Source organism: Petromyzon marinus, chromosome 27 (genome assembly GCF_048934315.1).
Source record: "Petromyzon marinus isolate PM22_M1 ecotype Great Lakes invasive population chromosome 27, UKy_Petmar_22M1.pri1.0, whole genome shotgun sequence".
Classification (NCBI taxonomy): domain Eukaryota; kingdom Metazoa; phylum Chordata; class Hyperoartia; order Petromyzontiformes; family Petromyzontidae; genus Petromyzon; species Petromyzon marinus.
In genome coordinates, this window is record NC_133693.1 from 13,751,714 (window position 1) to 14,040,071 (window position 288,358).

At 44.9% G+C, this 288,358-nt stretch overlaps 3 protein-coding genes across 7 annotated transcripts; 1 reads left to right on the plus strand and 2 right to left on the minus strand.

Annotated features, from left to right (window-relative positions):
- Positions 1-706: 706 nt before the first annotated feature.
- On the minus strand, positions 707-4,092 carry ALG14 (ALG14 UDP-N-acetylglucosaminyltransferase subunit). Its single transcript, XM_032961483.2, has 4 exons — positions 2,938-4,092; positions 2,189-2,337; positions 1,596-1,724; positions 707-1,501 (listed from the first exon to the last, which is right to left on the minus strand). Exons 1-4 carry the CDS (start codon positions 3,347-3,349, stop codon positions 1,181-1,183), a joined length of 1,011 nt encoding a protein of 336 aa, XP_032817374.2. The 5' UTR covers positions 3,350-4,092; the 3' UTR covers positions 707-1,180.
- Positions 4,093-6,557: 2,465 nt separating this feature from the next.
- Positions 6,558-68,503, plus strand: LOC116946515 (uncharacterized). Its single transcript, XM_032961481.2, has 8 exons — positions 6,558-6,908; positions 7,456-7,565; positions 8,081-8,340; positions 12,091-14,385; positions 47,573-48,188; positions 65,360-65,652; positions 66,173-66,450; positions 67,140-68,503. Exons 5-8 carry the CDS (start codon positions 47,578-47,580, stop codon positions 67,488-67,490), a joined length of 1,533 nt encoding a protein of 510 aa, XP_032817372.1. The 5' UTR covers positions 6,558-6,908; positions 7,456-7,565; positions 8,081-8,340; positions 12,091-14,385; positions 47,573-47,577; the 3' UTR covers positions 67,491-68,503.
- A 23,605-nt stretch (positions 68,504-92,108) lies between these two features.
- On the minus strand, positions 92,109-178,040 carry LOC116946514 (sodium-dependent neutral amino acid transporter B(0)AT1-like). 5 transcript variants are annotated; one of them, XM_076070157.1, is made up of 15 exons: positions 177,837-177,904; positions 163,779-163,951; positions 141,349-141,489; positions 140,609-140,746; positions 140,408-140,488; positions 139,271-139,452; positions 136,462-136,572; positions 123,621-123,733; positions 121,611-121,739; positions 115,308-115,464; positions 111,235-111,303; positions 100,401-100,536; positions 99,821-99,980; positions 98,257-98,419; positions 92,109-96,287 (listed from the first exon to the last, which is right to left on the minus strand). In XM_076070157.1, the coding sequence occupies exons 2-15, from the start codon at positions 163,912-163,914 to the stop codon at positions 96,072-96,074; spliced, it is 1,932 nt and encodes a 643-aa protein (XP_075926272.1). In that variant the 5' UTR covers positions 163,915-163,951; positions 177,837-177,904; the 3' UTR covers positions 92,109-96,071. The 5 variants fall into 5 exon arrangements, with proteins under 5 accessions (XP_075926272.1, XP_075926271.1, XP_032817369.1 ...); XM_076070156.1 differs by lacking the exon at positions 163,779-163,951 and having other exon boundaries at positions 177,837-178,037; XM_032961478.2 differs by lacking the exon at positions 140,408-140,488 and having other exon boundaries at positions 163,779-163,924; positions 177,837-177,903.
- Positions 178,041-288,358: the final 110,318 nt, after the last annotated feature.

Here is a 288,358-nt window from a genome sequence, read left to right on the forward strand (position 1 = left end):
ATGATAAACCGCGATATTCAAGGCAGGGTATCTCTAAACGGATCATTATACACCTGAATGTCCCATCTTCCCATGGGATTGTTGGCATACCAGCGGTATCATGATCAGCCTTTTTGGAGGAGGCTCGTGAAGGACGCTACTGGGCAGAGGAGTGATGCTCAAAACAACGACTGGAGTGCCAGGAGGCTAAAATGCAGCAAGTTGACACAGTAGGGGACAGCTGGTGCCATTTGCCAGTCACCAGTCAACCCATGGCACCTGGGTCTGTCCCATGACCTGTTGGTGAGCCTACAGCACTTCGTGGCCTTAGTGTACTTGGCCTGGCACAGGTGCTGTCACTGCCACTTAGTAGCAAATGGCAACTATTGTTGGTTGAGTTGTGGTGAGGGATGTAGTAGACGTAGTTGTCTGCACACTGCAATAATAAACTGCTTTTCCAAACGTCTCCCCTTCGAGTCACTTGCTACAATAACCCATTGGGGGGAGGGGGGTGTTATGGGGTTGAGCTTACCAGGAGCTGCTCAAGGCAGGGAGTGTGGAACAGAAAGGGGGCAAATGGGTTGGTGGGTGTGAGTGCATGGGTGCATTGGTTCAAGCAGCTAGGTGCTGCTGCTGATACTGAAGCTGGTGCAGAGTTTGCTTGTCTTAAACCAATGCTGGTAATTGGATCCACACTACCAGAAGGCATTGGGCGCAGCTGACAGAATGACTCAAAATATAATTTTATTATTTTATGTCAAACATGGGAAGGATACTGTTTGCTATTCATCCTGTACACAAGTCAGTGTAAGGTCACCAGAGTTTACCCAGATGCTTGAGTTGGTGACTGCTGAGTGGGTCTAGCCTCAGGCCATCCCCAGTGGCGGCTGTGCGTATCTGGACTTGACCCACACACATCTGCCACTGAGGGTGCCCCTGCACTCGACCCACACACGGATAGTTACCACTGGGGGTGCCCCTGGACTAGACCCACACACGGACAGCTGCCACTGGGGGTGCCACTAGGCTACACATACAGTGCAAAATAAGTTCAACATACACAGCAGGCGCAATCATCCACCACCCCCACCCTCTTGTCTGATGAAGTTGAGGTCTTCGTAGTCTGCGAAGAGGTGAGTCTCTGACGTGGTCTCTTTTTGACGAGGCAAGCCCCTCTGACGAGGTGAGTCCTCGCTTTATCTCATACCACCCTACCCAGGTACGTTGTTTTAGCGGCCCACCTCCACCCACCACTTTGCTGCTGCTGTATCTGTGGCCACTGAACAACGAGGTGGTCGACGAGGCAGCGCGAGAGTCGCGCGGAGAGGGAGAGTGAGTGCACCCGGCACACGCTCTCCAGGAAGACCAAGCGGGGGCGCCAGCGTGTGGCACTACTACCACCATCACCGTCGCCACCAGGAGGAGGAGGTCCGTAGAGAAGATGGAGTGGAAGGCGGATGAGGCTGGAGATCCAGGCTGCAAGCAGAATGGGTAGACAGGTGCCTGGACCATTGCACAGAACCTGGGGGGTGGGTGGTTGAGAGGGTGGGCAAGTTGAGTGGGCGGGCGGGCGGGCAAACGAGTGGGCAGGTGGGTGGGTGGTGAGGATGCCTCACCAGCTGAGGGGGTTGTGACACGGTGAGCAGAATCCACATCGCTTGCACCGTGGCTACCGCCGCCTTGAGTAGTGAGCGGCCCAGCGGCTCTGCCACCTCACGGCAGCGCAGCACCTCCTCTACCCGCACCTAGTGACACACCAATCATCCAATGTCATTGATGCAATCTCATAGAATCCATGCAATCTCATATACTCCATGCAATACTATGCAATCCCATGTAATGCAATCCATGCAATCTCATGAAATCTCATAAAATAAATGCAATCCATACGATACCATACAATATACAATGTGTACAGTAATCCCATGCTATCCATGCAATACAATGCAATCCATTAAATGTAATCCATGCAATACAATGCAATTCCATGGAATGGAATCCATGCAATCTAAGTAATCCCATGGAATCCATACAATACCATGCAATTTCATATAATCCAATGCATACAATTCATGCAATACCTTGCAATCCTTGCAATCTCATAAAATGTAGGCAATCCAATGCAAAACAATCCATGCAATTTCATACAATCCATGCAATCCCATACAATCTATGCAATCCATACAATACCTCCCCCACCATGTCTCACCTCCCCCCCCCGAGCCCCCCAAGTCTCTTCGTGGGCCAAAATCTTGGCGCGACTCAGGGGGTCGGAGCCCCCCAGGAGATAGAGACGCGGGGAGTAGCGGGGCGCGGGGAGCGCAGAGAGGGCGCGAAGCATCTCCGTCGTGTGGCCCCCTGGGGGGGCGCACTCGGTGGGGGGGGGGCACGGGGGGGGGTGAGACGAGTGGAGGGTATGGGGAGACGTGGGGAGGGAGACGCGGGGGGGGGACGCGGGGGGGGGGGACGCGGGGGGGGACGCGGGGGGGGGACGCGGGGGGGGGACGCGGGGGGGGGGCGATGGGGGGGTGGAGGGACGGGGGGAGGGGGTGGAAGGTGGAGGGACGGGGGGAGGGGGGTTAGAAGATAAACGGGGAGAGGGATACACGGCTGATGTTGATGATGTTGTGGTGATGTTATGTTCATGTCAGTGATGATGTTCATCGATGTCGTTGCGATGTCGTTACGTCCACGCTAGCGAGTTCCACCCCCGGTTATACTGTACGTGCAGTGTGATGTACGTCACGCACAGTGCGCGATGTGTACAGTGCGAGTATGTGTACAGTTAGTCTGCATTTCGGGTAAGTGTACAGTACGAGGTGTATAGAGTACGAGTAGGTGTACAGTGCGAGGTGTGCAGTACGAGTAGATGTACAGTACGAGTAGGTGTATAGAGTACGAGTTGGTTACAGTACGAGATGTACAGTACGAGTAGGTGTACATTGTGGCTCGCCTCACCGGACCCCGCCACCACCAGGAGGCTCACGGGGAGTCGAGCAGCAGGAGACGTCTCCCTCCTCCTCCTCGAGACGAGGAGGAAGAGGAGAACGAGGAGGGGGAGGGAGACGAGGAGGAGATTCGAACAACTCGCCTCCTCCATGGTGGCCCGGGAGACCACGTGGGGCGCAAGAGGGGCAGGGTCACGTGATGCGCTCTCGATCGCATTACATTGTATATTGCATGGGATTGTATGGATAGCATTGTATTGTAAGGATTGCATTGTATTTATTGCATTGTATCGATAGCATTTTATTGTATTTATTGCATTGTATGTATAGCACTGTATTGTACGGATTGTATTTATTGCATTGTAGGTATAGCACTGTATTGTACGGATTGCATTGTATTTATTCCAGCGTATGGATAGCATTTTATTGTGTGGATTGCATTGTATTGTATGTATTGCATTGGATTGTATAGATTACATTGTATTGATTACATTGTATTGCATTGTATGATATTGCATGGGATGTTATGGCTCGCATTGTATAAAATGCGTTGTATTGTATGGTTTGCATTGAATTGTGATATTGCATGGAATTGTATGGATTGGATTGCATTGTATATTGTATAGGATTGTATAATGTATGGGATTGTGTGGATTGCATTGCATTGTGTGATATTTCATGGGATTATATGGATTACATTGGATTGTATGAGATTTCATTGTATTGTATAGATCACATGGGATTGTATAAGATCGCATGGGATTATATAGTTCATTTATTTGGTATAGCCCTGTGAGCCATTCGGCTCTTGAATCGGGTGCAACCGCAACAACAAAAAACATGAACAAGAAAACATCTTAAAGTGATTTTGTGACTGTGCAAACAGAAAATACAGGAAAAAAATATCAAAATATTACTGAAATAGCACCGTACACCAACGCTGTGTGCAAAAATCCCAGTGGGATGCAAGTCAAACAACAACAACCACAAGACAACTAAGATTAAGGCCATCAGTCTAACTCCGTGCTACAATAAACAAAAAACATGGCCAAAACAAAAAAAACTTTTCGAAATCACCAAAATAAAAGCCATAAATGCAATGTAACAGTGATCATAGGGAGTGTGGCCGAATTTTTAACAATAAACTACATAAATAAATTATAACACCAAAATCTAGGGACACAATTTAGGCCACTGAATAGCAGTGGCAGCTAGGGTTGTACAACTCCTCTAGAGCAGTTTTGAGTGAAGATCTCATAGGTAGTGATTTAAGTTGCAGTTTATTGGCAATAGCATTCCAGACCCTGGATGCATCAATAGCAAAAGCTCTTCCTCCAGTTTTTGTACGGCAATAGGGAATGTGAAGCTGGTAAATGAGCGAAGACCTGAGGTCAAATTTGTTCTTTGAAACAGAGAGGAGATCCAGTAGGTAGTCTGCGGAATTTTTTGTAAGTACATCGTGAATAAATAAGATCTGGTGCACAAGCCGTCGAACATTAAAAGATGTTAAGTTTGACGCAATGTAGAGATCACAGTGGTGAGTCCTATATGGGCAGTTCAATGCAAATCTTAAGGCCGAGTGATAGATGGAATCAAGCTTCTTCAGTACAGTACTTGGGGCTGGTTTATACACGATGTCACAGTAGCCAAGTAGAGGCAGTATGGTAGCTTTTATCAATTCCAAACGGAACATTGGGGGGAAGCAGTGCTTGTGTCGATACAGAAAACCAATTTTTATTTTTGTCTTTTTACCAATATAATCAATGTGATCTTCAAAACTAAGTTTTGAATCCAGGATGACCCCAAGATACTTATAGATCTTGACTTGCTCTATTTGATAATTATTCAAGGAATGTAATTGGGGAAAAATAACTTCCTGCTTTAGTCCCGGAGAGAAGCATAGCACCTTGGTTTTGGAGGTATTCAGGACTAGTTTAAGAGAAACTAGCTGATGTTGTAGTTTGTTGAAATCACCCTGGAGCTTAGCAATCACGTCATCCGGAGAGCGGCCAGCAGTAATCAGTATCGTGTCATCTGCAAAAAGATTTACCCTGGAATGATCCAGTTCAGTGCCCAAGTCATTGACATAAAGAGAGAATAAGAGGGGGCCGAGGATGGAACCCTGTGGAACCCCTTTTGTTATCTTAACACTGTTTGACCTCCAACCATCTGTGAATACAGTTTGGGTGCGAGAAAAGAGGTAATTTTTTAACCATTGTACTGTGTTCTTGGAAAAACCGAGGCAACTTAGTTTACTAAGCAGGGTGTTGTGGTCAACTGTATCAAAAGCTTTGGACAGGTCAAGAAAAAGACAGGCACAGTACTGCTTATTATCAAGGCTATTGTAAATTTGATTCAAAGAGTCTAATGCAGCAGATGTGGTGCTGTATTTTTTCCGGAACCCAGATTGTTTTAGATGTAGTAGATTGTTGGACAGGAAACTGCTAATTTGGTAGTTAAATAATTTTTCAAAAATTTTCATCAATGGGGACAAAATTGAGATAGGTCGGTAGTTATTGGGATCATCTTTAGGGCCCCCTTTGTGAAGTGGACGGACATAGGAATGTTTCCATTCTAGAGGAACCGATGCTTCTTTGATGGACAGGTTGAAAATATGGGCTATAGGTTTGTATATTAGGTGACCAGCAGTTAGTAGAGCAAAGACGGGAAAACTATCTGCTCCGGTAGAGGAGGACCCTTTGAGGTAGGACAGTTGTTTCAGAACATTACTTTCGTGGATTGGTTGGAAACTAAATTCGTTTAATGTTTGGACAGGGGTGTACGAATTTGCAGGAGCAGGGGTGACTCCCAATACATTATCAAAAAGATTACCAGCTTCAGAAAAATGAAAGTTAAAATTGTCAACTATTTTTTTGGGATCTGAAAAATATTCCCCATTTCGGTGAAGCTCAATGGGCAGATTTTCTGTTTTGGATGCCTTTTCGATAGATTTGATTTTTTTCCAAAAAATCCTGGCATTTCCATGAATTGCATTGTATGATAATGTATTGCATTGTATTGTATGGATTACATTGCATGTGTAGGACTCTGGGTACCGACATCAGATATGATGACCTTTATTTTAGCACACCGACTGACAAGCCTCCAGCCACCATTCCTCCCAGCCACCATTCCTCCCAGCCGTCTCTCTCTCCCCCTTCTCGACCCTCTCCTTTTATCCCTGTCCCCCTCCTTCTCGACCCCTCTCTTCCTCCACCAATCCCATCTCTCTGCCTCCCAACCGACTCCCCACTGTGTCCTCCCCTATTCCACTTTCCCACTCTTGATTTTGAACCAAGCTAATCAAGCCTAGATCAATCAGTATTTCCTCTGGCACCTCCCCTGGCTGGGCGCGCTCTCTGATGTTGAAAGACTCCTATCCCTCTTTCCCTGATCCCGAGAGGTAATCCTGTCCAAGGATAATATCCTTACATCATCCTCCCCCGGGGAAAGAAAACGTGAAGCCGTCCTGGGCTCAGCATAACTACGAACAAACCCTTTGATGGCTAAGGGATTTCTATTTGTAACAACTACTGTAATGCAGGACAGTAATAACGTAATTTATGAACGAACACATCTCATGTCTATTCTAAGTGTAGTGCGTGACTCACGAGACACACAGAGGTCTGGAGGCATCACGATGTATTCACAATGAACAGGGCTACGGGTAAACAACACTCGGGGTTATTCTAGATACCACTGGGTCCCTATGTAACTCAACTCCCCGACGACCGACGATTCCAGAACCTCCAAAGCAACGTCGCACTGCGAGTTCTCTTGCCCAGACAACCACGATCGCTCCTCCCCTGTCCCTCTTATTCTCTCGAGCGTGGCCTCGCGCCGCCTCCGGGCACGCCCTCTCCTCGTTCTCCCCCTTCACTACTCCGTGTCGGTACGTCCCGACCTCTCTCCCACTGCGACGGGCCCCTGCTCTCTAGGGCCTGTTTCTCCGACATGTCTCTGCCGGCACCAGAGAGAGAGGTACGTACGTACTCATTTTCAAGTTGTGGGTGTTGCCGGCTTAAAAGCCATAGAGACGCGATTTACGTCTCTACATAAGTATTAAAAATCATAATGTATTTTGCGGATTGAATGGATGCACTCAGGTAACAGGTATTGTATACCCAAAAAACCTTTATTATGAAGGTGTCTAACTTTACTACAAATAGGGGGCACCTGGCGGCGGCGAGGTGCATCAACAGAGTGACGTGTAGAAGATGGTTTGGATTGAGTGCGGTGTGAATGTTCTGTGTTTGATGAGGTGCGTGTGTAATGAGACGTGGGCATTCCGTGTTTTGTGTGTATATAGCAGGCGTGATGTAAGCCCATTGTCTCATGGTTTCTGGAAACTGGTGTATTTTATTTTTTTCCTTCAACCACGACGACCCCTGTGTGCAGCATATGTGAATTTGCCCTGTCATAAACAATCACCCGCACGGTAAATCTGTTTTGTGAGTTTTTGGTTGTCCCTGATGTGCCGGGCACGTGCACGGGTAATCAGCCCTTCCTAATGACTTTGCCGCTGCAGTTCTTAGAGTTCAGGCGCTATCGTCGTTCCTGGAGAAACATCTGGTGAGGTAGTGACGAGCGCAGACAGATCGGAGCCCGGTGGGACGTTGCTGCCCCCTGGCGGTTGTGGTGAGTTTTGTGTGCATGGCAGGTTTGTTGACTCGGAGAGCCAGGGCTTCAGCCGATGGGGTGAACCACTTATTGTGTCCCAATTGTATCTGCACACATTGTGGTCGCAGGATTTTTACTACCCTGACGGGACGGTCTGTGAACTTTGGGGGATGTACCATGTGCCCCACCGCACTTGTGGACAGTGGAGCCACGCGGAACCTCCCTCTGGAATTTTCATGTCAGTGACCTTGGAATGAAGACGCCTGTTAGCCTGTTGTGTTTTCTCCGAGGTGGCCAGCGCAGCTTCCTTTGCCTCCCGCCAATAGTTTATCGAGTGTTTCAGTGACACTGGCCAGGTTTCACTTCTAGTAGGGATGTCAAGTAATTGGTGTTCAATGGCTGGGTATGGGTGTCATCTGTACATTAAGAAAAAGGGAGAGTGTCCCGTCGCAGCATGTGGTTCCAAGCGGTATGTCGACAGGACGGCAGGGACCGCCAAACCAACGACCCCCCCTTCGCCCACCGACAACCAGGTGTTCGCCTCCTTCGTGCGCTGCCAGCGCGGGAGATGAGCCGCAAGACGCCGACCGGGGGAGCAGTGGTGTGCGGGGGAGCAGTGGCGTGCGGGGGAGCAGTGTCGTGCAGGGGAGCAGTGGTGCGCTGGTCCTTGCCCACCACTTGCTTCAAATGTGGTCAGCGGGGTCACATCGCCAGGGGCTGCCGCAACGTGGTGGGAGACTCCACCTGGCCTGCATCACCCGGCGCCCCAAGGTCATCTTCCGAGGGCCCACAGGCGAGTCGGTACACATAACACACTCGCCCGCTCCTCGCACCTCACTCATCTAGGACTCATCCTAATCACGCAGTCAACACTGCGCAGCGGACGGGAACAATGGCCGATCGGCCTAGGGGCATCCGACAATGGGACATGCGCACCGTGTTGTGGCGGCTGCGGCAGGGTCGTCCACGGTAATCAGCCACATTCAGGGGGTCGAGGTGCGCATTTTGGTGGACATGGGCGCGTCGGCCACCATAATATCAGAGGTTATCTTCAACCTCGTTACACCTAAATGTACTCGCTTGCGCCCAGTAAAGGGTGCTTGGTCGTCGCAAATGGGGGCAGCCTCGGTATCATGGGCCAGATGATGGCCTCTATTAAGGTTGGGGACACGGAACTATGGGGGTCAGTGCTAGTCTCTAAAACGTTGGCCGTGCCATGTCTCCTGGGCACTGACTTCTTGGCCAGAATGCCCCTTAAAATCCTAATTGACCAGGGATGCATAGAGATGCCATCGGGGCACCGCTTACACTTTTTGGGCTCCCCCACGCGGTTGTCTTCTATGGCCGCCAGCGTCCAGGCGTTAGCACGAGGCTCCATGCGAATTCTGCTGGTACCCTTATGGCTGTGGAAGTCCCTCGATTTTTCAGTTCCGGAGGGGGGATCCTCTTGACACCCTCAAATTCTCTAGTGCGGAACCCATCCCTCATTGGGGCTATGACTGTTGTAGCTGCAGATCGGGAGCCCTTTCTGCAAGTTTTGTACACGGGTTTGGTGCACGCGGTCATCCAGGCTGGTATTGTCCTGGCGCACGCGTCCCCGGCTCATACTGAGGAGGACACCGCAGCTGTTGTGGGAGTTGTTGTTGGCGCACTAGAGGATTGCAATTCGGCCAGCGCATGGCTGTGTGCGGAGAACATGGATTTATCCCTGCAAGAGAGGGATCACCTTCATGTGCTTTTAGACGAATTTGCAGACATTTTTAGCAAAAGCAAATTTGACATAGGCCATACTTCCTTGATTCATCACCACATTGACACGGGTAATTCGGCTCCCATTCGGCAGCATGCTCATAGACTGAGCCCCAACGAAAAAGAACATGTCTGCCTTGCCATTGATGAAATGCTTGGGGCTGATATAATCTCACCCATAACAGTCCGTGGGGAGCTCCCATCTTTTTGGTTAAGAAACGCGATGGCAGTCTCCTGTTTTGCGTTGATTTTCGTAAATTAAACAAAATTTCCGTCGCAGATGCCTACCCTCTCCCCCACATTGACGACTCGCTAGACGCACTATCCGGTGCGCGGTTTCTTTCAACTCTGGACTTGGTGTTGGGGTTCTGGCAGCTGCCCTTGGATGAGGCCTCCAAGCCCTCAACTGCTTTCTGCACACCCCAAGGCCTTTTCTAATTTAACTGCCTCCCTATGGGTCTCCATTCCGCCCCGGTCACTTTTCAGCGCCGTATGGAGATGGTCTTAGCGGGTCTTCAATGGGACTCCTGCCTCATATGCTTGGACGATGTCATCTTTTTCAACCGCACGTTTGAGGAACACCTACAACGATTGCTCTCGGTTTTCTTAACGGTGCAGGCCGCTAACCTCAAATTTAAGCCCCAAAAGTGCCATTTGCTGCAGTCCTCAGTTAGGTATTTGGGTCATGTCGTGAGCGCATCGGGGGTGGCTACCAATCCCGACAAAACTGCGTGCGTGCGTGGCCGACCCCTCAATCCATGGCCGAGGTTCGCAGTTTTGTCGGGTTTTTCTCCTACTACTGCTGATTTGTCCGCAACTTCACGACAATCGCCAAGCTGCTACACACGCTGACCGCCAAGGGACATACATTTTCTTGGGGCGCTGAAGAGGAAGCAGCGGTTGTCACGATCAGGGACTCTCTCGCCAACGCGCCCCCATTGGGGTACCCCGATTTTAGCTTGCCCTTTGTCCTGGACACGGATGCCAGCAACACGGGCATCGGGGCCGTTTTGTCCCAGAGGGTCGACGGCCTCGAAAGGGTTGTGGCGTATGGCTGCCGCATTTTGTCCCCCGCAGAACAACGTTACTGCGTCACGCGTAGGGAGCTGCTGGCTATCGCCCATTTTATGCAGCTGTACAGGCCCTACTTGTATGGGAGACGGTTTGTTGTCTGCACGGACCATGCCGCCTTACAGTACTCCTTGCGGATTGATCAACCTTCGGGTCAGCTTTCCCGCTGGCTCGAAGTATTGCAGGAATACTCTTTCGAGGTAATCCATAGGAAGGTCGCCCAGCACAGCAACGCAGACACCTTGTCGCGGTTGCCATTTGGTGGCGGGTGTGCATGTGCTTCGGGCGCCAGTCACTGCAGGCCCACTACTGTAAGTGTGCCCCCTTTGGTGGCAGCGGCCGAAGCTACGCCCCCCGATGCGGCGCCATTTCTGGCGGACTACAGCCTGGGCCTTACGCCCGACGAATGGTCCCGCATGCAGATAGAGGACGCCTCTCTACTTAAGTTGTGACGCCGCGTTAAACCAGCTAACCAAAGGGCCTCTCCAGCGAAGGCGCCGGTGATCATCCTTCGGGGTGGCCTGCTCATGTGGTGGGACGCCAAGGGTATTGTGTCGTTGTGCCCACGGTCCTCCGAGGGAAGCTTACCCGGGTGGTTCACGAGAAAGTGATGCACTTGGGGTTTCGGAAGACCTTGCTCAATATTAAACGGGACTACTATTGGCCGGGTATGGAAGACGACGTGGCACTGTTTGTCAAAGGTTGTCAGGATTGTGCTCGCCGGAAACCGCCGAGCCGGCAGGGTATGCCCCCACTGCAATCCATACCGGTCAGGCGGGTCAACGAGCTGGTGGCTCTCGACATCTTGGGCCCTTTCCCACTTTCAAAAAGGGGCCATAAATATATCCTGGTCGGGGTCGAGTACCTCACCCGTTGGCCTATGGCCTGGTGCCTTCCAGATCAGTCGGCTGTGTCCATAGCTGATGCCTTTGTGCACGGCTATGTGTTGGACAAGGGGCCTCCGAGCAACTCTTGACTGACCAGGGCCGAATTTTCTCCTCTAGGTTGCTCAAAGAGGTCTGCCACCTCCTGGGAACGAGGAAAATTAGGATGTCGCCCTACCACCCTCAAACTGATGGGATGGTAGAGCGACTGCATCACACCCTCACGTCAATGTTGTGCCACCAGGTGGATGCGGCCCATTCCGATTGGGACCTGCACATCCCAGGGGTCCTTGCAGCATACAGGTTGGCCCCTCATGCTTCCACGGGATTCTCTCCATTTTTTTATGTACTGCAGGGAACCAGAATCCCCAATGCATGTCCAATTAGGCTTGGGCTCGTCTGGTTAGAGATCCGCGGTGCCTTCCCCCATGCGGGTTACGCTTGACAGGTTGCGGGAGGCACGCGAGGCCGTGGCAAGTAATTCGGCCAGCCGGCAAGTGGCAAATGAGGTTGACGATACACCGGGGGGTTGGAACTCTGTGGGGGGTTGGTGATAAAGCCTGGCTTCATTGCCCGCAGGTGCCCCTGGGGACGTCCCATAAATTATATCAGCCGTGGCAGGGTCCCGTGGAGGTTGTAGAGGTCTGGCGACCACAGTGCGTGCGCATCCAATTCGGTCGGCGCCATTGGATTGTGCACCCCTCTTGTTTGAAGAGGTGTGCCTTGTTCAGTTGATTTATCCCCAATCCCGGAATGGGGAGTGTCTGATGTGTCCGACGAGCTGGGTCGGGGGTGTCGAGACGCTGTGCGTCAGGGTGCTTCTTCTCCTCCACCTGCAGGACTGCGGCACCTAGTTCCTGTGGAACCGCCTGCGCCTCTGCCAGAGGGAGAGCAGTCTCGCAGGACCGCAATGCCACCGCTCGACCAGGCTCCGACTCAAGGAGACAGACCAGCCTCGAGAACGAGGTCCAGGAGCAGGGTGCTCCGTTGAGCACCTTCCTGCACCCGACCGCTCGACGTGGCACTGTTGGCACAAGCGGTGTGCTCTGCGACAGGCCATGGCCCTCTGCACGGGCCATCCGGCTCCTTCACGTACTTACGTTACCATTCAGTGTTCCGCATCGTTATTCTTCTTGTTGTTAGGTTGGCTACTTGTTGTACGGGGTCGTTCATGTGTTCCGCGAAATAACGTTAACAGCCGGGACGGCTGGAATTTCGTCACGGGGGGGGGGCGGGGGGGGGGGATGTAGAGGAGTACTGCGGGGACCCAATGAGGGGCAACTGCGGGAAGGGGGCCAAGCAAAAAGGGGAGTGCCAGAAGGACTAGAGAGGACGGTAAGTAGAAAGAGTGGGACGTTTGCTAGTGGGGAAGCCAGGTAGAAGGAGGAGAGCCAGGTAAAAGGGAGGAGCCCGGGCTAAGGGGATAAACGGGGAACCTGGACGGAAGTGGAGGGGTCAGAGACAAGGAGAGTCAGGGAGAGAGAGAGAGGAGCCAGGTAGCAAGTAGAAAGGCTCTTGGGCCGGAGAGACAAAGGAGGCTCCGGGTGGAAGTGTATGAGGTAGCCAGGTCGAGGGAGTCGGAAGAGAGGGCTAAGGGATAGTGAGTACCCGCGACGGAACAAAGAGTGTGGATGTTGGTGTGAATAATCGGCAAGCAGCCCTGAATATTCAACCCTGGTCTCTGTCTGAGTCTAGAATCCCACAGGACATTACGAAGCACGACTCTACAACTGGAACAAACTTCCTCTCCACATTAAACAATTACCTTCGCTCACTAGTTTCCGCTCCACACTCAAAACTCACTTATTTTCCCTAGTTCACCCAACAACCCCTTAATCTCCACCTCATATCTGCCACCACTACTTTTCCCTCTTCATATTCTCATATGGTTCTCACTCATTCCCCATCCATTCAATATATTCATCATCACTTACTGTCATCAATTTTGCTAAACAAATGGCAAAGTCGTATCGGTGGGGGCCAAGTCGATTCTGGGAATCAACACCGAATCTCCTCGTTCTGCAGATCGATTCCAACGAAATGTTTAGCATACTTCCCGACATGCAACAAACTTGAAATTTGGCATGTGGGTAACTTCCAGACTGTACACAATGCAAAACGTATAAAAATAGACTTTGTATTTGGGGGGGGGGGCGCAATTTGCATATATTTTGCACGGCAAGTGAACGGTGACGTCACATCTGTGATGTCACCTGCATGCGGCAGCGTTACGCAGTGTGCCTGCTGACGTCACGCATCCCCCCCACCCTCCGCGTAGGCCGTGTATCCCGCACAAATGCGCAGCATCGCTGTCTCGATTTTCTAAGTCAACGCGAATATTTTCAGCTCGCTCTTAAATATAAAGCAGAAAATACATTTGTGTGAAGCAGCAAAAGCTCTCGCACGCTGAGTTCTGACGTCATGAAATTTGCACAGCTTATGCTGTCTGGAGTTTCTAAGGGAACGCGACAAATCTCAGCTCGCCACGTAATTCTCTTCCCAAGTTGCCTGGTTAAGGTTAAATTTCCTTGAGTGAAAAACATCCGATTTAGTTAAATTGATTTGTTTCGCATTTTTTCTTCCTTGCAAGCATCACTTTTTTTTCAGGGTTTTCCACCGAAATATTAGGGAATATTACATTAATCCAAGACAAGAATCCAAGCCCCGGGCGAAGCCGGGTAGTAAAGCTAGTCACAGATAAGGTTAGGCGTTTATATATATTGCAGGGCTGCGCCTGCACTTTCTTTCCCCGTGTGTTTTTCCATCTGTTGGTGAAAACACGGGCTAAGCTAGCCTTGACAAGTTGTGTAGGAGACATAATTGGCCAATTTAGGACCGCTTAGTACCCCCCCCCATCCGCATTAATTAACTCCCTCGTGCGTGGTCAATTAGGCTGCCAGCACGCGTAATTAGTCCTGTCTCTTCCTCGCGTTTACTAATTATTCTCTTCCTCGTGTCTCTTCCTCGCGTTGAGCAGGAGGACGAGTGGAGGAGGCCATTGGCCCGAAATTGGGAGCGGTTTATTATAAATAGGAGGCTGATATGTGCATGCAACGTTGGTGGTCGGGGTTTGCCTGTGTCTGAGCAGTGGTAACGGTGTCTGGTGTGTGTGTCCTGCCGGTGAATATACACAGGTGAGAGGTGTGTATGTACACGTAGTCCTCGACTTACGAACGCCCGCACTTACGAACCAGCTTCCCTGATTTCCCTATTTTAACATCGGCTTAAAACGCGAACTCGCACTTGCAAACTGAACTGCGGAACTATTTTGTTGAGTTTAACGATGCTTCGCGAGATGTAATGAGTCAGCCTCGCGCTGGGAGTGAATGTGTGTGTGCGCGTGTGTGTGTGTTTGTGAGGAGCTGCGCTACAAAAGTGGCTACCCAAGTTTGATTCCTGCTCACGGCTAACAAACACCGGTGACGATTATCTGAACCAGTTGTGGGCCTCCCCTAGGTACACTCGGCCTCAAATTAGTACCTGGTGCGGTGTGTAGTAAACATCGCCACGAGGGAGACAAAGGTGGCTGGGCATGGTGCTGACTATCCACCACCCCTCGTATGCTGTGCCAGCCTTCATAGGTGCTCGCGAACAGCATTTGCCACAAGTTTGTTAAAGCTACACTGGGAACCTTTGTTTTGTGTGTTTGTCATTGTAGCGGTGAGCACGCTGCTCTATAGACCCGGCGGACCGAGTTTGAATCCCTGCTCCCGACCACAATAAGAGGCACAGCATATATTTAGTCGACTCAAACTTTCAATGAAGCATCAGTACTGGGGAGACAAAGGCGACCGGGTGTGGTGCTGGCCAAACCACCCACCTCGTGTGCCGTCCCGGCCTTTGTAGGTGCTACTTGCTAATAACACTTGTCCCAACATTCTGTCAACGCAATACGGGGGCTCTTTGTCTGTTACGTGTGTGTGTATGCATGTATGATCTTTGTCTTTGTATGTACATTTGTGTGCGTGTCTGTTGTATGTATGCAAATACATGTGTAAGTGTGTGTATGTATGAGTATACATGTGTAGTTGGTATTGTTAGCGTGATACGCCGTCACCACGACTGACTGGGTGTAGCGCAAGCCATGAGTCAACAGGGGGAAACAGCGAGTCCGGCCTGTACTAAGTAACGAGTAACGTAGTTAGGCCAGGGAACCCAGAGGGTGGTTGGGAACCGGAGGAACCACACCCCAGGCCCCCAGTGCGGGCTGGGGGATTACGCAATAGTCCAAGTCCCTCCAAAAGGTTCTAGAGTGGGCGTGGCCAGGGGCGGAGTGACCCTGGGAACCGTATATAAAGCGGACCTCTGAACGGGTTCGCAAGTCTACATCATTAGACCACCTTTGCCAGTATCAAAATGTAATAATAGGGTTTTTCCCCTTTTTTCTGGCAAAGGAGGTCTAATGATGTAGATGCTTAACCCCGAGCCCTCATTACTTTTATAGTGCATTGTCTTTGAGCTGTATGCCTTTTGGCGTCATCAATTGGGTCGAGGCTCAAAAGAAAGCCGTCCTTTGGTGTGGACCAATCAATTTCAAGGACAATGCATAGATTATCATAGTAAGTTTTTTTTTTATTCAAAGCTTTCGTGACTGCAGTAATTCATATTCTTAGCTCTTTCGGTAAGTCACGTTGAAGGGAAACAATTAAATAATAAAAAATATATAAAACAATAAAAAAAATTCACGACGATTCGACCATAACATAAACGGTCGTCAGCAGGTGTGTCGGTTTGCATTAATTTATTTATTTTTAAACTGTGTATTTATTTATTTAAAAAACGTTAGCGCCACGCGCAGCGATTTGGCAGTTTATTTAGGACTAGTCCATCTATGTTCTGAAAAGAGGAGGGGGGAGACGAAAAATGTATGTATGCTGTCTGAAAGCCACTGTAAGCGTGAACAATCAATTAAGACCTGAAATGGTTTATCAAATCTTTCCAATGATTGCTAAGCCAGAATCCATCTTCTCGGTTGAAATTGTCTCTGTGCTTGTATATGTGGATAGCCTCATGAACGAATCTCTCATGGTAGCCAGATGGCTTACAAAGGACCTCTGTCTTGGAAAAGTCAATGTCATGTGAGCCTACTGAATTATAACAATGCAGACCTTAAATAAGGTAGGACCAACACCTCGGCCATGGCAGATCATTGTTATAAGTCAGTAGGCTCACATGACATTGACTTCTCCAATACAGAGGTTCTTTGTAAGCCATCTGGCTACCATGAGAGATTCGTTCATGAGGCTATCCACATACAAGCACAGAGACAATTTCAACCGAGAAGGTGGATTCTGCCTTAGCAATCATTGGAAAGATTTGATAAACCATTTCAGGTCTTAATTGATTGTTCACGCTTACAGTGGCTTTCAGACAGCATACATTAAAAAAAAATTCGTCTCCCCCCTCCTCTTTTCAGAACATAGATGGACTAGTCCTAAATAAACTGCCAAATCGCTGCGCGTGGTGCTAACGTTTTTTTAAAAATAAATAAATACACTGTTGAAAAATAAATAAATTTATGCAAACCGACACACCTGAAGACGACCGTTTGTGTTATGGTCGAAACGTCGTGAGAATTTTTATTTTATATATATTTTATTATTTTATTGTTTCCCTTCAACGTGACTTTACCGAAAGAACTAAGAATATGAATTACTGCAGTCACGAAAGCTTTAAATCAAAATTTAGTTTTGATGTAGTTTCCTTATTCACCAAGGTTCCTGTACCTGACACCATCGCAATCATTGAAGACTTGGTTCATCAAGGACTAAACACTGAGGTACCCCCCCTGGTGAGACACTGTTTAACCAATACATACTTCACTTGGAATGTAACTTTCTACAAATTGAGGGGGGAGCCCATTGGGGTGCCCTATCTCCGGTTATAGCTAACATTTTCATGGAGAAATTTTAGACTGACACCATCCAGACTGCCACTCTTCGCCCAACCTTATGGAAGAGGTACGTGGATGACACTTGTCATCTGGCCACATGGCCGGCCTGCTCTAGACTAATTCTTCGACCACATCAATTCCATACACCCAGCCATCAGATTTACCATGGAAGTCGAAAAAGATGGCAAGCTACCTTTTTTGGATGTCAAAATTAAAAAGAGACCTGATGGTTAAATGAGCCACTCTGTCTACAGGAAAGCTACCCATACAGATGCTTATCTGAAACCGGATTCCCACCACCATCCATCACAGAAGAATTCTCTCAGCAAGACTCTGTATCATAGAGCCCAATGCATATCCGACCAGGAACACGTAGGCAGTGAACTCAAGCACGTACACCAAGCTCTTAAGGCTAATGGTTACTCCGACTATACAATCCGCAAAGCTATCACTCAAACCATGAAGAAGGACCCTCTTAAGGTGCCTTTCAAAACATTCACTTTACCCTACATTGTGGGGATCAGAACAAAGATCTCCAAAATCTTGAATAAACACAAGATCCAGGTCCGTTTCAACACATTACATAAAATCCGTGATCTGGTTCCGTCTGTAAAAGATGTGATTCCGGACATACAGTACCCTGGTGTCTACAAACTAAGTTGCCTCTGTGGTAGTAGTTACATTGGAGAAACCAAACGCCATGTCTCGGATCGCATTCGTGAACACAGCAGACCTTAAACACGGTAGGACCAACACCTTGGCCGTGGCAGATCATTGTTATAATTCAGTAGGCTCACATGACATTGACTTTTCCAAGACAGAGGTTCTTTGTAAGCCATCTGGCTACCATGAGAGATTAGTTCATGAGGCTATCCACATATACAAGCACAGAGACAATTTCAACCGAGAAGATGGATTCTGGCTTAGCAATCATTGGAAAGATTTCATAAACCATTTCAGGTCTTAATTGATTGTTCACGCTTACAGTGGCTTTCAGACAGCATACATACATTTTTCGTCTCCCCCCTCCTCTTTTCAGAACATAGATGGACTAGTCCTAAATAAACTGCCAAATCGCTGCGCGTGGCGCTAACGTTTTTTAAAATAAATAACTACACTGTTTAAAAATAAATAAATTTATGCAAACCGACACACCTGAAGACGACCGTTTGTGTTATGGTCGAAACGTGAGAATTTTTATTGTTTTATATATATTTTATTATTTTATTGTTTCCCTTCAACGTGACTTTACCGAAAGAGCTAAGATTATAGTAAGTTTTTTGTTTGCGTTTTGACTGCAGGTATTGTGGTTAATGCAGACATGAATCCTTGTAAAAAGGTTTCAGTTTTGTTGCCAGAAAAAAGGGGAAAAACCCTATTATTAGGTTTTGCCAGTCGTCAAGCCGAAGACCCGAAGAGCCAGCCGAGAATAGGACCCTTGGAACCCCCGGACCCGAAGTCCTTATCAGGGCCGGGGCCGTGTGGGCCAGTGATCGGCACCCGAGGACCTTGGCTGGGTTGGGTCAGGCTAGCCTCCCTTAGTGTGTTATAGAGAGTGGTCCCAGTGATTAGGGCATGCTAGCCCGAAGGCTGTACCTCCCAGGGTATCAGGTGAAGGGGGCCGTTACCCCCTTCTGTTAGGGACCTTGTGTTGTCGTTATTGTTTCAAATAAACGTGTTGCCTCCAGTGTAGGCTGAGTCTCCATCAGTACCCACTACACGTGTAACTGTGTGTGTCGGTATGTATGTATGAGTATGCGTGTGTAATTGTGAGTATATAGGGTAGAACAAATGAAGACCGTATTTGGGTGATACTTTTCTTGATGTGTAGTAAGTACGTGTACTGTGTGATTTGGACACGGTGAGCTCCTCCGGTAGGCCAGGCTACGTTGGCTGGGTCATGCAGCCCACATGCCTAACCTGTGGTTGGGTGAGTGGGTGTGGTTTGACAGCAGAGGTCTCATTCCGAATCAGTCGAGCGGCATTATATTTTCATCAGTTGGGTAATGCTGTATGGAAGCTACCTGGTCTGTTGCTCCACACGCAGCTTCGGGTCTTCTCGGCCAGTGGTGCCTTTCCTTCTTTATACAGTATTTGTGAAACGTGAACATTTGCGCCGGTTCGAAACATTCAGGCTGGCCTGCCTACGGATCCATCCTGGGTTTAACCAAGCTGGATTGTATAAGGAGCTCACAAACCCTTGAAAGATCCGGACACATTCCCATCAGTGAGCTCCTCCGGCAGGCCAGGCTGCGTTGGCTGGTTCATATAACCCGTATGCCCAAAACCGCATGCTCAAGCAGCTTCTGTTTGGTCAGATAGAGGAGGCTAAACGGGCACGACATGGGCTGTAGAAGAGATGGACTGATGGGGAACGGATGATGTTGAGTTGGATGCACTTGCCGAAGACTGGTACCAGCGGTGTCAAGATTGGCCTCTGTGGAGGAGGCCCGTGTAGGATGCTACTGGTCAGTTGGAGGCAGTCGTCCTGCAACAACAACGGAGGGCAGAGGAGCGACACAAAAACGAGCGGAGCGCTGGGCACCTAAAATGCAGCAAGTTGGCACAGTAGAGGGCAGATGTGGTGTATCGGCCAGTCATCTCGGTCAACCCATGGCACCTGGGTCTGTCCCGTGACCTTTAAATGAGCCTTCGACACTCCAAATGGCCTTAAAGTGCATGTGGCCTGGCACAGGCGCCGTGGTGACGTCGCCGTCACTTCATGGCGGGTATTGGTATTGGTGGTGGAGTCGTTAGTGCAATGTGTGGAGAGCGGTGGTGGAGTGGTTAGCGCATTGTGTGTGTGGAGAGTTGTGGTGTTGTGGTTAGCGTACCGCGTGTGTGTGTGGGGAGCAGTGGTTGGCGCATTGTGTGGAGAGCGGTGGTGGAGTGGTTAGCGCATTGTGTGTGTGGAGAGTTGTGTTGTGGTTAGCGTACCGCGTGTGTGTGTGGGGAGCAGTGGTGCAGTGGTTGGCGCATTGTGTGGAGAGCGGTGGTGGAGTGGTTAGCGCATTGTGTGTGTGGAGAGTTGTGGTGTTGTGGTTAGCGTACCGCGTGTGTGTGTGGGGAGCAGTGGTGCAGTGGTTGGCGCATTGTGTGTGGGGAGCGGTGGTGCAGTAGTTAGCGCACTGTGTGTTTGTATGGGAGAGTGGTGGCGCAGTGGTTAGTGCAGGGTGTGTTTGTGGGGAGCAGTTGCGCAGTGGTTCGCTTACTGTGTGTGTGGGAGTGGTGAGGTAGTAGTTAGTACACTGTCTCCGTGTGTGGAGGGGGTTGCCGTGGTGCAGTGGTTAGGGCCCTCTGTGTGTGCGTGGGGGGGAGCGGTGGTGCAGTGGTTAGCGCATTGTGTGTGCGTGTGTGTGTGGGAAGCGGTGGTGCAGTGGCAAGCGCACTGTGTGCGTGTGTGGGAAGTGGTGGCGCAGTAGTGAGCGCAGTGTGTTTTTATGGGGGATGGGTGGTGCAGTGGTTAGCTAGCGCACTGTGTGTGTGGGGTGCAGTGATGCAGTGGTAAGTACACTGCGTTTGTGGGGAGCAGTGGCGCAGTGGTAAGCGTCCTGTGTGGGGAGCGGTAGTGCAGTGGTTAGCGCATGGTGTGTGTGTTGGGATCAGTGGTGTAGTAAGCACAGTGTGTGTGTGTGGGGATTGGTGGTGAAGTGGTTTATCTCACTTCGTGTGTGTGGGGAACGGAGGCGCAGTGGTTAGCACACTGTGTGGGGCGTTGTGGTGTAGTGGTTATTGCACCACGTGCCTGTGTGTGGGGAGCGGTGGAGCAGTGGTTAGCACACTGTGCGTGTGGGGAGCGGTGGCGCAGCAGTTAGCGCACTGTGTGTTTGTTTGGGGGAGTGGTGGCGCAATGGATAGCGCACTGTCTGTGTGGCGAGTGATGGTGCAGTGGTTAGCGAACTGTGTCTGTAGGGAGTGGTGGTTCAGTGGTTAGCGCACTGTGTATGTGGGGAGTGGTGGTTCAGTGGTTCGTGCACTGTGTATGGGAAGCGGTGGTGTAGTGGTTAGCGCAGTGTGGATGTGGAGAATTATGGTGTAGTGGTTAGCGCACCGTGTGTGTGTGTGGGAAGCGGTGGTGCAGTGGTTAGCGCATTGTGTGTGGGAGTGGTGAGGTAGTCGTTAGCACACTGTCTCCGTGTGTGGGGGAGGTTGCCGTGGTGCAGTGGTTAGCGCACTGTGTGTTTGGGGGAGTGGTGGTGCAGTGATTAGCGCACTGTGTGCGTGTGGGGAGCGGTTGCACAGTGGTAAGCACATCGTGTGTGTTAGCCGTGGCACAATGGTTAGTGCACTTCGTGTGTGTGGGGAGTTGTGGTTATTGCCCCGCGTGCCTGTGTCTGTTTGGAGCGGTGGCGCAGTGGTTAGTACACTGCGTGTGTGGGGAGTGGTAATGTAGTCGTTAGCGCACCACATGTTTGTGTGTGTGGGGAGCAGCGGTGCAGTGGCTCTGGATGGGTGCGAGGGGCTGGTAACCCCTACACCTTCAATTAACTACCACTAAACTACGACCGAAAATTTTAATTAACAAGCTTGTGCCGGAGGCCCTGGGGGGACAGGCGTCTGTGACGTCTCCTGGCCAAACCACATTTTAGGGAGCCAGGAGATTGAATCTTTACCCTCGGGGCTCCTCCAGAAACAACAAAAAGCCATGACAGATCTGCCACACGGAATGTTTGAACGATCACTGTGGAGGAGAGGCTGCCACTCTTCTATCGGGAGCTGGACCAGCACCGCCTGGATCTCTGTGGTATTCAGGAGGTCCGGTGGACCGGCTCTGGCTCCTGCCACTGAGGGGTGGACAGTCCTATACTCGGGGCAGGAGACTGTCAAACAACAGGGAGTGGCTCTTCTTCTGAACAAAATAATGAAGGGGGCATGGGAGCGTGGCGGTGAGGTGTGGGAAGCTGTAAGCCCCAGGCTACTTTGGGCTCGCCTTCCCATCAACTGGAGGCGAGGAGTGGTGGTCGTGGTTACTTATGCCCCCACCGAAGACGAACATCCGTGGAGGGATGCAGGCAAGGCCGATGAGTCGGATGCCTTCTATGACCTCCTGTCAGTTTCTAGCTAAAGTGGCCCCTCGGGATAGAGTTACCTTGTTGGGTGACTTTAATGCCCGAGTTGGTCATGATACTGGAACCTGGTCTGGAGTGATTGGAAGGCATGGGTCAGATCAGCTCAATAACAACGGTAGGAGGCTGCTAGATTTTTGTGCAGCCCATGGGCTTGTAATTACCAACACGCTGTTCCGGCATCGGCGCATCCACACAACATGGATGCTGGCCGGGTCCAAGCAAGAACATCTGCTGGACTAAATAGTGACGGACCAGCGGATGCGAGCCCATGTCCTTGACACCAGGACCTACGGTGGAGCTGATCTGCCCTCTGACCATCGACTAGTCATCTGTAAGATGTGCCTGCCATTCTTCCACTCCGGTGGTGGGTGTACACCCAGGACCCCATTCCAACCTAAAGTGGCCTGGTCTCAGTTATCTGATGAAAGTTGCAAGCGAGAATTTCATCATCGCTTGCGGCTGGGGTTGGCATCGTCCCCCACTCCTGATGTCGAGGGTAAATGGGCGAGGTTTAGGACTGTGACTCATGCAGCATCAATGGCTGCTTTGGATATGCGGTCCAGACCTCCCCAGAGACTCTGGCTGACAGAGGAGGTGTTCAGGATGGTTGAGAAAAAGCGACAGGCCCACTGTCACCGGCTACAGAATCCCACGTCAGAGAATGAGGAGGCTTACCGCAGCCTTCGCTCGGAGGTTCGGAGAGCTGTGAGGCGCTGCAAGGATGGGTGGTGGTCGCGGGTTGCTGAGGAGATGGAGTCTGCCTCAGTGGCCCGTGATCACAAATCTCTATTTAACTCCATCAAAAAAGTAACCTGCAGTGCCACACCTATTACCATCATTAGGGGAAATAACAGTGATCCAATCACCGACTTCCAGAAACAGATTTGCAGATTTGCTGAGCATTTCTGTGAGGTCCTGGGGGAGGGAAAATACCTCAGCCAGGGAAAACATCGTGGCACAAAGTGAGGATGACCCTGCTGAGGCTGCGGTGCCTCAAATATTGGAAGAAGTCACCCCCTGTGAGTGGCTGGCTGAAGTGCCTCTGTTGAAGTACTGAAGGCGATCCGGAGTCTGAGACCAGGAAAGGCAGCGGGCAGAGATGATCTCCCAAGCGAAATGCTGAGGGAGGGTGGCGTTTGTGCACAGACTGCCCTACATGACATCATAACAACAGTCTGGACCACTGGACGGGTTCCGCAGGATTGGAAGGATGCCCTGGTGGTCCCCCTCTTTAAGAAGGGGGACCGCACAGACTGTAACAACTACAGGGGCATCTCACTCCTCAGTGTGCCGGGAAAGGTCCTGGCAAGGATTATTCAACATCGCCTTGCCAGGAACGCTGACGAGAGGCTTGCGGAGCCCCAATGCGGTTTCAGGAAAGGGCGGTCCTGCACAGATGCCATATTTTCTGTCCGTCTGCTACAGCAGAGGTGTACGGAATTCCAGCAAGACCTACATCTCTGCTTTATTGACCTAGTCAAGGCCTATGATACCATCAGTAGGCCTGGGCTCTGGGTTGTTGTGCTTTTGGAGTACCTGACCCTCTGCTCACGATCATTAAGGACCTTCATGATGGTGAGCAGGCCCGGGTAATACTACGTGGCCGGGAGTCGGAGCCATTCCCTGTACACCTTGGGGTGCGACAGGGATGTCCTCTGGCTCCCACATTATTTAACATCTATTTTGACCACGTAGTTCTTGAAGCCTTCAATAGCTGTACCGAGGGAATCTCCATATGGCACCGATATAATTGGAGGCTGATCGATGCCCGGGTGCGGTCAAGGGATGGCTCCCTATTGCTTAAACACGTTATGTATGCCGATGATTTGGTAATAGCTGCTCATTCAGAGGAGGAGTTGGAGACGCTGCTGCTGAGACTGGAGCATGCCACTAAGAGATGGGCTCTTACCATCAGCCCCACCAAAACTAACCACCTGCCTGGGTATTTTGTACCATCAGACACTCCACCTCCACAACTCCCAATCGGTGATGGGGCGGTTGTGGAGAGAGTGGAGAGTTTCCCATACCTGGGCAGTTTTCTTATGACTGGCTCCAATTTAACAGCAGAGGTCTCACTCCGAATCAGTCGAGCGGCAATATATTTTCATCGGTTGCGTAACACTGTGTGGAAGCTACCTGGTCTGTCGCTCCGCACTAAGCTTCAGGTCTTCTCGGCCACGGTCATTCTCTCCCTTCTCTACGCTTGCGAAACGTGGACCCCCCTAATGGAACATCTTCGCCGGTTAGAAACATTTAGGCTAGCCTGCCTACGATCCTTCCTGGGTTTAACCAGGCTGGATTGTGTGAGGAGCTCACAAATCTCTGAAAGATCTGGGCAAGGTCCCATCGGTGAGCTCCTCCGGCAGGCAAGGTTGCGTTGGCTGGGTCATGTAGCCCGCATGCCCAACCACCGCATGCCGAAACAGCTTTTGTTCGGCCGGATCGAGGGGGCTAAACGGGCGCGGCACAGGCTAGAGAAGAGATGGAGTGATGTGGTACAGGAGGACGTGGAGCTGAGTGGACTTGCCGATGACTGGTACCAGCGGTGTCAAGATCGGCCTCTGTGGAGGAGGCTCGTGAAGGACGCTACTGGGCAGTTGGAGATAGTCGCCCTCCAACAACAACGAAGGGCGGAGGAGCGACGCTCACAACAACGAGCGGAGCGCCGGGTGGCTAAAGCACAGCAGGTTGGCACAGTAGGGGGCACAGGTGGTGCATCAGCCAGTCATCTCGGTCATCTTAGTCCAGGGGTCGGGAACCTTTTTGACTAAGAGAGCCATGAAAGCAAAAAATTTGGAAATTTATTTCAGTGAGAGCCATATAATATATTTTAAAAGTGAATTCAACGAAATGTCAGTATAATAAGCCTCTGAATTTATTCTTTTAAATAATGTTGTTATAACACTCACCATTAATGCGACTTCTGGTGCTGCATGAATTTGCTGATGTCTTTGTAGTCGGGTTGGTACTTGGTGATGTTAAGCTTCATGCAAGCGTTGAGGCTTTCATCCGTTAAACGTGATCGTAGGTTGGACTTGATGTTTTTAAGATGTGAGAATGACTGCTCACATGCATACGTAGATCCAAACATGGTCAATACAGCAATACTCACACGCTGCAGTGTGTGGTATGTGACAGGAAGCGCGTTCCAAGTTTTGAGAATCAGCTGGTCTTCGGGTTGGAGTTTTTTCATTTCTGTCCACATGTGCTTGCTCGCCAACTCCGCTTTCTGTCGTGTGATTCTTTCCAAATCTTCATTCAGTGACTTGAACTTATTCACCCACATGTCTGAGGCCTTCAGGTCAGCCACTTCTGCTTCAAAATCTCTGACGGAGACACCAGGGATTTAATTCAGGTCGGCTGTGTTCAGTGAACACTCGTTTGGATGGGTGATGAACTTAAAAAGACGAGTGTGCTCACGAAATTCTCCAAAGCGTGCTTTGAAGGACTGTAGGAGACTGGATGTGCAGCCAGCTAGCTGGTGGAGATCAAGGTTTTGAATGGGCTCACTTGCTGTGCATGCATCTTTAAATTGGCTCAGTTTTTCAAAATGTAGTAAACGACCTGTTTCAAGATCCGTGATGAAAAGCTCCAGCTTGTTTTCAAAAGCAAATACAGCTTGTTGAAGGGATAACACTGTATTTCCAATGCCTTGCATTTTCACGTTGAGCTGGTTCAGATGTTCAGTCAGATCTACGAGATAGTAAAACTTGAGGAGCCACTCGGTGTCGGCTAGCTCAGGATGCCCGACGCCTTTCATTTCAAGGAAAGTCCGGATTTCGTTCAGGCAAGCCGCAAAACGGCTAAGCACCTTCCCTCTTGACAACCAACGCACATTGCTGTGCAAAAGCAGACCAGGATAGTTATTTACAACTTCATCCAGCAGTGTTTTAAACTGGTGATCATTTAAGGCTCGGGCAACAATAAAGTTGATCACACGAATGACCAGCGACATCACTTCGCCAAACTGCCTGTCACACATCTGAGCACAAAGTGCCTCCTGGTGTATAATGCAATGGAAACTTAGGATGGGTCTATTTTCATGTTCACGGAGAAGCGCCACAAATCCTTTGTTTTTCCCCACCATACACGGAGCACCATCAGTACACACTGAGAGAAGTTTATCCATAGGTAGACTTTTTTCTTGAGCAAACTCCATGAAATACTTGAATAAATCCTCACCTCTTGTGGACCCTTTTAATGGCAGAACAGCAAGACTTTCTTCACGCAGTGTGTCACCAACAGCATATCTTGCAATCACGCTGAACTGCGACAAATGGCTCACGTCTGTTGACTCATCCAAAGCCAGAGAAAAGAACGGCGCTGCATTTATGTCCTTCACTTGCGTTTCCTCCACTTTGTTTGCCATCACGATGGTACGATCATGAACAGTTCTTGCCGACAGAGGCATGTCTTGTATCCGTTTGATTATCTTGTCTTTGTTCGGAAGATCATCAAAAAGTTCATTGGCTACATCCAGCATGAACGTTTTAGCATACTCGCCATCTGTGAATGGTTTTCCGTTCCTCACTATTGCTAAAGAACCAGCAAAGCTAGCCGAATTATAGTCACCTTGCCGGGTCCATACGCGGAGTTGCTGCTGGCTAGCTTGCACCCTGCTCAGAAGCTCTTGGCACGCTTTCTTTCTGCTGTCTCCCGCAGGGTATTTTGATGCAAAGGTAGCGTGGCGCGTGTCGAAGTGCCGCTTTACATTCGACCGTTTCAACGATGTAATTTTGTCATTGCAAATTAGACACACCGCAGAACCCGCTCTCTCCACAAAGGCGAATTCTTCGGTCCATTCGTCCTGAAATGTACGATACTCGTCGTCTTTTTTTCTTTTCGCCATCTTCTTCGTCGAAGGGTTAGCTTTGAGCTAATGACCGAGCAGACGCAGTCTCAGACTGATTCAAAAGGGGGTGTTTACCTGTTTTACCCAGCAACGGCAAACGTAGGCCAGTATCATCCAATTAAAATAATGGACAATTGCTCCTGCAGCCCTGAACAGGACATGCGCAGTGAAAAATCGATGGATGGATTAAAACAAGTGAGAATATTTTGTTTTATCTGCGAGCCATATGCAATCATCAAAAGAGCCACATCTGGCTCGCGAGCCATAGGTTCCCGACCCCTGTCTTAGTCAGTCGACCCGTGGCACTTGGGTCTGCCCCGTGACCTCCTGCCCGTGCGTTCGACACTTCACGTGGCCTCAAGGTGCACATGGCCTGGTACAAGCGTCGTGGTGACGTCACCGCCACTTAATGGCGGTTGGTGCACCGTGTGTGTGTGTGGGGAGTGGTGGTGCGGTGGTTAGTGCACGTGTGTGTGTGGAGCGGTGGTGTAGTAGTTACCGCATTGTGTGTGTGTGTGGGGAGCAGTGGCGTAGTGGTTAGCACACTGTGTGTGGGGAGTTGTGGTGTAGTGGTTATTGCACCACGTGCCTGCGTGTGGGGAGCGGTGGCGCAGGAGTTAGCGCACCGCGTGTGTGTTTGTATGGGAGAGTGGTGGCGCAGTGGTTAGTGCAGGGTGTGTGTGTGTGGGAGCGGTGGCGCAGTGGTAAGTAAACTGCGTGTGTCGGGAGTCGTGATGCAGTGGTTGGCGCACCACGTGTGTATGTGTGTGGGGAGCGGAGGAACATTGCTTAAAGCACTGTGTGTGTGACAGCGTTGGTGTAGTAGCTTGCACACTCTGTGTGAGGGTTGCTGCGGTACAGTGGTTAGCGCCCTGTGTGTGTATGGGGAGCAGTAGGGCAGTGGTTAGCTCATTGTGTGTGTTTACATTGGGGAATGGTGGTGCAGTGGTTAGCGTACTGTGTGTGTGGGGGGAGTGGTGGCGTAGTGGTTAGCGTACTGTGTGTGTGGGGGGAGTGGTGGCGCAGTAGTTAGCACACTGTGTGTGTGTGGGGGGAGTGGTGCCGCAGTGGTTAGCACACTGTGTGTGTGGGTGGAGCAGTGGCGCAGTGGTAAGCGTCCTGTGTGCGTGTGTGGGGAGCGGTAGTGCATTAGGGCACTTTGTGTGTGTGTGGGGAATGGTGACACAGTGATTAGTACACTGCGTGTGTGTGAGCGGTGGCGCAGTGTTTAGTGCACTGCGCGTGTGTGTGTGGAGAGTGGTTGCGCAGTGGTTGGTGCACTGTATGTGTGTGGGGAGCAGTGGTGCAGTGATAAGTGCACTGTGTCTGTGGGGAGCAGCGGTGCAGTGGTAAGCATCCTGTGTGTGCGGAGTGGTAGTGCAGTGGTTAGCGCACTGTGTTTGTGTGGGGAGTGGTGGTTCAGTGGCTATCGCAATGTGTTTGGAGCGATGGAGCATTAGGCTGTGCACTGTGTGTGTGGAGCGGTGGCGCAGTGGTTAGCACAATGTTGTGTGGGGAGTTGTGATGTATTGGTGAGCGCCCCGCATGTATGTGTGTGTAGTGATGTGCAATGAGTTACTGGAGCGCGTGTTGCTGAAAGATTGGTAGACAATAGAATTAGGGGTAACAGCCCGTTCTACCAGTTGCATGGAGCCATCTGGGGCATCCAGAGGAGTACGGGGCCGAGTGCGGAGCCTGGCCACGCTGTTCAGGATATAAGGCAAGCTCCGACTCATAGTCGGGGCTGCTGCGATCTGGAGTAGAACTCGTCGTGCTGACCCGGTGGTTATCCCCTAAGGTTGTGAAGGGTGGAATAAAAGGGAGAGAGAGAGTACCTCCTACTAGTGTCTGTGAATTAGCACACTACATTTGGTGTCAGGAGTGTTAACGACAATTTTCTTTTTTATATATTGTAGGGTTATATACTTAGCTCTTTCGGTAAAGTCACGTTGAAGGAAAACAATAAAATAATAAAATATCTAAAACAATAAAAAAATTCTCACGTTTCGACCATAACACAAACGGTCGTCATGAGGTGTGTCGGTTTGCATAAATTTATTTATTTTTAAACGGTGTATTTATTTACTTATAAAAACCGTCAGCGCCACGCGCAGCGATTTGGCAGTTTATTTAGAAGGACTAGTCCATCTATATTCTGAAAAGAGGAGGGGGGAGACAAAAAATTAATGTATGCTGTCTGAAAGCCACTGTAAGCGTGAACAATCAATTAAGACCTGAAATGGTTTATCAAATCTTTCCAATGATTGCCAAGCCAGAATCCATCTTCTCGGTTGAAATTGTCTCTGTGCTTGTATATGTGGATAGCCTCATGAACGAATCTCTCATGGTAGCCAGATAGCTTACAAAGAACCTCTGTCTTGGAAAAGTCAATGTCATGTGAGCCTACTGAATTATAACAATGGTCTGCTACGGCCGAGGTGTTGGTCCTACCGTGTTTAAGGTCTGCTTTGTGTTCACGAATGCGGTCCGAGACATGGCGTTTGGTTTCTCCAATGTAACTACTACCACAGAGGCAACTTAGTTTGTAGACACCAGGGTATTGTATGTCCGGAATCACATCTTTTACAGACGGAACCAGATCACGGATTTTATGTAATGTGTTGAAACGGACCTGGATCTTGTGTTTATTCAAGATTTTGGAGATCTTTTTTGTGATCCCCGCAATGTAGGGTAAAGTGATGGTTTTGAAAGGCTCCTCAAGAGGGTCCTTCTTCATGGTTTGAATGATAGCTTTGCGGATTGTATAGTCGGAGTAACCATTAGCCTTAAGAGCTTGGTGTATGTGCTTGAGTTCACTGCCTATGTGTTCCTGGTCGGATATGCATTGGGCTCTATGATACAGAGTCTTGATGAGAGAATTCTTCTGTGATGGATGGTGGTGGGAATCCGGTTTCAGATAAGCATCCGTATGGGTAGCTTTCCTGTAGACAGAGTGGCTCATTGAACCATCAGGTCTCTTTTTAATTAGGACATCCGAAAAAGGTAGCTTGCCATCTTTTTCGACTTCCATGGTAAATCTGATGGCTGGGTGTATGGAATTGATGTGGTCGAAGAATTGGTCTAGAGCAGGCCGGCCATGTGGCCAGATGACAAAAGTGTCATCCACGTACCTCTTCCATAAGGTTGGGCACAGAGTGGCAGTCTGGATGGCGTCTGTCTCAAATTTCTCCATGAAAATGTTAGCTATAACCGGAGATAGGGGGGAGCCCATTGGGGTGCCCTCAGTTTGTTTGTAGAAAGTTCCATTCCAAGTGAAGTATGTATTGGTTAAACAGTGTCTCACCAGGGGGGGTACCTCAGTGTTTAGTCCTTGATGAACCAAGTCTTCAATGATTGCGATGGTGTCAGGTACAGGAACCTTGCTGAATAAGGAAACTACATCAAAACCCTTGATTGTCGATACCAGGTGAGTAGAATTTTGTACCGCAGAGGTGGTTTTTCCAGTGAAAGGACGCAGGATTTCAGACAAAAAACGAGCCAACTCCCCCACCTACAAACTGGCTCGTTTTTTGTCTGAAATCCTGCGTCCTTTCACTGGAAAAACCACCTCTGCGGTACGAAATTCTACTCACCTGGTATCGACAATCAAGGGTATTTCCCTGTCCCCAGACGACCTGCTTGTCAGTTTTGATGTAGTTTCCTTATTCACCAAAGTTCCTGTACCTGACCCCATCGCAATCATTGAAGACTTGGTTCATCACGGACTAAACACTGAGGTACCCCCCCTGGTGAGACACTGTTTAACCAATACATACTTCACTTGGAATGGAACTTTCTACAAACAAACTGAGGGCACCCCAATGGGCTCCCCCCTATCTCCGGTTATAGCTAACATTTTCATGGAGAAATTTGAGACAGACGCCATCCAGACTGCCACTCTGCGCCCAACCTTATGGAAGAGGTACGTGGATGACACTTTTGTCATCTGGCCACATGGCCGGCCTGCTCTAGACCAATTCTTCGACCACATCAATTCCATACACCCAGCCATCAGATTTACCATGGAAGTCGAAAAAGATGGCAAGCTACCTTTTTTTGGATGTCCTAATTAAAAATAGACCTGATGGTTCAATGAGCCACTCTGTCTACAGGAAAGCTACCCATACGGATGCTTATCTGAAACCGGATTCCCACCACCATCCATCACAGAAGAATTCTCTCATCAAGACTCTGTATCATAGAGCCCAATGCATATCCGACCAGGAACACATAGGCAGTGAACTCAAGCACATACACCAAGCTCTTAAGGCTAATGGTTACTCCGACTATACAATCCGCAAAGCTATCACTCAAACCATGAAGAAGGACCCTCTTGAGGAGCCTTTCAAAACCATCACTTTACCCTACATTGCGGGGATCACAAAAAAGATCTCCAAAATTTTGAATAAACACAAGATCCAGGTCCGTCTCAACACATTACATAAAATCCGTGATCTGGTTCCGTCTGTAAAAGATGTGATTCCGGACATACAGTACCCTGGTGTCTACAAACTAAGTTGCCTCTGTGGTAGTAGTTACATTGGAGAAACCAAACGCCATGTCTCGGACCGCATTCGTGAACACAAAGCAGACCTTAAACACGGTAGGACCAACACCTCGGCCGTGGCAGATCATTGTTATAATTCAGTAGGCTCACATGACATTGACTTTTCCAAGACAGAGGTTCTTTGTAAGCTATCTGGCTACCATGAGAGATTCGTTTATGAGGCTATCCACATATACAAGCACAGAGACAATTTCAACCGAGAAGATGGATTCTGGCTTGGCAATCATTGGAAAGATTTGATAAACCATTTCAGGTCTTAATTGATTGTTCACGCTTACAGTGGCTTTCAGACTGCATACATTAATTTTTCGTCTCCCCCCTCCTCTTTTCAGAACATAGATGGACTAGTCCTTCTAAATAAACTGCCAAATCGCTGCACGTGGCGCTGACGGTTTTTATAAGTAAATAAATACACCGTTTAAAAATAAATAAATTTATGCAAACCGACATACCTGATGACGACCGTTTGTGTTATGGTCGAAACGTCGTGATAATTTTTTATTGTTTTATATGTATTTTATTGTTTCCCTTCAACGTGACTTTACCGAAAGAGCTAAGAATATGAATTACTGCAGTCACGAAAGCTTTAAATCAAAATTTATTGTAGGGTTGTTAGGAATTTATTTTTTTTTCCTTTCGAATCAGATTTACCATGGAAGTCGAAAAAGATGGCAAGCTACCTTTTTTTGGATGTCCTAATTAAAAATAGACCTGATGGTTCAATGAGCCACTCTGTCTACAGGAAAGCTACCCATACGGATGCTTATCTGAAACCGGATTCCCACCACCATCCATCACAGAAGAATTCTCTCATCAAGACTCTGTATCATAGAGCCCAATGCATATCCGACCAGGAACACATAGGCAGTGAACTCAAGCACATACACCAAGCTCTTAAGGCTAATGGTTACTCCGACTATACAATCCGCAAAGCTATCACTCAAACCATGAAGAAGGACCCTCTTGAGGAGCCTTTCAAAACCATCACTTTACCCTACATTGCGGGGATCACAAAAAAGATCTCCAAAATTTTGAATAAACACAAGATCCAGGTCCGTCTCAACACATTACATAAAATCCGTGATCTGGTTCCGTCTGTAAAAGATGTGATTCCGGACATACAGTACCCTGGTGTCTACAAACTAAGTTGCCTCTGTGGTAGTAGTTACATTGGAGAAACCAAACGCCATGTCTCGGACCGCATTCGTGAACACAAAGCAGACCTTAAACACGGTAGGACCAACACCTCGGCCGTGGCAGATCATTGTTATAATTCAGTAGGCTCACATGACATTGACTTTTCCAAGACAGAGGTTCTTTGTAAGCTATCTGGCTACCATGAGAGATTCGTTTATGAGGCTATCCACATATACAAGCACAGAGACAATTTCAACCGAGAAGATGGATTCTGGCTTGGCAATCATTGGAAAGATTTGATAAACCATTTCAGGTCTTAATTGATTGTTCACGCTTACAGTGGCTTTCAGACTGCATACATTAATTTTTCGTCTCCCCCCTCCTCTTTTCAGAACATAGATGGACTAGTCCTTCTAAATAAACTGCCAAATCGCTGCACGTGGCGCTGACGGTTTTTATAAGTAAATAAATACACCGTTTAAAAATAAATAAATTTATGCAAACCGACATACCTGATGACGACCGTTTGTGTTATGGTCGAAACGTCGTGATAATTTTTTATTGTTTTATATGTATTTTATTGTTTCCCTTCAACGTGACTTTACCGAAAGAGCTAAGAATATGAATTACTGCAGTCACGAAAGCTTTAAATCAAAATTTATTGTAGGGTTGTTAGGAATTTATTTTTTTTTCCTTTCGAATCCTTGAGGGGGAAATAGGCTATGGTGGAATCCACGAAGAGGATGGTTCTCATCGGAACGTCCTCGAGCGAAGAGGACGACGGCGAGGACGGTTCTCGGCGAGCCTTGGCAATCGAGACCCCAGCAGGGGGTCCCGGTGTGGCGATCCCGGCAGGGCAGCGGGTGAAGGACGATGATCCCACGCCGCCACTGGCTGGAGAAGGGCTGCAGGCACTCAGCGCGTGCATCGTGGAGCTGCTGTCCACGGTGACAGCCCTGCTGGGGCAGCTGGGCAAGGAAGAGCCGGTGGAGGGGGCTATGAATTGGGGGCAGCGGACGGGCGACTCCGCCGTCACTGCCAACCAAGGGCGGGTATCGAGTCCCGCTGAAAGTGACCTGCCGTGTAAGGCTCGTCCAGGGGCGCCTTCTCTCGCGCAGTGGCTGCCGTTTCGCAAATAATTTTCGTCTGCGGGGGGAGTGATTCAGCAGCCTTCTGGCGAGCTCGCTGGGTGGTCCGATGCGGAGGCTCTATGTATTCTTCCCACCGCACTGAACGACGCAGCCTTGGCGGCATTTTTTTCCATTCCCGAGGTGGACAGAACGACGCTGCGTCAGGCGTATGGCCAGTTGGCGGCAATTTTTGACCCGCCGCGGAAATTCGTGATGCGGAGTCGGGGCGAAACTGAGACGCCCCTCGCCTTCAATAGTGCACTGGGCCAGTGCACTACTGGGCCAGTGCACTACTGTCACTGGCCCAGAATGTGTACCCAAGGATGGAGCAGGCAGGACTGGATTCTCTGGTGCTATAGAAACTGTTGACGCTTGCTCAGGAAAGGAACGTTTTTTTGCCGGCCACAGAGGAGGATAACCTGTCCTCGATTCAGGTAGCCCAATCCATCTAGGCCCACTGTAACCTGCGACGACGTGCCGGGGTGGCGGTCAGGGCTAGATTTCCGGGAGAAGAGGGCGACCAGGAACACCGTGCCCACGGATGAGAGTCTGAGCGGGATGACGACGGGACCAGCAGAGGGGGACCTTGCCTCCGCCATGGCGGGGCCCCGTAACCTGCTTCAGGTGTGGCCTGCCAGGCCATATCTCCAGGGGCTGCCGTGCTGATTTGGGGCAGTTTTTCCTGGCTTTGCCGTCCTCCACCCTGCCATCCTCCGCTCCTCTGGGTCCAAAGGCAGGTCGCGATGCGTCACACACCCAGCCGACACAGCCACCTCATGCATCCCCATTACAGTCAGTGTCGGTTGCACACGCGATCGCTCCTCATTGGGAAACGGGGTACGAAGGTGGTGCGTGATGGTTGGCCACGGGGGTCTGGGCAATGGACCGCACTGGCACACCGTGTCATGGCAGCGGGATCATCCATGGTATGTGGATTTGTGCAGCGTGTTGATACGGGGGCATCCGCCACCATGGTTTCCGAGTTTATTTTTCGGACATCGATGGTGGGGTTACCTTAGTCCGGTAGATAATCCGTGTGTTGCTGCTATTGGTGGGAGTTTAGGCATTGTGGGACAAATTAAGGCATCAATACGGATTGGCGATATAGAAAGGACGGGCCTGGTGTTGGTTTCGCGTTCATTCGCGGTGCCTTGTTCATTGGGGACAGATTTTTTTAAGAGGATGCCCCTCCAGATTTTAATTGACCAGGGTTGTGTGGAGTTACCGTTGGCGCATTGGTCGAGGTTTTTGGAGTCCCCTACTGGGTGGTGTATGGCTAACACTGTGGTTTGGGCCCTGGTGCGTGAAACTTAGGGTTCCCCCGGGTGCACAGATGCTCGTACCCTTGAGGCTTGCGGAAGTGGCTCGACCAGAAAATCACTGGGGGTGGGGTTCTTTTAACCCCTTCGAATAGAGCAGTTCGTGGGCTCACTTTGATAGAGGTACAGACGATAGTGAGGGGGGATCTGGAGCCCTTCCTGCAAGTATTGAATGCTGGGCTGGATACCGCGGTCAGACAGGCTGGTACGGTGTTGGCCCACATGATGGCTGTGTGTTGTGAGGATACGGATCATGTAACCACTCGGGTCGTGGCCGCGGTTGAACGGGAAGCGGTGTTGGATGACTCATGGATGGATCTGTTGTGCATGGGTAATCTGGATTTCTCGTGAGAGCAGAGGAGCGAGTTGCGGGCATTGCTTCGGGAATTCTCTGGATTTAGTAAGGGTAAATTCGATGTGGGCCTCATGTCCCCGATGCGTCACCATATTGATACGGGTGGCACCGCTCCCATTTGTCAGAACTCATTTCGGTTTAGTTAGAAGGAAAATGACTATGTTCGTCAGGCGGTCGACGAGATGTTGGCCGCTGATATAACCTCCCCGTCAACCAGACCGTGGGGTACTCCCATTGTCCTGGTTAAAAAGGACGGGAGTTTGCGGTTCTGTGTGGACTTTCAGAAATTTTATAAGGTCTCCATGGTGGACGTGTATCCGCTCCCACGGATGGACGATTCGTTGGATGCCCTGTCGGGGGTGTGGTTTTTCTCCACCCTGGATCTATTATCAGTGTTTTCATAGTTGACCCTGGATAAAAATTCAAAACCGCGTTCCGGACACTGCAAGGGCTGTTTCAATTTAACGTGTTTTCGATGGAGCTTCACTCGGCTCCAGCCACGTTCCAGCGACTTATGGAGTTGGTACTGTCAGGGCTCCAATGGTAGTCATGTTTGATCTATTTGGATGACGTAATTGTATTTGGTCGCACGTTCCAGGAACATCTGCAGCAGTTGGGTGCGGTATTTGTTAAAATGCGGGCGGCCAATTTGAAATTCAAGCCGCAGAAATGTTACTTCTTGAAAGAATCGGTTCGATACCTGGGGCACATTGTTAGCAAGTCCGGGATCGCCACAGACCTTGACAAGACTGCGTGCATGGGCAAGTGGCCGACCTCTACATCGGTGGGTGAGGTCCGAAGTTTTGTGGGGTTTGTGTCATATTTCTGCCGCTTCGTGCCCGGGTTTGCGACAATCGCGAAGCCGCTCCACGATCTCACGGCAAAGGGCCAGAGGTTTCGGTGGGGGATGGAGGAAGAAGCCGCATTTATTATGCTACACGACAAACTTGTGAACGCACCCCCCCCCCTTTGATACCCCAATTTCTCCTTGCCGTTTACGTTGGATACTGACGCCAGTGATACCGGGATCGGCGCCGTGTTGTCGCAGGTGGAGAACGGGGTGGAGAGCGTGGTTGCTTACGGTAGCCAGATGCTGTCCCCCGCAGAGCAGCGCTATTGTGTTGCGCGCCGCGAGTTGTTGGCTATTGTGCACTTTGTACAACAGTACTGCCCGTACCTCTATGGTAGGCAGTTTATGGTGTGCACAGATCACGCGGCTTTGCAATACGCACTACACGTTGACCAGCCATCCGCGCAACTCTCGCGATGGTTGGAAATCGTCCAAGATTATTCATTTGAAGTCACCTATAGGAAAGGGTTACCTCACTGCAACGCTGACATTCTGTCACGGTTATCGCCGAGGAGCCAGTGCGCATGTTTGATGGGCTCCGGCCATTGTAAGCAGGTAGATGCGGGGGAGCCGGGTGCTGTGGTAGCATTGGTGGATGCTCCGCCACCCGCACTGGGGGTGTCGTGCGATAATACTATTGGTATTCTTGGTTCTTTCGGTAAAGTCGCGTAGAAGGGAAACAATACAATAATAAAAATATAAAACAATAAAATTATCACGACGTTTCGACTGCAACACAAGCAATCATCATCAGGTGTGAAAACCACAACAAGAAAATTTGAAAAAACGTGGCAGTTATTTTTAACGTTAGCACCACGGAGAGAGATTTGACAGTTTGTTCAGATGGACGAGTTCATCTATGTTCGGAAAAGAGGAGGGGGGAGACGAAAAATTAATGTATGCTGTCTGAAAGCCACCGTAAGCGGGATCAATCAATTAAGACCCGAAATGGTTTATCAAATCCTTCCAATGATTGCTAAGCCAGAATCCATCTTCTCGGTTGAAATTGTCTCTGTGTTTGTATATGTGGATAGCCTCATGAAAGAATCTCTCATGGTAGCCAGATGGCTTACAATTTCATGTGAACCTACTGAATTATAACAGTGATCTGCCACTGCCGAGGTGTTAGTCCTACCGTGTTTCAGGTCTGTTTTGTGTTCACAAATGCGGTCCAAGATGTCGGTTGGTTTCTCCAATGTAACTACTACCACAGAGGCAACTTAGTTTGTAGACGCCAGGGTACTGTATGTCCGGAATCACATCTTTTTTCAGACAGAACCAGATCACGGAGTTTATGTAATGTGTTGAATCGGACCTGGATCTTGTATTTACTCAAGATTTTGGGGATCTTTTTTGTGATCCCCGCAATGTAGGGTAAAGTGATGGTTTTGAAAGGCTCCTCAAGAGGGTCCTTCTTCATGGTTGGAGTGATGGCTTTGCGGATTGTGTAGTCGGAATAACCATTCGCCTTAAGAGCTTGGTGTACGTGCTTGAGTTCACTGGCTATATGTTCCTGGTCGGATATGCATTGGGCTCTATGGTGAGATAATTCTTCTGTGATGGATGGTGGCTTTGCCTTTGTCAGCTGAGAGGATTACAATGTCATCTCTCTTTTTTAATTTATATAATTCAAAACGCTCATGGATAAAATAGAATATGACAACAAAATTCAAGAATTACTCAATGATGGCAGCTATACAAAAATCAAAAGAGATCCCATCCAACAGCCTCGTCATAAAAAAAAACAACAAAATCATTTCTGATTCAACTGCATTAATTGATCAAACCAAACAGTTCTCGCTGAAACCTTCTGCTGCCAGGCCACGAAGATTATACCGCTTACCAAAAATACATAAAGTAGATACACCCCTTCGTCCCATCGTCTCTACTATCAACTCCCCCACCTACAAACTGGCTCGTTTTCTGTCTGAAATCCTGCGGCCTTTAACTGGAAAAACCATCTCTGCAGTACAAAATTCTACTCACCTGGTATCGACAAACAAGGGTATTTCTCTGTCCCCAGACGACCTGTTTGTCAGTTTCGATGTAGTTTCCTTATTCACCAAAGTTCCTGTACCTGACACCATCGCAATCATTGAAGACTTGGTTCATCAAGGACTAAACACTGAGGTACCCCCTCTGGTGAGACACTGTTTAACCAATACATACTTCACTTGGAATGGAACTTTCTACAAACAGAGTGAGGGCATCCCAATGGGCTCCCCCCTATCTCCGGTTATAGCTAACATTTCCATGGAGAAATTTGAGACTAACGCCATCCAGACTGCCACTCTGCGCCCAACCTTATGGAAGAGGTACGTGGATGACACTTTTGTCATCTAGCCACATGTCCGGCCTGCTCTAGACCAATTCTTCGACCACATCAATTCCATACACCCAGCCATCAGATTTACCATGGAAGTCGAAAAAGATGGCAAGCTACCTTTTTTTGGATGTCCTAATAAAAAAAGAGACCTGATGGTTCAATGAGCCACTCTGTCTACAGGAAAGCTACTCATAAGGATGCTTACCTGAAACCGGATTCCCACCACCATCCATCCCAGAAGAATTCCCTCATCAAGACTCTGCACCATAGAGCCCAATGCATATCCGACCAGGAACATATAGCTAGTGAACTCAAGCACATACACCAAGCTCTTAAGGCTAATGGTTATTCCGACTACACAATCTGCAAAGCTATCACTCCAACCATGAAGAAGGACCCTCTTGAGCCTTTCAAAACCATCACTTTACCCTTCATTGCAGGGATCACAAAAAAGATCTCCAAAATCTTGAATAAACACAAGATCCAGGTCCGATTCAACACATTACATAAAATCCGTGATCTGGTTCCGTCTGTAAAAGATGTGATTCCGGACATACAGTACCCTGGCGTCTACAAACTAAGTTGCCTCTGTGGTAGTAGTTACATTGGAGAAACCAAACGACATGTCTCGGACCGCATTCGTGAACACAAAGCAGACCTGAAACACGGTAGGACCAACACCTCGGCAGTGGCAGATCACTGTTATAATTCAGTAGGTTCACATAACATTGACTTCTCCAAGATAGAGGTTCTTTGCAAGCCATCTGGCTACCATGAGAGATTCGATCATGAGGCTATCCACATATATAAACACAGATACAATTTCAACCGAGAAGATGGATTCTGCCTTAGCAATCATTGGAAGGATTTGATAAAACCATTTCGGGTCTTAATTGATTGATCCCACTTAAAGTGGCTTTCAGACCGCATCCATTATTTTTCGTCTCCCCCTTCCTTTTTTCCGAACATAGATGGACTCGTCCATCTGAACAAACTGTCAAATCTCTCTCCGTGGTGCTAACGTTAAAAATAACCGCCACTTTTTTCAATTTTTCTTGTTGTGATTTTCACACCTGATGATGATTGCTTGTGTTGCAGTCGAAACTTCGTAAGAATTTTACTGTTTTATATATATTTTATTATTTTATTGTTTCCCTTCTACGTGACTTTACCGAAAGAACCTGCAGTCACGAAAGCTTTACATCAAAATTTAATACTATTGGTCTTGCGCACAAGGAATGGGGGCGCCTCCAAGCGCAGAACACCTCATTACTAAAGTTACGGCGCCGTGTTGATGCACTAAGTGATAGGATGGGTCCAGGGGTATGTTCTGCGGGGTAGAGTGGCGAGAGTTGCCCATGTGCGATTGATGCACCTAGGGGTGCAGAAAACGTTGGCTACGTTGAGGTGTGTGATTTGTTGGGTATGAAGAAAATTCGAACCCCGCCCTACCATCCCCAGACTGACGGGATGGTAGAGCATTTACATAGGACACTTGCGTCCATGTTGTGCCAACAAATCAATGAGGCACAGTCCGATTGGGACCTACACTTTCCGGGAGTTCTTGTGGCCTATAGGATGGCCCCTCGTGCTTCTACCGAATTCTCCCCGGTTTTGATGATGTACGGGAGAGAATGCAATCCCCCCATGGAAGCCCAGTTAAATATTGAACCAAGCAAAAAGAGTCGCTGTGCCGGGACTGATGAGCCTCACCCTAAAGTGATTGACGGAAGCACGGGAGGCGTCCTGAGGAAATTCGGCCAAACAGCAGGCTGCAAATGAGAAATTGGCTGGGCTTAAGGAATCGGGGAAATTGTGGATACCTGGGGAGAGGGCATGGTTGCATTGTCTCCAGGTGCCTGTGGGCACATCTCCTAAATTACATAGGCCATGGCAGGGCCCGGTGGAGGTAATTGATGTTAGGAGGCCGCAGTGTGTACGGATCCAGTTGGTCGCAGGCATTGGTATGTGGACCCGTCACGACTGAAACCATATTTCCACCTTATTAGGGAAATTCATCTCCACCATCTGATGGCTGGGTGTGTGATGTGCCCGACAGGGACGGACGTACGTTTACGGAGATTGCACCTCTGCAAAAACTCTGTTCCTCCCATCCACAGGATCCCAGGGCGTGACGCACATGCAACCGCCGGCGGTGCCGCCCACAGGCGGACTGAGGTGGACGGTGCAACCGCCACCCTCTTCTTCCTTTCCTCCATATTCGTCCCGGGGGGACCGTGCCCTTTGGGCCAGCTGCGAGTCACCCTGGCACGGGTCCCTGGGGGACGGGTCCCTGGGGGACCCGTGCCAGGTCCATACGAGGGACCGACGGTTCGGTTCAGATGACCGCCCTTTCTCGTCGTTGGGTTGTTGTTATTTTGTGGGCTGGATTGTTGCCATGCATTGCGAAGTGTTGCATGTATATTTACACCTGTGGGCAAGGCGTGGAGCCATCTGGGCGATCCAGAGGGGTGCGGGGGGCCGAGGGCGGAGCCTGGCCACGCTGTTCAGGATATAAGGCGAGCTCCGACTCGGTCAGGGCTGCTGCGATCTGGAGTGGAACTCGTCGTGCTGTCGTCGTTGTGATCTTCACCCTCTTCAAGCTGTGGGTCTGGCAGCATGTTGGCTGTCCGGACCCGATGTGGGGTTATACCCTAAGGCTGTGAAGGCTGGAATCAAAGAGTACCTCCTACTAGTGTCTGTGTGGGTGAGGAGTGATGGTGCAGTGGTTAGTGCACTGTGTGTGTGCCGGGAGCAGTGGTGTAGTCGTTAGCGCAGTGTTTGTGAGGAACTGTGGCACAGTGGTAAGCACACCATGTGTGTGTATGTTAGTGGTGGCGCAGTGGTTAGTGCACGGTGACGCAGTGCTTGGCACACTGTGTGTGTGTGGGCGGTGGCGTAGTAGCTAACATACTGTGTGGGGGTGCGGTGGTGCAGTGGTTAGTGCCCTGTGTGTGCGTGTATGGGGAGCAGTGGCGCAGTGGTTAGCGGCCTGTATGTGTGTGTATTGGAAAGTGGTGGCGCAGTGGTTAGCGCACTGTGTGTGTGGGGAGCAGTGGTGCAGTGGTTAGCGCACCGTGTGTGGGGTGGGGGGAAGTAGTTGCGCAGTGGTAAGCGTCCTGTATGTGTGGGGAGTGGTAGTTCAGTGGTTAGCACACTGTGTGTGTGTGTGCGTTTGTCGGGAGCAGTAGTGCAGTGGTTAGCACACTGTGTGTGTGTGGGACGGTTGCACAGTGGTAAGCATACCGTGTTTGTGTGCACTGCGTGCTTGTGTGGGGAGTTGTCACAGTGGTTACTGCACGTGTGTGGTGGCGCAGTGGTTAGCACGCTGTGTGTGTGTGGGGGGGAAGCGGTGGTGCAGTGGTTAGCGCACTGTGTCTGGGGGAGTTGTGGCATACCACTCCTCAACGAAGTGGCTTATCACGTGCAATTATACTCTGAACTCATGTTGATTCTGAAATGTGGAGAGAAAAGCCGGAGAAAAATCCATGGAACAACGAGGAGAACATGCAAACTATACATATACAGGCGGGATCGAACCAGCGACCCCCTGTATACAAAGCAAGGTAGTTAACATCTCGCCACGGCAGCGCCCCCAATCGCTTGGTACAAATGTAATGTGTTTTGTGGATCGCTGCGGTATTGCAAAATTAGCCCTGGAGATCGATCTTCTTTTCTGAGCCACGATAGTAAGACTTAAAACTGTCGAAAGGATTGCAAATGTATTTGATGCAATATGCCATTGGACTTGCAAGGGAACATCTTAGATGTACTTTATAGTAATGCGGAAGTGGAATGGGTTTGTCTGCTTAACACGACAGTTAATATAAATGTGTCATGTGACATGCTTGTCGTGTACAGCGAGTCCTCGTTTAACACGGTAAGTGCATTCCTTAAAAGTTACATGTGAAGCGGAAAACACGTTAAACGATAACAATTTCCTCATGAATAATGTCAGGATAAAGTGTGGCGAGGTACGATGTGACAACTATACACGCCGCGCAGTGAGGATAGCAGGACAAATAACTGAGGGAACGCTGCCACTGCGTTTACTGTGTTACTGTGCCGCTTAGCGGCGCAGCTCGAGAAAGTTGTCCGTTGTCGACGGCTTAGAAACCCCGTTATAACAGTGTGTGCCCCGCGTTATAACGGTGTGTGTCCCGCGTTATAATGGTGTGTCCCGCGTTATAACGGTGCGTGTCCCGCGTTATAACGGTGTGTGTTCCGCGTTACAACGGTGTGTGTCCCATGTTATAATGGTGCTGGTTGCGCATTTTACATTTAGTTTTCATTCCCCGCACCTCCGGTTAGCACGGTTGGCTACTTATGGTGTGAAAGAAGTTCAACCACATACGTACATTTCATGGCTGAAATAAATACTCCCTAATGTATGTTTGTATGTATGTGGGACTTCTTTCGCACCGTACGTAGCCACCCGTGCTAATCGGAGCGGTGGGGGAAAGACAACAAACTAAACACAAAGGGGCCGTCCATAAATTACGACACGCAACTGGGGGGGGGGGGGGGGGTCAGACATTTGTGACGATGTGTGACGATGGGGGGGGGGGGGGTGAGAAATGTGACGTCATATCAAAATGCGCAACTTTTAATAAATAGACAACACGTTCTACTTAGTTAAATACTTTTTAATAAATGTTTTCTCCTACAACATCAGAGTACAGCACCACATTAAATACGCACTATAATGACAATAGTTTAAAGCGTGAAAGAAGTTCAACTACATGGGTTTTTTTTTGGGGGGGCAGAGCTTTGTGACGTCATATTTGAGGGGGGGTCTGACTTTTAGTGATGCCGAGTGACGAAGGGGGGGGGGGTCAAAAATCGTCCAAAATCGCGTGACGTCATTTATGGACAGCCCCAAACATCTATTCTAAAGAAATTAGTTTTCAACGTAGATGATTTATAAGTGCATAGCTCCTGTGGCTTAATATCGGAAGAGCGTTCCAGACAGCCAAAGAAGCGAACGATGCAGTGACCGTCTGCTTGGTTGCAAGCCAAAAGCCGCCGCTGCTGCGAGGATGACCGGAGTGTGCGTGATGGTTTATGCTCCCTGAGGAGCTCAACAAGGTATTGGTGGTTCATTTGTGGCAAGCACTTTGTGTGTGTAATGAGTGCGACCTCATAACGCATTTGTTCGCCAACCAGAAGCCAGTGCAGCTCGGCGAGCGCTGGACGAACACGGTGCGATCTTGCAGTAGCCGCCGCAACACGTGCCAGAGAATTTTGTACATGTTGCAGCTTGTTAATGTTTTTGTGTTCTAACGGTACTTGAGCACGACACATTGGGGCTATCTCCCGCGTGCAGCATAAGCGTCCCTTGCGTTAATGCGTCCCCGCCCCCCCCCCCCCCCCCCATAGCGTGAATTTAGGGATGTAATGTTAATAATATTAAGTGTTATATTTATACATTTTGTTATTCCAGGACTAAAATCATTAAATTAAATTATACTGACCGGCGATCATTGATTATTATTATAATAATTTGTCGGCTTTCGGAGGAAGGGGGCGCCAGGTTTTTAAAAACTTTAGAGAATCACGAATCATCATAATTAAAATATATATTGTTGCACATTCTTGTATAACGTTTTTCGGTGTTGTGTGTGTATATGTTTTTCCTGATGACGACCGCTTGCGTTGCGATCAACGTCGTGGTTTTTGTTTTAATTTTTTTTCATTACTGAAATAACCAGAATAAGTCTACATTATAGACTGCCAGTATGCTCACTCAGGTTAATAACCAGGCTACAGTCTGCATTATCGATTGCCAGTACGCTCACTCGGTTTAATAACCATTGCTACAGTCTACATCATAGACTGCCAATACGCTCACCAGCTGAAAAACCAAGCTACAGTCGACATTATAGACTTCCAGTACACTCAGATTAAGAACCAGGCTACAGTCCACATCAGTGTTTTTTTAAATTATTGTATTGTATTTTATTATTTTTATTCACTTTATTTTTATTCTTCTTTTTCTATCTACGTGACTTTATCGAAATAACCAAAGAATGTCTTTTACTTGATTTGAAACTTTCCTGACGGCAGGAAATACTATGGTTCTTTCGGTAAAGTCACGTAGAAAGAAAATAAATTAAATAATATAATACGCCGTTTCGATTGCAACACAAGCAGTAGTCATCAGGTTGAACTAAATTTGAGAGCAAGACAAAACACAGACACGGAGACAGAGAGAGAGACAACACGGAGACACAGAGAGAGACGCAACATAGACACACAGAGACCCAATGCCTCTGTGTCGTCGCCTTAAATAGAGAAAGGGGGGGGCAGAGAGAGAGGTGGGTCTGCTGGAGCAGATAAATTAGCATGTCAATGATATAGCTGTGTGGAAATACACCCCGTGGTAGCAGGGGGAGATAAAAACCTAGCAAGCCTGTGAATTTTAGAGAGTTGTGTGGAAATCTACCCCCGAAGCGACCGGGGGAGAGACAGAGCAAATGGACCTATGAGAGCCTGGTATATTTTTAGAGAGAGAAATAGGAAGTTTCAGAAAACAAACTTAGCAATTTTTTGGAAATGTAATGCAATGCAACGCAGAGAGTCAGCTGACACACAGTTAACGACCCGGTGTGTGGATTTGCTGGGTCTTCCTCTCCCCCTGCTAATTTCTCTGCTCCAGCAGACCCACTTCTCTCTCTGCCCCACCCCCCTCTCTCTATTTAAACGCAAAGACACAGAGGCATTGGGTCCCTGTGTGTCTCTGTTGTGTCTCTCTCTGTGTGTCTCTGTTGTCTCTCTCTGCTTGTGTGTCTGTCTCCGTGTCTGTGTTTTGTCTCTCTCTCAAATTGAGTTCTACTTGATGACGATTGCTTGTGTTGCAATCGAAACGTCGTATTCTATTCTTTCATTTATTTTCTTTCTACGTGACTTTACCGAAAGAACCAAAGAGTAATATGTTTTACATTTGTTTACTATATTAGATTTGCATAACCATACAAATAGACAAAATTAATATACTACTATAAAATGTTATTTTATTTACTGTTCCTTACTACTCCAATCTCAAAAATGCTGCATGGGGTGATGAACGTGGTACTACGCTCTTGTTTCAAAAACGTGTGTTTGACGATCGCCGGACTGGTGCAGCCTTTAGACCGGCACGCCGAGTTAAATGGCCTTTTTACCGGATTGCACTGAATATTTTGTTTTTATTTATTAGTCATGAACAATGTATATAGTGTAGTATGTTCATTACTCTTTGGTTCTATTGGGTAAAGTCACGTAGGTAAAAAATAAAACAACAAAAATCACGACTTTCGGCCACAACACAAATCTAGAATTAGTATGTTCATTTTTCTTAGTTTTTTCGGTAAAGTCACGTTGAAGAGAAACAACAAAATAACAAAATATATATAAAACAATAAAAAAATTCTCACGACGTTTCGACCATAACTCAAACGGTCATCATCAGGTGTGTCGGTTTGCATGACACACCTGATGATGACCGTTTGAGTTATGGTCGAAACGTCGTGAGAATTTTTTTTATTGTTTTATATATATTTTGTTATTTTGTTGTTTCTCTTCAACGTGACTTTACCGAAAAAACTAAGAATATGAATTACTGCAGTCACGAAAGCTTTAAATCAAAATTTAGTATGTTCATTGTTTAAGATGTTGTATGTAGTGTATAATGTACTGTAAATAATGTGACACTGACATAAAGCGTAGCTACTTTTTTTTGTCACGCACATGGCACTGATCGCCGGACTGGTTACAGTCTTTGGAGCAGTTTTGCCGGATCGGCCCAGGACCACCGGATAATGTTTAAAGCTGGATAATCGCACGCCGTTTAATCGATGATCAACTGTAATGTTTCTTTGGTAACGCAACACCCCCGTATAGTATGAATGTCTATAGGAAAATAGGTTTCATACAGCGCGATCCAGGAATGCGTGTCGCGCATTATACGATGCCTGTTCATTCACACGCGTTTACATCAATGGCAATTGAACTACCCTGAATAAGGAATTGATCCGAGTCTTACTTTAGATGTGTTTAATGGAAAGTGATCGTATTCTTTTCACCATCTAGCTGGTTGGTGGTGGCTCTGCTGCACGTGACCTGTAATCCAAGAGGCATCAGCGAGAGTTAGTGGAGTACACACATGTTGCGAAACTCCCTTCCTGTGGCCGTTGATACGGAGCCGTGTCCTGGCTCTGCCAGGAGAGTGCTGTACATCAGAGTGTGTAGACTATTCTCCATCTGTCCCACACTCCCTTCCTGTTGGTGGGTTTAGAGGTGGAGCCATACCCTGTATGTCTCTGCCAGCAGAAAGCGGAACAGCTAATTGTGGACGCCACCCTTTCCATTCCACTCTACCCATTCCATCTCATTACACACAAAGTGCTTGCCACAAATGAATCACGATACATTGCTGATCTTGTCAAGGAATATAAATCATCACACGAACTCTGGTCATCCTCGCGGCAGCAGATTTTGGCAACGCATCAAACAAAGATGATTACCACAACGTGCGCTTTCACATGCACTTCTGCGGCTATCTATAATGCTCTTCCTTCCGATATTAGAAAGCCAACAGAGCGCTGCTCTTTTAAATCATCTAGATTGAAAACTAATTTCTTTAGAACTGCTTTTTGTGTTTAGTTTGTCCTTCCCCCGCACCTCCAAAAAGGACGGTTGGCTACGTACCGTGCGAAAGAAGTTCAACATACCTACACGTACAAATGTGTAGGTTTTCTCCAGGTGCCCTGGTCTCCTCCCACACATAGCTACTACACATATGTGACCTACTGGATTTGTAATTGTCATTGACGTCTCTCACAGCAACCATGGCTAATGGAACAAGTGGCGGGAGTCCGACCCTACAAACCAACCTGACCTTCATAGCGACGACCCTATACACCAACTTGACCTCCATAGCGACGTCCCTATACACCAACCTGACCTCCATAGCCCTGGCCCGACAAACCAACCTGACCTCCGTAGCCCAGACCCTATACACGAACCTGACCTCCGTAGCCCCAGCCCTGTACACCAACCTGACCTCTGTAGCCCCGACCCTACACACCAACCTGACCTCCGTAGTCACAACCCTACACTCCAACCTGACGTCCATAGCTGCGACCCGCCTATCCGGCATGGACGTGGAGCTGCTCTACACGTTCGTGTTCAGCGTCATCATACCGGCCGCGGTTATCGTGGGCGGGGCGGTGAACATCTGCGCTAGTTGCGTGGTGGTGGCGGTGGTCTCTGGCGAGCGCGTCCTGAGAGAGAGGGCTCGCTTTGTGCTTCTGGCGGGCGCCCTCGTCGGCGACATGGTCTTCACCGTGCCCGCCATTGTCACGTACGGCATGGCCAAGCTGGAGCTGCTCATGCCCAGTGTGGCCGTGTCCATCAGCGTGATGATCATACGGACCGCCCTCTTCGTGGGAGTTCTCTGGTAAGACTAAAAAAAACTCGAATGAAACTTTTTATTAACATCATCACGATCCATGGACAGATAGCCCATAGTAGGTGTCCACTGTACATTTTGTTATTTGTTTCCATTTTTCTCTGTAATGTGACAGTGCTCAGTGCCACATCTTTCTGGCACCAAACTCTTATGTCGTCAAGCCATTCTCTATTAGGTCTTCTCTTTTCAGTTCCATCTATTGTTCCAAACAACACACGTTTAAGTTTCCTGTTGTCCATTCCTACGTGTCCAAATCGCTGCCTGCAATTATCAGGTCGTCTTCTATATTGCAACCTTTTTCTTACTTCTGAATTGGTTTCTTTTTGGGTTCAGCTTATATCATTCTGTAGCAATACATTTCGAATGGCAATATCTTATCTAATTTTTCATAAAGGTTTTTTTTTGGGGGGGGGGGGCGGGGTTAGATTACGTAAATATAAATGTCGTTAAATCCGCCACCATCAGACACGGTCAATTAGTAGGGTTTGTCACGTAAACAAAACGTGCCAATTAGTTACTTGAGCACAACGGTGTGTTGGCAAATCACCTGATGAAGCGAGTTTTTGCAATCACCAGCAGATTGTAAATGTTGTGGATTTAACCTCCAACACACCCACAGAGACCCACACAGGTTCAGAGACTCATATACAACCAAAGAGACCCACAGAGACCTATACTCATCGAGACTCGTATTAAAACTTTAATTTTACCAGGTAAGGCTCACTGATTTGTATAGCTCTTTCAGAAGCTAGCTGGCTATCGCAAAGATAGCACAATGAAGCGCCTTACCATCACGTGGAAATGTATTGTAGCCAAATACTTCAAAAGCCTGTCAATTCTAAATGTTCAGGGAAAAACTGGAGGAAACCTTTATTATGAATAATCTTGGTCACGAAAGCCTACGTGTTCACAGAGCAACAGCCATAATTTTACATTGAGGTTGTAAACCCTTTCCCGTTCCGAGATGACTGCAAGTTGCAGGGTGGATGTCCTGTTCACTGCTGAATCACAGAACGTGCAAGCGGTTAGCGTTAATTTTATTTAGAGAGGCGTAGCGCCATTGTCTTTAAAGACGTGTACTCGGCACAATGAACCATCGCGACTCGATCACCGCACTCTAAGCTAGCTGGCACCAAACTGTGCCACACACCCTCCCACATAGCCTTGTGGGAGCCTCGGTATCGATAGTTATTTTATTTCATGTTTTCTTCCGGTTACGTTTCTATGATGTACACATACGTCATCGGAACGGGAAAAGGTTTTATGAGCAAGATGAGAGCATCGGGAGAAGCAAAGTCGTGAATCATCGCTTTGATAAATCATCACTTTGATGATTCAACACCTTCGAATTTGTGAATCGGTGCAATGATTTGTTATATATATATATACCATGGTTAAGTTATGGGTGACCAGTCACATCATCGTGACAATCATCATCATCAAACGGTTTGGGGGTTGTGGACAGTAAGCTTCGCGGAAGATCGTTGATGATGAGGAAATGTTCTTATCTGGTGCAGGTCAATCAGTTTGAAGGACATTATCAAATCCTGTTTGTTAGCATGTAATACAACAAGCATGACTTGTGGTTAATGCAGCCTTGATGATGCCTTGTGATAATAGGTGTCTATTTGGTGTTTGAACATCAAACTCTCCTGTATTAATGCTGGATAAATGGTTAAAAGCCTATTCTTTCTATTCATCATCTTCATACCGGTGGCAAAAAAGGTTCCCATAGATAATATCTAAAATGAGTTTTTTTCCACAACGCAATAGCAAAAGCAAAAAAAAACTGCGCACGCTTTACAAAGGAGTGTTATGTTTATTTTTATTGATTGCAACACAACGCAAGCCAGGTACAATATGCCAATCGCAAAATGGAGGGGTACAGAAATTCCGTGAACAGAAATCCGAATTTTAGCACGGCAGGACCTTACGAAGGTGGAAATTTGACTATTTAATATCGAAGTCTAAGGAAGGATTTAACACTGAAGCCTATGGGAGATATTAACACTCTCACGTCTGTGGGAGCCTTTAACATTGAGGTATATGGGAGCGTTTAACAGTGAAGTCTATAGGAGCCTTTGTATGTATGTTGAACTTCTTTCGCACCATAAATAGCCAACCGTATTACTCAGAGGTTGCTTGCTGCCCCATGCAAGTGGGGACCACGCACAAGGACATGAATATTTATATGGGGAGGGGAAAGGTAAATAACTTAGAGGGGGAAGACAAGGGGCTGCGGGAGGGAAGAAAAAAACTAAACTCTGTATATCTTCTTGGTTCTTTCGGTAAAGTCACGTAGAATGGAAACAAAGTAATACAAATAACATAAAATTCTCACGATGTTTCGGCCACAACGCAAGTAACCTTCTTCAGGTGAAGGAACAGAACTGTCGGGACGACAGCGCTTCAATGAACGCTGCTAGGATTCGTAGCGTCTTTTAAGCCAGGTGAGAGAAGTTGAAGCACCTTGACAAAGGAGTTTACATATCAAACAGAATAATTTAGCATTGAAAAAGCTGAGGGATTAGCTTGTGACTGGTCGCAGAAATAGCTATGCTAAAGTCAAAGTTTACATATCAACAGAGGCATTTAGTATATGGATGCTAAAGGGCTGCAACTACCCAACTATCATACAGTAAACCGATGTGAAAAAACGAAGTCTAATTTACATCAATATAATAAATGTACTCAATATATTCTTCAATAAGCTGAGCTATTAACACAAAGCAACTGGGTATACACTACACTATATAATGAATACCATATAGTAAACCAATACAAAACTAAAATATAAACTACCTCAATGCTATCAATAAACTCTATAAACTCTCCAATCAGCTGAGCCACCAACAATAAGTCGTTATATATCACAATGTCGTATGGCGAAAAAATGGGTGGCGGTTTCTTCCCCTCAACGCCAGCACCACAGCCACGATGTGCTGTTATACTCCATGTTATAAACCATGCCATTAACCATGGTGTGAGAGGTATTAAGAGGCAATGCCAGCGAAAGAGCTGCGGTTTGAAGGTCACCGTAAAATACAATTAATTAAGAACCGAAATGGTTTAAAACATCTTTCCAATGGTTACTAAGCCAGAATCCATCTTCTCGGTTGAAGTTGTCTCTGTGCTTGTATATGTGGATGGCCTCATGAACGAATCTCTCATGGTAGCCGGTTGGCTTGCAAAGAACCTCCGTCTTTGAGAAGTCAATGTCATGTGAGCCCACTGAATTATAACAGTGACCTGCCACGGCAGAGGAGTTCGTCCTACCGTGTTTCAAGTCTGATTTATGTTCGCGGATGCGGTCCGAGATATGTCGTTTGGTTTCTCCAATGTAGCTGCTACCACAGAGGCACTTTAGTTGATAAATGCCCGGGTACTGTATGTCTGGAACAGCATCTTTTACAGATGGAACCAGATCACGGATTTTATGTACTGTGTTGAATCGGACCTGGATCTTGTGTTTATTCAGGATTTTGGAGATCTTTTTAGTGACCGCTGCAATGTAGGGTAAGGTGATGGTTTTGAGTGGCTTCTCACGAGGATCCTTCTTCATGACTGGAGTGATGGCTTTGCGGATTGTGTAGTCGGAGCAACCATTAGCCCTGAGAGCCTGATGTACTTGCTTGATTTCACTGGCAATGTGTTCCTGGTCGGAAATGCATTGGGATCTATGATATAGAGTCTTGATGAGGGAGTTCTTCTGGGATGGATGGTGGTGGGAATCCGGTTTCAAGTAAGCATCTGCATGGGTAGCTTTCCTGTAGACAGAGTGGCTCATTGAACCATCAGGTCTCTTTTTTTATTAGGACTTCCAAAAAGGGTAGCTTGCCATCTTTTTCGACCTCCATGGTAAATCTGATGGCTGGGTGTATGGAATTGATGTGGTCGAGGAATTGGTCTAGAGCAGGCCGGCCATTTGGACAGATGACAAAAGTGTCATCCACGTACCTCTTCCATAAGGTCGGGCATAGAGTGGCATCCATCCCAGAAGAACTCCCTCATCAAGACTCTATTCCATAGAGCCCAATGCATTTCCGACCAGGAACACATTGCCAGTGAATTCAAGCACGTACACCAGGCTCTCAGGGCTAATGGTTACTCCGACTACACAATCCGCAAAGCCATCACTCCAGCCATGAAGAAGGATACTCTTGAGGAGCCACTCAAAACCATCACCTTACCCTACATTGCAGGGGTGACTAAAAATATCTCCAAAATCCTGAATAAACACAAGATCCAGGTCCGATTCAACACAGTACATAAATTCTAGATTTAAAGCTTTCGTGACTGCTAGGATCTATACTCTTTGGTTCTATTGGGTAAAGTCACGTAGGTAAAAAATAAATAACAAAAATCACGACGTTTCGGCCACAACACAAGCGGCCTTCATCAGGTGAAGGGACGAGACTGTCTGGAGGACAGCGCTGGAGTGAAAAAAGCCACGCTCAGATCACGACCTTTAAGCTGTGTGAGAAGAAACAAAGCACCTTGACAAAGGAATTAGCATATAATTTAGCATTGAAATGGCTCATTGAAATAGCTAAGTTAAAGTATACACATCTGCAGCGGCACCCCTTGACAAAGGAATTAGCATAGAATTTAGCATTGAAATAGCTGAGTGATTAGCTTGTAACTGGTCACAGAAATAGCTATGTTAAAGTCAGAGCATATACATTCACCGAGGCACCTAGTACAAATCAAACAGGAAAATTTAGCGAAACACAACCACGTTCAGACCGCGGACCTTTAAACCGTGTGCGAGCAAACAAGGTAAAAATTAGCATTTGATTGGCCGATTTTAGAAAAGAGGTGTACGTGCCGGTGGACTTGCCTTTTGGCGCGGGGGGGGGGGGGGGGGAGTTTACCTATTGATGGTGTGAAAAGGGAATTTATAAGAGCTGCGAAAGTTTGGGGTACCACTACTTGAAAAATATACTGTACCATTGAAATTAGTTTAATGTTTGGTTCGATTTAGAGCATCTTTCCAATGGTTGCTTAATTTGAAACCATCTTCTCAGTTGAAATTGTGTCTGTCTTTGTAGATCTGAATTGCCTCGTGAACAAATCTCTGATAAAAACCCGTGGGTTTGCAAAGAACCTTGGTATCGGAGAAAATTATATCGTGATCACCCACAGCGTTGTAACAGTGATCAGCCACGGCAGAAGAATTCGTTTTGCCGTGTTTCAAATCTGATTTGTGCTCGCAAATTCGGTCAGAGACATGTCACTTTGTCTCCCCGATATAGCAATCACCGCAGGTACAACTCAATTTGTAAACCCCGGGGTACTGTAAGTCAGGAATGACATCCTTCACGGATGGGATCAGATCACAAATTTTGTGTACTGTATTGAACCGGACCTGGATCTTGTGTTTGTTTAGAATTTTGGAAATCTTTTTAGTAATGCCTGCTATATATGGTAGTGTGATGGTTTTGACCGGAGTATCAAGTGGTTGTTTCTGTATGGAGGGAGAAACGGCTTGGCGGATGGTACGGTCAGAATAACCATTCCTTTTGAGGGCCAGGTGTACATGTTTTAATTCACTGGTCAGGTGGTGTAGGTCCGAAATGCAATGAGCCCTATGGTATAAAGTTTTGATGAGAGAATTCTTTTGGGCTGGGTGGTGGTGGGAATCAGGTTTCAAGTAGGAATCTGTGTGGGTGGGTTTCCTGTAGACAGAATGCCCCAATGAGCCATCAGGTCTCCTCTCAAACAGAACATCTAAGAATGGTAGCTTGCCATCTTTCTCCACTTCCATGGTGAATTTGATGGCGGGATGTCTGGAATTGATGTGATGTAGGAAAAGGTTCAGAGCTGGGAGGCCATGTGGCCAAATGACGAAAGTGTCATCCACATATCTCTTCCACAAGGAAGGTCTGAGGGTGGAAGTCTGGATGGCGTCTGATTCAAATTTCTCCATGAAAATATTGGCTATCACTGGTGATAAGGGGGATCCCATGGAGGTACCCTCATTTTGTTTGTAGAACGAGCCATTCCAAGTAAAGTAGGTATTGTTGAGGCAGTGCCTAACCAGTGCAAGTGTGTCGGGGTCTAGTCCATGTTGGACCAAATTTTCAATTATTTCAATGTTATCAGGTACTGGGACCTTGGTGAACAAAGAGACCACATCGAAGCCGAAAAGGATATCGTCAGGGGACAATACAACGTCTTTGACCATAGAGACCAATTGGGCTGAGTTAAGTACTGCTGAGGCGGTCTTGCCAGTGAAAGGCAGCAAGGTATCTGACAGAAAACAGGCTAGTCTATAGGTAGGGGAGTTGATCGTGGATACGATGGGTCGTATTGGGGTGCCTTTTTTATGAATCTTGGGAAGACCATAGAATCTAGGGGGTCTTGCAGCAGAAGGTTTTAGGGAGGGACGTTTAGTTGGGTCGATTAGGGAGGTCGAACTTGTGATGATCTTGTTGGTTTTTATCGCTAGGCTATTAGTAGGGTCATTTTTTTATTTTTGAGTAACTTCCATCGTTGAGCAGATTCTGGATTTTGTTGTTGTATGAATCTTTATCCATAATAACAGTAGCGTTGCCTTTATCGGCTGAGAGGATGACTATATCACTTCTGTTTTTTAAATTCGCGAGTTCAGAGCGTTCATTTTTGCTGATGTTACTAATGGGTTTCTTAGCATTCTTAAGAATAGTGGCTATTTCAGCTCTCGCAACCTTCCCTGTGGAAGAGATATGTGGATGACCCTTTCGTCATTTGGCCACATGGCCTCCCAGCTCTGAACCTTTTCCTACACCACATCAATTCCAGAAATCCCGCCATCAAATTCACCATGGAAGTGGAGAAAGATGGCAAGCTACCATTCGTAGATGTTCTGTTTGAGAGGAGACCTGATGGCTCATTGGGGCATTCTGTCTACAGGAAACCCACCCACACAGATTCCTACTTGAAACCTGATTCCCACCACCACCCAGCCCAAAAGAATTATCTCATCAAAACTTTATACCATAGGGCTCATTGCATTTTGGACCAACACCACCTGACCAGTGAATTCAAACATGTACACCTGGCCCTCAAAAGGAATGGTTACTCTGACCGTACCATCCGCCAAGCTGTTTCTCCCTCCATACAGAAACAACCACTTGATACTCCGGTCAAAACCATCACACTACCATATATAGCAGGCGTTACTAAAAAGATTTCCAAAATTCTAAACAAACACAAGATCCAGGTCCGGTTCAATACAGTACACAAAATTCGTGATCTGATCCCATCCGTGAAGGATGTCATTCCTGACTTACAGTACCCCGGGGTTTACAAATTGAGTTGTACCTGCGGTGATTGCTATATCGGGGAGAGAAAGCGACATGTCTCTGACCGAATTCGCGAGCACAAATCAGATTTGAAACACGGCAAAACGAATTCTTCTGCCGTGGCTGATCACTGTTACAACGCTGTGGGTGATCACGATATAATTTTCTCCGATACCAAGGTTCTTTGCAAACCCACGGGTTTTTATCAGAGATTTGTTCACGAGGCAATTCAGATCTACAAACACAGACACAATTTCAACTGAGAAGATGGTTTCAAATTAAGCAACCATTGGAAAGATGTTCTAAATCGAACCAAACATTAAACTAATTTCAATGGTACAGTATATTTTTCAAGTAGTGGTACCCCAAACTTTCGCAGCTCTTATAAATTCCCTTTTCACACCATCAATAGGTAAACTCCCCCCCCCCCCCCGCGCCAAAAGGCAAGTCCACCGGCACGTACACCTCTTTTCTAAAATCGGCCAATCAAATGCTAATTTTTATGCTAATTTCTTTGTCAGGATACCTTGTTTGCTCGCACACGGTTTAAAGGTCCGCGGGTCTGAGCGTGGTTGTGTTTCGCTAAATTCTCCTGTTTGATTTGTACTAGGTGCCTCGGTGAATGTATATGCTCTGACTTTAACATAGCTATTTCTGTGACCAGTTACAAGCTAATCACTCAGCTATTTCAATGCTAAATTCTATGCCAATTCCTTTATCAAGGGGTGCCTCTGCGGATGTGTATACTTTAACTTAGCTATTTCAATGAGCCATTTCAATGCTAAATTATATGCTAATTCCTTTGTCAAGGCGCTTTGTTTCTTCTCACACAGCTTAAAGGTCGTGATCTGAGCGTGGCTTTTTTTCACTCCAGCGCTGTCCTCCAGACAGTCTCGTCCCTTCACCTGATGAAGGCCGCTTGTGTTGTGGCCGAAACGTCGTGATTTTTGTTATTTTATTTTTTACCTACGTGACTTTACCCAATTGGACCAAAGACTACAGTACATAAAATCCGTGATCTGGTTCCATCTGTAAAAGATGCTGTTCCAGACATACAGTACTCGGGCGTTTATAAACTAAAGTGCCTCTGTGGTAGCAGCTACATTGGAGAAACCAAACGACATATCTCGAACCGCATCCGCGAACATAAAGCAGACTTGAAACACGGTAGGACAAACTCCTCTGCCATGGCAGATCACTGTTAGAATTCAGTGGGCTCACATGACATTGACTGCTCCAAGACGGAGGTTCTTTGCAAGCCAACCGGCTACCATGAGAAATTCGTTTGAGGCCATCCACATATACAAGCACAGAGACAATTTCAACCGAGAAGATGGATTCTGGCTTAGTAACCATTGGAAAGATGTTTTAAACCATTTCGGTTCTTAATTAATTGTATTTTATGGTGACCTTCAGACCGCAGCTCTTTCGCTGGCATTGCCTCTTAATACATCTCACACCACGGTTAATGGTATGTTTTATAACATGGAGTATAACAGTGCATCGTGGCTGTTTCTCTCCCCCCTCCTCCGTTCTGAGCATAGATGGACTCGTCCGTCTGAACGGGGCTCGTCGCTGTCCGTGGTGCTGGCGTTGAGGGGAACAAACCGCCACCCATTTTTTCGCCATATGGCATTGTGAAATATAACGACTTCTTGTTGGTGGCTCAGCTGATGGAGAGTATATAGAGTTTATTGATAACATTGAGGTAGTTTATATTTTAGTTTTGTATTGGTTTACTATATGGTATTCATTATATAGTGTAGTGTATACCCAGTTGCTTTGTGTTAATAGCTCAGCTTATTGAAGAATATATTGAGTACATTTATTTTTTTATTTAAAGCTTTCGTGACTGCAGTAATTCATATTCTTAGCTCTTTCGGTAAAGTCACGTTGAAGGGAAACAATAAAATAATAAAATATATATAAAACAATAATAATTCTCACGAAGTTTCGACCATAACACAAACTGTCGTCATCAGGTGTGAAAAGCAACGGCAAGAAACATTTGAAAGAAGGGGCGGTTTGCATATAACAATTTATTTATTTATTTTAACGGTGTTTTATTTATTAAAAAAAACGTTGGCACCACCGGCAGCGATTTGGCAGTTTGTTTAGAAGGACGAGTCCATGTATGTTCTGAAAAGAGAAGTGGGGAGACGAAAAATTAATGTATGCTGTCTGAAAGCCACCGTAAGCATGAACAGTCAATTAAGACCTGAAATGGTTTATCAAATCCATCCAATGATTGCTAAGCCAGAATCCATCTTCTCGGTTGAAATTGTCTCTGTGCTTGTATATGTGGATAGCCTTATGAACGAATCTCGCATGGTAGCCAGATGGCTTACAAAGAACCTCTGTCTTGGAGAAGTCAATGTCATGTGAGCCTACTGAATTATAACAATGGTCTGCTACGGCCGAGGTGTTGGTCCTACCGTGTTTAAGGTCTGCTTTGTGTTCACGAATGCGGTCCGAGACATGGCGTTTGGTTTCTCCAATGTAACTACTACCACAGAGGCAACTTAGTTTGTAGACACCATGGTATTGTATGTCCGGAATCACATCTTTTACAGATGGAACCAGATCACGTATTTCATGTAATGTGTTGAAACGGACCTGGATCTTGTGTTTATTCAAGATTTTGGAGATCTTTTTTGTGATCCCCGCAATGTAGAGTAAAGTGATGGTTTTGAAAGGCTCCTCAAGAGGGTCCTTCTTCATGGTTTGAGTGATAGCTTTGCGGATTGTATAGTCGGAGTAACCATTAGCCTTAAGAGCTTGGTGTACGTGCTTGAGTTCACTGCCTATGTGTTCCTGGTCGGATATGCATTGGGCTCTATGGTACAGAGTCTTGATGAGAGAATTATTCTGTGATGGATGGTGGTGGGAATCCGGTTTCAGATAAGCATCCGTATGGGTAGCTTTCCTGTAGACAGAGTGGCTCATTGAACCATCAGGTCTCTTTTTTATTAGGACATCCAAAAAAGGTAGCTTGCCATCTTTTTCAACTTCCATGGTAAATCTTATGGCTGGGTGTATGGAATTGATGTGGTCGAAGAATTGGTCTAGAGCAGGCCGGCCACGTGGACAGATGACAAAAGTGTCATCCACGTACCTCTTCCATAAGGTTGGGCGCAGAGTGGCAGTCTGGATGGCGTCAGTCTCAAATTTCTCCATGGAAATGTTGGCTATATCCGGAGATAGGGGGGAGTTCATTAGGGTGCCCTCAGTTTGTTTGTAGAAAGTTCCATTCCAAGTGAAGTATGTATTGGTTAAGCAGTGTCTCACCAGGGGGGGGTACCTCAGTGTTTTAGTCCTTGATGAACCAAGTCTTCAATGATTGCGATGGTGTCAGGTACAGGAACTTTGGTGAATAAGGAAACTACATCAAAACTGACAAGCAGGTCGTCTGGGGACAGGGAAACACCCTTGATTGTCGATACCAGGTGAGTAGAATTTTGTACCGCAGAGGTGGTTTTTCCGTGAAAGGACGCAGGATTTCAGACAACAAACGAGCCAGTTTGTATGTGGGGGAGTTGATGGTAGAGACGATGGGACGAAGGGGTGTATCTACTTTGTATTTTTGGTAAGCCGTATAATCTTGGTGGCCTGGCAGCAGAAGGTTTCAACGAAAACTGTTTAGATTGATCAATTAATGCGGTTGAGTCAGAAATTATTTTGTTGATTTGTGTGATGAGGCTGTTGGTGGGATCTCTTTTTATTTTGTATAGCTACCATCGTCGAGTAATTCTTTAATTTTGTTGTTATATTCTATTTTATCCATGATGACAGTAGCATTGCCCTTGTCGGCTGAGAGGATGACAATGTCATCCCTCTTTTTTAATTTATATAATTCAAAACGCTCATCTTTGCTGAGGTTGCTAGCTGGCATCTTAGCGTTTTTGAGGGTTGCAGCGATTTCAGATCTAGCTACGTCTGCAGCGATGTGACCCAGGCCCCTGAGAGCAACGTCTACTTGGGCAATGATATAATTAACTGTTATGTGTTTAGGTGTGACTGCAAGGTTTAGACCTTGAGCTAAAACGGATTTCAGACCATCGGAAATATAACTTTTACAGCGATTAATTACGACTTTGTTAACGTCTAGCTTTTTGGTGTGTGGGTCTGGTCTTTTGTTGAAGAGGAGGTTAAATTTGGAAATCAGGTTGTCCTTACATTTGGTCGACATAGTAGCAGTTGAAGAGCCAGTCATAATGTCTACATGTTCCCAATCCGATGTGGACATTGTTGCCGTCAATGATAAGTGTGATTTGTAGAGTGTCTTGTCTAACTGATCTAGTTCGGTGCGTATAAGTCTGATTTTCTCTGAGATAAGAGCTAAGCTAGTTTTGAAAAGAATTCGTTTCGCATTAGAAGAAGTTACAGCAGCAGAGGTCAGTGTAAATGCGATTGGTATTCCCCCAAATTTGCGGCATCTCTTCAGAAAGGTGAGAGACTCGATCAGCTGAGCCTTCTTATCCCGGAGTTTGTTGAAGGATCTTAAAGTTATGTGGAAACCCTCCCCATAGAGGCGGTTAAATTTTTATTTAAAGATTTCGTGACTGCAGTAATTCATATTCTTAGCTCTTTCGGTAAAGTCACGTTGAAGGGGAACAATAAAATAATAAAATATATAAACCAATCAACGTGACTTTACCGAAAGAGCTAAGAATATGAATTAATGCAGTCACGAAAGCTTTAAATCAAAATTTAACCGCCTCTACGGGGAGGGTTTCCACATAACTTTAAGATCCTTCAACAAACTCCGGGATAAGAAGGCTCAGCTGATCGAGTCTCTCACCTTTCTGAAGAGATGCCGCGACTCTGGGGTAATACCAATCGCAATTACACTGACCTCTGCTGCTGTAGCTTCGTCTAATGCGAAACGAATTCTTTTCAAAAATAGCTTAGCTCTTATCTCAGAGAAAATCAGATATACGCACCGAACTAGATCAGTTAGACAAAACACTCTATAAATCACACTTATCATTGACGGCAACAATGTCCACATCGGATCAGGAACATGTAGACAATATGACTGGCTCTTCAGCTGCTACTATGTCGACCAAATGTAAGGACAACCTGATTTCCAAATTTAACCTCCTCTTCAACAAAAGACCGGACCCACACACCAAAAAGCTAGACGTTAACAAAGGCGTAATTAATCGCAGTAACAGTTTTATTTCCGATGGTCTGAAATCCGTTTTAGCTAAAGGTCTAAACTTTGTAGTCACACCTAAACACATACCAGTTAATGATATAATTGCCCAAGTAGACGTTGCTCTCAGGGGCCTGGGTCACATTGCTGCAGACGTAGCAAGATCTGAAATCGCTGCAACCCTCAAAAACGCTAAGATGCCAGCTAGCAACCTCAGCAAAGATGAGCGTTTTGAATTATATGAATTAAAAAAGAGGGATGACTGTAGTACTCTCAGCTGACAAGAGCAATGCTACTGTCATCACGGATATTATAGAATATAACAACAAAATTAAAAAATTACTCGACGATGGTAGCTATACAAAAATAAAAAGAGATCCCACCAACAGCCTCGTCACACAAACCAACAAAATAATTTCTGACTCAACCGCATTAATTGATCAATCTAAACAGTTTTCATTGAAACCTTCTGCTGCCAGGCCACCAAGATTAAACGGCTTACCAAAAATACATAAAGTAGATACACCCCATCGTCTCTACTATCAACTCCCCCACATACAAACTGGCTCGTTTTTTGTCTGAAATCCTGCGTCCTTTCACTGGAAAAACCACCTCTGCGGTACAAAATTCTACTCACCTGGTTTCGACAATCAAGGGTGTTTCCCTGTCAAAAAGACGACCTGCTTGTCAATTTTGATGTAGTTTCCTTATTCACCAAAGTTCCTGTACCTGACACCATCACAATCATTGAAGACTTGGTTCATCAAAGACTAAACACTGAGGTACCCCCTCTGGTGAGACACTGTTTAACCAATACGTACTTCACTTGGAATGGAACTTTCTACAAACTAACTGAGGTCACCTCAATGGACTCCCCCCTATCTCCGGTTATAGCCAACATTTTCATGGAGAAATTTGAGACTGACGCCATCCAGACTGCCACTCTGTGCCCAACCTTATGGAAGAGGTACGTGGATGACACTTTTGTCATCTGGCCACATGGCCGGCCTGCTCTAGACCAATTCTTCGACCACATCAATTCCATACACCCAGCCATCAGATTTACCATGGAAGTTGAAAAAGATGGCAAGCTACCTTTTTTGGATGTCCTAATAAAAAAGAGACCTGATGGTTCAATGAGCCACTCTGTCTACAGGAAAGCTACCCATACGGATGCTTATCTGAAACCGGATTCCCACCACCATCCATCACAGAAGAATTATCTCGTCAAGACTCTGTACCATAGAGCCCAATGCATATCCGACCAGGAACACATAGGCAGTGAACTCAAGCACGTACACAAAGCTCTTAAGGCTAATGGTTACTCCGACTACACAATCTGCAAAGCTATCACTCAAACCATGAAGAAGGACCCTCTTGAGGAGCCTTTCAAAACCATCACTTTACCCTACATTGCGGGGATCACAAAAAAGATCTCCAAAATCTTGAATAAACACAAGATCCAGGTCCGTTTCAACACATTGCATAAAATCCGTGATCTGGGTCCGTCTGTAATAGATGTGATTCCAGACATACAGTACCCTGGTGTCTACAAACTAAGTTGCCTCTATGGTAGTAGTTACATTGGAGAAACCAAACGCCATGTCTCGGACCGCATTCGTGAACACAAAGCAGACCTTAAATACGGTAGGACCAACACCTCGGCTGTGGCAGATCATTGTTATAAGTCAGTAGGCTCACATGACATTGACTTCTCCAAGACAGAGGTTCTTTGTAAGCCATCTGTCTACCATGAGAGATTCGTTCATGAGGCTATCCACATACAAGCACAGAGACAATTTCAACTGAGAAGATGGATTCTGGCTTAGCAATCATTGGAAGGATTTGATAAACCATTTCAGGTCTTAATTGATTGTTCACGCTTATGGTGGCTTTCAGACAGCATACATTAATTTTTCGTCTCCCCCCTCCTCTTTTCAGAACATAGATGGACTCGTCCTTCTAAACAAACTGCCAAATTGCTGCCCGTGGTGCTAACGGTTTTATTTTAATAAATAAAACACCGTTTAAAAATAAATAAATACATGGAAACCGCCACTTCTTTCAAATGTTTCTTGCCCTTGCTTTTCACACCTGATGACGACAGTTTGTGTTATGGTCGAAACGTTGTGAGAATTTTTATTGTTTTATATATATTTTATTATTTTATTGTTTCGCTTCAACGTGACTTTACCAAAAGAGCTAAGAATACATTTATTATATTGATGTAATTTAGACTTACTTTTTTCACATCGGTTTACTGTATGATAGTTGGGTAGTTACAGCCCTTTAGTGTCCATATAATAAATGCCTCTGATATGTAAACTTTGACTTTAACATAGCTATTTCTGAGACCAGTCACAAGCTAATCCCTCAGCTATTTCAATGCTTAATTCTCCTGTTTGATATGTAAACTCCTTTGTCAAGGCGCTTCACTTCTCTCACCTAGCTTAAAAGACGCTACGAATCTTAGCAGCGTTCATTGAAGCGCTGTCGTCCCGACAGTTCTGTTCCTTCACCTGAAGAAGGCTACTTGTGTTGTGGCCGAAACGTCGTGAGAATTTTATTGTTTTATTTTTATTACTTTGTTTCCATTCTACGTGACTTTACCGAAATAACCAAGAAGATGAATCCCTGCAGTCACGAAAGCTTTAAATCGAAATTTTAACTTTGTATATTTTACCAGGTAAGGTCCACTTAGCTATGTAGCTCTTTTTCAGTAGTGATCTGTCCACAAATGATAGCTCAACGAAGTGGCCTATTATCATGTGGAAATCTATAGCAGCCGAGTACTCTAAATGCATGTTTCTAAACGTGGACGGAAAAACCGGAAGACCCGGAGAAAAATCCATGCCACCACGAGGAGAGAGAACATGCACATTTCAAATATACACGTGTCAGGTTTGGGATGGAGCCCACGACCTTCTGTATACAAGGCGAGGTAATTAACATCTCACCACCATGGTGCCCCAAGGGAGCAAACTAAAACCCTACAAGTAAACGGAATATACACGTGGCATATGAGCTGAAGCACTCAGCTTCCACCGCACAATGCTCCACTGCCGCCCGTTGACGGCTGAGGGGCGCAGCCTCCCCTTGTTACAAACGTCCCCATCTCAAGACTTCTTCACCCACGCCCCTCATATTGAAGCTCCGTAGGAAGGGTATAGGAAGGGGCAGGGGGGGGGGCATCTTGTCTCAAATTCCCGTTCCCCTCCCTTTGAGCTTGTGGCTTAAATGCTCAAGCCCTGATTGGGCTGGAAGGGTGTTGCACCACTTTCCACAAATGGGACTTTTTTTTGGACACACATAGACCCATAGACTAACATAGAGACCCATAGACTCACAGAGGCCCATAGGTTCACACAGAGACCATTGAATTATGGAGAGACACATAGACCTATAGACTCGCACATGGACCCATAGACTCACAGAGACCTATAGACTTACAGAGACCCATAGATTCACACATAGACCCATAGACGCACATCGAGACCCGTAGATTTTCACATAGACCAATAGACTCGCATCGAGACCTATAGACTTACAGAGAGAGAGACACAAAGACCCATATACTCACACAGAGACCCAGAAACTTACAGAGAGACACAGTGACCCAGACTCACAGAGATGCATAGACTCACAGAGACACATATACTCCCACAGAGGCCTATAGACTTACAGAGATAGATACGGAGACCCATAGACTTACAGAGAGACACAGAGACCCATAAACTAGCACAGAGACCCATAGACTCGCACAGAGACCCATAGACTGACACAGCGACCCATAGACTGACACAACGACCCATATACCCGCTCAGAGACCTACAGACTCACAGAGACCCATAGACTCACAAAGAGTCCCATAGACTCACAAAGAGTCCCATAGACTCGTAGAGAGTCAGAGGCATATAGACTCGCAGCAATCCATATACTCACTTAGAGATCCATAGACTCGCAGAGACCCATAGACTCGCACAGAGACTCTCATACTTACAGAGAGGCACAGATACCCATAGACTCACAACATAGATCCATAGACTTACATAGACTCGCACAGAATCCCATAGACTCGCAACGAGGTCCAAAGACTCACACAGAACCCCGCAGACTCGCAAATATACCCATAGACTGACACAGAGACCTATAGACTCATACAGAGACCAATAGACTGACACAGAGACTCAGACTGACACAGAGAGCCATAGACTTACAGAGAGACACATAGATCAATAGACTCACAGAGACCCATATACTCACTAAGAGTCCCATAGACTCGCAGAGACCCTTAGACTTACAGAGAGGCACAGATACCACTAGACTCACAACATAGACTTACAGAGAGACACCGAGACATATAGACTCACACAGAGACCCATAGACTTATATAGAGACCCATAGACTTACAGAGAGACACAGAGACCCATAGACTCACAAAAAGACCCATAGACTTACAAAGATACCCAGAGACTCGCATAGATACCCAGTGACTTACACAGACCCAGAGACTCACACAGAGACCCATATACTTACAAAGAAACACATAGATCCATAGACTCACAGATACCCATATACTTACACAGAAACCCATAGACTCGCATAGAGATCCATAGACTATTACAGAGACATAGATAGACGCGCATAGAGACCCATAGACTCACACAGAGACCGATAAACTAACTCCACCCGAACCCTGCTCCCTTTGCGAGCAGCATCGCAGCGATGTCCATGGAGCTGTACATTGCCGTGTGCCTTCCCCTCCGCCACGCGCGCCTCTGCAACCTCCGCTCGGCCTATGGCTGCCTCGCCACCACCCTGGCGCTGGGAGCCGCTCCGGCGCTGGCTCGGCTCGCGCTTGAGATCTTGAGCAGCGCCAGCCAAGGCACCGCACTGCTGCTCTCTACCGTCTTCTCTAACAGTATTCAGGGGGGCGGCGGTGCCGCCTCCGGCCCCGGCTCCTCGGTCGCCGCCAACGGCAGCCTCCAAGCGGCCACGGGAGCGCCAGGTGAAGTGCGACAGAAACCTGTCAGACCATCAGGCACACCGCCCCTACTCATGTCAGAATCAATATCTGTATTTATACTGCACCATAGACTCAGCACTGCACTGTAGATTCAACACTGCCTATAGACTGAATACTGCCCATAGACTCAACACTGGCCATAAACGCAACACTGCCCTTAGACACAACACTGTCCGTAGACTGAGCACAGCCCGTAGACTCAACGCAGGCCATTCACTCAACACTGTAGACTCAATGATGATTTAAAAGTGTATCTCCAGTAGCTTTCTAATAGCGGAATGAAGAGCGTTCTACATGTCTGCAGACGCGCATATGAAAGTGGCTAGCCAAAAGTGTAGTGTATAGTGCAGTGTAGTGTATAGTAGTGTAGATTGTAGTGTATAGTCTATAGTAGTGATAGTGTATAGTAACGTCTATATTTTTGACCATTGCGACTCGGTTGGACTCCCGTTCAGACAAAAACCCACACACACAGCAATGATCTGCGATCCCTAACCCCTAGCTCTGCTGAGCAGCGCGGCCCAGATGGCATCCATCGAGCTGGCTCTGAACATGCTGAGGCAGGTACCAGCCGTGTTGGTGCTGGTGCTGGCCTACCTCTGCGTGATCGGGAGCTACGTGCTCGTGTCCAAGGAGTGCCGGAGGGTCTCGCAGCGAGGGAGGACGAGGAATACGATCGGCGGATTCCAACAAAAGTCCAAGAACAGAAATCTCGGCTCCCTAGAGGCACCTCTGCCGGGCGACAAGGGAGCTGGAGGCAAGCAGGGCGCTCCGTTGGAGGTGATCGATCGTTCGTCGTGTGGTCGCTTTTGTGCCACGGTAGCGAGATGTTAACTACCTCGCCTGGTATACAGGAGGTCGTGGGTTCGATCCCATTCCTGACGCCTGCTGTATATTTGGAGTTTGCGTGTCTCTCTCCCTGTAATCACGTGGATTTTTCTCAGGGTCTTTTGGTTTTCCCCTCCACATTTAGAAACATGGGTTTAGTGTTTGGCTGCTATAAATGCCTGTGTGAGAAGCCACTTCATTGGGTTATCTTTTGTGGCCGGATAAATTCTGAAAAAGAGCCTGTGTAGCTCCAAAGGGCCTTACCTGGTGAAATGCAAATAATAAAAAAATAGCCCAGTCTCTCCCCGCCCCCCCCCCACTCTAAACCCAGGAGCACAGAGTTCTGGACTGATGTCCGCGGAGTTTCTGTAGTCCCTCTGCTTCGCGGTTTGTGCTCTCTACTGGGCTCTGTTCTGGGCTCTTTATTTTTAAATTGATGGCTTAATGACACATTTAAAAAAAGAGCTACACAGCTCAGTTGGCCTTACCTGGTAAAGTAAAAACATTTTCGTTGATAGTTTTAGTTTCGTTTCATTGGTTGTGTCGGGTGGTGGTGGCGGGTTTATTGACACTGATATTTTACGCGATCTCCCCCCTCCCTCTCCCCCCCCCCTGACCACCCCTTCGCCAAAATCCCAAAGTCCCAAGACGCCCCCGAGGACAGCAAGAACCCGAACCGCGCACGCAACACAATAGGCATCCATGCGGTGCAGCTCACGCTGTACCTGAGCGCTCTCTACTACCCCTACATGCACGGAATCATCGATGGCACGGTGGCCGTGCAGGAGTGGCGTCTGCGCTACCGGGCTCTCGTCTTCCTCCTCTGCTTCGTCCTCCCGCGGGCGCTCTCTCCCGTCGTGCATGGAGTGCGGTGCCGGGAGCTGCGAAGAGGCTGGCGCAAAAGGATCGGAGTGGCAGGAGCGGGAGGAGGACTGGGAGGAAGAGGAGTGGGCGGTGGAGGAGGAGGGGAGGGAGGGAAGCAGGGAGATTGAGGAGGAGTAATGGGGTCAGAACGTGGATGGAACGTGTAGCATGAGAGAGTGTGTGTAGTCTGTTTCTTCTTTGGTACCCGTTATGTAGTTTAAGCAGATCATAATACTCAGGATGGTCTCGAAACGATAAGTAAATGACTGTGAATACTGGACATCTAAATTTCGATTTAAAGCTTTCGTGACTGCAAGGGTTCATCTTCTTTGGTTCTTTCGGTAAAGTCACGTAGAATGAGAATAAAATAATAAAATAAAACAATAAAATTCTCACAACGTTTCGGCCACAACACAAGTAGCCGTCCTCAGGTGAAGAAACAGGACTGTCCAGAAGACAGCGCTTGAGTGAACCCTGTCAAGCTTGACAGCATCTTTTAAGCTGTGTGGGAGGAACAGAGAGCCTTGACAAAGGAGCATGTAACTGGGAGATTAGCATTACGGAGAGCGAACGAGCTGGGACTGGGGAGGGGAGTTTACATATAAATTACCATGTAACTGGGGGATCAGCATTATGTGTGAGGGATTAGCACCACGGCGAACGACGAGCTCGGACCGGGGGACGGGGGTAGAGGAGTTTACATATAAATTAGTATGTAACTGGGGGATTAGCGTTGGTGTAAGGGAAAGAAGAGCACAAAGGAGAGAAAAAATGGCGGTTTATCCCATCTCCTCAACAACCAGCACCAAGGACAGCGACATTCAGGTGGACGGGTCAATCCATACTCGGAAGAGAGGAGGGGGGAGGGAGAAACAGTCACAATGCCAGCGAAAGAGCTGCGGTCTGACGGTCACCGCAAAATACAATCAATGAAGAACCGAAATGGTTTAAAACATCTTTCCAATGGTTACTAAGCCAGAATCCATCCTCTAGGTTTAAATTGTCTCTGTGTTTGTATATGTGGATGGCTTCATGAACGAATGGTAGCCGGTTGGCTTGCAAAGAATATCCGTCTTGGAGCAGTCAATGTCATGTGAACCCACTGAATTATAACAGTGATCTGCCATGGCAGAAGAGTTCATCCTGCCGTGTTTCAAGTCTGCTTTATGTTCGCGGATGCGGTCCGAGATATGTCGTTTGGTTTCCCCAATGTAGTTGCTACCACAGAGGCACTTTAGTTTGTAAACGCCCAGGTACTGTATGTCTAGAACAGCACATTTTACAGATGGAACCAGATCACGGATTTTATGTACTGTGTTGAATCGGACCTGGATCTTGTGTTTATTCAGGATTTTGGAGATCTTTTTAGTAACCCCTGCAATGTAGGGTAAGGTGATGGCTTTGAGTGGCTCCTCAAGAGGATCCTTCTTCATGACTGGAGTGATGGCTTTGCGGATTGTGTAGTTGGAGTAACCATTATCCCTGAGAGCCTGGTGTACGTGTTTGAGTTCACTGGAAATGTGTTCCTGGTTGGAAATGCATTGAGCTCTATGGTATAGAGTCTTGATGAGGGAGTTCTTCTGGGATGGATGGTGTTGGGAATCCGGTTTCAAGTAAGCATCTGTATGGGTAGCTTTTCTGTAGACAGTGGCTCATTGAGCCATCAGGTCTCCTTTTAATTAAGACATCCAAAAAGGGTAGCTTGCCATCTTTATCGACCTCCATGGTAAATCTGATAGCTGGGTGTATGGAATTGATGTGGTCACGGAATTGGTCTAGAGCAGGCTGGCCATGCGGCCAGATGACAAAAGTGTCATCCACGTACCTCTTCCATTAGGTCGGGCGTAGAGTGGCAGTCTGGATAGCGTCAGTTTCAAATTTTTCCACGAATACGTTGGCTACAACCGGAGACAGGGGGGAGCCCATTGGGGTGCCCTCCGTTTTTTTGTAGAATGTTCCGCTCCAGGCGAAGTATATGTTGGTTAAGCAATGTCTCACCAGGGGGGGTACATCAGTATGTAGTCCTTGATGGACCAGGTCTTCAATGATAGCGATGGTGTCAGGTACTGGAACTTTGAACAAGGACACCACATCAAAACTGACAAGCAGGTCGTCTGGGGACAGGGAAATGCCTTTGATTGTCGATACTAGGTGAGTAGAATTTAGTAACGCAGAGGTGGGTTTTCCAGTGAAAGGTCGCAGTATATCAGCAAGAAAACGTGCCAGTTTATAGGTGGGGGAGTTGATAGTAGAGACGATGGGACGAAGGGGTGTATCTTCTTTGTGTATCTTTTGGAAGGCCATATAATCTTGGAGGTCTGGCAGCAGAGGGTTTCAACGAGAACTGTTTGGTCTGATCAATTAATGCTGTTGAATCGGATATTATTTTGTTCGTTTTGTTAACCAGGCTGTTGGTGGGATCTCTTTTTAGTTTTGTATAGCTGCCGTCGTTGAGTAGTTCTTGAATTTTGTTGTTATATTCTGTTTTGCCCATGATGACAGTGGCATTGCCCTTGTCGGCTGAGAGGACGACAATATCATCTCTCTTTTTTAATTGGGATAATTCAAAGCGTTCATCTTTGCTGATGTTGCTAGGTGGCAACTTAGCGTTTTTGAGGGTTGCAGCGATATCAGATCTTGCTACGTCTGCAGAGATGTGACTCAAGCCCTTGAGTGCAACGTCTACATTGGCAATTATATCATTAACCGGTATGTGTCTTGGTGTGACAGCATAGTTTAGGCCATTAGCTAAAACGGATTTCAGGCCATCAGAAATGGAACTGTTACTGCGATTAATTACGACTTTGTTAACGTCTACCTTTTCTGTGTGTGAATCCGATTTTTTGTTGGAGAGGTGATTGAATTTGGAAATCAAATTGTCCCTACATTTGGTCGACATAGTGGCAGCCGAAGAGGTAGTCATATTGTCTACATGCTCCCCCCCTGGTGAGACATTGTTTAACCAACACATACTTCGCCAGGAACGGAACTTTCTACAAACAAACTGAGGGCACCCCAATGGGCTCCCCCCTGTCTCCGGTTGTAGCCAACGTATTCATGGAAAAATTTGAAACTGACGCCATCCAGACTGCCAATCTACGCCCGACCTTATGGAAGAGATACGTGGATGACACTTTTGTCATCTGGCCACATAGCCAGCCTGCTCTAGACCAATTCCGCGACCACATCAATTCCATACACCCAGCCATCAGATTTACCATGGAGGTCGAAAAAGATGGCAAGCTACCCTTTTTGGATGTCTCAATTAAAAGGAGACCTGATGGCTCAATGAGCCACTCTGTCTACAGAAAAGCTACCCATACAGATGCTTACTTGAAACCGGATTCCCACCACCATCCATCCCAGAAGAACTCCCTCATCAAGACTCTATACCATAGAGCTCAATGCATTTCTGACCAGGAACACATTGCCAGTGAACTCAAACACGTACACCAGGCTCTCAAGGATAATGGTTACTCCAACTACACAATCCGCAAAGCCATCACTCCAGTCATGAAGAAGGATCCTCTTGAGGAGCCACTCAAAACCATCACCTTACCCAACTTTGCAGGGGTTACTAAAAAGATCTCCAAAATCCTGAATAAACACAAGATCCAGGTCCGATTCAACACAGTACATAAAATCCGTGATCTAGTTCCATCTGTAAAAGATGCTGTTCCAGACGTACAGTACCCGGACGTTTACAAACTAAAGTGCCTCCTGTGGTAGCAACTACATTGGGGAAACCAAACGACATATCTCGGACCGCATCCGCGAACATAAAGCAGACTTGAAACACGGCAGGACGAACTCTTCTGCCGTGGCAGATCACTGTTATAATTCAGTGGGTGCACATGACATTGACTTCTCCAAGACGGAGGTGCTTTGCAAGCCAACCAGCTACCATGAGAGATTCGTTCATGAGGCCATCCACATATACAAACACAGAGAGAATTTCAATCGAGAAGATGGATTCTGGCTTAGTAACCATTGGAAATATGCTTTAAACCATTTCGGTTCTTAATTAATTGTATTTTACAGTGACTGTCAGACTGCAGCTCTTTCGCTGGCATTGTGACTGTTTCTCCCTCCCCCCTCCTCCTTTCCGAGTATGGATTGACCCGTCCGCCTGAATGTCGCTGTCCTTGGTGTTGGTTGTTGAGGAGATGGGATAAACCGCCATTTTTCTCTCCTTGGTGCTCTTCTCTCCCTCACACCAACGCTAATTTATATGTAAACTCCTCTCCCCCCCGTCCCCCGGTCCGAGCTCGTTGTTCGCCGTGGTGCTAATCCCTCGCACCAACATCATACTGATCTCCCAGTTACATGCTAATTTATATGTAAACTCCCCTCCTCCAGTCCCAGCTCGTTCGCTCTCCGTAATGCTAATCTCCCAGTTACATGCTCCTTTGTCAAGGCTCTCTGTTCCTCCCACAGCTTAAAAGACGCTGTCAAGCTTGACAGGATTCACTCAAGCGCTGTCTTCTGGACAGTCCTGTTTCTTCACCTGAGGACGGCTACTTGTGTTGTGGCCGAAACGTTGTGAGAATTTTATTGTTTTATTTTATTATTTTATTCTCATTCTACGTGACTTTACTGGACATCTGTGATGACTTGACATCTGTGAAAAAGAGCTTCATAGCTCATCGGATTCCTCCAGTCTAAATAAAGAGTATCAGTCTATATTAAATAACTGTGGAGGCAACAGCAAACAATCTACCAATCTTGATTTGAATCTACCAATAACTATGACCGTCTCTGGACTAATACGACCTTCAGCTGTCCACTGTGAGCGATGATGACTGCAGAGAACGGCGAGCAGCAGCATTACGAGCAGGTGAGATGAGAGCCCAGTCCTTGAGCAGAAGCATCACCGCATTGTGGGCAAGAGTTGTTGCTCGTCCACTGAATTCGATCTGTGTTGTGCCACTGCTGGTGTTTATGCTGAAAAAAACTATTTCCCTTTTATCTTCAACCCTCTTTGACTTAGCCAGCTTGCAGCCACTTCTGCACTGCTTACCGTTGGCTCTGACATTTTCTCCCACGTGTCCACATTCATATTTGGCTGTCTTGAGCTGTTATTTTAAGGACGTCTTTGTAGCGCAGTTTTTGGCCACCAGGAATACGCGTTGTCCTTTTTTGAGTTCACCGTAAAAGGAGCCGATGTTCTGGTATTCGAGTTACGTTGTCCTGCACATCTTAACTGAGAGGAGGTCACTCTTGCCTTTACACTGGGGATCCAAGCTCTCGCCAGCACCTCTGTAGGCTCACATGACATTGACTTCTCCAAGACGGAGGTTATTTGCAAGCCATCTGGCTACCATGAGAGATTCGATCATGAGGCTATCCACATATACAAACACAGAGACAATTTCAACCAAGAAGATGGATTCTGGCTTAGCAATCATTGGAAGGATTTGATAAACCATTTCGGGTTTTAATTGATTGTTAACGCTTACGGTGGCTTTCAGACAGCATACATTAATTTTTCGTCTCCCCCCCCCCCCCTCTTTTCCGAACATAGATGGACTCGTCCATCTAAATAAACTGTCAAATCGCTATCCGTGGTGCTAACGTTTAAAAATAAATAAATACAAACCGCCACTTCTTTCAAATGTTCTTGCCGTTGGTTTTCACACCTGATGATGACTGCTTGTGTTGCAGTCGAAACGTCGTGAGAATTTTATTGTTTTATATATTTTATTATTTTATTGTTTCCCTTCAACGTGACTTTACCGAAAGAACCAAGAATATGAATCACTGCAGTCACGAAAGCTTAAAATAAAAATTTGCCCATTACTTTCATCTTTATTCTGTCAACTCACATTAAAATACACCTTTATGCAAATATCACCTTACTATTATTACATTACTTATCCTCATTTACAACTTTCGTGACTGCAGGAATTCTGATTTTTTTTGCCTGTTTCGGTTATGTCTCGTAGCTACAAACATTTCAATACATTTTGCTTTTGTCACTATGCCATACACACCATACAAATCGCTTAACAAATATTTTCTGTTTATTACTTGCCCATTACTAACATCATCATTATTTTGTGTGAACTCACGTTCAAATACACCCATTTTTACAAATATCACCTTCCTGTTATTACATTACTTCTTATTCTTAGTTTTTTAGGTAAAGTCACGTTGAAGAGAAACAACAAAATAACAAAATATATATAAAACAATAAAAAATTCTCACGACGTTTCGACCATAACTCAAACGGTCATCATCAGGTGTGTTGGTTTGCATAAATTTATTTTTAAACGGCACATTTATTTATTTATAAAAAACGTTGGCGTCACGCGCAGCGATTTGGCAGTTTATTTAGAAGGACTAGTCCATCTATGTTCTGAAAAGAGGAGGGGGGAGACGAAATTTTTTATAATGTATGCTGTCTGAAAGCCACTGTAAGCGTGAAAAATCAATTAAGAACTGAAATGGTTGATCAAATCTTTCCAATGATTGCTAAGATAGAATCCATCTTCTCGGTTGAAATTGTCTCTGTGCTTGTATATGTGGATAGCCTCATGAACGAATCTCTCATGGAAGCCAGATGGTTTACAAAGAACCTCCGTCTTGGAAAAGTCAATGGCATGTGAGCCTACTGAATTAGAACAATGATCTGCTACGGCCGAGGTGTTGGTCCTACCGTGTTTAAGGTCTGCTTTATGTTCACGAATGCGGTCCGAGACATGGCGTTTGGTTTCTCCAATGTAACTACTACCACAGAGGCAACTTAGTTTGTAGACACCAGGGTATTGTATGTCCGGAATCACATCTTTTACAGACGGAACCAGATCACGGATTTTATGTAATGTGTTGAAACGGACCTGGATCTTGTGTTTATTCAAGATTTTGGAGATCTTTTTTGTGATCCCAGCAATGTAGGGTAAAGTGATGGTTTTGAAAGGCTCCTCAAGAGGGTTCTTCTTCTCTTCACTTACAGCTTTTGTCCCTGCAGGGTTTCATATTCTTTGACTTGTTCTGTTACGTCACGTAGCTACAAACATTTACAATGCCATACACACCATACAAATCGATTATTTTTGGTTTATTACTTGCCCTTTACTTTCATCTTCATACTTGTGTGCACTCACGTTCAAATATCATCTTTATTCTTGTGTGAACTCACGTTCTAATACACATACTTTTTTAAAAGATCACATTCCTATTCTTACATTCCTTCTCTTCACTTACAGCTTTCGTGACTGCAGGATTTCAGATTATTTGCCTCTTTCTGTTACGTCACGTAGCTACAAACATTTTTTTACAATTTTCCATTTGTCACTATGCCATACACACCATACAAATCGGACACCTATTTTTTTGGCTTATAACTTGGCCATTGATTTCATCTTTATTGTGTCAACTCACGTTAACATATCTTTTTTCTTGTGTCATCTCACGTTCAAATACACCTATATTTTTACATATCACCTTCCTATTCTTACATAACTTATCTTCACTTACACCTTTCGTGACTGCATTATTTCATATTCTTTGCCACCCGGGTAAAACTACATGGCCGCGAGTCGCAGCCATTCCCTCTACACCTTCGCGTGCGACAGGGATGTCCTCTGGCTCCCACATTATTTCACATCTATTTTTACCACGTACTTCGTGAAGCCTTCAATCTGCTACAGATACAATGGAAGGCTGATCGATGCCCGGGTGCGGTCAAGGGATGGATCCCTATCGCTCAAACATGTTATGTATGGCCATGATCTGGTAATTGCTGCTCATTCAGAGGACGAGTTGGAGGCGCTACTGCTGAACTTGGAGCTTGCCACTAAGAGGTGGGGCCTTGCCATCAGTCCCACCAAAACTAAGCACCTGCCTGGGTATTTTGTAAAATCGGACAGTCCACCCCCACAACTCCCAATTGGTCATTGGCCGCTTGTGGAGAGATTGGAGAGTTTGCCATACCTGGGCAGTGTGCTCATCACCGGCTCTGGTTTAACAGCAGAGGTCTCACCCCGAATCAGGCGAGCGGCATTGGCTTTTCATCGGTTGCGTAACGCTGTGTGGAAGCTACCTGGCTTGTCACTCTGCACGAAGCTTCAGGTCTTCACGGCCACGGTCATTCCCTCCCTTCTCTACGCTTGCAAAACGTGGACCCCCCTAATGGAACATCTTCGCCGGTTAGAAACATTTAGGCTTGCCTGCCTACGATCAATCCTTGGTTTAACCACGCTGGATTGTGTGAGGAGCTCACAAATCCTTGAAATATCTGCACAAAGTCACATCGATGAGGTCCTCCGGCAGGCAAGCCTGTGCTGGTCATGTAGCCCGCATGCCCAGTCACCGCATGCCTAAACAGCTTTTGTTCAGCCAGATCAAGGGGGCTAAACGGGCGCGGCACGGGCTGGAGAAGAGATTGAGTGATGTGGTAAAGGAGGACGTGGAGCTGAGTGGACTTGCTGATGACTGGTACCAGCAGTCTCAACATCGGTCTCTGTGGATGAGGATCGTGAAGGATGCTACTGAACAGTTGGAAGCAGTTGCCCTCCAACAACAACGGAGGGCGGAGGAGTGACGCTCACAACAACGAGTAGGGGGCACAGGTGGTGCATCAGCCAGTCATCTCAGTCAGTCGACCTGTGACACCTGGGTCTGCCCCGTGACCTTCCAGCGGCCGTTCTACACTTCACGTGGCCTCAAGGTGCACATAGCCTGGTACAAGCATCGTGGTGACGTCACCGCCACTTAGTTGCCAATGGCGGTTGTTGTGTGGTTCTATGTGCGTGTGTGAGTGAGTCGATGTGTCTTGTGCGTGAGTCAATGTGTGTCAGTCGATGTGTGTACGGCAATGTGTGTATGTGTGACAGTCCATGTGTGTGTGTGCGTCGATATGTGTGTACGTCCATGTGTGTGTGTGGGTCCATGTGTGTGCGAGTCTATCTATGTGTGTGTGTCAGTCGATGTGTGTGAGTCCATGTGTCTCTTAGTCGATATGTGTGTCTTTGTAAGTCCATATGTGTGTGTGTAGGTCAATGTGTGTGTGTGTGAGTCGATATGTGTGTGTTACTCCATGTGTGTGTGTCTAAAGTCGATGTCTGTCTGTGTGAGTCCATATGTCTGTGTGTGCGTCTAAGTCGATGTGTTTCTATGTGTGTGGGTCGATGTCTGTGTGTAAGTCGATGTGTGTATCTGTGCTTTTCGCCCGGGCAACACTGGGTACTTACCGCTAGTCTTATATATAAAAGTCTCCGCGCGCTTGCGAGGAATTTGGCTCTCGAACAGTGGGCTTCACGTCCCAAAAAAATTGCCAGCCAGAATGCCCTAAGCCCCGCGGTGGGAATAGGCTATTTCTTTGTCACGTCCGTCACCTTTAAATTAAATTAGCGTTTTTTAGGAGATTTTATTAAATTATTTAGTTAGTTTATCTATTTATTTCCCTTCGTCGCGCGCTGGGTCATAACGCACCCAGTTGCACTTGCGCACAGCGCCCACTAGGTTACCCCCAGCAATCCACCCGCGCCATCGCCCAAGGTAAGTCGCACACTTTTGTATTATATGCATTTATATAAGACGTAAGTCCCACAAAATAGTCTTATAACCATTTATCTCATTACACTTTGCACTGCTCACATGGGTTGCCTCTAGCAATGCACACACGATCGCCACAAATTTTGATTCGCCTTACACATGCAGTAAAAACACACCAAACACATACATTCTTCACTGTGCGATGTCCTCTTTTCCCTACCCCACCCCAATGATACCCCAATGCGTCCGGAAACTACGATAGAGCCCCTTACATATCATTATTATAGCGCTTACATCCCATTATTGTCGCGTGGCCAGGGGGCCCGGCCCAGCCCCCAGCCTGCCAAGGTCACACCTCGACGGGCTGGGAAATATAGGCGAGCCCGGGGACTCTGCACGGGACTAGGCCTCACCACGGCACTCTGTCTGCTTACTACTTTGTGCTATAGATTCCATATATACTGCTAAACAGTCAGCATGTACTACTGTAGTGCTAGCAGGTACCACCACAGTCACTATGCACTGCTGTCATCATAGCAGGTACCACCACTGTCGCTCGCCCTGCTGTAATCATAGCAGCTACCCCCACAGTCAGCATGCACTGATGTAGGGAAAGCAGGTACCACCACACTATGCACTGCTGTAATCATAGCAGGGCCCACCACAGTCACTATGCACTGCTGTAGTGAAGGCAGGTACCAAAGTCCGTATGCACTGCAGTAGCTAAAGCAGGTACCACCACTGTATGCATTGCTGTAATCATACCAGCTACCACTACAGTCAGTATGCACTGCTGTCATCATAGCAGGTACCACCACAATATGCACTGCTGTAATCATACCAGGTACCAGCACATTCAGTATGCACTGCTGTTGTTAAACCATGCACCACCACTGTATGCACTGTTGTTATCATAGCAGCTACCACGACAGTCAGTATGCACTGCTGTACTGATAGCAGGTACCACCACAGTATGCACTGCTGTAGTGAAAGCACGTACCACCAAAGCCAGTATGACTGCTCTTGTGATACCTGCTACCACCACTGTCAGTATGCACTGCCTTTGTGATAGCAGGTTACACCACAGTCACTACTCACTGCTGTAGTGATACCACAAACCACCACAGTCGGTTTGCACTGCTGTAGTAAAAGCAGGTACCACCACAGTCGGTATGCACTGCTGTAGTGATAGTGCATACCGTCGATGTGTGTGTTAGTCAATGTGTGTGCGTGTGTTAGTCAATGTGTGTGCGTGTGTAGACAACTACTCTTTTTAAATTAAGTTACTTCTTTTCACAATAATAATGCCTGCGTCTAAGTCCATGTGTGCGTGTTGGTCGATGTGCATGTCTGCGGCGATGTGTGTGTGTAAGTCACTGTCTGTGTGAGTCTGGTGGGGAGCGGTGGTGTAGCGGTTAGCACGCTGCGCTATGAACCCGGCGACCCGAGTTCGATTCCTGCTCACGGCCAACACCAGTGACGATTATCTGAACCGGTCCCGGGCCTCCCCTAGGTCGACTCAGCCTAAAATGAGTACCTGGTGCGGTGTGTAAACATCGCTACCGGGGAGACAAAGGCGGTCGGGCGTGGTGCTGGCCACCCACCCCCTTGTGTACCGTTCCGGCCTTCATAGGTGCTCGCTAACAGCACTTGCCCCTACAGTCTGTTCAGGCTATATGGGGGATCTTTACCTTTGTGTGTCAGAGTCGATGTGTTTGTGTGTGTGAGTCGATATGTCTGTGTGTTTGTGTCAGTCGGTGTGCGTGTGTGTTATTCGCTGTGTGTGCGTCACTCCATGTCAGTCAGTGTAAGTAGATTTATTTCTGTGTTTTGGTCCATGTGTGCGTGTGAGTCCATGTGTGTGTGTCTGTAGATATTTTTCACGTGTAGCCCGCATGCCCAATCACCGCATGCCCAAACAGCTTTTGTTTGGCTGGATCGAGGGTGCTAAACGGGCGCGGCACGGGTTAGAGAAGAGATGAAGTGATGTGGTATAGGAGGATGTGGAGCTGAGTGGACTTGCCGATGACTGGTACCAGCGATGTCAAGATCGGCCTCTGTGGAGGAGGCTCGTGAAGGACGCTACTGGGCAGTTGGAGGCAGTCGCCCTCCATCAACCAGAGGGCGGAGGAGCGACGCTCACAAAAACGAGCGGAGCGCCGGGTGGCTAAAGCACAGCAAGTTGGCACAGTAGGGGGCACAGGTGGTGCATCAGCCACTCATCTTAGTCATCTCATTCGACCCGTGGCACCTGGGTCTGCCCCGTGACCTCCTGCCAGCGGGCGTTCGACACTTCATGTGGCCTCAAGGTGCACATAGCTTGGCACAAGCGTCGTGTTTCTGTACGTACGTGTGTGTGTGTACGTCCATGTGTGTGTGTCAGTCCTCGCTGTGCCGGACGGGCAACTCTGTCGTGGACAGTACTGTGGGGGGAGGTCCAATTTTGATTGGCTCCTCCCCTCATGGCATGTGTCCACCACAGGGGCTAAACGGGGGCTCTGGACGGGTGCGAGGGGCTGGTAACCCCTCCACCTTCAATTAATTACCACTAAACCACGAGTTAAACTGAAATATGTAACTATAATAAGCTTGCGCCGGAGGCCCCGGGGGGGCAGGCGTCTATGACGTCTCCTGGCCAAACCCCAATTGGCGGAGCCAGGAGATTGAATATCTATCCTCGGGGCTCCTCCAGAAACAATGAAAAGCCACTACGGGTGGCCACGTAGAATGTTCGAACGCTCACAGCGGAGGAGAGGCTGCCACTCCTCTGTCGGGAGCTGGACCGGTACCGCCTGGATCTATGTGGCATTCAGGAGGTCCGGTGGACCGGCTCTGGCTCCTGCCACCATGAGGGGTGGACAGTCCTCTACTCGGGGCAGCAGACTGCAAAACAACAGGGTGTGGCTCTTCTTTTGAAGAAAGAATGAAGGGGGCATGGGAGCGTGGCGGTGAGGTGTGGGAAGCTGTAAGCCCCAGGCTACTTTGGGCTCGCCTTCCCATCAACCGGAGGCGAGGAATGGTGGTCATGGTTACTTATGCCCCCACCGAAGATGAACATCCGTGGAGGGATGCAGGCAAAGCCGATGAGTCGGATGCCTCTATGACCTCTTGTCACAGGTGCTGGCTAAAGTGGCCCCTCGGGATAGAGTCATCATGTTGGGTGACTTCAATGCCCGAGTTGGTCATGATACTGGCACCTGGTCTGGAGTGATTGGAGGGCATGGGCCAGATCAGCTCAATAACAACGGTTGGAGGCTGCTAGATTTTTGTGCAGCCCATGGGCTTGTAATTACCAACACGCTGTTCCGGCATCGGTGCATCCACACAACATCATGGTTGCATGCCGGGTCCAAGCAAGAACATCTGCTGGACTACATAGTGACGGACCAGCGGATGCGAGCCCATGTCCTTGACACCAGGACCTACCGTGGAGCTGATCTGCCCTCTGACCATCGACTAGTCATCTGTAAGATGCGCCTGCCATTCTTCCACTCCGGTGGTGGGTGTACACCCAGGACCCCATTCCAACCTAAAGTGGCCTGGTCTCAGTTATCTGATGAAAGTTACAAGCGAGAATTTCATCATCGCTTGCGGCTGGGATTGGCATCGTCTCCGACTCCTCCTGATGTCGAGGGTAAATGGGCGAGGTTTAGGACTGTGACTCATGCAGCTGCAATGGCTGCTTTGGGTACGCGGTCCAGACCTCCCCAGAGACCCTGGCTGACAGAGGAGGTGTTCAGGATGGTTGAGAAAAGCGACAGGCCCACTGTCATCGGCTACAGAATTTCACGTCAGAGAATGAGGAGGCTTACCACAGCCTTCGCTCGGAGGTTCGGAGAGCCGTGAGGCGCTGCAAGGATGGGTGGTGGTCGCGGGTTGCTGAGGAGATGGAGTCTGCCTCAGTGGCCCGTGATCACAAATCTCTATTTAACTCCATCAAAAAAGTAACCTGCAGCACCACACCTATTACCATCATTAGGGGAAAAATGGTGATCCCATCTCTGACCCCCAGGAACAGGTTTGCAGATTTGTTGAGCATTTCTGTGAGGTCCTGGGGGAGGGAAAATCCCTCCGCCAGGAAAACATCATGGCACAAAGTGAGGATGACCCTGCTGAGGCTGCGGTTCCTTAAATATTGGAAGAAGTCACCCCCTGTGAGTGGCTGGCTGAGGTGCCATCTGTTGAGGAAGTACTGAAGGAAATCTGGAGTCTGAGACCAGGAAAGGCAGTGGGCAGAGATGATCTCCCAAGCGAAATGCTGAGGGAGGGTGGCGTTTGTGCACAGACTGCCCTACATGACATCATAACAACAGTCTGGACCACTGGACGGGTTCTGCAGGATTGGAAGGATGCCCTGGTGGTCCCCCTCTTTAAGAAGGGGGACCGCACAGACTGTAACAACTACAGGGGCATCTCACTCCTCAGTTTGCTGGGAAAGGTCCTGGCAAGGATTATTCAGCATCGCCCTGCCAGGCACGCTGAGGAGAGGCTTGCGGAGCCCCAATGCCGTTTCAGGAAAGGGCGGTCCTGCACAGATGCCATATTTTCTGTCCGTCTGCTACAGCAGAGGTGTAGGGAATTCCACAAGACCTACATCTCTGCTTTATTGACCTGGTCAAGGCCTATGATACCATCAGTAGGCCTGGGCTCTGGGTTGTTCTTCGTGCTTTTGGAGTACCTGACCCTCTGCTCACGATCATTAAGGACCTTCATGATGGTGAGCGGGCCCGGGTAAAACTACGTGGCCGGGAGTCAGAGCTATTCCCTGTACACCTTGGGGTGCGACAGGGATGTCCTCTGGCTCCCACATTATTTAACATCTATTTTGACCACGTTGTTCGTGAAGCCTTCAATAGCTGTACCGGGGGAATCTCCATATGGTACAGATATAACGGGAGGCTGATCGATGCCCGGGTGCGGTCAAGGGATGGCTCCCTATTGCTCAACCACGTTATGTTTGCTGATGATTTGGTAATAGCTGCTCATTCAGAGGAGGAGTTGGAGACGCTGCTGCTGAGACTGGAGCGTGCCACTAAGAGGTGGGGCCTTACCATCAGCCTTACCAAAACTAAGCACCTGCCTGGGTATTTTGTACCATCGGACACTCCACCCCCACAACTCCCAATCGGTGATGGGGCAGTTGTGGAGAGAGCGGACAGTTTCCCATACCTGGGCAGTGTGCTTATGACTGTCTCCAGTTTAACAGCAGAGGTCACTCCGAATCAGTCGAGCGGCAATATCTTTTCATCGGTTGTGTAACGCTATGTGGAATCTACCTGGTCTGTCGCTCCGCACTAAGCTTCAGGTCTTCTCGGCCACGGTCATTCCCTCCCTTCTCTACGCTTGCGAAACGTGGACCCCTCTAATGGAACATCTTCGCCGGTTAGAAACATTTAGGCTGGCCTGCCTACGATCCATCCTGGGTTTAACCAGACTGGATTGTGTGAAGAGCTCACAAATCTTTGAAAGATCTGGGCAAGGTCCCATCGGTGAGCTCCTCCGGCGGGGAAGGCTGCGAAGGCTGGGTCATGTAGCCCGCATGCCCAGCCACCGCATGCCGAAACAGCTTTTGTTCGGCCGGATTGAGGGGGCTAAGTGGGCGCGGCACGGGCTAGAGAAGAGATGGAGTGATGTGGTACAGGAGGACGTGGAGCTGAGTGGACTTGCCGATGACTGGTACCAGCGGTGTCAAGATCGGCCTCTGTGGAGGAGGCTCGTGAAGGACGCTACTGGGCAGTTGGAGGTAGTCGCCCTCCAACAACAACGGAGGGCGGAGGAGCGACGCTCAGAACAACGAGCGGAGCGCCGGGTGGCTAAAGCACAGCAGGTTGGCACAGTAGGGGGCACAGGTGGTGCATCAGCCAGTCATCTCAGTCAGTCGACCCGTGGCACCTGGGTCTGCCCCGTGACCGCCTGCCAGCAGGCGTTCGACACTTCACGTGGCCTCAGGATGCACATAGCCTGGCACAAGCGTCGTGGTGATGTCACCGCCACTTAGTGACGAATGGCGGTTGTTGTTGTGTGGCTCTATGTGCGTGTGTGAGTCCATGTATCTTTGTGTGGGAGTCTATGTGTGTCAGTCGATGTGTGTATGGCAATGTGTGTATGTGTGTGACAGTCCATGTGTGTGTGTGCGTCGATATGTGTGTGTGTAAGTTCATATGTCTGTGTGTGTGAGTCGATATGTCTTTAAGTCGATGTGTGTGCGTGAATCCATGTGTGTGTGGAAGTCCCTATGTGTGTGTCTTAGTCGATATGTCTGTCTTCGTAAGTCTATATGTGTGTGTGTAGGTCAATGTGTCTGTGAGTCTATGTATGTGTGTGTGAGTCCATATGTGTGTTTAAGTCTATGTGTGTGTGTGAGTTGATGCGTGTGTGTAGTAACTCCATGTGTGTGTGTCTAAAGTCGATGTCTGTGTGAGTCCATGTGTGTGTGCGTGTAAGTCGATGTGTTTCTATGTGTGTGCGTCGATGTCTGTGTGTAAGTCGATCTGTGTGTTTCAATTTATAACATTTTTGACATGCGTTTTTCTGGATTTTTTTGTTGTTATTCTGTCTCTCACTCTTCAAATAAACCTACCATTACAATTATAGACTGATCATTTCTTTGTCAGTGGGCAAACGTACAAAATCAGCAGGGGATCAAATACTTTTTTCCCTCACTGTACATCTATATTTTGCTATTGTTATTTTACCAGGTACAGTAGCTCTTTTTCAGAAGTGACCTGGTTATCACATAATAGCTCGACGAAGTGGCTTACCATGTGAACATTTATAACAGCAAAATAATCGAAATAATCAGACTGTGTGTTAACTCACAAACACCATGGTGGCGAGATGTTAACTACCTTGCCTGATATCCAGGAGGTCGTGGGTTCAATCCCGACCTGGGACACCTGTATACTTGGAGTTTTCATGTTCTCTCTCCCTCTGGTCGTGTAGACTTTTCTCCACGTCCTCAGGGTTTTCCCTCCACATTGAGAAACACGCGTTTAGAGTATTTGGCTGCTGCTGTAATTTTCCACTTGATAAGCGACTTAATTGAGCTATCATTTGTGACCAGGTTGCCTCTGAAAAAGAGTTAAATAGCTCAGTGGGCCTTACCTGGTAAAATAATAGCTGTCGTTTTTTAAAAAAGTGATTTGTTTCCCTTTCCTATACTTTACACTCATATCGTGTTTGTGTATTATATTATTTGGGTCTTTCGGTAAAGCCACGTAAATAGAAAAAAATAATCAAATAATAATATCACGACATTTCGATCGCAACACAAGCAATAGTCTTCAGGTGAAAAAAGATGGGGAAATCTGCCGAGGCATTCTGTTTAGAAAGGTTTAGAGATGGGTGGGGTAGCTAATTTTAATGTAGGGGAGGTCTCTGTCACCTGCAGTAGGTCTACACCAATCAAAGAGCTGTTTACAAATGGTTTAAAGATGGGCAGGGCAGCTAATGCCAATGTGGGGGAGGAACTACGGAGCTGTGGGGGGTTGCCATTGTATTGTGGGAGATAAGCACGTCAATGTAAGAAATTTGAAGCTCTGCGAGAGTGTAAGACAGCACAGTGGCCACATGGAGGTGGAAAAGAATGGCAAGCCGCCATTTACTAACACGGTGGCTGTGTTAGTAAATGTAACTCAGAGAGTCTAAAATAACTGCTAGGCAGGATTAAAACATCACAGCCAGTTATGACCTAAACTTGTTAATAACGTCCTTCCAATGATTGCTCAGTTTGTACCCATCTTCTCAGTTGAAATTGTGTCTGTGTTTATATATCTGGATGGCTTCATGAATGAATCTTTGTTGATAGCCAGTGGGTTTGCAGAGTACCTTCGTCTTGGCAAAATCTATTTCGTGTGTGCCCACAGCATTAAAATAATGATCAGCCACGGCTGAGGTATTGGTCCTACCGTGTTTCAGAGCTGCCTTATGTTCACGAACCCAGTCCGAGAAATGTCGCTTAGTTTCCCCAATGCAACTGCTGCCGCAGACACAACTTAGTTTGTAGACACCAGGGTATTACATGTCGGGGATCGCATTCTTCACAGAATCAGAATCAGAAAGGGTTTTATTCGCCATGTAAGTTCACACCGACACGGAATTTACTTTGGCAGGATGGTGCATACATTCAACATATAGGAATCTAAAATCTTAAATAAGTTTTAAACAAGTCTTACTATAATAAGGGTTAAAAGTCTAACACTAAGGGGCTGAAGTATATAAAATTAAATAAATATCGAATATAAAATAGCTTTAAGATATAATTTAAAAATACAAATAGGGAAACATAGTTAATATCAGCAACGTGTCGTTATGTAGATCAAATGTTAAAAACAGTGTTAGCCCTTGGCCTTGTTTAACAGGCCAGCAGCAGATGGGAAGAAACTGTTTTTATGGCGTGAGGTTTTGGTCCTGATGGACCGAAGCCTTCTGCCGGAGGGGAGTAGCTGAAACAGAGAGTGTCCAGGGTGGGAGAAATCGGCCATAATCTTCCTCGCTCGCCTCATAGACCTTGTCGTGTGCAGGTCCTCGAGGGTCGGTAGATTGCAGGCAATTACCTTCTCAGCAGTGTGGATGATACGCTGCAGTCTGCTCTTGTCCTTGGCAGTGGCAGCAGCGTACCAGACGGTTATGGAGGAGGTGAGGATGGATTCAATGATCGCTGTATAGAATTGCACCATCATTGTCTTTGGCAGGTTGAATTTCTTCAGCTGCCGTAGAAAGTACATCCTCTGTTGAGCTTTCTTGGTGAGGGAGCTGATGTTCAATTCCCACTTGAGGTCCCGGGAGAGAATAGTGCCCAGGAAGCGGAAGGACTCTACAATTTTTACTGGGGAGTCTAACAGGGTGATGGGGGTGAGTGGTGCTGTATTCTTCCTGAAGTCCACAACCATCTCAACTGTCTTTAGAGCATTTAGCTCTAAGTTGTTCTGGCTACACCAGGTCACCAGATTGTCAGCTTCCCACCTATAGTCAGACTCATCCCCACCAGAGATCAGCCCAATGAGGGTGGTGTCATCCGCAAACTTCAATAGTTTGACGGACAGATGATTGGAGGTGCAGCTGTTGGTATACAGGGAGAAGAGCAGAGGGGAAAGGACGCAGCCCTGAGGAGTTCCGGTGCTGATGGACCTGGAGCCAGAGACTTGTGTTCCCAGCTTAACGCACTGCTTCCTGTCAGACAGGAAGTCTGTGATCCATTTACAGGTGGTGTATGGCACGTTCAGCTGGAAGAGCTTGTCCTGAAGCAGGGCAGGGATGATGGTGTTGAAGGCAGAGCTGAAGTCCACAAACAGGATCCTGGCGTAGGATGCTGGGGCGTCCAGATGCTGTAGGGTGAAGTGGAGGGCCATGTTAACTGCATCGTCCACAGACCTGTTGGCTCTGTAGGCAAACTGAAGGGGGTCCAGGAGAGGGTCTGTGATGGCTTTGAGGTGTGCCAGGACCAGGCGCTCAAAAGACTTCATTACCACAGATGTAAGGGCGACCGGTCTGTAATCATTTAGTCCTGTTGGCCTTAGCTTTTTGGGCACAGGGATGATGGTGGAGGACTTGAGACAGGCTGGTACATGGCATGTCTCCAGGGAGGTGTTAAAGATGTTGGTGAACACCGGAGACAGCTGGTCAGCGCAGTGCCTGAGGGTGGCTGGAGAGACAGAGTCCGGCCCGGCTGCTTTGTGTGGATTCTGCCTCTTGAAAAGTCTATTAACTTCTCCCTCCTGAAAGGAGATAGTCGTCTCTGTAGTATTGGTGGGGGATGGGGCCTCTTGGGTTGGAAGGGGTGGTTCAGGACAGTCCAATTGTCTTTCAAATCTACAGTAGAACTCGTTCAGGTCGTTGGCTAGGCGGGAGTCGTTAGTGGTGTGGGGGGCTCTGGGTTTGTAGTTGGTGATCTGCCTGAGCCCTCTCCAGACAGAAGCAGCGTCGTTTGTAGAGAACTGGTGTTTTAGTCTCTCTGAGTACAGTCGTTTAGCCTCTCTCACCGCTTTGCTAAACCTGTTCTTCGACTCCTTGAATCTGTCTCTATCTCCACTCCTAAACGCTTCCTCCTTCTCCAACCTCAACCTTCTGAGCTTTGCTGAGAACCAGGGCTTATTGTTGTTAAAGTTCACCCTGGTACGTGTTGGGATACAGCAGTCCTCACAGAAGCTGATGTAGGACGTCACAGCCTCTGTGAGTTCATCTAGACTATTGGTAGCAGTCGTGAACATATCCCAGTCAGTACAGTCTAAGCACGCCCGCAAATCTTCCACAGCCTCACTGGTCCACTGTTTAGATGTCCTCACAGCAGGTTTACAGAGTTTTAGTTTCTGCCTGTATGCAGGAATCAGGTGGACCATGGCATGGTCAGAGTGTCCTAGTGCTGCTCGGGGGACGGCGTGGTAGGCTCTACTGACTGTAGTGTAACAGTGATCCAGAGTGTTCCCTTCTCTGGTTGGGCATTTAATGAATTGTATGTATTTGGGGAGTTCGTGGCTGAGATTACCTTTGTTAAAGTCGCCAAGTACGATAACCAACGAATCTGGATTTGCTCGCTCCACACTCAGAATCTGATCGGCGAGCATGCGTTGGGCCTCTTTAACCTGAGGACAAGGCGGCAAATAAACTCCGACCAAAATGAGCGACGCGAACTCGCGAGGCGAGTAAAACGGTTTACAGGTTATAAAAATTGATTCAAGGAGTGGAGAACAATGTTGCAGAATCACTGTGACATCTACACACCAGCCACTGTTAATGTAAAAACAAATACCACCGCCTTTCGTCTTGCCGGAGAGTGCTATGTCACGATCCGATCTTACAAGATGGAATCCTGCTAGTTGTAGCGAAGTGTCCGGAATCAAATCACACAGCCATGTTTCCGTGAAGCACAATGCAGAAGCTGAAAGAAAGTCTTTGTTTTTTACCATCAGTAGCTGAAGTTCATCCATTTTGTTGTACAGTGAACGTACGTTGGAGAGGAAAAAGCTCGGAAGCACTGTTCGGATCCCGCGTCTGCGTAGCCGTACTAGAGCCCCCGACCGTTTACCCCTTGGGCGGCGTTTCGTTGCTTGAGCAAAGCCTAGCGCGGCATTGACTAGAATGCCTACTAATTCTGCCGCTGGAAGCAGAAAAGTAGGAATTAAATCCACAGGAGTTGTTTCCCTGATATTTAAAAGTTCGTCTCTTGTTAGAGAACTCCGAAAATCTTGGCAAAACACTGAATTGACAGACAAAACAAGACAAAACAGGGCGCACCGACCGGCTGAGGCTACCATCATCAGCGCCATCTTCGCACCAGCACGGGTGTGCTGAACAGCAAGACTCCCTCACCAGCACTGGTGTGTTGAACAGTAGGCCCCTCTCACCAGCATGGGAGTGGTGAACAGCAGGCCCCTCTCACCAACACGGGTGTGATGAACAGTAGGCCTCTCTCACCAGCATGGAAGTGAACAGCAGGCCCCTCTCACCAACACGGGGGTGATGAACAGCACGCCCCTCACACCAGCACGGGTGTGATGAATAGTAGGCCTCTCTCACCAGCACGGGTGTGATGAACAGCAGGCCCCTCTCACCAGCATGGGTGTGTTGAACAGCAGGCCCCTCTCACCAGCACGGGTGTGTTGAACAGCAGGCCCCTCTCACCAGCACGGGTGTGTTGAACAGCAGGCCCCTCTCACCAGCACGGGTGTGCTGAACAGTAGGCCCCTCTCACCAGCACGGGTCTGTTGAACAGCAGGCCCCTCTCACCAGCACGGGTGTGCTGAACAGTAGGCCCCTCAACACGGGTGTGCTGAACAGCAGGCCTCTCTCACCAACACGGGTGTGCTGAACAGTAGGCCCCTCAACAGCAGGCCCCTCTCACCAGCACGGGTGTGCTGAACAGCAGGCCCCTCAACACGGGTGTGCTGAACAGCAGGCCTCTCTCACCAGCACCGGTGTGCTGAACAGCAGGCCCCTCTCACCAACACGGATGTGATGAACAGCAGGCCCCTCTCACCAGCACGGGTGTGCTGAACAGCAGGCCCCTCAACACGTGTGAGCTGAACAGCAGGCCTCTCTCACCAGCACGGGTGTGCTGAACAGCAGGCCCCTCTCACCAGCACGGGTGTGCTGAAAAGCAGGCCCCTCTCACCAGCACGGGTGTGTTGAACAGCAGGCCTCTCTCACCAGCACGGGTGTGCTGAAAAGCAGGCCCCTCTCACCAGCACGGGTGTGTTGAACAGCAGGCCTCTCTCACCAGCAAGGGTGTGCTGAAAAGCAGGCCCCTCTCACCAGCACGGGTGTGTTGAACAGCAGGCCTCTCTCACCAGCAAGGGTGTGCTGAACAGCAGGCCCCTCAACACGGGTGTACTGAACAGCAGGCCTCTCTCACCAGCACGGGTGTGATGAACAGCAGGCCCCAAAACAGCAGGCCTCTCTCACCAGCACGGGTGTGATGAACAGCAGGCCTCTCTCACCAGCACGAGTGTGTTGAACAGCAAGCCCCTCTCAAGACAAAACAAGACAAAACTGGACAAAACAGGGCGCACCAACCGGCCGAGGCTGCCATCATCGGCGCCATCTTGTTATCACGAATTTTAAGTACTGTGTTGAATCGTACCTGGATCTTGTGTTTGCTCATGATTTTGGAAATCTTTTTGGTGACCCCTGCTATGTATGGCAAGGTGATGGTTTTGATTGGGTCCTCAGATGGTTCTCTCCCCACGGTTGGGTTGATAGCTTTACAGATTGTGTAGTCCGAATATCCATCCTCTTGAAGGCTTGGTGTACATGCTCCATTTCACTGGCTAGGTGGTGATGGTCGTAAATACAACGAGCTCTGTGGTATAGAGTTTTGATGAGGGAATTATTCTGGGATGGATGGTAGTGGGAGTCAGGTTTTAGGTAAGCATCCATATTGGGTGGCTTTTCTGTAGGCAGTGTCCCATTGTGCCATAAGGTCTCTTTTCGATTAAAATATCCAAGAATGGTAACTTGCCATCCTTTTCCACATCCATGGTGAATTTGATAGCTGGGTGTATGGAATTGATGTGGTTGAAGAATTGGTCCAGAGCTGGTAGACCATGTGGCCAGATGACGAGCGTATCATCAACGTATCTCTTTCACAAGGAAGGACGTAGGGTGGATGCCTGGATAGCATCTGTCTAAAATGTCTCCATGAAAACATTGGCTACAACTGGAGATAAGGGAAAACCCATAGGGGTACCTTCAACTTATTTGTAGAATGTTCCATTCCAGGTTAAGTAAGTGTTGGTGAGGCAGTGTCTAATAAGGGCTGGTACATCAGCATTCAATCCTTGTTGGACCAAATCTTAAATGATTGCAATGGTGTCAGGCACAGGAACTTTGATAAACAAAGATACCACATCGAAACTGATAAGCAAATGACCTGGAGATAGTGCGATGTCCTTAATGGAAGATATCAAGTGAGCTAAGTACTGCTGAGGCGGTCTTACCAGTGAATGGTTGCAAGGTCTCAGACAGAAATCGGGCCAGTTTGTAGGTGGGTGAGCCAATGGTGGGAGACGATAGGGCGGAGTGGTGTGCCTTCTTTATGAATTTTTGGTAAGCCATAAAATCTGGGTGGTCTAGCAGCAGAGGGGTTTAAGGCAAGCCGCTTGGTTAGTTCGATTAAAGATGTTGAATCAGTGATGATGTTGTTGGTTTTCGTAACCAGGCGGTTGGTAGGATCTCTATTGATTTTGGTATAGCTGCCATCATTAAGTAGGTCCTGAATGTTATTGTATGTGGTTTTGTCCAAGATGACAGTGCCATTGCCCTTGTCGACTGAGAGGATGACTATGACATTTCTCTTTTTTAGTTGAGAGTTCAAGGCGCTCATCCTTGCTGATATTGCTAATAGGTGTCTTAGCGTTTTTGAGGATTGCAGTGATTTCCAATCTTGCTACGTCTGCAGGAATGTGTCCCCAACCGGTTAAGGGCTACGTCGACCTGGGCAATGATATCAGCTGGGATGTGTTTAGGGGTGATTACAAAATTCAACCCTTTAGCTAGAACCGATTTTAGGATGTCAGAAATTGGGCTGTTGCTCTGATTGATAACAATCTTGTCAGCATCTAACTTTATAGTGTCTGGATCTGGCTTCTTCTTGGAGAGGTTGAACTGGGAAATCAAGTTGTCTTTGCATTTAGCTGATATTGAGGCTGCTGAAGAGGCTGTCATGTTATTTACATGGTCCCAATCAGATGTAGACATTATTTCTGTCAATGTTAAGTGTGATTGCAAGAGGGTCTTGTCTAAATTGTCTAGTTGTAACGTTCTGACCCTGTGCCCAGACTGGACATCTGTGAAAAAGATCTTTATAGTTCATTGGAGTCCTGTATAAAAACAGATTCTTAACCATGATAAACTCAGTAGTACCATAGCTATCGGCAGTTTACCTACTCGACACCACTCCATCCCATATCAAACAATATCAGAATCTGTATTTAGACTGGAGGAATCCGATGAGCTATGAAGCTCTTTAGTTCATCTAAATTGTAAATGCAGTCAAGTTGTGGTCATAGCCGTCATCACACATACGGCCTTAGACAGACTCAGCAGAGTATATGAGTGAAAAAAGAATAGAGTTTACCTTTTGGGTCTTTCTGAGTCTGAGTCTCTATGCGAGTCTATGGGTCTCTATGTGAGTCTACGTGATGCTGCGTCTCTCCATGAGTCTATGGATCTCTATGTGTATATGGGTCTCTTTAAGTCTATGGGTCTTTGTGTGTGTCTGGGTCTCTCTGAGTCGATGTGTCTCTATGTTTTGAGAATATGGGTCTCTGTGTCTGGGTCTCTGTTTGAGTCGATGTGAGTCTATGGGTTTCTGTGTCTATGAGTCTTTCTAAATCTATGGGTCTCTGTATGAGTCTCTGGGTCTCTATGCGAGTCTCTGGCTCTCTGTGTATGTGTCTCAATGCAAGTCTATGGCTCTCTGAGTTGAGTCGATGGGACTCTCTTGAGTCTCTAGTGTTTCTTTGCGAGTCTATGGGTCTCTGTGTGTATCTATGGGATGTTGTGTCTCTGTATGAGTCTCTATGTGAGTATCGGTGTCTCCATGTGAGTCTTTGTGTTTCTGTGTCTCTGTGGGAGTCTCTATGTTAGTCTCTGTGTGAGTCTATAGAAAGGGGTTCGAGGTTGCTCCTGACCAAATGATTCCTTGTGTGGTGGCAGCGCTGTGCTGTGAAAGGCGCAAAGAAGATCGAGTTGAATACTCATCTGACTGGAACTCCTTCACAATACTATTGACAACTGATAACCACACGCATTTGAAATCAAAATAATGACATCTTTATTAAAAGGTCGAGTGGGTGGGTGTGGGGTGGGGGGTTGGAATGGGATGGGAGCATTGCAGAGGTTCGCGGTTTGAATCAGGAAGACCACTCTGGTTATTACTGTGGTTGGTATTAACCATACCATACTACTCGATGCATTCCCCTTCACTCCATAGCCATTGGATCACGTGGTGTAATTGGGAAAAAAGGAGTTGGCCATTGTGTATGTGTGTACGTTGAACTTCTTTCACACCGTACATAACCAACCGTGTTAATTGGAGGTTGCGGAACCGTGCTATATAATATATACGACATCAAATCAACAACAATTATAATATTCATATTGTTGATTCTTCCGTGACTTTACCGAAAGAACCAAGAATATGAATCCCTGCAGTCACGAAAGCTTTAAATAAAAAAATATAATATTGTTCATATTACCAACAATAAGAGGTCAACAACAAAATTAATGTCAATATCAAGTACGGAGCCGACAGCGCTAATCGGAGGTGCAGGGGAACTAAACACAAAAAGCAATTCTCAAGAAATTAGTTTTCGATTTAGATTTAAAAGTGCATCGCACCAGAGGTTTCCGAATATCAGAAGAGTGTTCCAGACAACCGCCGAAGCGCATCTGAAAGCGTGCGATGCAGTGACCATCTTTGTTCGAAGGCTAGCCAAAAGTGTAAAGTGTAGTTTAAAATGTAGTGTATAGTGTCATGTGTATAGCAGTGTATAGGTTAGTCTAGGTTAGTGTATAGTATTGTGTACAGTAGTGTAGTGTATATTAGTGTGTAGTATATATAGCATCTGAAATCGCACAATTCGGTGATGGCCAGGTAAAAGCCGCTGCTGCTGTGAGGATGACCGGAGTTGTGCCACTGGGGTTCACGGTCAAAAATTTGTATATATGGATGGCTTCATGAACGAATCTTTGTTGATAGCCAGTAGGCTTGCAAAGTACCATCGATTTGATTGGATCCAATCATCCAAAAATATTTCCAAAATCATGAACAAACACAAGCTCCAGGTCCGATTTAACACAGTACATAAAATTCGAGATCTGATCCCCTCTGTGAAGGACAAGATTCCTGACATGCAATATCCCAGCGTCTACAAACTAAGCTGTATCTGCAGCAGCAGTTACATTGGGGAAACTAAGCAACATGTCTCAGACCGTGTTCGTGAGCATAAGGCAGATTTGAAACACGGTAGGACCAATACTTCTGCCATGGCCGATCATTATTTTAATGCGACTGGCTCACACGAAATTGATTTCTCTAAGACGATGGTACTTTGCAAGTCTACTGGCTATCAACAAAGATTCGCTCATGAAGCCATCCATATATACAGACACAGACACAATTTCAACCGAGATGATGGTTATAAATTCAGCAATCATTGGAAAGAAGTCATCAACCACTTTGGGTCATGACTTGATTTGTGTTTTCTTGTCAACCTCCACCGTCAGCAGTGTGGGTGTGTGGAGCAAGGTGCAATTATTGCCTGGAGGCCTTTTTGGTGGAGACCCACTAATTGCTTAGTTGTTTCCTACATTAACATTAGCTGCCCGCCCATGCTGCTGACAAACTTGGGCTACGCCCATCTCTAAACCGTTATAAACAGTTTGCCTTTAGAGGCTAACCCCCCTTTTTCCTGATGACGACCACTTGTGTTGCGATTGAAACGTCGTGGTTTTTGTTTTGAAATTTTTCAGGTTTGAACCAGGCTAAAGTTTACATTATAGACTACCAGTGCGCTCGCTCAGTTTAAAAACCATTGCCACAGTCTACATCATAGACTGTCAATACACTCACCAGCTTAAGAACCAGGCTACAGTCTACATTATAGACTGCCAGTACACTCACCGAAGTTAAGAACCAGGCTACAGTCTACATTATAGACTATCAGTACGCTCACTCCGATTTAGAACCAGGCTACAGTCTACATTAGTATTTTTTCTTTTTAATTATTTTATTCACTTTATTTGTATTAAATTTTGATTTAAAGCTTTCGTGACTGCAGTGATTCATATTCTTGGTTCTTTCGGTAAAGTCACGTTGAAGGGAAACAATAAAATATATCAAACAATAAAATTATCACGACGTTTCGACTGCAACACAAGCAGTCATCATCAGGTGTGAAAACCAACGGCAAGAACATTTGAAAGAAGTGGCGGTTTATTTATTTATTTTCAAACGTTAGCACCACGGATAGCGATTTGACAGTTTGTTTAGATGGACGAGTCCATCTATGTTCGGAAAAGAGGAGGGAGGAGACGAAAAATTAATGTATGCTGTCTGAAAGCCACTGTAAGCGTGAACAATCAATTAAGACCCGACATGGTTTATCAAATCCTTCCAATGATTGCTAAGCCAGAAACCATCTTCTCGGTTGAAATTGTCTCTGTGTTTGTATATGTGGATAGCCTCGTGAACGAATCTCTCATGGTAGCCAGATGGCTTGCAAAGAACCTCTGTCTTGGAGAAGTCAATGTCATGTGAGCCTACTGAATTATAACAATGATCTGCCACGGCCGAGGTGTTGGTCCTACCGTATTTAAGGTCTGCTTTGTGTTCACGAATGCGGTCCGAGACATGTCGTTTGGTTTCTCCAATGCAATTACTACCACAGAGGCAACTTAGTTTGTATTATTAATATTTTTATATCTACGTGACTTTACCGAAAGAACCAAAGAATATGCCGTACTCAAATTGTAAATGTTGTGGAGTAGTAACAAATTGGCGTTTTGTTTCCGTGTGTGTCTCTCTCTCTGTGCGTCTCTCTATATGTGCGTCTCTCTATGTGTGGGCGTTGTCTCCCTGTGTGTCTCTCTCTCTCTGTGTTGTGTCTCTGTGTGTGTCTCTGCATATGTGTATCTCTCTATGTGCTTGTGTCTCTCTATGTATGTCTCTCGGTGGTTGTCTCTCTGTGTGTCTCTCTCTGGGTGTGTCTCTGTCTCTGTGTGTGTCTCTCTATGTGCGTGTCTCTCTCTGTGTGGTTGTCTCTCTGTGTGTCTCTGTGGGTCTCTGTGTGTCTCTCTCTATGTGCATGTCTCAACCTCTGTTTGTGGGCTGTACCTCTGTGTGTGTCTCTCTCTGTGTCTCTCTGTGTGTGTCTCTTTGTGTGTCTCTCTCTCTCTCTCCATGTGTGTCTCTCTCGTTGACATGCTCGTTTCTCCTCGTAGTTGCTCTTGCCGTTTTTTTTAGTTTTTGTTGCCCGGTTCTCTGACATTGACATGCTAATCTTCTTATTGGCACAGCCCCCGGTTGCTGGAGCCATCTCACACTGAATGCTAATCTCTTACATTTACATGCACATTCCATTTCTAGCTCCGCCCACTTACCCTTGGGTTGAGCCCACCTCAAGCCGATATAACCTCTTGTTGCAGCAGCTCTTTCCACTACCTCAGCAGTTCTCCTGATGTTTGTCTCACCTAATGACGATTGCTTGTGTTGCGATAGAAACGTCGTGGTCTATAAATTGGCTATCTACGTGACTTTACCGAAAGAACCAAAGAGTATGAAATCTATTACTAATTGGCTGTGTTGGGTGGTGGAGGGTTACGACATTTATACGTACGCGATCTAACCCAAAAACCTTTATTATCTATGGTGCAGCGCTGAGTCTATGGTGCACTGCTGAGCTCTATGGTGCAGCGCTGAGCTCTATGATGCAGCGCTGAGTCTATGGTGCAGCGCTGAGTCTATGGTGCAGTGCTGAGTCTATGGGCAGTGCTGAATCTATGGGCAATGGTGCTTGTTGTACAGGGAGAAGTTGATTCCAGTGGAGGGGTAAAACGAGGGAGATGGACCAGCAACGGGATTGGGCACAGGGAGAAGGAGGAATGGACCCCCAAAACCAAACCGAATGCGTCGTGACGTTGACTCAGCAAAATAACCTCGGGTCACCCGCCTTGTCAAACTGACGTGGCATCGCACGTTACGGCCGCTCACTCAGAGCCGCGTGCTGGGGCCACCAAAGTCGGCAGGGTCCCCCATGTTGAGGCCCCCAGGAGGAGGAAGAGGAGGAGTCTGTGGAGGCCACCCGCCCTGAGCGAGCCGGTAGAGGGCCACCAGTGGGAGGCTTAGGCAGGGCACGCTGGCCAGTAGCACCACCACCGCCGCCATCCAAGGTGGGTACGGCCTCACCTGCTTCTCCGGAAACTTGTCCTGCGTGTGTGCGCATGTGTATGTGTGTGGGGAGCGGTAGTGTAGCGGTTAGCGTGCTGCGCTACAAACCTGGCGATGCGAGTTCGATTCGCGCTCATGGCCAACATCAGTGACGATTATCTGAACCGGTCCTGGGCCTCCTCTAGGTCGACTCAGCCTCAAATAAGTACCTGGTATGGTACGTAAAAACATCACCACTGGGTAGACAAAGGCGGTCTGGCATGGTGCTGGCTAGTCACCCCCTTGTGTGCCGTGCCAGCCTTAATAGGCACTCGCTAACAGTGCTTGCACCAACTATCTGTTAAGGGTATGAGGGGGATCTTTGTCTTTGTGTACGTGCAGAAAGTGTTATAATGATATTACGCTTATTTACCCAACAAAAAGTCACCGAGCATCAATATTCTTTTTCAGGAGGGTTCTACCAATATTTTTCAGTTGCGGGGGGAGGGGGGGGGTTATGTTGTTGCTGCTGCTGTGTAAAGACCCACAGAGTCACACATATACCCATCGGCTCATACAGAGACTCATAGACTCACACAGAGACCCAAAGATTTACACATAGACCCACACACTCATATCGAGATCCATAGAATGGTACAGACACCCACAGACTCATACCGAGACCCACAGCCACATACATAAACCCATAGATTCACCATACTCACCCGCAGACTTATATCGAGACCCACAGATTTATATCGAGACCCACAGACTCATACAGAGACCCACAGACTCCTATATAGACCCATAGACTGATACAGAGATCCACACTCTATGTTCATCTACTAAAGCAAATTCAATGGGAGGCTGATTGAAGCTCGGATGCGGTCAAGGGATGGCTCCCTATTGGTCACCTATGCTATGTATGCTAATGATGTGGTGATTACTGCTCACTCAGAGGAGGAGTTGGAGGTTTTGCTGCTTAACCTAGAGCATGCTACTAAGAGGTGGGGCCTTATCACCAGCCCCAACAAAACAAAGCACCTGCCTGAGTATTTTGTGTCATCAAACACTCCACCCCATTAACTCCCCATTGTTGATGGAGCAGTTGTAGAGAGAGTGGAGAGTTTTACTTACCGGGGCCGTGTGCTTATGACCAGCTCCGGTTTCACAGCAGAGATCTCACTCCGAATCAGTCGGACGGCATTATCTTTTCACCAGCTGCGTAATGCTTTGTGGAAGGTACCTGGTCCGTTGCTCCACACAAAGCTTCGGGTCTTCTCGGCCAGAGCCATGCGTTCCCTTTTTTATAGTTTGAGAATGTGGACTCCCCAAACGGAACATCTGCGATAGCTATAAACATTCAGGCTGGCCTGCCTACGATCCCTTCTGGGTTTAACCAGGCTGAATTGTGTGTGGAGCTCACAAATCCTTGAAAGATCTGGACAAATTCCCATCAGTGAGCGCCACCTGCAGGCAAGTCTGCATTGGCTATGCCCAGTCACCGCATGCCCACGCAGCTTTTGTTTGGCCGGGTAGAGGGGGCTAAACGGGTATGGCATGTGCTAGAAAAGAGATTAACTAATGTGCTGAGTGAACTTTTTAATGACTGGTAGCAGCAGTGTCAAGATCAGCCTCTGTGGAAGAGGCTAGTGAAAGATGCTACTGGGCCGTTGTAGGTAGGCGCCGTTCAACAACAGTGGAGGGCAGAGCAGCGATGTTCACATATGTATGTTGAACTTCTTTCCCACCGTACATAGCCAATCGTGCTCTACTCAACGATGAGCAGAGCAAGTTGGCAGAGTAGGGACACAGGTGGTGCATCTGCCAGTCATATCAGTCAGTCAACCCATGACACCTGGGTCTGTCCAGTAACCTGCCAACGGGCGTTTGGCACTTCACGTGATAGCCTCAAAGTGTACACAGCCTGGCACAAGTGCCATGGTGACATCACCGCCACTTACTGGCAAATGGTGGCTGTTATTGTTGTTGTTGATACAGAGCAAAAGAGAACGTCTCATGCACTCACGTAGTCCGGGTTCCAAGTCTCGTAGGTGAAGGGAGTGCTGGACTGCATGGCCACATAGGCTATGAAGATGATGACCAGGAGCAGGGGGCTGATCACGCACCACGTCACCCGCCAGTAGAGGTTAGGCCTGCGGCCTGTCATGAACTCCAGGTCACTGCTGAACCTGCACAGAGAGAGAGACAGACATAGAGGTAGACACAGATATATACACTGATACAACCTGAAGAGATAGAGACATTAAATCAGAGAGACAGAAACGAGATACAGGGTGGTGCAATGGCGACACTTATAACGTGTAACGTGTGACATGTAACGCCGTAGAATGCCGTACAAGAGTCAATGCTCTCGTAGAAAGACAGAGGATGAATCAAAGGCACCCGGAGGAACCACAGACATGCCGGAAGGCAGGAACAACCAAATGGTGAGGAGCCAGCGCACCAACATTTCCCAAGCACTGCGGTCCCCTATATACAAAGGTATCATTGAGCAATCAATGATGAGTGTTCACATGTGGGAGGAAACCGCAGCGCCTAGAGAAAACCCACACATGAGAGGGGGAAACACTCTATCCCGTACAGACGGAGGAACAGGTGGAGTCAACATTTTCGCTGTACTACCCTCTCTTGGCAAGGCCAGGGTACGGCCACTCCTCTACGCCCATGGGAGGGGAGTGTTAGCAACACCTGTGTGTGATCCACCACGTGTGCAGTTTAAAGAAGGGAGGAGATTGGGCTCACTGCCCCACTCGAGTGGGGACCGCGAGCGGTGTAGATGTAGGCTGAAGGTTTTTTTACCACGAGCGGAAAAAAAAGAATGTCTATCAAACGGCACCCACCTGAAGTTAGCCGAAGACGAGCGCAAGGGGAGAGATCAGACCAAACCCCCGGATGGGTGTTGTAATGCAGCAAACCCTTCCCTCTCGCGGGTTTAGTTATCGAGATTTTTGCAGTTTCGTGTCAATGTACTAGTGACAGAGTTTGCTGATTGCGCCCACCCCTGTGGCTTGACCACACGAAGTTGACCGCGAGATGCCTATACAGAACACGTCGTGACTACACTGCTCGTGATGATGCTGCTGCCATGGGAAGACACATGCACTGCCGTCTCACCTCCATCTCTTCTCTGTCTCGTCTCCATCTTGTCTCCATCTCACCTCCATCTCTTCTCTGTCTCGTCTCCATCTCACCTCCGTCTCGTCTCTGTTTCATCTCACCTTTGTCTCGCCCCCGTCTTGTCTCCATCTAGCCTTGCCTCTGTCTTGCCCCCGACTAGTCTCCGCCTCGCCTCCGTCTTGTCTAAGTCTGGCCTCGCCTCCGTCTTGTCTCCGTCTCATTTCTGTCTTGCCTCATCTCTGTCTCGTTTAAGTCTGGTCTCCGTCTTGTCTCCCCAAGCGGCACTATTGTAGGTCCCCGGTCATGTGCCGGTTTTCTCAGTCTCCAGTGAGGAGGCAGTGAGGCTCAGCCAATCACGATGAGTGATGCTCGTAAAGCCAGCGCATGGCTGAATGTTTATTACCACGAGAAAACAAAAATAATAATCAACCATTTAATCAAACGGCACCCACCTGTGGTAGCCATAGATGTAGATGACCGCAAGGAGCTCGATCATGGCAGTGAAGAGGAGCGGTAGGGAGCCCACGTAGCTGTCAAACACAATGAGCCAGTAGCTGCCAGAACCCAGCGTGAACAGCAGGCTGATGAGGAGGCTAACACCGCAGATCAGACCTGGGACGTGGGGTGCAGGGCAATTCATGGCGCCCGTGAGGCTCAAAAGAGTGGTGGCTTTTTTGGCTCACACAGGGACCTGTAGACTCACACAGAGACCCATAAACCCCGCAGGAAGACCCGTAAACTCACACAGGGACCCGTATACCCCACACAGAGACTCACAGACCCCACACAGAGACTCACAGACCCCACACAGTGACCCATAATCTCACACAGAGACCCACAGACCCCACACAATGACTCATAAACTCACACAGAGACTGATAGACTCACACAGTGATCCATAGACCCCAGAAAAAGACCCATTGACCTCACAAAGAGACCCGTAGACCCCACACAGTGACTTATATACTCCACACAGAGACCCACAGACCCCACACAGAAGCCCGTAGGCCCAGAGGCGGGGCGTGTAGTGACCTGAGATCGCCTCATTGGGGAACCTGGCCGGGAAGACGTGTAGGTCGAGCAGTGGAGTGAGGATGCTCTCAATGTGGCCGAACATGGAGGAGAGCCCGAGCATGAAGAGCATGACAAAGAAGAGCACGGACCACACCTGCACATGGGGATGCACACCGGCGCTCCGGGTTAGTTCATCAGTCTCCGTGTGGGGTCTATGGGTTTTTGTGTGAGTCTTTGGATCTCTATGTGAGTCTATGGGCCCTCTGTGTTAGTCTATGGGCCCTCTGTGTTAGTCTATGGGACTCTGTGTGAGTCTATTGTTCCATATGTGAGTTTTTGGGCCGCCATGTGAGACATGGGTCTCTATGTCAGTGTGTTTCAGTCAATGAGTCTCTAAGCAAGTCGATGGTTTTATTACACTGCAGGGAATCGGGTCTGTGCGCGATACTTTAAATTCCTCTTGTGATACGTTTTTACTCTTTGGTTCTTTCGGTAAAGTCACGTAGAAAGAAAAATACATTAAATAATAGCATACGACGTTTCGATTGCAACACAAGCAATCATCATCAGGTACGAATGAAAGAGAAAACAAACCGAGCAAACTTAGAAATATAATGCAATACAACATAGAGAGTCAGCTAAAACAAGACAACACCCTACCTGGTTGATTACGTTCTTCCTAAGATTGCTAAATTTGAGAGAGAGACAAAACACAGACACAGAGACACTTGACAGACACATACGCAGAGAGAGATAACACAGAGACGAAGAGAGAGAGACACACACATAGGCACACAGAGAAACAACGCCTCATTGTTGAGGCCTTAGAGAGAGGGGGCAGAGAGAGAAGGGGGGGGGGGTAGAGAAATTAGCATGTCAATGGGAGATTTGGAACTTTGATGACTGCAGCATATACTAGAGAGACAACACAAGGACAGAGAGAGAAAACACATTTAATAAAAACAAACTTAGTAAAATTTGGAAATGCAATGCAACACAGAGAGTCAGTCAACACAATTAAAGCTTAGCCTGGTTGATTACGTTCTTCCAAAGATTGCTAAATCAGAAGTTAAGTGTGAAGTTTTGAGAGAGAGACAAGACACAGACACGGAGACACAAAGACAGACACACAATTTAGTAATCTCTGGAAGAACATAATCAACCAGGCTATGCGTTAATTGGGTATTGATCGACTCTCTGTGTTACATTGCATTACATTTCCAAATTCTACTAAGTTTGTTTGATTACCTGTGTTTTCTCTCTCTCTGTGTGTCCTTGTGTTGTCGCTCTAGTATTTCCTGTAGCCACGAAAGCTCCAAATCTCTCATTGATATGCTAATTTCTCTACTCCCCCTCTCTCTCTGCCCCCCTCTCTCTATTTAAGGCCTCGACACAGAGGCGTTGTTTCTCTGTGTGCCTATGTGTGTGTCTCTCTCTGTGTCTCTGTGTTATCTCTCTCTACTTATGTGTCTGTCTATGTGTCTCTGTGTCTGTTTTGTCTCTCTCTCAAATTTAGCAATCTTTGGAAGAACGTAATCAACCAGGTAGGGTGTTGACTGTTATGTTAGCCGACTCTCTGTGTTGTATTGCATTATATTTCTGAGTGTACTAGGGTTTCATATTCTTGGTTCTTTCGGTAAAGTAACGTAGAAGGGAAACAATAAAATAATAGCTTTAAATCAAAATTTGTACTAGGGTTGTTTTCTCCTTCTTTCGTAAAGTTTGTTTTCTCTCTCTGTGTGTCTCTGTGTTGTCTCTCTGTGTTTGTGTGTCTGTCTTTGTGTCTCCCTGTCTGTGTCTTGTCTCTCTCTCGAATTTCCCACTTAACTTCTAATTTAGCAATCTTTGGAAGAACGTAATCAACCAGGCTATGCGTTAATTGTGTGTTGACCAATTCTCTGTGTTGCATTGCATTACATTTCCAAATTTTACTAAGTTTGTTTTGATTAAGTGTGTTTTCTCTCTCTCTCTGTGTCTCTGTGTTGTCTCTCTAGTATTTCCTGTAGCCACGAAAGCTCCAAATCTCTCATTGATATGCTAATTTCTTTACCCCCCCCGTTCTCTCTCTGCCCCCCTCTCTCTCTATTTAAGGCCTCGATACAGAGGCGTTGTTTCTCTGTGTGCCTATGTGTGTGTCTCTCTCTGTGTGTCTCTGTGTTATCTCTCTACTTATGTGTCTGTCTATGTGTCTCTGTGTCTGTGTTTTGTCTCTCTCTCAAATTTAGCAATCTTTGGAAGAACGTAATCAACCAGGTAGGGTGTTGACTGTTATGTTAGCCGACTCTCTGTGTTGTATTGCATTATATTTCTGAGTGTACTAGGGTTTCATATTCTTGGTTCTTTCGGTAAAGTAACGTAGAAGGGAAACAATAAAATAATAGCTTTAAATCAAAATTTGTACTAGGGTTGTTTTCTCCTTCTTTCGTAAAGTTTGTTTTCTCTCTCTGTGTGTCTCTGTGTTGTCTGTGTTTGTGTGTCTGTCTTTGTGTCTCCCTGTCTGTGTCTTGTCTCTCTCTCAAAACTTCACACTTAACTTCTGATTTAGCAATCTTTGGAAGAACGTAATCAACCAGGCTATGCGTTAATTGTGTGTTGACCGACTCTCTGTGTTGCATTGCATTACATTTCCAAATTCTACTAAGTTTGTTTGATTACCTGTGTTTTCACTCTCTCTCTGTGTGTCCTTGTGTTGTCGCTCTAGTATTTGCTGCAGTCACGAAAGCTCCAAATCTCTCATTGACATGCTAATTTCTTCACAGCCCCCTCTCTCTCTGCCCCCCTCTCTCTCTATTCAAGGCCTCGAAACAGAGGCGTTGTTTCTCTGTGTGGTTAAGTGTGCATCTCTTTCTGTGTGTCTCTGTGTTATCTATCTTTGCTTATGTGTCTGTCTATGTGTCTCAGTGTCTGTGTTTTGTCTCTCAAATTTAGCAATCTTTGGAAGAACATAATCAACCAGGTAGGGTGTTGGCTGTTATGTTAGCCGACTCTCTGTGTTGTATTGCATTATATTTCTAAGTTTACTAGGTTTGTTTTCTCTTTCATTCGTAAAGGTTGTTTTCTCTCTCTCTCCGTGTGTTTCTGTGTTGTCTCTCTCTGCTTGTGTGTCTGTCTTTGTGTTTTCGTGTCTGTGTCTTGTCTCTCTCTCGAATTTCCCACTTCACTTCTAATTTAGCAATCTTTGGAAGAACGTAATCAACCAGGCTATGCGTTAATTGTGTGTTGACCGATTCTCTGTGTTGCATTGCATTACATTTCCAAATTTTACTGTTTGTTTTGATTAAGTGTGTTTTCTCTCTCTCTCTCTGTGTCTCTGTGTTGTCTCTCTAGTATTTCCTGCAGTTTGTTTTCTCCTTCTCTGTGTCTGTGTTCTCTCTCTCTGTGTGTCTGTCTTTGTGTCTCCGTGTCTGTGTCTTGTCTCTCTCTCAAAATTTCACACTTAACTTCCAATTTAGCAATCTTTCGAAGAACGTAATCAACCAGGCTATGCTTTAATTGTGTTGACCGACGCTCTGTGTTGCATTGCATTACATTTCAAAAGTTTACTAAGTTTGTTTGATTCTCTCTCTGTGTGTCCTTGTGTTGTCGCTCTAGTACAGGGGTCGGGAACCTTTTTGACTAAGAGAGCCATGAAAGCAAAAAATTTGGAAATTTATTTCAGTGAGAGCCATATAATATATTTTAAAAGTGAATTCAACTAAATGTCAGTATAATAAGCCTCTGAATTTATTCTTTTAAATAATGTTGTTATAACACTCACCATTAATGCGACTTCTGGTGCTGCATGGATTTGCTGATGTCTTTGTAGTCGGGTTGGTACTTGGTGAGGTTAAGCTTCATGCAAGCGTTGAGGCTTTCATCCGTTAAACGTGATCGTAGGTTGGACTTGATGTTTTTAAGATGTGAGAATGACTGCTCACATGCATACGTAGATCCAAACATGGTCAATACAGCAATACTCACACGCTGCAGTATGTGGTATGTGACAGGAAGCGCGTTCCAAGTTTTGAGAATCAGCTGGTCTTCGGGTTGGAGTTTTTTCATTTCTGTCCACATGTGCTTGCTCGCCAACTCCGCTTTCTGTCGTGTGATTCTTTCCAAATCTTCATTCAGTGACTTGAACTTATTCACCCACATGTCTGAGGCCTTCAGGTCAGCCACTTCTGCTTCAAAATCTCTGACGGAGACACCAGGGATGTAATTCAGGTCGGCTGTGTTCAGTGAACACTCGTTTGGATGGGTGATGAACTTAAAAAGACGAGTGTGCTCACGAAATTCTCCAAAGCGTGCTTTGAAGGACTGTAGGAGACTGGATGTGCAGCCAGCTAGCTGGTGGAGATCAAGGTTTTGAATGGGCTCACTTGCTGTGCATGCATCTTTAAATTGGCTCAGTTTTTCAAAATGTAGTAAACGACCTGTTTCAAGATCCGTGATGAAAAGCTCCAGCTTGTTTTCAAAAGCAAATACAGCTTGTTGAAGGGATAACACTGTATTTCCAATGCCTTGCATTTTCACGTTGAGCTGGTTCAGATGTTCAGTCAGATCTACGAGATAGTAAAACTTGAGGAGCCACTCGGTGTCGGCTAGCTCAGGATGCCCGACGCCTTTCATTTCAAGGAAAGTCCGGATTTCGTTCAGGCAAGCCGCAAAACGGCTAAGCACCTTCCCTCTTGACAACCAACGCACATTGCTGTGCAAAAGCAGACCAGGATAGTTATTTACAACTTCATCCAGCAGTGTTTTAAACTGGCGATCATTTAAGGCTCGGGCAACAATAAAGTTGATCACACGAATGACCAGCGACATCACTTCGCCAAACTGCCTGTCACACATCTGAGCACAAAGTGCCTCCTGGTGTATAATGCAATGGAAACTTAGGATGGGTCTATTTTCATGTTCACGGAGAAGCGCCACAAATCCTTTGTTTTTCCCCACCATACACGGAGCACCATCAGTACACACTGAGAGAAGTTTATCCATAGGTAGACTTTTTTCTTGAGCAAACTCCATGAAAGACTTGAATAAATCCTCACCTCTTGTGGACCCTTTTAATGGCAGAACAGCAAGACTTTCTTCGCGCAGTGTGTCACCAACAGCATATCTTGCAATCACGCTGAACTGCGACAAATGGCTCACGTCTGTTGACTCATCCAAAGCCAGAGAAAAGAACGGCGCTGCATTTATGTCCTTCACTTGCGTTTCCTCCACTTTGTTTGCCATCACGATGGTACGATCATGAACAGTTCTTGCCGACAGAGGCATGTCTTGTATCCGTTTGATTATCTTGTCTTTGTTCGGAAGATCATCAAAAAGTTCATTGGCTACATCCAGCATGAACGTTTTAGCATACTCGCCATCTGTGAATGGTTTTCCGTTCCTCACTATTGCTAAAGAACCAGCAAAGCTAGCCGAATTATAGTCACCTTGCCGGGTCCATACGCGGAGTTGCTGCTGGCTAGCTTGCACCCTGCTCAGAAGCTCTTGGCACGCTTTCTTTCTGCTGTCTCCCGCAGGGTATTTTGATGCAAAGGTAGCGTGGCGCGTGTCGAAGTGCCGCTTTACATTCGACCGTTTCAACGATGTAATTTTGTCATTGCAAATTAGACACACCGCAGAACCCGCTCTCTCCACAAAGGCGAATTCTTCGGTCCATTCGTCCTGAAATGTACGATACTCGTCGTCTTTTTTTCTTTTCGCCATCTTCTTCGTCGAAGGGTTAGCTTTGAGCTAATGACCGAGCAGACGCAGTCTCAGACTGATTCAAAAGGGGGCGTTTACCTGTTTTACCCAGCAACGGCAAACGTAGGCCAGTATCATCCAATTAAAATAATGGACAATTGCTCCTGCAGCCCTGAACAGGACATGCGCAGTGAAAAATCGATGGATGGATTAAAACAAGTGAGAATATTTTGTTTTATCTGCGAGCCATATGCAATCATCAAAAGAGCCACATCTGGCTCGCGAGCCATAGGTTCCCGACCCCTGCTCTAGTATTTGCTGCAGTCACGAAAGCTCCAAATCTCTCATTGACATGCTAATTTCTTTACCCCCCCGTTCTCTCTCTGCCCCCCTCTCTCTCTATTTAAGGCCTCGATACAGAGGCGGTGTTTCTCTGTGTGCCTATGTGTGTGTTTCTCTCTCTGTGTGTCTCTGTGTTATCTCTCTCTGCTCATGTGTCTATGTGTTTACATGTCTGCGTTTTGTCTCTCTCTCAAATTTAGCAATATTTGGAAGAACGTAATCAACCAGGTAGGGTGTTGACTGTTATGTTAGCCGACTCTTTGTGTTGTATTGCATTATATTCTAAGTTTACTAGGTTTGTTTTCTCTTTCATTCGTACCTAATGATGATTGCTTGTGTTGCAATCGAAACGTCGTATGCTAATATTTAATTGATTTTTCTTTCTACGTGACTTTACTGAAAGAACCAAAGAGTAATTCCTGCAGTCGCGAAAGCTCCAAAGCAGGATATGTTTTTAGTTTTTTGGTATGACTTTTTTTGTTGTTGACCCAGGTCACACTTGCATTCTGGTCTCTTGGCTTCTCACTTTGTTAAACAAAGCAGACTTGAAACTACGTTAATCTCTACGTATCTCGATGTGTCAGTATGTATCTCACTATACCTCCACCTGTCTGTATGTATCTTCATGTGTATATAGGTTCTTCTTTTGAGTAGATCTATACATATCTATATGGGTCCATGTGTCAGCATCTTTTTGTATCTCTACGTATATTCACGTGTATATATGTTCTTCTTCTGAGTATATATGTGTCTATACGTATCTACATGGATCTATGTGTCAGTATGTATCTCTATGTGTCTCTACGTATCTCTATGTATATGTATGGGTTTATACAGATGTAGTGACTGTGAATGTCACTGTGTGGTGCCGGGCTTACGAAGCCACCGCGGATAATTTGTTGTCATGTACAGCCCAGTTGCTGAGCGTAGTACCAGCCCTAGTGGGGTTTGGGTGAGCGCTGGTCAGCATGGAGGCACCACGTACAGTGTGCGGTGCGGGCTCCCAGTGAAGCGGGACGTCCTCGTTGATTGATGTCCAGTCGCTCTGCCGTCGACTGCCCTTCATTAAATAATTTGTTGCCAACAGCAGCGCCTGGGTGGTGTTTAAGAGGCCATTTCTCACTCATACCGACTTGGCGGGATGGTCGGAGGCGGTCACGCTGAAAGCGCTGCCCGCCGCCCTTGAAGATGATGCCTTGGCGGCATTCCTCGCTATTCCGCCGTCCGAGCGGTCCACCCTCATGCAGGCGTTTGACCAGATGGCCACTGTTTTCGAGCCCCCGCTGAACACCCACCAAAAGTTCGCCATAAGACGAAAAGGGGATGGTGAGTCAGCTCTCTCCTACCGAAGTGCACTCTTGGCACTGGTGAAGGCAGCGTTCCCGAAAATGGATCACGATGGCCTTGAGAAGATGTCGGGACTCGCCAAAGACCTCCATACTGTGCTCCCTGCCGAGGACGGTGAGGTCTCTTCACTCAAGATCGCCAGGTGCATACAGGCGCAGCAGACCCTGCAACGTGACAGGGTGTTGGTGGCATGCTCTGTCTTCCGCGGAGCCCGGGGCCCACGCGGACGAGGAGCCTGCTTCTGCTTGCACGCTGCATCAGCGGAGCGGCGATCGTCGGGGTGACGGCAATCGGCGGCAGGATGACCGGTGGTGGGCGAGCTCTGCATAAGCCAAGTCCAGCAGTGGCTGGGTCTCCTACTACAACTGTGGCCTACCGGGGCATGTCCAATCAGGCTGCCGGGTTCCTCGACGGCGGCCCCGGGGACGTCCGCCTTCCTACGACTCCCTGCTCCCTAAGGCGACTCGCGGCACACCTCACTCTCGGCCCCAGGGTTCACTTCACCCATCGGGGGGTCCGATTTGTGTCGCGGTTTCAGGGGGAGTCGGTGTGTGTTTGCGACGCGCGGCCGCTCTGACCAGATCAGTGGTCGGAGCTGGCACATCGAGTGGTTGCAGCGGCCGCGGGGTCGTTGGCTGTGCTTGGGTTCATTGAGGGGGTTGAAATTCGCATGCTAGTTGACACTGGCACGTCTTCAACCATTATTTCCGACCTCATTTACAATGTTTTGCGCCAACGGCGGATTGTTAAGGATAATCGCTTGGATTACTGTTGGGTTGCGCATTGTCGATGTCACATTGTCGGGCCATGTTTTGGTTTCTACGGCCCTGGCTGTTCCTTGCTTACTGGGGACTGCATTTCTCGGCAAAAAGCCTCTGAAGATTTGTATTGACCGGGGCTATTTAGAATTGCCGTCGGGACGGCGTATAGCATTTCTTCCATCTCCGACCCGCATGTGTTCTGCTAACGTCATGGTACAAGCGCTTGCGTGCTGAACAGTGCGGATTCCGCCCGGCGTGCAAATGTTGGTGTCCCTTCGATTGCGTAAACCACTCGATGCGCGCACTGTGGGGGACGGCATTGTGTTGGTTTCCTCAAATAAGCTTAGTTGGGAGATGTCACTCGTAGAGGCTCAGACGCTGGTGTCCCGGGACCAGGCACCATTTATACAAGTCCTTAATGCCGGGTCGGACATGACGGTCATTCAGGAGGGTTCCGTGATTGCACATGCGTCTCCAGTGTGTCCGGAGGCGGATATCGTGGACAATGTCGGGGTTGGCATTCGGGCTCACGGACCTTGGGATGTGGATGAGGCCTGGATGGACAGACTGTGCTCTGAATGTGGCGATTTATCCGCGGGACAAATGGGGAAGCTGAGAGTGCTCCTGCGGGACTTTTCCGATATTTTTAGTAAAAGTAAATTTGATATCGGTTGCACGTCCCTTTTGAGCCACCATATTGACACGGGAAATGCCGCCCCTATTCGGTAGAATCCTTACCGCCTGAGCCCGGCCGAAAAGGAACACGTTCGGGCGGCGGTTGATGAGATGTTGGCTGTAGATATCATCTCGCCATCCACCAGTCCATGGGGTGCTCTGATCGTACTTGTTAAGCAGCACGATGGCAGTTTGGGGTTTTGTGGTTTCTGTTGCGGATGCATACCCCTTCCCTCGTATGGACGATTCGTTGGAGGCTTTGGTGGGCACGCGGTTCTTTTCCACCTTTGACCTTTTGTCGGGCTTTTGGCAGCTTCCGCTGGACGAGGCTTCAAGGCCCAAGACGGCTTTTCGAACACCACAAGGGTTGTTTGAGTTTAATCGGCTTCCGATGGGGCTCCACTCTGTGCCGGCCACCTTTCAGCGTTTGATGGAGTTGGTTTTAGCGGGCCTCCAGTGGACGTCATTGTTTTCGATCGCACGTTCGATGAGCATTTCATCGCATGCGGGCTGTTTTCGTTAATGTGTGAAATAAATAGTGTTGCTCCAAAGACAACGTCTGCGACTCAGTTGGACTCACTACACATATATATGTATCACTGTGGGTCTCTCTGTGTCTCTAAGTAACATTGGTTACCCCAGACCATTCTTACAAACTAGACTCTCTGCTTGCCTCTTGAATTCTCACGAGGTGAACCAAAAGAAACTTGAAACTATGGTCCACTCTATGCCAGTCACTGGTGACGGGTATTAGACCACAAGATCACTATACTTCAGAAGTGTCCGACCAGTGTTCGCTGAGCTGCATTGATTTCCGGTTGCCAAACGAATATATTATAGGTCACACTCATTACACACACAAACTGCTTGCTACAAATGAACCACAATACCTTGCTGATCTCGTCAAGGAGCATAAACAATTGTAGTGGCATCGCTGGATGTCAACAGGCTGTGGGTGCAGTACCGGCCCTAGAGGGGCACGGCGTGCGGTGTAGCGACATCACCGGATACCACAATGATGTGGTTGCAGTTCCAGCCCTAGAGGGGCCCGGTGTGTGCTGAATAATAGAGCTAGATGGCACCACGCTTTAAGAGCAGTGCTGACCCTACAGGACATGATGTGTGGGTGCCGGCCGAAGGATGAGGTTGTGTGAGGCCATGGCACTCTGTTTGACCCGGGAGGACAGGTGACTGGCTAAGTTGACAAAGGGGCCCCAAGAGGGGGCTGGGGGGGGGTCACGTGATTGGGACCCAGATCCTTCCCGAGGATTCTCGAAGGTAGACGTGGCCAAGCGCGGAGCCGGCCACGCCACAGAGAATATAAGCCGGGTCCCGAAGGGGCCAGGGTTGTTATTCATCCTGGAAGAAACCCTTCGTCTACGTTCTCCGTTAAACGAGTCTCCAACACGTGGACCCGGGCCGAAGTCGTTGGTCCCGGTCCGTAGTAGCAGTTACATTGTAACTAGTGCAGTTAGCCTGGTGATCACCACCATAGGTTGTTATTCTGTTAAGGGGAAGTTACCCCGTGTGTCTGCAACTCAGTTGAACCCATTACACCATCACACAAACTCCGGTCACCAACGCAGCAGCGGCTTTTGGCGAACCATCAAATAAACACGGTCACCTTGCACTTTCAGATGCGTCTGGAACGCTCTTCCAATATTCGGAAACGACTGGCGCGATTAACTTTTAAATCATTTAGATTGAAAACGAATTTATTTCAAACTGCTTTTGTTTAGTTTGTTGTCCTTCCCCCGCACCTTCGATTAACACGGTTGGATACGTACGGTACGAAAGTTCAACATACACACATACAGAAGCCAGTTAAATCACAGGTACAGCTGGAACCTGGAAGCCAATTCAGGCCTCAGTGGTGCTGGCTCAGTGTCTCGAATACGTTTACTATGAACCTTCTTAGAGAGAGACAGGGCAATACCCAGACCCAGGGCTCGAACCCAGCATCTTAGCAGTGCTGGCTCAGTGTCTCTGATACATGAGAGAGAAACACCCAGACTTAGGACTCAAACGCATTAACTCCAACCTGAGCTCACCTGTGATCCGGGCATGCTCAGTATTGCTTCAGTAAAAACGATGAACACAAGTCCAGTTCCTGACGCTGCCTATGTACACACACACACAACACGGGCAGACGAAGGTCTTGGATATAGCTTTGAACTGACTGCTGAGGCAAGTGCTTTTAGCGAGTTGCGCCGATGAAGGCTGGCATGACACACAAAGGGTGTGTGGCCAGCACCACATCTGGCCACACAACACTTTCTATGAGAGTCTGTGAGTTTCCACGAGAGTCTGTGAGTCTATAATAATTGACACTTATAGAGTGCCTTGAAGCTGGAGGTCACAAGTGTACAAAAAAACATGCAGGCTTACACCAATTAAATACAACCCCAACATGAATTATTCACAGAGTAGAAAAAGGCCTTAAAATGTGTTATGTCTTACGGCTTTGATTATAATAACGCGAGGAACTCAGCACAGTGAATGTCCAATGGAAGTGAATTTCACAACCTGGAGGCGACAGCAGGAAAAGAGCTGCCACCCATCGTCCGACAGAGACATGACCTCGGGATGAGGAACTACAGACCAGCGGGAAGGCAGCAAGCAGGTGCCACGCCAGTGTGGGGAGCCGGTACTACCAATAATTGCCAAAACTCTGGTCCGCTATACATGAAAGTGATATCGGCCCAATTGTATGTATGTGTGTGCGTATGTTCAACTTCTTTTGTACTGTATGCAGCCAACGGTGCTAATTATAGGTGCGGGGGAAGGACAATAAGCTAAACACAAAAAGCTGTTCTAAAGAAATGAATTTGTCAATCAAGATGATTTAAAAGTGCGCAGTTTCCAGTGGCTTCCTAATATCAGAAGAGTGATCCAGACGGCCGCAAAAGCGCAGCTGAAAGCATAATGCCAAATTGCCGCATAAAACAAATTTGCATTAAGTGGGGAGTAATTTTCCTGTCAGGAATAACGGTGAAGGTGCCGTTCCAGCCCGGAATTTTATTATAGTTTTAATTTGACTAGAGTACACTGCTTTACGTGATTATTATGTTTTTATGTGTTGTATTTAGATAAACAGTTCTAAAGCAATTAGTTTTCAGTCTAAATGAGGGTGATGGTGAACCGGCACAGGAAGGAATTGAGGGAGCCTCATTTAAGTCACCAATGTATCAGTCGTACAGCATGAACTTTGAATAAAATAATTAGAGGAGGAACCTCTTGTGTTGAAATTAATCAAGAGATTAATTTAGAACGTTGTGCAGAAAAGCACATGAATTATATTAAATGCACGTGCTTAGGCATGTGCTTATGGAAGTCTGTCAAAACAAACCCCTACATCCTTGTGGTGCCGGACGGGCAACGCTGTCGCTTACCGCAGCTTTCGCTTGGAGGTTTGGAGAGCCGTGAGGCGCTGCAAGGATCGGTGGTGGTCGCAGGTTGCTGAGGAGATGGAGTCTGCCTCAATGGCCCGCGATCACAAATTGCTCTTTAATTCCATAAAAAAGTAACCTGCAGCGCCACACCTATTACCATCATTAGGGGAAAGAACGGTGATCCAATCTCCGACCCCCAGGAACAGGTTTGCAGATTTTCTGAGCATTTCTGTGAGGTCCTGGGGGAGAGGACATCCCTCAGCCGGATAACAACGTGGGATAAAGTGGGGATGACCCTGCCGAGGCTGCGGTGCCTCAAATATTGGAAGTCACCCCCTGTGAGTGGCTGAATGAGGTGCCATCTGTTGAGGAAGTACTGCAGGCGATCCAGAGTCTGAGCCCAGGAAAGGCACCGCCAGAGATGATCTCCCAAGCGAAATGCTGAGGGAGGGTGGCGTTTGTACACAGACTGCCCTACATGACATCATAACAATCTGGACCACTGGACGGATTCCGCAGGACTGGAAGGATGCCCTGGTGGTCCCCCTCTTTAAGAAGGGGGACCGCACAGACTGTAACAACTACAGGGGCATCTCACTCCTCAGTGTGCCGGGAAAGGTCCTGGCAAGGATTATTCAACATTGCCTTGCTAGGCACGCTGAGGAGAGGCTTGTGGAGCCCCAATGCGGTTTTAGGGAAGGGCGGTCCTGCACCGATGTCATATTTCCTGTCCGTCTGCTACAGCAGAGGTGTAGGGAATTCCAACAAGACCTACATCTCTGCTTTATTGACCTGGTCAAGGCCTATGATACCATAAATAGGCCTGGGCTCTGGGTTGTTCTTCGTACTTTCGGAGTCCCTGACCCTCTGCTCACAATCATTAAGGACCTTCATGATGGTGAGCGGGCCCGGGTAAAACTATGTGGCCGGGAGTCGGAGCCATTCCCTGTACACCTTGGGGTGGGACAGGGATGTCCTCTGGCTCCAACATTATTTAACATCTATTTCGACCACGTAGTTCGTGAAGCCTTCAATATTTGTACCGGAGGAATTTCCATCTGGTACAGATACAATGGGAGGCTGATCGATGCCTGGGTGCGGTCAAGGGATGGCTCCCTATTGCTCAACCATGTTATGTATGCCGATGATCTGGTAATTGCTGCTCACTCAGAGGAGGAGTTGGAGGTGCTGCTGCTGAACCTGCAGCTTGCCACTAAGAGGTGGGGCCTTACCATCAGCCCCACCAAAACTAAGTACCTGCCTGTGTATTTGTACCATCGGACACTCCACCGCCACAACTCCCAATTGGTGATAGGGCAGTTGTGGAGAGAGTGGTGAGTTTCCCATACCTGTGTAGTGTGCTCTTGACCGGTTCCAGTTTAACAGCAGAGGTCTCACTCCGAATCAGTCTAGCGGCATCATCTTTTCATTGGTTGCGTAATGCTGTGTAGAAGCTACCTGGTCTGTCACTCCGCACAAAGCTTCAGGTCTTTTCGGCCACAGTCATTCCCTCCCTTCTCTACGCCTGTGAAACGTGGAACCCCCTAATGGAATATCTTCGCTGGTAAGAAACATTTAGGCTGGCCTGCCTACGATCCCTCCTGGGTTTAACCAGGCTGGATTGCTTGAGAAGCTCACAAATCCTTGAAAGATCTGAACAAAGTCCCATCGCTGAGCTCCTCCGGTAGGCAAGGCTGCATTGGCTGGGCCATGTAGCCCGCATGCCCAGCCACCGCATGCCTAAGCAGCTTTTGTTCGGCCGGATCAAGGGGGCTAAACGGGCGCGGCATGGGCTATAGAATTGATGGAGTGATGTCGTACATGATATGGAGCTGAGTGTACTTGCTAATGACTGGTACCAGCGGTGTCAAGATCGGCATCTCTGGAGGAGGCTCGTGAAGGACGCTACTGAGGAATTGGAGGCTGTCGCCCTCCAACAACAACGGTGGGGGGAGGAGCGATGCTCACAACAACGAGCAGAGCGCCGGGTGGCTAAAGCACAGCAAGTTGGCACAGTAGGGGGCACAGATGGTGCATCAGCCAGTCATCTCAGTCAGTCAACCCGTGGCACCTGGGTCTGCCCCGTGACCTCCTGCCAGTGGGCGTTCGACACTTCACGTGGCCTTAAGGTGCACATAGCCTGGTACGAGCGTCGTGGTGACATCATCGCCACTTAGTGGCGAATGGCGGTTGTTGTTGGTTGTTGCTTACGGAACGTGCCAAACCCAGCCCAAAATCCATAAAGAAACTCCTCCCATACAATTGAGATGCCAGGAGAGACCACAGTATAATAAGGTTGCATTACAAAGTCGCACTCATTACACACAAAGTGCTTGAAACAAATGAACCGGGATACCTTGCTGATCTCGTCAAGGAGCATAAACCAACAAGTGAACTCCGGTCATCCTCGCAGAAGTTTTTGGCTAACCATCGAACCAAGACGGGCACCGCATCATGCGCTTTCAGCTGCGCTCCTGCGGCCGTCTGGAATGCTCTTCCTTCCGATATTAGGAAGCCACTGGAGATATGCACTTTTAAATAATCTGGATTGAAAACTTAGTTTTTTAGAACTGCTTTTTCTGTTAAATTTGTTGTCCTTCCCCCGCAGCTCCAATTAACAGAGTTGGCTATACGATGAAAGTTAAATATACACACGTGTAAGGTAACCAACTACCAGTATTTCTGTTCAACACCAGTGGAGCGAGAAGCTGAGCACAGAGAAGACACACTACCTGGTTGAGATTCTGCTGCAGGTTGCACGTCAGCATGCCAAGTGAGTGGACACGCTGGGGCCACGTGGAGTTGAGGGAGGCGAGGGCAACGTGGTAGGAGTCTCGCGTGACATTCCCCTCGGCCAGGTCAAACTCGTTGGTCAGCTTGAGGATGTTTCTGCCATGGACAAGATAAAAGATTGGCACAAACTAAAAAGAGCACTAAAGAAATACCAGTGACGGTAATCCCTCATCTCCTGAAAACTGCCGTGGTTGGCAAAACTGCCGCAGTTGGCGATACTCAACCCCGATGTGGGAAACGGGGGTGAGGGCAACCGCGGCCGTGGATGCACTCAAAGCCTCACTAAGTTGCCCGTTCCTTCACGAAACACATGTAAAATACTCAATGACATAATAATAAAGTTCAAATAACGTAATTAAAAAAAATAATGTTCTTTACCTTTAAGACTGAGGTGATGATGACATTGATGAGGATGACGTACTGGGGATGTTCTAATGGTAGACTTGTTAAGACCCTGTTAAGCATCCGACCCCACGAGGAAGCCCCTGTCAAGTATTCGTTCTCGCTTCTGCATGATTAAGGTCACAATTTTATGCAAATAAACAGCAAATAAACGTCAAGAAACTTGGTATAATGCATAGCAATAGGACAAAATCCACACATTACAACGGTCACTATGCAAGAGAGAGGGTTGGTGGTGGGAGTTGGGAGATGAGATGATGCACGGAGGGATCACCAATGCAGGTGATATGAAATTAAACTAAGTTTTGTTTTGTTTTATCAGGTAAGGCCCACTGAGCTATGTAGCTCTTTTTCAGAAGCCACCTGGCTATCACAAATTATAGCTCAACGAAGTGGCTTATAGTGTGGAAATTGATAGCAACCAAATACTCTCAAAGCATGTTCATACATTTATGAGGAAAAAGCCGGAGAGCCTGGAACAACATTCCACACGACCACGGGGAGAGAGACACGCAAACTCCAAATATACAGGCGTCAGGGTTGGAATTGAACCGACGACCTCCTATATACCAGGTGAAGTAGTTAACATCTCGCTACTGCGGTGCCTGTTGTTGTGCCAAACCGAGGATACACAAAACTCGAAACCGTGGTTATCAAATTGGTATGCCAAAGGAAAAGCATGGACACATAAATACTGCGGATACGAAAAACATGGGTGGTGAGGAATTGTATTCACAAGCACAATTGTCAGCAGTTACAGAACATGCTTTGCCAACAAGGACATTAGAGTGTTTTTGATAACGTTGATGTTTTGTCTAAAACTAATTATTGCTGGCCAAGACTAATTAGATAATCTATTGAATTTGAGATTTTATTTTAACCAATGACAGCTACAGGTTCAGTGCTGCTTTGAAGCATAATATTAAGTAATACACTTAATTGGATGCATATTCATGTCACCGTATATTGATTGACCGTGACTACCTTAACCAGTGATATGAACTGCATATTTTAAGATTAACATATCAATTACAATTTATATTTATACACTAGGGGGAAGTACCCGGCGTTGTCCGGGCGAAAAAGACACACACACATCGACTTACACACAAACACATATGGACTCAAACACACACATCGACTCACACATACATCGACTTACACACACATATCGACGTATACACACAGACAGCGACTTACACACACACATCAATCACACACACACACACTGATTTAAACACACACACATCGACGTACACACACACATCGACTAACATACAAACTCACATACACACACACATTGACTCACACATGTACATCGAGCCACACACACACATTGACTTATACACACACATCGACTTACACACACACACATAGACCCACACACACACATAGAATTACACACACATATAGACTCTCACACATCGACTTACACACACACATCGATGCACAAACACATCAAATTACACACATCGACTCACACGCACATCGACCTACACACTATTCGACTTACACACACACATATGGACTTACACACACACATCGATACACACACATGGACTTACACACACATTGACCCACACACACATCGACTTACACAACAACAACAACCGCCATTCGCCACTAAGTGGCGGTGACGTCACCACGACGCTTGTGCCAGGCTATGTGCACCCTGAGGCCACGTGAAGTGTCGAACGCCCGCTGGCAGGAGGTCACGGGGCAGACCCAGGTGCCACGGGTCGACTGACTGAGATGACTGGCTGATGCACCACCTGTGCCCCCTACTGTGCCAACCTGCTGTGCTTTAGCCACCCGGCGCTCCGCTCGCTGTTGTGAGCGTCGCTCCTCCGCCCTCCGTTGTTGTTGGAGGGCGACTGCCTCCAACTGCCCAGTAGCATCCTTCACGAGCCTCCTCCACAGAGGCCGATCTTGACACCGCTGGTACCAGTCATCGGCAAGTCCACTCAGCTCCACGTCCTCCTGTACCACATCACTCCATCTCTTCTCTAGCCCGTGCCGCGCCCGCTTAGCCCCCTCAATCCGGCCAAACAAAAGCTGTTTCGGCATGCGGTGGCTGGGACTTACACACACATCGACTCACACACACACAATGACTCACACACACATCGACTTTCAGACACACACTCAGATCGACGCACACACACATCGACTCACACACACACACATCGTCTCACACACACACACATACATTGACTCACACACACACATCGACTTACACACACAGATGGACTTATGTGCACACATCGACTCAAACAGACATCGACGTAGACACACATGGACTTACACACATTGACACACACACATCGACTCACACACACACATCGACCCACACACACATCGACTTACACACACATATACATCGACGTACACACACACATCGACTCACACCCATCGACTCAGACACACACAGACATCAACTTATACACACATCGACTTGCGCACACACACATCGACTTACACAGACACACATGGACTCACAGACACATCAACTTACACACACACATCGACTTACGCACACACATGGACTTACACACACAGCCACATCGACTCTCACACGCATACATTGACTGACATACAAACACATGGACTGACACACACATCGACTCACACACATACATCGACGTACGCACACACTTGCATTTACACACACACACACATTGACTTACACACGCACATACATCGACCTGCACACACATAGACTTACAAACACATATGGATGTACACACACACATCGACTGACACACATAGACGCACACACACACATCGACTCACACTCGCACACTATCACTTTTATATTTACTAAGTTTTAAAATAATAGTTTTCTATCTACTTTACTTTAGCGAAATAAGCAAGGGAGAGGGGAAATGCACGCGTGTATAATAAGTACGGTAATTAAGAGCGACGACGAGGGTGTTCCGCCATTTTATTGCAAACATTTGCCGCGAGCAAAAGCGGCAAATAAATGAAAGTCAACGAATAATAAATCAACCTATCCTACCTGTAACTATGACCAGATGTGCCTAAATGAAGCGTGATTGACATAACGTCACTGCTCAACCCCCGTACTGAGGGGGCAAGTGTAAATATGTTTGAACCAAGACGTACTAGCAATGAGTATATTTATTGGTTTGCCCCTGTGCAGTAAGTGATATTACTTGGCTGCTTATCCCTCAAGAGTACAGAAAAAGGCTATTCTTCCGCTCAAATTGTTTTTTTGTGAACAATTTAAAAGTAGCACTGTGCTACTTAAGGAGAAAAATCGTGTTACTTAGGGTAACTATCATCAAACATTGGTTAATCACTGTCATTTAATATTTTATAACAGGAATAGTAATGAGTAAACAGTCATGGTAATAAATGTTTGAAGGAAGCTGTAAATCTGTTACCTTGCACAGTGTCCACACGAATGAGAATTGCCCTCTCCCCCCCCACCGAACGCGTGTGACTTGGTAGGGGCGAGCATGCACAGATGCGTGCTTTGGCGTGCGTTCGGAGGAGCGATGTAATAAATAAATCACCAAAACAGCACTAAATTGCTAATTAAACTACTTTAAAGGTGACGGACGCGAAATCGGAATAGCGCTGGCTCACTACGGGACTTATGGCGTACTACCTGGGTACTTTTTTAAAAACGTGAACCCCACGGTTCGCGAGCCAAATCGCTCGCAAGTGTCAGCCACACACAAAGAATGCCTTTTATAGGTAAGATTAACCCCTCCTGCCTGGGTTCTTCACGTTTGGTAGGCGCACAGTGATGACATCACCTTTACTCGATGTAAGACCGGAAACGGGAAGACTTCTTCACAATTCTGACATGTACCTGACGATGCTGGTTGTTGTAATTACCAGCATCATTAACTCAAATACTGTTTGTGGGTTTTGTCTACATTATGCCACCTGATTGGCCGTGTCGAGTGGAGGTGGGCTTGCGACATATGTGATCTAACCCAAAAAAACTTCATCATGAACAGGGAGAGGGGATAATAGATTTTAACCAATGACTACAACCTAAATAATTTTTTGTTTACTTTTACCAGGTGAGGCTCACTGTAGCTGTTTTTCAGAAGCGACCTGGTTATCACAGCTGACAGCTCAACGAAGCGGCTTATTACGTGGAAATTTATAGCAGTGTAATGTCGTGTAGAATCACTCAGTCGGAAACGTTCCAAGTCACCTGCTTACACCTTATTACTCTCTCTAAAATCGGGCCATCAATTACCCCTTATCGCACCTCTCTCATACCAGTTGTAGGTACTCCTATCTGTCTACTCGGTCACTTTGTTAGCCAACTTCCCTTATCTACTTTACACCTCGCTGACCTGCTTGCGACAGCTCTTCCTCTCAGCAGTTCCGCACTCACAGCTCCGCACACAGACAGCAGCTCACACAGAGTTTGCACACAGTCGTGCTCACACAGAGCTAACACACATCAGCGCTCAAACAGAAGCTTCGCTCGCGCAGAGGCTTCGCTCACACAGAGCTTGCACAGAGCTGCTCTCCCTCTGCGTCGCTGCCTTCGCCTACGTTCCCTCAGACCCACTCACTCATCCGATCCGGGCGGGGGGATCAACCATCACCCGCCCGTCGACTCGTGAGGGTTGAGGTCCATCCCTGGCTTGAGCGGCAGCGGCGAGATGGCTTCACCTTGGTCCCAGAACCCCGAACTCCCGCTCCGCTCTCACACACCCCCTTACATCCTCCTCCCAATTATCCAACTCTTCCCTTGTGTCTCTTTAGGGCCCAACAGGCTGGTGCCTGTCGGGCCATCAATTACCCCTTATCGCACCTCTCCAAGGCGACACCTTCGGTGCTAGCGTACGACCCCGGACCAACCCCGTCCGCAACCGAATCTCCCCTTAAAGAGGTGGCGGTTTGCACGAACAACCTTACGTTGCACACGCGCACCTGCCTGCCCCCGAACAGCAGTGCACACCGCGTATTTTACCACACTACAGCAGTAACCAAATACTCCAAACGTGTGACGTTAATTCTAAATTTGGAGGGAAAAACCGGAGGACCCAGAAAAAAATCCACCATGACCACAGGGAAAGAGAGATACACGCAGATTCCACAGTCACAACAGGCATTGTCAGGGTCGGGATCGAACCCACGACATCCTGTATACCAGGTGTGGTACTTAACATCTCACCACCGCAGCTACTATGATCGCCCGGTCCGTAACGAGGTGAGACTACTGTACCTCTGACGATGGAGTAGCAATACCAAGGCATTGTTCATGATCGTGTGGGTGTTCAACACAAGGTTCTAGATTGAAAACTCATTTATTTAGAACTGTGTTCAATTTGTTGTCCTTCCCCCGCACCTCCGACTAGCACGGTTGGTTATGTACGGTGTGAACAAAGTTCAACATAAACACATACAAGGGTCATCAGGGTGTTGTCGACAGCAAGAGATACAAACCTGGACTCTTGGCGTACAAGTAACATTGCTCCGGTGTTGTCAGCATCACATACACATTCACATTTTGCGAGGCTTGGTGAGAGAGGTGTTTCATTGTATTCTGCTTTTATGTTAAATAAATACCCTCCTGAAAATTATTTCCTTCAGTAGCCAATCTTGTCACCCATACAAAAACAAGCTACTCAGCCTCACTACAAATTTTCCCAGTGACTTCCATTTCCACTGTACCGTATGTTGAACTTCTTTCGCACCGTACGTAGCCAACTGCACTAATTAGAGGTGCGGGGGAAAGGGAACAAATGATCACTGACACCTTTGAGAAAGGACAGGGATGATCACAGAGGGAGAGCGAGTTATTCTCAACATCACGCGACCAGAGAGACCGGCGGGGCAGGTACCCGTCCAGGCATCCGGTGAAAGCCGTCGTGGCCTTGAAGCCCAGGATGCTGAAGATGGGAATGGAGGCGAATAGCGATGTGGCGCTGTTGATGCACGCGATGGTCACAGCATCCCTCTCGCAGTCGTTTCTGTCCCACAAAGACGAGGGTCAGGAGCGGGTATGAGCATTGCACCTGGGACTTGCACATCCGACGTTTGATTCAAATGTGAAAAAGGTGAGTGAAAAAAACCTCACCACGACAGAGGAAAGCAAAGAAACGTTCTACTCTGTAAATCTGTAAGGCTGTAACTGTAACGGTCTAACTCTGTAATTCTGTACCTCTGTATTGCTGTAACTCTGTAACTGTGTAATGCTGTAACTCTATGACTCTGTAACGCCATAACTGTAATGCTGTAAATCTGTAACTCTGTGAGGCTGTAACTGTGTAACTGTAAGGTTGTAACTCTGTAACGCTCTAACTCTGTAACGCAGTAACTCTGTTAATGTTGTAACGATGTAATACTGTAACTCTGTAACACTGTAATGCTGTAACTCTATTAACGTTGTAATTCTGTAACGTTGTAACACTGTAACTCTGTTATTCTGTAACACTGTAATGCTGTAACTCTGTAACGCTTTAACGCTGTAACTCAGTAACGCTGTAACGCAGTAACTCTGTAACGCTTTAACACTGTAACTCTATTAACTTTGTAATGATGTAACTCTGTAATGATGTAACTCTGTAATAATGTAACTCTGTAACGCTTTAACACTGTAACTCTATTAACTTTGTAATGATGTAACTCTGTAATGATGTAACTCTGTAATAATGTAACTCTGTAACGCTTTAACACTGTAACTCTATTAACTTTGTAATGATGTAACTCTGTAATGATGTAACTCTGTAATAATGTAACTCTGTAACGCTTTAACACTGTAACTCTATTAACGCTGTAATTCTGTAACGCTGTAATTCTGTAACCTGTAACTTTGTAACCATGTAACTATGTAACTCTGTAAGATTGTAACGCTGTAACTCTAACGCTGTAACTATGTAACTTTGTAACTCTGTAACCTTGTAACGCTGTAATTCTCTAACATTGTAACTCTTAATGCTTTAAAACTGTAACGCTGTAACGCCGTAACACCGGAATGGTGTACCTCTCTAGCACTGTAACTCTGTAACGCTGTAACTCTGTACATCTGTAACTCTGTAAATTTGTAACTCTGTAACGCTGTAACTCTGTAACGCTGTAACTCTGTAACGCTTTTTTAACGCTTTAACGCTGTAACTCTGTAACGCTGTAACTCTGTAACGCTGTAACGCTGTAACTCTATAACGCTGTAACTCTATTAACGCTGTAACTCTATTAACACTGTAACTCTATTAACACTGTAACTCTCTAACGCTGTAACTCTGTAACGCTGTAATTGTGTCACGCTGTAACTTTGTAACCATGTAACTATGTAACAACACTTTCCTGTTCCGATGATGTACGTGTACATAATCATCAGAAAATAAACATTAATACAAAATAACTTAATCGGTACAAAGCCTCCCATAAGGCCATGCGAGAGGACGTGTGGCACAGTTTGGTGCCGGCTACAGTATAGTGTGGCCGTCGTGTCGCTACAGTTCTCTGCTGTGAGTACGCTGTCTTTAAAAACAGCGACACTACGCCTCTAATTTTAATATAACTGCTTTTTGTTTTTAGATTGTTGTCCTTCCCCGCACCTTCGATTAGCATGGTTGGCTACGTACGGTATGAAATAAGTTTAACATGTACATACAACATATATATGTATCTAGGAGAGTTTGTGTCTCCTGTGTGAGACCACGTGTCATCGTGCAACTCTGTGGATCTCCTGTGTGTCTCCTGTGTGAGTCTACGGGTCTCAGTGCAAGCCTTTATGAGAGTCTGTGAGTCTCTGAACAACTCTGTCGGTCTCCTGGGGTGAGTGTTCGAGTCTCTGAGAGAGTCTGTGGGGGTCTCAGTGCGAGGCTGTGGGTCTGTATGTGAGCCTGCACTCTATGGGGTTGTAGCTGGAGAACGCCATCATTCCTCCAAAGCCGAGGCCCAGGGAGTAGAATATCTGCGTGCTCGCATCGAGCCAGACCCGCGGGTTCTTCAGAACCTCCAACTAAGGGAGAGATGGGGATTGGAAGAGAGACAGAGATAAATGTGGATGAGATCGATGCCCTGGTTTCAGTCAACCAAGTTACGATGGTCCGACTTGCGATATTTCGATCTTACGAATGCGATAGCGATACGACAAAATTGTAAAATATTTAACATTTCGCGCGGCAGGCATACGTTCAAGTATGGTGATGACGGACAGAATCTTGGTGAGTACAGTACAATATATGTTACGATACATTCAATGCATGTATGATACGTAGCTTTAGCGATTTAATTTTAGGGTTACCACTATACGATACGTTCAATGCATGTTAAAAGTTTTTTTTTATGGCAGATAGGATTGTTTTCTGAAAAAACTTTCTATTTAATTGCAGTTCATGTAGGTAGGCTAATAATTTACCTTGTTTCTTTTCTTTACATTTTACTGTGCAATACAGTATTGTAATTAATAAATACATACAGTATATAGTTTATACAGTACGGTACTGTAAATTGCTCTGTTTTGCTAAATTATCACCATTCTTTAAGACTCCTGGGTAGGCTAGGCCATCTTCGACTTACGATATTTTTGACTTACGATGGGGTCGTCGTAATGCATCTCCATCGTAAGTAGAGGACTACCTGTATATTAGTCCTTGTGTAAGGTTATAGGTTTCTGTGTGACTCTATGGGTCTCAGTGTGAATTTATGGGTTTTATTCAAATTTGCAACATGGTGCTGGCAACGCAAGGGGCTACTATTCTTGCGAATTAGGTCATGGCATCCCGTTTATCCCCTGTGAATGAAGTAGATGGTGTAGAGGCTCCCACAAGGCCATGCGGGAGGACGTGTGGCAGAGTTTGGCACCAGCTATCGTAGAGTGTGGGGGTTGTGTCGCTACAGTTTGATACGGTTAGTCGAATGTCTTTAAAAACAAAGGTGCTACGCCTCTCTAGATATAACTAATACTGAACCGTTTGCGCATTCCGAGATTCAGCAGTGAACGGGACACTCACCCTGCAACTTCGAGTTGTCTCAGAAAGGGAAAGGGTTCATATAGCCGGACTACTTGCTATAATGCGAAGAGTCTAGCGTGTGACAAACTACTCGCTATCACCTGAGGAGTCTAGCAAGTGATGGACTATTCGCTATAACAAAAGGAGTCTAGCTCATGACAGACTACTCGCTATAATGCAAGGAGTCTAGAATTTGACAGACTACCCCCTATGCCTCGAGTCTAGCGATTGACAGAATACTCACTATAACGAGAGCAGTTTAGCGGGTGATGGACTATTTGCCATAACGCGAGGAATCTAGTGTGTGATGGACTACTCGCTTTAACGAGAGGAGTCTAGCATGTGACGGACTGCTCGGTATAACAAGAGGAGTCTTGTGCGTGAGGGACTACTTGCTATAACGTCAGGAATCTTGCACGTGACAGATTATTCACTATAGCGTGACGAGTCTAGCGTGTGACGGACTACTCGCTGGAATGCGGGAAGTCTAGCTTGTGACGGACTACTCGCTATAACGCAAGGAGATGAGCGAGTGACACACTACACGCTATAACCCAAGGAGTCTAGCATGTGACAAAATGCTCGCTATAACACGAGGAGCCTAGCGTTTGAAAGACTACTGGCTGTAATGAAACAGTCTAGCGCATGACAGACTATTAGCCATAACGCGAGGAGTCTAGTGTGTCACCGACTACTCGCTATAATGAAAGCAGTCTAGCATGCGATGGACTGCTCACTATGAAGTGAGGAATTTGGCCTGTCACAGACTGCTCGCTATAACGTGAGGAGTCTAGCATGTGACTGACTACTCGCTATAACGAAAGCAGTATTGTATGTGATGGACTGCTCGCTATTAAGTGAGGATTTTAGCACCGTGACAGACTGCTCGCTATAACGTCAGGAGTCTAGTGCGTGACGGACTACTCGCTATAAAGTGAGGAGTCTAGCATGTGACGGACTACTTGCTATAACATGAGGAGTCTAGCATATGATGGACTGCTAGCTTAAACACGAGGAGTCTAGCTTGTGACGGACTAGTTGCTGCAATTTGAGCAGTTTAGCGTGTGACGGACTACTCGCTATAATTCTAGGAGTCCAGCATGTGATGGGCTACTCGCTATGAAGTGAGGATTTTAGCCCGTGACAGACTGCTCGCTATTAACGTGAGGAGTCTAGCATGTGACTGACAACTCGCTATGACATGAGGAGTCTAGCATGTGATGGACTGCTCGCTATAACGAGAGGAGTCTAGTGTACGAGGGGCAACTCGCTATATTGAGAGCAGTCTAGCGCATGACGGACTACTCGCTATAACGTGAGGAGTCTAGCGTGTGACGGGCTACTTGCTATAACATGAGGAGTCTAGCCTGTGATGGACTGCTTGCTATGACGGATGGAGTCTATACAATAACGGACTACTCTCTATAACGAGAGCAGTTTAGTGCGTGATGGAACATTTGCAACAATGCAAGGATTCTAGTGCGTGACGGACTCTTTAGTATAACGAGAGGAGTCGAGTGTGTAACGGACTAATTGCCATAACGCGAGGATTTTAGCATGTGATGGACTGCTCGATATAACAAAAGGAGTCTATTGCGTGACGGACTACTCGCTATGACATGAGGAGTCTTGCTCATGACAGACTACTCGCTATAACATGAGCATAGCATGTGACAGACTATTTGCTATAACGCAAGGAGTTTAGCATATTATGGACTAATCGCTATCTTGCGAGGAGTCTCGCGATTGACGGACTAATTGCTATAATGCGGGGAGTCTAGCTTGTGATGGACTACTCGCTATAACGCAAGGAGACGAAGGAGTGACAGATGATGCGCTATAATGCAAGGAGTCTAGCGTGTGGCGGAATGCTCGCTATAATTTAAGGAGTCTAGCGTGTGACGGACTATTTGCCACAACGCGAGGAGTCTGGTTTGTGCCAGACTACCTGACGGACTACTCGCTATATTGCAAAGAGTCTAGCTCATGACAGATTACTCGCTTAAAGATGAGTATTTTGTGACAGACTACTCGCTATAACGCTAGGAGTCGAGCCTGTGATTGACTACTTGCTCTAACATGAGGAGTGTAGCGTGTGACGGACTACTCGCTATGACATGAGCAGTCTAGCTTGTGATGGACTGCTCGCTATGAAGTGAGAATTTTAGCCCGTTACACACTGCTCGCTATAACGTCAGGAGTCTAGCATGTGACTGACTACTCGATATAACATGAAGAGTCTAGCATGTGATGGATTGGTCGCTATGAGGCGAGGATTCTAGTGTGTGCCGGGCTACTCGCTATAACATGAGGAGTCTAGCTCATGACATTACTCACTTAAACATGATAATTGGTTTTTTACCCTTTTATCTGGCAACAAAACTGACACCTTTTTTTTACAAGGAGTCATGTTTACATTGACCACAATTCCTGCGGTCGGAACGCAAACAAAAAGCAACAACTCTGATAATGTATGCACTGTCCTTGAAATTGATTGGTCCACACCCGAGACAGCTTTCTTTAGAGCCTCGTCTCACATGGTGTTGGACCAGAAGACGCCCAAAGGTGCACAACTCAAAGACAATGCACCATCAGAGTATGAGAGCTCGGGGTAAGCATTTACACCATTGGAAACCTCATTTGCCAGTAATAAAATATGATAATTGTTTTTTTGTGGTCAATGTAAACATGACTCCTTGTAAAAAAAAGGTGTCCGTTTTGTTGCCAGATAAAAGGGTAAAAAACCAAATATCATATTTTGTTACTGGCAAATGAGGTTTCCAATGGTACTCACTTAAAGATTAGGAGCCTAGCATGTGATCGACTACTCGCTATAATGCAAGGAGTCTAGCTCATGACTGATTACTTAAAGATGAGTCTAATTAGTGACGGACTACTCGCTATAATGCTAGGAGTCTAGTGTATGACAGACTGCTCACTTTACCTCGAGGAGTCCGGTACATGACAGACTACTCGCAATAACAATAGGATTCTAGAATATGACGGACTACTCGCTATAACGCAAGGAGTTTAGAACGTGACAGATTGCTCGCTATAATACGAGGAGTCTGGCATGTGATGGACTACTCGCCATGACATGAGTCTAGCTCATGACAAATTACTCCATTAAAGATGAGGAGCCTAGCATGTGACAAGACTACTCACTATAATGAAGAGTCTAGTGTGTGACAGACTTCGCAATAATGCAAGGAGTCTAGCGCGTTATGGACTAATGGCTATCATGCGAGGAGTCTACCGCTTGACGGACTAATCGCTAGAATGTGCGGAGTCTAGCTTGTTACAAACTACTCGCTATCATGCAAGGAGACGAGCGAGTGACAGGTGATATGCTATAATGCAATCTAGCGTGTGAAGGAATGCTCGCTATAATGCGAGGAGTCAAGCGTGTGACAGACTACTCGCTATAACGAGAGCAGTCGAGCGTGTGACGCACTACTCACTATAACAAAAGGATTCTCACATGTGACTGAATGCTCGCTATATCGTGAGGAGCCTAACATCTGACAGACTGCTCGCTATAATTCGACGAGTCTTGCACTTAACTGACTTCTCGCTAGAATACGAGGAGTCTAGCTTGTGACGGACTACTCACTGTAACACAAGGAGTCTCGCATGTGACGGAATGTTCGCTTTAACGCGAAGAGTCTAGTGCATTATGGACTACTTGCTATAACGAGAGCAGTCCAGCACATGACGGACTATTTGCCATAACATGAGGAGCCAAGAATGTGACAGACTATTCGCTATAACGCAAGGAGTCTAGCGCGTTATGGACTAATGGCTATCATGCGAGGAGTCTAGCACTTGACGGACTTATCGCTAGAATGTGGGGAGCCTAGCATGTGACTGACAACTCGCTATGACATGAGGAGTCTAGCATGTGATGAACTGCTTGCTATAAAGAGTGGAGTTTAGCGTGTGACAGACTACTCCCTATACCATCAGGAGTCTAACTTGTGACGGACTACTCGCTATCAAGCGAGGAGTCTAGCATGTGATGGACTGCTCGCTGTAACGAGAGGAGTCTAGTGTACGAGGTACTACTCGCTATATTGAGAGCAGTCTAGCTCATGAAGGAATACTCGCTATAACATGAGGAGTCTAGCGTGTGACGGGCTACTTGCTATAACATGAGTCTAGCCTGTGATGGACTGCTTGCTATGACGGATGGAGTTTAGAAAATTACGTACTACTTTCTATAACGAGAGGATTTTAGTGCGTGATGGACTATTTGCCACAATGCAAGGCATCTAGTGCGTGACGGACTCCTTTGTATAACGAGAGGAGTCGAGTGTGTGACGGACTATGTGCCATAACGCGAGGATTTTAGCATGTGATGGACTGCTCGATATAACAAAAGGAGTCTATTGCGTGACGGACTACTCGCTATGACACGAGGAGTCTTGCTCATAACAGACTACTCGCTATAACATGAGGAGCATAGCATGTGACAGACTATTTGCTAAAACGCAAGGCGTTTAGCATATTATGGACTAATCGCTATCTTGCGAGGAGTCTCGCGATTGATGGACTAATTGCTATAATGCGGGGAGTCTAGCTTGTGATGGACTACTCGCTATAACGCAAGGAGACGAAGGAGTGACAGATGATGCGCTATAATGCAAGGAGTCTAGCGTGTGGCGGAATGCTCGCTATAATTTGAGGAGTCTAGCATGTGACGGACTATTTGCCACAACGCGTGGAGTCTGGTTTGTGCCAGACTACCTGACGGACTGCTCGCTATATTGCAAAGAGTCTAGCTCATGTCAGATTACTCAATGATTAGGAGCCTAGCATGTGATAGACTACTCGCGATAATGCAAGGAGTCTAGCTCATGACTGATTACTTAAAGATGAGGAGTCTAATTTGTGACGGACTACTCGCTATAATGCTAGGAGTCTAGTGTATGACAGACTGCTCGCTTTACCTCGAGGAGTCCGGTACATGACGGACTACTCGCAATAACAATAGGATTCTAGAGTATGACGGACTACTCGCTATAACACAAGGAGTCTAGCACGTGACAGATTGCTCGCTATAATACGAGGAGTCTAGCATGTGATGGACTACTCGCCATGACATGAGTCTAGCTCATGACAGATTACTCCATTAAAGATGAGGAGCCTAGAATGTGACAAGACTACTCACTATAATGAAAGAGTCTAGCGTGTGACAGACTATTCGCAATAATGCGCGTTATGGACTAATGGCTATCATGCGAGGAGTCTATGGCTTTACGGACTAATCACTAGAATGTGCGGAGTCGAGATTGTTACAAACTACTCGCTATCATGCAAGGAGATGAGCGAGTGACAGGCGATATGCTATAATGCAATCTAGCGTGTGAAGGAATGCTCGCTATAATGCGAGGAGTCAAGCGTGTGACAGACTACTCGTTATAACGAGAGCAGTCTAGTGTGTGACGCACTACTCACTATAACAAAAGGATTCTCGCATGTGACAGAATGCTCGCTATATCGTGAGGAGCCTAACATGTGACAGACTACTCGCTGTAATTCGACGAGTCTTGCACTTGACGGACTACTCGCTAGAATATGGGGAGTCTAGCTTGTGACGGACTACTCACTGTAACACAAGGAGTCTCGCATGTGACGGAATGTTCGCTATAACGTGAGCAGTCTAGTGCGTTATGGACTAATGGCTATCACGCGAGGAGTCTAGCGCTTGACGGACTTATCACTAGAATGTGGGGAGTCTAGCTTGTGACAAACTACTCGCTATAACGCAAGGAGACGAGCGAGTGACAGACGATATGCTATAATGCAATCTAGCGTGTGACGGAATGCTCGCTATAATGCGAGGAGTCAAGCGTGTGTCAGACTACTTGCTATAAAATGAGGAGTTTAGCATGTGATGGATTCCTAGCTATAATGATAGGAGTTTAGTGTGCGAGGGACTACTCGCTATAACTTCAGGAGTATAGCACGTGACAGATTATTCACTGTAACGTGAGGAGTCTAGTCTGTGACAGACTGCTCGCTATATTGTGAGGAGCCTGGCATGTGACACACTACTCGCTATAATTCGACTAGTCTTGCGCTTGACGGACTACTCGCTAGAATGCAGGGAGTCTAGCTTGTGATGGATTACTCACTGTAACACAAGGAGTCTCGCATGTGACGGAATGCTCGCTATAATGCGAGGAGTCTAGTGTTTGACGGACTACTCTTTATAATGAGAGCAGTCCAGCAGTGACGGACTATTCGTATTTACATGAGGAGTCTAGCCGTGACAGACTTTTCGCTATAACATGAGGAACCTAGCATATGACAGACTATTCGCTATAACGCAAGAAGTCTATACAGCAGCGTGGTATACAGAATATACAGCAGTGTGGTATACAGTAAGGTTAGTAGAATAATACATAGTTATAAGGCAATACAGGACAGAGCAGCGCACCGTGGCTGTTTCCTCCTCTTCCCCCCCCCTCCTCTGTTCCGCACATAGATGGACTCATCCATCTGAACAAAGCTCGTCGCTCTCTGTGGTACTAATCCCTCACACCAACATCATGTTAATCCACCAGTTACATGCTAATTTGTATGTAAACTCCTCTCCCCCCTCCTCCGTTCCCACACCAACATCATGCTAATCCCCCAGTTACATGCTAATTTATATGTAAACTCCTTTCCCCCCTCCTCTGTTCCCACACCAACATCATGCTAATCCCCCAGTTACCTGCTAATTTATATGTAAACTTATTTGTCAAGGCGCTCTGTTCCTCCCACACAGCTTAAAAGACGCTGCCATGCTTGGCAGGGTTCACTCCATGCTTGGCAGGGTTCACTCAAGCGCTGTCTTCCGGACAGTCCTGTTTCTTCACCTGAGGAAGGCTACTTGTGTTGTGGCCGAAACGTCGTGAGAATTTTATTCTGTTATTATTTTTATTACTTTATCTCCATTCTACGTGACTTTACTGAAAGAACCCAGAAGATGAATCCCTGCAGTCACAAAAGCTTTAAATCGAAATTGAACTGCCTCTACGGGGAGGGATTCCACATAACCTTGAGATCCTTCAACAAACTCCGGGATAAGAAGGCTCCATTAATCGAGTCTCTCACCTTTCTAAAGAGATGCCGCGACTCTAAGGTAATACCAACCGCATTTACACTAACCTCTGCTGCTGGAACTTCTTCTAATGCAAAACGAATTCTATCTAGGACTAGCTTAGCTCTTATCTCAGAAAAAATCAGACTTACGCGCACCGAACTAGATCAGTTAGACAAGACACTCTGCAAATCACACTTATCATTGACGGCAACAATGTCCACATCGGATTGGGAACATGTAGACAATATGACTGCCTCTTCAGCTGCTACTATGTCGACCAAATGTAAGGACAACTTGATTTCCAAATTAAACCGCCTCTCCAACAAGAAATCGGACCCACACACCGAAAAGCTAGACGTTAACAAAGTCGTTATTAATCGCAGTAACAGTTCTATTTCTGATGGTCTGAAAACCGTTTTAGCTAAAGGACTAAACTTTGCAGTCACACCTAGACACATACCAGTTAATGATATCATTGCCCATGTCGACGTGGCACTCAAGGGCCTGGGCCACATGGCTGCAGATGTAGCAAGATCTGAAATCGCTGCAACCCTCAAAAACGCTAAGCTGCCAGCTAGCAACATTAGCAAAGATGAGCGCTTTGAATTATCTCAATTAAGAAAGAGGGATGACATTGTCATTCTCTCAGCCGACAAGGGCAATGCCACTGTCATCATGGACAAAATAGAATATAACAAAATTCAGAAACTACTCAACGATGGCAGCTACACAAAAATAAGAAGAGACCCCACCAACAGCCTCGTTACTAAAATCAACAAAATCATTTCTTATTCAACAGCATTAATTGATCAAACCAAACAGTTCTCGTTGAAACCTTCTGCGGCCAGGCCACCAAGATTATATGGCCTTCCAAAGATACGTAAAGAAGATACACCCCTTCGTCCCATCGTCTCTACTATCAACTCCCCCACCTACAAACTGGCGCGTTTTCTGTCTGAAATCCTGCGGCCTTTTACTGGAAAAACCACCTCTGCGGTACTAAATTCTACTCACCTGGTTTCGACAATCAAGGGTATTTCCCTGTCCCCAGACGAGCTGCTTGTCAGTTTTGATGTGGTTTCCCTATTCACCAAAGTTCCTGTACCTGACACCATCGCAATCATAGAAGACTTGGTTCATCAAGGACTGCATACTGATGTACCCCCCCTGGTGAGACACTGCTTAACCAACACATACTTCACCTGGAATGGAACTTTCTACAAACAAACTGAGGGCACCCCAATGGGCTCCCCCCTATTGCCGGTTGTAGCCAACGTTTTCATGGAAAAAATTGAGACTGACGCCATCCAGACTGCCACTCTTCGCCCGAGCTTATGGAAGAGGTACGTGGATGACACTTTTGTCATCTGGCCACATGGCCGGCCTGCTCTAGACCAATTCCTCTACCACATCAATTCCATACACCCAGCCATCAGATTTATCATGGAAGTCGAAAAACATGGCAAGCTACCCTTTTTGGATGTCCTAATTAAAAGGAGACCTTATGGTTCAATGAGCCACTGGCTACAGGAAAACTACCCATACGGATGCTTACTTAAAACCGGATTCCCACCATCCATCCCAGAAGAATTCCCTCATCAAGACTCTATACCATAGAGCCAAATGCATTTCCGACCAGGAACACATTGCTAGTGAACTCAAGCACGTACACCAAGCTCTCGAGGCTAATGGTTACTCCGATTACACAATCCGCAAAGCCATCGTTCCAACCATGAAGAAGGATCCTCTTGAGGAGCCATTCAAAACCATCACCTTACCCTACATTGCGGGGGTCACAAAAGATCTCCAAAATCCTGAATAAACACAAGATCCAGGTCCGATTCAACACAGTACATAAAATTCGTGATCTGGTTCCGTCTGTAAAAGATGTGGTTCCAGACATACAGTACCTGGGCGTCTAAAAACTAAGTTGCCTCTGTGGTAGCAGCTACATTGGAGAAACCAAACGACATATCTCAGACCGCATCCGTGAACATAAAGCAGACTTGAAACACGGTAGGACGAACACCTCAGCCGTGGCAGATCACTGTTATAATTCAGTGGGTTCACATGACATTGACTTCTCCAAGACGGAGGTTCTCTGCAAGCCATCCGGCTACCATGAGAGATTCGTTCATGAGGCTATCCACATATACAAACACAGAGACAATTTCACCCGAGAAGATGGACTCCGGCTTAGTAACCAGGAAAGACGTTATAAACCATTTCGGTTCTTGATTGTATTTTACGGTGACTTTCAGACCGCAGTCCATTCGCTTGCACTGCCTCTTAGTACCTTTCACACGACGGTCAATAGTATAGTTTATAGCATGTTGTATAATAATAAATAGTATAACAGTGTAATGTTTAACATAATTCATAAGGCAATATATAGTACCGTAATTGTATAGTGAATATGCAGCAGTGTGGTATACAGTAGGGTTAGTAGAATAATACATAGTGTAATACTACAAGGCTAATATTTTATAGTCTAGAGTATAGGGTAGTGTATAGTAACGCATTGTATAATTCAAAGTTTGGGTTTGTCTATGGATACAATATTATACAATGTAGTTTAGATTGGAAGGTATAATATTGTAATGTACAGTAGTCCAATTTATAGCATAGTTATAAGGCAATACAGGACAGAGCAGCGCACAGTGGCTGTTTCCTCCTCTTCCCCCCCCCCTCCTCTGTTCCGCAAATAGATGGACTCGTCCATCTGAACAAAGCTCGTCGCTCTCCGTGGTGCTAATCCCTCACACCAACATCATGTTAATCCCCCCAGTTACATGCTAATTTATATGTAAACTCTCCCCCCTCCTCCATTCCCACACCAACATCATGCTAATCCCCCAGTTACATGCTAATTTATATGTAAACTCCTCTCCCCCCTCCTCTGTTCCCACACCAACATCATGCTAATCCCCCAGTTACATGCTTATTTATATGTAAACTCCTTTGACAAGACGCTCTGTTCCTCCCACACAGCTTAAAAGACGCTGCCATGCTTGGCAGGGTTCACTGAAGTGCTGTCTTCTGGACAGTCCTGTTTCTTCACCTGAGGAAAGCTACTTCTGTTGTGGCCGAAACGTCGTGAGAATTTTATTTTGTTATTATTTGTATTATTTTATCTCCATTCTACGTGACTTTACCGAAAAGACCCAGAAGATGAATTCAAGGAATCTAGTGTGTGACGGACTACTCGGTATAACGAGAAGAGTCGAGTGTGTGACGGACTATTTGCTATAACGCAAGGAGTCTCGCATGTGATGGATTGCTTGCTATAACGAAAGGAGTCTATCGTGTGACAGACTACTCGCTATGACAAGAGGAGTCTAGCTTGTGACAGACTACTCGCTATAACATTTGGAGCCTAGCATGTGACAGACTATTCACTATAACACAAGGAGTTAGCGTGTGATTGACTGCTCGCTATAATAAGAGCAGTCTAGCATGTGATGGTCTATTTGCCCTAACGTGAGGAGTCTAGTGTGTGACGGAGTACTCGTTATAATGAGAGGATTCTCGCGTGTGACGGACTACTTGCTATAACGCAAGGAGTCTAGCACTTGATGTATTGCTCGCTATAACGTGTGGAGTCTAACGCGTGACTGACTACTCGCCACGACATGAGTCTAGCTCATAACAGATTACTCCCTTAAAGATGAGGAGCCTAGCATGTGACAACACTACTCACTATAATGCAAGGAGTCTAGCGTGTGACAGACTACTTGCTATAATGCAAGGAGTCTAGCGTGTGACGAGCTGCTCGCTATATCGCGAGGAGTCTAGTAAGTTACGGACTACTGGCTATATCTAGAGCATTGTAGGGTGTGACGGACTACTCGCTATAACGTGAGGAGTCTAGCTGGTGACGGACTGCTTGCTATAACATGAGGAGTCGAGCTTGTGACTGACTATTCCCGATAAAGCAAGGAGTCTCGCGCGTGATGGACTCCTCGCAATAGTGAGAGGAGTCTAGTGGGTGACAAACTAGTCGCTATAAAGCGAGGAGTCGAGCTCGTAATAGACTACTTTTCTGAGAGGCTTGGGTGTTGGCAGCGTTCTTTTGTAATGGTTGGAGCTGGTACTGTAGTTCTTTCGTTCTGGTAATTATCAATCTTTATTTTGTTTGCCAATATTACCTTCAATAACTTATGCATCAGTGCACATTGCAACGGAACGGAAACGGTGCAGTCACTACCTATGTACGTATGTCCCCACTGACAAATATGCTTGATGATTTGAAAGTACATGGCTCCTTTCCCCTGGTTTTAAACTCAGGTGTTCAGAGTTTGGGACTAAGGTACGTGTAATTTCTTTACCTGCATCGCGATTTGTGCTATGGACCGGGTTCGTATTGATTTTATTTTTAAATGCTTGGCTCCAGTGGTGCATGGACACAGTAGTAGGTCATGGTGACCAAACTCCTTCTTAAAGTAACATTACAATCGATGCCTCTACAAGTGTCTATATGGGCATCGATAAATGCATTGTCTATTAACCTTATTTGGCACCTTACTAACTAGTGTAGTCGAAGATAATAATATAAAACAGAAACAACCACAAAGCGTGGCTCACTCGCACCATAGCTCCAACCTCAAAATGTGAGTTGTCTCTACAAAAACGGAGACTCACCTTGGGAGTAAAGAGGTACGCGAGTCCGTCGGTCGCTCCCTCCAGCGTGAGTCCCCTCACCAGGAAGCACAGCAGAATCACGTAGGGGAACGTGGCCGTCACGTACACTGCCTGAGCACAACATCACCTAAAATCCAATATCCATACGCGAGTCTGTGGTCTCTTATTGCGCGAGTCGATTGTGTCTCAGTTTGAATCTGTGGGTCTCTGCAAGTATGCTCTTCTTTGTGTGAGTCGGATTATCACAGTTGTCTACGTATGGTGCGAACGAAGTCCAAAATACATACGAGTATATATCCGCGAGAATATGGGTCTCTGTGTGGATCTATTGATATCTGCAATAGTTTATGGGTCTCTGTGTGAGTCTGCATGTCTCCCTGTGCATCTATGCATCCGTGCTAGTCTATGGGTCTCATGTGTGAGGTGACAACCTACGACCAGGTAAAGCCCACTGAGCTATGTAGCTCTTTTTCAGAAGCAACCTGGCCACAAATTATAGGTCAACGAAGTGGCTTATAATTTTCAAATGTATTGCAGCCAAATATCCTAAACGCAGGTTGATTCTAAATGTGTAGTGATAAACTGGAGGACCTGGAGAAAAAGACAAGTCACCACAGGGGGAGACACATACAAACTCCAAATATACAGGCGTCAGGATTGGGATCGAATGCACGACCTCCTGCATACCAGGCGAGAGAGTTAACATCTCGGGTTCATGCGAGTTTATGGGACGGCCTCTGCGTGAATCTTACGTGTCTTGCTGTGCATCTGTGCGTCCGTCTGAGTCCGTGTGTGGGTCAGTGGGTCCATGCGACTCTGTGGGTCTCTGATTGGCGCTACGTGTCTCTGTGTGCATAAGTGGGTCCATGTAAGTCTCTGGGTCAATGTGTGGGTCAGTGGGTCTATGTGAGTCTGGGTCTATGTGTGGGTCAGTGAGTCCGTTTGAGTCTATGGGTCTATGTGTAGCTCAGTGGGTCTGTGTGAGTCTGGGTCTATGTGTAGGTCAATGGGTTCGTGCTTGTCTATGGGTCTATGTGTGGGTCAGTGGGTCCATGTGAGTCTATGGGTCTACAGTGAGGGGAAAAAAGTATTTGATCCCCTGCTGATTTTGTACGTTTGCCCACTGACAAAGAAATCATCAGTCTATAATTTTAATGGTAGGTTTATTTTAACAGTGAGAGACAGAATAACAACAAGAAAATCCAGAAAAACGCATGTCAAAAATATTATAAATTGATTTGCATTTTAATGAGGGAAATAAGTATTTGACCCCCTCTCAATCAGAAAGATTTCTGGCTCCCAGGTGTCTTTTATACAGGTAACGAGCTGAGATTAGGAGCACACTCTTAAAGGGAGTGCTCCTAATCTCAGCTTGTTACCTGTATAAAAGACACCTGTCCACAGAAGCAATCAATCAATCAGATTCCAAACTCTCCACCATGGGCAAGACCAAAAAGCTCTCCAAGGATGTCAGGGACTAGATTGTAGGCCTACACAAGGCTGGAATGGGCTACAAGATCATTGCCAAGCAGCTTGGGTGAGAAGCTAACAACAGTTGGTGCGATTATTCGCAAATGGAAGAAACACAAAAGAACTGTCAATCTCCCTCGGCCTGGGGCTCCATGCAAGATCTCACCTCGTGGAGTTGCAATGATCATGAGAACAGTGAGGAATCAGCCCAGAACTACACGGGAGGATTGTGTCAATGATTTCAAGACAGCTGGTACCATAGTCACCAAGAAAACAATTGGTAACACACTCCGCCGTGAAGGACTGAAATCTTGCAGCGCCCGCAAGGTCCCCCTGCTCAAGAAAGCACATATACATCCCCGTCTGAAGTTTGCCAATGAACATCTGAATGATTCAGAGGACAACTGGGTGAAAGTGTTGTGGTCAGATGAGACCAAAATGGAGCTCTTTGGCATCAACTCAACTCGCCATGTTTGGAGGAGGAGGAATGCTGCCTATGACCCCAAGAACACCATCCCCACCGTCAAACATGGAGGTGGAAACATTATGCCTTGGGGGTGTTTTTCTGCTAATGGGACAGGACAACTTCACTGCATCAAAGGGACGATAGATGGGGCCATGTACCGTCAAATCTTGGGTGAGAACCTTCTTCCCTCAGCCAGAGCATTGAAAATGGGTCGTGGATGAGTATTCCAGCATGACAATGACCCAAAACACACGGCCAAGGCAACAAAGGAGTGGCTCAAGAAGAAGCACATTAAGGTCTTGGAGTGGCCTAGCCAGTCTCCAGACCTTAATCCCATAGAAAATATGTGGAGGGAGCAGAAGGTTCGAGTTGCCAAACGTCAGCCACGAAACCTTAATGACTTGGAGAAGATCTGCAAAGAGGAGTGGGACAAAATCCCTCCTGAGATGTGTGCAAACCTGGTGGCCAACTACAAGAAACGTCTGACCTCTGTGATTGCCAACAAGGGCTTTGCCACCAAGTACTAAGTCATGTTTTGCAGAGGGGTCAAATACTTATTTCCCTCATTAAATGCAAATCAATTTATAATATTTTTGATATGCGTTTTTCTGGATTTTGTTGTTATTCTGTCTCTCACTGTTCAAATAAACCTACCATTAAAATTAGGCTGTTCATTTCTTTCTCAGTGGGCAAACGTACAAAATCAGCAGGGGATCAAATACTTTTTTCCCTCACTCTATGTGTGGGTCAATGGGTCCGTGCTCGTCTATGGGTCTATATGTGGGTCAGTGGGTCCGTGCTAGTCTATGGGTCTATGCGTGAGTTACTACGTCCATGTGAGTCTGCAGGCCTCCATGGGGACGCTGCCCACACCTTGCCTGTGCTCTCGATGCCACGGAGCGTGCACAGGTAGACTGCGGCCCACGCCGCCATGAGGCACAGCCCGAGCCACCACTGGATGCCCCCACTCTCTTCCAGCGTGCCAGTCACGTTTAGCGTCTCACGGTACCAGAAGTGGTCCACCGGATGGCTCCGCAAGCACTCTGGCAGGTAATCTGCATGCGGTCAGTTTGACAAACTAATTAAACATTGTCCGGCTCCTCCGATTAAAACTGAACTGAACTATTTTTTTAATGTTACCACGTAAGGGCCCACTGAGCTATACAGATTTTTTTCAGAAGCGACCTGGCCACAAATGAAACCTCAGCGAAGTGGCTTATCATGTGGACATGTATAGCAGCCAAATACTTTAAACGCATGTTTTTTAATGTGAAGGGAAAAACCGGAAGACCCAAAGGAAAATCCACATGACCACGGGGAGAACATGCAAACTCCAAATATCGAGGCATCACGGTCAGGATCGAACCCATCACCTCCTGTATATCAGGTGAGGTAGTTAACATCTCGCCCATATATACGGTGCGATATACGTTCAATATACATTCGCAATCAACAAAACAACTCGACAGGGTCTGTGTGAAAAACACCCATCAACATTCTGGTCAATAGCAGCGTATGGCCTTAGAAGGAAAAAATATAAAATAGCAACATTTTTCGGCAATGGCCCTTCTTTCCTAGCACTTCAACGTGACCTATTACACACGTTTCCTTTGAGTGAGTGAGAATTCTATGAAAAAGGCTCGCGCACCCTGCTCCGCTATCTGCCATGCTTAAGGCAAAAACATTTCGGAAGTCAGGCTTTTTCAATCTTCAAGTGCACTGGCTTGGAGCAACACGTTGGCGAGATGTTAACTTCCTTGCCTGGTATGCAAGTGGTCGGGGAGGGTTCGATCCCGACCCAAACTAAATGTGCAGTGGATACCTACGGGCTATTTTCCCATGGATCGTGATGATGATGAATTTCCACGTGATAAGCAACTTCATTGAGCTATCAATTGTGGCCTCTTTGCTTCTGAAAAAGAAACTAATATCTCGGTGGGGCCTTAACTGGTAAAAGAAAATAGTTTAGTTTTATTTGATTTGAATATATATTTTTAATTATTTGTTTACCTTTCCTATACTTTGCACTTCTATCTTGTTTTTGTATTGTTTGTTGTTGTAATGTTCTGACCCCATGCCCCTGCTCGACATCTGTGAAAAAGAGCTTCATATCTCATCGGATTCCTCCAGTATTAACAAATATACTTATTCTGTATGTGTATTAATGAATGAGTGAGTGAATGAATGAGAGGATCAGAAGTATCCAGTCACCATCTCCTTGCTCATTGAGTGGGCAGTTCTTCCACGGCAGGGGCTCCTCAAATGAGTTGAAGAAGTACCAGAGAATCCACGCGAGGATGGCGTTGTAGTAGACACCCACGAGGAAAGAGATCAGCATGGACGTTATGCCTGCACACAAAGATAAAGACCCCGCCCCCCGTATAGTCTATTAACAGACTGATGTGGCAAGTGCAGTTAGCGAGTAGCACCAATGAAGGTCGGCACGGCACACAAGGGGGTGGGTGGTCAGCACCACGCCCGACTGCCTTTGTCTCCCCAGTGGCGATGTTTACACACTGCACCAGGTACTCGTTTAAGGCTGAGTCTACCTAGAAGACGCCCAGGACCGATTCAGATAATCATTATCACTGGTGTGATAGCGGGATTCAAACTCTCGGGTCTCCAGGTTCCTAGCACAGAGCACTAACCGTTGCACCAACGCTTTCCACGATTGGGATCAAACACAGCAGCAACATCGCCCCCTAGTGAAAAATAAACGTGTCAAGGGAGGTTAATCGATCTAGATGTGAAGCTTTCGTGACTGCAGGAATCCATACTCTCTGGTTCTTTCGGTAAAGTCACGTAGGTATAAAATAAAATTAAATCACGACGTTTTGATTGCAACACAAGCAATCATCATCAGGTGGGAAAACCACAGCAAGAAAGATTATTTTTTTATCGGTTAAATGCAAGATATGTGAGATGGTCGCATGTGAGCCGTGGTACCATACCTAGGCCTCCTAGCAGTGGGTGAATGGCATTCCACACTCCCACGCTGCCTTGCCTCAGCCTCTGGCCGATGGCAAGCTCCAGGTGGATGATTGGTATTCCCTCCACCACCAGGCAGATGAAATATGGGATGAGGAATGCACCTGTATGGGGGAGGGGAAGTGATTATCCACTGTGCTGAATGAACGCCTGAATTCAGTCAACATTAGAATTTTTATTAATAAGAGTTCAAAATAAATTAGTTTTTTATAGCAACGTCATTCATGTTAATTGCATCCCCAACGCTGTACATTAATTTATATATTTCCAGGCCAAATCATCTTGTTTGTAGCAACTATTGTTTATGGGCACCGCGTTGCCAAGATGTTAACTACCTCGCCAGGTATGCAGAAGGGCATGGGTTTTATCCCGACCCTGATACCTGCTGTATATTTGGAGTTTTCGTGTCTCTCTTGATCTCTCTCTCCCTGTGGTCGTGTGGATTTTTCTCCGGCTCCTCTGGTTTTTCCATCCACATTTAGAATCAACCTGCATTTAGCACGGTTAGCTACGTATGGTTCGAAATAAGTTCAACATACATAATCAGTTTTTATCTGCTATTAATTTCCACAAGAGCTAAATAGCTTGTGAAAAAGAGCTGTATAGCTCAGTGGGCCTACAGAGTAAAATAAAAATAGTTTAATTAGTAAATGAGAACCCTCGGGAAAACAGTTAATTAAAAAAATGGCACCAAAACATATGAGATAGAAACAACAACAAAACAAACAACAACAACAAAACCGAATTGTACAGTGTGGTCCAGATGTATTGTTACCTCAAATTAATGGACCCCTTCATAATAAAATGGGGGGTTTATTGCGTTAGATCGCAAAAATAAAAATGTTGCGGGCTTACCTTCCAATACACCGGTGTGCTGAAGCAGTAACTAATTGGCACGTTTTTTTTTGACAAAACTTACTAATTGGCTGTGTCGGGTGGTGGTGGGTTAGTGACACATTTATACTTCCGCGATCTTACCCAAAAACAACCATTATTATGAATGATATTGGTCGTGAAAGCCTGCATGTTAAATTAATTGACTCAATCTTGATTTGAAGCTTTGGTGATTGCAGGAATCCATACTCTTTGGTTCTTTCGGTAAAGTCACGTAGGTAGAAAAATAATAGATCATAAAGTTTCGATTGCAACACAAGCAATCGTCATCAGGTGGGACAACCGCAGCAAGAAAAAACTGCTGAAGTAGGCAAGAGATCTGCCGTGGCACGAGGTTATATATTGAATTTATTCGTCAAATTTTTTTCAATTTCATATCCATTTCTGTTTTAAATAAACCTGACTTAAGCAATATGACGTTTTAAATAATTAAATGGGTGTCACAAGACATCTGGAGCACTCTGTAGTGTCGTCCTACGTAGTGCTGAGTGGATCTTGTGGCAGTCCCACATCGCTCTTTCTCATATATACTCCCACCATCGCTCTCGTAACTAAAGACAAGCTTCAGTAAGAATTATATTCTGAATTTAGCATAACCTATGTTCTTACTCCTGTTGTATATAGGCCTTTTTTCAAAAACTCATTAAGAATAATTCTGCCAATATTGTTTTTTAATAATCGATTGGGGTGAGCATTGGGCATGAAAGGGTGAGGCACACCCCTCCCCTCACACCCAGTTGCCTTGCCACATTAAAGCAACCACTGCGCCACAACTCCCCCCCCACACACACAGTGCGCTACTGCGCTAACACACACACAGAGTGAGCTCACCACTACACCACCACTTACCCCCCCACACACATTGCGCTAACCACTGCTCCACCACTCCCATCACACATACACCGTGCGCTAACCACTGGGCCACCACTCCCCCTCCCACATACACAGTGCGCTAACCACTGCACCACCACTCATCCACCCCCCTCCCATGCACATTGCGCTAACCACTGCGCCACCACTCCGCTCACACAGTGTGCTAACCACTGCGCCACCTTTCCCCCCCCCACACACATAGTGTGCTAACCACTGCGCCACCACTCCCCTCACACACAGTGTGCTAACCACTGCGCTACCACTCCCCTCACACACAGTGTGCTAACCACTGCGCCACCACTCCCCTCACACAGTGTGGTAACCACTGCACCACCACTCCCCCCCCCAGTGTGCTAACCACTGCGCCACAACTCCCCCCCCCACACACACACAGTGTGCTAACCACTGCGCCACCACTCCCCTCCCCCCACACACATTGCGCTGACCACTGCTCCACCACTCCCATCACACATACACAGCGCGCTAACCACTGGGCCACCACTCACCCCCCCCCCCCCCCATGCACATTGCGCTAACCACTGCGCCACCACTCCTCCCACACACACACAGTGCGCTAACCACCGCGCTACCACCCACACACAGAGTGAGCTGACCACTGCACCACCTCTCCCCCCACACACAGTGCGCTAAGCACTGCGCCACCATTCCCCACCCCCCCCCCCCCCATGAACAGACTGCGCTAACCACTGCACCACAACTCCCCCCCCCACACACACAGTGTGCTAACCACTGTGCCACCACCCCCCTCCCATCAACACACACTATGCTAACCACTGCGCCGCCACTCCCCCCCCCCCCCCACAGTGTGCTAACCACTGCGCCCCCCCCCCACCCACACACACAGTGAGCTGACCACTGCACCACCATTCCCCCCCCCCCACACACATAGTGTGCTAACCACTGCGCCACCACTCCCCTCACACACAGTGTGCTAACCACTGCGCTACCACTCCCCTCACACACAGTGTGCTAACCACTGCGCCACCACTCCCCTCACACAGTGTGGTAACCACTGCACCACCACTCCCCCCCCCAGTGTGCTAACCACTGCGCCACAACTCCCCCCCCCCACACACACACAGTGTGCTAACCACTGCGCCACCACTCCCCTCCCCCCACACACATTGCGCTGACCACTGCTCCACCACTCCCATCACACATACACAGCGCGCTAACCACTGGGCCACCACTCACCCCCCCCCCCCCCCCATGCACATTGCGCTAACCACTGCGCCACCACTCCTCCCACACACACACAGTGCGCTAACCACCGCGCTACCACCCACACACAGAGTGAGCTGACCACTGCACCACCTCTCCCCCCACACACAGTGCGCTAAGCACTGCGCCACCATTCCCCACCCCCCCCCCCCCCCCATGAACAGACTGCGCTAACCACTGCACCACAACTCCCCCCCCCACACACACAGTGTGCTAACCACTGTGCCACCACCCCCCTCCCATCAACACACACTATGCTAACCACTGCGCCGCCACTCCCCCCCCCCCCCCACAGTGTGCTAACCACTGCGCCCCCCCCCACCCACACACACAGTGAGCTGACCACTGCACCACCATTCCCCCCCCCCCCCCATGAACAGACTGCGCTAACCACTGCGCCACAACTCCCCCCCCCCACACACACACAGTGTGCTAATCACTGTGCCACCATTCTCACCCCCCTTACAAACAGTGCGCTAACCACTGCGCCACCACTCCCCCCCACACACAGTATGCTAACCACTGCGCCACCACTCCCCTCACACAGTGTGCTAAGCACTGCGCCACCACTCCCCTCACAGTGAGCTAGCCACTGCACCACCACTCACCCCCCACACACTGTTCGCTAACCACTGCGCCACCACTCCCCACACACCCACACACACAGTGTGCTAACCACTGTGCCACCATTCTCACCCCCCTTACAAACAGTGCACTAACCACTGCGCCACCACTCCCCCCACACACAGTGTGCTAACCACTGCGCCACCACTCCCCTCACACACACAGTGTGCTAAGCACTGCACCACCACTCCCCTCACACACTGAGCTAGCCACTGCACCACCACTCACTCCCCACACACTGTTCGCTAACCACTGCGCCACCACTCCCCACACACCCACATACTTCACTCGCTCACACAAATTCCACAGAAAATCTCCCAAGTTGGAAGTCGAACCCAGGGTCCTCCTTTGCCGTTCGGTGTATCGGTTACCACTGCGCCAGCCTCATAAGAACAATGTCAACTTTCAACGTACCGCAGTCTCCACCCTCTGTCGCACAGAGAGACAGGAAGAATAATAGTCAGTTTAATGCGAAGGAGTCGGCTTTTGCGACCAACATCCATAATAGTGTTTTGGGTTAGATCGCGTCAATTCAAATGTGCCGTTCAACACATCATCACCTTTACTCGATTTAAAAACAGGAAGACTTCACAATTTTGGCAAATCGCCTGATGAGGCTGGTTGTTGTAATCACCAGTAAAACCCCACGGTACTCGAATTGTAAATGTTTACTCTCCAACGCACCGGTGTGCTGAAGTAGTCCCTAATTGGCATGTTTCCTTTACGCGACAACCCTTACGAATTAGCTTTGTCTGGTGGTGCCGGGTTGAACGACACGTTTATACTTACACGATCTAACCCAAAGAAAACCCTATTATGGAAGAAGAATAGTGCTAGATACAGTAGCCGTATTTGCACATATGATCTGCAACTTTAATCCTTACTATTGCTACATTTTTTGACGTAGAATTTAATTTGAGGGACTGTGTGTGTACTTGTATGGATGTTGAACTTCTTTGGCACCATACGTAGCCAACCGCGCTAATCGGAGATGCTGGCGAAGGACAACAAACTAAACACAAAAAGCAGTTCAATTTAGTGTAGTGGTGCAGTACAGTGAGTGAAAAAAATATTTGATCCCCTGCTGCTTTTGTACGTTTGCCCACTGACAAAGAAATGATCAGTCTATAATTTTAATGGTATGTTTATTTGAACAGTGAGAGACAGAATAACAGCAAATAAAATCCAGAAAAACGCATGTCAAAAATATTATAAATTGATTTGCATTTTAATGAGGGAAATAAGTATTTGACCCCTCTGCAAAACATGACTTAGTACTTGGTGGCAAAACCCTTGTTGGCAATCACAGAGGTCAGACGTTTCTTGTAGTTGGCCACCAGGTTTGCACACATCTCAGGAGGGATTTTGTCCCACTCCTCTTTGCAGATCTTCTCCAAGTCATTAAGGTTTCGAGGCTGACGTTTGGCAACTCGAACCTTCAGCTCCCTCCACAGATTTACTATGGGATTAAGGTCTGGAGACTGGCTAGGCCACTCCAAGACCTTAATGTGCTTCTTCTTGAGCTACTCCTTTGTTGCCTTGGCCGTGTGTTTTGGGTCATTGTCATGCTGGAATATCCATCCACGACCCATTTTCAATGCCCTGGCTGAGGGAAGAAGGTTCTCACCCAAGATTTGACGGTACATGGCCCCATCTATCGTCCCTTTGATGCGGTGAAGTTGTCCTGTCCCATTAGCAGAAAAACACCCCCAAGGCATAATGTTTCCACCTCCATGTTTGACGGTGGGGATGGTGTTCTTGGGGTCATAGGCAGCATTCCTCCTCCTCCAAACATGGCGAGTTGAGTTGATGCCAAAGAGCTCCATTTTGGTCTCATCTGACCACAACACTTTCACCCAGTTGTCCTCTGAATCATTCAGATGTTCATTGGCAAACTTCAGACGGGCATGTATATGTGCTTTCTTGAGCAGGGGGACCTTGCGGGCACTGCAGGATTTCAGTCCTTCACGGCGTAGTGTGTTACCAATTGTTTTCTTGGTGACTATGGTCCCAGCTGCCTTGAGATCATTGACAAGATCCTCCCGTGTAGTTCTGGGCTGATTCCTCACCGTTCTCATGATCATTGCAACTCCACGAGGTGAGATCTTGCATGCAGTTCTTTTGTGTTTCTTCCATTTGCGAATAATCACAACAACTGTTGTCACCTTCTTACCAAGCTGCTTGGCAATGGTCTTGTAGCCCATTCCAGCCTTGTGTAGGTCTACAATCTTGTCCCTGACATCCTTGGAGAGCTCTTTGGTCTTGGCCATGGTGGAGAGTTTGGAATCTGATTGGTTGATTGCTTCTGTGGACAGGTGTCTTTTATACAGGTAACAAGCTGAGATTAGGAGCACTCCCTTTAACAGTGTGCTCCTAATCTCAGCTCGTTACCTGTATAAAAGACACCTGGGAGCCAGAAATCTTTCTGATTGAGAGGGGGTCAAATACTTATTTCCCTCATTAAAATGCAAATCAATTTATAACATTTTTGACATGCGTTTTTCTGGATTTTTTGTTGTTGTTATTCTGTCTCTCACTGTTCAAATAAACCTACCATTAAAATTATAGACTGATGATTTCTTTGTCAGTGGGCAAACGTACAAAATCAGCAGGGGATCAAATACTTTTTTCCCTCACTGTATATAGTTGTGTCGTTTATAGTGAAGTGTATAGTGTAGTGTGCAGTATAGTATATCGTGTAGTGTATAGTATATAGTGGCGTGTATAGCGTGGTGTGTGTAGTGTAGTGTAGTGCATAGTGTAGTACTGTATATGTGTAGTGTATAGTGCAGGATGTAGGTATGTATGTTGAACTTCTTTCACACCGTATGCTGCCAACCGCGCGAATCGGAGGTGCGGCGTAGCTATCATAGTCGCCCCCTGGTACACCGCGTTACCTTGTGCCGATTTAGATTTGAAGCTTTCGTGACTGCAGGGATCCATACTCTGGTTCTTTCGGTAAAGTCTCGTAGGAATAAAATAAATTAAATCACGACGTTTCGATTGCAACACAAGCTATCATTATCAGGTGGGAAAACCACAGCAAGAATTTTATTTGCTGAAGTGGGAGAAAAAGGTGCCGTGGTAAGAGGTTATATTGGTAAGAAAGGGAGAGGAGCAAGGGGGAAAGGGAGGGGTGGGGGTGTGGGGTTGGGGGAGGACGAGCGCTGCGAGGTGTAGTAGTACCCAGCAGATATAGATGACAACCATTACAAAGCAGTTAGGGTTTTACCTGGTTAATAACATCCTTCCAATGTTTGCTCAATTTGTATCCATCTTCTCGGTTGAAGTTATACCTATTTTTTTTATATCTGGATGGCTTTATGAACAAACCCCTTTGATTGTAGCCCGAAGGTTTGCAGAGTACCTTGGTCTCGGAAAAAAACAATGTCATGCGTGCCCACAGCGTTATAACAATGGTCAGCCACGGCAGAGGTATTGGTTCTGCCGTGTTTCAGATCTGCCTTGTGTTCACGAACACTGTCCGAGATATGTTGTTTCGTTTCCCCAATCTAACACCCACCACAGGTGCAACTTAGTTTGTAGACTCCAGGATATTGCATGTCAGGAATAACATCCTTCACAGATGGGATTAGATCACGGATTTTGTGTACTGTATTGAATCGGACCTGGACCTTGTGTTTGTTTAAGATTTTGGAAAAAAAATTGGTAACACCTGCTATGTATGGTAACGTGATGGTTTTGATCGGCATCTCAGGGGGTTGTTTCTTCATGGTTTGAGAAACAGCTTTGCAAATAATGCGGTCCGAGTACTCATTCATCTTGAGGGCCTGGTGTACGTGTTCCAGTTCACTGGCTAGTTGATAGTGGAAACGATGGGCCGATTTGGAGTACCTTCTTTATGTATTTTAGGAACACCATAGAATCTAGGTGGTCTTGTAGCAGAAGGTTTTAGGGAGAGCCGTTTGAATGGTTCGATTAGAGAAGTCGAACTGGTAATTATATTGCTGTTTTTTGTAGCCAGGCTGTTAGTAGGATATTTGTTGATTTTGGTGTAACTGCCATCATTAAGAAGGTCCTGGATTTTGTTGTTGTATGTGGTTTTATCCATGATGACAGTAGCATTGCCCTTGTCGGCCGAGAGGATGACTATATCATCTCTCTTTTTCAAATTTTGCGAGTTCAGAGCGCTCATCTTTCCTGATGTTGCTCATGGGTTTCTTAGCATTTTTAAGGATGGTGGCAATTTCAGATCTAGCAACGTCTGTCGCGATGTGTCCCAAGCCTTTGAGGGCTACGTCGACCTGGGAGATTATATCATCCACTGGGATATGTGTAGGGGTGACTGCGAAATTCAACCCTTTTGCTAGTACCGATTTTTTTACATTTTATTTTATACCTATGTGACTTTACCGAAAGAACCAAAGAGTTTGTGCCGATTGCTAAATCGAAATACAACCGAGAGAGAAAATGTGAACCAGTGAAAAAGAACCAATTCAAGTTGAACGTTGAATCCTTGTTTTTAATCATTACCGGTTTTGAGACTGATAAGATGTCCCTTGACTTTATAATCCATCGACTCCCATCCACCCACATCTCGAGGCATCGTTATCATCTGCAATATCCTCACCACTGCGGTGGTGGCGGTGGTTGGGAGCGGTGGTGACCCAAGTTCGATTCCCGCTCACGGCCAACACCAGTGGCCATTATCTGAACCGGTACTGGGCTTCCTCCCCTCGGTCGACTCAGCCTCAAATGACTACCTGGCTGGTGCAGTGTGTAGTGAACATCGCAACTTGGGAGACAAAGGCGGTCGGGCATGGTGTTGGCCACCTACCCTCTCATGTGTCATGCCGGCCTTCATAGGTGCTACTCACTAACAGCACTTGCCCCAAAAGTATGTTCAGACTACACAGGGAATCTTTGTCTTTGTTATTGTATATATGTATTTTGAACTTTTTTCGCACTGTGTGTAGCCAACCATGATAATCAGAGGTGGAGGGGAAGGACAGCAAACAAATTACAAAAAGCAGTTCTAAAGAAATGAGCTCGTCATTCCAGATGATAATTTTAAAGTGCATAGCTCCAGTGTGTTCCTAATATCGGAAGGAAGAGTGTTCCAGACGGCTACAGAAGCGACGCTGAAAGTGCACAATGTGGTAACTGTCTTTGTTCAATGGCTCGCCAAAAACCGCTGCGATGATAACCTGAGTTCTGACTCGGCATCCCATAGACTCACACAGAGACCCATAGACTCGCATAGAGACCCATAGACTCACAGGGAGACATAGCGTCCCATAGGCTCAAACTGAGACTCACACAGAGACCCACAGACTTGTAAAGAGACCCATAGACTCGCACGCTCCTCCCCCCTCCGTTGTTGTTGGAGGGCGACTGCCTTCAACTGCCCAGTAGCGTCCTTCACGAGCCTCCTCCACAGAGGCTGATCTTGGCACCGCTGGTACCAGTCATCGGCAAGTCCACTCATCTCCACACGCTCCTGCACCACCACCACATCGCTCCATCTTTTCTCTATTCCGTGCCACGCACTTTTAGCCCCCTCGATCCAGCCGAACAAAAGCTGTTTAGGCATGCGGTGGCTGGGCATGCGGGCTACATGACCCAGCCAACGCAGCCTTGCCTGCCGGAGGAGCTCACCGATGGGACTCTATCCAGATCTTTCAAGGATATGTCAGCTCCTCACACAATCTAGCCTTGTTAAACCCAGGATGGATGACCTTCAGACCGCAGCTCTTTCGCTGGCATTGACTCTTAATACCTCTCACACCACGGTTAATGGTATGGTTTACAACATGGAGTATAACAGCGCCTCGCAGCTGTCTCTCTCCCCCTCCTCCGTTCCGACCATGGATGAACTCGTCCATCTGAACGGGGCTCGTAGCTATCCGTGATGCTAAAGTTGAGGGTAAGAATCCACCCATTTTTTCGCCATATAGCATTGTGATATATAACGACTTATTGTTGGTAGCTTAGCTGATTGAAGAATATATAGAGTTTATTGATAACATTGAGGTATTTATATTTTAGTTTTTTATTGGTTTACTATGTAGTATTCATTATATAGTGTAGTGTATACCCAGTTACTGTTAATAGCTCAGATGTGTAGGCTTTGACTTTAACATAGCCATTTCTGTGACCAGTCACAAGCTAATCACTCAGCTATTTCAATGCTAAATTCTCCTGTTTGATTTGTACTAGGTGCATCTGTGGATATGTATGCTTTGACTTTAACATAGCCATTTCTGTGACCAGTCACAAGCTAATCACTCAGCTATTTCAATGCTAAATTCTATGCTAATTCCTTTGTCAAGGGTGCCTCTGTGGATGTGTATGCTTTGACTTTAACATAGCCATTTCTGCGACCAGTCACAAGCTAATCACTCAGCTATTTAAATGCTAAATTCAATGCTATTTTTTTTGTCAAGGCGCTCTGTTTCTTCTCACACAGCTTAAAGGTCGCGGTCTGAGCTTGGCTGTGTTCGCTCCAGCGCTGTCCTCCAAACAGTCTCATCCCTTCACCTGATGAAGGCCGCTTGTGTTGTGGCCAAAACGTCGTGATAATTTTTATTTTGTTATTTTATTTTATCAATTTATTATTTTATTCTCATTCTACGTGACTTTACCAAAAGAACCAAAGAAAATGTATGATTTCTAGAGCTGATATAGGGCAATTTGTTCAGCAGAGGGATGTAAGCCTAGTTATGATTGAATCATCCATAACTTCTAGGAATAACATGATGCAATTCATATCATGTATGACGCAATACCAGGTTCACCATAACTTCTAGGAATAACATGAAGCAATTCATATCATGTATGATGCAATACCAGATTGCATCATTCATTGTTTTGTTCAAAAAGCAAGTACTGTCCAAATACAGTCATATTTATTCATAGATCCAGTCAAATATGTATTTGATTAATTGCTGGTTTAAATTGAGATCTCTTCCCTTTGTAATGGGTTCGATTAAGACGCACACCCAACTTGGAGGCAAACACTATTTATTTACACGTAACAACCAACTTGAACACTATACATAAGGGGGTGATCACCGTTCCTAATTTAACTAACACTCCGGGGAATACTACATAACGTGACCAGAGCAGGTTAACAGGCTGCCTGGTCACGGACAAAGATCGGAGACTCGAGGAACGCTGATGGTGTCATCATCCCGGAGTTGAACATCCCAGCTCTCTCTTCACACCCCGTTTATAACTGCTGCGGCGTGGCCAGCCCCGCCCTAGGCCACGCCCCGCCCTAGGCCATGCCCCCCTTCTATATCCTTCGTGAAGGTCCGGGCCCCTTACCATGTGACAACCAAGGTCCCCCATGGGGCCCCTAGCCCCCCTTTGCCCGGTCGCGTGTCCTGTCTGGTTCACGCAGAGTATCATGGCCTGACGCAACCTCCTTGACATCCAGCCTACAGTCCCCCCGTACAGAGCCAACACAGTAGTGACGTCATATGTCACTACGCTCGTACAGTTCTGACACAGTAGTGACGTCATATGTCACTACACCTTTATAACTCACTTATCCGCCGCCATTCCCACGTTAAGGGTTGTATATACTGACCTAGTAGCATTTATTGCAATCTAGAGCCAATCAACAATTTTAAGCATCATTTTCATTCTCAGGGACCCAGAATTAGTAAAGTTGAACTACATTTATTTCGGAAACATTTTGGCTGCAAACCAGTGTAATCACACACACATACATATGTAGTGGGTTCAACTGAGTCACAAACTTAGACTTGGAGGCAGTGCATTTATTACTTCAACACAACGTGGTAACATTACCCCTTAACAAGACAACGACCTAGGGTGGTGACCACCCTGGCTAACTATGCAAGTTACAGGATAACTATCAACTTCGGACTGGGACCAACAGCATACTGCCCGGGTCCACGTGCTGGAAGACTTGAAGATCGGAGATCGTAGATGAAGGGTTTCTTCCCCATTACGGACAACCAAGCTCCCTCTCGGGACTCGGCTTATATTTATTTCCAGCGTGGCCGACTCCACCCCTGTCCACACCCCTTTTCCAGAACCTTTAGGAAAAACCTCGGTTCCCATCACGGGAGCTCCTCTGTCGTTCTAACCGATCACGTGTCCTCCCGGGTCAACCAGGCTGTCATGGCCTTACCCGACACACATCGTGCCCTCTTGGGCCGGTACTACACTTACAGCTTGGTAACATCCAGCGATGTCACTACACACACACCATGCCCCTCTAGGGCCGGTACTGCACTTACAGCATGGTGACATCCAGCGATATCACTACACACACCGTGCCCCTCTAGGGCCGGTACTGCACTCACAGCATGGTGACATCCAGCAATGTCACTACATCACCCCCCCCTTTGTAAAACACAGCCGTCCCGGCTGTCAGCTCCCCGAAAATCAGAGCAAAGCCCCCTAGCGCACCTCCATAATGTGTCAAAAAGCGGTAAGTACAATATATACACTATATACAGTGACAAACTGAGGAAGGGAACAGGGAACAAAACAACATTAAGGGCAATAACAACAATCGAGGAAACCAAAAATATCCGGCAAAACACAAGGTCCCGGTTACCCCCTCCCCAGCACCAGCAATACTCGCCCTCAACATGTAACAACACCCGTGAGCACAATAAAGGCCAGATTCAGCCAATGACCAATACAACTGACGGGTGTGACAATCAGCCGACGGTGTGGGAATGTGTGTGTGTGGGGGTTACAAGAACCGGACAGTCTTGGAACGAGTCCTTGTAGCCAGACCCCCAGGAGAGGTGGGCCTGAGCTCCCTGGGAGTCCCTGGGGGAATTTGAAAATGTCCTGATGAGCACGACTTCTCTCGAGGAATACTCAGCGTCAGTGCAGTCGGCAGGGTAGACGGGCACTCTGCCCACTGAGCGTCTGGAGACAGTGCAGGCTGCGGTGTTGGGGGTGTTAAACGCTTGGATCCTGTGGGCGGGATCACAGAACTCCCATGAGGACCAACCTCAGCGGGTGCACGCGCCAGCTCGCCCGACACACCTGACACTCAGCCCATCTGTACTGGAGATGAGGTGAATTCACAAGGTGCAATGAAAGGTTTAAGGTGTGAGGGGTGAACAAACCAGCTTCGCCGACTGAAGCTAATTTTAACACACTGTGGCCTGTCAGCCTGAATCACATCAACTGGCCCTCGCCAAGGTTTATACAATTTGGGTGACATTCCCACCGGTACTTGAGGACAGTGCAGCCAAGCCCTGTCACCTGAAGCCCATTTCTTCCCTGTAAGGTGGAGACCTCTCAGCCGCTCATTGGCCAATTGCTGTGAGGTAGAATTGTCTCTGGAAGCCTCGCATGCTTCTGAAAGTCTCTGAAGGGTAAGGCGCATGAGCTCTGAAATGTTAGCCTTAGACCTGTTTGGCTCAGTTCCAGTTGGGCATCATGCTCCCTTCCGCACATTAAAAAAAATGGCGAGTAGCCGGTAGACGCGTGAGGGGCCATTCTATAGGCAGCATGAACCCCGGGAACATGCAGGTCCCAGTCACCCTGGGACTTGCTGACCTGCTGGCTTAACATGGAGGTCAGAGTCCTGTGCAATCTCTCCACCATCCCGTCCGTATGGGGGTTCATACTTTTTGTGTTCCCAACAAATCACACACCTCTCGTAACAATTTAGAGGAAAAGTTTTTACCCTTGTCAGTCAGGAGATGCTCCGGGGCCCTCTTGTTAAACACTTAACCATTGAGGAATGCCTCTGTCATAGACGCCGTCGATTGGTTGGGAAGCGGCCAGGCCATCGGCCATCGTGAAAAATATTTAACGCCCACTCATAAATACTGATTCCCGCGGGGCATGGTCGGAAATGGACTGAGGACATTGAGCATGACTAGCTCATTTATACGGGAGACCCGAATAGATTGCAAAGGTGGAAAACAAGTTTTAGACGGTGGTTTTTGCCGAGCGCACTGTACACACCCCTTTAACACGTTTAAGACATCCTCCGCCATGACAGTCCAGAAGACGTTGAGTCTGAGGGTAGCAAGTTTTTTGTGCACACCAAGGTGCATCAGTCGCTCATGCGCCACCCAAATGATTTTACCCCTCAGGGCAGTGGGCACAACAATGTTGTAGCGGCGCAACCCCTTGTCCCAACGCATCAGCAGGCTACCTTTGAGGATGACGGAGGCTACCCCCCGTCGATCCTCCCCACCCTTAGCACCCTTGACACAGCATCGTAATTTCAATAGGGAAGCGTCCTCCGCCTGGAGGCGTCCCCACTCCACATGGTCCAGATCAATAGCGGCGTCACATGCATCAGGACCTTCGGGATTGTCAGGGGTTTTAACATCTACTGGTGCCACAATGAGAGGAGGCAAGGCCTCGGCAGCCGGCCTACAGCACCCCGGACCCGAGAAACACACGCAACCGTCGCTCGCTGATAAACGTGGCAATGCGTCCACGTTCGTGTGTCGAGAACCTTTGCGATAGGAAACAGTAAATGAATAGTCCTGCAGGACTATGGTGGTAGTAGGACGCAAACCTGATAAGAAAACTCCGCAAGTCACCCACCAACTTGGGGGTTGGCCAAGAACGCACACACACGGTTTTATCCAGGTCCATCGCTATCCCTTACTTACTGACTATGTGGCCGAGGTACCAAACCGATTTTTGAAACAGATGACATTGCGGTTTAAATTTGAGGTTCGCCGCACGCATTTTAAGAAAGATAGTGCGTAACCATTCAAAATGTTCCTTAAACGTATGGCTAAAAACAATAACATCGTCAAGATATATAAAACATGAGTCCCACTGGAGGCCAGCTAGAACCAGTTCCATCAGCCGCTGGAACGTAGCTGGGGCTGAGTGAAGACCCATCGGTAGCCGATTTAATTAAAATAAGCCTTGCAGTGTGCAATAGGCGGTCTTGGGTTTAGAAGGCTCATCTAGAGGCAATTGCCAAAATCCGGATAAGAGGTCAAGAGTTTGAAAATAATGTGACCCTGCCATAGCATCCAGGGAATCGTCCATTCATGGGAGGGGATACGCGTTAGCCACTGAAATTTTATTAAGCTTGCGGAAGTCGATGCAGGCGCACAAACTACCGTCATGCTTTTTAACAAGAACGATAGGGGCCCTCCATGGACTAGAGGATGGCGAGATAATATCGGCGGACCAACATCTCATCAACTGCAAGTCGTACGTGGTCCTTCTCTTGGGGCTCAGCCAACAGGGATTCTGACGGATGGGGGCAGCGTTATCCATATCGATGTAGTGACTCAACAGGATAGTGTGGCCAATGTCGAATTTGCCTCTACTCAATACTTTGATTTAAAGCTTTCATGACTGCAGGGATTCATCTTCTTGGTTCTTTCGGTAAAGTCACGTAGAATGGAAATAAAATAAAACAAAATGAAATTCTCACGACGTTTCGGCCACAACACAAGTAGCCTTCAGGTGAAGGAACAGAACTGTCGGGACGACAGCGCTTCAATGAACATTGCTAAGCTTCGTAGCGTCTTTTAAGCTGGGTGGGAGGAGCAGAGCGCCTTGACAAAGGAGTTTACATATCAACAGAAGAATTTAGCATTGAAATATCTGTGTTAAAGTGTTGGATTAGCAGGGTGTTAAAGTCAGAAATTAGCATGTAACTGGGAGATTAGCATGATGTTAATGTGAGGGATTAGCATGTAACTGGTCATGGAAATAGCTATGTTAAAGTCAGAGTTTACATATCAACAGAGGCATTTAGTATATTGACGCTAAAGAAATGCAACTACCCAACTATCATACAATAAGCCGATGTGAAATAACTAAGTATAAACTAAATCAATATAATAAACGCACTCAATATATTCTTCAATAAGTTGGGCTATTAACATAAAGTAACTGGGTATACACTACACTATATAATGAATACCATATAGTAAACTTATAAAAAACTAAAATATAAACTACATCAATGTTATCAATAAACTCAATATACTCTGCAATCAGCTGAGCTACTAACAATAAGTCGTTATACATTACAATTCTACATCGAAAAAAAAGGGTAGCGGTTTTTTCTTTTCAATGTGAGCACCACGGAAAGCGACAAGCTTTGTTCAGACGGACGAGTCCATCTATGCTCGGAACGGAGGAGGGGGGAGAAACAGCCACGATGCGCTGCTCTGTCCTGTGTTGCGTTACAAATATGTTATAAACTAGACTACTATACATTGCAATGTTATACCTTCCAATCTAAACTACTTTGTATAATATCGTATACACAGCCTATATTGATACGTCTCCAACTAAACTTTTTTCTACATTACACAACTATACACCGTAATATACACTGCCATAGACAAACCCACCCTTGAATTATACAATGCGTTACTATACACTACCCTATACTTTTTAGACTGTTAAATATTAGACTTGTAATATTACACTATATATTATTCTACCAACCCTACTGTATACCACACTTCTGTATATTCACTATACAATTACAATACTATATATTGCCTTATGAATTATGTTAAACATTACACTGTTATACTATTTATTATTATACAACATGCTATAAACCATACCATTGACCGTCGTGTGAAAGTTAAGAGGCAGTGCCAGCGAATGGACTGCGGTCTTAAAGTCACCATAAAATACAATCAATCAAGAACCGAAATGGTTTATAACGTCTTTCCAATGGTTACTAAGCCAGAATCCATCTCAGTTGAAATTGTCTCCGTGTTTCTATATGTGGATGGCCTCATGAACGAATCTCTCATGGTAGCCGGATGGCTTGCAGAGAACCTCCGTCTTGGAGAAGTCAATGTCATGTGAGTCCACTGAATTATAACAGTGATCTGCCACGGCTGAGGTGTTCATCCTACCGTGTTACAAGTCTGCTTTATGTTCACGGATGCGGTCCGAGATATGTCGTTTGGTTTCTCCAATGTAGCTGCTACCACAGAGGCAACTTAGTTTATAGATGCCCATGTCGACGTGGCACTCAAGGGCCTGGGTCACATCGCTGCAGACGTAGCAAGATCTGAAATCGCTGCAACCCTCAAAAACGCTAATATGCCAGCTAGCAACATCAGCAAAGATGAGCGGTTTGAATGATCTCAATTAAAAAAGAGAGATGACATTGTCATCCTCTCAGCCGACAAGGACAATGCCACTGTCATCATGGACAAAATAGAATATAACAACAAAATTCAGGAACTACTCAATGATGTCAGCTATGCAAAAATAAGAAGAGACCCCATCAACAGCCTCGTTACTAAAACCAACAATCATTTCTGATTCAACAGCATTAATTGATCAAACCAAACACTTCTCGTTGAAACCTTCTGCGGCCAGGCCACCAAGATTATATGGCCTTCCAAAGATACATAAAGAAGATACACCCTTTTGTCCCATCGTCTCTCCTATCAACTCCTCCACCTACAAACTGGCTCGTTTTCTGTCTGAAATCCTGCGGCCTTTTACTAGAAAAAACCACCTCTGCGGTACTAAACTCTACTCACCTGGTATCGACAATCAAGGGTATTTCCCTGTTTGTCTATGGCAGTGTATATTACGGTGTATAGTCGTGTAATGTAGAAAAAAGTTTAGTTGGAGACATATCAATATAATGCATAATGTTAGAGCCCACATTGGGCTGTGTATACGATATTATACAATGTAGTTAAGATTGGAAGGTATAACATTGTAACGTATAGTAGTCTAGTTTTTAACATAGTTGTAACGCAACACAGGACAGAGTAGCGCATCGCTGCTGTTTCTTCTCTCCCCCCTCCTCCGTTCCGAGCATAGATGGACTCGTCCGTCTGAACAAAGCTCGTCGCTTTCCGTGGTGCTAACGTTGAAAAGAAAAAACCGCCACCCTTTTTTTTCGACGTAGAATTGTAATGTATAACGACTTATTGTTAGTAGCTCAGCTGATTGGAGAGTATATTGAGTTTATTGATAACATTGATGTAGTTTATATTTTTAGTGTTTTTTTCAGTTTACTATATGGTATTCATTATATACTGTAGTGTATACCCAGTTACTTTATGTTAATAGCTCAAATTATTGAAAAATATATTGAGTACATTTATTATATTGATGTAGTTTATACTTAGTTCTTTCACATGGGCTTATTGTATGATAGTTGGGTATTTGCATTTCTTTAGCGTCAATATACTAAATGCCTCTGTTGATGTGTAAACTCTGACTTTAACATAGCTATTTCCGTGACCAGTTACATGCTAATCCCTCACATTAACATAATGCTAATCTCCCAGTTACATGCTAATTTCTGACTTTAACACCCTGCTAATCCAACACTTTAACACAGCTATTTCAAAGCTAAATTCTTCTGTTGATATGTAAACTCCTTTGTCAAGGCGCTCTGCTCCTCCCACCCAGCTTAAAAGACGCTGCCAAGCTTAGCAGTGTTCATTGAAGCGCTGTCGTCCCGACAGTTCTGTTCCTTCACCTGAAGAAGGCTACTTGTGTTGTGCCCGAAACGTCGTGAGAATTTTATTTTGTTTTATTTTCATTATTTTATTTCCATTCTACGTGACTTTACCAAAAGAACCAAGAAGATCTACTCAATACATTGGAGAATTCCCTCAAAAGCGCCCGCAACTCCTTCCTCTGAGTTTCTGACATATCTGGGTTTTCGGAGCAGAGCGGATCCCAACCACTTATCATCGCTATGCCGCTACAGCTCCGTAACTGACACGGCCTCCACTCCACCAACGATGTTCCTCTTGCGAAGTGCGAGTGACACGTGGGCTAGCATGGTACCCCGCTGTATAATCGACGTGTCGAGCCCCGCGTTGAGGACCTGAATGAACAGTTCTTGGTTATTGGACACCAAAGTCTGGGCCCCAACTAACTTCAATCCACGAACCGCTTTGTTTGAGGGTCCGAGTAGGATTCCTCCCGCAGTTGCCTCCTGGTAAAGCGGTTTCCGCAACCGCAAGGGAACTAGCATTTGTGCACCGGGAGGAATCTTTACAGTTTTGCTTGCAAGAGCTTGTACAGTAGTGTTGGCCGTGCACAATCGAGTGGGAGAAGGCAAAAAGGCCATGCGACGGTTCGATGGCACCTCGAGACATGCCTGGTCTATACAAATTTTCAGGGGCATCTTCCCCAAGAAATCAGTCCCTAGCAAGCAGGGAACAGCAAGGGATGTGGAAACAAGAACTGGTCCCGTCAATTTGATATCACCAATGCACACTTCTGTTGTTATCTGACCAATAATGCCCAATGAGCCGTCATTCGCAGCAAAGCACGGAATCCCGATGGGACACAGGGTACGACACTTTCGTGGCAAAATATTGTAAATTAATTTGGAAATGATGGCAGCGGACGCACCGGTATCGACGAGCATCCTAATTTCTATCCCCTGTATCATACCTATATCAGCAGATGATCCCACTGCCATGGCAACAACCCGATGAGCCAGTTCCGACCATTGAACTGGTCAGAGTGGTCATCCGACCCCTGCCAAATCCGAACCCTCATGCCCCATAACACGACGGGAATGAAAAACGTCCGAACGCGATGAGTGAGGTGGATGCAAGGGCTGAGTGTGCTGTGACTCACCTTGGGACCTAGTGGAGTTGAGGACAATGGGGACGATGACGGTAGCGGTTCAGGGAGTCATCGTCGAGTCATCATCGTGGGGCGCGGCAACTCGACGAGACATGTCCCGGCAGGCTGCAGTTGTAGCATACGACGGGGAAGCTCCCCGCCATCAGTCTTGTTCTTCCTGTCGCTCCATGTTGCCTCCCCGCCAGCCTCCACAGTGGACCGAAGCACAGGTTTAGACAGGCTCCGCATCTTCGGGTGCACCATACATCTCAAGAGGCATGGTGCATGCCACCAACCCCGTATGCTGTTTCAAAAGCAGGTGCACCTGAATGCACCTCGCAACTTTGAGGGACGACAAATCGTCCTCCTCCATAGCTGGCAGGATGATGTTGAGATCCTTCGCCAGCATCAACAACCTTTCAAGGACCAGCGAGTCGACTCCATCGTGGTCCATCTTCGGAAAGGCCGCCTTCGCCAGCGCCAACACCGCACTGTGGAAGGCAAGGGGCGTCTCGGCCTCCCCCCTCCTCCGCGCAGCGAACTTGTGGTGAACATTTGACTGGGTCGTCGATCGCCGCCATCTGCACAAAGGCTTGCAGAAGCGTGGCCCTCTCTGCTATCGGAATGGCGCGGAACGCTACTAAGGTGTCGTCGTCAAGGGCGGCGGGAAGCGCTCAGCACCTCTGCCTCCGTCCATCCCGCCAAGTCACAATTCATCATGAAGCGACGCTTGAAGACCACCCAATCGCCTCCCGCAGCTGTGAATTCCTTCACAAAAGGTAGACGGCATCTGAGTGATGGGATCTCGATAGGCGGTTCTGGCGGGCTTTCAGATTTGGCGGGCTCTCCTTCCCGCCAGACGAGTAAAATGGTGGTCGCGTGTGCGGGCTGTGCGACCAAACCCTCCCGCACGCGGGAATCAGCGGCGGAGGACTTGGCTCCGCGCAGCTCCGGTGCTCTCTCCACCGCCAGCTCTTCTCGGTCAAGCTTGGCGACCATCGCAGCAAAGGCCTCGAGAAGTTCGCCGAGGCGGGCGTGGAACGATCAGCGCTCTCTCCCCGCAGGCGGCGAGGCGTCGCTGTGATGGTCGTCGCGCTGCTCCGCCGGCGGTGCCTCGCTCACATTTTCCGGGGTCGCCATCCCCGGGGCTATCTGGGGAATAATTCCCTCATCGTCTTCGTTGTCAGACAATGTCCTGGTAGGTTGCCTTCGCCGCGTAAACATTTTATATAACTAGGTGGTCTGGTCACACGGCAAAGATACATTGAACACATTTCTAAATCATCTCAACTCGCAAAACCCATCCATCCAGTTCACCATGGCAGTGGAAGCTGACAGAACTCTACCATTTATGGATATTCTGTTCGGATGGGGTAGAAATGGTATAATAATACGCAGTGATTACCGAAAGAAAACGTATACTGACGCCTATCTGAATGCAGAGTCACACCATCACCCGGCACAGAAATATGCTCTTATCAAGACGCTCATTCATCGAGCTAAGAAAGTGTCAGATGGTGACAGTCTGAGAAGTAAAATTCAACATGTTAAAGAAGCACTGCAAATGAACGGTAACAATGATGCACAAATCAACAGGGCATTGAATACCAAAACAAAATCAAATAACAAGAGCATTGAAACTGCCCAAGTAATTAAAACGATCAAAATACCGTACATTGCGAGAGTAACTGATAAACTAGCCAGATGTTTGGAAAAACAAAACATCCGAGTCAGATTAGGCACAATATATAAAATACAGAATTTAATATCTGGTACAAAAGATGTATTACCGAAGCTATCAAAAGAAGGTGTGTGCAGGATTAACTGCACATGAGGTAAATGTTATGTTGGGCAAACAGGATGAATGATCTGCACGAGACTAAAAGAACATCAGAGAAATATTAAATTATCTCAAATGCAACTGCCAGCAGTAGCAAGACACGCGTGCCAACAAGAACAATCATTTTGATTTAAAGCTTTCGTGACTGCAGTAATTCATATTCTTAGTTTTTTCGGTAAAGTCACGTTGAAGAGAAACAACAAAATAACAAAATATATATAAAACAATAAAACATTCTCACGACGTTTCGACCATAACTCAAACGGTCATCATCAGGTGTGTTGTTTCTCTTCAACGTGACTTTACCGAAAAAACTAAGAATAAGAACAATCATTTTTTATAATGTTAAAGTTTTGTGCAAAACCAGCTACTACTGGCCAAGAATAATTAGATAATCATGCGAAATTGAAAGAAATCAAAGTAACTTTAACTGTTCGGATAGCTACCGTCTTCGTGCTGCGTGGAAGCGAATAATCAAATAATACATTATTTAAATGTATGCCTACAAAAGGGCAGCGTACTTAAATAGGGATTAGCGTTGGTAGGGCTATTTTAATAAACAAAATTGACAGGAAGAACACGTTCAAAAGGCTGGCATAATCAACATGCATAATGTACATTGCCTCAGTAATCCCCCCCCCCCCCAAATTGTGCATTAGCGCAGAAGGGTGGTCAACACATCTACGCCTCTATATAAGGAACGAAAGAGTAAGACTTCTTCACAAATCTGGCTGTCGCCTGATGAAGCTAGTTGTAATTACTGGCGAAACGTCGTACTCAGTTTGTAAATGTTGTGGCTTGGCTCTCCAACACACCGACGTGCTGTACTCGTGACGAATTGGCATGTTCTGTTTACGTAACAACCCTTACTAGTTCGCTCTGTCGGGTGGTGGCGGTTTTAACGACACATTTATATATTTACCCGATCTAACCCAAAAAAACATCTATTAGGTATCATATTGGTCGCGAAAGCCTACGTGTTAAACTCACACAGAGAGCCATACTCAAAGATACCCATAGACTCGCAGAGACCAACGACTCACACAGACCCACAGACTCGCACAACGAACCGCAGACTGACACAGAGCTCATAGAATCACACAGAGACTATAGACGCACTATACAAAGATCCATAGACTCAAATAGAGACCCACGGATTCACATCCACCGTGCGTCTGGCACAGAAACCCACAGTCTCACACAGACCCAGATTCACACACACATACCCGCAGACTCACACAAAGACCTATAGACTCACCACACAGAGACCCATGAATGCGCAGAGAACCATACACTCACATAGAGAACCATAGACTCATACAGAGACCCATAGACTCACACACAAACCCACAGAATCACCACATATACACACACTCACTGACTTACCTCCACCGTACGTCTGGCACAGGTATGGGAATCTCCAGACGTTGCCAAGACCAACCGCAAAGCCGACACAGCTGAGGAGATAGTCAGCCTTGGTCCCCCACTGCGCCCTCTCACGGCCGCCTTTGTTTTCATTCATCCTCACCCTGCTGTATCGGGGTTTTTTTTCACACAAACTATGTCATAGGAACGAAACAAAATCGTTCATAAATGAGGTAATAATCGTGTGTACAATGGTACCAATCACTGAAATACTAACTCATAAACTCACTCATACACTCACACGCTCATACATTCACTCAAATACTCACTCATGCACTGACTCATGCACTCACTCAAGTACTCACTTATACACTCAATCAAATACTTACTTGGTTTAAAAATAACGGTGTCCTGACCTTTGGGTCACCCAGTATAATAACCCGATGTGTCCTGACTTTTATGTCTCCCTGTATAATAACCCGATGTGTCCTATTAGGCCACCTGTATAATAAACCTATGTCAACTGACTTTTAGGCCACCTATATAATAACCCTATGTGTCCTGAATTTTAGGTCACCCTGAATAATTAACATGTGTCTTGAATTTTGGGCCACCCTGTATAATAACTATATGTGTCCTGACTTTTCGGCCACAATGTAAAATAATAACCATGTTTCCTGACTTTTTGCCACAATGTAAAATAATAACCCTATGTGTTTAAACTTTTGGGCCACCCTGTATAATAACACTATTTATCCTGACTTTTGGGCCACCCTGTATAATAACACTATGTATCCTGACTTTTAGGCCACCTGTATTATAACCATATGTGTCCTGAGTTTTATGCCACACTGTATAATGAACATGTGTTTTGAATGTTGGGCTACCTTGTATAATAACTCTTTTGTTTCATTAATTGTAGGCCACCTGTATACTAATATTATGTATTCTGAATTTTAGGCCACCCTTTAATATAACCCTATCTATCCTGACCTTTGGTCCACCCTGGATAATAATCCTACGTGTCCTGACTTCAGGACCTCCCTGTATAATAACTCTGTGTTTCCTGGTATTGGGCCACCTGTATAATAACCCTTTGTGTCCTGAATTTTGGGCTACCCTGTAAAATAACTGTATGTTCTGACTTTTAGAACACCCTGTGTAATTAACCTGTTTCTTGAATTGTGGGCCACCAAGTACAATAACTGTGTCCTGACTTATAGGCCACCTGTATAATAATCCTGTGTACTGATTTTTAGGCCACCTGAATAACCTTATGTGTCCTGACTTTTGGACCACCGTGTATAATGACCATATGCATCCTGACTTTTATGCCACCTGTATAATAACCCTATGTGTCTGCGTTTTAGGCCACCATGCATAATGAACCTGTGTTTTGACTGTTGGTCCACCCTGGATAATAACTCTATTTTTCATTAATTGTAGGCCACCTGTATACTAATCCTATGTGTCCTGACGCATAGGCCACCATGTAAAATAACCCTATGTATTATGACATTAGTTCCACCCTGGATAATAACCTCACATGTCCTGACTTCAGGAACTCCCTATATAATAACTCTATATTTCCTGGTATTGAGCCACCTTGTATAATAAACCTAAGCATCCTGGCTTTTATGCCACCTGAATAAAAACCCTATGTGTTCTGACTTTAGGCCACCCTGTATAATGAACCTATGTCTTGACGTTGGGCCACCCAGTACAATGACCCTATGTGTCCTGAATTATAGGTCACCCTGTATCATGAACCTGTTTCTTGAATTGTGAGCCACCCTGAAGAATAGCCCGATGTGTCCTGACCTTTTGGCCACAATGTAAAATAATAACCCTTTGTGTTTAAACTTTTGGGCCATCCTTATAAAAACCCTATGTGTCCCGATTTTTGGGCCACTGTGCAAAATAACCCTGTGTTCATTACTTGTAGGCCAGCTTTTTAATAACCCCATGTGTCCTGACTTTTGGGAAACCCTGTAAAATAACCCTATGTGTACTGAATTTTAGGCGATCTGAATAAAAACGTCGGGCTAAAACAGTGTCAGATGGTGAGAGTCTAGTGAGAGAGATTAAACACGTTAAAGACGTACTACGACAGAATGGCTACAATAATGCTCAAATTAACAGAGCACTGAATGCCAAATCACGATCGCAAAGCAATACTGCTGAAAGCGACCAGATTGTTAAAACAATAAAAATTCCATATATCTCAGGAGTAACTGACAAATTAGCCCGTGTTTTGCAAAAGCAAAACATTACAGTAAGATTTGGTACAGTACACACAATTCAAAAACTAGTATCTTGCACTAAAGACGCATTACCTAAACTATCAACAGAAGGTGTATATCGGATTAACTGTTCATGTGGCAGCTGCTACATTGGGCAGACGGGACGTAACATCAGCGTAAGACTAAAAGAACATCAGAGAAATATTTAATTATCTCAAACACAACTGTCGGCAGTGGCAGAACATGCTTGTCAACAAGGATACTCAATTGATTTTGACAATGTTGCAGTGGTGTGTAAAACTAATTATTACTGGCAAAGACTAATTAGAGAATCCATTGAAATTGAGAGGAACAAGAATAACTTTAATCGCTCTGACAGCTACCGGCTTAGTGCGGCCTGGAAGCGTATTATTAAATAATACACATTACATTTTGATTTAAAGAATTACTAATCTACAACTCATTACTAATCATAACCAATGACTGATTACTAATCGATTATATAATTACAATACCCCCCCTCCGCCTCTAATCACTGTACCTGATATGAGTTAAGTGATGACGTCACCCTGCTGCTCTATATAAAACCGGGAGCAAGCGAGGGCTTTACCATTCTGGCGAATTGCCCGATGATGCTGGATGTATTTACCAGCGAAACGTCGTACTCAAACTGTAAATGTGGATTCACTCTTCAACACACCGGTGGGCTAAAGTAGTGAATTATTTGTCTTTTGTCAACGTGACACTTTTTTTGCTGATTGGCCGTGTCGGGTGGTGGAGGGTTACGACACATTTATAAATAAACGCGATCTAACCCAAAAACCTTTATTATGAATAACCCTATGTATCCTGACATTTGTTCCACCCTGGATAATAACCTCACGTGTCCTGACTTCAGGAACTCCCTATATAATAACTCTATATTTCCTGGTATTGAACCACCTTGTATAATAAACCTAAGCATCCTGACTTTCATGCCACCTGAATAAAAACCCTATTTGCTCTGACTTTAGGCCACCCTGTATAATGAACCTATGTCTTCACGTTGGACCACCCAGTACAATGACCCTATGTGTCCTGAATTTTAGGTCACCCTGTATAATGAACCTGTTTCTTGAATTGTGAGCCACCCTGTAAATAACCCGATGTGTCCTGACTTTTCGGCCACAATGTAAAATAATAACCCTTTGTGTTTTAACTTTTGGGCCATCCTTATAATAACCCTATGTGTCCCGATTTTTGGACAACTGTGCAAAATAACCCTGTGTTCATTACTTGTAGGCCAGCTTTTTAATAATCCTATGTGTCCTGACTTTTGGTCCACCCTGTATAATAACCCAATGTGTCCTGGCTTTTGGGCCACCCTGTATAATAACACTGTTTCCTGACTTTTAGGCCACCTGTATAATAACCCTATGTGTTTTGACTCTTATGCTATGTGTCCTGACTTTTCGGCCACAATGTAAAATGATAACCCTATGTGTCCTGACTTTTGGGACACCCTACATAACAATGACCCTATATGTCTTTACTTTTGGGCCACCCTCTATAAAAACCCTGTGTCCTGACTTTAGGACACCTTTATAATAACCCTATGTATTCTGACTTTGAGGCCACCAGTATACTCATCCTATGTTCTGAATTTTAGGCCACCCTGTAAAATAACCCTTCGTGTCCTGACTTTTAGGCCAACGTTTATGATGATCCTATATGTCCTTACTTTTGGGCCACCCTGTATAATGAACCTATGTCTTCACGTTGGACCACCCAGTACAATGACCCTATGTGTCCTGAATTTTAGGTCACCCTGTATAATGAACCAGTGCCTTGACGTTTGTGACACCCTTTATAATGACCCTAGGTGTCCTGACTTTTAGGCCAACCTATATAATGACCCTATATGTCCTGACATTTGTGCCACCCTGTATAATACCGCTATGTTTCCTGACTTTTAGGCCACCCTGTATAATAACCCAATGTGTCATGACTTTAGGCCACCCTTTACCCTATTTCTCCTGACTCTTTTGCCACCGTGTATTATAACCCTACATGTCTTGACTGCTGGGCCACTGTGTATAATAACCCTGTCCTAATTTTAGGCCATCCTGTATAACCCTATGTGTCCTGCCTATTAGGCCACCTGTACAATAACCGTAGGTGTCTTGACTTTTGGGCCACCCTGTATAATAACCTTATATTTCCTCACTTTTACACCACCCTGTATAATGAACCTGTTTCTTTAATTTTGGGCCACCCTGCACAATAACTACATGTATTCTGACTTTTAGGCCACGTGTATAATAATCATTTGTGTCCTGACTTTTGGGCCACCTTGTGTCATCAACCTAAGTGTCCTAATTTTAGACCACCTGTATAACAAAACTATGTATCCAGACTTTTGGGCCGCCCTGTATAATAATGACCCTATGTCTCTCGACTTTGAGCCACCCTGTATAATGACTCTATATGTCTTGACTTTGGGGCCACGCTGTATAATAAACCCTATGTGTTCTGACTTTAGGCCACCTTTATTATAACCTTGTGTCCTGACTTTTGACCCACCCTGTATAATAACCCTATGTGTCCTGACTTTTATGCCACCCTGTATAATAACCCTGTGTGTCCTGACTTTCAGGCCACCCTGTATAATAAACCTATGTGTCTTGAATTTTGGGCCACCCTGTATAATGACCCTATGTGTCACGACTTTTAGGCCACTTATTTAATAACCCTATGTGTCCTGACATTTAGGACACCTATATAATGACCCTATGTGTCGAAACCTTTGGGCAACCCTGCATCATAATGACCATGTGTCCTGACTCAGCACTGCCCATAGACTCAGCACTGACCATAGACTCAACACTCCCCCATATACTAACAATGACGCAGCACTCACCATAGACTCAACAAAGCATGTAGACTCAACATTGCCCACACACTCAACACTCCCATTAGACTCAACACTGCCCGTAGATTTAACACTGCCCGTAGACTCAGCACTGCCCATAGACACAACACCGCCCGTTGATTCATCACTCCACAGCGTTTCAACACTGCCCGTAGGCTCAACACTGCCCGTAAAGTTTAACACGTAGGCTTTTGTGACCAATATTATTCATAATAAAGGTTTTTGGGTTAGATTGCGTTATTTATAAATGTGTCGTAACCCTCCACCACCCGACACGGCCAATCAGCAAAAAAGTGTCACGTTGACAAAAGACAAATAATTCACTACTTTAGCCCACTGGTCTGTTGAAGAGTGAATCCACAACATTTACAGTTTGAGTACGACGTTTCGCTAGTAAATACATCCAGCATCATCGGGCAATTCGCCAGAATGGTAAAGCCCTCGCTTGCTCCCGGTTTTAAATAGAGCAGCAAGGTGACGTCATCATTTAACTCATATCAGGTGCAGTGATTAGAGGCGGAGGGGGGGGGGGTATTGTAATTATATAATCGATTAGTAATCAGTCAATGGTTATGATTAGTAATGAGTTGTAGATTAGTAATTAGTTGTAATGTGTGTTAGTGATTATATGCTATGTTAGTAATCCATTAATTAGTATGTGTTTCCCCTATAAGGAATTGTAATGTGCATTCATATTTTTAGCTCCCTCGGCAAAGCCACGCTGAAGGGGAACAACAAAACAACAAATATATACATTCTATTATTTTATTGCTTCCCCCCAACGCGACTCCACTGAAAGAGCCAAGAACATGAATTACTGCAGTCACGGAAGCTTTAAATCAAAATGTGATGTGTATTATTTAATAATACGCTTCCAGGCTGCACTAAGCCTGTAGCTGTCAGAACGATTAAAGTTATTTTTATTCCTCTCAATTTCAATGGATTCTCTAATTAGTATTTGCCAGTAATTAGTTTTACACAACACTGCAACATTATCAAAATCAATTGAGTGTCCTTGTTGACAAGCATGTTCTGCCACTGCCGACAGTTGTGTTTGAGATAATTTAATATTTCTCTGCTGTTCTTTTAGTCTTACGCTGATGTTGCGTCCCGTCTGTCCAATATAGCATCTGCCACATAAACAATTAATCCGATATACACCTTCTGTTGATAATTTAGGTAATGCGTCTTTAGTGCAAGATGCTAGTTTTTGAATTTTGTGTACTGTACCAAATCTTACTGTAATGTTTTGCTTTTGCAAAACACGGGCTAATTCGTCAGTTACTCCTGAGATATATGGAATTTTTATTGTTTTAACAATCTGATCGCTTTCAGCAGTATTGCTTTGCGATCGTGAATTGACATTCGGTGCTCTGTTAATTTGAGCGTTATTGTAGTATTCTGTCGTAGTGCGTCTTTAACGTGTTTGATCTCTCTCACTAGACTCTCACCAGACTCTCACCATCTGACACTGTTTTAGCCCGATGTATGAGCGTCTTGATAAGAGAGGATTTCTGAGCTGGATGATGATGTGAATCTGCATTCAGATAGGCATCAGTGTGCATTTGCTTTCTGTAAACGCTGTGTTATTTTACCGTTTAGGCCATGTTCTAGCAAAATATGTAGGAATTGGAGTGTGCTATTCACCTCCATTTCCATGGTGAACTGGATGGCCGGGTTTTGTGCATTGAGATGATTTAGAAAATCATTAAGTGTATCTTTACCATGTGGCCAGACAACCAAAGTGTCATCCACATATCTAAACCAAAAGGATGGTTTTAATGTGCTCGAGGCAAGTGCTCTTATTTCAAAGTTTTGCATGTACAAATGTGCTAATTTTATCCCCTGTTATAGCAAATTTGTACATGGAAAACTTTGAAATAAGAGCACTTGCCTCGAGCACATTAAAACCATCCTTTTGGTTTAGATATGTGGATGACACTTTGGTTGTCTGGCCACATGGTAAAGATACACTTAATGATTTTCTAAATCATCTCAATGCACAAAACCCGGCCATCCAGTTCACCATGGAAATGGAGGTGAATAACACACTCCCATTCCTAGATATTTTGCTTGGACATGGCCTAAACGGTAAAATAACACAGCGTTTACAGAAAGCAAACGCACACTGATGCCTATCTGAATGCAGATTCACATCATCATCCAGCTCAGAAATCCTCTCTTATCAAGATGCTCATACATCGGGCTAAAACAGTGTCAGATGGTGAGAGTCTAGTGAGAGAGATCAAACATGATAAAGACGCACTACGACAGAATGGCTACAATAACGCTCAAATTAACAGAGCACTGAATGCCAAATCATGATCGCGCAAAGCAATACTGCTGAAAGCGATCAGATTGTTAAAACAATAAAATTTCATATATCTCAGGAGTAACTGACAAATTAGCCCGTGTTTTGCAAAAGCAAAACATTACAGTAAGATTTGGTACAGTACACAAAATTCAAAAACTAGTATCTTGCACTAAAGACGCATTACCTAAATTATCAACAGAAGGTGTATATCGGATTAATTGTTTATGTGGCAGATGCTATATTGGACAGATGGAACGTAACATCAGCGTAAGACTAAAAGAACATCAGAGAAATATTAAATTATCTCAAACACAACTGTCGGCAGTGGCAGAACATGCTCGTCAGCAAGGACACTCAATTGATTTTGATAATGTTGCAGTGTTGTGTAAAACTAATTATTACTGGCAAAGATTAATTAGGGAATCCATTGAAATTGAGAGGAATAAAAATAACTTTAATCGCTCTGACAGCTACAGGCTTAGTGTGGCCTGGAAGCGTATTATTAAATAATACACATTACATTTTGATTTAAAGCTTTTGTGACTGCAGTAATTCATGTTCTTGGCTCTTTCAGTGGAGTCGCGTTGGGGGGAAGCAATAAAATAATAGAATGTATATATTTGTTGTTTTGTTGTTTCTCTTCAGCGTGGCTTTGCCGAGGGAGCTAAGAATATGAATGCACATTACAATTCCTTATAGGGGAAACACATACTAATTAACGGATTACTAACATAGCATATAATCACTAACACACATTACAACTAATTACTAATCTACAACTCATTACTAATCATAACCATTGACTGATTACTCATCGATTATATAATTACAATACCCCCCCCCCTCCGCCTCTAATCACTGCACCTGATATGAGTTAAATGATGACGTCACCCTGCTGCTCTATTTAAAACCGGGAGCAAGCGAGGGCTTTACCATTCTGGCGAATTGCCCGATGATGCTGGATGTATTTACCAGCGAAACGTCGTACTCAAACTGTAAATGTTGTGGATTCACTCTTCAACACACCGGTGGGCTAAAGTAGTGAATTATTTGTCTTTTGTCAACGTGACACTGCCCGTAAAGCCAACACTCCCCATCGATTCAACACTGCCCGAAGATGCAACACTGCCTGTAGACTCAACCCTGCCCGTAAATTCACCTCCCCATCGATTTAACACTGCCCTTAAATTCAACACTCTGCATCGATTCAACACTGCCTGTAGATTCAACACTGCCAATAGACACAACACTCTTCTTCTTGGTTCTTTCGGTAAAGTCACATAGAATTGAAATGAAATAATAAAAATAAAACGTAATAAAATAAAAATTATCACGACGTTTCGGCCACAACACAAGTAGCCTTCCTCAGGTGAAGAGACAGAACTGTTGGGAAGACAGTGCTTTAGTGAACACAGCAAAGCTTTGGCCGCGTCTTTTAAGCTGGGTGGGAGGAGCAGGGCGCCTTGACCAAGGAGTTTACATATCAACACAAGAATTTAGCATTGAAGTAGCTATGTGAATGTGTTGGATTAGCATGATGTTAAAGTCAGAAATTAGCATGTAACTGGGGGATTAGCATGATGTTAGTGTGAGGGATTAGCATGTAACTTTGTCGGAACTATGTCGGAAAAAAGTGGCGGTTTCTTTTTTCTTTTCAACGTTAGCACCACTGTGGTTAGCGCCACGGAAATCGTCAGCTTTGTTTAGATGGACGAGTCCATCTATGTTCGGAACGGAGGAGGGGGGAGAGAAGAAACAGCAACGATGCGCTGCTCTGTCCTGTGTTACGTTACTACTATGTTACAAATTAGACTACTATACATTACAATATTATACCTTCCAATCTAAACTACATTGTATAATATCGTATACACAGCCCAATGTAAGCTCTAACATTATGCATTATATTGATATGCCTCCAACTAAACTTTTTCTAAATTACACGACTATAAACCTTAATATGCGTGACTGCACCGACCTTCCAGCGTTCAAATCATTGACTAAAACTCACCTTTTTAAAATTTATTTTAATGTTTAGCAAAGTTTAATGTGTTTTTAGTGTTTTTACCATTTGATGTTGTTTTTGCTGCTTTTATGATTTTATGTTAAGTGTCTTTGAGTATTCAGAAAAGCGCTCACAAATGAAATATATTATTATTAATAATATACACTGCCATAGACAAACCCCACCCTTGAATTATACAATGCGTTACTATACACTACCCTATACTTTAGACTATAAAATATTAGACTTGTAATGTTACACTATGTATTATTCTACCAACCCTACTGTGTACCACACTGCTGTATATTCACTATACAATTATGATACTATATATTACTTTTTTTTCGGTAAAGTCACGTAGGTAAAATAGAACAATTAAAGCACGACGTTTCGGAGGCAACACAAGCTTCCGTCTTCAGGTGGAAGTCACAGCAGAATATCTGCGTCAAGCACTTGACACAGATATTCTGCTGTGACTGTTCCACCTGAAGACGGAAGCTTGTGTTGCCTCCGAAACGTCGTGCTTTATTTGTTCTATTTTATTTTACCTACGTGACTTTACCGAAAAAAACAAAAAGTATGAATCCTTGCAGTCACGAAAGCTTCAAATCTAGAAATACTATATATTGCCTTATGAATTATGTTAAACATTCCACTGTTATACTATTTTATTACTATACAACATGGTATAAACCATACCATTGACCGTCATGTGAAAGGTACTAAGAGGCAGTGTCAGCGAATGGACTGTGGTCTGAAAGTCACCGTAAAATAACAATCAAAAACCGAAATGGTTTATAACGTCGTTCCAATGGTTACTAAGCTAGAATACATCTTCTCGGTTGAAATTGTCTCTGTGTTTGTATATGTGGATGGCCTCATGAACGAATCTCTCATGGTTGCCGGATGGCTTGCAGAGAACCTCCATCTTGGAGAAGTCAATGTCATGTGAGCCTACTGAATTATAGCAGTGATCTGCCATGGCTGAGGTGTTCCTCCTACCGTGTTTTAAGTCTGCTTTATGTTCACCGATGCGGTCCGAGATATGTCGTTTGGTTTCTCCAATATAGCTGCTACCACAGAGGCAACTTAGTTTGTAGACGCCCGGGTACTGTATGTCTGGAACCACATCTTTTACCGACGGAACCAGATCACATATTTTATGTACTGTGTTGAATCGGACCTGGATCTTGTGTTTATTCAGGATTTTGGAGATCTTTATTGTGACCCCCGCAATGTAGGGTAAGGTGATAGTTTTGAATGGCTCCTCAAGAGGATCCTTCTTCATGGTTGGAATGATGGCTTTGCGGATTGTGTAGTCGGAGTAAACATTGGCTTTGATAGCTTGGTGGATGGTGGTGGGAATCAGGTTTTAAGTAAGCATCTGTATGGTTAGCTTTCCTGTAGACAGAGTGGCTCATTGAACCATCAGGTCTCCTTTTAATTAGGACATCCAAAAATGGTAGCTTGCCATCTTTTTCGACTTCCATGGTAAATCTGATGTCTGGGTGTATGGAATTGATGTGGTCGAGGAATTGGTCTAGAGGAGGCCTGCCATGTGGCCAGATAACAAAAGTGTCATCCACGTATCTCTTCCATAAGGTCGGGTGTAGAGTGGCAGTCTGGATGGCGTCAGTCTCAAATGTCTCCATGAAAACGTTGGCTACAACCGGAGATAAGGGGGAGCCCATTGGGATGCCCTCAGTTTGTTTGTATAAAGTCCCATTCCAGGTGAAGTGTGTGTTGGTTAAGCAGTGTCTCACCAGGTGGGGTACATCAGTATGCAGTCCTTGATGAACCAAGTATTCAATGATTGCGATGGTGTCAGGTACAGGAACTTTGGTGAATAAGGAAACCACATCAAAACTGACAAGCAGGTCGTCTGGGGACAGGGAAATACCCTTGATTATAGATACCAGGTGAGTAGAGTTTAGTACCGCAGAGGTGGTTTTTCCAGTAAAAGGCCGCAGGATTTCAGACAAAAAATGAGCCAGTTTGTAGGTGGCGGAGTTGATAGTAGAGACGATGGGACGAAGGGGTATATCTTCTTTATGTATCTTTGGAAGGCCATATAATCTTGGTGGCCTGGCCGCAGAAGGTTTCAACGAGAACCGTTTGGTTTGATCAATTAATGCTGTTGAATCAGAAATGATTTTGTTGGTTTTAGTGACGAGGCTGTTGGTGGTGTCTCTTCTTATTTTTCTATAGCTACCATCGTTGAGTAGTTCCTGAATTTTGTTATATTTTATTTTGTCCATGATGACAGTGGCATTGTCCTTGTCAGCTGAGAGGATGACAATGTCACCCCTCTTTTTTTAATTGAGATAATTAGAAGCGCTCATCTTTGCTGATGTTACTAGCTGGCATCTTAGTGTTTTTGAGGCTTGCAGCGATTTCAGATCTTGCTACATCTACAGCAATGTGACCCAGGTCCTTGAGTGCCACGTCGACATGGGCAATGATTTCATTAACTGGTATGTGTCTAGGTGTAACTGCAAAGTTTAGTCCTTTAGCTAAGACGGTTTTCAGACCATCAGAAATAGAACTGTTACTGCGATTAATTATGACTTTGTTAACATCTAGCTTTTCGATGTGTGGATCCGATTTCTTGTTGAAGAGGCGGTTGAATTTGGAAATCAAGTTGTCCTTACATTTAGTCGACATAGTGGCAGCTGAAGAGGCAGTCATATTGTCCACATGGTCCCAATCCGATGTGGACATTGTTGCCGTCAATGATGAGTGGGACTTTCTACAAACAAACTGAGGGCACCCAAATGGGCTCCCCCCTATCTTAAAATCCGTGATCTGGTCCGTCGGTAAAAGATGTGGTTCCGGACATACAGTACCCGGGCATCTACAAACTAAGTTGCCTCTGTGGTAGCAGCTATATTGGAGAAACCAAACGACATATCTCGGACCACATCCGTGAACATAAAGCAAACTTAAAACACGGTAGGACGAACATCTCAGCCGTGGCAGATCACTGCTATAATTCAGTAGGCTCACATGACATTGACTTCTCCAAGATGGAGGTTCTCTGCAAGCCATCCGGCTACCATGAGAGATTCGTTCATGAGGCCATCCACATATACAAACACAGAGACAATTTCAACCGAGAAGATGGATTCTGGCTTAGTAACCATTGGAAAGACGTTATAAACCATTTCGGTTCTTGATTGATGGTTATTTTACGGTGACTTTCAGACCACAGTCCATTCGCTGGCATTGCCTCTTAGTACCTTTCATACGACGGTCAATAGTATAGTTTATAGCATGTTGTATAATAAATAGTATAACAGTGTAATGTTTAACATAATTCATAAGGCAATATATAGTATCGTAATTGTATAGTGGATATACAGCAGTGTGGTACACAGTTGGGTTGGTAGAATAATGCATAGTGTAATATATTAAAAGTCTAATTTTATAGTCTAAAGTATAGGGTAGTGTATAGTAATGCATTGTATAATTCAAGGGTGGGGTTTGTCTATGGCAGTGTATATTAAGGTGTATAGTCGTGTAATTTAGAAACAAGTTTAGTTGGAGGCATATCAATATAATGCATAATGCTAGAGCTTGCATTAGGCTGTGTATACGATATTATATAATGTAGTTTAGATTGGAAGGTATAATATTGCAATGTATAGTAGTCTAGTTTGTAGCAAAGTAGTAATGCAACACAGTACAGAGCAGCGCATCATTGCTGCTTCTTCTCTCCCCCCTCCTCTGTTCCGAGCATAGATGGACTCGTCCGTCTAAACAAAGCTCGTCGCTTTCCGTGGTGCTAACCACAGTGGTGCTAACGTTGAAAAGATAAAAGGAACCCCCACTTTTTTCCGACATAGTTCCGACATAGTTACATGCTAATCCCTCACATTAACAGCATGCTAATCCCCCAGTTACATGCTAATTTCTGACTTTAACATCATGCTAATCGAACACATTAACATAGCTACTTCAATGTTAAATTCTTCTGTTGATATGTAAACTCCTTGGTCAAGGCGCCCTGCTCCTCCCACCCAGCTTAAAAGACGCGGCCAAAGCTTGGCTGTGTTCACTGAAGCGCTGTCTTCCCGACAGTTCTGTCTCTTCACCTGAGGAAGGCTACTTGTGTTGTGGCTGAAACGTCGTGAGAATTTTTATTTTATTATGTTTTTTTTTGTATTATTTTATTTCAATTCTACGTGACTTTACCGAAACAACCAAGAAGATGCATCCCTGCAGTCACGAAAGCTTTAAATCGAGACACAACACTGCCCGTAAATCCAACACTCCCCATCGATTCAACACTGCCCATAGATTCAACACTGTCCGTAGTCTCAACACTGCCCGTAGACTCACCACTGCCCGTAGACTCAACACAGCCCACAGTCTATGAGTCTACATGCATTTTTATGAGCCTTTGTGAGTCTATAGGTCTTTGTGTGAGTCTATGGGTCTCTGTGTGAGTCTGTGGGTCTCTGTTTGTGTGAGTCTATGAGTCTCTGTGTGGGTGTATGGGTCTCTGAGTGAGTTTATCAGTCTCCGCGTGAGTCTTTGGCTCTAAAAGTGACACCGTCACATGTGGTGTAACGGGCCAGGTGTGAGTGTCCCGAGCTGATCTCACCTGGTGAGTGGGAAGAGCCGCAATTGTCGCTGCGATTGTCTGGAGATGTCTCCCTCTCCACAGCAGGGAAATCAATGGGAACCTTCCCAACCCCAGCAGATATTTTATACGCACGTAGGGGTGGGTTTGAAAGGTGTGTCATTAACTTGAAGCACGGGTGTTAGTGGTCGATTAACAGAAGTTAAATAAGCATATTTATATAAAGACCTTCCCCCACCACCAAGACAACAATAACAGCAACTCGCTTGAGCAGTTCAACACAAAAGACAAAGATCCCCAGTGTGGCCTTAACAAATGGGGCAAATGCTGTTAGCGAGCACCTATAAAGGCCGGCACGGCACATGAGGGAGTGGGTGGCCAGCACCACGCCCGACCGCCTTTGTCTCCCTAGTGGCGATGTTTACACACCGCTCCTTTAGGCCACACACAGACCTCCAGACTCATACATATAGAGAAACGCAGAACCACAGCAACCCACAGACACACACAGGCCATAGACTCACAGAGAGACCCACAGATTCACACAGAAACCCACAGACTCACACATAGAGCCCCACAGACTCACACAGAGAGCCATAGACTCACAAACACACACAGACGCGCATACTCACACAGAGACCCAAAAATTCACACACCGAGACCCAAATACTTATACAAAGACCCACATACTCACACACAGAGACCCGCAAACACATACAAGAAACCACAGTCTCACACGGAGAGACCCACTGACTAACAGAGAGACCCATAAACTCACACACACAGCGACCCACAGATTCAAAAGACAAGACAAAGATCCCACGTATAGCCATAACAAACTGTTGGGGCAAGTGCTGTTAGTGAGCACCTATAAAGGCCAGCACAGCACACGATGTGTTCGTGGCCTGCATTATGTTTGTTCGACCACCTTTGTCTCCCCAGTGGCAATGTTTATACACACCGCACCAAGTACTAATTTGAGGCAGAGTCGACCTAGGGGAGGTCCAGGACCGGTTCAGATAATCGTCACTGGTAGTCATCACCGGAAATCAAACTCGGGTGACCGGGTTCGTAGCGCAACGCGCTAACCACTTTGCCAAGGTCGGCCTCTGTAGAGGAGGTTCGTTAAGGATGCTACTGGGCAGTACCAGCCTAGGTGCACAGCGAGGCTATTGGTCAGTTGGAGGCAGTCGCCCTCCAGCAACAATGGAGAGCAGATGAGTGATGCTCACAACAAGGAGCGGAGCACTGGGCGTATTAAACGCAGCAAGTTGGCATAGTAGGGGCGCAACTGGTGCATCTGCCAGTCATCTCAATCCGTCAACTCATAGCACCTGGGTCCCTGCACCTAGCATCGTACAGTATTCAACCCATAGCACCTGGGTCTGTCCAGTGACCTACTGTACCTAGCCAGGCACATCAGTCAACCTGTTACACCTGTGCATTGGTGTCTGAGCAAGTGTATGAGTGAGTGTAATATTCTACTTCGTGAGCGTTGGCCCAGGAGACCACGAGTTCCATTCCCACTCACGGTCAACACGCACACAGAGACCCACAGACTCATTCAGATTTTCTCATAGAACCACAGCGATCCCACCATCCCGGAGGATGACCATCCCTGGGAAATTCTAGATTTGAAGATTTTGTGACTGCAAGAATTCATACTCTTTAGTTTTTTCGGTAAAGTCACGTAGGTAAAAAATTAAATGAGAAAACAACTAAATTAAATCATGACGTTTTGGAGGCAACACAAGCTTCCATCTTCAGGTGGAACGTTACAGTAATTTTGCTGTGACGGTTCCACCTGAAGACGGAAGCTTGTGTTGCCTCCGAAACGTCGTAAATTAAATTTAGTTTTAAATTTTGATTTAAAGCTTTCGTGACTGCAGTAATTCATATTCTTAGTTTTTTCGGTAAAGTCACGTTGAAGAGAAACAACAAAATAACAAAATATATATAAAACAATAAAAAATTCTCACGACGTTTCGACCATAACTCAAACGGTCATCATCAGGTGTGTCGGTTTGCATAAATTTATTTTTAAAACGGCACATTTATTTATTTATAAAAAAAACGTTGGCGTCACGCGCAGCGATTGCCAGTTTGCCCAGGACTAGTCCATCTATTTTTTTGAAAAGAGGAGGGGGGAGACGAAATTTTTTATAACGTATGCTGTCTGAAAGCCACTGTAAGCGTGAACAATCAATCAAGAACTGAAATGATTTATCAAATCTTTCCAATGATTGCTAAGATAGAATCCATCTTCTCGGTTGAAATTGTCTCTGTGCTTGTATATGTGGATAGCCTCATGAACGAATCTCTCATGGAAGCCAGATGGCTTACAAAGAACCTCCGTCTTGCTGGGATCACAAAAAAGATCTCCAAAATCTTGAATAAACACAAGATCCAGGTCCGTTTCAACACATTACATAAAATCCGTGATCTGGTTCCATCTGTAAAATATGTGATTCCGGACATACAATACCCTGGTGTCTACAAACTAAGTTGCCTCTGTGGTAGTAGTTACATTGGAGAAACCAAACGCCATGTTTCGGACCGCATTCGTGAACATAAAGCAGACCTTAAACACGGTAGGACCAACACCTCGGCCGTAGCAGATCATTGTTCTAATTCAGTAGGCTCACATGCCATTGACTTTTCCAAGACGGAGGTTCTTTGTAAGCCATCTGGCTTCCATGAGAGATTCGTTCATGAGGCTATCCACATATACAAGCACAGAGACAATTTGAACCGAGAAGATGGATTCTATCTTAGCAATCATTGGAAAGATTTGATAAATCATTTCAGTTCTTGATTGATTGTTCACGCTTACAGTGGCTTTCAGACAGCATACATTATAAAAAATTTCGTCTCCCCCCTCCTCTTTTCAAAAAAATAGATGGACTAGTCCTGGGCAAACTGCCAATCGCTGCGCGTGACGCCAACGTTTTTTTATAAATAAATAAATGTGCCGTTTTAAAAATAAATTTATGCAAACCGACACACCTGATGATGACCGTTTGAGTTATGGTCGAAACGTCGTGAGAATTTTTTATTGTTTTATATATATTTTGTTATTTTGTTGTTTCTCTTCAACGTGACTTAAATTTAGTTGTTTTTTCATAAAAAAATTTTACCTACGTGACTTTACCGAAAAAACCAAAGAGTATAAATCCCTGGGGAACTTGGAACTGAACGTGTTAAGACATCATAAAGCGGTGTGGTACTCTCAGATTACATTGAGATGCCTCCTAACTCCGAGTTATGATGAATGAGTTCTGCTCTTGTGCAACAAGGCAGCAGCAAGCAGCAAACTAAACTATATTTGCTTTTACCAGGTAAGGACCAATGAGTTATGTAACTCTTTTTTTAGAAGCGACCTGGCTACAAATGGTAGCTCACTTCTGTTTACTAACCCTCATCTCTTCCACAACCCGTTCCTGTGGGTGTCAAACAGGAGCCGTAACATCTCTCACTGGGAGGTGGTGCAGCAAATTGCGGACTAAATTTAATTTGAATGTATGTGGAATTCCTTTCGCACCGAACGTAGCGAACCGCGCAAATCGGAGGTGCAGGTGAAGGACAACCAACTAAACACCACAACAAACAGTTTTAAATAAATTCGTTTTCAATCTGGATAGAATGTTTCCCCCTTACATGATTGGGTTTCTCCGGGTGCTTCGGTTTCCTCCCACGTGTATAAATAACACTCATTGTCCCTTGACATCTTAATGTATAGAGGACTGCAGACCTTGTGCAATTGTTGGAACCGCTGGCTCCTGACTACTGTGTAGCTCAGGGGTGGGCAAATTGTTTGACTCGCGGGCCACAATGGGTTCTAAAATTTGACAGAGGGGCCGTGCCGGGAACAGATGGATGGAGTGTTTGTGTGAACTAATATAAATGACGTGTAAAAATCATTACAAGAAAGGATTTGGCCTTTAACAGGTAGCAAAGCATTTATTTACAAGGCAATTTAACAAATTGCACGAACATGAACAATACAAAAACATGTAACTCCCGGTCAAAGTGCGCAATCTAATGTGGAAATGGGGGCATTACAGGAGAAAGGTAAAATTAAAATTAAATAATAATATTTGGACAAGCTCGGCGGGCCGGATTAAAAAGCCCAACGGGCCGTATACGGCCCGGGGGCCGTACATTGCCCATGTCTGGTGTAGTTGCTGCTGCCACCCCCCTGATCATAACTAAATAACTATGTTTTACTTTAGCAGGTAAGGCTCACTGATATATGTAGCTCTTTATCAGAAGCGGTGGCCATAAATGATAGCTCCACGAAGTGGCTTATCACGTGGACATTTGTAGCAGCAGTCATACTCTGAACACGTGATGTTGATTCTAAATGTGGAGGGAAAAAACCCGAGTACTCGGAGAAACATCCACGGGGAGAGAGAGACGCACACACCAAGTAAACAAGAGGTGTCAAGGGTCTGGATCGAACCCACGACCTCCTGCATACCAGACGAGGGAATTCACATCTCGCCACGGTGTCACTAATATTTGGTCCACCATATACGATAAAGGGGTTAGGACAGCAGCCAAGCAGCCAAGCAGCCATGCAACTAGGCAGGCAGCCAGGCAGAGACTTGCAAAGCTGAACCTCGACCTTCCATCACCTCACGGCTGTAGGACTCGACCTGTGACACCGGATTAACCGCCAGTCACACTTCGGGGCTTGCTTTACATTTTAATCATTGCTGGGCGGGGTGTCGATTCGTTCATTCACCAGACCCGCTGGCTCCGTGAGGTATCTCTCATCAATGGGTAACGTCTAATCTGCCCGTCCTACAGAGTGAGATGGGACTGGGGGCAGGGGGTTCGGTATAGCCTGGTGGGGAGCAGTGGCGCAGTGGTTAGCACACTCCAACTACGCTACGAGCCCGGCGACCCAAGTTCGATTCCCGCTCACGACCGAAAAACGATTGGCGAATATTTTGAATCAGAATCAGAATCATTAATTACCACAGATGTCCAGTAGTGCTGGGCCTCCCCTAGGTCGACCCAGCCTCAAATGAGAAGCTGGTGTGCGGTGTGTTGTAAAAATCGCCACTGGCGAGACAAAGGCGGCCGGGAGTGGTGCTGTCCACCCACCCTCTCGTGTGCCATGCCAGCCTTCATAGCTCCCCAACAGTCTGTTAAGGCTATACGGGGGATCTTTGTCTCTGTGCGAGTCTGTTGGTCTCTTTGTGTCTATGAGTCTCACGTGAGGCCTCTCGTTGGTCGACTCAGCATGAAATAGTACCTGATGCAGTGTCATAAACATCGCCACTGGGGAGACAAAGGCGGTCAGGCGTGGTGCTGGCCACCCACCCCCTTGTGCCACATTGCCGGCCTTCATAGGTGTTCGCTAACAGCACTTGCCTCAACAGCCTGCTAGAGGCTCCACGGGGGAGCTTTGTCTTTATATTGGACGGCCTAGTGGAGCTGAAAAAAATCTGCTGACTGATTAAACACGAAGGTGGTTGAATCATCTCTCACACAAGGACACCGTGCCCAAAGGGGATTGGACACCGCATGCTCCCCAGGTTAGAGGCACCGTCATACACATGCCACGTAGCCTCTCACCAACAGGGACTCTGGGTTTAACTCCTGACCCGGGCAGTCCTCTTTTTGTTGAGTTTGTATCAGAAGCAGAATATAAATTTATACTGGAGGAATCCGATGATCTATGAAGCTCTTTTTTACAGATTTCCAGTGTGTTCTCATTGTTCTGCAGAGTGAATTTGTCTTTGTATAGCACGAGCTAGAAGAGAGATAGATTGATGGTTGAGTGAGTGGGTGAGTGAGTGAATGAATGTGTCATGACATAGAATGGATCACTACGTAGCATAGCGCTGGTTGCTGACAGAGAAGGGGATCTGCAGTTGCAGCAGCCCTGACTGACAGCAGGTTGCGTGACAAGCCAGAGAGAGGGATGTAAGGGAAATGCTACAGAGGGGGCACGGAGAGAAGCCCGGTAACCCGCGAGGAGCTTCTGGAAAGGGGGCGTGGCTGGGGCGGAGCGAGGCCACACTAGGAGGATAAAAGTGGACCCGAGCGAAGGCTTGGGGCTGTCGCCGTGAGTGGAATCCTGTCGTTCGCCTGTGGTGCCACGACCACGGAGCAACTCCGCAAGCGCCGCGACTCCCTCCCGGCCTCCACACTAAACACACACCCGCACGCAGCGCACCCACGTAGTGTCCTGGCGGGGGGGTTGCCTGGCACATCAGGTTTTAATCCGAAGGGCCCCTAGGGGGAGAGTCCCACGGTTTCCCGGTGCCAGGAGATTGGCCGACCCCCACAGGACAGGTTACATTGCGGTGCCCCTAAATTGGCTTAAAATTGTATGGGTGCAAAAAGACGAAGTTCCCTGGGCCAACCGCAAAGAGTTACTCACAACATTGGGGGGAGGACGGAGGGTGGAATATTAGGCATAAAGAGCAAAACCGAAGGCTCAAACTACTGGGCACTGGAGAACAATGGGTAAGGGGCGGAAAGAGCAAAAAAACCGAAGGCACGAACCAAGAAAACGATGGGTGGAGGCGTAAAAGACGCTGCAGGTGAAGGCAGGGCATCAGTTGTAAATCGAAAGGTAGGCGTGTGATTGGCTGCACGACGTGACACCCCCCCCCCCCCCCCCCCCCCCGGGGCCTTTGAAGTTTAGAGTATAATGGTGGGAGCACCAGCATCCGTGTGAAGCCAGCGAGTGCTACTGCGAGAGTGATTGGGCAAGTCTTCTCTCGTCCGTCTCCCTCCGACTTTATCAGTGTCTGTGGGATGCCGTGAGTCCAGTTTCAAGGTACGTGGTAGGACATTTGAGTAGCTGGGTTCATAGGCAGAGTTACGTTAGGCTCTCCTTGTGAAATAATCCTCCTCGGGGTAATGCGTATTGGCACCATTAATCAACTTTAGTACAGAATGTCTGTGTAGTATGATTTCTGGGTGTGTGGGCAGAACCTCGGCATAGCGTCTGTGATCTGTGTGTGGCGCGTTTGCGTGGAGAGACGGTGTGCTCAGCGTGAGCACGAGCGCAGGGCTGCAGCGCAGGGGTGGTGTGAGTGATTTAAGCGTGCGCGTGAGGCGAGTGTACTGCAGCACACACGGCCACCGTCGTTTGCGACGGTGGCCGCTTTACGCCGCGCGTTTACACAGTAGAAATAGCGTTAACTGTGAAGCATGCCCCATAGCCCTATCCCGCCGTTCCTTTTCTGCTAGCATTATCCTCGGGGGGGGGGGGGGGGGTGTAGGTATGCATATTCATACCGCCGCCGTTTCTGTTGATTAGCGCTCGGCTTGTGCAGGATAACCTCGGTGGTGGTAAGCGCTCGCGTGCATGTTTACACAGCAGCTAGTTTGCGCTGCGTGTTTGCATTACGCTGCCGGGTCCTGCGGGGCCGTAGCGCTGGCCGTTGGGGAAGCACGCACCTATAGATATTCATACAGCCGCCGTCCCTTTTGGTCAGCGCCAGCTTTGTGAGGGAAAAACGCACCTGCAGGGGTGCGTGCGGGCACGCCTTCGTGTTCGTTTTTGCGTGGTGGGGTACGTGTGTGTGGGGGAGATAACCCTGGGCAGTGGTAAGCCAGCTGAGTAGCGATGTCCCTCAGAGAGGGCGCTGACGCCGGAGGGCCGATCACGCGATTGGCGGGGGTGCGGCGAGAGGCGGCCGAAGAGGAGGAGGGGGGAGTGGAGGGGGTGGACGTCGCGCCACGCCCGCTCATGGGGAGCGGGGAGGTGGACGTCGGCCCCCACACTCCTTCTCGGCGTCGTCAGTCAGGCAGTCTGCCAGCTGTCCTGACTGGGAGCTGTAGTTACTTTATGTGGCCTGAGAATGCTGTTAATAAATAGTGCCTCCTACTCCTAGTGCCTCCGAGTCAGTCACTACAAATGTATGAGTGAGTGGGTGGATGAGTGAGTGGGTGAATCAGTGTCCTGGAAACTTCCAAAGGTCGACTCTGTGTGCTAGTCTATGAGTCTGGTTCTCTGTGTGAGTGTGGGGAGCGGTAGTGTAGCGTTTTGCGCATTGCGGTATGAACTCGGCGACCCGAGTTCGATTACCGCTCACAGCCAACACCAGTGACGATTATCTGAACTCGTCCTGGGCTTCTCCTAGGTCGACTCAGCCTAAAATGTGTACCTGGTGTGGTGTGAACATTGCCACAAAGGAGACAAAGGTGGCCGGGCGTGGTGCCTTCATATGTGCTGCTCGCTAACAGCACTTGTCCCAACAGTACGTGAAGGCTATACGAGGGGTCTTTATCTTTGTTACGTGTTAGCGAGGGAGTGGAGTTTGTATTCTCTCCTGCTGGGTTTCCTCCGGGTTCTCCAGTTTCCTCCTCCCACAGTTAAAGCCACACCCACAGTGGAACTGTCATTGTCCAACACCACAATCCCAATGGTGATTTAAAAAAAGCACCTGCAAATAACTACTGGGATTTCACAGTCACAGCAGCAACAAAACAGCCCTCCCTACTGCGACAAAAAACTAAAAACTACACTCAATTAACCATTTAAGGCCTACTGAGCTGTATAGCTTTTTCCAAAAGCGACCTGGCCATCACAAATGATAGCTTAACAAACTGGCTTATCATCACGTGGAAATTCGTAGCAGCAGCCAAGTATTCTAAACGCGTGACGTTGATTTTAAATGTTAAGGGAAACCTCGAAGGAACTCTAGAAAAATCCAAGCGACTACGGGGAAAAAGAGAGACATACAAACTCCAAATATACAACAGTTTTCAGAGTTGGGATCGAACCCACGACCTCCTGCCATCGCAACTTTACAGGACTTACCACTGCCTGTAGACTCAACACTGCCAGTAGACTCAATATTGCCCCTCAACTCAGCACTGCCCCGAAGATGCAACACTGCCCATAGACTCAACACTGCCCATAAATTCACCTCCCCATCGATTCAACACTGCCCTTAAATTCACACTCCGCATCGATTCAACACTGCCCATAGATTCAACACTGCCCATAGATTCAACACTGCCTGTAGATTTAACATTGCCCGTAGACTCAACACTGCCCGTAAATTCACCTCCCGATTGATTCAACTCTGCCCGTAGACTCAACACTGCCCGTAAACTCACCACTACCCGCAGTCTATGAGTCTACATGCATTTTATGAGTCTTTGTGTGAGTCTATAGGTCTCTGTGTGAGTATATGGGTCTCTGTGAGTCTGTGGGACTCTTCGTGAGTTATCGGTCTCCGCGTAAGTCTATGGCTCTCAAAGTGTTCCAAGCTGATCTCACCTGGTGAGTGGGAAGAGCCTTAATTGTCGCTGCGATTGTCTGGGGATGTCTCCCTCTCCACAGCACAGATATGAATGGGAACCTCCCCAACCCCAGCAGAGGAATGCACGGTGGGGTGGTGGGGACGAATCGTTCTCTACATATGTTTTACTAGCGGGAAGTACCTGGCCTTGAAAAAGACACACAGGCATCGACTTAGACACACACAGACATGGACCCATACACACAAACACATCGACTTCCCCACACACACATATGGACTCAAACACACACATCTACTTCCCCACACACAGACATCGACTTACACACACTAATTTGAACTTTTCAATTTACTAACCCAGTTAAAGATTAGTTTTCTATGTACGTCATGTTAGGGAAAGAACCAAGGAACAGGGAAAATGCAAACATTTGTTAATGCACCTTTGAGGATCAGCACACTGTAATCAAAGATGAATGTATGATATGCCCTTGTCTTGTATTGAATCCTATGAGTCGTAAGTATATGGTTAATGGTATAAAGAGACGTATGCATTTGTACTTTAGTCTTTATTCGTTTTTAATAGTACTGTAGTAAGGCACTTGAGGAAACACAGGCAGTCTATAATTTGTAATCGATAAATGGGGTAAATGGGGAGAAGGGAGGTAGGGCAGGTAATGGCCGAGGCGAAATACGAACAGCGCGCGGGCGGTGCCGCAAACAACCGCTGGCAGCCAGACTGCTGACAGGACACTTGGCAGGCATGGAGGTAGGCAGGAGACTTGGGGATGGAGTGATGAGATGTGGGACGGCGAGGAAGCCACGCTGCATGAGTGCCGTCACGAACAGTCGCCGGCAGCTAGGCCGCCAAAATAGTGACCGGCAGGCGTGGGTGCAGAGAGGAGACTCGGAAAAGAAGTGATGTGAAGGCCGCACAGGGCAGCGAGGTGTGGGAGCGGCTCAGCGAGCACCTGCCGACAGCCAAACTGCCCCCCAGCAGGCATGAGGTCAAGCAGCACACGTGGGAGGGGAGTTGCGCCCCCAACCAAAGCAAGAGCCTCTCCAAAGTAATTAAACACAAAATAGGGCCTCTCCAAAATAATGAAAATTCCACTTTTTGCTGAGCTGCAACCCCCCTATCAAAGAGCCTCTTTGTAAACAATGTTTCTGGTCTTGCCTGCTGGTGCAAAGTAATGTAAATATTTGTCATTGCCTACACGAGAGCATCCAACATAAAGTTGGCCATGGGAAAAGCACGGAGTTGACAAATTCAGTCCCACCACTTTTAAAGATTATCCTTGTGCCTGGTTAATGGACATCGCAAAACTGAGCTGGATGGGGAATTGAAGCCTCCTAACTTCAAAGACTGTCGTTTGGGATTATAGGTATGCGAGGGAGAAAGACGTCTTCACCTTCAGAATTGCCTGTAATGATTGTAGCTTTGATAACATTTGAATGTATATCTTTTTCAATTAACCTTGTGCAATTGCATAGTCTAGGTGGGTCCAAGTTTCTCAATAGCAAGACAGGTGCCTCAATTTTTAGTAATAAGTTGTGTGTTGGAACACCCGGGAGCTACAAAGAGTTCAAGAATTCAACCGGATAGTGAACAATTTGATCATGGTCCTACACTGGGAGTCAATAGATTTGTAGAACTTGCTCTCTCCAGGTAATTTGTGCAGCAACATGGAATTGATTGTGAACAGCGTCATTTCTTGAAGCCAAAATGGCCCTCTCGCATAGTCAGATAACATCTTGAAAGTGTTGTTGCATGTTTGGGTAGACTTTTTCCTCCAGTTCCTGTTCCGAAGTGGAAAGGATGCCTTTAGACACAGTGATAAGTCCATCTGTGCCATCAGCAAGAATACTGCCATTTCCAAGAAGAGCTTCAGAAAAGTTGCCTGCCTCTTGGTCTCCATGGAGATATACACGCATGATTGTAGTTAGTCTTCGTTTCATCACGTGCCTCCAGAGGAATGATGACTTGATGCAGGAATTTAACTCATCAGCTTTGGTTCCTCAAAGTACAACAGGTAAGGTTTGTCAGAAATCACCAGCCATAACTCATCAGCTTTGGTTCCTCAAAGTACAACAGGTAAGGTTTGTCAGAAATCACCAGCCATGGGAAAAGTTACACCACCCATAATCCTGGAATTGTTGTGGAGGTCCTGCAAAGTTGTGTTGACAGCCTCAAATGCTCCCTTGTGGGACATGGTGCATTCATCCCACACTATTAATTCACAATTAAGCAGGACTTGTGCAAGGGCAGTCGCCCCTTTGAAAGAGTCCCATGGGGTTATATGGGCTGCAAACTTGAATAATTATGCAGAAGAGCAATCTCAGTTGAGAAGGGGACTGACTAACAGAAGCTTCTGTCAGCTTTATCAAGATGCTGATCATCCTCAAGAATTCCACGAAGATTGTAAGCTTCCCTGTATGTTTGACAGACAACTCCTTCCACTGTTTTCAGGTCTTGGAAATATTTTGGTCCTTTGACAACATGGAGAAGCATTCGGAGAAAGTAGCACTCCTGATTGTTTGGATGAATGTGTAGACTCTTCCTAAGGCATCAGATTCAGTGTCACCAGCATGTCGCTTCCATTTTTTTATCAGTCCATGTATAGTATGAGGGAAGTTTATGGTAGAGCAGGTTGGCAGCAAATGGGTCACTTTGGCACAAAACAAAGAACGCCATTAGGGTAGTATATTAAGGAGCCAGGGTCTGTTGTTGGGCATTTCCTTCGGTGAAGTAGATGCGTTGACTATTTTCGAGCTGAACTGCCAAATGGACGACTGTGGGGGAACGCTCATAGATGGTGAAGCCAAGAATTCTCCAAATGGTCTCATTGCTGCTGATGTATCTTCCTTGGACAAAAAGTTTAACCTCATCCACACGTTGGCCCTCTTTTTGTAATGTAAAGATAGCCATGTCAGAGCCTTTGTTGATGTATTTGCAAACATTTGATGGCTTTCACAGAATTGCAGAATTGCACATCAATGTGGTCCTTGAAGATCTTGCACAGGAGAGGGCAGTAGGGAACAATCTACTGATTGTCCACCTTTATTTCAGAGTTAGTGCCAGGTCTCAGCGTTGTTTAAAATCCACCATCAGTATTTCTGCGACAATATAGAGGATAGCCCTCATGCCCTGCCTGGGTGTCTTTCAAGGAGTTTCTTGGATACTTCTTGGTACACTTGCAGTCTTGCATACATGGCGAATTTGGATTGAACACCCCACATGGGCCATGGACCATGTGCTTGCAGACCACATCAAATAGGGCAGGATCTTGATGTGGGTCAGGTAGCTCAGCACTGATAAACGTGTCAATGTCACTTGCATGCATTTTTTCCCTCATCCAAAGCAAAATGTGAGCATGAGGAAGACCACGTTTTTGCCACTCAATGGTGTACAAGTTACAACTTGTCTTTCCAAAGACGCCGCCTTCCTAGGTCGTAATAAGCGTTATGAGTTCAACAACTTTGAGTTTAAAGACCCTTGCAATGATGTCATGTCTCTCTGTTGGCTTTTGGGTTGGATAAAGCTCAACCTGTATCCCCTTCCATTTAGGATTGCAATTGAAGATGATAACGAGATCGGGCCTGCCATATTGCCTGATGTACGTCATGGCATCCTGAGTCTTCTCATGCATGTATCTTGGTCCACCTGTGAAAGATGAAGGCAAAATAACTAATCTCCCTACATTCTGAGCGTTTGCATCTCCGTCAGCATTGATAGCATCCCTGATATGAGCATACTGTTCTCCACAGGCGTTTTTGATTAAGTTGAATGTAAAGAAGGCACTCTCAATTTTGGCATACTCATCGACAACATACTGGTGAAAGAGGTTGGTGCACCGTAATATGTGGTTTCCTCCCTCTCTGTCCATGATGATGAAGGAATAGAAGTCTTTAGAGGAGACAGTTTTGTGAGGATGGCTTTGTCCTGTAGCTTTGATAATTTGAGGAATCTGGACGTGGTACCCATATTGGCCTTGCCACAGTATAATGGGGTATTATAGGGCATCATGTGCTCTGTTTGTCTCAGGAATTCTTTTGATGGTGTTGTATTGGTATCGAAGCACAATGTCTTGCTTACCGCGTTCCTCACCCACCATAAGAACAGCAACCTCACCACAAGTTGGGGCATTGAACTTGCGTGCGTGCTCCCCGCTTGGGACCTTGGATGCACTGATTACAACCTGATAATCATTGGAGGTGACTTGTTGTGCTGCATGTTTCAAGTTTATAATTAATCAATTGTGTTGGTTGAACATCCCTTGGAGGGAGAGGACAATTTCTAGTCTGGCACCAAGAAGATTGATGCAGCACTGGTTGCTTTGCTGTCCTTCATCTCCCATGAAGTATATCTTAATGAACTTTGGCTGTTCGCCAGGCAGTGGCTGAATGGATCCGATTCGATGATAGACTTGACCTTGAACTTTGAATGTCATAAATCCTGGCTGCACTATCTCCTTTGTTGCACCAAAAGCAGTCATTTGAAAGCAAGAATTGTACTTCCTGATGTTGGTCAGAAAGTGTTTGGACCGAGGGGTGTGGCCAGATACCAAGGATTTCAGTGGCTCGGGGGGCGTCTGCACAAGGCAAAGTTTGACTTTTCCATCACTGCAGCACATTCCGCTCGATTCTCCTTTCCACTTTTTAGCACCACATTCTGCGCAAGTAATTGACATAGAGCCTAATGTGACCATGGATTGATAATCGCTCACTGGTTGGTAATGAAAAGCTGCTATGTTCCAGTATGGGTGATTTCTTCTTCTTGATGCAGCAGCATGACGGACTTGCCTCTGGCGCACCATTTGTATGTTGTGGTTCCTGAGCCCGTGCTGCTGCAGTGACTGCGGTCTCTTGCTTGTCGAGATGCACGATGTTCAGGGTTTTCTTCAGCCCGTGCTGCTGCAGTGACTGTGTGCTCCCTGGCTTGTGGAGATGCACGCTGATCAGAATTTTCGTCAGCCCAGACTGCTGCAGTGCGTGTGCGGTTTCTGGCTTGTCGAGATGCACGCTGATCAGGATTTTCGTCAGCCCGTGCTGCTGCAGCGGATGTGCGGTTTCTCGCATGTCTAAATGCACTGGGATGAGGATTATCTTCAGCCTGTGCTGCAGCATTGGCTGTGCATTCTCTGCCTTGTCTCCTGTTTAAGATTTACCTGAGCTTGGGCTGCTGCAGTGGCTGTGCAGGCAGTAGCTTCTTTTCGTGCATGCTGCGCTTCAGTTTGCTGAGCCTGTGCTACTGAGGTGGCTGAGGTGTTTGTTGCTGGTCCTGCAGTCTTTGTTTTGCGAGGCACAGCGCCACTCTCTTTGTGTGTTTTTTTCTTGGATAGGCTTGTTTTTTTTCTTTTTGGCATTCTTGCCGCAAAGGAAAACCTCACTCCCGTCACCACTCAGCAAGCTTGTTTGCGTAACCTGCTTGGCCTATCTCCTCCCTTGATGCTTCTTTCCACATGTTATTCGAGGAGCATTCGTGCATCTGTAATAATGAGCATATGCACAGCAATCAATGGAAATTAACACGACCTCACTGCTGAACCCCTGTTAGGTGCACACCCAAAGAGCAATAATGATAAGACTGCTGATCATATGCAAAACACGTGGAACGTCTAACATTGCAAAGGAAAAACATTGAACAACTATCTGACTTTTAAATATGTAGATTATTTTCTAAATACTGCATTGCAGGCAGGCACTGTGATAATATGTCACAGGAACATAATACATTTTTGAATATTCAAATCATGTGAATCTCAAATAAATGTGTAAAATCAATGTCAGTAGCATAAATATATAAGGAATATGTGAATGCGTTAAAAAATAATAAAAAAATAATTGTGCTCACTCCATCAGGTGAATGTTGAAAGAAAAGCTGCAGTAAGCCAAATTTAAAATGGTTGATTTTCACAACAAAGTAACAAAATGATAGACGAAATGTAATCAGCTATAGTAAAGAAAGTCCAACGTATTGAGCAGTATAACATAGAAATCAGCGTCGCAGTACTACATATAAGTAAATAGCGTGACGTGAGCAAACGAAGCAAGGGAAATGCATTGAAGAAGCAAGAATACAGTGAGGGAAAAAAGTATTTGATCTCCTGCTAATTTTGTACGTTTGCCCACTGACATAGAAATGATCAGTCTATAATTTTAATGGTAGGTTTATTTGAACAGTGAGAGACAGAATAACACCAAAAAATCCAGAAAAACACATGTCAAATATGTTGTAAATTGATTTGCATTTTAATGAGGGAAATAAGTATTTAACCCCCTCTCAATCACAAAGATTTCTGGCTTCCAGGTGTCTTTTATACGTAACGAGCTGAGATTAGGAGCACACTCTTAAAGGGAGTGCTCCTAATCTCAGCTTGTTACCTGTATAAAAGACACCTGTCCACAGAAGCAATCAATCAATCAGATTCCAAACTCTCCACCATGGCCAAGACCAAAGAGCTCTCCAAGGATGTCAGGGATAAGATTGTAGACCTACACAAGGCTGGAATGGGCTACAAGAGCATTGCCAAGCAGCTTGGTGAGAAGGTGACAACAGTTGGTGCGATTATTCGCAAATGGAAGAAACACAAAAGAACTGTCAATCTCCCACGGCCTGGGGCTCCATGCAAGATCTCACCTCGTGGAGTTGCAATGATCATGAGAACGGTGAGGAATTAGCCCAGAACTACACGGGAGGATCTTGTCAATGATCTCAAGGCAGCTGGGACCATAGTCACCAAGAAAACAATTGGTAACACACTACGCCGTGAAGGACTGAAATCCTGCAGCGCCCGCAAGGTTCCCCTGCTCAAGAAAGCACATATACATGGCCGTCTGAAGTTTGCCAATGAGCATCTGAATGATTCAGAGGACAACTGGGTGAAAGTGTTGTGGTCAGATGAGACCAAAATTGAGCTCTTTGGCATCAACTCAACTCGCCGTGTTTGGAGGAGGAATGCTGCCTATGACCCCAAGAACACCATCCCCACCGTCAAACATGGAGGTGGAAACATTATGCTTTGGTGCTGTTTTTTTGCTAAGGGGACAGGACAACTTCACCGCATCAAAGAGACGATGGACGGGGCCATGTACCGTCAAATCTTGGGTGAGAATCTCCTTCCCTCAGCCAGGGCATTGAAAATAGGTCGTGGATGGGTATTCCAGCATGACAATGACCCAAAACACACGGCCAAGGCAACAAAGGAGTGGCTTAAGAAGAAGCACATTAAGGTCCTAGAGTGGCCTAGCCAGTCTCCAGACCTTAATCCCATAGAAAAATCTGTGGAGGGAGCTGAAGGTTCGAGTTGCCAAACGTCAGCCTCGAAACCTTAATGACTTGGAGAAGATCTGCAAAGAGGAGTGGGACGAAATCCCTCCTGAGATGTGTGCAAACCTGGTGGCCAACTACAAGAAACGTCTGACCTCTGTGATTGCCAACAAGGGGTTTGCCACCAAGTACTAAGTCATGTTTTGCAGAGGGGTCAAATACTTATTTCCCTCATTAAAATGCCAATCAATTTATAACATTTTTGACATGCATTTTTCTGGATTTTTTTGTTATTTTGTCTCCCACTGTTCAAATAAACCTACCATTAAAATTATAGACTGATAATTTCTTTGGCAGTCGGCAAACATACGAAATCAGCAGGGGATCAAATACTTTTTTCCCTCACTGTATGTCTGCAGCGATGTGACCCAGGCTCTTGAGAGCAACGTCGACATGGGCAATAATATCATTAACTGGTATGTGTCTAGGTGTGATTGCAAAGTTTAGCCCTTTAGCTACAACTCTAAAAATCACACTTATCATTGACGGCAACAATGTCCACATCGGATTGGGAACATGTAGACAATATGACTACCTCTTCAGCTGCCACTTTGTCGACCAAATGTAAGGACAACTTGATTTCCAAATTCAACCTCTCCATCAAGAAACCGGACCCACACACCGAAAAGCTAGACATTAACAAAGTCGTAATTAACCGCACTAACAGTTCTATTTCTGATGGTCTGAAATACATTTTAGCTAAAGGGCTAAACTTTGCAGTCACACCTAGACACATACCAGTTAATGATATCATTGCCCATGTCGACGTGGCTCTCAAGGGCCTGGGTCACATCGCTGCAGACGTAGCAAGATCTGAAATGGCTGCAACCCTCAAAAACGCTAAGATGCCAGCTAGCAACATCAGCAACGATGAGCGTTTTGAATGATCTCAATTAAAAAAGAGGGATGACATTGTCATCCTCTCAGCCGACAAGGGCAATGCCACTGTCATCATGGACAAAATAGAATATTACAACAAAATTCAGGAACTACTCAACAATGGCAGCTATACATAAATAGGAAGAGACCCCACCAACAGCCTCGTCATTAAAACCAACAAAATCATTTCTGATTCAACCGCATTAAGTGATCAAACCAAACAGTTCTCGTTGAAACCTTCTGCGGCCAGGTCACCAAGATTATATGACCTTCCACAGATACATAAAGAAGATACACCCCTTCGTCCCATTGTCTCTACTATCAACTCCCCACCTACAAACTGGCTCGTTTTTTGTCTGAAATTCTGCGGCCTTTTACTGGAAAAACCACCTCTGCGGTGCTAAACTCTACTCACCTGGTATCGTCAATCAAGGGTATTTCCCTGTCCCCAGACGACCTGCTTGTCAGTTTTGATGTGGTTTCCTTATTCACCAAAGTTCCTGTACCTGACACCATCGCAATCATTGAATACTTGGTTCATCAAGGACTGCATACTGATGTACCCCCCCTGGTGAGACACTGCTTAACCAACACATACTTAACCTGGAATAGAACTTTCTACAAACAAACTGAGGGCACCCCAATGGGCCGGTTGTAGCCAATGTTTTCATGGAAAAATTTGAGACTGACGCCATCCAGACTGCCACTCTATGCCCGACCTTATGGAAGAGGTACGTGGATGACACTTTTGTCATCTGCCCACATGGCCGGCCGGCTCTAGACCCATTCCTCGACCACATCAATTCCATACACCCAGTCATCAGATTCACCATGTAAGTCGAAAAAGATGGCAAGCTATCCTTTTTGGATATCCTAATTAAAAGGAGACCTGATGGTTCAATGAGCCACTCTGTCTACAGGAAAGTTACCCATACGGATGCCTACTTAAAACCGGATTCCCACCACCTTCCATCCCAGAAGAATTTCCTCATCAAGACTCTACACCATAGAGCCCAATGCATCTCTGACCAGGAACACATTGCCAGTGAACTCAAGCACGTACACCAAGCTCTCAAGGCTAATGGTTACTCCGACTTCACAATCCGCAAAGCCACCACTCCAACCATGAAGAAGGATCCTCTTGAGGAGCCATTCAAAACCATCACCTTACCCTACATTGCGGGGGTCACAAAAAATATCTCCAAAATCCTGAATAAACACAAGGTCCAGGTCCGATTCAACACAGTACATAAAGTCTGTGATCTGGTCCCGTCTGTAAAAGATGTGGTTCCAGACATACAGTACCCGGGTGTCTACAAACAAAGTTGCCTCTCTGGTAGCAGTTACATTGGAGAAACGAAACGACATGTCTCGGACCGCATCCGTGAACATAAAGCAGACCTGAAACACAGTAGGACGAACACCTCAGCCGTAGCAGATCACTGTTATAATTCAGTGGGCTCACATGACATTGACTTCTCCAAGACGGAGGTTCTCTGCAAACCATCCGGCTACCATGAGAGATTCGTTCATGAGGCCATCCACATATACAAACACAGAGACAATTTCAACCGAGAAGATGGATTCTGGCTGAGCAATCATTGGAAGGATGTGATAAAACAATTTCGGGTCTTGATTGATTGTGTTTTACGGTGACTTTCAGACCGCAGTCCATTCGCTGGCATTGCCTCTTAGTACCTTTCACGTGACGGTCAATGGTATGGTTTATAGCAGATTGTATAATAATAAATAGTATTACAGTGTAATTTTTAATATAATTTATGAGCTAATATATAGCATCGTAATTGTATAGTGAATATACAGCAGTGTGGTATACAATAGGGTTGGTAGAATAATACATAGTGCAATATTATGTCTATTATTATTATAGTCTAAAAGTATAGGGTAGTGTATAATTCAATGTTGGGGTCTGTCTATGGCAGTTTATAATACGGGGTATAGTCATGTGATGTAAGAAAAAAGATTAGTTGGAGGCATATTATAACAATTTTTGCGACATAGAAGTGTAATGTATAATGATTTATTGTTCGTAGCTCAGCTTATTGGAGAGTAAATTGAGTATATTGATGATATTGATGTAGTTTATATGTTAATTTTCTATCAGTTCGCTATACGGTAGTCATCTTGTTGGTTCTTTCGGTAAAGTCACGTAGAATGGAAATAAATAATACAAATAAAACAATGAAATAAAATTATCACGGAGACATATCAATATAATGCATAATGTTAGAGCTTACATTGGGCTGTGTATATGATTGTATACAATGTACACAGTTATAAATAACGCGATCTAACCCAAAAACCTTTATTATGAATAATATTGGTTGCGAAAGCCTACGTGTTAAACTGACTAACCTCTATGGGGAGGATACTTTTCTTAAAACCAGAAAGTTGGAGAAGCTCCGCATTAAGCGGATGAAACTGTTATCTTCACTGGCGTTTCTCAAAAGGTGCAGAGATTCAAAGGTAATACCAAACGCAGTTAAAATAACACATCACATAAAGTCTTCTAAAGCTAACCAAATACTACACAAAGCTAGCGAATTATTATTAATAGAGAGAATACAGCACAACAGGAGTGAATTATGTTACATTTCGGAATCGCTAAAGCAGTTACACTTAGATATAAGCAATAGTGTATCCATGCATTATTGGAATATAATCGATACCATAACACAACAATCGGTTGATAATGTGTTTAATCTAACAAAAACGAACCAAATTAATACATTTTCTAGACTTCATAATAAACAAATCCCTACTAAAAACGAACAATTTAAAAACAAAACCGTAATGAACTTGACTAACACTTTTAACTAGTGACATGATCTCTGTCCTTTCTAAAGGCCTTAATTTTGCCGTTACCCCACGCACAATTCCGGTGGATGAGATCATTGCTGAGGTAGAATCAGCAGTAAGACTCCTTCCGCATAATGAGGCAGAGATGACTAGACAAGAGGTTGCCAAAATAATTGAGAATAGCAAAGTTCCAAAAGTAAATATTAGCTCCAACGAAGCAAAAGCCTTAAGAGAGCTCCGTGTAAATAAAGATATCCAAATCCTGGCAGCTGATGTCACGAGCCGATTGTGATAATAAAATTAGAAATTTACTAGAGGAAAGTACCTACATTAAAATTAAACGAGATCCAACTAACACTTTAGAACGTAAGACTACTGCAATAATTGCAAATTCATTAATCCCTAAGAATGAGCAACACCAAATTAAGCCAAGGGCCTCAAAACCACCTAGACTGTATGGGCTACCAAAGATTAATAAAATCCGCATCCTATTACGACCCTTAGTCAGTACAATTGGCTCTGCCACTTTTACATTAGCAAAATATATAACTAAACAAATACAGCCCTACATCGGTAGGACATCTTCATTCATAAGAAATTCAGAACATCTTGTGAATGTGATTAAAGCTATCAAACTTAATCCTAATGATATTCTGGTAAGTTTTGATGTGATTTCTCTATTCACTAAGGTTCCAGTGAACGAATCGCTTAAATTACTTGATACACTAGTAAAGAATACCGGTTTACCAAAAGATATTCTGAAACATGCTGATCATTGTTTAAATAACACTTACTTCTTACGGAGAGGGGATTTCTTTAAACAAAAGGAAGGAGCAGCAATGGGCTCTCCTTTTCCCCTGCTATAGCAAATCTGTACATGGAAAACTTTGAAATAAGAGCACTTGCCTCGAGTACATTAAAACCATCTTTTTGGTTTAGATATGTGGATGACACTTTGGTTGTCGGTCCACATAGTAAAGATACACTTAATGATTTTCTAAATCATCTCAATACACAAAACCCGGCCATCCAGTTCACCATGGAAATGGAGGTGAATAACACACTCCCGTTCCTAGATATTTTGCTTGGACATGGCATAAACGGTAAAATAACACAGCGTTTACAGAAAGCAAACGCACACTGATGCCTATCTGAATACAGATTCGCATCATCATCCAGCTCAGAAATCCTCTCTTATCAAGACGCTCATACATCGGGCTAAAACAGTGTCAGATGGTGAAAGTCTAGTGAGAGTGATCAAACATTAAAGAAGCATTACGACAGAATGGCTACAATAATACTCAAATTAACAGATAACTGAATGCCAAATCACGATCGCAAAGCAACACTACTGAAAGCGATCAGATTATTAAAACAATTAAAATGCCATATATCTTAGGAGTAACTGACAGATTAGCCCGTGTTTTGCAAAAGCAAAACATTACAGTAAGATTTGGTACAGTACACAAAATTCAAACTAGTATCTTGCACTAAAGACAAATTACCTAAATTATCAACAGATGGTGTATATCAGATTAATTGTTTATGTGGCGGATGCTATATTGGACAGACGGGACGTAACATCAGCATAAGACTAAAAGAACACCAAAGAAATATTAAATTATCTCAAACATAACTGTCGGCAGTGGCAGAACATGCTTGTCAACAAGGACACTCAATTGATTTTGATAACGTTGAAGTGTTGTGTAAAACTAATTATTACTGGCAAAGACTAATGAGAGAATCCATTGAAATTGAGAGAAACAGAAATAACTTTAATCGTTCTGATAGCTATAGGCTTAGTGCGGCTTGGAAGCGTATTATTAAATAATACATATTACAATTCCTTATAGGGGAAACATGTTAATTAACGGATTACTAATGTAGCATATAATCACAATAACACACATTACAACTAATTACTAATCTACAACTCATTACTAATCATAACCATTGACTGATTACCAATCGATTATATAATTACAATACCCCCCCCTCCACCTCAAATCACTGCACCTGAAATTAGTTAAATGATGACGTCACCCTGCTGCTCTATTTAAGACCGAGAGCAAGTGAGGGCTTTACCATTCTGGCGAATTGCCCGATGATGCTGGATGTAATTACCAGCGAAACGTCGTATTCAAACTGTAAATGTTGTGGGCTAAAGTAGTGAACTATTTGTCTTTTGTCAACGTGACACTTTTTTGCTGATTGGCCATGTCGGGTGGTGGAGAGTTACAACACATTTATAAATAACGCGATCTAACCCAAAAACCTTTATTATGAATAATATTGGTCACGAAAGCCTAGATTGGAAGGTATAACATTAATGTATAGTAGTCTAGTTTATAGCAAAGTTGTAACGCATCACAGGACAGAGCAGCACATTGTGGCTGTTTCTCTCTCTCCCCCCTCCTCCGTTCCGAGCATAGATGGACTCGTCCGTTTGAACAAAGCTCGTCGCTTTCCGTGGTGCTATCGTTGAAAAGAAAAAAAGAAACCGCCACTTATTTCGACATAGAATTGTAATGTATACCGACTTAGTTTTAGTAGCTCAGCTGATTGGAGAGTATATTGAGTTTATTGATAACATTGATGTAGAGTCCTTCCGCTTCCTGGGCACTATTCTCTCCCGGGACCTCAAGTGGGAATTGAACATCAGCTCCCTCACCAAGAAAGCTCAACAGAGGATGTACTTTCTACGGCAGCTGAAGAAATTCAACCTGCCAAAGACAATGATGGTGCAATTCTATACAGCGATCATTGAATCCATCCTCACCTCCTCCATAACCGTCTGGTACGCTGCTGCCACTGCCAAGGACAAGAGCAGACTGCAGCGTATCATCCACACTGCTGAGAAGGTAATTGCCTGCAATCTACCGACCCTCGAGGACCTGCACACGACAAGGTCTATGAGGCGAGCGAGGAAGATTATGGCCGATTTCTCCCACCCTGGACACTCTCTGTTTCAGCTACTCCCCTCCGGCAGAAGGCTTCGGTCCATCAGGACCAAAACCTCACGCCATAAAAACAGTTTCTTCCCATCTGCTGCTGGCCTGTTAAACAAGGCCAAGGGCTAACACTGTTTTTAACATTTGATCTACATAACGACACGTTGCTGATATTAACTATGTTTCCCTATTTGTATTTTTAAATTATATCTTAAAGCTATTTTATATTCGATATTTATTTAATTTTATATACTTCAGCCCCTTAGTGTTAGACTTTTAACCCTTATTATAGTAAGACTTGTTTAAAACTTATTTAAGATTTTAGATTCCTATATGTTGAATGTATGCACCATCCTGCCAAAGTAAATTCCGTGTCGGTGTGAACTTACATGGCGAATAAAACCCTTTCTGATTCTGATTCTGATGTAGTTTATATTTTAGTTTTTTTATCAGTTTACTATAAGGTATTCAATATATAGTGTAGTGTATACCCAGTTACTTTATGTTAATAGCTCAACTTATTGAATAATATATTGAGTAAATGTATTATATTGATGTTGTTCACTGTGGAAATTTAATTTGTTTTAAGATCATGCCTGAAGTGGGCGTCTTGGTGGCGAGATGTTAACTACCTCGTATACAGGAAGTCGTGTGTTCGATCCCGACCCTGACACCTGTAGATTTGGAGTTTGCATCTCTCTGTCTCTACCCACGGTCGTGTGGATTTTTCTCCGGGTTCTCCAGGTTTTTATCCCTCATTTAGAATCAACATCATGCGTTTGGAGTTTTTGGGCTGCTATAAATTTCCACGTGTTAAGATACTTCGTTGAGCTATCATTTGTGATAGCCAGATCCCCTCTAAAAAGAGCTACATATCTCAGTGGGCCTTACCCAGTAAAAGAAAAAATTGTGAATAGTTGAAACAAGTGACTCAAGGAGCGGTCCCAGTCACCCAATTGCGTTTCCACTCACCACCGTCATGGAGACTGCGCATCGATGTGTAGCTCGACACTAATGTACATTTTCTCATGAAAAAAAAACATGGCAAAAGGTTTTAAGCTGCTTTTGAGTTGCCAGGAGGAATGAGGTTTAAAGCTATGTGCGTAGTCTTTTGTTGGTGTACAATTTTACAAATAAATCGGCAATCGTGGTGTGCTCAATGGGCTTTACCTAGTAAAATAAAAATGTAGTACAGTTGTTTGAATGTGAGATGTTTATTGTTATTCGACCCATTGCGCATGTCCCATGGTTACAGGCGAGAGGACACGGGGGCCAGGTCATTATTCTTCAGTTTGTCTTCAGTTTGTCTTCATTCTTCAGTTTGTCTTCATTCTTCAGTTTGTCCATGAGCAGTGCGGTCTCAGTGTTTGTCATGGCACGGCATGGGCATGGCAGTGTGATCACACTGTGTTTGTCGGGGTATGACACTGGCAAGGCAGTGCGGTCTCACCATGTTTGTTCTGCCACGGCGGTGTCGTCTCACCATGCTCATCCAGGCAAGGCAGTGTGGTCCCACCGTGCTTGAGGCAGTGCGGTCTAACTGTGCTTGTCCTGGTAGTGCGGTCTCACCATGCTTGTCCTGGCAGTGCGGTCTCACCGTGCTTGTCCTGCCATGGCAGTGCAATCTCACCGTGCTTATCCTGGCAAGGCAGTGCAGTCACACCGTGCTTGCCCTGGCAAGGCAGTGCAGTCTCACCGTGTTTATCCTGGTAAGGCAGTGCAGTCTCACCGTGTTTGTCCTGGCAAGGCAGTGCAGTCTCACCGTGTTTGTCCTGGCAAGGCAGTGCAGTCTCACCGTGTTTGTCCTGGCAAGGCAGTGCAGTCTCACCGTGTTTGTCCTGGCAAGGCAGTGCAGTCTCACCATGTTTGTCCTGGCAAGGCAGGGCAGTCTCATCGTGTTTGTCCTGGTAAGGCACGGCAGTCTAACCGTGCTTGTCCTAGCTATGCTGTGAACGGATCCCAACCAGATCAGATCTGCCACCTGAGTAGTGGAATTGCAATTCCCTCGTGTAATTTTACTTTTTTTAATTAAATAATACCTTCAAACATCCGGTTATGTTAAAAATCATGCATATAATTATTATTTTAGCATTAATCTTTGTTTAAATTAAAACCTCTTCCATTGTCCAGAATTTTAGCAAAAAAGACTCTCGTTCAAATATCCCCAGTAAATATACAAAATGTCATCTTATATTGATCTGTATAGCGACCTTTTTCAAAAGCCCTTCACGGCAATTAGAGTAATTAAAAGTGGCGTTGTAGTCATGGTGACGGAAGAACAGGCGGGAGGGGTTAAGTAGAGATAGACCTGTTCAAAGCTGGTCAGGGAGTAGCAGTAGTGGTAGTGATAAGGGTTTGGTGTAGTGATAGGGGTTTGGGTAGTGATAGGGGTTTGGGTAGTTATAGGGGTTGGGGTAGTGATAGGGGTAGTGATAGGGGTAGTGATAGGGGTGGGCATAGTGGTAGCGGTCGTAATCGAAGTTGGGGTATCGATCGGGGTAGTGATATGGATAGTGATGGGGTCGGGGTAGTGATAAGGGTCGGAGTAGTGATATAAGTAGTCATAGGGGTTAGGGGTAGTGATAGAGGTTGGGGTAGTGATAGCGGTAGTGATAGGAGTACTGAAGGGTGTAGGGGTAGTGATCAGGGTTGGGGTAGTAATAGGTGTAGGGGTACTAATAGGGGTGGGTAGTGATCGGGATTGGGGTAGTGATAGGGGGTAGTGATAGGGGGTAGTGATAGGGGTAGAAGTAGTAATAGCGGTCGTGATAGAAGTTGGGGTAGTGATAGGGGTCGTGATGGGGTGGGGGTAGTGATAAGGATCAGAGTAGTGATGGGGGTAGTCATAAGGGTAGGGGTAGTTATAGAGGTTGGGGTAGTGATACCGGTAGGGGTCGTGATAGGGGTAGTGATTGGGATTGGGGTAGTGATGAAGGGTCGTGATAGGGGTTGGGGTAATGATAGGGGATAGTTATAGGGGTTGGGGTAATGATAGGGGATAGTGATAGGGGTTGGGGTAGTGATAGGAGTAGTGGTAGGAGTCGTGATAGTGGTGTAGTGATGACAGCGGTTGGAGTAGTGATAACGGTTGGGGTAGTGATAGAGGTAGTGGTAGGGATTGTGATAGTGGTTGGGGTAGTGATAGGGATAGTGATAAGGGGTAGTGATAGGGGTTGGGGTAGTGTTAGGGGCTGGGATAGTGATAGTGGTTGGGGTAGGGGTTGTGATAGAATCAGAATCAGAAAGGGTTTTATTCGCCATGAAAGTTCACACAGACACGGAATTTACTTTGGCAGGATGGTGCATACATTCAACATATAGGAATCTAAAATCTTAAATAAGTGGTAAACAAGTCTTACTATAATAAAGGTTCAAAGTCTGACTAACACCAAGGGGCTAAAGTATATAAAATTGAATAAATATCGAATATAAAATAGCTATAAGATACAATCTAAAAATAAATAAAAATACAAATAGGGTAACATAAATTTTGATTTAAAGCTTTCGTGACTGCAGTAATTCATATTCTTAGCTCTTTCGGTAAAGTTACGTTGAAGGGAAACAATGAAATAATAAAATATATATAAAACAATAAAATTCTCACGACGTTTCGACCATAACACAAACGGTCGTCATCAGGTGTGTCGGTTCGCATTAATTTATTTATTTTTAAACGGTGTATTTATTTATTTTAAAAAAACGTCAGCGCCACCCGCAGTTTATTTAGAAGGACTAGTCCATCTATGTTCTGAAAAGAGGAGGGGGGAGACGAAAAATGAATGTATGCTGTCTGAAAGCCACTGTAAGCGTGAACAATCAATTAAGACCTGAAATGTTTAATCAAATCTTTCCAATGATTGCTAAGCCAGAATCCATCTTCTCGGTTGAAATTGTCTCTGTGCTTGTATATGTGGATAGCATCATGAACAAATCTCTCATGGTAGCCAGATGGCTTACAAAGAACCTCTGTCTTGGAAAAGTCAATGGCATGTGAGCCTACTGAATTATAACAATGATCTGTCACGGCCGCGGTGTTGGTCCTTCTGTGTTTAAGGTCTGCTTTGTGTTCACGAATGCGGTCCGAGACATGGCGTTTGGTTTCTCCAATGTAACTACACCACAGAGGCAACTTAGTTTGTAGACACCAGGGTACTGTATGTCCGGAATCACATCTTTTACAGACGGAACCAGGTCACGGATTTTATGTAATGTATTGAAACGACCTGGATCTTGTGTTTATTCAAGATATTGGAGATCTTTTTTGTGATCCCCGCAATGTAGGGTAAAGTGATGGTTTTGAAAGGCTCCTCAAGAGGGTCCTTCTTCATGGTTTGAGTGATAGCTTTGCAGATTGTATAGTCGGAGTAACCATTAGCCTTAAGAGCTTGGTGTACGTGCTTGAGTTCACTGCCTATGTGTTCCTGGTCGGATATGCATTGGGCTCTATGGTACAGAGTCTTGATGAGAGAATTCTTCTGTGATGGATGGTGGTGGGAATCCGGTTTCAGATAAGCATCCGTATGGGTAGCTTTCCTGTAGACAGAGTGGCTCATTGAACCATCAGGTCTTTTTTTTATTAGGACATCCAAAAAAGGTAGCTTGCCATCTTTTTCGACTTCCATGGTAAATCTGATGGCTGGGTGTATGGAATTGATGTGGTCGAAGAAATGGTCTAGAGCAGGCTGGCCATGTGGCCAGATGACAAAAGTGTCATCCACGTACTTCTTCCATAAGGTTGGTTTTTAAGGGTTGGCGTTTAAGGGTTGGCATTTAATTGTTGGCGTTTAAGGGTTGGCGTTTAAGGGTTGGTGTTTACGCGTTGGTGTTTAAGGGTTCGTGTTTAAAGGTTGGTGTTTAAGGGTTGGCGTTTAAGGGTTGATGTTTAAGGGTTTGCGTTTACTCGATGGTGTTTAAGGGTTGGCGTTTAGGAGTTGGGGTTTAAGGGTTGGCGTTTAAGGGTTGGTGTTTACAGGTTGGTTTTTAAGTGTTTGGCGTGTAAGGTTTGGTCTTTTAAGGGTTGGTGTTTAAAGGTTGGTGTTTAAGAGATGGCGTTTAAGGGTTGGTATTTAAGGGTTGGCGTTTAAGGGTTGGCGTTTATGGTTTGGTGTTTAAAAGTTTAGTGTTTAAGGGTTAGTGTTTAAGGCTTGGTGTTTAAGGGTTGGCGTTTAAGGGTTGGCATTTACGGGTTGGTGTTTAAGGGTTTAGTGTTTAAGGGTTGGTGTTTAAGGGTTGGCGTTTAAGGGTTGGTGTTTAAGAGATGGCGTTTAAGGGTTGGCGTTTAAGTGTTGGCATTTAACCAACCCTTAAACGCCAACCCTTAAACGCCAACCCTTAAACGCCAACAATTATACGCCAACCCTAAATCGCCAACCCTTAAAAACCAACCCATTAACGCAAACCCTTAAACGCCAACCCTTAAACCCCAACTCTTAAAGGCCAAACCTTGCATGCCAAACCCTTAAACACAAAAGAGTAAACGCCAACCCTTTAAACGCCAACCCTTTAAACGCCAACCATTATACACCAACCCTTACATGCTAACCCTTAAACACCAACCTTTAAACACCAACCCTTAAACGCCAACGCCAACTCTTAAACACAAACCTTTAAACACCAACCCTTAAACGCCAACCCTTAAACGCCAACCCATAAACGCCAACCCTTAAACGCCAACCCTTAAACGCCAACCTTTAAGCGCCAACCCTTAAACGCCAACTTTTAATCACCAACTCTTAAACACCAACCCTAAATCGCCAACCCTTAAAAACCAACCTTAAAACACCAACCTTTAAACACCAACCGTTAAAGGCAAACCTTACACGCCAAACCCTTAAAGACCAACCCTTAAACGCCAACCCTTAAACACCAACTCTTAAAGGCCAAACCTTACATGCCAATCCCTTAAACACAAAAGAGTAAACGCCAACCCTTTAAACGCCAACCTTTTAAACGCCAACCCTTATACACCAACCCTTACACGCTAACCCTTAAACACGAAGCTTTAATCACCAACCCTTAAACGCCAACTCTTAAACACCAACCTTTAAACACCAACCCTTAAACGCCAACCCTTAAACGCCAACCCATAAACGCCAACCCTTAAACGCCAACCCTTAAACGCCAACTTTTAATCACCAACTCTTAAACACCAACCCTAAATCGCCAACCCTTAAAAACCAACCTTAAAACACCAACCTTTAAACACCAACCGTTAAAGGCAAACCTTACAGGCCAAACCCTTAAAGACCAACCCTTAAACGCCAACCCTTAAACACCAACCCTTAAACGCCAACCCTTAAACGCCAACCCTTAAACACCAACCCTTCAACGCCAAACTTTAAACTACAACCCTTAAATGCCAACAATTAAACGGCAACGCTTAATCCCCAAACCCTTAAACACCAACCCTTAAACGCCAACCCTTAAACACCAACCCTTAAACACCAAACCTTAAACGCCAACCCTTAAACGCCAACCCTTAAACACCAACCGTTAAACATCAACGCTTAAACACCAACCCTTGAAAAGCCAACCCTAAAATGCTAACCTAAGCGCCAATCCTTAAACACCAACCCTTACACGCCAACCCTTAAACACCAACCTTTAAACACCAACCCTTAAATGCCAACCCTAAAACGCCAACCCTTAAACGCCAACCCATAAACGCCAACCCTTTAACGCCAACCATTAAACACCAACCCTCATCCGGGAAAACCTTAAACGCCAACTATTTAAAGACCAACACTTAAACACCAACCCTTGAAAGCCAACCCTTACAAACCGACGGTTAAACACCAACCCTTAAACGCCAACTTTTAAACACCAACCCTTAAACACTAACCCTTAAATGCCAACCCTTAAACACCAACCCTAAATCGCCGACCCTTAAAACCAACCTTAAAACACCAACCTTTAAACACCAACCCTTAAACGCCAACTTTTAAACACCAACCCTTACACACCAACCCTTAAATGCCAACCGTTAAACATCAACCCTAAATCGCCAACCCTTAACAACCAACCTTAAAACACCAACCTTTAAACAACGAACCCTTGAACGCCAAACCATGAACAGCAACCCTTAAACGCCAACCCATAAACGCCAACCCTTAAACGCCAACCCTTAAACGCCAACAATTAAACACTAACCCTTAAACGCCAACCCTTAAACGCCAACCCTTAAACGCCAAGCCTTAAACGCCAAGCCTTAAACGCCAACCCTTAAACGCCAACCCTTAAAAACCAACCTTAAAACACCAACCTTTAAACACCAAGCCTTAAACACCAACCCTTTAACACCAACCCTTAAACGCCAACCCTTGAACGCCAACCCTTAAACACCAACCGTTAAACATCAACGCTTAAACACCAACCCTTGAAAAGCGAACCCTAAAATGCTAACTGAAGCGGTAATCCTTAAACACCAACCCTTACACGCAAACCCTTAAACACCAATCTTTGAACACCAACCGTTAAACGCCAACTCTTAAACACAAACCTTTAAACACCAACCCTTAAATGCCAACCCTTAAAAGCCAACCCTTAAACGCCAACCCTTAAACACCAACCCTTAAACGCCAACAACTAAACGCCAACTCTTAAACACCAACCCTTAAACGCCAACTTTTAAACACCAACTCTTAAACACCAACCCTAAATCGCCAATGCTTAAAAACCAACCTTAAAACACCAACCTTTAAACACCAACCGTTAAAAGCAAACCTTACACGCCAAACCCTTAAAGACCAACCCTTAAACGCCAACCCTTAAACACCAACTCTAAAAGGCCAAAGCTTACATGCCACACCCTTAAACACAAAAGAGTAAACGCCAACCCTTTAATCGCCAACCCTTTAAACGCCAACCCTTATACACCAACCCTTACACGCTAACCCTTAAACACCAACCTTTAAACACCAACCCTTAAACGCCAACGCCAACTCTTAAACACCAACCTTTAAACACCAATCCTTAAACGCCAACCCTTAAACGCCAACCCATAAACGCCAAACCTTAAACGCCAACCCTTAAACGCCAACCCTTAAATGACAACTTTTAAACACCAACTCTTAAACACCAACCCTAAATCGCTAACCCTTAAACACCAACCTTTAAACATCCCAGAATCCTCTCGGTTTAGGGTCACAATGTTGTCGCTTATTAAATCCCATGTAAAACGTCGCAACGAATAAGTGTGATTGAATTCTCCCCGCCTGGACTAGCGGAATTGAATGGTGCAACTGATTTCGCTGTGCTGTGTTAAATCAGATATTTGCATGACTGCTTTTGTTTTATTTCGTGAATAACAAAAAGCATTCAACCCCATAATACATGTTGTTTTATTGGTCGCTCGTCCATTTCATATTCCATAGCTTAAGCACTCATATATCTGGATGCCACTCGACGAGGCGAGCAGTACGAGTACCACCTTGATGGGTCTGCGACGTTTCCTTCCAGAGTTATTTCCAAAACACCACAAACATCGCAGAATCCTCTCGGTTTGGGGTCAAAATGTTGTCGCTCATTAAATCCCATAAGAAACGTCGCATCGAATAATTGTGATTGAATTCTCCCCGTCTGGACGAGCGGAATTGAATGGTGCAACTGATTTTGCTGTGCTGTGTTAAATCAGATATTTGCATTACTGCTTTTGTTTTATTTTGTGAATAGCAAAATGAATTCAACCCCATAATACATGTTGTTGTATTGGTCGCTCGTCCATTTCATATCCCATAGCTTAACGACTCATATATTTGGATTCCTCTCGACGAGGCGAGCAGTACGAGTACCACCTTGATGGGTCTGCGACGTTTCCTTCCAGAGTTATTACCAAACAATCACAAACATCCCAGAATCCTCTCGGTTTGGGGTCAAAATGTTGTCGCTTATTAAATCCAATAAGAAACGTCTCATCGAATAAATGTGATTGAATTCTCCCCGTCTGGACGAGCGGAATTGAATGGTGCAACTGATTTCGCTGTGCTGTGTTAAATCAGATATTTGCATGACTGCTTTTGTTTTATTTTGTGAATAGCAAAAGCATTCAACCCCATAATACATGTTGTTTTATTGGTCGCTTGTCCATTTCATATCCCATAGCTTAACCACTCATATATCTGGATGCCTCTCGACGAGGCGAGCAGTACGAGTACCACCTTGATGGGTCTGCGACGTTTCCTTCCAGAGTTATTACCAAAAAACCATAAACTTCCCAGAATCCTCTCGGTTTGGGGTCAAAATGTTGTCGCTTATTAAATCCCATGTTAAACGTCGCATCGAATAAGTGTGATTGAATTCTCCCCGCCTGGACTAGCGGAATTGAATGGTGCAACTGATTTTGCTGTGCTGTGTTAAATCAGATATTTGCATGACTGCTTTTGTTTACTTTTGTGAATAGCAAAAAGCATTCATCCCCATAATACATGTTGTTTTATTGGTCGCTCGTCCATTTCATATTCCATAGCTTAAGCACTCATATATCTGGATGCCACTCGACGAGGCGAGCAGTACGAGTACCACCTTGATGGGTCTGCGACGTTTCCTTCCAGAGTTATTACCAAAAAATCACAAACATCCCAGAATCCTCTCGGTTTGGGGTCAAAATGTTGTCGCTTATTAAATCCCATAAGAAACGTCGCATCGAATAATTGTGATTGAATTCTCCCCGTCTGGACGAGCGGAATTGAATGGTGCAACTGATTTTGCTGTGCTGTGTTAAATCAGATATTTGCATTACTGCTTTTGTTTTATTTTGTGAATAGCAAAAAGCATTCAACCCCATAATACATGTTGTTTTATTGGTCGCTCGTCCATTTCATATTCCATAGCTTAACCACTCATATATCTGGATGCCTCTCGACAATTAGAGCAGTACGAGTGCCACCTTTATGTGTCTGCGACGTTTCCGTCCAGAGTTATTACCAAAAAACCACAAACTTCCCAGAATCCTCTCGGTTTGGGGTCAAAATGTTGTCGCTTATTAAATCCCATGTTAAACGTCGCATCGAATAAGTGTGATTGAATTCTCCCCGCCTGGACTAGCGGAATTGAATGGTGCAACTGATTTTGCTGTGCTGTGTTAAATCAGATATTTGCATGACTGCTTTTGCTTACTTTTGTGAATAGCAAAAAGCATTCATCCCCATAATACATGTTGTTTTATTGGTCGCTCGTCCATTTCATATTCCATAGCTTAAGCACTCATATATCTGGATGCCACTCGACGAGGCGAGCAGTACGAGTACCACCTTGATGGGTCTGCGACGTTTCCTTCCAGAGTTATTTCCAAAACACCACAAACATCGCAGAATCCTCTCGGTTTGGGGTCAAAATGTTGTCGCTCATTAAATCCCATAAGAAACGTCGCATCGAATAATTGTGATTGAATTCTCCCCGTCTGGACGAGCGGAATTGAATGGTGCAACTGATTTTGCTGTGCTGTGTTAAATCAGATATTTGCATGACTGCTTTTGTTTTATTTTGTGAATAACAAAAAGCATTCAACCCCATAATACATGTTGTTTTATTGGTCGCTTGTCCATTTCATATCCCGTAGCTTAACCACTCATATCGTTGGATTCCTCTCGAAGAGGCGAGCAGTATGAGTACCACCTTGATGGGTCTGCGACGTTTCCTTCCAGAGTTATTACCAAAAAACCACAAACATCCCAGAATCCTCTCCGATTGGGGTCAAAATGTTGTCGCTTATTAAATCCCATAAGAAACGTCGCATAGAATGAATGTGATTGAATTCTCCCCGTCTAGACGAGCAGAATTGAATGGTGCAACTGATTTTGCTGTGCTGTGTTAAATCAGATATTTGCATTACTGCTTTTGTTTTATTTTGTGAATAGCAAAAAGCATTCAACCCCATAATACATGTTGTTTTATTGGTCGCTCCTCCATTTCATATCCCATAGCTTAACCACTCATATACTTGGATTCCTCTCGACGAGGCGAGCAGTACGAGTACCACCTTGATGGGTCTGCGACGTTTCCTTCCAGAGTTATTACCAAAAAACCACAAACATCCCAGAATCCTCTCGGTTTGGGGTCACAATGTTGTCGCTTATTAAATCCCATGTAAAACGTCGCATCGAATAAGTGTGATTGAATTCTCCCTGCCTGGACTAGCGGAATTGAATGGTGCAACTGATTTCGCTGTGCTGTGTTAAATCAGATATTTGCATGACTGCTTTTGTTTTATTTTGTGAATAGCAAAAGCATTCATCCCCATAATACATGTTGTTTTATTGGTCGCTCGTCCATTTCATATTCCATAGCTTAACCACTCATATATCTGGATGCCTCTCGACGAGGCGAGCAGTACGAGTACCACCTTGATGGGTCTGCGACGTTTCCGTCCAGAGTTATTACCAAAAAACCATAAACTTCCCAGAATCCTCTGGGTTTGGGGTCAAAATGTTGTCGCTTATTAAATCCCATAAGAAACGACGCATCGAATGAATGTGATTGAATTCTCCCTGCCTGGACGAGCGGAATTGAATGGTGCAACTGATTTCGCTGTGCTGTGTTAAATCAGATATTTGCATGACTGCTTTTGTTTTATTTTGTGAATAACAAAAAGCATTCAACCCCATAATACATGTTGTTTTATTGGTCGCTCGTCCATTTCATATCCCATAGCTTAACCACTCATATCTTTGGATTCCTCTCGACGAGGCGAGCAGTACGAGTACCACCTTGATGGGTCTGCGACGTTTCCTTCCAGAGTTATTACCAAAAAACCACAAACATCCCAGCATCCTCTCGGTTTGGGGTCACAATGTTTTCGCTTATTAAATCCCATGTAAAACGTCGCATCGAATAAGTGTGATTGAATTCTCCCCGCCTGGACTAGCGGAATTGAATGGTGCAACTGATTTCGCTGTGCTGTGTTAAATCAGATATTTGCATGACTGCTTTTGTTTTATTTTGTGAATAGCAAAAGGCATTCAACCCCATAATACATGTTGTTTTATTGGTCGCTTGTCCATTTCATATCCCATAGCTTAACCATTCATATCTTTGGATTCCTCTCGATGAGGCGAGCAGTACGAGTTCCACCTTGATGGGTCTGCGACGTTTCCTTCCAGAGTTATTACCATAACACCACAAGCATCGCAGAATCCTCTGGGTTTGGGGTCAAAATGTTGTCGCTCATTAAATCCTATAAGAAACGTCGCATCGAATAATTGTGATTGAATTCTCCCCGTCTGGACGAGCGGAATTGAATGGTGCAACTGATTTTGCTGTGCTGTGTTAAATCAGATATTTGCATGACTGCTTTTGTTTTATTTTGTGACTAGCAAAAAACATTCAACCCCATAATACATGTTGTTTTATTGGTCGCTCGTCCATTTCATATCCCATAGCTTAACCACTCATCTTTGGATTCCTCTCGATGAGGCGAGCAGTACGAGTACCACCTTGATGGGTCTGCGACGTTTCCTTCCAGAGTTATTACCAAAAAAACACAAACATCCCAGAATCCTCTCCGTTTGGGGTCAAAATGTTGTCACTCATTAAATCCCATAAGAAACGTCGCATAGAATGAATGTGATTGAATTCTCCCCGTCTAGACGAGCGGACTTGAATGGTGCAACTGATTTTGCTGTGCTGTGTTAAATCAGATATTTGCATGACTGCTTTTGTTTTATTTTGTGAGTAGCAAAAAGCATTCAACCCCATAATACATGTTGTTTTATTGGTCGCTCGTCCATTTCATATCCCATAGCTTAACGACTCATATATTTAGATTCCTCTCGACGAGGCGAGCAGTACGAGTACCACCTTGATGGGTCTGCGACGTTTCCTTCCAGAGTTATTACCAAAAAACCACAAACTTCCCAGAATCCTCTCGGTTTGGGGTCAAAATGTTGTCGCTTATTAAATCCCATAAGAAACGTCGCATCGAATGAATGTGATTAAATTCAACCCGCCTGGACGAGCGGAATTGAATGGTGCAACTGATTTTGCTGTCCTGTGTTAAATCAGATATTTGCATGACTGCTTTTGTTTTATTTTGTGAATAGCAAAAAGCATTCATCCCCATAATACATGTTGTTTTATTGGTCGCTCGTCCATTTCATATCCCATAGCTTAACGACTCATTTAGATTCCTCTCGACGAGGCGAGCAGTACGAGTACCACCTTGATGGGTCTGCGGCGTTTCCTTCCAGAGTTATTACCAAAAAACCACAAACTTCCCAGAATCCTCTCGGTTTGGGGTCAAAATGTTGTCGCTTATTAAATCCCATAAGAAACGTCGCATCGAATGAATGTGATTAAATTCTACCCGCCTGGACGAGCGGAATTGAATGGTGCAACTGATTTTGCTGTCCTGTGTTAAATCAGATATTTGCATGACTGCTTTTGTTTTATTTTGTGAATAGCAAAAAGCATTCATCCCCATAATACATGTCGTTTTATTTTTCGCTCGTCCATTTCATATCCCATAGCTTAACCACGCATATATTTGGATTCCTCTCGATGAGTCGAGCAGTACGAGTACCACCTTGATGGGTCTGCGACGCTTCCTTTCAGAGTTATTACCAAAAAAACACAAACATCCCAGAATCCTCTCCGTTTGGGGTCAAAATGTTGTCACTCATTAAATCCCATAAGAAACGTCGCATAGAATGAATGTGATTGAATTCTCCCCGTCTAGACGAGCGGACTTGAATGGTGCAACTGATTTTGCTGTGCTGTGTTAAATCAGATATTTGCATGACTTTTTTGTTTTATTTTATGAATAGCAAAAAGCATTCATCCCCATAATACATGTTGTTTTATTGGTCGCTCGTCCATTTCATATCCCATAGCTTAACCACGCATATATTTGGATTCCTCTCGATGAGTCGAGCAGTACGAGTACCACCTTGATGGGTCTGCGACGTTTCCTTCCAGAGTTATTACCAAAAAACCACAAACGTCCCAGCATCCTCTCGGTTTGGGGTCACAATTTTGTCGCTTATTAAATCCCATGTAAAACGTCGCATCGAATAAGTGTGATTGAATTCTCCCCGCCTGGACTAGCGGAATTGAATGGTGCAACTGATTTCGCTGTGCTGTGTTAAATCAGATATTTGCATGACTGCTTTTGTTTTATTTTGTGACTAGCAAAAAGCATTCATCCCCATAATACATGTTGTTTTATTGGTCGCTCGTCCATTTCATATGCCATAGCTTAACCACGCATATATTTGGATTCCTCTCGATGAGTCGAGCAGTACGAGTACCACCTTGATGGGTCTGCGACGCTTCCTTTCAGAGTTATTACCAAAAAAACACAAACATCCCAGAATCCTCTCCGTTTGGGGTCAAAATGTTGTCACTCATTAAATCCCATAAGAAACGTCGCATAGAATGAATGTGATTGAATTCTCCCCGTCTAGACGAGCGGACTTGAATGGTGCAACTGATTTTGCTGTGCTGTGTTAAATCAGATATTTGCATGACTGCTTTTGTTTTATTTTATGAATAGCAAAAAGCATTCAACCCCATAATACATGTTGTTTTATTGGTCGCTCGTCCATTTCATATCCCATAGCTTAACCACTCATATCTTTGGATTCCTCTCGACGAGGCGAGCAGTACGAGTACCACCTTGATGGGTCTGCGACGTTTCCTTCCAGAGTTATTACCAAAAAGCCACAAACGTCTTAGCATCCTCTCGGTTTGGGGTCACAATGTTGTCGCTTATTAAATCCCATGTAAAACGTCGCATCGAATAAGTGTGATTGAATTCTCCCCGCCTGGACTAGCGGAATTGAATGGTGCAACTGATTTCGCTGTGCTGTGTTAAATCAGATATTTGCATAACTGCTTTTGTTTTATTTTGTGACTAGCAAAAAGCATTCAACCCCATAATACATGTTGTTTTATTGGTCGCTTGTACATTTCATATCCCATAGCTTAACCACTCATCTTTGGATTCCTCTCGATGAGGCGAGCAGTACGAGTACCACCTTGATGGGTCTGCGACGTTTCCTTCCAGAGTTATTACCAAAAAACCACAAACATCCCAGAATCCTCTCGGTTTGGGGTCAAAATGTTGTCGCTTATAAAATCCCATAAGAAACGTCTCATCGAGTAAATGTGATTGAATTCTCCCCGTCTAGACGAGCGGACTTGAATGGTGCAACTGATTTTGCTGTGCTGTGTTAAATCAGATATTTGCATGACTGCTTTTGTTTTATTTTGTGACTAGCAAAAAACATTCAACCCCATAATACATGTTGTTTTATTGGTCGCTCGTCCATTTCATATCCCATAGCTTAACCACTCATCTTTGGATTCCTCTCGATGAGGCGAGCAGTACGAGTACCACCTTGATGGGTCTGCGACGTTTCCTTCCAGAGTTATTACCAAAAAAACACAAACATCCCAGAATCCTCTCCGTTTGGGGTCAAAATGTTGTCACTCATTAAATCCCATAAGAAACGTCGCATAGAATGAATGTGATTGAATTCTCCCCGTCTAGACGAGCGGACTTGAATGGTGCAACTGATTTTGCTGTGCTGTGTTAAATCAGATATTTGCATGACTGCTTTTGTTTTTTTTTGTGAGTAGCAAAAAGCATTCAACCCCATAATACATGTTGTTTTATTGGTCGCTCGTCCATTTCATATCCCATAGCTTAACGACTCATATATTTAGATTCCTCTCGACGAGGCGAGCAGTACGAGTACCACCTTGATGGGTCTGCGACGTTTCCTTCCAGAGTTATTACCAAAAAACCACAAACTTCCCAGAATCCTCTCGGTTTGGGGTCAAAATGTTGTCGCTTATTAAATCCCATAAGAAACGTCGCATCGAATGAATGTGATTAAATTCAACCCGCCTGGACGAGCGGAATTGAATGGTGCAACTGATTTTGCTGTCCTGTGTTAAATCAGATATTTGCATGACTGCTTTTGTTTTATTTTGTGAATAGCAAAAAGCATTCATCCCCATAATACATGTTGTTTTATTGGTCGCTCGTCCATTTCATATCCCATAGCTTAACGACTCATATATTTAGATTCCTCTCGACGAGGCGAGCAGTACGAGTACCACCTTGATGGGTCTGCGGCGTTTCCTTCCAGAGTTATTACCAAAAAACCACAAACTTCCCAGAATCCTCTCGGTTTGGGGTCAAAATGTTGTCGCTTATTAAATCCCATAAGAAACGTCGCATCGAATGAATGTGATTAAATTCTACCCGCCTGGACGAGCGGAATTGAATGGTGCAACTGATTTTGCTGTCCTGTGTTAAATCAGATATTTGCATGACTGCTTTTGTTTTATTTTGTGAATAGCAAAAAGCATTCATCCCCATAATACATGTCGTTTTATTGGTCGCTCGTCCATTTCATATCCCATAGCTTAACCACGCATATATTTGGATTCCTCTCGATGAGTCGAGCAGTACGAGTACCACCTTGATGGGTCTGCGACGCTTCCTTTCAGAGTTATTACCAAAAAAACACAAACATCCCAGAATCCTCTCCGTTTGGGGTCAAAATGTTGTCACTCATTAAATCCCATAAGAAACGTCGCATAGAATGAATGTGATTGAATTCTCCCCGTCTAGACGAGCGGACTTGAATGGTGCAACTGATTTTGCTGTGCTGTGTTAAATCAGATATTTGCATGACTGTTTTTGTTTTATTTTATGAATAGCAAAAAGCATTCATCCCCATAATACATGTTGTTTTATTGGTCGCTCGTCCATTTCATATCCCATAGCTTAACCACGCATATATTTGGATTCCTCTCGATGAGTCGAGCAGTACGAGTACCACCTTGATGGGTCTGCGACGTTTCCTTCCAGAGTTATTACCAAAAAACCACAAACGTCCCAGCATCCTCTCGGTTTGGGGTCACAATTTTGTCGCTTATTAAATCCCATGTAAAACGTCGCATCGAATAAGTGTGATTGAATTCTCCCCGCCTGGACTAGCGGAATTGAATGGTGCAACTGATTTCGCTGTGCTGTGTTAAATCAGATATTTGCATGACTGCTTTTGTTTTATTTTGTGACTAGCAAAAAGCATTCATCCCCATAATACATGTTGTTTTATTGGTCGCTCGTCCATTTCATATCCCATAGCTTAACCACGCATATATTTGGATTCCTCTCGATGAGTCGAGCAGTACGAGTACCACCTTGATGGGTCTGCGACGCTTCCTTTCAGAGTTATTACCAAAAAAACACAAACATCCCAGAATCCTCTCCGTTTGGGGTCAAAATGTTGTCACTCATTAAATCCCATAAGAAACGTCGCATAGAATGAATGTGATTGAATTCTCCCCGTCTAGACGAGCGGACTTGAATGGTGCAACTGATTTTGCTGTGCTGTGTTAAATCAGATATTTGCATGACTGCTTTTGTTTTATTTTATGAATAGCAAAAAGCATTCAACCCCATAATACATGTTGTTTTATTGGTCGCTCGTCCATTTCATATCCCATAGCTTAACCACTCATATCTTTGGATTCCTCTCGACGAGGCGAGCAGTACGAGTACCACCTTGATGGGTCTGCGACGTTTCCTTCCAGAGTTATTACCAATAAGCCACAAACGTCTTAGCATCCTCTCGGTTTGGGGTCACAATGTTGTCGCTTATTAAATCCCATGTAAAACGTCGCATCGAATAAGTGTGATTGAATTCTCCCCGCCTGGACTAGCGGAATTGAATGGTGCAACTGATTTCGCTGTGCTGTGTTAAATCAGATATTTGCATAACTGCTTTTGTTTTATTTTGTGACTAGCAAAAAGCATTCAACCCCATAATACATGTTGTTTTATTGGTCGCTTGTACATTTCATATCCCATAGCTTAACCACTCATCTTTGGATTCCTCTCGATGAGGCGAGCAGTACGAGTACCACCTTGATGGGTCTGCGACGTTTCCTTCCAGAGTTATTACCAAAAAACCACAAACATCCCAGAATCCTCTCGGTTTGGGGTCAAAATGTTGTCGCTTATAAAATCCCATAAGAAACGTCTCATCGAGTAAATGTGATTGAATTCTCCCCGTCTAGACGAGCGGACTTGAATGGTGCAACTGATTTTGCTGTGCTGTGTTAAATCAGATATTTGCATGACTGCTTTTGTTTTATTTTATGAATAGCAAAAAGCATTCAACCCCATAATACATGTTGTTTTATTGGTCGCTCGTCCATTTCATATCCCATAGCTTAACCACTCATATCTTTGGATTCCTCTCGACGAGGCGAGCAGTACGAGTACCACCTTGATGGGTCTGCGACGTTTCCTTCCAGAGTTATTACCAAAAAGCCACAAACGTCTTAGCATCCTCTCGGTTTGGGGTCACAATGTTGTCGCTTATTAAATCCCATGTAAAACGTCGCATCGAATAAGTGTGATTGAATTCTCCCCGCCTGGACTAGCGGAATTGAATGGTGCAACTGATTTCGCTGTGCTGTGTTAAATCAGATATTTGCATAACTGCTTTTGTTTTATTTTGTGACTAGCAAAAAGCATTCAACCCCATAATACATGTTGTTTTATTGGTCGCTTGTACATTTCATATCCCATAGCTTAACCACTCATCTTTGGATTCCTCTCGATGAGGCGAGCAGTACGAGTACCACCTTGATGGGTCTGCGACGTTTCCTTCCAGAGTTATTACCAAAAAACCACAAACATCCCAGAATCCTCTCGGTTTGGGGTCAAAATGTTGTCGCTTATAAAATCCCATAAGAAACGTCTCATCGAGTAAATGTGATTGAATTCTCCCCGTCTAGACGAGCGGACTTGAATGGTGCAACTGATTTTGCTGTGCTGTGTTAAATCAGATATTTGCATGACTGCTTTTGTTTTATTTTGTGACTAGCAAAAAACATTCAACCCCATAATACATGTTGTTTTATTGGTCGCTCGTCCATTTCATATCCCATAGCTTAACCACTCATCTTTGGATTCCTCTCGATGAGGCGAGCAGTACGAGTACCACCTTGATGGGTCTGCGACGTTTCCTTCCAGAGTTATTACCAAAAAAACACAAACATCCCAGAATCCTCTCCGTTTGGGGTCAAAATGTTGTCACTCATTAAATCCCATAAGAAACGTCGCATAGAATGAATGTGATTGAATTCTCCCCGTCTAGACGAGCGGACTTGAATGGTGCAACTGATTTTGCTGTGCTGTGTTAAATCAGATATTTGCATGACTGCTTTTGTTTTTTTTTGTGAGTAGCAAAAAGCATTCAACCCCATAATACATGTTGTTTTATTGGTCGCTCGTCCATTTCATATCCCATAGCTTAACGACTCATATATTTAGATTCCTCTCGACGAGGCGAGCAGTACGAGTACCACCTTGATGGGTCTGCGACGTTTCCTTCCAGAGTTATTACCAAAAAACCACAAACTTCCCAGAATCCTCTCGGTTTGGGGTCAAAATGTTGTCGCTTATTAAATCCCATAAGAAACGTCGCATCGAATGAATGTGATTAAATTCAACCCGCCTGGACGAGCGGAATTGAATGGTGCAACTGATTTTGCTGTCCTGTGTTAAATCAGATATTTGCATGACTGCTTTTGTTTTATTTTGTGAATAGCAAAAAGCATTCATCCCCATAATACATGTTGTTTTATTGGTCGCTCGTCCATTTCATATCCCATAGCTTAACGACTCATATATTTAGATTCCTCTCGACGAGGCGAGCAGTACGAGTACCACCTTGATGGGTCTGCGGCGTTTCCTTCCAGAGTTATTACCAAAAAACCACAAACTTCCCAGAATCCTCTCGGTTTGGGGTCAAAATGTTGTCGCTTATTAAATCCCATAAGAAACGTCGCATCGAATGAATGTGATTAAATTCTACCCGCCTGGACGAGCGGAATTGAATGGTGCAACTGATTTTGCTGTCCTGTGTTAAATCAGATATTTGCATGACTGCTTTTGTTTTATTTTGTGAATAGCAAAAAGCATTCATCCCCATAATACATGTCGTTTTATTGGTCGCTCGTCCATTTCATATCCCATAGCTTAACCACGCATATATTTGGATTCCTCTCGATGAGTCGAGCAGTACGAGTACCACCTTGATGGGTCTGCGACGCTTCCTTTCAGAGTTATTACCAAAAAAACACAAACATCCCAGAATCCTCTCCGTTTGGGGTCAAAATGTTGTCACTCATTAAATCCCATAAGAAACGTCGCATAGAATGAATGTGATTGAATTCTCCCCGTCTAGACGAGCGGACTTGAATGGTGCAACTGATTTTGCTGTGCTGTGTTAAATCAGATATTTGCATGACTGTTTTTGTTTTATTTTATGAATAGCAAAAAGCATTCATCCCCATAATACATGTTGTTTTATTGGTCGCTCGTCCATTTCATATCCCATAGCTTAACCACGCATATATTTGGATTCCTCTCGATGAGTCGAGCAGTACGAGTACCACCTTGATGGGTCTGCGACGTTTCCTTCCAGAGTTATTACCAAAAAACCACAAACGTCCCAGCATCCTCTCGGTTTGGGGTCACAATTTTGTCGCTTATTAAATCCCATGTAAAACGTCGCATCGAATAAGTGTGATTGAATTCTCCCCGCCTGGACTAGCGGAATTGAATGGTGCAACTGATTTCGCTGTGCTGTGTTAAATCAGATATTTGCATGACTGCTTTTGTTTTATTTTGTGACTAGCAAAAAGCATTCATCCCCATAATACATGTTGTTTTATTGGTCGCTCGTCCATTTCATATCCCATAGCTTAACCACGCATATATTTGGATTCCTCTCGATGAGTCGAGCAGTACGAGTACCACCTTGATGGGTCTGCGACGCTTCCTTTCAGAGTTATTACCAAAAAAACACAAACATCCCAGAATCCTCTCCGTTTGGGGTCAAAATGTTGTCACTCATTAAATCCCATAAGAAACGTCGCATAGAATGAATGTGATTGAATTCTCCCCGTCTAGACGAGCGGACTTGAATGGTGCAACTGATTTTGCTGTGCTGTGTTAAATCAGATATTTGCATGACTGCTTTTGTTTTATTTTATGAATAGCAAAAAGCATTCAACCCCATAATACATGTTGTTTTATTGGTCGCTCGTCCATTTCATATCCCATAGCTTAACCACTCATATCTTTGGATTCCTCTCGACGAGGCGAGCAGTACGAGTACCACCTTGATGGGTCTGCGACGTTTCCTTCCAGAGTTATTACCAATAAGCCACAAACGTCTTAGCATCCTCTCGGTTTGGGGTCACAATGTTGTCGCTTATTAAATCCCATGTAAAACGTCGCATCGAATAAGTGTGATTGAATTCTCCCCGCCTGGACTAGCGGAATTGAATGGTGCAACTGATTTCGCTGTGCTGTGTTAAATCAGATATTTGCATAACTGCTTTTGTTTTATTTTGTGACTAGCAAAAAGCATTCAACCCCATAATACATGTTGTTTTATTGGTCGCTTGTACATTTCATATCCCATAGCTTAACCACTCATCTTTGGATTCCTCTCGATGAGGCGAGCAGTACGAGTACCACCTTGATGGGTCTGCGACGTTTCCTTCCAGAGTTATTACCAAAAAACCACAAACATCCCAGAATCCTCTCGGTTTGGGGTCAAAATGTTGTCGCTTATAAAATCCCATAAGAAACGTCTCATCGAGTAAATGTGATTGAATTCTCCCCGTCTAGACGAGCGGACTTGAATGGTGCAACTGATTTTGCTGTGCTGTGTTAAATCAGATATTTGCATGACTGCTTTTGTTTTATTTTATGAATAGCAAAAAGCATTCATCCCCATAATACATGTTGTTTTATTGGTCGCTCGTCCATTTCATATCCCATAGCTTAACCACGCATATATTTGGATTCCTCTCGATGAGTCGAGCAGTACGAGTACCACCTTGATGGGTCTGCGACGTTTCCTTCCAGAGTTATTACCAAAAAACCACAAACGTCCCAGCATCCTCTCGGTTTGGGGTCACAATGTTGTCGCTTATTAAATCCCATGTAAAACGTCGCATCGAATAAGTGTGATTGAATTCTCCCCGCCTGGACTAGCGGAATTGAATGGTGCAACTGATTTTGCTGTGCTGTGTTAAATCAGATATTTGCATGACTGCTTTTGTTTTATTTTGTGACTAGCAAAAAGCATTCATCCCCATAATACATGTTGTTTTATTGGTCGCTCGTCCATTTCATATCCCATAGCTTAACCACGCATATATTTGGATTCCTCTCGATGAGTCGAGCAGTACGAGTACCACCTTGATGGGTCTGCGACGCTTCCTTTCAGAGTTATTACCAAAAAAACACAAACATCCCAGAATCCTCTCCGTTTGGGGTCAAAATGTTGTCACTCATTAAATCCCATAAGAAACGTCGCATAGAATGAATGTGATTGAATTCTCCCCGTCTAGACGAGCGGACTTGAATGGTGCAACTGATTTTGCTGTGCTGTGTTAAATCAGATATTTGCATGACTGCTTTTGTTTTATTTTGTGACTAGCAAAAAGCATTCAACCCCATAATACATGTTGTTTTATTGGTCGCTTGTACATTTCATATCCCATAGCTTAACCACTCATCTTTGGATTCCTCTCGATGAGGCGAGCAGTACGAGTACCACCTTGATGGGTCTGCGACGTTTCCTTCCAGAGTTATTACCAAAAAACCACAAACATCCCAGAATCCTCTCGGTTTGGGGTCAAAATGTTGTCGCTTATAAAATCCCATAAGAAACGTCTCATCGAGTAAATGTGATTGAATTCTCCCCGCCTGGACTAGCGGAATTGAATGGTGCAACTGATTTCGCTGTGCTGTGTTAAATCAGATATTTGCATAACTGCTTTTGTTTTATTTTGTGACTAGCAAAAAGCATTCAACCCCATAATACATGTTGTTTTATTGGTCGCTTGTACATTTCATATCCCATAGCTTAACCACTCATCTTTGGATTCCTCTCGATGAGGCGAGCAGTACGAGTACCACCTTGATGGGTCTGCGACGTTTCCTTCCAGAGTTATTACCAAAAAACCACAAACATCCCAGAATCCTCTCGGTTTGGGGTCAAAATGTTGTCGCTTATAAAATCCCATAAGAAACGTCTCATCGAGTAAATGTGATTGAATTCTCCCCGTCTAGACGAGCGGACTTGAATGGTGCAACTGATTTTGCTGTGCTGTGTTAAATCAGATATTTGCATGACTGCTTTTGTTTTATTTTATGAATAGCAAAAAGCATTCATCCCCATAATACATGTTGTTTTATTGGTCGCTCGTCCATTTCATATCCCATAGCTTAACCACGCATATATTTGGATTCCTCTCGATGAGTCGAGCAGTACGAGTACCACCTTGATGGGTCTGCGACGTTTCCTTCCAGAGTTATTACCAAAAAACCACAAACGTCCCAGCATCCTCTCGGTTTGGGGTCACAATGTTGTCGCTTATTAAATCCCATGTAAAACGTCGCATAGAATGAATGTGATTGAATTCTCCCCGTCTAGACGAGCGGACTTGAATGGTGCAACTGATTTCGCTGTGCTGTGTTAAATCAGATATTTGCATGACTGCTTTTGTTTTATTTTGTGACTAGGAAAAAGCATTCATCCCCATAATACATGTTGTTTTATTGGTCGCTCGTCCATTTCATATCCCATAGCTTAACCACGCATATATTTGGATTCCTCTCGATGAGTCGAGCAGTACGAGTACCACCTTGATGGGTCTGCGACGCTTCCTTTCAGAGTTATTACCAAAAAAACACAAACATCCCAGAATCCTCTCCGTTTGGGGTCAAAATGTTGTCACTCATTAAATCCCATAAGAAACGTCGCATAGAATGAATGTGATTGAATTCTCCCCGTCTAGACGAGCGGACTTGAATGGTGCAACTGATTTTGCTGTGCTGTGTTAAATCAGATATTTGCATGACTGCTTTTGTTTTATTTTGTGACTAGCAAAAAGCATTCAACCCCATAATACATGTTGTTTTATTGGTCGCTTGTACATTTCATATCCCATAGCTTAACCACTCATCTTTGGATTCCTCTCGATGAGGCGAGCAGTACGAGTACCACCTTGATGGGTCTGCGACGTTTCCTTCCAGAGTTATTACCAAAAAACCACAAACATCCCAGAATCCTCTCGGTTTGGGGTCAAAATGTTGTCGCTTATAAAATCCCATAAGAAACGTCTCATCGAGTAAATGTGATTGAATTCTCCCCGTCTGGACGAGCAGAATTGAATGGTGCAACTGATTTTGCTGTGCTGTGTTAAATCAGATATTTGCATGACTGCTTTTGTTTTATTTTGTGACTAGCAAAAAGCATTCAACCCCATAATACATGTTGTTTTATTGGTCGCTTGTACATTTCATATCCCATAGCTTAACCACTCATCTTTGGATTCCTCTCGATGAGGCGAGCAGTACGAGTACCACCTTGATGGGTCTGCGACGTTTCCTTCCAGAGTTATTACCAAAAAACCACAAACATCCCAGAATCCTCTCGGTTTGGGGTCAAAATGTTGTCGCTTATAAAATCCCATAAGAAACGTCTCATCGAGTAAATGTGATTGAATTCTCCCCGTCTGGACGAGCAGAATTGAATGGTGCAACTGATTTTGCTGTGCTGTGTTAAATCAGATATTTGCATGACTGCTTTTGTTTTATTTTGTGAGTAGCAAAAAGCATTCAACCCCATAATACATGTTGTTTTATTGGTCGCTCGTCCATTTCATATCCCATAGCTTAACGCCTCATATATTTAGATTCCTCTCGACGAGGCGAGCAGTACGAGTACCACCTTGATGGGTCTGCGACGTTTCCTTCCAGAGTTATTACCAAAAAACCACAAACATCCTAGAATCCTCTCCATTTGGGGTCAAAATGTTGTCGCTCATTAAATCCCATAAGAAACGTCGCATAGAATGAATGTGATTGATTTCTCCCCGTCTAGAAGAGCGGACTTGAATGGTGCAACTGATTTTGCTGTGCTGTGTTAAATCAGATATTTGCATGACTGCTTTTGTTTTATTTTGTGAGTAGCAAAAGGCATTCAACCCCATAATACATGTTGTTTTATTGGTCGCTCGTCCATATCATATCCCATAGCTTAACCACTCATATATCTGGATGCCTCTCGATGAGGCGAGCAGTACGAGTACCACCTTGATGTGTCTGCGGCGTTTCCGTCCAGAGTTATTACCAAAAAACCACAAACTTCCCAGAATCCTCTCGGTTTGGGGTCAAAATGTTGTCGCTTATTAAATCCCATAAGAAACGTCTCATCGAATAAATGTGATTGAATTCTCCCCGTCTGGACGAGCGGAATTGAATGGTGCAACTGATTTTGCTGTGCTGTGTTAAATCAGATATTTGCATGACTGCTTTTGTTTTATTTTGTGAATAGCAAAAAGCATTCAACCCCATAATACATGTTGTTTTATTGGTCGCTTGTCCATTTCATATCCCATAGCTTAACCACTCATATATCTGGATGCCTCTCGACGAGGCGAGCAGTACGAGTACCACCTTGATGGGTCTGCGACGTTTCCTTCCAGAGTTATTACCAAAAAACCACGAACATCTCAGAATCCTCTCCGTTTGGGGTCAAAATGTTGTCGCTTATTAAATCCCATAAGAAACGTCGCATAGAATGAATGTGATTGAATTCTTCCCGTCTAGACGAGCAGAATTGAATGGTGCAACTGATTTTGCTGTGCTGTGTTAAATCAGATATTTGCATTACGGCTTTTGTTTTATTTTGTGAATAGCAAAAAGCATTCAACCCCATAATACATGTTGTTTTATTGGTCGCTCGTCCATTTCATATTCCATAGCTTAACCACTCATATATCTGGATGCCTCTCGACGATTCGAGCAGTACGAGTGCCACCTTGATGGGTCTGCGACGTTTCCGTCCAGAGTTATTACCAAAAAACCACAAACTTCCCAGAATCCTCTCGGTTTGGGGTCAAAATGTTGTCGCTTATTAAATCCCATGTTAAACGTCGCATCGAATAAGTGTGATTGAATTCTCCCCGCCTGGACTAGCGGAATTGAATGGTGCAACTGATTTTGCTGTGCTGTGTTAAATCAGATATTTGCATGACTGCTTTTGTTTTATTTTGTGAATAGCAAAAAGCATTCATCCCCATAATACATGTTGTTTTATTGGTCGCTCGTCCATTTCATATTCCATAGCTTAAGCACTCATATATCTGGATGCCACTCGACGAGGCGAGCAGTACGAGTACCACCTTGATGGGTCTGCGACGTTTCCTTCCAGAGTTATTTCCAAAACACCACAAACATCGCAGAATCCTCTCGGTTTGGGGTCAAAATGTTGTCGCTCATTAAATCCCATAAGAAACGTCTCATCGAGTAAATGTGATTGAATTCTCCCCGTCTGGACGAGCGGAATTGAATGGTGCAACTGATTTTGCTGTGCTGTGTTAAATCAGATATTTGCATGACTGCTTTTGTTTTATTTTGTGAGTAGCAAAAAGCATTCAACCCCATAATACATGTTGTTTTATTGGTCGCTCGTCCATTTCATATCCCATAGCTTAACGACTCATATATTTAGATTCCTCTCGACGAGGCGAGCAGTACGAGTACCACCTTGATGGGTCTGCGACGTTTCCTTCCAGAGTTATTACCAAAAAACCACAAACTTCCCAGAATCCTCTCGGTTTGGGGTCAAAATGTTGTCGCTTATTAAATCCCATAAGAAACGTCGCATCGAATGAATGTGATTAAATTCTACCCGCCTGGACGAGCGGAATTGAATGGTGCAACTGATTTTGCTTTCCTGTGTTAAATCAGATATTTGCATGACTGCTTTTGTTTTATTTTGTGAATAGCAAAAAGCATTCATCCCCATAATACATGTTGTTTTATTGGTCGCTCGTCCATTTCATATCCCATAGCTTAACCACTCATATATTTGGATTCCTCTCGATGAGGCGAGCAGTACGAGTACCATCTTGATGGGTCTGCGACGTTTCCTTCCAGAGTTATTACCAAAAAACCACAAACATCCTAGAATCCTCTCCATTTGGGGTCAAAATGTTGTCGCTCATTAAATCCCATAAGAAATGTCGCATAGAATGAATGTGATTGATTTCTCCCCGTCTAGACGAGCGGACTTGAATGGTGCAACTGATTTTGCTGTGCTGTGTTAAATCAGATATTTGCATGACTGCTTTTGTTTTATTTTGTGAGTAGCAAAAGGCATTCAACCCCATAATACATGTTGTTTTATTGGTCGCTCGTCCATATCATATCCCATAGCTTAACCACTCATATATCTGGATGCCTCTCGACGAGGCGAGCAGTACGAGTACCACCTTGATGGGTCTGCGGCGTTTCCGTCCAGAGTTATTACCAAAAATCCACAAACTTCCCAGAATCCTCTCGGTTTGGGGTCAAAATGTTGTCGCTTATTAAATCCCATGTTAAACGTCGCATCGAATAAGTGTGATTGAATTCTTCCCGCCTGGACTAGCGGAATTGAATGGTGCAACTGATTTTGCTGTGCTGTGTTAAATCAGATATTTGCATGACTGCTTTTGTTTTATTTTGTGAATAGCAAAAAGCATTCATCCCCATAATACATGTTGTTTTATTGGTCGCTCGTCTATTTCATATTCCATAGCTTAAGCACTCATATATCTGGATGCCACTCGACGAGGCGAGCAGTACGAGTACCACCTTGATGGGTCTGCGACGTTTCCTTCCAGAGTTATTTCCAAAACACCACAAACATCGCAGAATCCTCTCGGTTTGGGGTCAAAATGTTGTCGCTCATTAAATCCCATAAGAAACGTCACATCGAATAATTGTGATTGAATTCTCCCCGTCTGGACGAGCGGAATTGAATGGTGCAACTGATTTTGCTGTGCTGTGTTAAATCAGATATTTGCATGACTGCTTTTGTTTTATTTTGTGAATAACAAAAAGCATTCATCCCCATAATACATGTTGTTTTATTGGTCGCTTGTCCATTTCATATCCCGTAGCTTAACCACTCATATCTTTGGATTCCTCTCGAAGAGGCGAGCAGTATGAGTACCACCTTGATGGGTCTGCGACGTTTCCTTCCAGAGTTATTACCAAAAAACCACAAACATCCCAGAATCCTCTCCGTTTGGGGTCAAAATGTTGTCGCTTATTAAATCCCATAAGAAACGTCGCATAGAATGAATGTGATTGAATTCTCCCCGTGTAGACGAGCAGATTTGAATGGTGCAACTGATTTTGCTGTGCTGTGTTAAATCAGATATTTGCATTACTGCTTTTGTTTTATTTTGTGAATAGCAAAAAGCATTCAACCCCATAATACATGTTGTTTTATTGGTCGCTCCTCCATTTCATATCCCATAGCTTAACCACTCATATACTTGGATTCCTCTCGACGAGGCGAGCAGTACGAGTACCACCTTGATGGGTCTGCGACGTTTCCTTCCAGAGTTATTACCAAAAAACCACAAACATCCCAGAATCCTCTCGGTTTGGGGTCACAATGTTGTCGCTTATTAAATCCCATGTAAAACGTCGCATCGAATAAGTGTGATTGAATTCTCCCTGCCTGGACTAGCGGAATTGAATGGTGCAACTGATTTCGCTGTGCTGTGTTAAATCAGATATTTGCATGACTGCTTTTGTTTTATTTTGTGAATAGCAAAAGCATTCATCCCCATAATACATGTTGTTTTATTGGTCGCTCGTCCATTTCATATTCCATAGCTTAACCACTCATATATCTGGATGCCTCTCGACGAGGCGAGCAGTATGAGTACCACCTTGATGGGTCTTCGACGTTTCCGTCCAGAGTTATTACCAAAAAACCATAAACTTCCCAGAATCCTCTGGGTTTGGGGTCAAAATGTTGTCGCTTATTAAATCCCATAAGAAACGTCGCATCGAATGAATGTGATTGAATTCTCCCCACCTGGACGAGCGGAATTGAATGGTGCAACTGATTTTGCTGTGCTGTGTTAAATCAGATATTTGCATGACTGCTTTTGTTTTATTTTGTGAATAGCAAAAAGCATTCAACCCCATAATACATGTTGTTTTATTGGTCGCTTGTCCATTTCATATCCCATAGCTTAACCACTCATATATCTGGATGCCTCTCGACGAGGCGAGCAGTACGAGTACCACCTTGATGGGTCTGCGACGTTTCCTTCCAGAGTTATTACCAAAAAACCACGAACATCTCAGAATCCTCTCCGTTTGGGGTCAAAATGTTGTCGCTTATTAAATCCCATAAGAAACGTCGCATAGAATGAATGTGATTGAATTCTTCCCGTCTAGACGAGCAGAATTGAATGGTGCAACTGATTTTGCTGTGCTGTGTTAAATCAGATATTTGCATTACGGCTTTTGTTTTATTTTGTGAATAGCAAAAAGCATTCAACCCCATAATACATGTTGTTTTATTGGTCACTCGTCCATTTCATATTCCATAGCTTAACCACTCATATATCTGGATGCCTCTCGACGATTCGAGCAGTACGAGTGCCACCTTGATGGGTCTGCGACGTTTCCGTCCAGAGTTATTACCAAAAAACCACAAACTTCCCAGAATCCTCTCGGTTTGGGGTCAAAATGTTGTCGCTTATTAAATCCCATGTTAAACGTCGCATCGAATAAGTGTGATTGAATTCTCCCCGCCTGGACTAGCGGAATTGAATGGTGCAACTGATTTTGCTGTGCTGTGTTAAATCAGATATTTGCATGACTGCTTTTGTTTTATTTTGTGAATAGCAAAAAGCATTCATCCCCATAATACATGTTGTTTTATTGGTCGCTCGTCCATTTCATATTCCATAGCTTAAGCACTCATATATCTGGATGCCACTCGACGAGGCGAGCAGTACGAGTACCACCTTGATGGGTCTGCGACGTTTCCTTCCAGAGTTATTTCCAAAACACCACAAACATCGCAGAATCCTCTCGGTTTGGGGTCAAAATGTTGTCGCTCATTAAATCCCATAAGAAACGTCACATCGAATAATTGTGATTGAATTCTCCCCGTCTGGACGAGCGGAATTGAATGGTGCAACTGATTTTGCTGTGCTGTGTTAAATCAGATATTTGCATGACTGCTTTTGTTTTATTTTGTGAATAACAAAAAGCATTCATCCCCATAATACATGTTGTTTTATTGGTCGCTTGTCCATTTCATATCCCGTAGCTTAACCACTCATATCTTTGGATTCCTCTCGAAGAGGCGAGCAGTATGAGTACCACCTTGATGGGTCTGCGACGTTTCCTTCCAGAGTTATTACCAAAAAACCACAAACATCCCAGAATCCTCTCCGTTTGGGGTCAAAATGTTGTCGCTTATTAAATCCCATAAGAAACGTCGCATAGAATGAATGTGATTGAATTCTCCCCGTGTAGACGAGCAGATTTGAATGGTGCAACTGATTTTGCTGTGCTGTGTTAAATCAGATATTTGCATTACTGCTTTTGTTTTATTTTGTGAATAGCAAAAAGCATTCAACCCCATAATACATGTTGTTTTATTGGTCGCTCCTCCATTTCATATCCCATAGCTTAACCACTCATATACTTGGATTCCTCTCGACGAGGCGAGCAGTACGAGTACCACCTTGATGGGTCTGCGACGTTTCCTTCCAGAGTTATTACCAAAAAACCACAAACATCCCAGAATCCTCTCGGTTTGGGGTCACAATGTTGTCGCTTATTAAATCCCATGTAAAACGTCGCATCGAATAAGTGTGATTGAATTCTCCCTGCCTGGACTAGCGGAATTGAATGGTGCAACTGATTTCGCTGTGCTGTGTTAAATCAGATATTTGCATGACTGCTTTTGTTTTATTTTGTGAATAGCAAAAGCATTCATCCCCATAATACATGTTGTTTTATTGGTCGCTCGTCCATTTCATATTCCATAGCTTAACCACTCATATATCTGGATGCCTCTCGACGAGGCGAGCAGTATGAGTACCACCTTGATGGGTCTTCGACGTTTCCGTCCAGAGTTATTACCAAAAAACCATAAACTTCCCAGAATCCTCTGGGTTTGGGGTCAAAATGTTGTCGCTTATTAAATCCCATAAGAAACGTCGCATCGAATGAATGTGATTGAATTCTCCCCACCTGGACGAGCGGAATTGAATGGTGCAACTGATTTTGCTGTGCTGTGTTAAATCAGATATTTGCATGACTGCTTTTGTTTTATTTTGTGAATAGCAAAAAGCATTCAACCCCATAATACATGTTGTTTTATTGGTCGCTTGTCCATTTCATATCCCATAGCTTAACCACTCATATATCTGGATGCCTCTCGACGAGGCGAGCAGTACGAGTACCACCTTGATGGGTCTGCGACGTTTCCTTCCAGAGTTATTACCAAAAAACCACGAACATCTCAGAATCCTCTCCGTTTGGGGTCAAAATGTTGTCGCTTATTAAATCCCATAAGAAACGTCGCATAGAATGAATGTGATTGAATTCTTCCCGTCTAGACGAGCAGAATTGAATGGTGCAACTGATTTTGCTGTGCTGTGTTAAATCAGATATTTGCATTACGGCTTTTGTTTTATTTTGTGAATAGCAAAAAGCATTCAACCCCATAATACATGTTGTTTTATTGGTCACTCGTCCATTTCATATTCCATAGCTTAACCACTCATATATCTGGATGCCTCTCGACGATTCGAGCAGTACGAGTGCCACCTTGATGGGTCTGCGACGTTTCCGTCCAGAGTTATTACCAAAAAACCACAAACTTCCCAGAATCCTCTCGGTTTGGGGTCAAAATGTTGTCGCTTATTAAATCCCATGTTAAACGTCGCATCGAATAAGTGTGATTGAATTCTCCCCGCCTGGACTAGCGGAATTGAATGGTGCAACTGATTTTGCTGTGCTGTGTTAAATCAGATATTTGCATGACTGCTTTTGTTTTATTTTGTGAATAGCAAAAAGCATTCATCCCCATAATACATGTTGTTTTATTGGTCGCTCGTCCATTTCATATTCCATAGCTTAAGCACTCATATATCTGGATGCCACTCGACGAGGCGAGCAGTACGAGTACCACCTTGATGGGTCTGCGACGTTTCCTTCCAGAGTTATTTCCAAAACACCACAAACATCGCAGAATCCTCTCGGTTTGGGGTCAAAATGTTGTCGCTCATTAAATCCCATAAGAAACGTCTCATCGAGTAAATGTGATTGAATTCTCCCCGTCTGGACGAGCGGAATTGAATGGTGCAACTGATTTTGCTGTGCTGTGTTAAATCAGATATTTGCATGACTGCTTTTGTTTTATTTTGTGAGTAGCAAAAAGCATTCAACCCCATAATACATGTTGTTTTATTGGTCGCTCGTCCATTTCATATCCCATAGCTTAACGACTCATATATTTAGATTCCTCTCGACGAGGCGAGCAGTACGAGTACCACCTTGATGGGTCTGCGACGTTTCCTTCCAGAGTTATTACCAAAAAACCACAAACTTCCCAGAATCCTCTCGGTTTGGGGTCAAAATGTTGTCGCTTATTAAATCCCATAAGAAACGTCGCATCGAATGAATGTGATTAAATTCTACCCGCCTGGACGAGCGGAATTGAATGGTGCAACTGATTTTGCTTTCCTGTGTTAAATCAGATATTTGCATGACTGCTTTTGTTTTATTTTGTGAATAGCAAAAAGCATTCATCCCCATAATACATGTTGTTTTATTGGTCGCTCGTCCATTTCATATCCCATAGCTTAACCACTCATATATTTGGATTCCTCTCGATGAGGCGAGCAGTATGAGTACCATCTTGATGGGTCTGCGACGTTTCCTTCCAGAGTTATTACCAAAAAACCACAAACATCCTAGAATCCTCTCCATTTGGGGTCAAAATGTTGTCGCTCATTAAATCCCATAAGAAACGTCGCATAGAATGAATGTGATTGATTTCTCCCCGTCTAGACGAGCGGACTTGAATGGTGCAACTGATTTTGCTGTGCTGTGTTAAATCAGATATTTGCATGACTGCTTTTGTTTTATTTTGTGAGTAGCAAAAGGCATTCAACCCCATAATACATGTTGTTTTATTGGTCGCTCGTCCATATCATATCCCATAGCTTAACCACTCATATATCTGGATGCCTCTCGACGAGGCGAGCAGTACGAGTACCACCTTGATGGGTCTGCGGCGTTTCCGTCCAGAGTTATTACCAAAAATCCACAAACTTCCCAGAATCCTCTCGGTTTGGGGTCAAAATGTTGTCGCTTATTAAATCCCATGTTAAACGTCGCATCGAATAAGTGTGATTGAATTCTTCCCGCCTGGACTAGCGGAATTGAATGGTGCAACTGATTTTGCTGTGCTGTGTTAAATCAGATATTTGCATGACTGCTTTTGTTTTATTTTGTGAATAACAAAAAGCATTCATCCCCATAATACATGTTGTTTTATTGGTCGCTTGTCCATTTCATATCCCGTAGCTTAACCACTCATATCTTTGGATTCCTCTCGAAGAGGCGAGCAGTACGAGTACCACCTTGATGGGTCTGCGACGCTTCCTTTCAGAGTTATTACCAAAAAAACACAAACATCCCAGAATCCTCTCCGTTTGGGGTCAAAATGTTGTCGCTTATTAAATCCCATAAGAAACGTCGCATAGAATGAATGTGATTGAATTCTCCCCGTCTAGACGAGCAGATTTGAATGGTGCAACTGATTTTGCTGTGCTGTGTTAAATCAGATATTTGCATTACTGCTTTTGTTTTATTTTGTGAATAGCAAAAAGCATTCAACCCCATAATACATGTTGTTTTATTGGTCGCTCCTCCATTTCATATCCCATAGCTTAACCACTCATATACTTGGATTCCTCTCGACGAGGCGAGCAGTACGAGTACCACCTTGATGGGTCTGCGACGTTTCCTTCCAGAGTTATTACCAAAAAACCACAAACATCCCAGAATCCTCTCGGTTTGGGGTCACAATGTTGTCGCTTATTAAATCCCATGTAAAACGTCGCATCGAATAAGTGTGATTGAATTCTCCCTGCCTGGACTAGCGGAATTGAATGGTGCAACTGATTTCGCTGTGCTGTGTTAAATCAGATATTTGCATGACTGCTTTTGTTTTATTTTGTGAATAGCAAAAGCATTCATCCCCATAATACATGTTGTTTTATTGGTCGCTCGTCCATTTCATATTCCATAGCTTAACCACTCATATATCTGGATGCCTCTCGACGAGGCGAGCAGTATGAGTACCACCTTGATGGGTCTTCGACGTTTCCGTCCAGAGTTATTACCAAAAAACCATAAACTTCCCAGAATCCTCTGGGTTTGGGGTCAAAATGTTGTCGCTTATTAAATCCCATAAGAAACGTCGCATCGAATGAATGTGATTGAATTCTCCCCGCCTGGACGAGCGGAATTGAATGGTGCAACTGATTTCGCTGTGCTGTGTTAAATCAGATATTTGCATGACTGCTTTTGTTTTATTTTGTGAATAGCAAAACGCATTCATCCCCATAATACATGTTGTTTTATTGGTCGCTCGTCCATTTCATATCCCATAGCTTAACCACGCATATATTTGGATTCCTCTCGATGAGGCGAGCAGTACGAGTACCACCTTGATGGGTCTGCGACGTTTCCTTCCAGAGTTATTACCAAAAAAACACAAACATCCCAGAATCCTCTCCGTTTGGGGTCAAAATGTTGTCACTCATTAAATCCCATAAGAAACGTCGCATAGAATGAATGTGATTGAATTCTCCCCGTCTAGACGAGCGGACTTGAATGGTGCAACTGATTTTGCTGTGCTGTGTTAAATCAGATATTTGCATGACTGTTTTTGTTTTATTTTATGAATAGCAAAAAGCATTCAACCCCATAATACATGTTGTTTTATTGGTCGCTCGTCCATTTCATATCCCATAGCTTAACCACTCATATCTTTGGATTCCTCTCGACGAGGCGAGCAGTACGAGTACCACCTTGATGGGTCTGCGACGTTTCCTTCCAGAGTTATTACCAAAAAACCACAAACGTCCCAGCATCCTCTCGGTTTGGGGTCACAATGTTGTCGTTTATTAAATCCCATGTAAAACGTCGCATCAAATAAGTGTGATTGAATTCTCCCCGCCTGGACTAGCGGAATTGAATGGTGCAACTGATTTCGCTGTGCTGTGTTAAATCAGATATTTGCATGACTGCTTTTGTTTTATTTTGTGACTAGCAAAAAGCATTCATCCCCATAATACATGTTGTTTTATTGGTCGCTCGTCCATTTCATATCCCATAGCTTAACCACGCATATATTTGGATTCCTCTCGATGAGTCGAGCAGTACGAGTACCACCTTGATGGGTCTGCGACGCTTCCTTTCAGAGTTATTACCAAAAAAACACAAACATCCCAGAATCCTCTCCGTTTGGGGTCAAAATATTGTCACTCATTAAATCCCATAAGAAACGTCGCATAGAATGAATGTGATTGAATTCTCCCCGTCTAGACGAGCGGAATTGAATGGTGCAACTGAGTTCGCTGTGCTGTGTTAAATCAGATATTTGCATGACTGCTTTTGTTTTATTTTGTGACTAGCAAAAAGCATTCAACCCCATAATACATGTTGTTTTATTGGTCGCTTGTCCATTTCATATCCCATAGCTTAACCACTCATCTTTGGATTCCTCTCGATGAGGCGAGCAGTACGAGTACCACCTTGATGGGTCTGCGACGTTTCCTTCCAGAGTTATTACCAAAAAACCACAAACATCCCAGAATCCTCTCGGTTTGGGGTCAAAATGTTGTCGCTTATAAAATCCCATAAGAAACGTCTCATCGAGTAAATGTGATTGAATTCTCCCCGTCTGGACGAGCGGAATTGAATGGTGCAACTGATTTTGCTGTGCTGTGTTAAATCAGATATTTGCATGACTGCATTTGTTTTATTTTGTGAGTAGCAAAAAGCATTCAACCCCATAATACATGTTGTTTTATTGGTCGCTCGTCCATTTCATATCCCATAGCTTAACGACTCATATATTTAGATTCCTCTCGACGAGGCGAGCAGTACGAGTACCACCTTGATGGGTCTGCGACGTTTCCTTCCAGAGTTATTACCAAAAAACCACAAACTTCCCAGAATCCTCTCGGTTTGGGGTCAAAATGTTGTCGCTTATTAAATCCCATAAGAAACGTCGCATCGAATGAATGTGATTAAATTCAACCCGCCTGGACGAGCGGAATTGAATGGTGCAACTGATTTTGCTTTCCTGTGTTAAATCAGATATTTGCATGACTGCTTTTGTTTTATTTTGTGAATAGCAAAAAGCATTCATCCCCATAATACATGTTGTTTTATTGGTCGCTCGTCCATTTCATATCCCATAGCTGAACCACTCATATATTTGGATTCCTCTCGATGAGGCGAGCAGTACGAGTGCCATCTTGATGGGTCTGCGACGTTTCCTTCCAGAGTTATTACCAAAAAACCCCAAACATCCTAGAATCCTCTCCATTTGGGGTCAAAATGTTGTCGCTCATTAAATCCCATAAGAAACGTCGCATAGAATGAATGTGATTGAATTCTCCCCGTCTAGACGAGCGGACTTGAATGGTGCAACTGATTTTGCTGTGCTGTGTTAAATCAGATATTTGCATGACTGCTTTTGTTTTATTTTGTGAGTAGCAAAAAGCATTCAACCCCATAATACATGTTGTTTTATTGGTCGCTCGTCCATATCATATCCCATAGCTTAACCACTCATATATCTGGATGCCTCTCGACGAGGCGAGCAGTACGAGTACCACCTTGATGGGTCTGCGGCGTTTCCGTCCAGAGTTATTACCAAAAAACCACAAACTTCCCAGAATCCTCTCGGTTTGGGGTCAAAATGTTGTCGCTTATTAAATCCCATAAGAAACGTCGCATCGAATGAATGTGATTAAATTCTACCCGCCTGGACGAGCGGAATTGAATGGTGCAACTGATTTTGCTTTCCTGTGTTAAATCGGATATTTGCATGACTGCTTTTGTTTTATTTTGTGAATAGCAAAAAGCATTCATCCCCATAATACATGTTGTTTTATTGGTCGCTCGTCCATTTCATATCCCATAGCTTAACCACTCATATATTTGGATTCCTCTCGATGAGGCGAGCAGTACGAGTACCATCTTGATGGGTCTGCGACGTTTCCTTCCAGGGTTATTACCAAAAAACCACAAACATCCTAGAATCCTCTCCATTTGGGGTCAAAATGTTGTCGCTCATTAAATCCCATAAGAAACGTCGCATAGAATGAATGTGATTGAATTCTCCCCGTCTAGACGAGCGGACTTGAATGGTGCAACTGATTTTGCTGTGCTGTGTTAAATCAGATATTTGCATGACTGCTTTTGTTTTATTTTGTGAGTAGCAAAAAGCATTCAACCCCATAATACATGTTGTTTTATTGGTCGCTCGTCCATATCATATCCCATAGCTTAACCACTCATATATCTGGATGCCTCTCGACGAGGCGAGCAGTACGAGTACCACCTTGATGGGTCTGCGGCGTTTCCGTCCAGAGTTATTACCAAAAAACCACAAACTTCCCAGAATCCTCTCGGTTTGGGGTCAAAATGTTGTCGCTTATTAAATCCCATAAGAAACGTCTCATCGAATAAATGTGATTGAATTCTCCCCGTCTGGACGAGCAGAATTGAATGGTGCAACTGATTTTGCTGTTCTGTGTTAAATCAGATATTTGCATGACTGCTTTTGTTTTATTTTGTGAATAGCAAAAAGCATTCAACCCCATAATACATGTTGTTTTATTGGTCGCTTGTCCATTTCATATCCCATAGCTTAACCACTCATATATCTGGATGCCTCTCGACGAGGCGAGCAGTACGAGTACCACCTTGATGGGTCTGCGACGTTTCCTTCCAGAGTTATTACCAAAAAACCACGAACATCTCAGAATCCTCTCCGTTTGGGGTCAAAATGTTGTCGCTTATTAAATCCCATAAGAAACGTCGCATAGAATGAATGTGATTGAATTCTTCCCGTCTAGACGAGCAGAATTGAATGGTGCAACTGATTTTGCTGTGCTGTGTTAAATCAGATATTTGCATTACGGCTTTTGTTTTATTTTGTGAATAGCAAAAAGCATTCAACCCCATAATACATGTTGTTTTATTGGTCGCTCGTCCATTTCATATTCCATAGCTTAACCACTCATATATCTGGATGCCTCTCGACGATTCGAGCAGTACGAGTGCCACCTTGATGGGTCTGCGACGTTTCCGTCCAGAGTTATTTCCAAAACACCACAAACATCGCAGAATCCTCTCGGTTTGGGGTCAAAATGTTGTCGCTCATTAAATCCCATAAGAAACGTCGCATCGAATAATTGTGATTGAATTCTCCCCGTCTGGACGAGCGGAATTGAATGGTGCAACTGATTTTGCTGTGCTGTGTTAAATCAGATATTTGCATGACTGCTTTTGTTTTATTTTGTGAATAACAAAAAGCATTCAACCCCATAATACATGTTGTTTTATTGGTCGCTTGTCCATTTCATATCCCATAGCTTAACCACTCATATACTTGGATTCCTCTCGACGAGGCGAGCAGTACGAGTACCACCTTGATGGGTCTGCGACGTTTCCTTCCAGAGTTATTACCAAAAAACCACAAACATCCCAGAATCCTCTTGGTTTGGGGTCACAATGTTGTCGCTTATTAAATCCCATGTAAAACGTCGCATCGAATAAGTGTGATTGAATTCTCCCTGCCTGGACTAGCGGAATTGAATGGTGCAACTGATTTCGCTGTGCTGTGTTAAATCAGATATTTGCATGACTGCTTTTGTTTTATTTTGTGAATAGCAAAAGCATTCATCCCCATAATACATGTTGTTTTATTGGTCGCTCGTCCATTTCATATTCCATAGCTTAACCACTCATATATCTGGATGCCTCTCGACGAGGCGAGCAGTACGAGTACCACCTTGATGGGTCTGCGACGTTTCCGTCCAGAGTTATTACCAAAAAACCATAAACTTCCCAGAATCCTCTGGGTTTGGGGTCAAAATGTTGTCGCTTATTAAATCCCATAAGAAACGTCGCATCGAATGAATGTGATTGAATTCTCCCCGCCTGGACGAGCGGAATTGAATGGTGCAACTGATTTCGCTGTGCTGTGTTAAATCAGATATTTGCATGACTGCTTTTGTTTTATTTTGTGAATAGCAAAAAGCATTCATCCCCATAATACATGTTGTTTTATTGGTCGCTCGTCCATTTCATATCCCATAGCTTAACCACGCATATATTTGGATTCCTCTCGATGAGGCGAGCAGTACGAGTACCACCTTGATGGGTCTGCGACGTTTCCTTCCAGAGTTATTACCGAAAAACACAAACATCCCAGAATCCTCTCCGTTTGGGGTCAAAATGTTGTCACTCATTAAATCCCATAAGAAACGTCGCATAGAATGAATGTGATTGAATTCTCCCCGTCTAGACGAGCGGACTTGAATGGTGCAACTGATTTTGCTGTGCTGTGTTAAATCAGATATTTGCATGACTGCTTTTGTTTTATTTTATGAATAGCAAAAAGCATTCAACCCCATAATACATGTTGTTTTATTGGTCGCTCGTCCATTTCATATCCCATAGCTTAACCACGCATATATTTGGATTCCTCTCGATGAGTCGAGCAGTACGAGTACCACCTTGATGGGTCTGCGACGCTTCCTTTCAGAGTTATTACCAAAAAAACACAAACATCCCAGAATCCTCTCCGTTTGGGGTCAAAATGTTGTCACTCATTAAATCCCATAAGAAACGTCGCATAGAATGAATGTGATTGAATTCTCCCCGTCTAGACGAGCGGACTTGAATGGTGCAACTGATTTCGCTGTGCTGTGTTAAATCAGATATTTGCATGACTGCTTTTGTTTTATTTTGTGACTAGCAAAAAGCATTCATCCCCATAATACATGTTGTTTTATTGGTCGCTCGTCCATTTCATATCCCATAGCTTAACCACGCATATATTTGGATTCCTCTCGATGAGTCGAGCAGTACGAGTACCACCTTGATGGGTCTGCGACGCTTCCTTTCAGAGTTATTACCAAAAAAACACAAACATCCCAGAATCCTCTCCGTTTGGGGTCAAAATGTTGTCACTCATTAAATCCCATAAGAAACGTCGCATAGAATGAATGTGATTGAATTCTCCCCGTCTAGACGAGCGGACTTGAATGGTGCAACTGATTTTGCTGTGCTGTGTTAAATCAGATATTTGCATGACTGCTTTTGTTTTATTTTATGAATAGCAAAAAACATTCAACCCCATAATACATGTTGTTTTATTGGTCGCTCGTCCATTTCATATCCCATAGCTTAACCACTCATATCTTTGGATTCCTCTCGACGAGGCGAGCAGTACGAGTACCACCTTGATGGGTCTGCGACGTTTCCTTCCAGAGTTATTACCAAAAAACCACAAACGTCCCAGCATCCTCTCGGTTTGGGGTCACAATGTTGTCGCTTATTAAATCCCATGTAAAACGTCGCATCGAATAAGTGTGATTGAATTCTCCCCGCCTGGACTAGCGGAATTGAATGGTGCAACTGATTTCGCTGTGCTGTGTTAAATCAGATATTTGCATGACTGCTTTTGTTTTATTTTGTGACTAGCAAAAAGCATTCAACCCCATAATACATGTTGTTTTATTGGTCGCTTGTCCATTTCATATCCCATAGCTTAACCACTCATCTTTGGATTCCTCTCGATGAGGCGAGCAGTACGAGTACCACCTTGATGGGTCTGCGACGTTTCCTTCCAGAGTTATTACCAAAAAACCACAAACATCCCAGAATCCTCTCGGTTTGGGGTCAAAATGTTGTCGCTTATAAAATCCCATAAGAAACGTCTCATCGAGTAAATGTGATTGAATTCTCCCCGTCTGGACGAGCGGAATTGAATGGTGCAACTGATTTTGCTGTGCTGTGTTAAATCAGATATTTGCATGACTGCTTTTGTTTTATTTTGTGAATAGCAAAAGCATTCATCCCCATAATACATGTTGTTTTATTGGTCGCTCGTCCATTTCATATTCCATAGCTTAACCACTCATATATCTGGATGCCTCTCGACGAGGCGAGCAGTACGAGTACCACCTTGATGGGTCTGCGACGTTTCCGTCCAGAGTTATTACCAAAAAACCATAAACTTCCCAGAATCCTCTGGGTTTGGGGTCAAACTGTTGTCGCTTATTAAATCCCATAAGAAACGTCGCATCGAATGAATGTGATTGAATTATCCCCGCCTGGACGAGCGGAATTGAATGGTGCAACTGATTTCGCTGTGCTGTGTTAAATCAGATATTTGCATGACTGCTTTTGTTTTATTTTGTGAATAGCAAAAAGCATTCATCCCCATAATACATGTTGTTTTATTGGTCGCTCGTCCATTTCATATCCCATAGCTTAACCACGCATATATTTGGATTCCTCTCGATGAGTCGAGCAGTACGAGTACCACCTTGATGGGTCTGCGACGCTTCCTTTCAGAGTTATTACCAAAAAAACACAAACATCCCAGAATCCTCTCCGTTTGGGGTCAAAATGTTGTCACTCATTAAATCCCATAAGAAACGTCGCATAGAATGAATGTGATTGAATTCTCCCCGTCTAGACGAGCGGACTTGAATGGTGCAACTGATTTCGCTGTGCTGTGTTAAATCAGATATTTGCATGACTGCTTTTGTTTTATTTTGTGACTAGCAAAAAGCATTCATCCCCATAATACATGTTGTTTTATTGATCGCTCGTCCATTTCATATCCCATAGCTTAACCACGCATATATTTGGATTCCTCTCGATGAGTCGAGCAGTACGAGTACCACCTTGATGGGTCTGCGACGCTTCCTTTCAGAGTTATTACCAAAAAAACACAAACATCCCAGAATCCTCTCCGTTTGGGGTCAAAATGTTGTCACTCATTAAATCCCATAAGAAACGTCGCATAGAATGAATGTGATTGAATTCTCCCCGTCTAGACGAGCGGACTTGAATGGTGCAACTGATTTTGCTGTGCTGTGTTAAATCAGATATTTGCATGACTGCTTTTGTTTTATTTTATGAATAGCAAAAAACATTCAACCCCATAATACATGTTGTTTTATTGGTCGCTCGTCCATTTCATATCCCATAGCTTAACCACTCATATCTTTGGATTCCTCTCGACGAGGCGAGCAGTACGAGTACCACCTTGATGGGTCTGCGACGTTTCCTTCCAGAGTTATTACCAAAAAACCACAAACGTCCCAGCATCCTCTCGGTTTGGGGTCACAATGTTGTCGCTTATTAAATCCCATGTAAAACGTCGCATCGAATAAGTGTGATTGAATTCTCCCCGCCTGGACTAGCGGAATTGAATGGTGCAACTGATTTCGCTGTGCTGTGTTAAATCAGATATTTGCATGACTGCTTTTGTTTTATTTTGTGACTAGCAAAAAGCATTCATCCCCATAATACATGTTGTTTTATTGGTCGCTCGTCCATTTCATATCCCATAGCTTAACCACGCATATATTTGGATTCCTCTCGATGAGTCGAGCAGTACGAGTACCACCTTGATGGGTCTGCGACGCTTCCTTTCAGAGTTATTACCAAAAAAACACAAACATCCCAGAATCCTCTCCGTTTGGGGTCAAAATGTTGTCACTCATTAAATCCCATAAGAATCGTCGCATAGAATGAATGTGATTGAATTCTCCCCGTCTAGACGAGCGGACTTGAATGGTGCAACTGATTTTGCTGTGCTGTGTTAAATCAGATATTTGCATGACTGCTTTTGTTTTATTTTGTGACTAGCAAAAAGCATTCAACCCCATAATACATGTTGTTTTATTGGTCGCTTGTACATTTCATATCCCATAGCTTAACCACTCATCTTTGGATTCCTCTCGATGAGGCGAGCAGTACGAGTACCACCTTGATGGGTCTGCGACGTTTCCTTCCAGAGTTATTACCAAAAAACCACAAACATCCCAGAATCCTCTCGGTTTGGGGTCAAAATATTGTCGCTTATAAAATCCCATAAGAAACGTCTCATCGAGTAAATGTGATTGAATTCTCCCCGTCTGGACGAGCGGAATTGAATGGTGCAACTGATTTTGCTGTGCTGTGTTAAATCAGATATTTGCATGACTGCTTTTGTTTTATTTTATGAATAGCAAAAAGCATTCAACCCCATAATACATGTTGTTTTATTGGTCGCTCGTCCATTTCATATCCCATAGCTTAACCACGCATATATTTGGATTCCTCTCGATGAGTCGAGCAGTACGAGTACCACCTTGATGGGTCTGCGACGCTTCCTTTCAGAGTTATTACCAAAAAAACACAAACATCCCAGAATCCTCTCCGTTTGGGGTCAAAATGTTGTCACTCATTAAATCCCATAAGAAACGTCGCATAGAATGAATGTGATTGAATTCTCCCCGTCTAGACGAGCGGACTTGAATGGTGCAACTGATTTCGCTGTGCTGTGTTAAATCAGATATTTGCATGACTGCTTTTGTTTTATTTTGTGACTAGCAAAAAGCATTCATCCCCATAATACATGTTGTTTTATTGGTCGCTCGTCCATTTCATATCCCATAGCTTAACCACGCATATATTTGGATTCCTCTCGATGAGTCGAGCAGTACGAGTACCACCTTGATGGGTCTGCGACGCTTCCTTTCAGAGTTATTACCAAAAAAACACAAACATCCCAGAATCCTCTCCGTTTGGGGTCAAAATGTTGTCACTCATTAAATCCCATAAGAAACGTCGCATAGAATGAATGTGATTGAATTCTCCCCGTCTAGACGAGCGGACTTGAATGGTGCAACTGATTTTGCTGTGCTGTGTTAAATCAGATATTTGCATGACTGCTTTTGTTTTATTTTATGAATAGCAAAAAGCATTCAACCCCATAATACATGTTGTTTTATTGGTCGCTCGTCCATTTCATATCCCATAGCTTAACCACTCATATCTTTGGATTCCTCTCGACGAGGCGAGCAGTACGAGTACCACCTTGATGGGTCTGCGACGTTTCCTTCCAGAGTTATTACCAAAAAACCACAAACGTCCCAGCATCCTCTCGGTTTGGGGTCACAATGTTGTCGCTTATTAAATCCCATGTAAAACGTCGCATCGAATAAGTGTGATTGAATTCTCCCCGCCTGGACTAGCGGAATTGAATGGTGCAACTGATTTCGCTGTGCTGTGTTAAATCAGATATTTGCATGACTGCTTTTGTTTTATTTTGTGACTAGCAAAAAGCATTCAACCCCATAATACATGTTGTTTTATTGGTCGCTTGTCCATTTCATATCCCATAGCTTAACCACTCATCTTTGGATTCCTCTCGATGAGGCGAGCAGTACGAGTACCACCTTGATGGGTCTGCGACGTTTCCTTCCAGAGTTATTACCAAAAAACCACAAACATCCCAGAATCCTCTCGGTTTGGGGTAAAAATGTTGTCGCTTATAAAATCCCATAAGAAACGTCTCATCGAGTAAATGTGATTGAATTCTCCCCGTCTGGACGAGCGGAATTGAATGGTGCAACTGATTTTGCTGTGCTGTGTTAAATCAGATATTTGCATGACTGCTTTTGTTTTATTTTGTGAGTAGCAAAAAGCATTCAACCCCATAATACATGTTGTTTTATTGGTCGCTCGTCCATTTCATTTCCCATAGCTTAACGACTCATATATTTAGATTCCTCTCGACGAGGCGAGCAGTACGAGTACCACCTTGATGGGTCTGCGACGTTTCCTTCCAGAGTTATTACCAAAAAACCACAAACTTCCCAGAATCCTCTCGGTTTGTGGTCAAAATGTTGTCGCTTATTAAATCCCATAAGAAACATCGCATCGAATGAATGTGATTAAATTCTACCCGCCTGGACGAGCGGAATTGAATGGTGCAACTGATTTTGCTTTCCTGTGTTAAATCAGATATTTGCATGACTGCTTTTGTTTTATTTTGTGAATAGCAAAAAGCATTCATCCCCATAATACATGTTGTTTTATTGGTCGCTCGTCCATTTCATATCCCATAGCTTAACCACTCATATATTTGGATTCCTCTCGATGAGGCGAGCAGTACGAGTACCATCTTGATGGGTCTGCGACGTTTCCTTCCAGAGTTATTACCAAAAAACCACAAACATCCTAGAATCCTCTCCATTTGGGGTCAAAATGTTGTCGCTCATTAAATCCCATAAGAAACGTCGCATAGAATGAATGTGATTGAATTCTCCCCGTCTAGACGAGCGGACTTGAATGGTGCAACTGATTTTGCTGTGCTGTGTTAAATCAGATATTTGCATGACTGCTTTTATTTTATTTTGTGAGTAGCAAAAAGCATTCAACCCCATAATACATGTTGTTTTATTGGTCGCTCGTCCATATCATATCCCATAGCTTAACCACTCATATATCTGGATGCCTCTCGACGAGGCGAGCAGTACGAGTACCACCTTGATGGGTCTGCGGCGTTTCCGTCCAGAGTTATTACCAAAAAACCACAAACTTCCCAGAATCCTCTCGGTTTGGGGTCAAAATGTTGTCGCTTATTAAATCCCATAAGAAACGTCTCATCGAATAAATGTGATTGAATTCTCCCCGTCTGGACGAGCGGAATTGAATGGTGCAACTGATTTTGCTGTGCTGTGTTAAATCAGATATTTGCATGACTGCTTTTGTTTTATTTTGTGAATAGCAAAAAGCATTCAACCCCATAATACATGTTGTTTTATTGGTCGCTTGTCCATTTCATATCCCATAGCTTAACCACTCATATATCTGGATGCCTCTCGACGAGGCGAGCAGTACGAGTACCACCTTGATGGGTCTGCGACGTTTCCTTCCAGAGTTATTACCAAAAAACCACGAACATCTCAGAATCCTCTCCATTTGGGGTCAAAATGTTGTCGCTTATTAAATCCCATAAGAAACGTCGCATAGAATGAATGTGATTTAATTCTTCCCGTCTAGACGAGCAGAATTGAATGGTGCAACTGATTTTGCTGTGCTGTGTTAAATCAGATATTTGCATTACGGCTTTTGTTTTATTTTGTGAATAGCAAAAAGCATTCAACCCCATAATACATGTTGTTTTATTGGTCGCTCGTCCATTTCATATTCCATAGCTTAACCACTCATATATCTGGATGCCTCTCGACGATTCGAGCAGTACGAGTGCCACCTTGATGGATCTGCGACGTTTCCTTCCAGAGTTATTACCAAAAAACCACAAACTTCCCAGAATCCTCTCGGTTTGGGGTCAAAATGTTGTCGCTTATTAAATCCCATAAGAAACGTCGCATCGAATGAATGTGATTAAATTCAACCCGCCTGGACGAGCGGAATTGAATGGTGCAACTGATTTTGCTGTCCTGTGTTAAATCAGATATTTGCATGACTGCTTTTGTTTTATTTTGTGAATAGCAAAAAGCATTCATCCCCATAATACATGTTGTTTTATTGGTCGCTCGTCCATTTCATATCCCATAGCTTAACGACTCATATATTTAGATTCCTCTCGACGAGGCGAGCAGTACGAGTACCACCTTGATGGGTCTGCGACGTTTCCTTCCAGAGTTATTACCAAAAAACCACAAACTTCCCAGAATCCTCTCGGTTTGGGGTCAAAATGTTGTCGCTTATTAAATCCCATAAGAAACGTCGCATCGAATGAATGTGATTAAATTCTACCCGGCTGGACGAGCGGAATTGAATGGTGCAACTGATTTTGCTGTCCTGTGTTAAATCAGATATTTGCATGACTGTTTTTGTTTTATTTTGTGAATAGCAAAAAGCATTCATCCCCATAATACATGTTGTTTTATTGGTCGCTCGTCCATTTCATATCCCATAGCTTAACAACGCATATATTTGGATTCCTCTCGATGAGGCGAGCAGTACGAGTACCACCTTGATGGGTCTGCGACGTTTCCTTCCAGAGTTATTACCAAAAAAATACAAACATCCCAGAATCCTCTCCGTTTGGGGTCAAAATGTTGTCACTCATTAAATCCCATGAGAAACGTTGCATAGAATGAATGTGATTGAATTCTCCCCGTCTAGATGAGCGGAATTGAATGGTGCAACTGATTTTGCTTTCCTGTGTTAAATCAGATATTTGCATGACTGCTTTTGTTTTATTTTGTGAATAGCAAAAAGCATTCATCCCCATAATACATGTTGTTTTATTGGTCGCTCGTCCATTTCATATCCCATAGCTTAACCACTCATATATTTGGATTCCTCTCGATGAGGCGAGCGTTACGAGTACCATCTTGATGGGTCTGCGACGTTTCCTTCCAGAGTTATTACCAAAAAACCACAAACATCCTAGAATCCTCTCCATTTGGGGTCAAAATGTTGTCGCTCATTAAATCCCGTAAGAAACCTCGCATAGAATGAATGTGATTGAATTCTCCCCGTCTAGACGAGCGGACTTGAATGGTGCAACTGATTTTGCTGTGCTGTGTTAAATCAGATATTTGCATGACTGCTTTTGTTTTATTTTATGAATAGCAAAAAGCATTCAACCCCATAATACATGTTGTTTTATTGGTCGCTCGTCCATTTCATATCCCATAGCTTAACCACTCATATCTTTGGATTCCTCTCGACGAGGCGAGCAGTACGAGTACCACCTTGATGGGTCTGCGACGTTTCCTTCCAGAGTTATTACCAAAAAACCACAAACGTCCCAGCATCCTCTCGGTTTGGGGTCACAATGTTGTCGCTTATTAAATCCCATGTAAAACGTGGCATCGAATAAGTGTGATTGAATTCTCCCCGCCTGGACTAGCGGAATTGAATGGTGCAACTGATTTCGCTGTGCTGTGTTAAATCAGATATTTGCATGACTGCTTTTGTTTTATTTTGTGAATAGCAAAAGGCATTCAACCCCATAATACATGTTGTTTTATTGGTCGCTTTTCCATTTCATATCCCATAGCTTAACCATCCATATCTTTGGATTCCTCTCGATGAGGCGAGCAGTACGAGTTCCACCTTGATGGGTCTGCGACGTTTCCTTCCAGAGTTATTACCATAACACCACAAGCATCGCAGAATCCTCTGGGTTTGGGGTCAAAATGTTGTCGCTCATTAAATCCTATAAGAAACGTCGCATCGAATAATTGTGATTGAATTCTCCCCGTCTGGACGAGCGGAATTGAATGGTGCAACTGATTTTGCTGTGCTGTGTTAAATCAGATATTTGCATGACTGCTTTTGTTTTATTTTGTGACTAGCAAAAAGCATTCAACCCCATAATACATGTTGTTTTATTGGTCGCTCGTCCATTTCATATCCCATAGCTTAACCACTCATCTTTGGATTCCTCTCGATGAGGCGAGCAGTACGAGTACCACCTTGATGGGTCTGCGACGTTTCCTTCCAGAGTTATTACCAAAAAAACACAAACATCCCAGAATCCTCTCCGTTTGTGGTCAAAATGTTGTCACTCATTAAATCCCATAAGAAACGTCGCATAGAATGAATGTGATTGAATTCTCCCCGTCTAGACGAGCGGACTTGAATGGTGCAACTGATTTTGCTGTGCTGTGTTAAATCAGATATTTGCATGACTGCTTTTGTTTTATTTTGTGAGTAGCAAAAAGCATTCAACCCCATAATACATGTTGTTTTATTGGTCGCTCGTCCATTTCATATCCCATAGCTTAACGACTCATATATTTAGATTCCTCTCGACGAGGCGAGCAGTACGAGTACCACCTTGATGGGTCTGCGACGTTTCCTTCCAGAGTTATTACCAAAAAACCACAAACTTCCCAGAATCCTCTCGGTTTGGGGTCAAAATGTTGTCGCTTATTAAATCCCATAAGAAACGTCGCATCGAATGAATGTGATTAAATTCAACCCGCCTGGACGAGCGGAATTGAATGGTGCAACTGATTTTGCTGTCCTGTGTTAAATCAGATATTTGCATGACTGCTTTTGTTTTATTTTGTGAATAGCAAAAAGCATTCATCCCCATAATACATGTTGTTTTATTGGTCGCTCGTCCATTTCATATCCCATAGCTTAACGACTCATATATTTAGATTCCTCTCGACGAGGCGAGCAGTACGAGTACCACCTTGATGGGTCTGCGACGTTTCCTTCCAGAGTTATTACCAAAAAACCACAAACTTCCCAGAATCCTCTCGGTTTGGGGTCAAAATGTTGTCGCTTATTAAATCCCATAAGAAACGTCGCATCGAATGAATGTGATTAAATTCTACCCGGCTGGACGAGCGGAATTGAATGGTGCAACTGATTTTGCTGTCCTGTGTTAAATCAGATATTTGCATGACTGTTTTTGTTTTATTTTGTGAATAGCAAAAAGCATTCATCCCCATAATACATGTTGTTTTATTGGTCGCTCGTCCATTTCATATCCCATAGCTTAACAACGCATATATTTGGATTCCTCTCGATGAGGCGAGCAGTACGAGTACCACCTTGATGGGTCTGCGACGTTTCCTTCCAGAGTTATTACCAAAAAAATACAAACATCCCAGAATCCTCTCCGTTTGGGGTCAAAATGTTGTCACTCATTAAATCCCATAAGAAACGTCGCATAGAATGAATGCGATTGAATTCTCCCCGTCTAGACGAGCGGACTTGAATGGTGCAACTGATTTTACTGTGCTGTGTTAAATCAGATATTTGCATGACTGCTTTTGTTTTATTTTATGAATAGCAAAAAGCATTCAACCCCATAATACATGTTGTTTTATTGGTCGCTCGTCCATTTCATATCCCATAGCTTAACCACTCATATCTTTGGATTCCTCTCGACGAGGCGAGCAGTACGAGTACCACCTTGATGGGTCTGCGACGTTTCCTTCCAGAGTTATTACCAAAAAACCACAAACGTCCCAGCATCCTCTCGGTTTGGGGTCACAATGTTGTCGCTTATTAAATCCCATAAGAAACGTCGCATCGAATGAATGTGATTGAATTCTCCCCGCCTGGACGAGCGGAATTGAATGGTGCAACTGATTTTGCTGTCCTGTGTTAAATCAGATATTTGCATGACTGCTTTTGTTTTATTTTGTGAATAGCAAAAAGCATTCATCCCCATAATACATGTTGTTTTATTGGTCGCTCGTCCATTTCATATCCCATAGCTTAACCACTCATATATTTGGATTCCTCTCGATGAGGCGAGCAGTACGAGTACCATCTTGATGGGTCTGCGACGTTTCCTTCCAGAGTTATTACCAAAAAAGCACAAACATCCCAGAATCCTCTCGGTTTGGGGTCAAAATGTTGTCGCTTATTAAATCCCATAAGAAACGTTGCATCGAATGAATGTGATTGAATACTCCCTGTCTAGATGAGCGGAATTAAATGGTGCAACTGATTTTCCTGTGCTGTGTTAAATCAGATATTTGCATGACTGCTTTTGTTTTAGTTTGTGAATAGCAAAAAGCATTCAACCCCATAATACATGTTTTATTGGTCGCTCGTCCATTTCATATCCCATAGCTTAACCACTCACATATTTGGATTCCTCTCGACAAGGCGAGCAGTACGAGTACCACCTTGATGGGTCTGCGACGTTTCCTTCCAGAGTTATTACCAAAAAACCACAAACATCCCAGAATCCTCTCGGTTTGGGGTCAAAATGTTGTCGGTCATTAAATCCCATAAGAAACGTCGCATCGAATAATTGTGATTGAATTCTCCCCGTCTGGACGAGCGGAATTTAATGGTGCAGCGATTTTGCTGTGCTGTGTTAAATCAGATATTTGCATGACTGATTTTGTTTTATTTTGTGAATAGCAAAAAGCATTCAACCCCATAATACATGTTGTTTTATTGGTCGCTCGTCCATTTCATAGCTTAACCACTCATATATCTGGATGCCTCTCGACGAGGCGAGCAGTACGAGTACCACCTTGATGGGTCTGCGACTTTTCCGTCCAGAGTTATTACCAAAAAAACACAAACTTCCCAGAATCCTCTCGGTTTGGGGTCAAAATGTTGTCGCTTATTAAATCCCAGAAGAAACGTCGCATCGAATGAATGTGATTGAATTCTCCCCGCCTGGACGAGCGGAATTGAATGGTGCAACTGATTTTGCTGTCCTGTGTTAAATCAGATATTTGCATGACTGCTTTTGTTTTATTTTGTGAATAGCAAAAAGCATTCATCCCCATGATACATGTTGCTTTATTGGTCGCTCGTCCATTTCATATCCCCTAGCTTAACCACTCATATATTTGGATTCCTCTCGATGAATCGAGCAGTACGAGTACCATCTTGATGGATCTGCGACGTTTCCTTCCAGAGTTATTACCAAAAAACCACAAACATCCTAGAATCCTCTCCGTTTGGGGTCAAAATGTTGTCGCTCATTAAATCCCATAAGAAACGTCGCATAGAATGAATGTGATTGAATTCTCCCCGTCTAGACGAGTGGAATTGAATGGTGCAACTGATTTTCCTGTGCTGTGTTAAATCAGATATTTGCATGACTGCTTTTGTTTTATTTTGTGAATAGCAAAAAGCATTAAACCCAATAATACATGTTGTTTTATTGGTCGCTCGTCCATTTCATATCCCATAGCTTAACCACTTATATCTTTGGATTCCTCTCGATGAGGCGAGCAGTACGAGTACCACCTTGATGGGTCTGCGACTTTTCCGTCCAGAGTTATTACCAAAAAAACACAAACTTCCCAGAATCCTCTCGGTTTGGGGTCAAAATGTTGTCGCTTATTAAATCCCAGAAGAAACGTCGCATCGAATGAATGTGATTGAATTCTCCCCGCCTGGACGAGCGGAATTGAATGGTGCAACTGATTTTGCTGTCCTGTGTTAAATCAGATATTTGCATGACTGCTTTTGTTTTATTTTGTGAATAGCAAAAAGCATTCATCCCCATAATACATGTTGCTTTATTGGTCGCTCGTCCATTTCATATCCCATAGCTTAACCACGCATATATTTGGATTCCTCTCGATGAGGCGAGCAGTACGAGTACCACCTTGATGGGTCTGCGACGTTTCCTTCCAGAGTTATTACCAAAAAAACACAAACATCCCAGAATCCTCTCCGTTTGGGGTCAAAATGTTGTCACTCATTAAATCCCATAAGAAACGTCGCATAGAATGAATGTGATTGAATTCTCCCCGTCTAGACGAGCGGACTTGAATGGTGCAACTGATTTTGCTGTGCTGTGTTAAATCAGATATTTGCATGACTGCTTTTGTTTTATTTTATGAATAGCAAAAAGCATTCAACCCCATAATACATGTTGTTTTATTGGTCGCTCGTCCATTTCATATCCCATAGCTTAACCACTCATATATCTGGATGCCTCTCGACGAGGCGAGCAGTACGAGTACCACCTTGATGGGTCTGCGACTTTTCCGTCCAGAGTTATTACCAAAAAAACACAAACTTCCCAGAATCCTCTCGGTTTGGGGTCAAAATGTTGTCGCTTATTAAATCCCAGAAGAAACGTCGCATCGAATGAATGTGATTGAATTCTCCCCGCCTGGACGAGCGGAATTGAATGGTGCAACTGATTTTGCTGTCCTGTGTTAAATCAGATATTTGCATGACTGTTTTTGTTTTATTTTGTGAATAGCAAAAAGCATTCATCCCCATGATACATGTTGCTTTATTGGTCGCTCGTCCATTTCATATCCCCTAGCTTAACCACTCATATATTTGGATTCCTCTCGATGAGGCGAGCAGTACGAGTACCATCTTGATGGATCTGCGACGTTTCCTTCCAGAGTTATTACCAAAAAACCACAAACATCCTAGAATCCTCTCCGTTTGGGGTCAAAATGTTGTCGCTCATTAAATCCCATAAGAAACGTCGCATAGAATGAATGTGATTGAATTCTCCCCGTCTAGACGAGTGGAATTGAATGGTGCAACTGATTTTCCTGTGCTGTGTTAAATCAGATATTTGCATGACTGCTTTTGTTTTATTTTGTGAATAGCAAAAAGCATTAAACCCCATAATACATGTTGTTTTATTGGTCGCTCGTCCATTTCATATCCCATAGCTTAACCACTTATATCTTTGGATTCCTCTCGATGAGGCGAGCAGTAGGAGTACCACCTTGATGGGTCTGCGACTTTTCCGTCCAGAGTTATTACCAAAAAAACACAAACTTCCCAGAATCCTCTCGGTTTGGGGTCAAAATGTTGTCGCTTATTAAATCCCAGAAGAAACGTCGCATCGAATGAATGTGATTGAATTCTCCCCGCCTGGACGAGCGGAATTGAATGGTGCAACTGATTTTGCTGTCCTGTGTTAAATCAGATATTTGCATGACTGCTTTTGTTTTATTTTGTGAATAGCAAAAAGCATTCATCCCCATAATACATGTTGCTTTATTGGTCGCTCGTCCATTTCATATCCCATAGCTTAACCACGCATATATTTGGATTCCTCTCGATGAGGCGAGCAGTACGAGTACCACCTTGATGGGTCTGCGACGTTTCCTTCCAGAGTTATTACCAAAAAAACACAAACATCCCAGAATCCTCTCCGTTTGGGGTCAAAATGTTGTCACTCATTAAATCCCATAAGAAACGTCGCATAGAATGAATGTGATTGAATTCTCCCCGTCTAGACGAGCGGACTTGAATGGTGCAACTGATTTTGCTGTGCTGTGTTAAATCAGATATTTGCATGACTGCTTTTGTTTTATTTTATGAATAGCAAAAAGCATTCAACCCCATAATACATGTTGTTTTATTGGTCGCTCGTCCATTTCATATCCCATAGCTTAACCACTCATATCTTTGGATTCCTCTCGACGAGGCGAGCAGTACGAGTACCACCTTGATGGGTCTGCGACGTTTCCTTCCAGAGTTATTACCAAAAAACCACAAACATCCCAGCATCCTCTCGGTTTGGGGTCACAATGTTGTCGCTTATTAAATCCCATGTAAAACGTCGCATCGAATAAGTGTGATTGAATTCTCCCCGCCTGGACTAGCGGAATTGAATGGTGCAACTGATTTCGCTGTGCTGTGTTAAATCAGATATTTGCATGACTGCTTTTGTTTTATTTTGTGAATAGCAAAAGGAATTCAACCCCATAATACATGTTGTTTTATTGGTCGCTTGTCCATTTCATATCCCATAGCTTAACCATCCATATCTTTGGATTCCTCTCGATGAGGCGAGCAGTACGAGTTCCACCTTGATGGGTCTGCGACGTTTCCTTCCAGAGTTATTACCATAACACCACAAGCATCGCAGAATCCTCTGGGTTTGGGGTCAAAATGTTGTCGCTCATTAAATCCTATAAGAAACGTCGCATCGAATAATTGTGATTGAATTCTCCCCGTCTGGACGAGCGGAATTGAATGGTGCAACTGATTTTGCTGTGCTGTGTTAAATCAGATATTTGCATGACTGCTTTTGTTTTATTTTGTGACTAGCAAAAAGCATTCAACCCCATAATACATGTTGTTTTATTGGTCGCTCGTCCATTTCATATCCCATAGCTTAACCACTCATCTTTGGATTCCTCTCGATGAGGCAAGCAGTACGAGTACCACCTTGATGGGTCTGCGACGTTTCCTTCCAGAGTTATTACCAAAAAAACACAAACATCCCAGAATCCTCTCCGTTTGTGGTCAAAATGTTGTCACTCATTAAATCCCATAAGAAACGTCGCATAGAATGAATGTGATTGAATTCTCCCCGTCTAGACGAGCGGACTTGAATGGTGCAACTGATTTTGCTGTGCTGTGTTAAATCAGATATTTGCATGACTGCTTTTGTTTTATTTTGTGAGTAGCAAAAAGCATTCAACCCCATAATACATGTTGTTTTATTGGTCGCTCGTCCATTTCATATCCCATAGCTTAACGACTCATATATTTAGATTCCTCTCGACGAGGCGAGCAGTACGAGTACCACCTTGATGGGTCTGCGACGTTTCCTTCCAGAGTTATTACCAAAAAACCACAAACTTCCCAGAATCCTCTCGGTTTGGGGTCAAAATGTTGTCGCTTATTAAATCCCATAAGAAACGTCGCATCGAATGAATGTGATTAAATTCAACCCGCCTGGACGAGCGGAATTGAATGGTGCAACTGATTTTGCTGTCCTGTGTTAAATCAGATATTTGCATGACTGCTTTTGTTTTATTTTGTGAATAGCAAAAAGCATTCATCCCCATAATACATGTTGTTTTATTGGTCGCTCGTCCATTTCATATCCCATAGCTTAACGACTCATATATTTAGATTCCTCTCGACGAGGCGAGCAGTACGAGTACCACCTTGATGGGTCTGCGACGTTTCCTTCCAGAGTTATTACCAAAAAACCACAAACTTCCCAGAATCCTCTCGGTTTGGGGTCAAAATGTTGTCGCTTATTAAATCCCAGAAGAAACGTCGCATCGAATGAATGTGATTAAATTCTACCCGGCTGGACGAGCGGAATTGAATGGTGCAACTGATTTTGCTGTCCTGTGTTAAATCAGATATTTGCATGACTGTTTTTGTTTTATTTTGTGAATAGCAAAAAGCATTCATCCCCATAATACATGTTGTTTTATTGGTCGCTCGTCCATTTCATATCCCATAGCTTAACAACGCATATATTTGGATTCCTCTCGATGAGGCGAGCAGTACGAGTACCACCTTGATGGGTCTGCGACGTTTCCTTCCAGAGTTATTACCAAAAAAATACAAACATCCCAGAATCCTCTCCGTTTGGGGTCAAAATGTTGTCACTCATTAAATCCCATAAGAAACGTCGCATAGAATGAATGCGATTGAATTCTCCCCGTCTAGACGAGCGGACTTGAATGGTGCAACTGATTTTACTGTGCTGTGTTAAATCAGATATTTGCATGACTGCTTTTGTTTTATTTTATGAATAGCAAAAAGCATTCAACCCCATAATACATGTTGTTTTATTGGTCGTTCGTCCATTTCATATCCCATAGCTTAACCACTCATATCTTTGGATTCCTCTCGACGAGGCGAGCAGTACGAGTACCACCTTGATGGGTCTGCGACGTTTCCTTCCAGAGTTATTACCAAAAAACCACAAACGTCCCAGCATCCTCTCGGTTTGGGGTCACAATGTTGTCGCTTATTAAATCCCATGTAAAACGTCGCATCGAATAAGTGTGATTGAATTCTCCCCGCCTGGACTAGCGGAATTGAATGGTGCAACTGATTTCGCTGTGCTGTGTTAAATCAGATATTTGCATGACTGCTTTTGTTTTATTTTGTGACTAGCAAAAAGCATTCATCCCCATAATACATGTTGTTTTATTGGTCGCTCGTCCATTTCATATCCCATAGCTTAACCACGCATATATTTGGATTCCTCTCGATGAGTCGAGCAGTACGAGTACCACCTTGATGGGTCTGCGGCGTTTCCGTCCAGAGTTATTACCAAAAAACCACAAACTTCCCAGAATCCTCTCGGTTTGGGGTCAAAATGTTGTCGCTTATTAAATCCCATAAGAAACGTCGCATCGAATGAATGTGATTGAATTCTCCCCGCCTGGACGAGCGGAATTGAATGGTGCAACTGATTTTGCTGTCCTGTGTTAAATCAGATATTTGCATGACTGCTTTTGTTTTATTTTGTGAATAGCAAAAAGCATTCATCCCCATAATACATGTTTTATTGGTCGCTCGTCCATTTCATATCCCATAGCTTAACCACTCATATATTTGGATTCCTCTCGATGAGGCGAGCAGTACGAGTACCATCTTGATGGGTCTGCGACGTTTCCTTCCAGAGTTATTACCAAAAAAGCACAAACATCCCAGAATCCTCTCGGTTTGGGGTCAAAATGTTGTCGCTTATTAAATCCCATAAGAAACGTTGCATCGAATGAATGTGATTGAATACTCCCTGTCTAGATGAGCGGAATTAAATGGTGCAACTGATTTTCCTGTGCTGTGTTAAATCAGATATTTGCATGACTGCTTTTGTTTTAGTTTGTGAATAGCAAAAAGCATTCAACCCCATAATACATGTTTTATTGGTCGCTCGTCCATTTCATATCCCATAGCTTAACCACTCACATATTTGGATTCCTCTCGACAAGGCGAGCAGTACGAGTACCACCTTGATGGGTCTGCGACGTTTCCTTCCAGAGTTATTACCAAAAAACCACAAACATCCCAGAATCCTCTCGGTTTGGGGTCAAAATGTTGTCGGTCATTAAATCCCATAAGAAACGTCGCATCGAATAATTGTGATTGAATTCTCCCCGTCTGGACGAGCGGAATTTAATGGTGCAGCGATTTTGCTGTGCTGTGTTAAATCAGATATTTGCATGACTGATTTTGTTTTATTTTGTGAATAGCAAAAAGCATTCAACCCCATAATACATGTTGTTTTATTGGTCGCGCGTCCATTTCATATCCCATAGCTTAACCACTCATATATCTGGATGCCTCTCGACGAGGCGAGCAGTACGAGTACAACCTTGATGGGTCTGCGACTTTTCCGTCCAGAGTTATTACCAAAAAAACACAAACTTCCCAGAATCCTCTCGGTTTGGGGTCAAAATGTTGTCGCTTATTAAATCCCAGAAGAAACGTCGCATCGAATGAATGTGATTGAATTCTCCCCGCCTGGACGAGCGGAATTGAATGGTGCAACTGATTTTGCTGTCCTGTGTTAAATCAGATATTTGCATGACTGCTTTTGTTTTATTTTGTGAATAGCAAAAAGCATTCATCCCCATGATACATGTTGCTTTATTGGTCGCTCGTCCATTTCATATCCCCTAGCTTAACCACTCATATATTTGGATTCCTCTCGATGAGGCGAGCAGTACGAGTACCATCTTGATGGATCTGCGACGTTTCCTTCCAGAGTTATTACCAAAAAACCACAAACATCCTAGAATCCTCTCCGTTTGGGGTCAAAATGTTGTCGCTCATTAAATCCCATAAGAAACGTCGCATAGAATGAATGTGATTGAATTCTCCCCGTCTAGACGAGTGGAATTGAATGGTGCAACTGATTTTCCTGTGCTGTGTTAAATCAGATATTTGCATGACTGCTTTTGTTTTATTTTGTGAATAGCAAAAAGCATTCATCCCCATAATACATGTTGCTTTATTGGTCGCTCGTCCATTTCATATCCCATAGCTTAACCACTCATATATTTGGATTCCTCTCGATGAGGCGAGCAGTACGAGTACCATCTTGATGGATCTGCGACGTTTCCTTCCAGAGTTATTACCAAAAAACCACAAACATCTTAGAATCCTCTCCGTTTGGGGTCAAAATGTTGTCGCTCATTAAATCCCATAAGAAACGTCGCATAGAATGAATGTGATTGAATTCTCCCCGTCTAGACGAGCGGAATTGAATGGTGCAACTGATTTTCCTGTGCTGTGTTAAATCAGATATTTGCATGACTGCTTTTGTTTTATTTTGTGAATAGCAAAAAGCATTAAACCCCATAATACATGTTGTTTTATTGGTCGCTCGTCCATTTCATATCCCATAGCTTAACCACTTATATCTTTGGATTCCTCTCGATGAGGCGAGCAGTACGAGTATCACCTTTATGGGCCTGCGACGTTTCCTTCCAGAGTTATTACCAAAACACCACAAGCATCGCAGAATCCTCTGGGTTTGGGGTCAAAACGTTGTCGCTCATTAAATCCCATAAGAAACGTCGCATTGAATAATTGTGATTGAATTCTCCCCGTCTGGACGAGCGGAATTGAATGGTGCAACTGATTTTGCTGTGCTGTGTTAAATCACATGTTTGCATGACTGCTTTTGTTTTAGTTTGTGAATAGCAAAAAGCATTCAACCCCATAATACATGTTGTTTTATTGGTCGCTCGTCCATTTCATATCCCATAGCTTAACGACTCATATCTTTGGATTCCTCTCGACGAGGCGAGCAGTACGAGTACCACCTTGATGGGTCTGCGACGTTTCCTTCCAGAGTTATTACCAAAAAACCACAAACATCCCAGCATCCTCTCGGTTTGGGGTCACAATGTTGTCGCTTATTAAATCCCATGTAAAACGTCGCATCGAATAAGTGTGATTGAATTCTCCCCGCCTGGACTAGCGGAATTGAATGGTGCAACTGATTTCGCTGTGCTGTGTTAAATCAGATATTTGCATGACTGCTTTTGTTTTATTTTGTGAATAGCAAAAAGCATTCAACCCCATAATACATGTTGTTTTATTGGTCGCTTGTCCATTTCATATCCCATAACTTAACCATCCATATCTTTGGATTCCTCTCGATGAGGCGAGCAGTACGAGTTCCACCTTGATGGGTCTGCGACGTTTCCTTCCAGAGTTATTACCATAACACCACAAGCATCGCAGAATCCTCTGGGTTTGGGGTCAAAATGTTGTCGCTCATTAAATCCTATAAGAAACGTCGCATCGAATAATTGTGATTGAATTCTCCCCGTCTGGACGAGCGGAATTGAATGGTGCAACTGATTTTGCTGTGCTGTGTTAAATCAGATATTTGCATGACTGCTTTTGTTTTATTTTGTGACTAGCAAAAAGCATTCAACCCCATAATACATGTTGTTTTATTGGTCGCTCGTCCATTTCATATCCCATAGCTTAACCACTCATCTTTGGATTCCTCTCGATGAGGCGAGCAGTACGAGTACCACCTTGATGGGTCTGCGACGTTTCCTTCCAGAGTTATTACCAAAAAAACACAAACATCCCAGAATCCTCTCCGTTTGGGGTCAAAATGTTGTCACTCATTAAATCCCATAAGAAACGTCGCATAGAATGAATGTGATTGAATTCTCCCCGTCTAGACGAGCGGACTTGAATGGTGCAACTGATTTTGCTGTGCTGTGTTAAATCAGATATTTGCATGACTGCTTTTGTTTTATTTTGTGAATAGCAAAAAGCATTCATCCCCATGATACATGTTGCTTTATTGGTCGCTCGTCCATTTCATATCCCCTAGCTTAACCACTCATATATTTGGATTCCTCTCGATGAGGCGAGCAGTACGAGTACCATCTTGATGGATCTGCGACGTTTCCTTCCAGAGTTATTACCAAAAAACCACAAACATCCTAGAATCCTCTCCGTTTGGGGTCAAAATGTTGTCGCTCATTAAATCCCATAAGAAACGTCGCATAGAATGAATGTGATTGAATTCTCCCCGTCTAGACGAGTGGAATTGAATGGTGCAACTGATTTTCCTGTGCTGTGTTAAATCAGATATTTGCATGACTGCTTTTGTTTTATTTTGTGAATAGCAAAAAGCATTCATCCCCATAATACATGTTGCTTTATTGGTCGCTCGTCCATTTCATATCCCATAGCTTAACCACTCATATATTTGGATTCCTCTCGATGAGGCGAGCAGTACGAGTACCATCTTGATGGATCTGCGACGTTTCCTTCCAGAGTTATTACCAAAAAACCACAAACATCTTAGAATCCTCTCCGTTTGGGGTCAAAATGTTGTCGCTCATTAAATCCCATAAGAAACGTCGCATAGAATGAATGTGATTGAATTCTCCCCGTCTAGACGAGCGGAATTGAATGGTGCAACTGATTTTCCTGTGCTGTGTTAAATCAGATATTTGCATGACTGCTTTTGTTTTATTTTGTGAATAGCAAAAAGCATTAAACCCCATAATACATGTTGTTTTATTGGTCGCTCGTCCATTTCATATCCCATAGCTTAACCACTTATATCTTTGGATTCCTCTCGATGAGGCGAGCAGTACGAGTATCACCTTTATGGGCCTGCGACGTTTCCTTCCAGAGTTATTACCAAAACACCACAAGCATCGCAGAATCCTCTGGGTTTGGGGTCAAAACGTTGTCGCTCATTAAATCCCATAAGAAACGTCGCATTGAATAATTGTGATTGAATTCTCCCCGTCTGGACGAGCGGAATTGAATGGTGCAACTGATTTTGCTGTGCTGTGTTAAATCACATGTTTGCATGACTGCTTTTGTTTTAGTTTGTGAATAGCAAAAAGCATTCAACCCCATAATACATGTTGTTTTATTGGTCGCTCGTCCATTTCATATCCCATAGCTTAACGACTCATATCTTTGGATTCCTCTCGACGAGGCGAGCAGTACGAGTACCACCTTGATGGGTCTGCGACGTTTCCTTCCAGAGTTATTACCAAAAAACCACAAACATCCCAGCATCCTCTCGGTTTGGGGTCACAATGTTGTCGCTTATTAAATCCCATGTAAAACGTCGCATCGAATAAGTGTGATTGAATTCTCCCCGCCTGGACTAGCGGAATTGAATGGTGCAACTGATTTCGCTGTGCTGTGTTAAATCAGATATTTGCATGACTGCTTTTGTTTTATTTTGTGAATAGCAAAAAGCATTCAACCCCATAATACATGTTGTTTTATTGGTCGCTTGTCCATTTCATATCCCATAACTTAACCATCCATATCTTTGGATTCCTCTCGATGAGGCGAGCAGTACGAGTTCCACCTTGATGGGTCTGCGACGTTTCCTTCCAGAGTTATTACCATAACACCACAAGCATCGCAGAATCCTCTGGGTTTGGGGTCAAAATGTTGTCGCTCATTAAATCCTATAAGAAACGTCGCATCGAATAATTGTGATTGAATTCTCCCCGTCTGGACGAGCGGAATTGAATGGTGCAACTGATTTTGCTGTGCTGTGTTAAATCAGATATTTGCATGACTGCTTTTGTTTTATTTTGTGACTAGCAAAAAGCATTCAACCCCATAATACATGTTGTTTTATTGGTCGCTCGTCCATTTCATATCCCATAGCTTAACCACTCATCTTTGGATTCCTCTCGATGAGGCGAGCAGTACGAGTACCACCTTGATGGGTCTGCGACGTTTCCTTCCAGAGTTATTACCAAAAAAACACAAACATCCCAGAATCCTCTCCGTTTGGGGTCAAAATGTTGTCACTCATTAAATCCCATAAGAAACGTCGCATAGAATGAATGTGATTGAATTCTCCCCGTCTAGACGAGCGGACTTGAATGGTGCAACTGATTTTGCTGTGCTGTGTTAAATCAGATATTTGCATGACTGCTTTTGTTTTATTTTGTGAGTAGCAAAAAGCATTCAACCCCATAATACATGTTGTTTTATTGGTCGCTCGTCCATTTCATATCCCATAGCTTAACGACTCATATATTTAGATTCCTCTCGACAGGCGAGCAGTACGAGTACCACCTTGATGGGTCTGCGACGTTTCCTTCCAGAGTTATTACCAAAAAACCACAAACTTCCCAGAATCCTCTCGGTTTGGGGTCAAAATGTTGTCGCTTATTAAATCCCATAAGAAACGTCGCATCGAATGAATGTGATTAAATTCAACCCGCCTGGACGAGCGGAATTGAATGGTGCAACTGATTTTGCTGTCCTGTGTTAAATCAGATATTTGCATGACTGCTTTTGTTTTATTTTGTGAATAGCAAAAAGCATTCATCCCCATAATACATGTTGCTTTATTGGTCGCTCGTCCATTTCATATCCCATAGCTTAACCACTCATATATTTGGATTCCTCTCGATGAGGCGAGCAGTACGAGTACCATCTTGATGGATCTGCGACGTTTCCTTCCAGAGTTATTACCAAAAAACCACAAACATCCTAGAATCCTCTCCGTTTGGGGTCAAAATGTTGTCGCTCATTAAATCCCATAAGAAACGTCGCATAGAATGAATGTGATTGAATTCTCCCCGTCTAGACGAGCGGAATTGAATGGTGCAACTGATTTTCCTGTGCTGTGTTAAATCAGATATTTGCATGACTGCTTTTGTTTTATTTTGTGAATAGCAAAAAGCATTAAACCCCATAATACATGTTGTTTTATTGGTCGCTCGTCCATTTCATATCCCATAGCTTAACCACTTATATCTTTGGATTCCTCTCGATGAGGCGAGCAGTACGAGTATCACCTTTATGGGCCTGCGACGTTTCCTTCCAGAGTTATTACCAAAAAACCACAAACATCCCAGCATCCTCTCGGTTTGGGGTCACAATGTTGTCGCTTATTAAATCCCATGTAAAACGTCGCATCGAATAAGTGTGATTGAATTCTCCCCGCCTGGACTAGCGGAATTGAATGGTGCAACTGATTTCGCTGTGCTGTGTTAAATCAGATATTTGCATGACTGCTTTTGTTTTATTTTGTGAATAGCAAAAGGCATTCAACCCCATAATACATGTTGTTTTATTGGTCGCTTGTCCATTTCATATCCCATAGCTTAACCATCCATATCTTTGGATTCCTCTCGATGAGGCGAGCAGTACGAGTTCCACCTTGATGGGTCTGCGACGTTTCCTTCCAGAGTTATTACCATAACACCACAAGTATCGCAGAATCCTCTGGGTTTGGGGTCAAAATGTTGTCGCTCATTAAATCCTATAAGAAACGTCGCATCGAATAATTGTGATTGAATTCTCCCCGTCTGGACGAGCGGAATTGAATGGTGCAACTGATTTTGCTGTGCTGTGTTAAATCAGATATTTGCATGACTGCTTTTGTTTTATTTTGTGACTAGCAAAAAGCATTCAACCCCATAATACATGTTGTTTTATTGGTCGCTCGTCCATTTCATATCCCATAGCTTAACCACTCATCTTTGGATTCCTCTCGATGAGGCGAGCAGTACGAGTACCACCTTGATGGGTCTGCGACGTTTCCTTCCAGAGTTATTACCAAAAAAACACAAACATCCCAGAATCCTCTCCGTTTGGGGTCAAAATGTTGTCACTCATTAAATCCCATAAGAAACGTCGCATAGAATGAATGTGATTGAATTCTCCCCGTCTAGACGAGCGGACTTGAATGGTGCAACTGATTTTGCTGTGCTGTGTTAAATCAGATATTTGCATGACTGCTTTTGTTTTATTTTGTGAGTAGCAAAAAGCATTCAACCCCATAATACATGTTGTTTTATTGGTCGCTCGTCCATTTCATATCCCATAGCTTAACGACTCATATATTTAGATTCCTCTCGACGAGGCGAGCAGTACGAGTACCACCTTGATGGGTCTGCGACGTTTCCTTCCAGAGTTATTACCAAAAAACCACAAACTTCCCAGAATCCTCTCGGTTTGGGGTCAAAATGTTGTCGCTTATTAAATCCCATAAGAAACGTCGCATCGAATGAATGTGATTAAATTCAACCCGCCTGGACGAGCGGAATTGAATGGTGCAACTGATTTTGCTGTCCTGTGTTAAATCAGATATTTGCATGACTGCTTTTGTTTTATTTTGTGAATAGCAAAAAGCATTCATCCCCATAATACATGTTGTTTTATTGGTCGCTCGTCCATTTCATATCCCATAGCTTAACGACTCATATATTTAGATTCCTCTCGATGAGGCGAGCAGTACGAGTACCACCTTGATGGGTCTGCGACGTTTCCTTCCAGAGTTATTACCAAAAAACCACAAACTTCCCAGAATCCTCTCGGTTTGGGGTCAAAATGTTGTCGCTTATTAAATCCCATAAGAAACGTCGCATCGAATGAATGTGATTAAATTCTACCCGGCTGGACGAGCGGAATTGAATGGTGCAACTGATTTTGCTGTCCTGTGTTAAATCAGATATTTGCATGACTGCTTTTGTTTTATTTTGTGAATAGCAAAAAGCATTCATCCCCATAATACATGTTGTTTTATTGGTCGCTCGTCCATTTCATATCCCATAGCTTAACAACGCATATATTTGGATTCCTCTCGATGAGGCGAGCAGTACGAGTACCACCTTGATGGGTCTGCGACGTTTCCTTCCAGAGTTATTACCAAAAAAATACAAACATCCCAGAATCCTCTCCGTTTGGGGTCAAAATGTTGTCACTCATTAAATCCCATAAGAAACGTCGCATAGAATGAATGCGATTGAATTCTCCCCGTCTAGACGAGCGGACTTGAATGGTGCAACTGATTTTACTGTGCTGTGTTAAATCAGATATTTGCATGACTGCTTTTGTTTTATTTTATGTATAGCAAAAAGCATTCAACCCCATAATACATGTGGTTTTATTGGTCGCTCGTCCATTTCATATCCCATAGCTTAACCACTCATATCTTTGGATTCCTCTCGACGAGGCGAGCAGTACGAGTACCACCTTGATGGGTCTGCGACGTTTCCTTCCAGAGTTATTACCAAAAAACCACAAACGTCCCAGCATCCTCTCGGTTTGGGGTCACAATGTTGTCGCTTATTAAATCCCATGTAAAACGTCGCATCGAATAAGTGTGATTGAATTCTCCCCGCCTGGACTAGCGGAATTGAATGGTGCAACTGATTTTCCTGTGCTGTGTTAAATCAGATATTTGCATGACTGCTTTTGTTTTATTTTGTGAATAGCAAAAAGCATTAAACCCCATAATACATGTTGTTTTATTGGTCGCTCGTCCATTTCATATCCCATAGCTTAACCACTTACATCTTTGGATTCCTCTCGATGAGGCGAGCAGTACGAGTATCACCTTTATGGGCCTGCGACGTTTCCTTCCAGAGTTATTACCAAAACACCACAAGCATCGCAGAATCCTCTGGGTTTGGGGTCAAAACGTTGTCGCTCATTAAATCCCATAAGAAACGTCGCATTGAATAATTGTGATTGAATTCTCCCCGTCTGGACGAGCGGAATTGAATGGTGCAACTGATTTTGCTGTGCTGTGTTAAATCACATGTTTGCATGACTGCTTTTGTTTTAGTTTGTGAATAGCAAAAAGCATTCAACCCCATAATACATGTTGTTTTATTGGTCGCTCGTCCATTTCATATCCCATAGCTTAACAACTCATATATTTGGATTCCTCTCGACAAGGCGAGCAGTACGAGTACCACCTTGATGGGTCTGCGACGTTTCCTTCCAGAGTTATTACCAAAAAAACACAAACATCCCAGAATCCTCTCCGTTTGGGGTCAAAATGTTGTCACTCATTAAATCCCATAAGAAACGTCGCATAGAATGAATGTGATTGAATTCTCCCCGTCTAGACGAGCGGACTTGAATGGTGCAACTGATTTTGCTGTGCTGTGTTAAATCAGATATTTGCATGACTGCTTTTGTTTTATTTTGTGAGTAGCAAAAAGCATTCAACCCCATAATACATGTTGTTTTATTGGTCGCTCGTCCATTTCATATCCCATAGCTTAACGACTCATATATTTAGATTCCTCTCGACGAGGCGAGCAGTACGAGTACCACCTTGATGGGTCTGCGACGTTTCCTTCCAGAGTTATTACCAAAAAACCACAAACTTCCCAGAATCCTCTCGGTTTGGGGTCAAAATGTTGTCGCTTATTAAATCCCATAAGAAACGTCGCATCGAATGAATGTGATTAAATTCAACCCGCCTGGACGAGCGGAATTGAATGGTGCAACTGATTTTGCTGTCCTGTGTTAAATCAGATATTTGCATGACTGCTTTTGTTTTATTTTGTGAATAGCAAAAAGCATTCATCCCCATAATACATGTTGCTTTATTGGTCGCTCGTCCATTTCATATCCCATTGCTTAACCACTCATATATTTGGATTCCTCTCGATGAGGCGAGCAGTACGAGTACCATCTTGATGGATCTGCGACGTTTCCTTCCAGAGTTATTACCAAAAAACCACAAACATCCTAGAATCCTCTCCGTTTGGGGTCAAAATGTTGTCGCTCATTAAATCCCATAAGAAACGTCGCATAGAATGAATGTGATTGAATTCTCCCCGTCTAGACGAGCGGAATTGAATGGTGCAACTGATTTTCCTGTGCTGTGTTAAATCAGATATTTGCATGACTGCTTTTGTTTTATTTTGTGAATAGCAAAAAGCATTAAACCCCATAATACATGTTGTTTTATTGGTCGCTCGTCCATTTCATATCCCATAGCTTAACCACTTATATCTTTGGATTCCTCTCGATGAGGCGAGCAGTACGAGTATCACCTTTATGGGCCTGCGACGTTTCCTTCCAGAGTTATTACCAAAAAACCACAAACATCCCAGCATCCTCTCGGTTTGGGGTCACAATGTTGTCGCTTATTAAATCCCATGTAAAACGTCGCATCGAATAAGTGTGATTGAATTCTCCCCGCCTGGACTAGCGGAATTGAATGGTGCAACTGATTTCGCTGTGCTGTGTTAAATCAGATATTTGCATGACTGCTTTTGTTTTATTTTGTGAATAGCAAAAGGCATTCAACCCCATAATACATGTTGTTTTATTGGTCGCTTGTCCATTTCATATCCCATAGCTTAACCATCCATATCTTTGGATTCCTCTCGATGAGGCGAGCAGTACGAGTTCCACCTTGATGGGTCTGCGACGTTTCCTTCCAGAGTTATTACCATAACACCACAAGCATCGCAGAATCCTCTGGGTTTGGGGTCAAAATGTTGTCGCTCATTAAATCCTATAAGAAACGTCGCATCGAATAATTGTGATTGAATTCTCCCCGTCTGGACGAGCGGAATTGAATGGTGCAACTGATTTTGCTGTGCTGTGTTAAATCAGATATTTGCATGACTGCTTTTGTTTTATTTTGTGACTAGCAAAAATCATTCAACCCCATAATACATGTTGTTTTATTGGTCGCTCGTCCATTTCATATCCCATAGCTTAACCACTCATCTTTGGATTCCTCTCGATGAGGCGAGCAGTACGAGTACCACCTTGATGGGTCTGCGACGTTTCCTTCCAGAGTTATTACCAAAAAAACACAAACATCCCAGAATCCTCTCCGTTTGGGGTCAAAATGTTGTCACTCATTAAATCCCATAAGAAACGTCGCATAGAATGAATGTGATTGAATTCTCCCCGTCTAGACGAGCGGACTTGAATGGTGCAACTGATTTTGCTGTGCTGTGTTAAATCAGATATTTGCATGACTGCTTTTGTTTTATTTTGTGAGTAGCAAAAAGCATTCAACCCCATAATACATGTTGTTTTATTGGTCGCTCGTCCATTTCATATCCCATAGCTTAACGACTCATATATTTAGATTCCTCTCGACGAGGCGAGCAGTACGAGTACCACCTTGATGGGTCTGCGACGTTTCCTTCCAGAGTTATTACCAAAAAACCACAAACTTCCCAGAATCCTCTCGGTTTGGGGTCAAAATGTTGTCGCTTATTAAATCCCATAAGAAACGTCGCATCGAATGAATGTGATTAAATTCAACCCGCCTGGACGAGCGGAATTGAATGGTGCAACTGATTTTGCTGTCCTGTGTTAAATCAGATATTTGCATGACTGCTTTTGTTTTATTTTGTGAATAGCAAAAAGCATTCATCCCCATAATACATGTTGTTTTATTGGTCGCTCGTCCATTTCATATCCCATAGCTTAACGACTCATATATTTAGATTCCTCTCGATGAGGCGAGCAGTACGAGTACCACCTTGATGGGTCTGCGACGTTTCCTTCCAGAGTTATTACCAAAAAACCACAAACTTCCCAGAATCCTCTCGGTTTGGGGTCAAAATGTTGTCGCTTATTAAATCCCATAAGAAACGTCGCATCGAATGAATGTGATTAAATTCTACCCGGCTGGACGAGCGGAATTGAATGGTGCAACTGATTTTGCTGTCCTGTGTTAAATCAGATATTTGCATGACTGCTTTTGTTTTATTTTGTGAATAGCAAAAAGCATTCATCCCCATAATACATGTTGTTTTATTGGTCGCTCGTCCATTTCATATCCCATAGCTTAACAACGCATATATTTGGATTCCTCTCGATGAGGCGAGCAGTACGAGTACCACCTTGATGGGTCTGCGACGTTTCCTTCCAGAGTTATTACCAAAAAAATACAAACATCCCAGAATCCTCTCCGTTTGGGGTCAAAATGTTGTCACTCATTAAATCCCATAAGAAACGTCGCATAGAATGAATGCGATTGAATTCTCCCCGTCTAGACGAGCGGACTTGAATGGTGCAACTGATTTTACTGTGCTGTGTTAAATCAGATATTTGCATGACTGCTTTTGTTTTATTTTATGTATAGCAAAAAGCATTCAACCCCATAATACATGTGGTTTTATTGGTCGCTCGTCCATTTCATATCCCATAGCTTAACCACTCATATCTTTGGATTCCTCTCGACGAGGCGAGCAGTACGAGTACCACCTTGATGGGTCTGCGACGTTTCCTTCCAGAGTTATTACCAAAAAACCACAAACGTCCCAGCATCCTCTCGGTTTGGGGTCACAATGTTGTCGCTTATTAAATCCCATGTAAAACGTCGCATCGAATAAGTGTGATTGAATTCTCCCCGCCTGGACTAGCGGAATTGAATGGTGCAAGTGATTTTCCTGTGCTGTGTTAAATCAGATATTTGCATGACTGCTTTTGTTTTATTTTGTGAATAGCAAAAAGCATTAAACCCCATAATACATGTTGTTTTATTGGTCGCTCGTCCATTTCATATCCCATAGCTTAACCACTTATATCTTTGGATTCCTCTCGATGAGGCAAGCAGTACGAGTATCACCTTTATGGGCCTGCGACGTTTCCTTCCAGAGTTATTACCAAAACACCACAAGCATCGCAGAATCCTCTGGGTTTGGGGTCAAAACGTTGTCGCTCATTAAATCCCATAAGAAACGTCGCATTGAATAATTGTGATTGAATTCTCCCCGTCTGGACGAGCGGAATTGAATGGTGCAACTGATTTTGCTGTGCTGTGTTAAATCACATGTTTGCATGACTGCTTTTGTTTTAGTTTGTGAATAGCAAAAAGCATTCAACCCCATAATACATGTTGTTTTATTGGTCGCTCGTCCATTTCATATCCCATAGCTTAACCACGCATATATTTGGATTCCTCTCGATGAGGCGAGCAGTACGAGTACCACCTTGATGGGTCTGCGACGTTTCCTTCCAGAGTTATTACCAAAAAACCACATACATCCCAGAATCCTTTCGGTTTGGGGTAAAAATGTTGTCACTCATTAAATCCCATAAGAAACGTCGCATAGAATGAATGTGATTGAATTCTCCCCGTCTAGACGAGCGGACTTGAATGGTGCAACTGATTTTGCTGTGCTGTGTTAAATCAGATATTTGCATGACTGCTTTTGTTTTATTTTATGAATAGCAAAAAGCATTCAACCCCATTTTACATGTTGTTTTATTGGTCGCTCGTCCATTTCATATCCCATAGCTTAACCACTCATATCTTTGGATTCCTCTCGACGAGGCGAGCAGTACGAGTACCACCTTGATGGGTCTGCGACGTTTCCTTCCAGAGTTATTACCAAAAAACCACAAACATCCCAGCATCCTCTCGGTTTGGGGTCACAATGTTGTCGCTTATTAAATCCCATGTAAAACGTCGCATCGAATAAGTGTGATTGAATTCTCCCCGCCTGGACTAGCGGAATTGAATGGTGCAACTGATTTCGCTGTGCTGTGTTAAATCAGATATTTGCATGACTGCTTTTGTTTTATTTTGTGAATAGCAAAAGGCATTCAACCCCATAATACATGTTGTTTTATTGGTCGCTTGTCCATTTCATATCCCATAGCTTAACCATCCATATCTTTGGATTCCTCTCGATGAGGCGAGCAGTACGAGTTCCACCTTGATGGGTCTGCGACGTTTCCTTCCAGAGTTATTACCATAACACCACAAGCATCGCAGAATCCTCTGGGTTTGGGGTCAAAATGTTGTCGCTCATTAAATCCTATAAGAAACGTCGCATCGAATAATTGTGATTGAATTCTCCCCGTCTGGACGAGCGGAATTGAATGGTGCAACTGATTTTGCTGTGCTGTGTTAAATCAGATATTTGCATGACTGCTTTTGTTTTATTTTGTGACTAGCAAAAAGCATTCAACCCCATAATACATGTTGTTTTATTGGTCGCTCGTCCATTTCATATCCCATAGCGTAACGACTCATATATTTAGATTCCTCTCGATGAGGCGAGCAGTACGAGTACCACCTTGATGGGTCTGCGACGTTTCCTTCCAGAGTTATTACCAAAAAACCACAAACTTCCCAGAATCCTCTCGGTTTGGGGTCAAAATGTTGTCGCTTATTAAATCCCATAAGAAACGTCGCATCGAATGAATGTGATTAAATTCTACCCGGCTGGACGAGCGGAATTGAATGGTGCAACTGATTTTGCTGTCCTGTGTTAAATCAGATATTTGCATGACTGCTTTTGTTTTATTTTGTGAATAGCAAAAAGCATTCATCCACATAATACATGTTGTTTTATTGGTCGCTCGTCCATTTCATATCCCATAGCTTAACGACTCATATATTTAGATTCCTCTCGACGAGGCGAGCAGTACGAGTACCACCTTGATGGGTCTGCGACGTTTCCTTCCAGAGTTATTACCAAAAAACCACAAACTTCCCAGAATCCTCTCGGTTTGGGGTCAAAATGTTGTCGCTTATTAAATCCCATAAGAAACGTCGCATCGAATGAATGTGATTAAATTCTACCCGGCTGGATGAGCGGAATTGAATGGTGCAACTGATTTTGCTGTCCTGTGTTAAATCAGATATTTGCATGACTGCTTTTGTTTTATTTTGTGAATAGCAAAAAGCATTCATCCCCATAATACATGTTGTTTTATTGGTCGCTCGTCCATTTCATATCCCATAGCTTAACAACGCATATATTTGGATTCCTCTCGATGAGGCGAGCAGTACGAGTACCACCTTGATGGGTCTGCGACGTTTCCTTCCAGAGTTATTACCAAAAAAATACAAACATCCCAGAATCCTCTCCGTTTGGGGTCAAAATGTTGTCACTCATTAAATCCCATAAGAAACGTCGCATAGAATGAATGCGATTGAATTCTCCCCGTCTAGACGAGCGGACTTGAATGGTGCAACTGATTTTACTGTGCTGTGTTAAATCAGATATTTGCATGACTGCTTTTGTTTTATTTTATGTATAGCAAAAAGCATTCAACCCCATAATACATGTTGTTTTATTGGTCGCTCGTCCATTTCATATCCCATAGCTTAACCACTCATATCTTTGGATTCCTCTCGACGAGGCGAGCAGTACGAGTACCACCTTGATGGGTCTGCGACGTTTCCTTCCAGAGTTATTACCAAAAAACCACAAACGTCCCAGCATCCTCTCGGTTTGGGGTCACAATGTTGTCGCTTATTAAATCCCATGTAAAACGTCGCATCGAATAAGTGTGATTGAATTCTCCCCGCCTGGACTAGCGGAATTGAATGGTGCAACTGATTTTCCTGTGCTGTGTTAAATCAGATATTTGCATGACTGCTTTTGTTTTATTTTGTGAATAGCAAAAAGCATTAAACCCCATAATACATGTTGTTTTATTGGTCGCTCGTCCATTTCATATCCCATAGCTTAACGACTCATATATTTAGATTCCTCTCGATGAGGCGAGCAGTACGAGTACCACCTTGATGGGTCTGCGACGTTTCCTTCCAGAGTTATTACCAAAAAACCACAAACTTCCCAGAATCCTCTCGGTTTGGGGTCAAAATGTTGTCGCTTATTAAATCCCATAAGAAACGTCGCATCGAATGAATGTGATTAAATTCTACCCGGCTGGACGAGCGGAATTGAATGGTGCAACTGATTTTGCTGTCCTGTGTTAAATCAGATATTTGCATGACTGCTTTTGTTTTATTTTGTGAATAGCAAAAAGCATTCATCCCCATAATACATGTTGTTTTATTGGTCGCTCGTCCATTTCATATCCCATAGCTTAACAACGCATATATTTGGATTCCTCTCGATGAGGCGAGCAGTACGAGTACCACCTTGATGGGTCTGCGACGTTTCCTTCCAGAGTTATTACCAAAAAAATACAAACATCCCAGAATCCTCTCCGTTTGGGGTCAAAATGTTGTCACTCATTAAATCCCATAAGAAACGTCGCATAGAATGAATGCGATTGAATTCTCCCCGTCTAGACGAGCGGACTTGAATGGTGCAACTGATTTTACTGTGCTGTGTTAAATCAGATATTTGCATGACTGCTTTTGTTTTATTTTATGTATAGCAAAAAGCATTCAACCCCATAATACATGTTGTTTTATTGGTCGCTCGTCCATTTCATATCCCATAGCTTAACCACTCATATCTTTGGATTCCTCTCGACGAGGCGAGCAGTACGAGTACCACCTTGATGGGTCTGCGACGTTTCCTTCCAGAGTTATTACCAAAAAACCACAAACGTCCCAGCATCCTCTCGGTTTGGGGTCACAATGTTGTCGCTTATTAAATCCCATGTAAAACGTCGCATCGAATAAGTGTGATTGAATTCTCCCCGCCTGGACTAGCGGAATTGAATGGTGCAACTGATTTTCCTGTGCTGTGTTAAATCAGATATTTGCATGACTGCTTTTGTTTTATTTTGTGAATAGCAAAAAGCATTAAACCCCATAATACATGTTGTTTTATTGGTCGCTCGTCCATTTCATATCCCATAGCTTAACCACTTATATCTTTGGATTCCTCTCGATGAGGCGAGCAGTACGAGTATCACCTTTATGGGCCTGCGACGTTTCCTTCCAGAGTTATTACCAAAACACCACAAGCATCGCAGAATCCTCTGGGTTTGGGGTCAAAACGTTGTCGCTCATTAAATCCCATAAGAAACGTCGCATTGAATAATTGTGATTGAATTCTCCCCGTCTGGACGAGCGGAATTGAATGGTGCAACTGATTTTGCTGTGCTGTGTTAAATCACATGTTTGCATGACTGCTTTTGTTTTAGTTTGTGAATAGCAAAAAGCATTCAACCCCATAATACATGTTGTTTTATTGGTCGCTCGTCCATTTCATATCCCATAGCTTAACAACTCATATATTTGGATTCCTCTCGACAAGGCGAGCAGTACGAGTACCACCTTGATGGGTCTGCAACGTTTCCTTCCAGAGTTATTACCAAAAAAACACAAACATCCCAGAATCCTCTCCGTTTGGGGTCAAAATGTTGTCACTCATTAAATCCCATAAGAAACGTCGCATAGAATGAATGTGATTGAATTCTCCCCGTCTGGACGAGCGGACTTGAATGGTGCAACTGATTTTGCTGTGCTGTGTTAAATCAGATATTTGCATGACTGCTTTTGTTTTATTTTGTGAGTAGCAAAAAGCATTCAACCCCATAATACATGTTGTTTTATTGGTCGCTCGTCCATTTCATATCCCATAGCTTAACGACTCATATATTTAGATTCCTCTCGACGAGGCGAGCAGTACGAGTACCATCTTGATGGGTCTGCGACGTTTCCTTCCAGAGTTATTACCAAAAAACCACAAACTTCCCAGAATCCTCTCGGTTTGGGGTCAAAATGTTGTCGCTTATTAAATCCCATAAGAAACGTCGCATCGAATGAATGTGATTAAATTCAACCCGCCTGGACGAGCGGAATTGAATGGTGCAACTGATTTTGCTGTCCTGTGTTAAATCAGATATTTGCATGACTGCTTTTGTTTTATTTTGTGAATAGCAAAAAGCATTCATCCCCATAATACATGTTGCTTTATTGGTCGCTCGTCCATTTCATATCCCATAGCTTAACCACTCATATATTTGGATTCCTCTCGATGAGGCGAGCAGTACGAGTACCATCTTGATGGATCTGCGACGTTTCCTTCCAGAGTTATTACCAAAAAACCACAAACATCCTAGAATCCTCTCCGTTTGGGGTCAAAATGTTGTCGCTCATTAAATCCCATAAGAAACGTCGCATAGAATGAATGTGATTGAATTCTCCCCGTCTAGACGAGCGGAATTGAATGGTGCAACTGATTTTCCTGTGCTGTGTTAAATCAGATATTTGCATGACTGCTTTTGTTTTATTTTGTGAATAGCAAAAAGCATTAAACCCCATAATACATGTTGTTTTATTGGTCGCTCGTCCATTTCATATCCCATAGCTTAACCACTTATATCTTTGGATTCCTCTCGATGAGGCGAGCAGTACGAGTATCACCTTTATGGGCCTGCGACGTTTCCTTCCAGAGTTATTACCAAAAAACCACAAACATCCCAGCATCCTCTCGGTTTGGGGTCACAATGTTGTCGCTTATTAAATCCCATGTAAAACGTCGCATCGAATAAGTGTGATTGAATTCTCCCCGCCTGGACTAGCGGAATTGAATGGTGCAACTGATTTCGCTGTGCTGTGTTAAATCAGATATTTGCATGACTGCTTTTGTTTTATTTTGTGAATAGCAAAAGGCATTCAACCCCATAATACATGTTGTTTTATTGGTCGCTTGTCCATTTCATATCCCATAGCTTAACCATCCATATCTTTGGATTCCTCTCGATGAGGCGAGCAGTACGAGTTCCACCTTGATGGGCCTGCGACGTTTCCTTCCAGAGTTATTACCATAACACCACAAGCATCGCAGAATCCTCTGGGTTTGGGGTCAAAATGTTGTCGCTCATTAAATCCTATAAGAAACGTCGCATCGAATAATTGTGATTGAATTCTCCCCGTCTGGACGAGCGGAATTGAATGGTGCAACTGATTTTGCTGTGCTGTGTTAAATCAGATATTTGCATGACTGCTTTTGTTTTATTTTGTGACTAGCAAAAAGCATTCAACCCCATAATACATGTTGTTTTATTGGTCGCTCGTCCATTTCATATCCCATAGCTTAACCACTCATCTTTGGATTCCTCTCGATGAGGCGAGCAGTACGAGTACCACCTTGATGGGTCTGCGACGTTTCCTTCCAGAGTTATTACCAAAAAAACACAAACATCCCAGAATCCTCTCCGTTTGGGGTCAAAATGTTGTCACTCATTAAATCCCATAAGAAACGTCGCATAGAATGAATGTGATTGAATTCTCCCCGTCTAGACGAGCGGACTTGAATGGTGCAACTGATTTTGCTGTGCTGTGTTAAATCAGATATTTGCATGACTGCTTTTGTTTTATTTTGTGAGTAGCAAAAAGCATTCAACCCCATAATACATGTTGTTTTATTGGTCGCTCGTCCATTTCATATCCCATAGCTTAACGACTCATATATTTAGATTCCTCTCGACGAGGCGAGCAGTACGAGTACCACCTTGATGGGTCTGCGACGTTTCCTTCCAGAGTTATTACCAAAAAACCACAAACTTCCCAGAATCCTCTCGGTTTGGGGTCAAAATGTTGTCGCTTATTAAATCCCATAAGAAACGTCGCATCGAATGAATGTGATTAAATTCAACCCGCCTGGACGAGCGGAATTGAATGGTGCAACTGATTTTGCTGTCCTGTGTTAAATCAGATATTTGCATGACTGCTTTTGTTTTATTTTGTGAATAGCAAAAAGCATTCATCCCCATAATACATGTTGTTTTATTGGTCGCTCGTCCATTTCATATCCCATAGCTTAACGACTCATATATTTAGATTCCTCTCGATGAGGCGAGCAGTACGAGTACCACCTTGATGGGTCTGCGACGTTTCCTTCCAGAGTTATTACCAAAAAACCACAAACTTCCCAGAATCCTCTCGGTTTGGGGTCAAAATGTTGTCGCTTATTAAATCCCATAAGAAACGTCGCATCGAATGAATGTGATTAAATTCTACCCGGCTGGACGAGCGGAATTGAATGGTGCAACTGATTTTGCTGTCCTGTGTTAAATCAGATATTTGCATGACTGCTTTTGTTTTATTTTGTGAATAGCAAAAAGCATTCATCCCCATAATACATGTTGTTTTATTGGTCGCTCGTCCATTTCATATCCCATAGCTTAACAACGCATATATTTGGATTCCTCTCGATGAGGCGAGCAGTACGAGTACCACCTTGATGGGTCTGCGACGTTTCCTTCCAGAGTTATTACCAAAAAAATACAAACATCCCAGAATCCTCTCCGTTTGGGGTCAAAATGTTGTCACTCATTAAATCCCATAAGAAACGTCGCATAGAATGAATGCGATTGAATTCTCCCCGTCTAGACGAGCGGACTTGAATGGTGCAACTGATTTTACTGTGCTGTGTTAAATCAGATATTTGCATGACTGCTTTTGTTTTATTTTATGTATAGCAAAAAGCATTCAACCCCATAATACATGTTGTTTTATTGGTCGCTCGTCCATTTCATATCCCATAGCTTAACCACTCATATCTTTGGATTCCTCTCGACGAGGCGAGCAGTACGAGTACCACCTTGATGGGTCTGCGACGTTTCCTTCCAGAGTTATTACCAAAAAACCACAAACGTCCCAGCATCCTCTCGGTTTGGGGTCACAATGTTGTCGCTTATTAAATCCCATGTAAAACGTCGCATCGAATAAGTGTGATTGAATTCTCCCCGCCTGGACTAGCGGAATTGAATGGTGCAAGTGATTTTCCTGTGCTGTGTTAAATCAGATATTTGCATGACTGCTTTTGTTTTATTTTGTGAATAGCAAAAAGCATTAAACCCCATAATACATGTTGTTTTATTGGTCGCTCGTCCATTTCATATCCCATAGCTTAACCACTTATATCTTTGGATTCCTCTCGATGAGGCGAGCAGTACGAGTATCACCTTTATGGGCCTGCGACGTTTCCTTCCAGAGTTATTACCAAAACACCACAAGCATCGCAGAATCCTCTGGGTTTGGGGTCAAAACGTTGTCGCTCATTAAATCCCATAAGAAACGTCGCATTGAATAATTGTGATTGAATTCTCCCCGTCTGGACGAGCGGAATTGAATGGTGCAACTGATTTTGCTGTGCTGTGTTAAATCACATGTTTGCATGACTGCTTTTGTTTTAGTTTGTGAATAGCAAAAAGCATTCAACCCCATAATACATGTTGTTTTATTGGTCGCTCGTCCATTTCATATCTCATAGCTTAACAACTCATATATTTGGATTCCTCTCGACAAGGCGAGCAATACGAGTACCACCTTGATGGGTCTGCGACGTTTCCTTCCAGAGTTATTACCAAAAAACCACATACATCCCAGAATCCTTTCGGTTTGGGGTAAAAATGTTGTCGCTCATTAAATCCCATAAGAAACGTCGCATAGGAATAAATGTGATTGAATTCCCCCCGTCTTGACGAGCGGAATTGAATGGTGCAACTGATTTTGCTGTGCTGTGTTAAATCAGATATTTGCATGACTGCTTTTGTTTTAGTTTGTGAATAGCAAAAAGCATTCAACCCCATAATACATGTTGTTTTATTGGTCGCTCGTCCATTTCATATCCCATAGCTTAACCACGCATATATTTGGATTCCTCTCGATGAGGCGAGCAGTACGAGTACCACCTTGATGGGTCTGCGACGTTTCCTTCCAGAGTTATTACCAAAAAAACACAAACATCCCAGAATCCTCTCCGTTTGGGGTCAAAATGTTGTCACTCATTAAATCCCATAAGAAACGTCGCATAGAATGAATGTGATTGAATTCTCCCCGTCTAGACGAGCGGACTTGAATGGTGCAACTGATTTTGCTGTGCTGTGTTAAATCAGATATTTGCATGACTGCTTTTGTTTTATTTTATGAATAGCAAAAAGCATTCAACCCCATTTTACATGTTGTTGTATTGGTCGCTCGTCCATTTCATATCCCATAGCTTAACCACTCATATCTTTGGATTCCTCTCGACGAGGCGAGCAGTACGAGTACCACCTTGATGGGTCTGCGACGTTTCCTTCCAGAGTTATTACCAAAAAACCACAAACATCCCAGCATCCTCTCGGTTTGGGGTCACAATGTTGTCGCTTATTAAATCCCATGTAAAACGTCGCATCGAATAAGTGTGATTGAATTCTCCCCGCCTGGACTAGCGGAATTGAATGGTGCAACTGATTTCGCTGTGCTGTGTTAAATCAGATATTTGCATGACTGCTTTTGTTTTATTTTGTGAATAGCAAAAGGCATTCAACCCCATAATACATGTTGTTTTATTGGTCGCTTGTCCATTTCATATCCCATAGCTTAACCATCCATATCTTTGGATTCCTCTCGATGAGGCGAGCAGTACGAGTTCCACCTTGATGGGTCTGCGACGTTTCCTTCCAGAGTTATTACCATAACACCACAAGCATCGCAGAATCCTCTGGGTTTGGGGTCAAAATGTTGTCGCTCATTAAATCCTATAAGAAACGTCGCATCGAATAATTGTGATTGAATTCTCCCCGTCTGGACGAGCGGAATTGAATGGTGCAACTGATTTTGCTGTGCTGTGTTAAATCAGATATTTGCATGACTGCTTTTGTTTTATTTTGTGACTAGCAAAAAGCATTCAACCCCATAATACATGTTGTTTTATTGGTCGCTCGTCCATTTCATATCCCATAGCTTAACGACTCATATATTTAGATTCCTCTCGACGAGGCAAGCAGTACGAGTACCACCTTGATGGGTCTGCGACGTTTCCTTCCAGAGTTATTACCAAAAAACCACAAACTTCCCAGAATCCTCTCGGTTTGGGGTCAAAATGTTGTCGCTTATTAAATCCCATAAGAAACGTCGCATCGAATGAATGTGATTAAATTCAACCCGCCTGGACGAGCGGAATTGAATGGTGCAACTGATTTTGCTGTCCTGTGTTAAATCAGATATTTGCATGACTGCTTTTGTTTTATTTTGTGAATAGCAAAAAGCATTCATCCACATAATACATGTTGTTTTATTGGTCGCTCGTCCATTTCATATCCCATAGCTTAACGACTCATATATTTAGATTCCTCTCGACGAGGCGAGCAGTACGAGTACCACCTTGATGGGTCTGCGACGTTTCCTTCCAGAGTTATTACCAAAAAACCACAAACATCCCAGCATCCTCTCGGTTTGGGGTCACAATGTTGTCGCTTATTAAATCCCATAAGAAACGTCGCATCGAATGAATGTGATTAAATTCTACCCGGCTGGACGAGCGGAATTGAATGGTGCAACTGATTTTGCTGTGCTGTGTTAAATCAGATATTTGCATGACTGCTTTTGTTTTATTTTATGAATAGCAAAAAGCATTCAACCCCATTTTACATGTTGTTTTATTGGTCGCTCTTCCATTTCATATCCCATAGCTTAACCACTCATATCTTTGGATTCCTCTCGACGAGGCGAGCAGTACGAGTACCACCTTGATGGGTCTGCGACGTTTCCTTCCAGAGTTATTACCAAAAAACCACAAACATCCCAGCATCCTCTCGGTTTGGGGTCACAATGTTGTCGCTTATTAAATCCCATGTAAAACGTCGCATCGAATAAGTGTGATTGAATTCTCCCCGCCTGGACTAGCGGAATTGAATGGTGCAACTGATTTCGCTGTGCTGTGTTAAATCAGATATTTGCATGACTGCTTTTGTTTTATTTTATGAATAGCAAAAAGCATTCAACCCCATTTTACATGTTGTTTTATTGGTCGCTCGTCCATTTCATATCCCATAGCTTAACCACTCATATCTTTGGATTCCTCTCGACGAGGCGAGCAGTACGAGTACCACCTTGATGGGTCTGCGACGTTTCCTTCCAGAGTTATTACCAAAAAACCACAAACATCCCAGCATCCTCTCGGTTTGGGGTCACAATGTTGTCGCTTATTAAATCCCATGTAAAACGTCGCATCGAATAAGTGTGATTGAATTCTCCCCGCCTGGACTAGCGGAATTGAATGGTGCAACTGATTTCGCTGTGCTGTGTTAAATCAGATATTTGCATGACTGCTTTTGTTTTATTTTGTGAATAGCAAAAGGCATTCAACCCCATAATACATGTTGTTTTATTGGTCGCTTGTCCATTTCATATCCCATAGCTTAACCATCCATATCTTTGGATTCCTCTCGATGAGGCGAGCAGTACGAGTTCCACCTTGATGGGTCTGCGACGTTTCCTTCCAGAGTTATTACCATAACACCACAAGCATCGCAGAATCCTCTGGGTTTGGGGTCAAAATGTTGTCGCTCATTAAATCCTATAAGAAACGTCGCATCGAATAATTGTGATTGAATTCTCCCCGTCTGGACGAGCGGAATTGAATGGTGCAACTGATTTTGCTGTGCTGTGTTAAATCAGATATTTGCATGACTGCTTTTGTTTTATTTTGTGACTAGCAAAAAGCATTCAACCCCATAATACATGTTGTTTTATTGGTCGCTCGTCCATTTCATATCCCATAGCTTAACGACTCATATATTTAGATTCCTCTCGACGAGGCGAGCAGTACGAGTACCACCTTGATGGGTCTGCGACGTTTCCTTCCAGAGTTATTACCAAAAAACCACAAACTTCCCAGAATCCTCTCGGTTTGGGGTCAAAATGTTGTCGCTTATTAAATCCCATAAGAAACGTCGCATCGAATGAATGTGATTAAATTCAACCCGCCTGGACGAGCGGAATTGAATGGTGCAACTGATTTTGCTGTCCTGTGTTAAATCAGATATTTGCATGACTGCTTTTGTTTTATTTTGTGAATAGCAAAAAGCATTCATCCACATAATACATGTTGTTTTATTGGTCGCTCGTCCATTTCATATCCCATAGCTTAACGACTCATATATTTAGATTCCTCTCGACGAGGCGAGCAGTACGAGTACCACCTTGATGGGTCTGCGACGTTTCCTTCCAGAGTTATTACCAAAAAACCACAAACTTCCCAGAATCCTCTCGGTTTGGGGTCAAAATGTTGTCGCTTATTAAATCCCATAAGAAACGTCGCATCGAATGAATGTGATTAAATTCTACCCGGCTGGACGAGCGGAATTGAATGGTGCAACTGATTTTGCTGTCCTGTGTTAAATCAGATATTTGCATGACTGCTTTTGTTTTATTTTGTGAATAGCAAAAAGCATTCATCCCCATAATACATGTTGTTTTATTGGTCGCTCGTCCATTTCATATCCCATAGCTTAACAACGCATATATTTGGATTCCTCTCGATGAGGCGAGCAGTACGAGTACCACCTTGATGGGTCTGCGACGTTTCCTTCCAGAGTTATTACCAAAAAAATACAAACATCCCAGAATCCTCTCCGTTTGGGGTCAAAATGTTGTCACTCATTAAATCCCATAAGAAACGTCGCATAGAATGAATGCGATTGAATTCTCCCCGTCTAGACGAGCGGACTTGAATGGTGCAACTGATTTTACTGTGCTGTGTTAAATCAGATATTTGCATGACTGCTTTTGTTTTATTTTATGTATAGCAAAAAGCATTCAACCCCATAATACATGTTGTTTTATTGGTCGCTCGTCCATTTCATATCCCATAGCTTAACCACTCATATCTTTGGATTCCTCTCGACGAGGCGAGCAGTACGAGTACCACCTTGATGGGTCTGCGACGTTTCCTTCCAGAGTTATTACCAAAAAACCACAAACGTCCCAGCATCCTCTCGGTTTGGGGTCACAATGTTGTCGCTTATTAAATCCCATGTAAAACGTCGCATCGAATAAGTGTGATTGAATTCTCCCCGCCTGGACTAGCGGAATTGAATGGTGCAACTGATTTTCCTGTGCTGTGTTAAATCAGATATTTGCATGACTGCTTTTGTTTTATTTTGTGAATAGCAAAAAGCATTAAACCCCATAATACATGTTGTTTTATTGGTCGCTCGTCCATTTCATATCCCATAGCTTAACCACTTATATCTTTGGATTCCTCTCGATGAGGCGAGCAGTACGAGTATCACCTTTATGGGCCTGCGACGTTTCCTTCCAGAGTTATTACCAAAACACCACAAGCATCGCAGAATCCTCTGGGTTTGGGGTCAAAACGTTGTCGCTCATTAAATCCCATAAGAAACGTCGCATTGAATAATTGTGATTGAATTCTCCCCGTCTGGACGAGCGGAATTGAATGGTGCAACTGATTTTGCTGTGCTGTGTTAAATCACATGTTTGCATGACTGCTTTTGTTTTAGTTTGTGAATAGCAAAAAGCATTCAACCCCATAATACATGTTGTTTTATTGGTCGCTCGTCCATTTCATATCCCATAGCTTAACAACTCATATATTTGGATTCCTCTCGACAAGGCGAGCAATACGAGTACCACCTTGATGGGTCTGCGACGTTTCCTTCCAGAGTTATTACCAAAAAACCACATACATCCCAGAATCCTCTCGGTTTGGGGTAAAAATTTTGTCGCTCATTAAATCCCATAAGAAACGTCGCATAGGAATAAATGTGATTGAATTCCCCCCATCTTGACGAGCGGAATTGAATGGTGCAACTGATTTTGCTGTGCTGTGTTAAATCAGATATTTGCATGACTGCTTTTGTTTTAGTTTGTGAATAGCAAAAAGCATTCAACCCCATAATACATGTTGTTTTATTGGTCGCTCGTCCATTTCATATCCCATAGCTTAACCACGCATATATTTGGATTCCTCTCGATGAGGCGAGCAGTACGAGTACCACCTTGATGGGTCTGCGACGTTTCCTTCCAGAGTTATTACCAAAAAAACACAAACATCCCAGAATCCTCTCCGTTTGGGGTCAAAATGTTGTCACTCATTAAATCCCATAAGAAACGTCGCATAGAATGAATGTGATTGAATTCTCCCCGTCTAGACGAGCGGACTTGAATGGTGCAACTGATTTTGCTGTGCTGTGTTAAATCAGATATTTGCATGACTGCTTTTGTTTTATTTTATGAATAGCAAAAAGCATTCAACCCCATTTTACATGTTGTTTTATTGGTCGCTCGTCCATTTCATATCCCATAGCTTAACCACTCATATCTTTGGATTCCTCTCGACGAGGCGAGCAGTACGAGTACCACCTTGATGGGTCTGCGACGTTTCCTTCCAGAGTTATTACCAAAAAACCACAAACATCCCAGCATCCTCTCGGTTTGGGGTCACAATGTTGTCGCTTATTAAATCCCATGTAAAACGTCGCATCGAATAAGTGTGATTGAATTCTCCCCGCCTGGACTAGCGGAATTGAATGGTGCAACTGATTTCGCTGTGCTGTGTTAAATCAGATATTTGCATGACTGCTTTTGTTTTATTTTGTGAATAGCAAAAGGCATTCAACCCCATAATACATGTTGTTTTATTGGTCGCTTGTCCATTTCATATCCCATAGCTTAACCATCCATATCTTTGGATTCCTCTCGATGAGGCGAGCAGTACGAGTTCCACCTTGATGGGTCTGCGACGTTTCCTTCCAGAGTTATTACCATAACACCACAAGCATCGCAGAATCCTCTGGGTTTGGGGTCAAAATGTTGTCGCTCATTAAATCCTATAAGAAACGTCGCATCGAATAATTGTGATTGAATTCTCCCCGTCTGGACGAGCGGAATTGAATGGTGCAACTGATTTTGCTGTGCTGTGTTAAATCAGATATTTGCATGACTGCTTTTGTTTTATTTTGTGACTAGCAAAAAGCATTCAACCCCATAATACATGTTGTTTTATTGGTCGCTCGTCCATTTCATATCCCATAGCTTAACCACTCATCTTTGGATTCTTCTCGATGAGGCGAGCAGTACGAGTACCACCTTGATGGGTCTGCGACGTTTCCTTCCAGAGCTATTACCAAAAAAACACAAACATCCCAGAATCCTCTCCGTTTGGGGTCAAAATGTTGTCACTCATTAAATCCCATAAGAAACGTCGCATAGAATGAATGTGATTGAATTCTCCCCGTCTAGACGAGCGGACTTGAATGGTGCAACTGATTTTGCTGTGCTGTGTTAAATCAGATATTTGCATGACTGCTTTTGTTTTATTTTATGAATAGCAAAAAGCATTCAACCCCATTTTACATGTTGTTTTATTGGTCGCTCGTCCATTTCATATCCCATAGCTTAACCACTCATATCTTTGGATTCCTCTCGACGAGGCGAGCAGTACGAGTACCACCTTGATGGGTCTGCGACGTTTCCTTCCAGAGTTATTACCAAAAAAACACAAACATCCCAGCATCCTCTCGGTTTGGGGTCACAATGTTGTCGCTTATTAAATCCCATGTAAAACGTCGCATCGAATAAGTGTGATTGAATTCTCCCCGCCTGGACTAGCGGAATTGAATGGTGCAACTGATTTCGCTGTGCTGTGTTAAATCAGATATTTGCATGACTGCTTTTGTTTTATTTTGTGAATAGCAAAAGGCATTCAACCCCATAATACATGTTGTTTTATTGGTCGCTTGTCCATTTCATATCCCATAGCTTAACCATCCATATCTTTGGATTCCTCTCGATGAGGCGAGCAGTACGAGTTCCACCTTGATGGGTCTGCGACGTTTCCTTCCAGAGTTATTACCATAACACCACAAGCATCGCAGAATCCTCTGGGTTTGGGGTCAAAATGTTGTCGCTCATTAAATCCTATAAGAAACGTCGCATCGAATAATTGTGATTGAATTCTCCCCGTCTGGACGAGCGGAATTGAATGGTGCAACTGATTTTGCTGTGCTGTGTTAAATCAGATATTTGCATGACTGCTTTTGTTTTATTTTGTGACTAGCAAAAAGCATTCAACCCCATAATACATGTTGTTTTATTGGTCGCTCGTCCATTTCATATCCCATAGCTTAACCACTCATCTTTGGATTCTTCTCGATGAGGCGAGCAGTACGAGTACCACCTTGATGGGTCTGCGACGTTTCCTTCCAGAGCTATTACCAAAAAAACACAAACATCCCAGAATCCTCTCCGTTTGGGGTCAAAATGTTGTCACTCATTAAATCCCATAAGAAACGTCGCATAGAATGAATGTGATTGAATTCTCCCCGTCTAGACGAGCGGACTTGAATGGTGCAACTGATTTTGCTGTCCTGTGTTAAATCAGATATTTGCATGACTGCTTTTGTTTTATTTTATGAATAGCAAAAAGCATTCAACCCCATTTTACATGTTGTTTTATTGGTCGCTCGTCCATTTCATATCCCATAGCTTAACCACTCATATCTTTGGATTCCTCTCGACGAGGCGAGCAGTACGAGTACCACCTTGATGGGTCTGCGACGTTTCCTTCCAGAGTTATTACCAAAAAACCACAAACATCCCAGCATCCTCTCGGTTTGGGGTCACAATGTTGTCGCTTATTAAATCCCATGTAAAACGTCGCATCGAATAAGTGTGATTGAATTCTCCCCGCCTGGACTAGCGGAATTGAATGGTGCAACTGATTTCGCTGTGCTGTGTTAAATCAGATATTTGCATGACTGCTTTTGTTTTATTTTGTGAATAGCAAAAGGCATTCAACCCCATAATACATGTTGTTTTATTGGTCGCTTGTCCATTTCATATCCCATAGCTTAACCATCCATATCTTTGGATTCCTCTCGATGAGGCGAGCAGTACGAGTTCCACCTTGATGGGTCTGCGACGTTTCCTTCCAGAGTTATTACCATAACACCACAAGCATCGCAGAATCCTCTGGGTTTGGGGTCAAAATGTTGTCGCTCATTAAATCCTATAAGAAACGTCGCATCGAATAATTGTGATTGAATTCTCCCCGTCTGGACGAGCGGAATTGAATGGTGCAACTGATTTTGCTGTGCTGTGTTAAATCAGATATTTGCATGACTGCTTTTGTTTTATTTTGTGACTAGCAAAAAGCATTCAACCCCATAATACATGTTGTTTTATTGGTCGCTCGTCCATTTCATATCCCATAGCTTAACCACTCATCTTTGGATTCTTCTCGATGAGGCGAGCAGTACGAGTACCACCTTGATGGGTCTGCGACGTTTCCTTCCAGAGCTATTACCAAAAAAACACAAACATCCCAGAATCCTCTCCGTTTGGGGTCAAAATGTTGTCACTCATTAAATCCCATAAGAAACGTCGCATAGAATGAATGTGATTGAATTCTCCCCGTCTAGACGAGCGGACTTGAATGGTGCAACTGATTTTGCTGTGCTGTGTTAAATCAGATATTTGCATGACTGCTTTTGTTTTATTTTGTGAGTAGCAAAAAGCATTCAACCCCATAATACATGTTGTTTTATTGGTCGCTCGTCCATTTCATATCCCATAGCTTAACGACTCATATATTTAGATTCCTCTCGACGAGGCGAGCAGTACGAGTACCACCTTGATGGGTCTGCGACGTTTCCTTCCAGAGTTATTACCAAAAAACCACAAACTTCCCAGAATCCTCTCGGTTTGGGGTCAAAATGTTGTCGCTTATTAAATCCCATAAGAAACGTCGCATTGAATGAATGTGATTAAATTCAACCCGCCTGGACGAGCGGAATTGAATGGTGCAACTGATTTTGCTGTCCTGTGTTAAATCAGATATTTGCATGACTGCTTTTGTTTTATTTTGTGAATAGCAAAAAGCATTCATCCCCATAATACATGTTGTTTTATTGGTCGCTCGTCCATTTCATATCCCATAGCTTAACGACTCATATATTTAGATTCCTCTCGACGAGGCGAGCAGTACGAG

What these genes read in the sequence shown, in the direction of transcription:
- LOC116946515 (XM_032961481.2), top strand. Translation starts at nt 47,578, where the DNA reads ATGGCTAATGGAACAAGTGGCGGGAGTCCGACCCTACAAACCAACCTG. An exon ending in CTCTTCGTGGGAGTTCTCTG is followed by an intron (nt 48,189 to 65,359) that starts GTAAGACTAAAA and finishes CTTTGCGAGCAG; the next exon opens with CATCGCAGCGATGTCCATGG. An exon ending in AGCAGGGCGCTCCGTTGGAG is followed by an intron (nt 66,451 to 67,139) that starts GTGATCGATCGT and finishes AAAATCCCAAAG; the next exon opens with TCCCAAGACGCCCCCGAGGA.
- LOC116946514 (XM_076070156.1), bottom strand. Translation starts at nt 177,978, where the DNA reads ATGACACACCTTTCAAACCCACCCCTACGTGCGTATAAAATATCTGCT. An exon ending in GCATCGAGAGCACAGGCAAG is followed by an intron (nt 136,573 to 139,270) that starts GTGTGGGCAGCG and finishes TGTTGTGCTCAG; the next exon opens with GCAGTGTACGTGACGGCCAC. An exon ending in CGTACCTCTTTACTCCCAAG is followed by an intron (nt 123,734 to 136,461) that starts GTGAGTCTCCGT and finishes TCTCTCCCTTAG; the next exon opens with TTGGAGGTTCTGAAGAACCC.
- ALG14 (XM_032961483.2), bottom strand. Translation starts at nt 3,349, where the DNA reads ATGCTATCCATACGCTGGAATAAATACAATGCAATCCGTACAATACAG. An exon ending in GGGGGGCTCGGGGGGGGGAG is followed by an intron (nt 1,725 to 2,188) that starts GTGAGACATGGT and finishes GTGTGTCACTAG; the next exon opens with GTGCGGGTAGAGGAGGTGCT. An exon ending in TGTCACAACCCCCTCAGCTG is followed by an intron (nt 1,502 to 1,595) that starts GTGAGGCATCCT and finishes CCCACCCCCCAG; the next exon opens with GTTCTGTGCAATGGTCCAGG.